At 37.3% G+C, this 288,358-nt stretch overlaps 16 protein-coding genes and 2 long non-coding RNA genes across 65 annotated transcripts in view; 9 read left to right on the top strand and 9 right to left on the bottom strand.

Annotated features, from left to right (window-relative positions):
- Positions 1–4,345, top strand: part of ClC-b (chloride channel protein 7) — an 8,954-nt gene extending 4,609 nt beyond the window's left edge. The window contains exons 8-13 of one of the 2 annotated variants that reach the window (XM_046623323.1): positions 1–125; positions 207–386; positions 659–868; positions 1,575–1,820; positions 2,431–2,511; positions 2,886–4,345. The exon at positions 1–125 is cut by the window's left edge and continues 45 nt beyond it. In XM_046623323.1, coding sequence (XP_046479279.1) covers positions 1–125; positions 207–386; positions 659–868; positions 1,575–1,820; positions 2,431–2,511; positions 2,886–2,987 — 944 coding nt within the window. In that variant the 3' untranslated portion in view covers positions 2,988–4,345. Of the gene's footprint in view, positions 126–206; positions 387–658; positions 869–1,298; positions 1,513–1,574; positions 1,821–2,430; positions 2,512–2,885 lie in introns of those variants that run through there. The other variant, XM_046623324.2, reaches the window with a different exon arrangement.
- Positions 3,780–4,107, bottom strand: LOC124217540 (phosphatidylinositol N-acetylglucosaminyltransferase subunit Y). The gene has a single exon (XM_046623327.1). The coding sequence runs from the start codon at positions 4,105–4,107 to the stop codon at positions 3,994–3,996; it is 114 nt and encodes a 37-aa protein (XP_046479283.1). The 3' UTR covers positions 3,780–3,993.
- Positions 4,346–7,675: 3,330 nt separating the features above from the next.
- LOC124217539 (CDK2-associated protein 1) lies at positions 7,676–14,241 on the top strand. Its single transcript, XM_046623326.2, has one exon. The coding sequence runs from the start codon at positions 7,810–7,812 to the stop codon at positions 8,983–8,985; it is 1,176 nt and encodes a 391-aa protein (XP_046479282.1). The 5' UTR covers positions 7,676–7,809; the 3' UTR covers positions 8,986–14,241.
- Positions 14,242–15,417: 1,176 nt separating this feature from the next.
- On the bottom strand, positions 15,418–44,889 carry p120ctn (adherens junction protein p120). Of its 13 annotated transcripts, none has more exons than XM_046623314.2 (16): positions 43,912–44,889; positions 38,110–38,186; positions 37,347–37,412; positions 33,570–33,611; positions 33,354–33,483; positions 32,929–33,211; positions 32,601–32,726; positions 32,369–32,428; positions 30,803–31,431; positions 29,951–30,338; positions 27,663–28,280; positions 26,957–27,095; positions 26,514–26,637; positions 25,232–25,330; positions 17,938–18,187; positions 15,418–17,798 (listed from the first exon to the last, which is right to left on the bottom strand). In XM_046623314.2, the coding sequence occupies exons 2-15, from the start codon at positions 38,139–38,141 to the stop codon at positions 17,942–17,944; spliced, it is 2,982 nt and encodes a 993-aa protein (XP_046479270.1). In that variant the 5' UTR covers positions 38,142–38,186; positions 43,912–44,889; the 3' UTR covers positions 15,418–17,798; positions 17,938–17,941. The 13 variants fall into 13 exon arrangements, with proteins under 13 accessions (XP_046479270.1, XP_046479268.1, XP_046479271.1 ...); XM_046623312.2 differs by having other exon boundaries at positions 15,418–18,187; positions 43,912–44,480; positions 44,574–44,888; XM_046623315.2 differs by having other exon boundaries at positions 15,418–18,184.
- Positions 44,890–45,937: 1,048 nt separating this feature from the next.
- Nrk (Neurospecific receptor kinase) lies at positions 45,938–59,751 on the top strand. Of its 4 annotated transcripts, none has more exons than XM_046623373.1 (7): positions 45,938–46,360; positions 46,453–47,233; positions 47,313–47,503; positions 49,763–50,024; positions 50,368–50,610; positions 51,030–51,217; positions 52,361–59,751. In XM_046623373.1, the coding sequence occupies exons 2-7, from the start codon at positions 47,173–47,175 to the stop codon at positions 53,360–53,362; spliced, it is 1,947 nt and encodes a 648-aa protein (XP_046479329.1). In that variant the 5' UTR covers positions 45,938–46,360; positions 46,453–47,172; the 3' UTR covers positions 53,363–59,751. The 4 variants fall into 4 exon arrangements, with proteins under 4 accessions (XP_046479329.1, XP_046479326.1, XP_046479330.1 ...); XM_046623370.1 differs by having other exon boundaries at positions 46,448–47,233; XM_046623374.1 differs by having other exon boundaries at positions 45,938–46,387; positions 46,752–47,233.
- Positions 59,752–62,030: 2,279 nt separating this feature from the next.
- On the bottom strand, positions 62,031–74,648 carry LOC124217561 (RUN domain-containing protein 1). 2 transcript variants are annotated; one of them, XM_046623377.2, is made up of 10 exons: positions 74,624–74,648; positions 73,897–74,097; positions 72,710–72,803; positions 71,728–71,898; positions 68,062–68,242; positions 67,515–67,609; positions 66,686–67,432; positions 66,510–66,607; positions 66,023–66,117; positions 62,031–63,759 (listed from the first exon to the last, which is right to left on the bottom strand). In XM_046623377.2, exons 2-10 carry the CDS (start codon positions 74,055–74,057, stop codon positions 63,653–63,655), a joined length of 1,749 nt encoding a protein of 582 aa, XP_046479333.1. In that variant the 5' UTR covers positions 74,058–74,097; positions 74,624–74,648; the 3' UTR covers positions 62,031–63,652. The 2 variants fall into 2 exon arrangements, with proteins under 2 accessions (XP_046479333.1, XP_046479335.1); XM_046623379.2 differs by lacking the exons at positions 66,510–66,607; positions 74,624–74,648 and having other exon boundaries at positions 73,897–74,411.
- A 1,442-nt stretch (positions 74,649–76,090) lies between these two features.
- LOC124217562 (uncharacterized) lies at positions 76,091–79,103 on the bottom strand. 4 transcript variants are annotated; one of them, XM_046623381.1, is made up of 3 exons: positions 79,035–79,103; positions 78,234–78,338; positions 76,091–77,742 (listed from the first exon to the last, which is right to left on the bottom strand). In XM_046623381.1, exons 1-3 carry the CDS (start codon positions 79,086–79,088, stop codon positions 77,158–77,160), a joined length of 744 nt encoding a protein of 247 aa, XP_046479337.1. In that variant the 5' UTR covers positions 79,089–79,103; the 3' UTR covers positions 76,091–77,157. The 4 variants fall into 4 exon arrangements, with proteins under 4 accessions (XP_046479337.1, XP_046479338.1, XP_046479339.1 ...); XM_046623382.1 differs by lacking the exon at positions 79,035–79,103 and adding an exon at positions 78,611–78,766; XM_046623383.2 differs by lacking the exon at positions 79,035–79,103 and adding an exon at positions 78,607–78,762.
- A 45-nt stretch (positions 79,104–79,148) lies between these two features.
- Sbf (SET domain binding factor) lies at positions 79,149–93,746 on the top strand. Of its 5 annotated transcripts, none has more exons than XM_046623359.2 (26): positions 79,153–79,754; positions 79,832–79,867; positions 80,425–80,510; positions 80,726–81,013; positions 81,160–81,379; positions 81,471–81,712; positions 81,849–82,154; positions 82,869–83,046; positions 83,171–83,375; positions 83,493–84,350; positions 84,504–84,741; positions 85,146–85,341; positions 86,591–86,900; positions 86,979–87,172; positions 87,648–88,046; positions 88,163–88,379; positions 88,754–88,955; positions 89,378–89,523; positions 89,706–90,372; positions 90,541–90,719; positions 90,929–91,076; positions 91,747–91,892; positions 92,051–92,280; positions 92,362–92,568; positions 92,647–92,729; positions 92,818–93,746. In XM_046623359.2, the coding sequence occupies exons 1-26, from the start codon at positions 79,661–79,663 to the stop codon at positions 92,908–92,910; spliced, it is 6,168 nt and encodes a 2,055-aa protein (XP_046479315.1). In that variant the 5' UTR covers positions 79,153–79,660; the 3' UTR covers positions 92,911–93,746. The 5 variants fall into 5 exon arrangements, with proteins under 5 accessions (XP_046479318.1, XP_046479315.1, XP_046479314.1 ...); XM_046623358.2 differs by having other exon boundaries at positions 79,154–79,754; positions 88,742–88,955; XM_046623361.2 differs by lacking the exon at positions 79,832–79,867 and having other exon boundaries at positions 79,154–79,754.
- A 6,699-nt stretch (positions 93,747–100,445) lies between these two features.
- Ork1 (open rectifier K[+] channel 1) lies at positions 100,446–124,328 on the top strand. 4 transcript variants are annotated; one of them, XM_046623364.2, is made up of 9 exons: positions 100,456–100,553; positions 100,668–100,788; positions 108,020–108,612; positions 116,603–116,779; positions 118,363–118,737; positions 119,039–119,301; positions 119,416–119,571; positions 119,834–121,054; positions 121,665–124,328. In XM_046623364.2, exons 3-9 carry the CDS (start codon positions 108,471–108,473, stop codon positions 123,153–123,155), a joined length of 3,825 nt encoding a protein of 1,274 aa, XP_046479320.1. In that variant the 5' UTR covers positions 100,456–100,553; positions 100,668–100,788; positions 108,020–108,470; the 3' UTR covers positions 123,156–124,328. The 4 variants fall into 4 exon arrangements, with proteins under 4 accessions (XP_046479319.1, XP_046479320.1, XP_046479321.1 ...); XM_046623363.2 differs by having other exon boundaries at positions 100,446–100,788; XM_046623365.2 differs by lacking the exons at positions 100,456–100,553; positions 100,668–100,788 and adding an exon at positions 106,632–106,972.
- Positions 124,329–125,066: 738 nt separating this feature from the next.
- LOC138190794 (uncharacterized) lies at positions 125,067–127,651 on the top strand. Its single transcript, XR_011176874.1, has 4 exons — positions 125,067–125,380; positions 125,664–125,765; positions 125,993–126,089; positions 126,545–127,651. It is a non-coding gene; the product is annotated as an uncharacterized lncRNA (long non-coding RNA).
- Positions 127,652–136,602: 8,951 nt separating this feature from the next.
- Positions 136,603–142,857, top strand: HisRS (histidine--tRNA ligase). Of its 4 annotated transcripts, none has more exons than XM_046619742.2 (6): positions 136,603–136,797; positions 137,852–138,163; positions 139,212–139,424; positions 139,580–139,801; positions 140,491–140,992; positions 141,518–142,857. In XM_046619742.2, the coding sequence occupies exons 1-6, from the start codon at positions 136,702–136,704 to the stop codon at positions 141,985–141,987; spliced, it is 1,815 nt and encodes a 604-aa protein (XP_046475698.1). In that variant the 5' UTR covers positions 136,603–136,701; the 3' UTR covers positions 141,988–142,857. The 4 variants fall into 4 exon arrangements, with proteins under 4 accessions (XP_046475698.1, XP_046475699.1, XP_046475700.1 ...); XM_046619744.2 differs by lacking the exon at positions 137,852–138,163 and adding an exon at positions 138,850–138,992 and having other exon boundaries at positions 136,637–136,797; XM_046619746.1 differs by lacking the exon at positions 136,603–136,797 and adding an exon at positions 138,850–138,992 and having other exon boundaries at positions 138,025–138,163.
- A 1,916-nt stretch (positions 142,858–144,773) lies between these two features.
- Positions 144,774–177,223, bottom strand: OtopLa (Otopetrin-like a). 10 transcript variants are annotated; one of them, XM_046619733.2, is made up of 8 exons: positions 176,918–177,223; positions 168,381–168,619; positions 166,136–166,275; positions 152,367–152,700; positions 151,431–151,539; positions 151,165–151,325; positions 150,832–150,988; positions 144,774–150,663 (listed from the first exon to the last, which is right to left on the bottom strand). In XM_046619733.2, exons 2-8 carry the CDS (start codon positions 168,588–168,590, stop codon positions 149,159–149,161), a joined length of 2,616 nt encoding a protein of 871 aa, XP_046475689.1. In that variant the 5' UTR covers positions 168,591–168,619; positions 176,918–177,223; the 3' UTR covers positions 144,774–149,158. The 10 variants fall into 10 exon arrangements, with proteins under 10 accessions (XP_046475689.1, XP_046475691.1, XP_046475692.1 ...); XM_046619735.2 differs by lacking the exon at positions 176,918–177,223 and adding an exon at positions 175,051–175,724 and having other exon boundaries at positions 144,774–150,630; XM_046619736.2 differs by lacking the exon at positions 176,918–177,223 and adding an exon at positions 175,051–175,724 and having other exon boundaries at positions 144,774–150,618.
- LOC124216137 (Mitochondrial amidoxime reducing component) lies at positions 170,254–227,672 on the top strand. 2 transcript variants are annotated; one of them, XM_069135627.1, is made up of 5 exons: positions 170,254–170,352; positions 222,256–222,554; positions 224,640–224,921; positions 225,847–226,124; positions 226,427–227,672. In XM_069135627.1, the coding sequence occupies exons 1-5, from the start codon at positions 170,349–170,351 to the stop codon at positions 226,731–226,733; spliced, it is 1,170 nt and encodes a 389-aa protein (XP_068991728.1). In that variant the 5' UTR covers positions 170,254–170,348; the 3' UTR covers positions 226,734–227,672. The 2 variants fall into 2 exon arrangements, with proteins under 2 accessions (XP_068991728.1, XP_046476262.1); XM_046620306.2 differs by lacking the exon at positions 170,254–170,352 and adding an exon at positions 219,418–219,553.
- LOC124216126 (proton channel OtopLc) lies at positions 182,759–210,835 on the bottom strand. Of its 3 annotated transcripts, XM_069135626.1 has the most exons (12): positions 210,047–210,835; positions 209,753–209,884; positions 209,456–209,645; positions 206,560–206,767; positions 204,442–204,696; positions 203,810–204,018; positions 191,043–191,270; positions 190,334–190,536; positions 189,925–190,241; positions 188,907–189,072; positions 188,466–188,784; positions 182,759–187,988 (listed from the first exon to the last, which is right to left on the bottom strand). In XM_069135626.1, exons 5-12 carry the CDS (start codon positions 204,526–204,528, stop codon positions 187,283–187,285), a joined length of 2,235 nt encoding a protein of 744 aa, XP_068991727.1. In that variant the 5' UTR covers positions 204,529–204,696; positions 206,560–206,767; positions 209,456–209,645; positions 209,753–209,884; positions 210,047–210,835; the 3' UTR covers positions 182,759–187,282. The 3 variants fall into 3 exon arrangements, with proteins under 3 accessions (XP_068991727.1, XP_046476237.1, XP_046476239.1); XM_046620281.2 differs by having other exon boundaries at positions 209,753–210,835; XM_046620283.2 differs by lacking the exons at positions 203,810–204,018; positions 204,442–204,696; positions 206,560–206,767; ... (1 more) ...; positions 209,753–209,884; positions 210,047–210,835 and adding an exon at positions 199,509–199,703.
- On the bottom strand, positions 211,658–217,461 carry LOC124216127 (Vesicle-associated membrane protein 7). Of its 3 annotated transcripts, XM_046620284.2 has the most exons (7): positions 217,187–217,458; positions 216,970–217,012; positions 216,684–216,894; positions 214,399–214,536; positions 213,921–214,079; positions 213,457–213,549; positions 211,658–212,881 (listed from the first exon to the last, which is right to left on the bottom strand). In XM_046620284.2, the coding sequence occupies exons 2-7, from the start codon at positions 216,987–216,989 to the stop codon at positions 212,813–212,815; spliced, it is 690 nt and encodes a 229-aa protein (XP_046476240.1). In that variant the 5' UTR covers positions 216,990–217,012; positions 217,187–217,458; the 3' UTR covers positions 211,658–212,812. The 3 variants fall into 3 exon arrangements, with proteins under 3 accessions (XP_046476240.1, XP_046476243.1, XP_046476242.1); XM_046620287.2 differs by lacking the exon at positions 213,457–213,549 and having other exon boundaries at positions 217,187–217,461; XM_046620286.2 differs by lacking the exon at positions 216,970–217,012 and having other exon boundaries at positions 217,187–217,457.
- LOC124216138 (uncharacterized) lies at positions 219,547–224,566 on the bottom strand. Its single transcript, XR_006882537.2, has 4 exons — positions 224,437–224,566; positions 224,116–224,351; positions 220,165–222,581; positions 219,547–220,074 (listed from the first exon to the last, which is right to left on the bottom strand). It is a non-coding gene; the product is annotated as an uncharacterized lncRNA (long non-coding RNA).
- Positions 227,673–228,642: 970 nt separating the features above from the next.
- Positions 228,643–249,666, bottom strand: LOC124217300 (uncharacterized). Of its 3 annotated transcripts, none has more exons than XM_069135628.1 (7): positions 249,517–249,666; positions 247,475–247,597; positions 242,185–242,286; positions 238,347–238,586; positions 236,097–236,339; positions 233,198–233,365; positions 228,643–229,223 (listed from the first exon to the last, which is right to left on the bottom strand). In XM_069135628.1, the coding sequence occupies exons 2-7, from the start codon at positions 247,577–247,579 to the stop codon at positions 229,158–229,160; spliced, it is 924 nt and encodes a 307-aa protein (XP_068991729.1). In that variant the 5' UTR covers positions 247,580–247,597; positions 249,517–249,666; the 3' UTR covers positions 228,643–229,157. The 3 variants fall into 3 exon arrangements, with proteins under 3 accessions (XP_068991729.1, XP_068991730.1, XP_068991731.1); XM_069135629.1 differs by lacking the exon at positions 249,517–249,666 and adding an exon at positions 248,418–248,548; XM_069135630.1 differs by lacking the exon at positions 242,185–242,286.
- Positions 249,667–269,584: 19,918 nt separating this feature from the next.
- Positions 269,585–276,270, top strand: LOC124216146 (uncharacterized). Of its 2 annotated transcripts, none has more exons than XM_046620323.2 (10): positions 269,585–271,118; positions 272,704–272,766; positions 273,056–273,130; positions 273,212–273,280; positions 273,849–273,920; positions 274,004–274,117; positions 274,204–274,269; positions 274,334–274,402; positions 274,498–274,656; positions 275,304–276,270. In XM_046620323.2, exons 1-10 carry the CDS (start codon positions 269,901–269,903, stop codon positions 275,490–275,492), a joined length of 2,094 nt encoding a protein of 697 aa, XP_046476279.1. In that variant the 5' UTR covers positions 269,585–269,900; the 3' UTR covers positions 275,493–276,270. The 2 variants fall into 2 exon arrangements, with proteins under 2 accessions (XP_046476279.1, XP_046476280.1); XM_046620324.2 differs by having other exon boundaries at positions 275,288–275,452.
- The last annotated feature ends 12,088 nt before the right edge of the window (positions 276,271–288,358 follow it).

The following is a 288,358-nucleotide window of genomic DNA, read 5'->3' as shown; positions in this document are numbered from 1 at the left end:
TTCTCTTGGCTGCTTGCACTTTCGGTCTTTCTATGTCGAGTGGTCTCTTCATCCCTTCACTTTTGATTGGCGCTGCCTGGGGTAGATTAGTTGGATCCGGCCTTTCCAAGTTGTGGCCCAACTGTGTAAGAAATTTCACATGATTATACTATACTCCGTATTTCAAACTGTCAAACTTCAACCACACCACTCTTTTTTTTTTTTAGGAAATCTTTGATCCAAGAAAATATGCATTATTAGGTGCAGCTGCTCAGCTTGGCGGTGTAGTTAGAATGACAATCAGCTTGACCGTAATTCTTATAGAGGCAACTGATGGAATATTCTTTGGTCTTCCACTTATTATTGTACTCTTAATGGCCAAATGGGTTGGTGATTTCTTCAATGAGGTATGTACTTGTTAAATTGTGAGGGTTGAATACTATGGCAATTGAGTCAATTTCTACTATCAATACTAGTAATTGTATAGTCAAACTGTTGATAACTGAGGTAATTGAAATTAGTGTGTGCAATATTGTTACTGATATGAAATAACTTTTCATGAATCATATTAAACATTGTCACCAACAATAGGAACAATTTAAATATTTATCTAACTTTCTCATTTGAAATAAGATCAACACAGTTTTGAATATTGTAATGAAACAGCTTATGAACACAGGGTATCTACGATATTCACATACAAATGACCGGAGTACCCATATTACCATGGGAACCACCACCGTTATCAAACAATATTTATGCAAGTGAAATAATGAGTCATCCTGTGGTTACACTGAAAACTGTTGAAAACGTCGGCCATATAGTCGAGCTTCTGAAATGTGTTTCATTTAACGGATTTCCTGTTGTTGACCCACCAACGAGTGATCAGGTATGAAAAAAATCTTTTAACTAAATTTTTAGATCTCAATAGTGAACTGAAAATAAGTAATTCTCTAAAATTCTGTTTACAAAATTGTACATTTGAAGAATCAATCAGTTCTCAGATTTTTTTATTCTTCCATATCGATACGTCTTAGGCAGTTTATGGTTTTAAGCTAAAAATGAAAGAAACTTTGCTTTTACATTAAACTGTAGAAAATTAATTTTTAGCTGTTTACTCATTTTTCACATCAAATAGGATAAACTATGCTTAGAGCATCAATATTAACAGAATAAGAATCTTTTGAAAAACATGGGTGCACTACATTTGTATTGCGGATAACCCAATGAAATCTTTAAAAACTGAAGAATCATTTGGTAAAAAAATGTAAATCCCCAAGGCCTAATGAGATAAAAAAGTAAAAAATAACCCATTTTAGATTAGCCCATAACACGATTTTTAATTCTCTTAACCACTCTTGACGAAATCCTTGGATACAAATAATTCGAGCGTGCCAACCACCAATAACTTCGTAGTGAAAGGTAAACATGTTCAGATACTTGAGAAATCTGTTCGGCAGTGGTTGTTACGATGATATGTCTGATTTCTATGAAACAAAATCATAGAATCTCAAGCACATAATTGACACTATTTATAAACAAGTCTGAAGCTACTTCATTTTATTATATGTATGATATTTAAATGTGTATTTCAGGAAGAAATAAATTCCTACGGGCGGTTCAGAGGCTTGATTTTGCGATCTCAGCTAATTGTTTTACTACAGAATAAAATATACAATGAATACAGTGAATATTGGGATGAATTTCTGAACATCGAAATGTTCAGAAGCGAGTATCCTCGATATTCTACTATTGACCATGTCAACGTTACTGCAGACGAAAAAACCTACAATATGGATTTACGACCCTTTATGAATCCATCGCCGTATACAGTTCAACATGTAAGAATATTTTACGATTCTCCGATCCTAATCGTTTTGCATGCATCAAGGTGTATGCTGCAAGTACATACACATGCACACAGTGATTCTGAACGGCTTTGTTTTGGACAAGTTGGTTCCGTTAACAATGGAAAATCGGCCTACAGCGTTTTTTTTTTTAACCATTTAGGTAAACTTTTCCAAACTCTAGAAAATAATAGCCGAACACTACATCTATATCCTGCATGACTTCAACCGATATCTCATCACTTCAGTTTTTAGTAGCCAACCTTCTTAAAAAAAACCTGATATCAACTTGTTTTCCAAATTAACGGACGATATACATGACAAGTTGTGTTTTCCATTATTTATTTACTTTTGCTACTAATTCTAAAATTGAGATTGATCATAAATTGATTGCATTTAATCATTTGCTGTTGTTTTTATTATAATTGTTTTTGTCACTTTGAACATTAGTTGATGCTTCTATTCTTATTTTTATAAATAATAGTTACTGCTTATGATAACTACACCACTGCGTATAATTTGGACTAAGAACTGTATCAAGTAAAATAGATAATAACAACAATGTCAGTCAACAAAACATTCCAAATAAATGTTATCATTTCAGTCTGCCACTTTACCACGGGTATTCAGGCTCTTCAGGGCCTTGGGACTGCGCCACCTACCAATAGTCAATGATACAAATGAGGTAAGCCTACATATTATGTATATTCTGTAATCGAACACTCAAAGTTCTTGAAATGCTTTGCGAAAAATTGTCCATATGTTGGTAATGCCACATGTAACTAAAAAACTATACTTGGCCAATCAAGAACCACTACATAACGGGTGTGTGCATGAAAACAATTCGATGACTGGCATTTAAAAGTAAATGCGGAAAACAGGTAACTTGGTTGAAAACATCATTGTTATTTATATAATTTATTATGTTGAATTGGACTAAATAAAATATCGAACAAATGAAAAATTATCGTGAGTGGTAATTTTGGATTAATCAAGAGTGCTCATGTAATGTGGTAATTGAATATCGAAATCATACGTTGGCGTGACTATGTATTTCAGGTGATTGGAATGGTGACCAGAAAGGACATCGCCCGATTTCGAATTTGGAGGCATCAGGGGCGAATGGGTTTAGATGAACTTTTAATATCAGATAAACTCTAATATTCTGACGAATATTATTGTGATACTGTTGTTCCACTATTCTGTTAAACTTTTAGATATGAGTTCGCACAAATTGAGTAGAAGGACCACATGTTTGTCAAAGGTTGCAGCCCACGAAACTCCATCATCTCAAACAATAGCTTGTTAATAAAGGACTATATATACCAGGCCCAAAAAACATTACATCGAAGCTAGCGGGCAGAGTTAGCTGAATGCACTACCATCGTTCACAATGCGGCAGTGAGGATTAACAATCAAAATTTCAGCAAATGTCTGGGAAAAATAAGACAATCATAAAATGATGTGTGTTAAACTCTATCACATTATCCTGTGTACCAAAAGTTCTGCATTTTTGGCTATTAACTCTACTCTGACTACTGGTTTCAGGTTTATCGAAGAAAACATGACAATTTTGTAGATTGCAGATTGGCAGGTAGATTTTCTGTAGCAAACACGATACTTTCATGTATGAGACCTTTCATCGTCAAGTTTAAGATACCTGAGAAATGTTTACCTGAATACACATGTGTTGAATTCTTCAGTTTAGTCGGATTCAGTGATCACTGATCACGAATTCAAATGGTTCCCTAGATTTTTTAGATTTTTTCACAGATGTGTACTGCGATAAATAGACATTAATGTTTTCCAATTTTCGCATACTAGTCTCGCATGTACGCGCCACGCGTGTCTTCTGCACATCGTCAAGAAAGAGCGCTTTTCTTGTTTGAAATTTAACCAATTTTGATACAGGCATACTTAATTGAAACATGAAACAGATTTTTTGACCGCAACAGGTAACATATCATCAATGCAAATCATACATACAAACTAAAACATAGACACAATTAGGAAATACTTTTTACAATAAGTCAAAAAAAATATACAACCATCATTATTGGTGATAGGGCTCTGGATACGAAGGTCAGAACTTAAGGGTAATATTAGAATAATATATAGAAAAGAGCAATCATTATAGCTTTATTATTTATTTGGATCTTCTACAACATTAATTATTGATAAATAATTCCCAGCCTAGCCAAGACCAAAGCTTAAAGAATAAGTGTACAGGTACAAGTACCAACAAGAGAAGAAAGTAGTATTCAAATGTAGTAACATACATTTTATCCACTTGTTTCACGTTGATAGTTTATTATCATATAACTTGTATATGTTATATTTTTTACAACTGCATCATACTGAAGTTTAGATACGGCATGCAATTATTATAGAAAGAATTGGTCGTAAGATGCGTAGTTGATATTATCTGTAAAAAAGAAAGGCACAACTTCCATGAAATGTTGCTTAGCCATTTAACTTTAAGTACTAAACGTAAATAAAGTTATATTTTCAATTATTAACCTCTAAGCTGGTCCTGTTTAACTTTAGATAACGAGGTTATCTGTAATTATGTTGATCTTTGAACAAACGCGCGGATCTTTTCCTTCCATCTCATTCTTCCCAATAGGTTTTAGAATATGTACCTCACAATAATACTGAGTTCCGATGTGATAAATTTCTAAAAAATGACAAAATCTAGTTATCTGAGAGTTCATAATGATGAAATTATGGCATAGTATTGCATTATTACATCTTTTTATACACCATGTGTTATTTGAAATCTCTTAGATCAACATTGATTAATCGAAAATTCACGTGAATATATATGTTTGAATTGAATATTTCTCGGTAAAATCAAGTATCAGACAAATAAGATTCTCACATCAATCTTTTGTAGTAAGTGAAATCGTTGAGAGTATTTTGATTTTTTAGGTAAGAATGAATACTGAAACAAAATTCAATACAAAATGTTGGTTTAATTTTGGAGTTTCATGATAGTTTGACGTATTGCCCACCCTGTTCAATACTTATAGAACTGGATTTAGACAGTGGTGCTTGAAAATTTTTTTATGTAAATGAAATTAATTTTGTGTAGAATCATATTTTTTGCCATTAATTTGGGTGAATAGAAATGTGAATCTTTCACGGCAAATCTGAAATCTCAATAAAAATGAACTGTTTGATAGTTAAATTCATTTTACAGACATTATTTAACAATGAGCTGTAATATCTACAGTCAACAATGCGGACAATTCGAGTCCGAGAATTTCCGCGGAAAATCAACACATTCCCTCTGTCATCAAGTATTTGAAAACGCGATTGACCATTCACATTTTATGCGCGTACGGCCGAGCACGCTGACAATGACTTCGTAGATATTTTCATGTAAATTTACCCATCAAACCGATTTCTTGAACCTTCAGTACGTAGATAGCAAGTTATCAGAAATAAATTACAATACTCGTGAACACCGTTAAATCATATTAAAAATCGTACGAAATGAACCTGAACTGGCATTACTTTATTCTGAAATTGTCAATTTCTACGCCAGAGATTCAGAAATAGATTGCCCTAAGGTAAATATCACGGGGTGCCGGTAACAAAACGGCGACTATCTCCTTCTAATCTTCAATAAACGCAGCCTATCGAGACCTTATAATTTTTTGCGAAACTGTACTAGTATAAAAAGTGTCGAGTCAAATCTTTACGGCCAGTGGAATGTCTTACGCATTCATCTGCAAATTAGGTTGGGAAATAATTACCAAATTCCGATGAAACTATTCGGGAAATGGGTGACAAGATTCCTACTTGCTGTAATTCCAATACGAGAAGATAATAGAATCACCTCTTGCGGTAATCGTACGTGACTTGATTTCGACTACATGGCCTATAGCTGTCGGCCATTGTTACGATAAACGATTAGCAGATCAGTTGCTATCGCTACCGTACGCACAGTCCCGAGAGGGCTACGCATGCGCTACGCATCACATAGAAGAACCGGTAGGGTTCAAAATTTTAAATAAAACCTAGAATTAATGAATACGAAGTTACGACTGCAATGAACAGATACTTGAAACGCAAAAAAGTACTTAAGACAATGCCAAAGAAGAAAAACCAAAGTTTGAAAGTGAAAAGTGTTAGGTCAACTATACAAAGTAGCGGCAGACCAACACCACGACCTTATGAAACTGAAGAAGAAGCAATAATTCGACGTTTTCACGATGCTCAGCGAATGGCAAGATTTCGAGCTAAACGAAAAAAAGCCCTGGAACAGAGGGAGATTCTAAAATCATCGGGACTTGCAAGGATGACTGTTGTATCGGAGACGAAGAAGAGAAACTTAATATTGCAACTAACTGAACCTTTTATCATGGTTTCTAATTCGAAAACAATTCAATCTATGTCTGCAAAAAGGCTTGAACAAAGTCCGACAATACATTTACCTTTAGTTCCTGACGAAAGCAAGTACTCCCAACTTCTGAGTGTTATCGAAGAACTTGGAAAGGACATTCGACTGACTTATGCTGGAAGCCGCACTTCTGTTGAACGACTCAAGGTGGGCATCGTACGTGCCAAATTACTAGTCAGAGATTGCCTATTAGAGACTGAAGTGAATTCTAAATTATAATAGGTCAAGACTATCAATTTAGAAAAGTATATACCATAGTCTCTGTTCCTAATTTGATACAAAACCTCTGAGCGTGGATTGAATTTATAATCATTAAACCATTAAGAAGCACTGTGATGTTACGCAAATTTCCAATTATGCAGCATTTGAAATGTATTGAAGTTTAAGTCTGACTTTTCGATATCCTATTTTTAGAAATGAAAATGGTAGAACTACTAAATATTAATTAATTTCTAAGTTTGCAGTGAATAAAATCTTATAACTCATGTATGTTTTTAGTAATGTGACATTCCTTTTTAACACTTTGGGTCAGTGACCAAAACGACAGAAGATTATTATAGCCTTTTTGGCCATCAGAGAGGGACTCAATATAGCAGCTGTTGAAAAGATTTTTATTTACAAACTTCTTGAATTTTGTTTCAGTTGTTGGCGTATATACATATATTGTAATGAAAGTTCACGTTCGTCAAAACAAAAATCTTTTCTGTTTCGCCGTGTCCGCGAATACGCCCGGGAATAGTTGATTTCGTAATGGGCAGATAGTTGTGTCAACCAAAGTGTAAGAATTTAAATCGTTACATGGGACGCCTTAGTAAAACCGAAATAACAGCCGCCGTGTAAAAGTACTGTGATTCGAAGCCTCGCGGCTTCGTTGGAAACCGTGGAAACATCATAGAGAAACATGCCAAATGAAAATAATCTGGGATATTCCTCATGAACCGGTCTGTGCAATTGGTTGATCTAACGTATGGCTAGTAGCTAATTTTGGAACGCCCCCAAGGGCTCTAGTGGGTATAATCGATGCTTAAAATGAACGCAGCCACATCGCACGTAGCCATAGCTGTAGGAAGCCATTCATGCACGCATGCTATCAGTGAACTTAGTTGTCCTCTCTAAAAGTGTGGAGGCTGTATCAGGATATTACATGTTGTTCGCGAAGTCGCGATACTGAGCGTGTGTTATTCAGTGATCAGTTCATATTACGAAGATATTTTCCGTACCTAAGATCCGATCCGGTTCACCGATAGTACCTGACTTCAGCAAGGCACCCGATGTTGCGGTGAGGCTAAATTTTCAAAGTTCAAGAAATCGGCCGAATTTTGTCAGCCATTGTTGTGATTGAGGTGAAAACTTGATACACGTAAAGACATCATACCAGTACTAAATTGTTGTCGAGTTCGTGCGCATGCGCACATTACATTACGCAAAGAAATGTTGTTATTTGAAATGAAAAAATGAAACACTCTTCGGCGAATCGTTGCGGCATGATGTACCCTGTGTTGTACTCACTGGTAAGCAAAAATTTTACCTCGCGAAGGTAAAAGGATATTGCGTGCTTATCGAAGAAAGAAATTAATGTCAGAAGCAATCGAGGATCGAGCACTAAGGTTATACTCAACAGCTGATAGGATGAAGAATGCCAGGGCCAAAGAGACAGAAGAGCAGGCCGCTCTTAGAAGGATGCAAGAAGCACAGAGAATGGCCAGGCACCGTGCGAAGAAGAAGAGATGTCTTGACGAAAACTTAGCCAGAGAAATATCGAAAATTGCAGAGCTTTCAAAAATCCCAGACGCAGCGACCATTGCTCAGATGTCAGAGATGAATATGAATAAAATTTCGGCAGAATTGAAGCAGATGATGGAAAGGGGTAAAGTGCCGGAGCATATAGTTCAAATGGCTCAGCTTGCTGAATTTAGCAAAATGACAGAATTACATAAGATCTCAGCCGACATGGGAAAGCGGTACGAGATGGAGAAGATGGCAGAGTACGCCAAGACAGCGGAATACATGAAAATGCAGGAAATAGCTAAAATGAGCGAAATGGTGAAGCTGTCAGAGATGGCAAAGTATAACGATATGTCGAAAATGAATGAGATTGCTAAGATGAATGAATTGATGAAAATATCTCAGATGGCTAAAATCAACGAGGTTCAACGGATGAATGAGATAGCAAAGCTGAACGAAATGGTCAAAATGACTGAGATGGCGAAGTACAACAATGACATCGCCAAACTAACAGAAATAGCTCAGATTAATGAAGTTGCCAAGGAAATTGCCAAAATGAATGAGAAGACAAAAATGAATGAGATGATGAAGTTAGCTAATGTTCAGAATGACATTACAAAAATGCCCGAGTACTCTAAAATGGCAGAAATGGCCAAGCTCACTGAACTTGCCAAGCTCAACGAAATAACAATTACAAAATTGAATGACCCTATTCCACCTAAGATCCACGATATTCCTCGTATTCCGGAGCCTGTAATTAATGTACCTAACCCACGCAACCTGCAGAGTGTTCAAACTGTTCAAACCGCTCAAGCCAGCCCTTCGAGCACTATAAACTTTCCGTCGGTGCCTGGGCAAGGGAAGTATGCCCAGCTCTTGGTGATAATAGAAGAACTTGGACGAGACATCCGCCTATCGTATGCTGGGAGCCGCAGTGCCGCAGAACGGCTTAAAATGGGTATTCAACATGCACGGATTCTTGTTCGTGAATGCCTCCTTGAAACTGAGCACAATGCTAGACAATGATAAATTAAAATTCATAACCGATACCCGGTTCGTATTACTGTGCGATACCCGTGCTGTAATGCTTACAACAAATCAATTAAAATTCAATTTTACATTCTTTACTGTTTAGGTAAATATTATTTTTATCAGGGCCACAGGGGCGTTCCTTGATCCAGTTGAGTTGGCTTATCTAAATCTGCTATACTTGTGTTTGATTTTAATTCTGTGGGAACGTACCTTTATGTGAGCTATGGAACCAATTGTATACAATTTCACATCTACCCTTAAAATTTTCATTTATTATTCAGGGTGCCTTAGAATTGCGTACTATAAAGTATCATTCTCGAGTCAAAGGTTAGCAAAAGAGGTTCTTACAAACTCAATCTTTAATTGTTCCAGGGTATATTAAGCAGATTTAATTATCAAAAGCAACAAATGTTTGCATTCGGTGCACATGCGTAACTCCTCATCACAATTTCCTGTCGATAAACAATGTGTAGTAACAATCCCAAAAACATGAGCATTTGTGATAAATCGTAATACCTTTAACATCCAAATTTTTACAGTTTCGCGTATAACATTCAGTACTTGTCAATCTACAAAGATTTTCATTAGTAGAAAGTCTGCAAAAAATCGTGCACATGGACTGCAACCTTATAATATATATATATACGTATTACCCTTGGTAATTTATCCTGTAAATAAAAGGGGGTATTTATTTAGATCTGAGATGTCCAAAAGAAATATGTTGATCAATACCCTTCCAATAATACAGTTTAGTGGTGTGTTGAGGTATAATATTGAATGTTGCTGCCTAAGCTAGTGACGAAACAGCTTGGATCAACCACTCTTTAAATTTAAGTAATTTTCATCTTCAGTTGATTAGATGAAACGCCATTGCGAGTTGTACACAGATCCTTCTGATAAGCCAAGTTTCACTTGAAAAAACAATACTAGGTCAATAAATAAGTGAGCTTCACAAGTTTATAAAATCAGAGACTGGTTATCTGAGTGATTATTTGGCGCATCAAAAGTTCTGTTGTCATCTGATCAAAGAGTGTTTTGTAAGCAATATTAGAAATTAATTCTTACATGATTATAGTTTAAGGGACTAACTGATTACGATAATAAAACATTGTTATTGCAGACTTGACTCAACGCACCTTAATTATTACAGATATATACCTTTTTCATAGGCAATGGATAATTTTTGTCAAATCTTGAAATAAAATATGGCTTAGTTGTTGCAGATATATTCCCCTTGAGTCATTTATGTAGTTTATAAAATATACAACTTAGGCATTGTTTAGGGAGATTTCGGGTCGTACGGCGGTGTTCAATTCCGTTGAAATAGGTTTTTGAAAGGTGAGCAAACCGTGAAATGTCATGGTTCTCATTATTCTCATGAAAATGACCTTAATTAGGTAACAATTATTTGTTTAAAGAATCGAGATCGGGTTCTTTACTGTCAGGCGCCAATCTTCTGTTGGGCCTTAATTCGACTGTAACTTTTTCTGAACGTCACCTGTAAAGTACGAAAAGTCTGAAAAGCGCGGGCTTATTTTCTTCTGCTAACTTCTGCTTCATTTATTCTTCACCATACTTCAACGTACCTTCCATACTTCACCTTCCGACAACTAAGCCATACCCAATTGCGAGGTTGGCCATGCTCATTTTCTCTACCTTCAACATGGCATTAGAGAATAAAATTATTCAATTACTAAGCCGGGAAAGTTTGTATCTGAAACAAAGCATGTAGAAGTATCTTGCCTTTTCTGAAATAGGGGGAGAGGATACAAAGAATGTTTATATAAGATATTAAAATATACCAATTGCTACTTCACTTGATAATAAATTTAATTTTACAATGTTTCTCATCCCGATTATTATCATGGTTTGTAGATGCAGTAACAGATAGTATAGTACTATTCGGTATTTTTCAAACTACCAAAGTTTATCCGCGATTGTTTAAGTTTGCGAGCAATCTTTTATTAATACAGTCTGTCTGATCTCAGGTTTTCGTATATTTTTGTAATCGGTGAAAATGTTAATTCTCATTATTTTTATCTCACGTAAGTATTGCACTAGAGAAGGGCAAGATCGCTTTATGACACAAATACATGCAATTACACGTAAATGAGCCAATCCATGAATCTTCAACCAGCTTTCTAGGGTAAAGATTTCGATTTAGCCGACATTTGGTTACGTTGTATGTGGTCATCCATAGTCATCGGTAACCGGGAAATGTGAGGGAATTTCAATCTTGGCCAGAGAAAAAGAGATGACCAAACATCTGATAAATGGCTGGAAAGAAAATTAAAAAATTCTCATGGTATTATTGAAGAAAAAAAAAAAAAAAAATTTGGGGCAACCAGACACGACAGAAGTGAAGCATACTATTTCCTAATCAACTTACATTGAAATGAAGAATTGAAGGTATTTCAATTGGTGATTCGAAGCACTAATGAAGACAATAACAACTTTGGTCAGGGAAAAGTGTGAGAATTTTTTTTTCCTAAAAAAGTGACCACCATGAGTGTACACTGAGATATGAAAATTTTCGGATCTTAGGTCTCCAAGCCTCAGCGTTTACGAAAGACACGCTGGTCAATTTTATCTATTTTTTCGAACTAGACCGTTGTCTTCGAATTTTTAGCCCTTCCTGTCGTCTGAAATATAATGAACTCATTTTTGGGTGAAAAAAGCAGATTTTTTCGTATCCAAGATTTATTTTAAGGTGGATCCTCCGAAAGGGCCAAAAATTTAGATTTATTTGAGATGTTGGTAATTGTATACCGATATACTCCAAAGTGTTTACTTTCTCACACGAAAAAATTAAAACAAAAATTGTTGATGAAAAACAATGTGAATTCCGTAAATTCAAGATCTCTTCCTATTTTCATCCTAAAAGTTCAAGTTATTCAAAAGTTTTAGGATGTTCTTAAATATGTCTACTTTCTGGAACAAACAAATTAGAATAATTTATTTTTCTGACCTTTGCATATGCATGACACAATATGTGAAAAAACGCTTATTTCGTATTTCTTGTGAATTATCTAAAAATAGATTTCAGATTCGTAAAGACCAAACTTTTCGATACACAAAATACATTACGTCATATCTTTTGCAATGAAAGGAAGTGCTAAAACTCGGGAACAAAGCTTCAATTTAAAACTGGTAAATTTGATGAACGTATTTCCCATCAATGGTAGGCCAATATACCAAAAAATTGAAGGATTTTTATACAATATACTAGAAGATATTCAAATTACAGAAAAATTCAAATTTTGAGCTCAGAAAGCTAGCCGGAGGTTCATGGATCGGTCTAAATATAATTACTCAAGATCCGGTCTCCCTATTCTGGACTTGAAAATATATATTTATACATGTATAAATGATTCAAAACAACTAAGAATATGTTTATGTAATATGCGACTGAACCTCACGTTAATCAAGTCCCTATAAAAATAATTACTTTATTAATATGTAGTTGTAAAGGAGGTTTTCGAACTTGTCACACTCAATGTTCATTATCACAATTAACGCCTGATAAATTCCACTCGAATTTTATTCTCTCTAAAATTCCCACTGGCGTTTGGAAACCTGTAGAAGCATAACTTGTCTCCTACCATTACTCTCTGTAACACTTGAGACTATTGGAACTATTTTCCACTTATCTTCCACAAGTCCGAAGAATTTGTAGGGAGTTTATTGTAACCTTAACCCGTAGTAACCACACCTCCATTGAGGATACACACCAACCACTAGTATGATTTAGGATTTTGCATTTTCAGAGTACTACAACTCGTACAGATAATCCAAAAGTATTCAATAATCAATATTTCTTGGAATAAAAATTCCCCAAAAATCCAATACGAAATCTCAAATACAAAAAAATAATATTGTTGTAGTGAAAATGCGTCGAAATCTAATCGAACTGGTTCAAAAATCATTTTTTGGCTGAAATGTACTTGACGAAAATAATATTTTATAAACATTACAGACCATCGAAGATTTTTAAGTGTGTTTGAACATAGCTACCCTATATTTTTTAAAAGGTAAAGAAATCAGTACATGGTTTATTTGTGATGACAAAACATGTTTCTTTATTTTTTTCTTTTTGTAGAAAATATTACAAAAATTGAAATGTTTCTGTTCGCTTGTAGGTATACCTTAATTTACATCATCAGCGCACTCGATGCAAAGTCCGCATCTGTGGCCGTCGGAAATGCGACCTGATTTCGACTAACAAAGTAGAAATTATAAAAATTTGCATATTTTCGTACTAGAAACTAAAAATTATGTTCAAATACTTACATTCAACATTTTTTCCGTAAAAATATACAATATTTTTGTTTTCATCGCGCGCCTACTTTTCAAACGCTGCTCCCACACTAGTGCTGATTTGTACTTCGTCGCACTTTTCACGCTGTTTGAGTCCGATTTTAAAACGAATGACACCAAGACATTGCGCAGGTGTCTGTCCAGCCCAGGGTGATAACATATTTGTCGTGATGGGGAAAGATCTTTATGGAAAGCCGTTAAAAAGAGCCACGAACAAGAAATTTTACGTAATGCGAATTTGCACTGGTGTAGTTACTACGGATTAAAACTTCTCAGTCGGTGAAAAAAGTTTAGTTTACAAAATGAAATTGGAACCATAAGTCGAACACAACACTGTCAGAATCTTCAAAAAATCGCCATCAACTGCTTACCGTAATGGAAAGTTTATACAAATAAAAATTTGTGATATTTAGAAAAGTGTTCTGCAAGTAAGCACACTTTGAAATTATCGTGCCGCAATTGAAGCAAGACCTCTTATACACATAGAATACTATATTTAAAACTACATCATTTCTAAACGAGCTTCCTAAATTCGTTGAAACGGTTGAAATGATTCTATAATACTGATATTTTGTACACATTTTCCGTTCAATTTTCTTTGCGAAATATTAAAACAATCACAGAAAACAGATATTAATTTCACACCATTTTACTTTTGAGCTCAATTACTTGAATTATACAGCCAGATTTATTCCTAAAATGATCTGCAAGGAGTGAACTGTTTTAATATGCTAACGTTACATGATAAAATAATCATGCCTACAATTTCTTATGTACTTTACCAAGTTTTTCACTCACACGCAGTTCCGGAACACCCTATTTGGGCTGATCAATAAATAGACATTGTCTTAGGTCTGTCTAATTGATCGATATTATGTATCCGTATGAAGTAGAAAGTTAAGCTATTCGTAAATAAACTTACCGATTTTCTACTATCCTCTTATCATTTCACACCTGTCAACGTGATTTTCATAAAACTAAAAGTTGGCATGTCTAATTTCTTTCAGAATTTTTTTCACGTCCGATCGATACACTTAAACGGAGAGTATCAGATCTCGGATCACAGATTCTGCGGAAACTTATGGAAATTTCTTAGGCCCGAATTATAGAGCCGTTGATGCGTAGTTACGTCCGTTTGGTCTTCCTTCGCATCGATTTACAATTCATCAGGTTGTTCAAAATTTTGTAGTAATGTATCAATAGAATTAGGCCACTCTTCTACCCCCGAACAATTCTAATACATCAGGTTCTCAAGAATTCGCAGCTTATAATTTACTATGGCTCTGAAATAATAATGTATCCGTTTACACTTGAAACTATGAGAACCTGTCGTCAAAACTTCAAGAGAGGACAATGAAAATTAATATTTCAGACATAAAATACACAACAGATTTCGATTATTTGGGCATTCCACTCGTTAAACTGCTAATACACTGAATTTTATTACAACGAATGAAACTGCACGTTAGAAGCTCTATATTTTAGGGCAAGGAAACACCTCTAGAAGTTTCGACAGGATCCGTGATCCAAAGGTCAGATAATCTCCTTACTAGGAGAGAATTCTAAACTGAGAACTTTTTTCCATGCAATTTATTCGATTTTAGTCGGTTGTTTCTTTGTTCGGCTGCCACGAAAGAACAAAGACTCATGCATAGGACATGAATACAGAAATATTCAAACGCCCTATAATATGTTCGGGATTTAATCGAGTTTCGTCCAACTTTTCGGCGCTAAATAAATTATTCAAGACGAAGGTATCATGTACTCGTTCGAGCAGTTCATCAGTTAAAAACAAAATATTTTATACCATCAAGTTTTTGTGCAGGTCCGAAAGAGTTGATTAAAATGAAACACCCTGTATATTGCGATCGTTTTTGGTAATTCATTAGGTGTAAATCTTTCCTCTCTACCTAGATGTAATGTAGGCATTTTAGTTCTTGAACAAAGAAATACGTAAGAAAAATAAATGTACGTTAATTATTAACATACGTATATAAATTTAGCAGTTCAGCAGCACACTTCAATTTTGTACTAACCAAAATAGCCTGTACATGTGATTCGATTAAAAAAGGACACGGGTCTAGGTAAAATTATTAATACTAACTCAGGTAGATTTGTAGACCGTCTTTGTAACGTCTATTCATATTTTAATTATTACAAGTTGCTTATTTTTATAATTTTTTAACATTGCTGGTGCACAGTTCTATTACTTTACAAGGTGAGTCACATGAATTTTCTACAGATTAGGGAGTCTTTTGCTACTCGTAGAATAGACCACTTCTGCTAAGAGGAAGAGCTACTGGTTGTAGATATTGCGCATATACACAATGTATGGAATACCGCCAGTAGTGACTAAAACGTAAATACATTACTTAAGCCTTAATCGGCTGTTGACTTCTTCATGTACAATAAAATAGACCATTAGCATATTTAAACCACGAATTTGTTATTGATGATAAACAGAATGAAAACAATTTATTAACTCACTTGAAATTATTCTAATTCCTTTCAGACATTCACAATCAAAAATTGATTCATTATAACATTTTTTCAACTGAAAATGTTTCCATTCAGTTCAAACTTATCAATATACACCCATATACGATAACAAAATAACCGTACAAGAACAGGTTTAGAAGGGATCAAAACGATTTACACTTCTTATTGATTTATTTCCATTTACTGGAATATAGGATATTGGATTCAAGAGAATCGGGTGTCATTAAATTTATGACTCCATTTTTCCAACAATCTTCCATGTTTCTTCATTCTATATAATCTTAATGTAAAAAGAAAATATCCAGTAACATTACAGAGAAATATGATATTGCTTTCAAGTGACTAATGATGTAGGAATAAGGCTTTTCGAAGGGAATTTTGTATATTCAGATACACAGAAATACAATCGATCAGACAATCACCACAAGCTAAACAATTTGAAGTTTGAAATTATTATGAAACATTTTAGAAATTTCCAAGACTTTTTCGAATCCTGTGACCGCCGGACACTATAGTCTCATTAGTATAAAAGTTATTCTATGTAAGCTGGTACAATGTGAAACTTTTACAGAATTTCTACAATCTTTTAAAAATTTCCCAACTCTTCTAGATTTTTCAGGTGTATGACCAACCTGTGGTGTTTTTTTTCTCTTACTTGTCAATAATTATCTGCTTAGTATAAAATACTGAAATACAGTTTTGAAGTGAACATTTTGAAAGTATCAGCATTATATTGTTCCTTCAATTGTGTAAAAAACAGTTGTCAATGGAAGCATAGTTACGGACTAGACACACTACTGCGAGTATTGGTAGATAGTTACTCCTTCATCATTTTCACTTTGCACATGAATTTAACAGCATAGACGGAAAATTGCGTTTCTTTGTTCAATAAATATCTAGATGTAACACTTGCCGTAGCTTCACCATGTAGCTGTGCAATTTTCAGCACTATTCTCAAGAAATGAGGCAAGGAAAACTTGATAATAGATAGTTTCTACACCTTTTTGTTTATATTCATTTGTGCCCAGTTATCCGTGGTAACAACACAGAACACAAAGCAAAAATATATTTTATGCCTTATTTACCTGATGACTCGGTAGTGAGCCAGTAAGTCTTCATCAACTCTGTCTAATAACTTCATTGAAGTCAGGAATAAGGGGCCTTTTCCCAATGCTGTGTGGTCGTGGCTTACCATTAGTTTCAAGCCAGACGCTCAGATCTGTAGAGTCACGTGACTGCCCCCTCAATGCGCTTGGGATAATTTTTATACAAAGTTAATTTATTTTAACACTTTTAATACATTGCAATATACTTGCAACACAGTGCAGTTCGTTACATGTTCTAAGTAAACCTCCCCCGTGGATCGTCCACGGCATTAAAAGTTTACATGTGATAACATTAACATAATTTATAAATATCAATTATTATGTATGCATCTGGGCAGATGATTTATACGAGTTCATCGCCACATATTTATATACGTTTTCTTATTTTGAAAATACAATAATCAGTACAGGTTGTCGACGTTATACTTAATAATATAATATGTATGTATATGTGTGTGCGCGCGCGTGTGTGTATGTGTGTGTGTGTGTGTGTGTGTGTGTGTGTATAAATTTAGAATTGTGCATAAAGTTAGAGCCATTAATTGCAGCTATAGCCATGGATGCAACGGGATGAATCATAGATTCTTATCGTTAATTCCTAAATGATTTATGTAAATGCTATATTATCAATAGATCGAATATTATAAGACTATCACTCACCTCTAAGGTTTTTATCGCCCGCTTGCTTAACATTAATTGGTGTAGCCGTTTGAGACTTAAGTTGAATTGATTCAATTTTACAAACGCCCACAATCATTGCATTGTTCGATTTTATTTCAGTTGAGTGATATTGAATTTTATTTTCAACGATGGAACTTGATGAAACCAGCAAATAATACGAGGTGGATCATCGTCCTCGTCCTCGTCCTCGGTTGAATAAAATTTCTATCATGTTAATAATTAGTTATTATTTTTATCATTTAAACAGACTTGGAAAGACTATTCTTACATTACTTCAGCCGTTCACCACCCGCCACTTCACTCGCTCTTTATAAGCCTATTTATTTTGAAAGTGTTTCATTACTTTATTATACCCAAGAGTCCCCGGCTGTTGCCGCCGTTGTACTAGGAGGAATGCTCGCCGTTGTAGGTACCACTTGTTCTTGAATACCGACACCATCCCTCACCCACTGCGGATTTCCGGTTCCCCCCGCAACCGTCCCACCCTGAACCCCTTGACCACCCTGAACCTGACCCGCCCCCATCTCATACTGCCGTTTCTTTTTCTTCTCCAAGTTAACTTGCGCATAGAGCGGCTCACCGGGTTTTGGCTGCTGCAACACACACACAAGCCTACATTAGTACCGTGCAATTGCCACCCGAGTTTATATTTTCTCGTCTTTTCTTTCGCTAACATGTTTTTATCAACCATACTAGACTTTTTGCTGGTTTCAACAACGTTCCTAATGCGGTCGAAAAAGTATTTTATTGTCGATCGTCTTCAAATCGGATCAAAGGGATTGTCTTTTCCAATTCCGAAATTCATAAAATCAGAATCGGTCACAGCTCTACCACTCTGCGTTATGCTTTTCTTTATACGAAATAAATACACATCAAAGTCACAAAGTAAGCTAAAAGGTTGAAACACTGCACTTCACAAAAGCAAATCATTTGGTTTAGAATGCTCATGCCTCAATTGAATCTCAATTGGTCAAATGCATTCCACTGTACACACTGTCGATTTCGGAACGCTTTTTAGATATTTTGAACGAAGCTTCGTACCGTTTATACTTTTTCAATAAATATTTTATAAAATGGCAAATTTAAAACCGTCAAGAGTTCGAGATTTTTTTGGGTAGTTCGTACTTTCAGTTCCAAAATCAATAGACAACTTTCAATTCTACGCATTTATCAGTGTATTACATTTGTACTCCTTAAACATCTAAAATAGTGAGAACTCAAAGCACATATAACTATAAAATCGGGCTGGAAGAAATATTACTATAGTATTTTCTTCACAATTTTCGCTTCAGTTATTGTTTTAAAATATATGTAACATGGTTTTGAATCCAGCAGATTGGAACAGCGTGGTGAAAACTGCGACATAGTAATATGTGTATGCAATTTCCATTTACATAATAAATTTCAGATAAATTGGTGGTATGGCAAAAGATGTCAATTCAAAAATAGAGTTTATTTCACAGGTATGTGTTGCCGTAATTAAAGCTCGAGTTCTTGAATAAGTGCACTATTGAAACAATTCTAATAATATAGCCAATTCTAAAATGTAAATCAACACAATTGTTCTTCTACGAATTTTCTCCCTTTAAAAGATGTTGGTTTCGTCATGGAAGATTAAAGATTTTAGTTTCATATTATAGACGATCATTGGCTGAGATGTATCTTACAGTATGTACGAAAAATTAGGATTGCTCATTAAGTAAGATTGGAGATATTGATTGATAATGTTGGAATATTTTGATATAGTATAATGGAAGACTTGGGTGATACAGTATGAAATTTGTTTATAGTAATGAAATGAACAATGACAAACATTCTCCCCATATTGTTTGTTAAAGCAATTTGTCAATTTATATCGTTGATAAATAAGACAAGGAACTGACAAAATATCTTGCCATAATATTTCAACGACGAAATTAAATGGATGTTTGATAATCTCCATTTGATCGCATTTTACTTTCTCAGTGGTGTTATATTTGAAAATACATGAAGTGTTGAAGTATTTTTGAAACAAGGTATTACAGAATATTCTGTATACACAATTTTTTTTACGTATTATTGAAGACTGCTTTTTAAAATTCAATTGTCTAGAGAATTGCAAACTGATCTCTAAGCATTGTATAATTGTGCGCATACTTCTTCAAATCAACTCTAATATAGCCTTCCGAAATTTTAATGACAAAATGATTCGCGTTTCACGCACTTTTAAAACAACTTTTCTTCTTCCACCGAATATTTTTCATATAATTATTTCCTATGATCCGAATTTGGAAAACATCGACTGTTATACTTTATAACCGCATATATAATTTCTTGTAGAAATGACTTCTTGACATCAATATGATGCAGGATAGGTTTCTTGAATATGAAGGTTATTAAACGTAAGCAAAACTTTTGATACGTTTAATGACCTTCATATCCAAGAAACCTGTCCTGTACATAATTTCTGTTTGGTGTATGATATTCATATGTGTAATTATTACCCAAATATTGTGGGAGAATGTGATGGTAAATAAAAAGCAAGTGTTTGTTTAAGCAAACGTAGGCAGTAAAATATTGTAAAGATTGTTGGCATGTGTCTTAAGGGCATTAGAAATTCTTATGTTCAGCTTGGAGTTCGGCAACAAATCAATTATGCATTACTGCCATTACTCTGAAAAGAAGAAAATTATTGAAACAGAAAATAACTTAAAAAGATATACCTTGGTATCACACCTCCCACAGCTCCTAAAAATACTCCAAAGTCATTATTTTAAGTTGTCACAACTCTGAACTCCAAGAGATAAAAATTTACTTTCACAAGTACTTATTTTTATTAGGTCAATATATATATAAATATTCGATATACATATATTTGTAACTATATTCAATTATATGTACGAACATCCTTCACTATAGTTAGTGTATTAAAAAACCTTTTCCAAAATATAGTGAGAAATGAGAAGTATATTTTCAAAAGTGAGAATAAAATTTGTTAAATAGTAAAATAAAATATATTAATGAGAGGAAATACCTCTAAACGAACAAAATATTTCAATTTAAATATAAAAGAACAAACGGATCTTGTTATTAGCTTAGTTCTTTTTTTCCAATGTTATATTTATAAATATTACCTTCATAAATATCTTTAAACATACGTATGTAATTTATGATTAACTACTTGCTTCTGATATTGTGAACTATGCCTGCGCTACTAACTATTTCTTTTACTAATAAGCTTTCATTCAAAAACCTTTTCAGATGATCACCTCAATCATAATTCGAATAACTGATTCATAAAAATATACAGAACAATACTTTTACAAGGGATATCGCGCGATTTTGTTAAACAGCAATATCGCCTTTGGAAAAATATAAACAATTATACATGAATATTGATTGACCGGACTGCATGTTCAAATAAGCAAAGACATCGACAAATCATAGTAGACCTGATTCTGTTACACGTGATGATTGTTATTGCTGATAGAATTTTTGTCCATCATACGTTGCTCCGTGATATTATGCACCTATCGGTATAGGTGCAGTTAGGGTGAAATGGCTAATTGTAAATTCTATTGGTTGATTCGATTACTAACTATCAGTAGGATGAATCAAATGAGAGAGAGAAATACCTTATCAGCAATTTAGGAATGTAATAGCAACATCAGACTGCTTGGAATAGCAATCAAAAATGAAAAATAGTTGAGTATGATGTTTACTAGATGTTGTGAAAATGTTAGAGTATAAATCACATCGCATCAGTAAATGAGCCGTAATCTAGCAACCATTTGCCTTAGAATAAATAGTTGGATACGATGATTAAAATTTTTTTTAATCCTGTACTTATAATAGTAGGCCTAGTTGAAGGACAGGCAGTATAAACAAAACATTATGGGTACTTTATTTATATACGATTTATAGTATCACAGGCCTGGGCAGACACTATGAGAGGGGGTACCTTTAGAAAATTTCAACGTCTTAGGGAAATTTCTGAAATACATTACATAGTCTTGTGAATAGTAGAAATTTCATATCTTATAAAATGTAGTCATGAAAATGTTACTCTGTAATTTTCTCTACTGAAAGTTGGTCCGTTAAGAAGATTCGTCGTCAACCGATGGAAAAGTTTCTGAATAATTAGAAAATAAGATAAGAAATCTGAGCAACGATTAATCTGAATTTTCATAACAATCGCTTTTTCTTTATTACTATCTTTCGTTCAGTAATAAGAGGCGATGTTTCATAGATTCAATAAATAGTGTCGGATCACATACAAGGCGTATTCTTAGGAACCATCGAGCTAAGCAGGCCCCTGTGTTTCCCTTCAGATTCAAATCTTGCTATATTGTTAAAAAAACAATTGCTGACCTCTCAGATCAGAGGGGTAAAATTGTAAGAACACCGGTATTGTTTCAAGTGTTATTATTAATCGAATTAAGGGTTTCGCGAATATTAAAATCTATTCACACTAGTATGAACGAGCAGAAAAGATCCCCATAATGTTTGTACTTTAGGCCACAGGAGTTTTGAATCTGGTATTACCAGATAGACATCACTTTTATACAAAAAAGTAATGAACAATGTAACTACAAAGTTTCGACCAAGCACTAGAGATATTATGTATCGTTGTGCACTTTTACTTCTCAGTTTGATTGCTTTCTCATCATATGTATTATGCGTGGATTTGTTTTACACTCTTAAAGCGAAATGGTGGGGATGAACGCAATGTTACGAGCATTTATTTGAGTGCTTCGCGATTTCTAAGGAAGCTTACGCTCAGCACTTCAGCGTACTGTACCTTGATCCGTTAAAAACACTCTATTTTGAGACACATGTACCTGTGAATGTATTGACTTTAGGTGATTCTGATAATTGTTATCCAAACACAAAAAAAAAGTTTGAAGTGACACATGTATGATTTATTTATCATTTACACTATGAAGTAAATTCATAGAGGAAACAAAGTATTTCAATCATACAACTTCCCTATTGTGTCTGTTGAAAATTAATGATTGTTACCGAATCGTATTTATCATCGCTACCTGTTGATATGTGAAAAATTGGAGTTTTCTAAGTGTAATTGGTGTTTTCTATTCCTTAGTTTTGAGTTTCTTTGCAAGCATTCAAAGTACATAGTGCCAAATTTATGCAATAAATTATGACGCTCCGTCAAATTAAGTTCTAACACGTTTTTGACTTTTGTGCCTCAAAAAGAATGTTGCCATGCACAAATTGAATTTACAGTTCAGAGGATTCAAGAATTTAGATCATTACTATCTTCAAACAAATTTTAATTTGTTAGCTCCTATTCGAAGTTTAGAAATCTCCAAACCGACCCAGAACTGATGAATTGAATCTAAACAGTAGCTGATGAAGTTTTACGTTTCATGACAAAATTGAAAATAAAAAACTGAAATTATCGTAACAAATAAATCAAATAATTGATCTTCTCTGCCTTTTTGTACAACTTTTGCTGGAGTGTTCTATAGTTTCATTTATCATCTTTAAACACGACCTTTAATACTGTTTAAAATTACTTGTAAGCATATTTAGTCGTTAAGTTGGCACAATATTTAGTTTGTTTTGAATGTTTAAAAAATAGATGTAGAAACGATGTGTGTGTATGTGTGCGTGTATAACTCAGTAATGTGGTCGAAAAATAATAGCCATTAATTAAATTGAACCCACCATCTGGTGATAATGATATTAACACACGTATAAAATTCTACGTTTATTTTGAGTGAGCTAACGTACGAGAGTGATGGAGAATTTTGTAAAATGCTAATTACTATTTGGTCCAGCAATAGCCGTCGTTTGTTCTTCAACAATGGCATGTATACTAATTAGACCCTGCGTTTGTTTTAGTGATTCATCTTTGAGATTATTATTGATTATTATATTACCCCTATCTATAATTTAAAAATGAGCTAAAAACACAATTGTTTCTTCGTTAGTTTATATTAGCGCTTTCAACTGCAGACAAAGAAAGAAATACAATAAAAGTATTTCAATAACATAAATTATATAGGCTGTTGGTTGAAAGTGAACTGTTATGAGTAAATATACATTTACTTGTTGAACAGCTACAATTCGATTTGATACAGGAGAAATTGTGCCACTTATGAGTTATAGCAGCGATTCTCGGCAAAACAGAAAAAAAAAGTCGAAGTTCACAGGCAGCAGCGTATTATTATAACTAAACTCTATCCTGGTGAAAGTAGTTGAAATAAAATCTTCAGAAGCTATTTAAAAATGCATCTGACTATTAAATGTGTTCTTCGTGTAATAATGCGTCTGCCTTTGAAGAGCTAAAGTGCTAATTGGTATTACGTTTAATGTATTATTAATTGACTTAGTTTTCTTTTATATAATTCAAATTCATTCCAACGTTCTATAACCTACAACGTGCTACCAGACTTGGTTATTTTCCAAGTGATTAATAAATTCACGCTAGCATAGAAATCTGATAATAATGATTTATAATGTTTTACTTGATACATTCCATCGTCAATTGATGGAAATTGTAATCACGAATTAGCCAGGGGGCCATTTAACAAATACGTTTGCTTTGGAGAGGGATGGGGGTTCCAGAAGAGTGTGATAATCAGTTTTTTTGCTCGTAAATTTTAGATCGTCCGCGGTCTGGGACAATTTTTTATTTATTTTTTTCAAATTTAGATTGGAGAATAAGAAAATGAATATTGTGTCAATGATTTTCAGAATTTTATCATAAATTCTCGATTGAAGTAAAATTTTGTATTTTCAGTACACAAATAATATCAATCACAGGATTTGTCAAAAATAGCATTATGGAAAAATAATAACTTTTGGTAGCCCCCCCCCGGATTTGTAGCGTATTATTTTAGAGTTTGAAAGAAACGAGCCAACCGTTAAAGGGACAGCGGTCTAAAATCTTCCAAAGCAAATGTACATGTTTAATGGCCCCTAGTATCATTATATATGTGTGTGTATATATATATATATTTAGTATTATAATTAATATTCATTTCTTTTTATTGCTAATCGAAAAGCTTTGATAAATTAACAAATTAATAAATTACTCTGTTTATAATTGGTCTAAGATCCAAATATATTGTGACTTGTAAATTGGGAAGAATTGATTAATTATTTGTAAAGTAGAAGAGACAGAGTAAAACAACACAAGTAATTCTTCAAGAATGCAAAAAATTCGAATAGACATTCAATTTCTATGTACTCACTTTTCCAATATAATCTTCCATAAAGTAGCCTATTTAAAGAAGTATTAAAATATAAAATGAAGTTTTACTTTTATAATACATAATATTGAAAAAGAAACAAAAAATAAAAACTAGGGCAAGAATAATTTTGATCATTTTCTTGGAAAAAAAGAGAAAAAAAGCTCCACACAGCTTTGAGATTACATTGGGCAACCAAAATTTAGAACCAATATCAAGCAGAGAAGGTAAAAGTGCAGAGTTTTTGTAAACGAAATTTTTATAATATTGTAAGAAAAAATAGGTGCATAACATAAATTTGATATCACTTACGCAGCAACTGTTTATACTGTATTCGACATATCTTAGAATGTAAATCATGTGTGCGTGTACAAAGGTGTGTTCAATTATTATTTTTTTTTGTGGAGGGTCATTTGTTTCAATCATCTAATGACTTACTGGTATCGAGGGAAATACGCAAACTCCTCCAGCTGGTGGGGCATGTCCAACACTCTGCTTAGGATACTGCATATCTGACATGGTCAGCTCTTCATTCTGCTAAATAAAACAAAAAAGATTCAGCCATGGCTATGACATTCGTCATACATACACAAACAACAAATAGAAAAATATTGTTTACAGATTAATGAGAAATACCACGGTGTAAAAAGTTTATCACGAATATGAAATGAGTAATTATTATATTGAATATCTGATAACACTGTAAAACAGTAATTTGTTCGGCAGAAATACAAATAATTAGTTATGTTAACTAGTAATAAAAGTCACGTCAATGTGGTAACATCGAAATTTATGAAATATAAGAGGTGTCATCTTTCATAAAATCACTTGATCTTAATTTAGTAGGTTTTGTACTGAATGTCTTTCTTGTACTACTCACGCAGGTGCTCAACTGAGCTCATACAATCTCAAATATCTGTGAGAAACTGAAAGTAGTCCACTTTTTTTTGTAACACGCACAATGAAAGTTCTCTTTTATGCATCGTCCACATAAAAGAATTTTTTAAACCTTAGTGCGACAAAAACTTTCTGCACCGCTAGCGATGAATAGCGTTGCAGAAAAGTTTTCAAGTTCCGGTGCACGGTGCATAATAAAACAGGACTTGACATTACAGATGTAATGAAAAATAGTGTTCAATACACGACCGAACAGTGCCAATTGCCACCTTTACGTTCTATCATCAAAAATACTATTGCATTATTCACAATATTTCCAGAGAAAACTCTACAGTCCGTTGAAATGTGTTGTAAGTAATCATGTCGAATATAGAAAAAACTCCGCTTACAAACAAATCCGTGGGCACAAGGTTCAAAAATGCGTCACACGATAGGAAAACCACCCATGCATTTACAGTCATTTATTAAATACCGGCCACCCAATCTCGAGTAAGAAAAGAGCCGCTCAAGTGGGCTTCAGGTAAAATCTACTGCGCCGGTTGCACTTGTGACCATTATTTAATAAATGACCCTGTACACATAGCCAGTAAAACCGATTCTACCTAATGTTGGCTCACTCATCGCTTCACATTTTGAGTTGTCCACTTTTTGTTTACTAAATAGTAATTGATTGGATTGCATGTATCCATAAGGGTTAGTGGTGTGGAATGAAAAATAAATTAAGTTTAAATGACAATTACAAAACAAAGTTTTCATAAATAATACATGAACCACAGGTCAGAAACATAAAGCATTGTGAAATTGTTTTTGAAACTTTGCTTACCTGTTGATACATTGTAGGCCGTCCTACGTTGTTGGAATTTTGACTAGGCCTTTGCATGGTACGATCTTCGTATCGTGTGCTTCCTTGACTCGCCATTGGTCGATTCAGAGTACTGCAATCAAAGCTAAAATTTTATATAGAATCAGAAGGCTTTAAACTGGGATGGGACTCTGCAGGTTTTTTTTTTTTTTGTAATAAATACCAATACAATATCGTAAGTTGTTATAGAATAAAATTAAGCAGAGTCCCTAAACATAAAATAAGAACAACATAAAATGTTATCAGTAGCAAATAAAATCATGACTTATTTTATAATTATAATAAAGTATGTTCAAGACATGAAATGACGAGTATACGCGAGTAGTAAAATGTTTTTAGAGCGGAATTACGAGGTACTTTGTTAACCGTCATGCTCTCAATGTAAATTGAACTGATTCTAATACCTGTTGGCATTATTAGGAGAATTCGGTCCAGAGTTTCTAGCTGCCACAGTTTTTGTGACAAAGTCTTGTTCCTTCCAGCCATGTTTCTTGTAAACATCTCTCAGTTCTTGATGCTGCCACATGGTAAACAAAACTTGTCCTGGTAAAAAACATAAAATTACCAAATTTTTTCCAGTGGCTGTTAATTTAATATTATTACAATTCAATCTTGTCGAATGCAAGAAATATAATAACAAATCATTTTTAGAGTTATAGGAATCATGAGGCTCAGTAATCACTATTATCACATCACTAGTTGACATGTAATGTGATAATTCAGTAACTGTTATGCTTCTGATAATCTCTTAGATGTAGAGGGAAGAAAAGAAATTCTATTTCAATAGAATATGATTGTAGTCTGTCGTAGTTATAATAATATAGATATGAATATTTCAGTACTAATTAAACATTCACTATACATGTCAAACTAGTATAATATCTCATGATTTCCTGTCTTTTTTTATTCAAGTTTGGATTCCAAAACGTAAAGTTCCTACATTTATTCATTTTCGTCAGAAAGAGAAAACTAGTGGAAGATGAATCAAAATATTCGAATTTGCAATGTCAATCTTTTTTAACAACACTTTTTCAGATACTATAGAATTCCATGGTATTTGATGATAAGATGTCATACACGTTGAATTTATCTTTAGACACAAGTACTAACCTGAGAACTTGAGAACACGAGGAGTGTATTTTTGTCTCTGTCTAGTGATATTCATAAGCCTTTCCACACCACCAGCATCAAGTAGTGATCTTGAAAACTCGGCATTTTTCTTTATAACTTCATTCAGTGTTGCCAAGACAGCAGCTATCGTATCGTCACTGGTACCTTGATCGTGTTGATTATTTCCTGATGGCAATTTTTGGATGAGATCTCTCATCGCATATTTTCCTATAAGCTCTTTATTTCGCTGGTCTATTGCCAGATTTCTTAGAGCCGTCGCGACCGCGCATACTACTCTGTCAACTTCCATTCGAAGGAGCTCTACCAAAATTGGAAGACCCTTTTCTTTTCTAACAGCTGCGCGCATCTCGATACTCGGTTGCCAATAGCAGGCTGCAAGATTTTGCAGAGCTCCTGCTGCTGCTTCAAGAGTTTCAGGGTTCGAACACGTTTGTAAGAGACTCAAATATGACTGAACTACTTCAGGTTGCCAAAGTAGTTCCATCCCCTTAACCGGTTCATTTCTAGGATTAGTTGTGCGGGAGGTCATTGCTTCTTTTTGAACCGGTTGACCATCTTTTTTCTTTTTACTACCACCAAAGCATCCCAGATTTTCTCCTATGGAATAAACCAAAAAAATAAGAACTCTTTTAACATTTTAATTCTGAAGGAGATTAAAAAGAGGAACTTATTTATTTAAATTGAGCAAAATGAAAATAAAATAAAAAATTATATATGCGGCGTATTATTTTTCTCTTTCTCTGTTGATCATATTCAATGCCTTAAGAGAAAAGAAAAACAAATATCAATTATTCTCCAAAATAATAAATGGCGTTTCATTTTGTTCACACCATTTGCAGTTGTAAAAATCCAGTTTTATATTAGAAAGCATATTAAAAATTCTTTAAAATTTGGCATGTATCAGCTCAGAAATGAAACAGTAATCACTAATGTTCACGCTGATTGGCTGTGGAAAGCTAGCGATGCATATATTCTGGGCAATATTCAACCCTAAGGGTTACAAATGTCTGGTCATTCATGGAAAGCAAAGAATCAACTTGAACACGTTGTACAAAATAAGCATTCGGCAATAACATTACAATGATATCTTACCTTGGCATAAACCGTATGCTAAAAAGATTGAAATTTTCTTTTTATCTGGTTCTAGTTACAAGGAAATTACCATATTATACTTCTATAACTCTACCACGTGAACATTTCTAATCATGTTTTGTTTTTCTGTGTGGCTTAAATTATTCTCAACACTTTTTAAAAATCAAATATCTCCAGTAGATTATTGTATTGATATAAAGTTAGATGAATAATAATATTGCTAACTATAAAATAGGCTTTTAGCAATCCCAGATAACAAATGTCTTAAAAATTATAGGTAACAGCAAAGATAAGATGACTCTGGACATGTATGATTTCAAAAACTGTGCATGGATTAAGTTTCCTGCAAGATAATATCTGAAGGTAAACTTTCCATGTCCTGACCTACTAACACTGTAGTACCTACTAGAACTTATACTCTATGGACGTTCAACACAGTATTTACTTTGATTGAAGTATCAGATACTTGACGAGTCTATGCATTTTTTCACTTCTGTGAAATCGTGGTATCATTCCAAATAAAAAATGATGATAACGTTTGCTAATGACTACTGATGTTTCTAACCCTATTTATGAATAGTGGAAAATGTGCTTCCCACCAAATCCAACATCATATGTTTTCTACTATTATTAAATTCATGTCAGCTTTTGTCATAGGAATATTTGATAAATTGATATTTGCCCACGAAAGTGTTAACAAATAAAAAGATCGACAACTAATGAACAGATAATACAAGACTTCTGATTGGACCTAACGTGAACATTTGTGATCTATGATTGACTTCTATGCAACAATTGATTGCTCATTCCATGACAGATTGATCAGAGACTAGAGGCCACCATCTCCAATTTCGATCACATTAGAAATGTTTGTGTCACCACCAATAGAGATGTGCAAAGGGGTCAATGGAAAAATTTATTCTCGCAGTGGAGTAAAGTTTCCGATCACACAAATTTATGTAGATGTTGATAGCGTACTTGTTTTAGTACGTGCATAGCAAATACTTCAATACTTCATTTATATATTGGTGGAACATTTTTAATAAGGGTTTAAATATTTGATTTTTGTATAATGTACTGTATTTTAATTAAGGGATGAGAGTTGCATCATGAACGTTTCTTTATTTTCAAACCCATAACTCATCTCGATACTCAAAAATGATTAGTATATTTACCTTTGGCAGGTGCTGAGACTCTGTTTTGCACAGTGGACTGTATGGGATGTTTGTCATAGTTTGGATCTTCAACCTCTTGACATCTGTAGCTCAGATTCCTAAGAATGCAGACGCAATTTTCTACAATTTTATTTCCTATGTTTGATTTCTCAATAGCAGATCTAACGACGTATAGCAAGGCATCTACCAGACCCTCGCACTCTCTCAGTTTCTTTCTGGCATATTCACCAGCGCTAGACACATTCCTTAGTACACCTGATGCGTTTCTGAAGACAGTTGACCAGCACGTTTCTCCACTTGTAGAATTTGGATCCCAACCGCTATGCGGGATAATAATATTATTAACTACCATTGTTACTCCGTCATCGATTATTGATCGTTTCAAGTCCTAGAAAAATATACAAAGAATTAAGATTATTAATAAGTGGTTTCTAACCAACGATTAAATGAAACGTGTTGATGTAATTTCGAAAGTTTAACTTCCACTAAAGTGCTTACGTTTCTCAGTTCGATTACAATAAATCATGAGGACTTTGCTGAGTGGGTAAATAATATAAAAAATCAATTGGCAAATTAGATTTGGCAGCAGTTACATTTCATTCAAGTTGAGGTGGGTCAGTCAATAAGTGGATAATTTTGCAGAAAAAAGTAATTTTACAATAATAGTAAACAAATCATACTCAAAATTTTGATGACACCGATACATTGACTCATCGGTATAAGCTCTCTTTCAGAGTTTAAATTTCGACACGACTTGATTATAAATTTAACTTCAATATAGTTTAGGGAATTATTACTAAAATATTTCTTATTAATATACAGACGGAGGTGGTAGAATGATGAACATCTTACTTCACAAGAAGATAAGTTCCATAAAACTCCAGTAACAAGTTCTTTAACATCAGCATCAGACGTTCTTCTGAGTAAATTAATAAGAGCAGGAACGCCACCAGCGTTCTTTATGGCTCGTTTATTTTCATCATTTTGTCTTCCATAAGAAAGATTTCTGAGAGCTCCGCAAGCATTTCTGTATACATCAGGACTATCGTGATTCAACAATTGAACCAATGGCGGTATTCCACCAAGGCTACGAGTCTTCTGTTTATTGGGATCGTCCATATAACATAAATGTTGCAAATAAGCTGCAGCATTTGCCTTAATCACATTGTTTGGATTACTTAGGAAGCCGATCACTTCCGATAAGTTCGGATCCCTCCATCGCGTTGATTTCTGATCATCATCCAACGGACTTGCCATTCCTGGAACAGCGGGATGACGTGCTTGCAATCGTTGGATATGAACGTCATCCTCGAATATTCCAGGGGGCACACCACTCGACAAAGGTGCAGGATGACCTTCCTCGTAACCAACAGGCACCTCTCCCGGCACACCTACGGATCCCATGCCTACAACCCCGGGCCCATATCCTACTGGACCATATGGCGAAGGAGAGACATAACCATATGCAACTTTGGCTTCATCTAATGAAACAGGTCAATGTAAAATGATTCTTGTAAATAAGTGAAGACAAAAATACTTGGCAAATTTCGGGATGGCAGATCAACATCAATTTATTTTTCAACTTATTACTGTCAGAGAATTTCCATAAGACAGACTCACTTGTAATAACAGAGATAAAACGTTGTATAAATATCTAAGGAATGTACGCAGTCATGAATTTTTTTCGTACAGAAAAAAGAGATGCGCAAGGAAAGTTTCTACTCAAATATATTCTCCTCAAATTTGAAAGGTATTTTACAATCAATCAACTTTCTCTGAAATTACTGATAAGAATAACGACTCGATTATCAAATTTAAATCCTGAATTGATGTATCCAAAAATTCATAATTCTATGTAAGAATTATGCCCGAAATTATTTCATGCAGTCTGGTTTCAATGTAAATTCACTTGCCGATAGTGACAATACCATAATTATTTATTACGGTGGCTATAGATTAGCTGATCCCAAATTCCTTAGATTTTCGAGTTCAAACGTTCAATCTTACTTGGTTTTACTTAGGTACACCATAAGGAACACAGGCTGACGTTTGCACATAGAAATTCAGAACCTACATTGTTTTTATTCTTATTGTATTTCTAAATGATATTCCAGTCATTCTGTCTGATGAACACTATCTTTTAATTTGAACGAATACATACTCATTGTTAAATCTTGATATTGCCTGACTGAGGGAATATGTGTTTTTTTATTTTGTGGATGGGCAAAATTGCTGTCATTTTTCAAACGGTAAAATTTTCCAACAAGTTCCAATTTTTGTGCTGAATAGATTGCATTGCAGTCTTATTCAATGTAGTTACTTGGATACGTTCAAGTTGAACATACCTATGTAAGCTGTCAGTCAAAGATTCAGTTTGTTTACAATAGTATAATGTAATATTTATAAACATGTAGTTACCATGTGGATGTTGAGAAGGTTCTCCAGAATCATCCATGTTCCATGAGTTACTGATTTGATCTAAAGGAAAATTATTTCTATGAATACAAGCACTGCTTATGATAATAGCAGAACAAACATGTGTAACAAGTTAAAGACAATATCTGTGCCCATGCCCATTAGTACTAATAGTTCTTAAAACGCGATTAAATAACATCGTCTGAAACGACGCGAAAATGAGCAAATTATTCACCATATTGGTCTCCAGGGCCTCCGGGACTAGGCGTGATACGATAATGATCTTGCAATCCCGAGTTCAAGCCTGGGTCCACATCATTATAGCCTGCTTCTAAGTAAGGAGCTGATTTTCGTAAATACTCTGTGACAGGAAATATATTCAACAGTGAAGTGGTTGTAAGAATTAATAAAAAGTGATTCATCGAGAATTGAAAATATATCCACTGCAGCAGAATTCGGTCTTCAAATAAAAAAGGAAAAACTCTTTTCCACTTATATTTATTATTATTATTATTATTTTATTAATCTTTATATTATTGATAAAATCAAGTAAACGGTGTTACCATGAGTCGGAGAAGCATGACTATGTTCGGACGGGCTGTGCGGACTATGAGGAGAATGAGGTCGTGGCATGTAAAGCCCATGAGGTCCAGGATATCCAGGTTGTGCGGGATAGCCCAAATATCCGTCGTAATGCTCAAATCCAACCATATAAGGGTCTGCTTGATATCGTGGATCAGCATGCTGGTAATCCTGTGGCAACAGTGGCACTGACATGTAGCTTACAGCACCCGTGTCTGGTTCCATGTGGGAGACTTCGCGCACAACCTTGGTAACTGTTGTGACCTGAAGTAGAATTATACCATTAACTATACAATACTGATAAGTGGTGTGAAACAGGCTGTGACTTTTTCACTTCCATAGGTGATTTTTGGTGAGTTTCCACCATAACTGAGTAAGTCTGAGGTTGCAGAATGTGAGAATATACCTGCTGAGATGTTTGCTGTTTGTGGGATCGCATGACCAATGGATCTTCTTGTACAGATAAATGTGAAGAGTGCAAGGAGTGTGTATCAGTCTGTCCATTGCTACCATGGTAATCAGTGTCATTTTGTCCTCTGTGGCACAAAATTGAGTCATAATTAAATTCTGCATATTAATGAAAAAGTCAATGAGGAACTAATTAATATCTCAAAGTACTTACGTATATTGAGGCATGTCTGGACCTTTTTCTTGAAGTACTCGTCTGAAAAAATGTGAAATATATTTTAGCCCTCTGCAGCTATAAAATTCATAGGTAAAAACAAGCAAGAAAACAATTTTACTGCATGAAGTTTCTTCACTATTAGTTAACCTTTATCAATGTACAGAAGAATAATCTCGCGAAAAGAAATGAATAAAATAAGACTAGAAACATTAACTCTTGCATTCTTGTAATCGATCATGCAATCAGCAATAAAAAAATATTGTTGCTGCAGGTACAACAATAAAATCGACTTAGCGATGGTAGATTTGAGACACAAATATTGCTATTGCGTTTTTTAACCACTTTCCTTATTTGCAGTACAGCAGTGGTTGTTTATAAAAAGTTCAACTTAAAGGCTGAAAGAGCTCTGTCAGGAAAACTAAGTATGATTGGCATAGAACTGCAAACTTTTCTATCTCGAAAAAACCATGTGTGACTTAGTTGAGCATCTGCAAAAGCCACTGACGAGGGAGTCAATGTGCACATGCTCATTCTTGTGTAGTTGCCTTGCCATCGGACCTTATTGGTGGTCAATCCTGACGCTAAGAGCTTCCTAAACGATTTTTGGGCACAAGCTTATAAGTGAAGTGCTCACAATATTGAAAATTGGAAGCAAAAATTCAAACAGAGTCTACTGTACATAATTAAATATGTTCAACGATGACTTGGACTGGTTATCTTACTTATTACAGTACAACCTCTCAATAGTGCCACTTCTCTTAATCCGTGCTCGGGTGCTTCCCCCACTACCGTAATACACTCTAGCGTTTTCTGCATTTTCTTTCGACAATACCGCCAGTGAAATGCATAAACACTTATTCCAGAGATTCAGTAGTATATATGTAAACGGAACACAAAGGTACGAAAGTTACACTTTTTAGCGCGGAGATTGCTCTGTAATTTTGTTTACATTTTATTATTTTTCAGTCGTTGACGAGCAAAAAATTTAATTGCAACTTAAAATTTAAGTGCAGCTTGGGTACAACATTAAGAATCAACGAATCCCACCTATTGAATTAAAAATTAAGAATAGAGGTGAAAAAAAAAAATCAATTAATTATATTTGCACCAATGATAGTAAACATCTTGGTAAATATAAATGAAATGATATTCCTATGATGTAATCTTGATCTTTTAAACGCTACTTCAATGCAAAAAGTTTGTTGTACTTACAGAAAAAAAGACTATCGTAAGTTCAAATTTAATGTACTATAGTGACGGAAAACGTGTTGAAATGATGTTTATGTGCAGTATGTCGGTGCAGTAGTTGTCCAATTCAATTACAGAATTTTACTACTGAATTTTGATGGTAGGAATAGTACTAATCTCAATGTTTCTTACAACACATTGTCTCAATACAACAATAAAAAAAGCCTCACAGCTATATTGAACGTTAAGTTTGCCACGCGATTTACAGAAAACGTACAAACTGCGTGCAGATATCCTGGTTTTCAACCAATGGTGGCGCTAAAATACGAAAACTAGAAGGATGAAGTTAGCAACGTTACTGTAACGATGCATGTTTACGAAAAATCGGTACTTTGCATCTATAAAAATGTTTAAAATTTAGTAAACCATGATAAATAAAATATACTTATGTTTCGTAAAGCCGACTCCTTGAGTCATTCGAAAATTGCGCAATAATGACTTTTGCCCAGCTGTTTCGTTACGTTAATGTTATTAATTTCAGCCTTATCAAAAATGGCACTCAGTGCACGTTGTTTCTTTAAGTCGAACTCGCTATCACTGTATCACTTGTCGTTTAGGATTCTATGAAAGAAGTACATTTTCACGATCATAATTTTGTTAACAATATCAACGCGCAGTTTGACTAAATTTTGCAAACCAATTACAGTGCTTGGATGGTGGGAAATGTGAAAAGTGAAATTACAGAATCTGAACCCTGATGGGCCGAAACTACGTTTGTTACGTGATCGGTTAGTTAAGGGACAAATGAGGAGGGACAGACAGGACATCATCCTAATGTTTCCCTCTCTGGTTTCCTGTTTTTCGGCTAGAAGTCTCCCACTAGGTATTTACTACCTAATCTTTATTTCGTTTCTTTGCTTAAGGTCTTGTAATACTCCTAAATTTACTGACCGAGCAAATTCACCCTTTTAATTCCTATATTAAATAAACAAACGAATGGAAAGGGTTCAAATTTCGGCGGCGCATCGCTCTTTTATAGTAGAATTCACAAAAGTTACTCATATCTCGAAAATCGTTAAAAAAGTGTCGTTTTTTGACACGTCCTACTATTTCGACATTTTCATCTTTTATTTACGAAATTATTGTCATTCTTATTTCTCGTCTAGCGACCTCAATATTGCATGAAAACAGTTTAACGACAGCTCATTTTACTCCTTATTCTTTGCGGAATGGTGGAAAGTGTCTCAACTATGCACTTTTTGGCCCCTGAAATGCGGGAAATGTGGAAATAGTACCACGGGTCAAAAAACAGCACATTTTTGGGATGTGAGTAACTTTCCTGAATTCCGCTACAAAAGAGCGAAAAGAGCCGTCGAAATTTGAACCCTTTCCCTTCGTTTATTTATTTAATATAGGAAGAAAAAGGGTGAGTTTTTTCGGTCGGTAAAGGTAGGAGTACTACATGGCCTGAATACTGCTTTCAATAGCTACAATACACGTGCTTGTAGCTCAGTGGTCGAATCAGAATTGTCGGTTCGCGCAGGCGCGCGCGCTATCGTCATTATCGATTCGTTTCTTGGCTACAAGTGTGCTCGCTTCAGTGGCTCGCTCTCGTACAATAACAACTCTAACGCGAATCTTCCGAACGAGTCTGAACCACTTAATCTCTTTACTCACTACCTCCTACTTACTACAATCATTCAGTAACCATATCCTACCAAAGAGAGCTTGCCGTGGGCAATTTTTCCGTGAGATGCTAGTTGGTACTTTGTCAATTTGAATGTTTGACGGTAAAATAAGATGTCAGTAGGTGTTTTGTCGGTAACGTTGGGTATTCAATCTTCGTCTAAAAAGTGGGATGGAAAATTAAATACCACAAAAATACCAATGTAAGACATTAATATTTACTGGATATTTTTTGAACTATCGGTAGATTACCATTTAAATTTGCGAACACGCCAACTCTCATAAGGCTGGCTATCTTTGGTCGAATATGGTTACACGATATTACCATGCACAAGTGTAATAGGTTTCCTCGTTCAAAGATGATAAAATAATTATTAAACCAATTTCAGTCACTAACGATTACCATGAAACGTCAAAATGAAATAAATTACTAAAATTTCAACACTATTGCAAAGTCTTGGTACAAAAAAATGTACAGAATGGTGGTGAGCTATTTATAATGCAGAGATAATTTGTGTCGTACTAAAAATATTCAAACAGAGCACAAGAAGAAGTATTGGCTCAAAATATCGTACCACTTTTATTACTTATTGAATTTATTAAATTTCATGCCTCGAAAGATCTGTACAATAACGTGTTTCAAAATAAGATTATTTATAGTATTTAGAAATGTCCAAGGCAATATTTGAAAGCCTTTTCCACTACAGGTTTTCAGTTACACAATTACACTGTACAAGTAGACTAAAACCGATACAGCTTATAATTTAAAAGAATAACAAAATACTGGATAGTGAGGGTAATTCATGCTACCTAGAGCTTTCAACATTGGTGCTAATCCGCAGTCTCATTAGCCCGAGTTACAGCGTGCTAAAACGTGCGATGCGTCAGCTAATTAGTCACCTCTGCGTAATTTCAGTGCGCGTTATGTTGTGCTCTTGTCTCTGCTCGATCCGCCGATTCACCAGCCTAGTTTACATTGTGTTCTTCATTTTAGAAAGTTCACTTTATTATGCAGAATATTGTATTAGAAATCATATATTAATTGCACCCACTTTCCAACTTGTTACAAAAATAATTCTATTCCCGATTCAACTATAATAGCAACTTTACTAACCTGATAAGCGGGGAAAAGTATATGAGGGAATTTGCGTGAAAAATAGTAGGTACATTATGTAACACGGGGATAAGACCAATTATTCTCTTGTTACATAATGTACTGTTTTCTTCCCAACTATACCGCGGATCAAGCAAGTTACTGTGAAATTCAATAGGAATTTGCAACGTCAATGTAACAAAAGTATAGGAATTAAATTCAGCGTGTGTAACTATTGATGGTTTATGAGATGAAAAAGAAATGAGCATAAAGTTTGTTACTGCGTGATTTATTTTCTTCAATCATTCCCTCAAAGTCTTCGAGAGTTAAAATAACTGAATTATTTGTGTCCAGTCCACTTTTTAGTAAGAGTGAAAAATACGACCGTTACGAAGATCCAGACATCGTCTGATCGGTTTAAGGAAAACCCTCATTTTCAAAATTTATTCTCTACTTATTTCTTATCTCCTTCTTGCTTCAATTACATTTTTTCTATCTCAAATAAGAGAAAATGTATCGGAAACCACATAAAGGTGTGTGTACAGAAAAATTTGCAAAATTTAGACTTACAGACAGGAGTCAACCAGCTGATTGTTTGACATAGCAGCTGATCACTGTTGCTTCCTCCCAGCTACGGGCTGCCTCACCTAAAACGATAATAATTTCTTAAATGAACTAGTATTCTCTGTGGAATAAACTGTAGAAACAACTATCATTGAATTTAAACTAGCTTTTTTACTCTTCCACACGAGCAGACTGATGTGAAATTACTCGGAGAATATAAATCTCAAGTTTATCGTACGTTATCTAGATAGTATTACCTAAGATAGTCATCGTAGATAAATTTTACGCATCTTCGTCTTATCTACTGTTTTTACGGTACAAAGATAAGAAAAACGCATGCTGAAACAAAAGTGACGCCATTCGGAGGCAAGACTCTGATATAGATTCCCGAAAATGATTGGGAATCAATTTGGAATTTCTTCTTGGACCAAATCAAATCCTGTAAAGCGCGCTTCAAGTACTCCATTTCCGTATACTGCGGTAAAATAACGTTAGAGCATGCGCACAATCGAAGCGCTACACGTTTATGACATAGTAGGGCTATTTTTGGCACATGCACACTTTCGAATAATTCAATCTTACGCACAGTGCCATTCAGCGTAAGATCTTAAATGCTTTCAGTAGAACCTTGAATGATTCGCAAACCAAACTTTCCTTCACAGGTGTTGCATAAAATAAAGTAATCATACGACAATATCTGACAATATCGTGTGGTTGCTGTAACACTTGCCTACGGTTTATGCCGCAAACTTCACTCTCGTCAGAAATCAACCACGTTCTGCACTAGTAACACAATGTAATATTGTCGCTCAAACTAAATTTGACTTGATCTAACCAAATCTGTCGTTGTTACAAAAACGTACATTGTCTGGTTAACTCCGCCAATATTTCGTTGCCTTTCGCAAAAAATAATTTGCAGCAACATGATTTTTTTTTTTTTTGCCTCGTGTAAAGAAATTTTGTGTGAAGTAAACAATTCTTTTTTCTCAGTATATTAGGAATTTTGTACTTTCATTGCTATGTTTTTGTTTATCTAGATGAAAATTAAGCTAATCTTACCGTTTAGAGATAATTGCACGAGAAATCTTTCATTTTTTGTAGAGAATTTTTATTTTCATCTTATTAATATTTACATCTTATCTTTATCTAGATCAGAATACTCATTATCTTGTACAATTCTGCAAGTTACGTATTGTTGCATAATTCCGCATGCTTGTGGCTTTATCAGAGGAAAAATATCTCGGCCAAGGATTTTAAAAAGTTCAAAAAAATATAGCTACATCAAGTTTCCAAAAAAGTTCAAATGTGTTTCACATTGTAAAGGAATGATTTTTTAGTATTTAATTTGTAAATAAGTGTTCTGCCAAATGTACAAAATAGTTGTAATCACAAGCCGGTGGTGGCGCTGCGGGCTGACTCTACTGCCAAGGTAATCGGCACGGCCGAAAAATTCGCAGTTCTCGAACTACTGTCCCCGTGTGTACCTGGGAGATTTCCTTTAAATTGAGAATCGTTGTGAGTAGCTTTCTAAACATGAGATTCAAGTTCGCCAAGTTTAATTTGCCAATGCATTTTCATTGAAAAAATTGTTATTTTGCGAGCTCAGAATTGTTTGAAATTACGTAAGCCGTAATAAAGCGCAAATCATGCTCAGATTTTGCAAAAACACTTCCTTCCAATGACTTCATTCGTATTTTGTACTAGTTGTTGCCTGCGGCTTCGTTCCCGGCATGCGTTGCAATGCCACTGAAAGAAAGTGTTTTGAAATCATACGAACTCTCCCTAAACCTTAGAGCATATACTGTACATGCTCTAAGCCCTAAGCTATATGAAATACATTCATTTGTTGATAGGATTCGCGCGCCACCTATAGGAAAATGGTTGTACCGATTCGGAAACGTTTGCGGGCGTGCGCCACGAACTTAGTATTACTTCGTGGCGTGCGCAGAACTCACCAAAGTTTCACCGCAATAGGATGAATGATATAGGAGAAGGTATACGGTACAAAGAAAGAAACATTCATATAAGTATACGTGATGATAATACTTGTATACGTTTGTACACATCCGTATATTTACATAGGTAGCCGCATACAAGATATTTCAGATTTAATGCAGAAATTGTGCAAATTCACTGTATAAAATGTGAAGGGTGAACCATACCTGTATCGCCAATGTATGTCTCACCTGTCTACAAATTATTGTACAGAGTCTTGATTGTCAATCTTGTTTCTGTACATAGCTGGTGAGTATTCTTATCTAATTAGTATGCTCTATTTCTATCGTCTGTATATTTACATTTTGCTGTCTATTATCCTTTGTGATTTTTGCAACAACCGTATCGTCAGTACCGCTCAATCCCAGAATGCAGAATGAGGCGAACATCTCGAAGTGTAAACATTTCCATCTCCGAACAGATTCATTTTAAAAATTAAAAAATTGTAGTTGCAGAAGATAAAGATGTCAACTACATTTGTAAAAATTATAATCAAACCGAAATTGCTTGCTAATTACATGTGTAATTTGTACTTGATTCCGTCACACAATCAAACGTGAAAGTAAAAAGCAAATGTTTTCTCTAATTAGTAAATACAAATGGAATTGATATTTTAATTCACACTCATTGTAAAATTCTTTAATCATATTTTAATTCATTCCATCTGCATGTGATTTACGATCGAAATGTAATCAAGTATAAAATGAAATTACGAGATGTCTAATACTGATGACGTAAGATTGAAGGAAATATTTACTTCGGTTGGTTATTCTCCATTTTCATTGATCTTGTCTGTAAAATTGACTGTTGACGATCTTATATGATCCTGTAAATCATATACTAATTTCAGCCGACAGTTCCGCCGGTGGTTTAAAAACAGACGTAATAAATCGGGTAGCTCACTGGAATATAGGTACATAGAAAATCGTACAAAATTGAAGTTACTTTCGTTAACCTGAGTAAACATTACGAAAAAAAATCGTTACGTTGCAATTTTAGAATGAATTTGAAGGAGTTTGTTTTTCAAAATATGAGCGCCATTAGGGTTTTACAAATATTATATAATCTTAAAGTTGCGAAAAAACAGTTTTTCCTAAACCTGCATCGTGAAGTTAACGTTACTAACTTCAACGTAATAAAATCTGCTAATGCGGTAAAAATTCTTGCTTCGGCAGCAAAATTTCTTGCTGTCTCTGCACACAGAAAAAAGTCTGGTTGAACAAAATAGAATGGTGGAGGTTACGGGCGGACAAACATGGATTTTGTTACAACTAAAGATCTTGTAATATAATAGAATGTTTCGTTATCTCTTACATCTGCCACAAAATATTTTATTACATCAACTGAGTAATTATGGCAACCGGAAGATAATCTGAGTTTACTCACCAGTAATCGCCGTTTTGATTTTGGTTCAACCAATGCTTTTTTTCGGTGTATATTGACACTTAAATTTGCTGAACGAGCGTATTATTGTTTCCATGTAGGTCTGCTAAGAAATAAGCGGCTTTCTTATACAGGCCATGTGAGTGGAAATTATTACACAATTTTAGTTATTGATAGCACGTGAATAGCAAACAAATCTTGCACAACGGAGATCTCATTTCGATTAGATACCGAGGCAGCACTTCTCTTTTGGGCCGGAAGTGCGTTTTGATCAGAAGATCGTTATATAATTTTAAAAAAAAAGAAAAACAAATGACACCTGGTTATTTTCAAAGCACATAAATACCACGTAATTCGACGAGGATGAAACTAGCAGCCATAATCAGCAGCTAAACGTTTCCAATGTTCATTCGAAGAAGGTAATGAAGTCCGAAAATCAAAATTTTCCGAAATACCTTGAACTCCCAATACTTTTATAGAATCGTGAGGATAAAACTGTACTGCATTTTTCTCTTTTCAAAAAGTTTAACACGTTTGGGTGCTAACTCCGGCTGCTAGCTTCAGCTTCATGTAATTCGTGCGCAACGAAGATCGCGATACGATTTGATTCCGAAGCGAGCGCTTCTCTTTTGGACCGCGGCGGAAGTGGATTTAACTTATCGATAGAAAACCCTTATATAATTCAAGAAACGAATGAGACCTGCATATTTTAATAGCAATTAAATAGCACCTAATGCACGCGTATTGAAACTATTCAAAATTTTACAGAAATTGCGTTTCCCGATTACCTATAGAGTACAAAATTCAACAGCTGTAGCCAAAATCAGCACGTACAAAAGACTACTAATTTGTAGATGATGCGTTTTTCAATTTTGAATTGGTGGAGGTCGTAACTTAATTAATTGGTTTCCACAACAACGAAGGAGGCACAAAATATGATCGTATCATGATCTCTCAGTGTGCATAATCTCTCCAATCATTATTTAAAATGGCGTGCTCAATTTTTCGGAACTACTAAAATTACGGAGTAGAAGACTGTCGTGTATAGCCTGCCCCCCACCCCCCTCTTCTAAAAAAAAGTAATTTTCATCTGGTTACCAAACTGATTGTGAGCGTAAAATTTTTCGATTGCGCGATTCAAAAACACAACATTTGACATTAGAAAACCAACTTTCGCACTAGTTCGAGAGGCAACTATTCGCTCATTCTGATTCTCCCTGAACAAAAAAAAGGGTACATTTTACGGGCAAACATTCGTTTTATGTTTTATGATTGGAGAAAGTAAAGAATTCAGCCAATTGCGAAAAGTGAACAAATGTCGATCGGTTAAATGTACCCTGATTAACATAAATGCAGGAGGAATTACCCTGTTAAATTGCCCATCAGACATTTAGACGAATTCTCGCAGTATACATACCCAGCGTACATACTCATTGTCAGTATGTACCCGCGTCAAAAACAAAAGGTCTGAAGTGAATACCGACGGTTGTCACAATAAGTCAAGTGACGTACTACTTTGACAATAACCTTATACAGGTGTGTATGTATATTGTATACGTATATACATAGTTCGAGGTTCACCCGCCCACGTATCTACTCTGTTCATCACACTGCATCAGTTATTTAAATTCATCCGTTTATTTATTTTTATTCGCCGTCAAAACAACTGATCAACCGAACAATTTTATTATATAAGATATGTCACGCGATGTATTCTATTGTTTGTAATTTCTTGTGTGTTAGTTACTTTAATTTTTTTGTCAATTTGCAATGCCGACACATTGCGTTGGTTAAAAATCTGTTCTGAGTAATGAATACCCAAATAGAATTGTTAGAGGAACACCCCCCACGCCCTCCTCACCTGCCATCCGTGCATTCTACTCGTTCTGCTCACGCGCGTTTCTGTCACTAAAAAGTAGTTGCATTTGACTGATGGCCACTTACGGGGGGTGAGTGGAGCTAATGAAAGAGCCGGAATAAATTTTGGGTGGACGGCAGGAATCCGGGAGGGGGGGGGGGGGGAGACTCCACCAATCGTCACCGCGACCCGAAAATGTTTACAAAAAGAAAGTATGTGTCATTGACAAGTGGCCGCCTCTGCAATTAGTGACAGATTGTCTGTAATACAGTTATATTGGAAAGCTTAATACCTGGAATATTTACGGAATTGAGTCAGCTAATACGATATAAACAGAAAAATCGGCTAACTGAACATTGTAGTACTGTGAGAGGATTTACCACAATTGTCAAGCAACCATTGAATGCAAGAAGCGTAAAATAATAATTGACTCAGAGTGCCCGCTGCAGGCAGGTAATAATCATGCAGGGCCAAACTCTGCTCAGGGTATATTAACGCGTAAACAAATTGCAACATCGAGAAGATGTTACAATTTTTTTCACAAGTATAAAGACATGATAAATTCGACTTACCTGCGTGAAATGTCATGTGTGAACATGATGCGCGGCGACGGTTAAATTGGTTGAAATCTTTTATTTTTCGTAAAGATATATTATTATTCTTCTCATATAATTAAAATGACAACCGTGCGTCTGTGTTCACGGATGCAACGGTTCACGTCTTCGCTCGTTTCAGCTACTGTCACGCCGCGTCCCCCGGCGTTGCTTCGAGCTATTTTCTTCGAGGTTTTTGCCTTCCATAAATCTTTAATTCGTTCTAGACTCGAGAACTTTGATTGAGCTTGTATTAATTCTCGCGCTTTAGCCACGAGACACCATGTAAAACCTTTCAATTTACATCATATTATTGTTATGATAACTGGAATATTACATTGTAAAACTAGTATTACTACGATTTCGTGAAAAAAGTTTTCACATCATTTGTCACTTTTGTACTGCCACCATTCGTGTGATCTTTACACAAGTATCCCCGGTCGCAGAACACAATCTTCTGATACGTGTTATCACTTCAGGAATAAGAATTTAACGTAATTAGTCGTAACTATAGTTCTTCCGCAAGAGGGATGGACTTGTAGCGAGTTCTAGTGAAAACGGAGTAAGAAAAAAAATTAAAAATTCATTCAAAACATAAACGGCCGCCGCACGAAACCAAACACCAGCCTCGCGTGCATTACTTTGGTCTGCTCAGGAGTAGTTGGTTTCCATTGCAAGATACGTGGCTGGCTTCTATATTCCCTCTGCTGTTCGCTCCCACTGTTCACTTCACTGTCGTTTCACCATCGCATTGCGGTTCCGTCCATTGAAGAAGTTATTAAGACAATTCCACCGCGTAGTCATTCAACGAAAAACCGCTAACGAGCATCTATTTCGATCATACACGTGCAGAAGATTACGCGAAACGCCGTAATTCTTCACGGCATGTCACCCAGCTCGCTTTGCCAACGCCTACACACGGCAAGTAGTAACGACGCCCCACACATACTCACGCGCACGCGCTTAGTGCAGCGCATGCAAACAGCGGTGGAACGAGTGAGTACAAAGATCGGCGGCCATCTTGCCGGAAGACTCCGCCCTGATGGTATATACCGAAAAATCCTCAACGCATATTCCACGCCAGCCTACAATATATTGTGCACTGCACATGCTATATCGTTGGATAAGTTAAAAATTTTAAGAATATGTGTCATATCTACTCTGATAAACCATAGTAAGGTTGTATTGTTTTCCTTAAATACAATCTATGTGCAATTTCGCTTGACCGAAAATCTTTTTGAAAATCTTGCGGAGCTGTATATTCTTTGTTTTAAATAAATAGATCAGACTTGGTCCGTCAGTTGGAATCAGATTCCAATCAATTTATAATTTCTGATATATCTTGCTAAAAACATTGGTCTCGTCGTTTCTATTAGGTATGTCTATAACGTTGGGTCACCATTTCGCCTGCTAGTGTTGTCCACCCGAAATTTATTTCTGATGTCAGGGGACTGTTGTTTATTAGGTTTAGTGGCACCCTTCGCAGGGGTTCTTGGGTAATTTGAAATTCTGAAAATAATACCGAAGACATTGTGCTTGGCACTTGATACACTGAAATGATCAACAATCAAATGTTTGCAGTGGAGAAATCATTTCTGATATGACGTCACTTTGTGTGACGTAGGTGAGCTTAAAGTAAAAGCATTTTTCACTGGATGCACTTTGGTGCTCTGAGTGTTATTTTCCTAGCTTGCAACCAATAGTAGAAGGGGAATTCTAGGAAGCTCGCAATCAGTGCGGACTTGGCCTTCAGTCGCGATCACGGTCTTATAGGTATACAGGTCTGGAAACTCCTATGCTGGGAGCCACGATTATTCGTGTCGCTTAGCGAGTGCAAATTTCGATTCTAGCGGCACCACCAGTTGTCGCTGCGGTCTAGTTAGCAGGATAACAATAACCTCATAAATACGATGAGTGAGCGTGAGTGAGCGAATACCCATATACATATATGCGAATGCCACGGCTTGTCTGGACCCCCCCCCCGGCCCCACCAAAGCTGTTGATAAGATCGCAACGAATCTAGTGGCGACTAATGAACACAAAAATTGCTTCAATAAGCGACATACCCCCTCTAATGGAGTTTCCAGACCTGTATATCAATATAAGACCGTGGTCGCGATGCTAAAATCTCGAAATATAATAACTACCCAGAACTTCGGATAGGTGGCGCATCGGACGAATTTTCCGAAGCAGATATAGGTATACATCATGGTCATCGCACACTCTGTGTACTCAGAGACACTCAGTGTATAGGAAATACGCAGCTATGCTCAAGTCTACGGTAACACATGATGACAGAAGGCAAGGTGTGATCTTGCGCATCGATCTCTAAAAACCAATCGTGTCCCGCACTATGCCCGCACCCAACCAAAGCCATCTTGGATGTTCAACCAATCGCATTCGGGATCATTCGGCGCTCCTTTTGAAGGTGGAAATCTCCACGCATAGAATTATGGTACATTTATTTTTCAAAGATGGCTTCCATTGGGTTCATAACCAAATATGGTTTGCGCAGAACAGATCGAAAATGCTTCGACCGGAGGAACACACCATATTTTTTTACATCATGGCTAAACCCACCCAGACCCGGTAAACTGTTACGAAAATCAACCCAGGGCAACAGTCTTTATAAATCTACAGTAAACGAAATCTGTGCTGGAAATATGCATCTAGAATCTATAAACCGATAAGCCTAGAAGTTTTTCCGTATTAAAAAAAAAAAATTTGTAAATATAGTGCGGGAGAAACTTCATCCATAATCTGTATGCTCGCCCACCTGTTCCACGAAAATAAAACAAATCGGAATTTTGACTTTTCAGAAACACATGAAGTTGCTATTTGTAACCTTATTTAAAATGAACTATGTCAGAACCACAGTGTCGACTGATCATTGTACGAACTGGCAATGGAATAACAGAAACACCTAATAAATTAAACACCTATGGAAACAATAATTAGTCATTGACGAACCAAGTGCAACATTACTTGTTTGGCTAGAACAAACCCCACTTTGAAAGATAATTACACGTACTAACAAGGAATCAAAGTAAACATAAACACTAATTAAATAGTCCCTGCATTATGATAAAAAAAAGGTGTTTTCAAAGGCCGATAACCATCCTTGATTTTCTCTTCTGACTTGTCGAAGAAATTATAACCCAATTAAAAATGTGATTAATTCGTCGAAAATACAGACGTGCTGACTACGCGAAAAATTTTGACGTTTCATAATCAATCGCGATGGTGTTTTTGCAAATTTTCTGTTTCTTCATAACCCTCCAACTGTCGTCAGCAGAAAATAGTAAGTATTGAGATATATACTCGAGCAATATTGGAACTTTTTTCAAGTTACTCCGCTAAAATATTTTTACGTTCTACAGATTCCAGTATGAAGGGTTACTGCGCACCTTACAATGGGAAAATTTGTAAAAAATATTTGACTGGTATAGGACAAGTTTGGTTCAATGATTCGGATGGAAATAATGGAGGCTGGCTGAATGAAAAGATTACGACTGGCTTATGGACAGATTTAATCAAAACACTTATTGAACCTTGTCGTTCGGCTGCAGAGGTTTAGTATATTCCTTAATATTTATAACATTTTATAAATTTTCCTTAGCATCTTTTGACGAGGCTAAATACAACTTTAAGCCAATTTATTTCATTTCTGTCATGCCTTGGACTTTTGAAACTCTGTAGTTTTCATTGTATATGAATGTCTGATCGATCTTTTTTGATACATAATGAAAAGATAAGTCACCGTAATATTCAGTCATAAGTTCATATTGTGTTCTCATAGCTAGATTAACAAGTTTTATTCATACCACAAGAGCTTGATATGGTAACACAGTATTATTAGTCATTTGAGATTTCGATCAAGCTTAATCGAGCAAAACTCCAGGCATCCAGTTTTTGATACGAAAAATTAATTTTGTTGTAAAATATTCATCAATTCCAAGCTCGTGAAATTCATTTATAAGAATAGATTATTATGCTTGTAAATAATGTGAACATTGTATTTAAATGAAATTAACATAGCAAGCAACTGCGAATTTTGTCACTGTCGATATCGAGGGCAAAAAGAATCCATTCCTTCATGAACTGGGACTGTTATATAATTCTGAAATGGAGAACAGATCATTCCAGAATAAATATTGACTGTATTACTTTCTGCAAAAACAACTTGTATGAAGATTGTGAAAGTGCAAGAATCACTCTTGCAATTCAACTTATCGCAGTTGAGTTTCTATATACAATTTAGTGTTGTTGGAAAGTCAGAGGAAACTTAAGAGATTTGGTCTTTATAGTGCAGTTGAAAGAGATGTTGACAACTGATAGTTTCCAATTTTGACTCTGAAATAAAAATGTTCAAGATCATGTTCCTTATTGGCTGAGCTTAAAATTGACTGCTACTGTGCAAAATTGAAAGTGACGTCTACTGTACGACAGGCAATACAGGAAAAATTCTATCAGGATGATGGCAGTATTTAAAACAAGCGAGAAAAACAGCTTATGATGCAAATTATACTGGTATCAGATACCCATTTAGGAGTTAGAAAAGCAAGAAGCATGGCAGAGAACGTTTTCATATTAAATCATGTAATAATTGAGTAGTATAGAATAATAAATGTAGTAAAGTCTAACATGCTGTGTTCCTGAAAAGAGGGAGAAAGGCAAAACAAGAGCTTAGATGTCGAAAAGAGAACATATAGAAGAAGTTAAGGATTTCAAATACTTAGGGTACACATAACATGCATTCTGATCGATTGTATCTACTTAACTAGTATGTATTGGTAGCAGACGATGGAGGCTACCTTGAGTCAGTCAGAATCCAGCACGTTATGTGTACCTGTTCAAGAGGAATAAGAAAGGGATTAGTCGTATCAGAGAATTGACGAGGAAAGGGAATGTATTGGTGTCCGAGGTTTGATACAGAGGTAATTTAAAGATAGCTACTGTAGAAGAAAGATGCTCTTTAAATACCCAGTCGTATTAGTAATAATGTATAGCGCAAAAGTATGGAGATTCAAGGGACAAAAGGGGATAGAGAAGGTCCAACTAAATCGTACAAAGTGGACACTAGGTCCGGGCTGTAGAAGATAAGAATACACATGAGAAAAAGGGTGATAAGATTCAAGAAGACAGCACAGAAAGCCGATAACAAGGAACTTTTAAATGAATGCATCACTTAAAGAGAAAATGCAGCAATGATGGGGGTGAGGGCAAGGGAGGAGTACTTAAATAGAAATGGCTGGACGCAAGAGGGTATAAGGCAAGGAGGGACAGTTGAAAGAGAAGTGTTAGAGAGAATCGAGAGGAAAGATGCAGACAAATAGTTGCAGCGGTAAAGTGGAAGAATAAATAAGTTAAGGTATGATAGGAAATATTGACACATAACGACGAAGGTAATGTCAGGCGGAATACCTTGGTAAATCAGTTATCAAAGATAACTTGAAGACTATGGCAAGATGGAGATGAGGGAATGAGGAAAAGGCTAACAAAGATTGGAGAAGTCACGGGAAAAAACTGTGTAATCTATGTAAAAGAAGTTCAGAAACACCGAAGCACCTAGTGTATAACTGCAAAGTAGTAAGTGAGGAAACCTTGAAGATGATAAAAGTTCTGGACCAGTCCAGGAACGGAATGAGTAAATTCAAGAATACACGAAAAATTAATTTTCTGCAACTACATTTTCTTAAAAAGTATACAATTGGATGCCAATCCTTTAGTGTACATGGAGCACCCTGCTACTACGACATTATTGGTTTTTCACAAGCAGTAATAGTCGTAATTTATACTAGTTCATCCAACGTTGAATATTTCATTTTAGAAACTACTATGCATGTATGCATTCCCACAATGTGTCGACTCCGTGGGTTTGCCGCTTTGTTACGAAGACTGCATGGCAGTACGGCAACAGTTTTGTTTGGTGAACTGGGCCATGATAGAAGAACATAAAAAAAGGGCAAGCTATATCAGGTCCAGAGGGCATTTCACCCTTCCAGACTGTGAGAGCTTACCCAGGATTAGCAAAGGTCCACAAACGTGTTCAAATGCCTCTTTAACAGACATGAATACTGAACTTATCACTCGTACGTTGAAGGATATATTTTTCATTCTGATTATATGCAGCTAGTTTCAAAATACATTCCACAACTGGTTCGTTAAAGCTTGTTATTTGAAATTTCAATTTACGTTCAAAGAAAGTCTATAGACCCTTGTTTCGTAACTGCTCAGAAAAAGCATGCAATATATTTCTTGTGTGGTAAAATTCATTCATTCATAAGTGTATCGTCTATGTGTATTACTGCGCTACTTAGTATAATTGTGGTATCAGATTTCTTTTGCGAAAGTTTTAAAGCAGCTTTGTCTGATTGAAACGTTGAAATTTGGATTAGCTAGATTTTTATGAAGATACTAGTAACCATTTTACAGGTGACTGCGTGATAGGTAATGGACGTTTTTACCTTGGATTTGTAAACAAGACAAAATCCGGACTAGATTGTCAATCATGGGCCATACAAGAGCCTCACAGTCACGATAGACCTCCGGATGTTTTTCCACAACTTCAAAATGCCGAAAACTATTGCAGAAATGCCGGCGGGGATGAACCGATGCCCTGGTGCTATACAATGGATCCAAATGTTCGATGGGAGCTCTGCGATATACCGATTTGTGGTATGATATTTAAAAAAAGTAACAGTTAGATAATGTTAATCGAAAAACTTAGTGTCTACCAATATGTTAATCAGGCACCAAACCGACAAGTTGAGGCTTGAACTCGGTACAGCTACACCTTGTTAAGGTTTCCTGCAGTTATTTTTTTGCTTCTCTGGTAAATGCAGGTGTTTCTATTAAATATTTAAGATAGCTGCAGACGCATAATGATGGTCACCAAGCCATCCCCTCTGTTGTATGAGGATAAACGCTATTGGGAATGGCGGGTGTTAGGTAGTGATTACGATTATTGTTATCATAATGTTTCTCAATAGGTTTACGAATAGAAAGATAATTAAGGGTCATTTCCATATGGATTTGGCTAGTCCGAGCAATTGAAATTTAGAATGGGACATTTCTAAAATCTATTCATGTTTTAGCCAACTCCACAGAGGTTACAATGGAAATTGATCTCGAAGACTTGACGATGGAAGCGTTTTTCACACCAAGATTAATACTGATACTGTCGTCAATAGGATTCGTTTGTATTCTTGTACTTCTTCTATCGATACTACTGTGCCAAAGACTGCAGAAACAGCATCATGGCTATAATCCTACAGAAACACAGGTAACTATCAAACATTTGATATAGATAGCATGACGCCTTTACATTGAAACATTATGAAAAATATTCAGTTTGTTTGGTAAAGAACCATTGGTACAAAAAATTCAAATTCTATTTCTTAGAATTCACTTCAAAGTATTGAAAAAACGAATATGATCGGAGTAGCGTAAAATTTTTCACCATTTATACCATTTGGTCACTATTGAAGTAAAAATCACATTACTTACATTAAGTTACTTATACCCGTGAAATGTGTTTGCTCTTATAATTGGCAGTTTAAAAAGACAATTCAATTTAATGAGTGAACATTCCCAATCATCGCTTTGAAATGAAGAAACTTTGTAGGCGTGTGAAAAAGTACCAAATATAAAACACTTCTTTTTTTATATCGGCGAAATTTTGGTTTTACAATATTTTTCCCATTCAAAAGAAGACAAGGAGAAGTAATGGACCGAGTTCCACTAACCTCAAGAAGGCGGGGAAAGAGGGGCGCAGAGGGAGGAAGTAAGGACGTGGGCCCGTCTTTCCCCGCCACTTCCCAACTCCCAAACAATACTATACAAAATTTACCAATCCTATTAAATTTCGGAGTACATAGTTTGTAATATTATTCAGTAATTCATCCTTTCTCATTTCTTTTTCAATTTCTCGAGCTGTAATTAGAGTTAACTCTCATTCGATGTAATTGACCGCACCACAGCCTTGTTCAAGTATGGGTGTATTATCATGGATAGGCAGTCTTGACAATGCGTTATAAAATTGTGTGTTCGATGGAAAAAAGGGCCTTAAAATCGATTTGAAAAGCAACGACTACTATGATTTTTTTTAAATATCTACTATTTTATAAAGTTTTAACCGATTGCACTTGGTCTGCACACAGTGCAGTTCCTATGCTTTATTGCCCTTGTTACTGGTCAAAGACTAACGATATTGCTTTTGGTGCAAACTGAGTGTTACCAATTTAAAAACGCTGTTGATGTTCCACGTCCATTCTGAAATAGCAACTTATATGAATTTGGCTAAGTGAGAAGAACGCCTGGTAAAAACTTTATTTTTTAATAATCGTTCACAACTACCTTAGTGAAACATTTCGAATAGAGTGTTTGACAGCTGACAGCTCATTCAGAAATGTATTTTTAATCTTAGGAAGTGAATATCGATCTGGACAAATTGCCGAGCAACGACGCTTATCATCACACAGGGGCACAGCTAAATCCGAAATTAGAGAAATTAGAATTTCCCAGGAACAATATTATATATGTCAGGGACTTGGGTCAGGGAGCATTTGGTCGTGTATTCCAAGCGAAAGCACCAGGACTTGTGTCCGAAGAAGAATTCACGAATGTAGCGGTGAAAATGTTGAAGGATGAAGCCTCGGATGATTTGTTGGTAGACTTCGAGCGAGAAGCTTGTTTGCTAGCGGAGTTTGACCACCCAAATATCGTCAAACTACTTGGAGTCTGTGCGATAGGGCGTCCAATGTGTTTGCTATTTGAGTACATGGGGAGAGGTGATCTGAATGAATTTTTAAGATCATGTTCCCCGGGAAATTACATAGTTAGAAGCATTGAAAACGACTCTTTTAGAGATATGAGATTGTCTCATATGAATCTTATTATGATAGCCATACAAGTTGCATCTGGCATGGTGTATTTGTCGGACAGAAAATTTGTGCATCGTGATCTAGCGACGAGAAATTGTTTGATCAATGATCAAATGGTTGTTAAAATAGCGGATTTTGGTTTATCGCAAAAGATTTATCTACAGGATTATTACAAGGGTGATGAACAAGATGCTATTCCTGTAAGATGGATGCCACTTGAGAGTATATTGTATAATAAATATACGATAGAGACTGATATTTGGGCTTTCGCTGTATGCTTGTGGGAGATTTTCAGTTTTGCTCTTCAACCTTACTACGGAATGACCCACGAAGAGGTGGTTAAATATATCAAAGACGGCCACGTACTTCAATGTCCGGATAACACACCTCAGCCAATTTATGAACTCATGAAACTTTGTTGGAATAAAAAACCTTCCGATAGACCAACATTTAGAATGATTTATCAAACACTGAGCGGTATAAAACATGATATGGAAATTCCGAACGACAAATGTGGCAGCAATTCGTTAGATAACAATGTTTGAAAATTTTACAATTTCAGTCAATCGATTAACACTCTCTTGTACATTCAATTGTAACGTCAATTATATCGGAAAAAGTCACCAATAACAAAAAAATCGAGACGTTTTAAGTTTCCAAAAAAAAATCGAAACAACTCACAGCTTATTTCCTTCTTCTACAGTCCGTTCTGTTCGTACGGGCTTGTAAGCGTTTTCACTCATTCAAAATATTTCATGCCAAGTACGTTTCAAGCAATGATGTAACTATGTATGAATTAATATTTTCGGATGCTGCCCTTAAATTTGTAAAGCAAAGAGGTTCGAGTAACAACTCATCTTTCTTTACTAACCAAACCAATTTCATTTACATCTTCTCGTTTAATACCAACCCTTTCGTAAATAATGGTTGGCTAAAGTTGGAATAAACCAACCTGTAAAAAGAAACCGAAGACTCATTTTCTAATAACGTTTGTGACTGTTCTTGAATATATCTATACTGCAACGAATTTTTATACCATTGGTTAGCGATTTGATATAATTTTTCTCCAATAATATGTTGTAAACATGTGTCAGTTGAATTAAAAGTAAACAAGCTTCTGCTCAGATGCTAAACGAATCGGTTGTCGATTTTTCCAGCTTCGACTGCATAAAATAACCTTTGACCTTCATCAGATTTTTTCTTCAAGTCATTCAGATGTTGATTTTATCTGGGTCTTTATAACACAACATTTTGAAGTCCGGTATCTCAAATTAGGATTACTAAGTAAGGAAAGAGAAATTTTGTAATGTACAGCTTTGGTCAAAGTTTCTAACTTACATTAGGTCCAAAGTTACTGTCCAAAGAACTTTCAGATTTTCAAAGATTCACGAATAAAATCCCAAAGAAATTCTGGATGGTTATTTAACCAATTCGGCGAAGGTCGGGGCAAAAGCTTGTTCAATTTCGCTCGGACTGACCTACTTTCGTTTTATCGATCTGAATAATAGTTTATTAGTGTATTGTTCTGGATGTATCGAGTAATTCTTACACTAGTCCTTGTTGAAAACTAAAATTTGTGCCTACGTATTATTCAAATTTCAAATTGGCTTTAAAAGTTTTCATTAGTTATAGTGGCCATCGGAATTATGAACCTATAATAAAAAGAAGTAACGATACCAACGAAAATTTTGCATTTTTTCTGGTGCGAGATGGAACTAAACAAGGTGCCGAAAGTCCTAGAAAACCGGGAATAGTCGGCGAATTTTAGATTTTTCTTTTTACGGGAAAAGTCACGATAAGGTCGGGAAATTTTATTTGAGTAAAATTGTTATCACCCCGTTGAATTCTATTACTATCTTCTGTTCCTCCAATCTACGAAGACTGAAAAACAGGATCTGTATTTAATACTATTTTTAATATATTTTTTCACTCGTTTTCAACCGTCTGCTCATTAAAATACTGCGTTATGAATTATGGAACATATACTAATGCTTTGTTTAATGATATGGCAACCTAATTGAATTTACCATGGTTTGTAACAATGTCGTGAAGTAATTACTTAACTTCGTGAAGTTCGTGTAAATCGAAATTTTTAGCCATGGATATGGTTAAAGAAAAGTGTTTAATATCATACAAAGGCCGTGGAGTCTCATTCCAGTCAAGTATGTTCAAAGAATTTTGAAAGAATTGAATTCAATACTGTGAGGTTTCGAATAACGAGTAGTATGGTGTACCTTAAAATATTGATTAAAATTACCAGTAAAGGTTGATCTATATTTTAACTTCATGAAACAGGACATATTGGGGATCAAATTTTGAAGTATAAAGTCACCTTCATTAAATGCAAGTTTTACTTATCCTCAGCACAATATCGTTACTGCTAATATTTACTGTGTATAACTAGTTGAATATGGTACGGCAATTTATTTATTGTACAGGTTGCATCATTAGGTACGAAATCTCATTTTTTACATAGAAAATTCCGATTTAGAATTCTATTTCAGAATCTGTACTTGAAATTAGGACATTAATTGAAAGTTACAATGTTTTGAATCTCATTCGGATTCATTTTGATTATCTTAGTCACTCGAGTAGTGCGTAACTAGAGGTTAATATTCAAAGTTTCACCGTAAACTAATGTAGATACAGAGAAGAAAAGCTTAGGCGAAGTTATATTTTCACAAGGTACGAAATATTAATGAAGAATGTTAGGGACCTTTAAATGGCAAAAATCTCGAGTTAGCCCTTGAAAATTATTCATGTACATTTCGACTGAATATTCAGAATTAATAAGCCTAGTTTGCAGCACTTGTTAACCAGAAGCTTATATGCTTTTGCATACATACTTGTACGAACTATACGTGACAATATTTTCAATCGCCACGTTCAGGCTATCTAGCGCATGTTCGCAGGAGTGCGAAATTGATTTCATTTGAGTCATCACCAATCCTTTTCAAGCATCACTATAATTTTAGAATTAAAAGAAAACGGGGTATTATTTAATTGTTGGTATGAATAGGTTAAAAGTAACATACTGTTTGTGATTTATGTATATTATTAACGTTGAGTAGCTATATTCTGTTAATTAAAGAGAGCCAATCACTAAGTAGAATTAGGGCGGATTCCCAACTCTTATTCTCAGCTCACCAAAAAAGTGGGACCAATTTCGTTCACGGAGTTGGGTAGTATTTAAATTTTCGTATTCAAATTGGCGCATGTGATTTTTAGGCAGGTAAATATTTCCAAAGTTATTGAACGGAATAATGTTCTTAAATTGCACGGATGTGTTCGAATACGACAGCATCATCCAGGCATACGAGGATCGAAGAGCGCCCGTGTAACAATTTATCTATTATTTACCTAGTTCGAATAATTAAGTTTCAGATCGTTACGAGTTCTATAAATTCCAAGGTTAAATTTTAGTACGTGAATCCTGCAGCTCCAATTAAATTAATTGTTATTGGGTCGTACGAACAATCCCAAGTATATCGGTTTGCTTCATTCATTCAATTGCTTCCTATTGAACGAGAGGACTTCGATTCGACAGAAATTAGTGTTACCGTTTAATAGTACTACAGAACCGTTTCTACGGAAAAATATCTTAAATATTCTATAGATTTGTTTCAAATAACAAACTGAAACAACTACAACATTCACTGTGTCAATTTCATTTTTTTGAATGGGTTCTCTCTCTTTTGAATGTGTTATCAAACAAGAGGTTTTCTTAATAAAGGGTCAATTGAAAGCTTTAATTCGTTCGGAATAATGGAGCAGAAGCAGTTGCTTCTTACACTCGTGAGTCCCATATTCGAACACTAGGGTGTTTCACATTCAAATAATTTTTGATCGAACCTATGAGCGCATGCAAAAAATGCTTATTTCTGATCTAAAAAGAAGCCCTAAAAAGACTGAGCACTGTAGGACCAGTTTCAGTGTGTGCGAGATTATTTTTCTGAAACAATGAAAAATGATATTACCACCCTTTTCTCATGTACTATCTCTTTTATAGTTTACAAAAAAATAATTATAGCTCAAAAAGATTACCGAAAGCGAATTACCGAGAAATGCTTATACAGAAGGGTTGCAGTAATGCATTTCTTTGTAAAACATGAAAGATAATATTATAAAAATAAAAATATAAAAAATTCTTTGCGGCCCTTTTACATCGGCACTTTTCTGTACTCCGCGTATCCGCATTCGCCGACGCACTCTACTGTCATAAAAATTGATACTTTGTGTACGGAAAACACGCATGAAAAAACGCGTGGAACATGCTCACGCTGTATAAAATCGTTCTCGCACTCCATGAAACTGGTTCTACAGTCCTCGGTCTTTTTGAAACTTTTTTGAGACCAGCGCCGGTAGAAAAATCGAAATTTCTTTGAACGTGAAACACCCTATTCGCCACGTTGAATCAATATCAAAGTATCATTCCAAAGACTGTCCTATATTACCATTTCACAGTATTCTTTCGTTAACACGCACAATATATAGGTAATATAAATTATTCTAGATGTATCCGATGTTTAATGAATAGATTTTTACGTCTAGTGACAGAATTAATTTGGGAAAAGATAACAAGTAATATAAGGTTCATGTGTTATGTGTAAAATTTCCAATGTTGTTTAACTTACGTATATTTTAATGCACACATGTAAGTTGTTGGAAGTATACAGATGTACTAATACACCTATAAATTAGATTGAATTGATTGATTGACATTATAAAGGCCCATTTATTACGTGCATATGGGGAATTCCTCATGAAGTCGGCCACCTCCTGATCTCGACACATTCGATTTTGATTCTCTTTTAGCATGAAATGTTGTTTTCTGTGTACGCATTTTTACTCTTTCGTCTGAAAACAGATCAGCGTGAAGTTGATAAACATAGTTAATAATTTGGACTTTGATGTTTTTTAAAAAATTTCGATTCTTTATCAAAAGAACCGTGAAAATGAGAATCCTGTTGTCGTTCCGGTTGACAAAATGCGAATAATTAAAAAAAAAAAAGATACGTGAAATATTTATTGCCAATTGCACCCTAATGTTTTTACATATTGTATATATGTGTCAGTTATACGAGCAACAAAATAGCATCACATGTGGGGCTGTCCACGTTAATCCATCCTATCTTCAGACCTCATCACCTATGATATTTTTCCCTTCAGGAACGTTTATGTACTGTGCTAAAAGACTGTGATTTCTTATGGATTATAATGTGTTCAAAATTTTTCACTTTCTTCTCAACCGTTATATCGCAGGAACTATATGCGCTCATCGTACAATGAAAAATCGAGTATAAAAACTTTGAAAATTGAATAAACTTTCTGATAGAAAATATTTCAATATTTTCAACAAATCCAAAACTCATATTCTTAAAAAATTGAAAATAAGATCATTTTTCTGCCAAAGTTGGTCCATTCTTACTTCTCATCTTTCACGCGGATTCCTTGATTCATCCGAAAAGTACAACAAAAAGTCGCTTTTTCTATTAAGTCGAATTAATTGCCTTGGAGAAAAAAAAAACATTTGGATGTGGCTTGTAACATTTACATTCCGTAACAACCACGTTTGCCCAAACATATATTATGCACACGTATCCATGTAAAAGTTAATATACTTATACGGGATATTTCTCCAATCAGTAGCTCACAATCAGACCTCAAAAAATCATATTTGTAATTAATCAGATTAATCTGATGCACAAATTATTGCACGATTACGTTTGACTTTGAATAAAAAAAAAAAAAAACTGATTAGGTATAGCGTTTTGTTGTGTTCGAAAGCGTTTCTTTAACCGAATTCTCTACGGTTTACGGACAATAGAGTAATTTAATAATAAACACGTTAGAAACTCACAAGTTTTTCACAAATTTGAAACAACATACATGTGTTATGTAATATTTTACAATTACGGGTAAATCATAGCAATGTCAGAATTTTGAAATAACCAAAATGTTGAAATTTCTTTAGATGTTCGTAAAAGTTGGGAACAGATAAATGTTATAAATGACAGAAACTAAAACTAAATTTCATTAAGTTATTCGGTAATGTGATACAACCTCATATTTCGTTAGTTTCAAATCTGAACACAAAATATCAAGAGATTCTCAAATACGTTAAAGTTTGAAAACCGGTGCGTTCTGTGAAGAAATATTTCATGAAACGAAATATGTCTTTAAACATTTATTCAACACTCGTAAGCCTTTGGAGTTCTTTCGAAAAGGTCACTTGGAAAACAGAACTACTTGATACTGGGGGGTGCGCGGTATTTCTGTATCTCTTTCCTAGAAATGTATCGGTATGGGAACCGGTTATCAACGGCGATACCGAAGTATCGAGATTCCGGTATATGCCATAATATCGTAAAATCGATAGATACCGACATATTGAAGGTTCGGTAAATCCCGCAATACAGCAAAACCGGTATATACGCAATATTGAGATTCGGTAGATAGTTGATGATGTATTATTGTAAATATATATATATATATATATATATATGTATGTATATACTCGCTGGATACGAATACCAAATACCGAAACTCAAAATCAAACCCTCGTACATGCTGGACGGTATAAACTCTACGAAACATAAGTTTGCAAAACGTAAAATTATAAGACGTAAGTTATGAACGTGAGAAAATATATAATACACGTTAAGGCTGCCAGCAAAATATTTGTGTTAATAGTTCAGATTCTTTGTGACAACGAAGATAATTAATAGTTTGTTTTTTTTTGCATAAATTTGATTTATTTAATACTCCAGCCGTTCCATTTTCAACTCATAACACACTCTGTTTGTTTCGTTCGTGAGTATTTAGATTGTCAGTATTTAGTACAGTTTAATACAGATTTTTCTCAGTCTTTCCCAACAATATTTGTCGATTCGAGCTAGCCTACAGAAATATAGATCTTTCAGAATTAACCGAAATTTTTACGTACGTGAACTTGGCTCGCCAATTGTCGAAAATGTGAATTCGGACTATTGCATAATTTGCCGTTAATTAGCCGTAAATTAGTCGCGCGACTAATTTTTTTGTCGCACTCAATTTTCAAAAAAAAAGCGGATGGCGTGCTAACTTTTCATGAACTTAGCACGCCATCCACCAAAATAACGCACAGCGAGCATCATGGGTAATTCTGATTAGGTTGATAATTTGCCGTAAATAAGCCGCAAATTAGTCGTTGAACTTTTGTTTTTGTCGCACTCAATTTTCAAAAAAAAAAGCGGATGACGTGCTGATTTTTCAAGAATTTAGACCGCCAACTACCAAAATAACGCACAGCGAGCATCATGGCTAATTCTGATTAGGTTGATAATTTGCCGTAAATAAGCCGCAAATTAGTCGTTGAACTTTTTTTTTTTGTCGCACTTAATATTCAAAAAAAAAGCGGATGGCGTGCTAACTTTTTTTTTATTATCACAATTCACAGCTACGTTGGATGAACTATTGACTTTTGTATTCTCCATAGAAAATCGTCAGTCTCAATACAAATCATGAGGACGTCCAACTTTAAGACACATTCGTTCTCGTACCAAGTGAATAAATAAATTAGAGATGTAAAAATAAATTGTTTAAAAAAGAAAAACTGATTTTCATCCATCCAGTCACTCTCAAGATTAAAATAACAAATAAATAAATCAAAGGCGTATAAATAAAATGGTAAATAGAAATCATTAAAAAATTATTCATTCATCCATCCATTCCATTGGAATGAAAAGAGAACCAAGATATTTTTATGTAAATATTTTGTGTGTGGGAAGTGTATTTTTAATCTTGCGATGAATGGATGGCGTGCTAAATTCTTGAAAAGTCAGCACGCCATCCGCTTTTTTTTTTTGAAAATTGAGTGCGACAAAAACAAAAGTTCAACGACTAATTTGCGGCTTATTTACGGCAAATTATCAACCTAATCAGAATTAGCCATGATGTTCGCTGTGCGTTATTTTGGTAGTTGGCGGTCTAAATTCTTGAAAAATCAGCACGTCATCCGCTTTTTTTTTTGAAAATTGAGTGCGACAAAAACAAAAGTTCAACGACTAATTTGCGGCTTAATTACGGCAAATTATCAACCAAATCAGAATTACCCATGATGCTCGCTGTGCGTTATTTTGGTAGTTGGCGGTCTAAATTCTTGAAAAATCAGCACGCCATCCGCTTTTTTTTAAAAAATTGAGTGCGACAAAAACAAAAGTTCAACGACTAATTTGCGGCTTATTTACATTCTTGGTATTTATCGAAATTTTGCTTATGGGATAATGCACCGAAATTTCGATGCTTCGGGATTTATGAAAATATCGGTACTCCGGTTAACCGAATACGAAATCCGTACCTAAATTCGATCAATAATTCTCAATACCGTGCACTCCTTGATACCGTACTCGATTATATTGCTACAACAGACTGTCCAACCAAGTACAATATTACTTATATTTTTTACGCTTCTTGTATTGAAAACTAAACAAATGCTCAACTATACCTTACATTGAATGATATATCCGAAATAATGTTACACTTTGATACTACGGTTGAAATCTGACAAGTATATTGATGTTTGAGATGTACTGTACATATGAAATTGATAGTTAAGGTATCAAAAATGGGCTGAGCTACGCTTGGAGATCGGTAATTTGAAGTACTAATCGATGATTTGCAACAATTTATACGAACAATAAATAATTGACCGTGTAATACTTGTGGTTTTCAAATTCTTACTGTACTCAATACATTGCAGTTAAGTAATGTTAGTGGCGATGCATTATTGCACTTTTTGCCAGCGACCAACGAGCCAATAATTCTGGATGTTGTATTACAATGTATTAATATTAACGGTTATGTAAGTCTATATATTATTATGAATGTAGTCTCTATACTGAATTTTATATATACCATTATCTCTTAATATGTAAAAATGTTGCGTGCTATTGCATTAATGACACAACGGATTATTGCTGTGTACAAGTTTTGTATGAAATAAAAATCAATTTCCTATTTTCGACATCTTTTTTTTCGCGGTAAACGGAGAAACGGTCAGCACTGAGTAAATTGTCGTGACATCCCAACGGGCTCGGCCCTACGGAAAACTGTTGTATTCTCTGTCATGTCGCCCACATTTTTACATACTCACATATATTTCAGTGAAGTATGTCTCAAAGCTGCTGTTCTTCTGCTGTGAACGCCAGTAATTAAGAAAACACTAAACGCCAATATTTTTATCAAACTTTATTGTTATCTCAAGGTTATTTGGAATTGGGATATAACAACGTAACAATGAAGTCATTCCATAAATATATTTCACTCCTTTTCAGCAAAGGAACCTGTAATTTTTTAAAGTATTTCATTCATAAACAGAAAATATTTTCATTATGACACAACTATAGCTAACATTTTTTACTAGCTCAGTTTTACACATTTCAATTTGTCAGTGGAGAATATAATACAAGTGATACTTTTATTACTTAAACCCAATCAACATATATCCGTAACGTCGTCATATAAGTAAATGTTTCACACCGTGACATGACTTAGCCGCAACTAGTTTACGTGCCGTCACATGTTAGTGTTACACGTTTTCTTTTATCAACCGTTCAGATATTTTGGAATTTCTCCTAACTAACAAATGAATCAAAATACTCGATACCATTAAGAATCTATGAATGAATAAAATATTAACTATGATGTATGAATTATAGAATTGCCGAGCGTCTTACTCTGCCAACAAAGTAATGCAGCAAGTTTATGTACTTTTTTAAAAAATTCTCACGTAAACTTCTCCACGGTTCAAAAACTCATTTGAAACCGTAACTACAATAGCAGAGTAAGGTGACTCAGCATACGCTGTTGCTTAGTACTTTAGGTAATACTATGTATTCATTTTAAACAAAATGTTTCAATCTTCGTATATTTTTATCAGCAGAGTAATTATTTTTGTCACGAAGCTACATTGTAGAAAAAATATTACCAAGTGATTGCATGTAATTGAAAATGAGGACAACTACAAAATTGTGCCTCCTTCTCTTTCTAAGCTATGTTTAGGAATTGATACCGTGGTAGTTGATATGAATTCAGTTTATACGATGCGTAAAAAAAATTTTGTTGAAGAAAGTCTGAACAATATTTACGAATGAAAAGAGTTACTTGCTATTAGATAAACATAAATAATAATAACGAAAAACGTTCAGATCTCATTTAATGTAACAATAATATTTCGTTATTATTAATATTATTATAACAATATTGAATGATGCGTGATTGCTGCAACGTTAGACCACGTAAAAGCTTCACATTTATCTTCTTATTTGCTCAATTCCAAGATAATGTGAATTTCTTGGTCTTAGTCCGAAATTAATGTTTGTAAAATTTGTTCTAACATCCTCGCGAAAATGGTCGAATGTAGCCCACATTTGCTTCATAAAATCTACCCTAATGAATACAAATCTATATTCGGCATTAGCGTGAAACTGTAGGGGGTGAACGAAATGAAACTAGCTATTGGCAAGTTGAATGGTAAAAATGAAGGCAGGGTCGATTCGCTAATTCTCCTCTGCCAGTTTCAGCGGCATGGGGGACATAGCGCTGTGCTGCTGGACCACGAATCTAACGGCAAGCTTTGATCCTTGCCTTTTTTACCATCCAGAAGATCCGGCGCTTTTCAACTCGACAATACCCGTAAATTCTTAAAAAATTACTTACTCGTCCTGTCAGTCTGCGATACTTGATCTATGAAAAACTGTTACGTAGATATGATTAAGTCGGTGAGGAATGAATATTTTGAATAATTACTAAATGGCGATGAAATTTGTGGAAATATTAACGCTTTACGGATCACTTTAAAATGCATCTTTGATATTCTGGAATTGTCGTACAGCCAGGTCAACGGGTAGATCGAATTTAAAATTCGTAAGACGATCCAAAGAATGAAAGCCATCCTGAAAACCTAGGACACATGAAGCAAACAAGAATTAAAATACCTGAAGTAGTGGAATTTTACAATTCTTGAACACATCTGTATGCAGGGTGTTTGTGTTGATTCTGGACATACTGTTCCATTATGAGTGAAGTAAAACTACATTTACTACTAACAGCAAGATCACACTGGGAAATTGTTGACGATATTCATACATTTAATTTTATTTTATTTGATTATTCCGGTTAGCCTTTCATTTCTTAGTGTGTCAGTTAAGTAAAATAAAGTAATCATGTTCAGTTACGCGATTCGTTTACTATTAAGGTTGTTACCGGCGAGAGTAAGATGAATGAAAGTTATATATAGTAGAAAAATTATGTGAGAGCTAAGTGTAAACACGACATCACCTATGTATTCAACGCCACGTTCGGCTAGCTGAAAGAGCTGACAGTATATAGTCAGTATTGCTCCGAACGTCGCGCTAGCAAGGTGTAAGTGCTGTAGGATAATGATGTGTCTATGCGTAAATACGCATGTAATGTGGTATTTTGATTGGGATAACTCGCGGAAAGACAGTAACTTGTGTGAAACGAGAGCCAGCCTGTGCGGAATACGGCTTTACGCCGGGATGGTTGACACGTCGGGAAACTGGTGCGAAAATTACAGTTCGTGCATCCGCAGTGGGACCAAAAACGATATCGCGAGTTGAACCGTCTCGAGTGGATTCTCGCGACGGTTGTCACGCCAGTTAGATTTCAGTGAAACAAGAGAAAAGAAAGTGTGTGAGACTACCGATTGACGCTGTTGTTATTGGAATACAAAGGCCATTTGGAATATTTGATTGTGCAAGGAACACAGGTAAAGTGACTTCACCCTTAATTGAATGCTTAGTTATTAAGGACGTTGCCTACTCCCGGCGGAACTGCTGCTTGCAGACGTTCACGCGATGCAAGTTTTCTCCGTCATTTATAAAGATATCGAACTTACATTAGAAGCATTTTGAAGGCAAAGGAGCAATCTGTGTCGTGTATTTTTCCGAATTTCAATTTTTTTTTTTCAGAGTCGTAAAAAACAGAACTGAAAGTGAGCAAAGTTCCCGTCGTAATAAAACAAGAATGAATTTTTTTTTCACAATTCTACGAAATACACGACACAGATAGACCCTTCACCTTTGATTTAGGACTAAGAGCAATAAAATCGAACTCAAGAGTTGCGAGAAAACTTGCACGAGCTGAAGCATGAAACAGCGGATTTTCGCCGCGAAAAGCGATTGCTTGCTAGCTCTTAACACGTGCAAACCCGTAATTCAAACCGCGAGCCGTGAGCGTTATTCGGTGTGTTCTTCGTGAATAAATATTCGTAAAGTATCTAAAACTCCTTGATAAGTGTTCATCAGTCATTCGCTATGACTAAGATAAGGAAAGTGTTACGGAAAAGTAAGAAAAAGGGCCAGGGTTGCAAAAATTTGGCGGCTTATCAGCGGGAAAGGTTGAGGTAAATAGAAAGGCATCAAGTTTGCTTACATAGACTTGATTGTTTTCATTTTTAGACCGACTAATTAACATGCACGTTTTATTAATTCAGAACACCGTATTTTCCTGACAATCTCTTCGAATTATTATTTAACGTCCCTTTCTCAATGTGTGTTTTGTCAACCTATTCTTCCGAAAATCATTTTCCATCTTTCGTCCACTCACGATTACAAACTTACCGATGACTCTTACCGCACACTGATCTACCTAACTGACTATTTGATTGTGATATTTGACATCTACTTGCCAAGGTCAATGCACAATACACTAATGAATTGAAAACCTGACGTGCTATCGAAGACAATGTTGCAGCGTAAAGTTCTGCCTTTTGCCAGCAATAGTAGACTCCAGACGTGCTCGACAACTTCCGATTCGCGACCCTCGTCATATAATTGAAGCTAGAAATTCTGCGGTCAAATCAAAACAATCAACGACTGATGTTTCCACCCGTAAGAAAAAGAAAACGACCAAAACTTTTGGTTTCATCACCAAAGTTTTAAGCGACATAAATCGAGTTATAATCTTCTGATTTACACGAATTTCTGCTGAGAAATTACGTGTGGCACGAGTGTGTGGTATAAAATTATTGCAACGAATATTTTTTTGGATATAAAAAATTTAAAACATCCGACTGTTGGAAAATTATAATGTTCCAAAATCCGTATTGCAGTTATATGCTTCACTTAGAAAACGTAAAAGTTTTTTATTGACTTTACTGGTTAGATCCAAGGTTAAATTCAAAGGGAATTGAAGCAACTTACCAGTTTTTACTACGTAGCTCCATGAAGTGTAATAGTTCTCCAATAGGTACTGTGACTGCAGTATCAACTTTAGCCAGACAACTAATTTGTTTAGACTGTAAAAAAAGCAAGTACAGTTTTTTGTCGATCAAATGAGATCCCACATTAAGCTAATCAGGTATATCACATTAAAATTTTTAGGATTGTCAACCATTCTAGAAACTAGAAAGATTCAGGGGGTTTTGGTTCAGAGAAAAGTTAAAAAATTTTAAGTTTCTTTGTATTGCTTTTTTGCCATTGAGCAAAGGATCAATCTCGATTTTGATTCATGAAGTAACGCACTGGAACTTCTTGGGGCAAATTGAGCATATATCGGTCGATTGAGTTTTCTAATGGTCTAGAACCTTTTTAATGTAACAAAATTAATATACAGAATCGGAGACAATAATAGAAAATGTTGTATGGTTAGCATGGAAAAGTTCACATTGATGAATTGAAAAAGACTTACTTCAATGCTGCGCAAACGAAAGCTTTAAAGTGAGAATCGTAACTTCTTTTATATGGCGTATGCGATGCAACAATATTTCCAATAGTGGTTAACAGACTCTGAAACCCAATCAGAAATACAGAAATGTGATGATTACATCGAGCACTTCGTTATGAATCACTTATTGATCTACTCACTTGTTTTGAAGAAATTGTACTTCTGCCTGATAGATCCAGGTTAAAACTCTGTGAAAGTTTTTGAGCAGGACTGGAATTATACGTGTGACCATTCTTGATGTCGTAATACCTCAAAATCAATTCCCATATATGCATAGAATTTGTTGAAGAATTGTGTCGTTGAGGAAAACAGCCGACGAATGGAACAACACTTGATGCTTGGTTATCTAATGTTAGCCCGTGTTGCAGCAGATCTCGTATGCTTACAGTGAGATGCTTTCGAACTGCGAATGTTATTTTTGCGTTGGATTGGGTTGTCGGTGAGTCCGAATCCGAAGTATAATCATTGTCCTCAGCTGTGTCATTTTTTGCTTCTGCTATCTGTGCTAGAACATGCTCTACGGCAACGTCCAATCGTGTTCTCAAGTCCCTCCAATTTCGCGCAGCATTTTTTTTCATATTTTTTCTAGCTTGATCACTGCTACAGCCCAACTGTGACAAAGCGAACATGTGAAGTAAAGCCGCAGCTCTCCTTATCGTAAATAGAGTCTTAGACTGTATTTCCTCGTCTTCCGATCTGTTCTTGAATGATTTTCGCCCATATGACGATGATGCTGTTCCGTTTGTGTGTACGGGGCATGCACACGTGCAGGCTAAGCTCTCAGGGCTTACTTCACCTTGTAAATAATTAATAAAACGTTCCAGATCTGTGATCTGAGTTTTAAGTTGTGTCACAAGCTGTTCCTTCATTTTCAATGGGCTAACGATCTGTGATCGACAAAGGATAAGTACAAGTTTAGAGAATTTCATCCAGACAACTCACTTGCAGCAGGCTTCTGTGTATACTTACTTGACTAATTGCGCAATCAACTTGCCATCGTAAATCTTCTAGTGGTAGCTTGCATAGATCGTCAATGTTAAAGTTCAACTTTTCTTTAAGGTGATCTGGAATTGCAAACAGTGAAAATTGTAACTAATTTATTATTACAAAGAGGTGAATTGTTCCGGAAGATGTAATCTTACATTTGTATATATAAAATTTGAAAAAACATCTGTATTGAAAAAAATCGATCGTCAAAATCGAATTTTGGCATCTTTGACTGCAAAATGGTGTTTGAGAAGAAACACAGCATTTTCAGATTAATTCTGCGTGAGCACTGCAAGCAAGGATATTTTAACTTTGTGATTCTATTGATGGACAGAACTTTAAAAAAACAGTTCACTAAAATTGATGATGACCGGGTTTCAAGAGTGACCGAATTTTTCTAAAATCATTCTTTGCTACGTCTGGTGAGACATACATACGCACGAACAACGCAAAAGTGATTCACAATAATCTTTCGAATTTTAAGCAGAACATATGATCATCAATTCATACAAGCGATGGTCATACTTACTGATGATTAAATTTTGACGTTCCAATATAACACTCTGAGGTGGACCCGCACCTCCAGTTTCATAAGCGTACTTTTCTAGATCTTCCAGCTGCGACTTAAGCTGAACTATCAACTCGCGTTGTTTTGTCCGTTGCAGTGCCATTTTAGTTTCAACTTCACTGTCGCTTATTGAACTGATTGCCTATTAAATTCCGACAAAAACAGATTAAGATATTTGTGATCAAAAAGTCGTACAGCAATTCATAAATTATCTCAATCTTATTCGATATTCTCTCGATACCTGAATCATTTTCATTGTATATTATTCATCTGCAATGAAAGATTAATATGTGTAAAGTGAGAAGTAAAGGATACTTCACAACAGAGTAGTAATGAAAAAAAGCCTGTTTGTCTGTTCAGATATTTCTTAATTGCACAGAGAATTCATCACGTAGATTCAAAAGACAAGTAAAAAGTAATTTCAATTTAAAAATGTTTGATCACCGATACGAATTGTTCATCAGGTCAACAATTCTACGGCAAGTGAAACCTGGTATAAAAATTACATTTTAGCCTATCAGGTCAACGGAAGTTTTAAATTGTCTCGAAATTTATTATTTCAAAGACGTTGCATTATTTGAATGAGTGTTATTTCCTATGTGCGTCAGCAATCATTTTTTTTTTTTTTTTGGATAATGTAAAAGGTTTTCTATTACAAGCGTAAAGATCAAAATATGTTTTTTTTGTGAAGTTTTACGGGAATGTATAGAAATTAAGCAAGCAATCTTTGAATCTCGACCAATCTCGACTCACAATCAGCTCTCTTTAGCGAGTTGATCAACTAATTGTAAACTCTGAAGTTGGAGGGGTAGCCACTCAAAAAATCCGAAATTGAGTTTTTGTGACCCTCTTATGATAACAAAATCATATATATTCAGCTCGAATCATGATCGAGTCAATTTAGAACAGTTTTTCGAAAAAGAGTGTTCTTGATTTAAACTGTGAACATTTTTCCTCTTTTGCCAGCATGTACATCGGGCGGTCCTGTCTAATCTCTTAATACCCCTTCCAATATCTAGATCTCCTGGTCCTCGCCTCTCAATCCTATTTCTGTTTGTCCCTATCTGTGCGTAATAATGCTTCTATAGTTTTTCCCCCCTTGTCCCTTCTTCTTTCGAGTTCACTTGTCGACCATCCTCTCTTCCTTAGGAACTCTTCCCTCTCTGTCCCCCACTTTCCCTTTATCATGTCTTCTCTTCTACAAGCCAAGCTTCCTTATTAAATTTACTTTGCATTTCTCCATCTTTTCCTCAAATTTCAGTGCGCTTTTTCTGGCACTTGTCGCCATGTTATTTATATAATTAATTTGGCAAACCTTGTATTTCAAAATTTTAACGTAAAGTAAAAGCTTAAGCATGACACATTAATTTTTTCGGATTTTTAGTAAGATGTTTTCCAGTCTATTTAAGCATGGGGTCGATTTGACGTCCTCCTAGACTTAGGTGATGCAAAAAAAAAAAGACCTTCGGTAATTGAGTGGGAAGCTTATTGACTAATAACGAAAAAGTTGTATTTGAGATAGTAAGTCGAAATATAATGATACGGTAGTCATTAAGCAGAAAATGGAACCCGAGAGAAATCTTAATTTAAATGTTAATGAGCGAGAGAAGAAAGAAATCAAACATGTTAGTCGGTTAAAGTTAAAATGTAGTTGTTGGCAATTGAGACAGAGTCAACTAAAAAAGTAGTATCTGAGTGGATAGGGAGGAGTTTAATGTATTGAAATTAGTAACATTGTATTTGCGACTTACAATTAGGCCTCTCTACTTGTTTGATTAGAATCAGTCGGTAATTAACTTGTATAGAGTTGACACGTGACTTCAATAAGCTTATCTTTAAATATCATGAACTCACCACTATAATTTCCACATTGATATACGTTACACACTACAGCATATACAAATTTCAGTAAAATCAAAATTTTGAGCTTCAAAAACAGGCCGAAGCTTCGTGAATCTGCGCATATATATGATATGTTTTTGAATGTTACGGTTTACTTTGATGCCTGAGTTTGCTATTGCTTCGATAGGAAGTATTACTTGTATAATGTGGATGGGATAGACCTCAAATGTTTGCTCTAATTATCTTACTATCGAAAAAGATTCGCACTTTCATCTCTAGGTTCTTCACTTTTATGCTACCAGAAGCTCACTTTATGTGGAATTCGATTTCATACTTTTGGTAAGCATTACTACCGAACTGACGAAAAAATCATATCTGTTTTTCTCTTACTATTATTTATGGGAGATTAGAAAACTAACAAATTCCTCACTTAGGTGGATTTGAACTGACGGCGAGTGGTACTAAACTCAAACTATAGAATTGGAATTTATGACAAAACATTATGTGTACATATAGTGGCGCAAAAAAGTACTTACAGTGTATGAGGCATTTGAGGTATCTAGACATCACATAATAAGGGTGCAAAAATTAAATAAGTACAGCCAACAATTTACAAAATTAGAACATATTTATTTAGTTACTAAAGCATAATATAAAAACCAAGTACAAAGCAAAGACTGGAAAATATAAATAAATATTTACACAAATCAAATGCACCAATAATGAAGCAAATTTGAATAAATATTATTTATGCTTAAGTTTGCCAAAATAAGAAGAAAAAATGAGTCGAATAAGGTAATTGATCAAAGCTCATTTCATCATTGCTCACAGCCAATAATTTTCAAGTTTCAGTTCAATAAAATCTTAATGCAGCATAAATAAAAAATGAACCTAGTTGTATTTGTTATCACAATAAAATTGATTCTGCACGTTCTCAGGACTCGATTTTGTGATGAAACTGGCGAAAGCAATTTTTGTTATATGTCAAGATTGTCATGTTATCAATGTTGTAAGCATCCAGAAAATGATAATAGATCTTTTCGTTGATTCGGCTATTTAATCATAGATTTAAAATTGTGTAACAGGAAACCATTTCCAAAATATTTATTTAACTCTGCTGCATTTTATAATCAGTTATACATGCCTTCCAAAGTGAACTTTACTGTGCAGTCAAACGTAAACAGAATTTTTTCCGCAGTCTGAGAACGTGCAAAATTCATTTTCTTGTAATCTGGGGGCATATCTTTGATCAATACTGGAAATAATGGCTGTTCCTCGAAGAATTAGAGTGTTCGACAGCAAAGTCTAGACTTATATATGATTCAGGTACTAGTAGCTATGTACAATGAAGTACTACACATGTAAAACTACCCGTGTTGAGTTGAGGTAACAACATACACCCAACGCTATTCACATTTAATTTTAGTTCCTCAACTCATGATGTATACAGAATTTGGGACTGATACTTAAGACAAGATACTATAAGGTCCCGAATTATCTTTGGAATATTCTGGTAAATAATATTAAAATACAAACTAGCAAGGTGCTTGCCCAAAAATTTCTTTGAAATACATCAGTTCTTAAAAACTGCACTCAATATTTTCAAAACTCATCCCCCAAGGTATAAGCGTTGAAAAATAATATCAAGAAATAAAAAGACATCGATAATCAGATATAGCAGCACAGGAAACCGAAGGCAAGGTAATACTGGTACAATGTTACCATGGTTCGGCAGGACGAGGACGTATCAGATATACCTTCATCAGAGTATTTTGTGCGGCTTACGCTTTGATCGTGAGATGACATAACCGCAGATGAAGGAGCTATGTGATTTTCTGCACACAAGTTACTTGGAACATCTGGTATTCCACGAAATGCAAACTCCTCCAGTTCTTTGAGTAGACTCTCTTTCTGTGCTGCTGGAGCATCGACGATTTGCCTCAACCTGAACTGAACCTGGAAACAAGTAACCGATTAGATTATAACAAATAATAAATAAAGATACAGTTCTTAGATTTAGGAAAAATGTAGTACTTATGAGATACCAATAGGTCGGAAGTTCAGAGTTGTCAAAAAAACATTAAGATGGTTTCTGAATAAGGGGGAAGGTGAGCTCGGTCAAAATGTTGTAAATATGCGAACACCATGACCAAAGTCACGATGGAACTTGTCGTGTATCGCTAGGTAGTAATGAGTTAGTTGTTCTAGCATTTTCATTGTATTTACACCTATTATAATGTAAAAATAAAAATTTCAATTTAGTATATAGCAATTTAGTGTAAAACTAAACTCTATACTATCTATCAGTTCACCAAAAGTTCTATTGTCACGTCGATCATGCAAATTGAAGAAGAAATTGAGAACTAAATTTGAATGATATTCGAACAGCATGATATAGTTTTACCAGCCCATAAATAACAAAGGCAATTTCATATCTAAATAATAACTGTGATGGTTTTAACAGAGATAACAATGCTGTATTTTTTGTTACAAATCCTTTTTGCTGCAGGCACGATTGCTGCACTGTCAAACATATCTAATATTTTCATTCAGGTGTAATTGTGAGGGGTCACAGGAAGTGATGTGGAATAATTCTCGTGGAAGTTCCTGATAACATTTTCAATCAATAAGCAGTTTATAGGATTGTCACAAAAGTATAAATTTTCAGTTCAAAGTAATATAACGATTGAATATCTAAAAAATGGTTTCAAAATCATGAATGCTACAGTTCGATTTCATGAATGAATATTAAGATTAAGGTTTTTACCTGGGCAAAATGTGTTGTTAATGCAATCAAAGAAGAGTTGAGCATTTCTTGTTCTTCTTCCAATATCTTGAGTCTTTCTGTATCACATGACAAGCTGTGGAAAGGTAATTAAGTACTTTACAATACAGGTTCAAACACTCATGAACATGCAATAAATCAGTTTGGGAATTATAACTAAGGTTGAAAAATCGTGGTGTCTAGAGTCAGGAAATTTCTAGAAAATTAACAATATTAGGCATAAAATTAATGTCAAAACAGTAACACATATGCTAAATACACTTTCATGAACAGAGAAAATTGAATCACTGTCTCGGACTCATAAATGAATACGTCGTATGTATTTGTGTATTTTACATCTGATTCATGTTATGAAAAGGTGTCGTAGCATGCTATAGTACAAAATGTGTTGGAATTTGGTGTGCCTAATCGAATCACCAAGAGTCATAGTTGTTTGCAGTAGTAACAGTGCACTAAATTCACAGTGGCTGCCATGTTCAAATTGGTTGTTGATTGTGACAAATAAGTATAAAGTTCATTGTATAGAACTCTCTGAGGGGCCTTTGCATGAAATAAATTTGGATACACAATAGGTTGTTTCGTGTGAAAGCAATACTTTTTTTAGCTGTTATCTGAAGAACATTGGAAAAAATAAATCCTCGCAGAAGCATACATCTCTTAAATCTAATCTTGAAAAGTCTCTTTTGGAACTCGAAGTCTTCCAGGTTTCAGAGATATCTTTCCTGCTATGTACAAGTTTCTCAGGTAGAAGCAAAGAAAATATTCACTTTCAAGCAAAACATCTGAATACATAGATCTGACATTAAAAATTAAGTTGAAATAGTAATAAAATAAGTTTATCCCATAAGCCATTTGTTGTGGATATTCACATGGCAGAGTAATTGCATGCGAAGTACGCTAAAGTTATACATGTTGCACACACTTTGCAAACGGTCCCATGTAGGTTCACTGTGTAATGTGAATAGCATTTACAAAAATATATAGATATCAAAAGCTGAGGATATCAATTGGTTGAGGATTTATTAGGTATATTGGAACATATTATCTCACTGCAGAAACCAACAATTGTTTATCAGGCAAATTAATTAATGATTATTATGATTAAAAAAAAAAATCCGAAGTTGTGATAATAGTGATTAGATTCAGGAACATTTCTGTCATTGCCGTACCTTTCCATGCTATGGGTATATTTGTATCGCAATTCATCTCCAAAATCATCGTCGCCATCGTTAGCTCCGACTGGAGCCCATCTTTCACCAGCAGGTCTCTCATTTTCATCAGAATTCAGTTCGTCAATATCATTTTCAAATTTCTGAATTTTACTAGTCATTTTGTCGCGTTGTTCTCCGCCTTTTTCCGTTTCCCTTTTTCTACGGATAAGAATACGTTGATCGAGGTTCTTCAAATTTGTATAGATTTTTCCTTCTATTTCAAACGTGACGCGAAATTTTGAGGTTACGACAACAAAGCTCGTAAATAGAAGACTTTGATTTGATACTCATGTTTATTTTATATTATTACACGTATTGCGATTGCTTTCTAAGGAATCTTTGTGTTATCCACGAAGTAATACTAATGTTACGTTGTGTAATCTAAGAGATGGTGATGTCGATCAGTCAGTTACTTCGACCAGGGAAAAAATGTAGACTAGAGTGGACTATGAGAGAAGAGACTAATCGCAAAGTTGCTACGACCAGCTTTTCCTACGGTGTAATCGGGAAGGACGAGTGTAATATGAGAGTAATTCAACCGGCCTTCGATCTCAGTTCCGTATACTACTATCCCCTGGTTAATACCCGAGTGAGTTGATTTTTTTTTTAATCGTTCTACATGGTGGTTGGTGTGTGATGGTCTATAGTTTAGTCTACGGTCTTAAATACAGGTCTGGAAACTCACTTGGAGGGGAGTATGTCGCTTATTGAAGCAATTTTTGTGTTCACTAGTCGCCATTAGGTTCGTTGCGATCTTATAGCGATACGAATAATCGTGGCTCCCAGCATAGGAGTTTCCAGACCTATATATAAGACCGTTATTATTAATGAAACAAATTCGACTAGGGAATTCAAAAGACGTCAGCCCCTCGTGATTGTATTTTGTGTCCCGCTTGTGGGGAATAGTTTGTTGGTGTTATCGGCGCTTGACCAGCTTTCAATAGTCTCCGGATTATCTGTAAAAATTGGGAAACCCCCCTCACCCCCCCAAAAAAAATGGAATGACTGTAGTTAGGCATTAGTCTTGGGAGCTTGTCTAAATTTGTTGCGAGCAAACAAATTGTCTTTTAAAAACATCAATTTGTATTTTTCTTCTCCATTTTCCTTAGTCTTCTTAATGAAGACAGGGATTACGTATACATTAAAACACTCCGCTCGGATCTGAAAAATTTCGCGGGATGTGGTACATCCACAACACGGAGTACAACTGGCGGGAAACTTACCATTCTCGAGGGACATTTACCGGTCCGTCTTTCCGTGATCCATGTTCCGTGTGCACGTGGGACCTCACCCTAAATTGCAATGTATTTAATTTCCTTTACCAGTAATCGTTTGTTGGTCATTTGCGGCAGGAAGTCTCTCTTACTTCCTGGTTTGCAGGTGTTTGATAACCCAATCAACCCGCTTTTATAAAGTTTAAAGATGGAATGCATTGTCACATAATTCGTATAAAATCGAAGTTACACTTCGTTTCGGACCAAAGACAGGTTAGCCAGAAAATTGAGGCATTTATGCACTTAAGACTTATTTTATAGGCAGCAAAAAATAGCAGCAGTCACAATTCACTGAAAGTTACTAGCACTTTCGGCGTAAGTTTTTAGACGCAGTAGTATATAGTTAGTAGTTTATAGTAGTTTATAGACGCGGTAGTAACATCTAATGAGTTACTAAACTGCTACTGCTTTTTGCTGTCCATGAAATCTCACCTTCAACTAACAGTTAAAAGTGCTTTCCGAATCAGCTAGAAGCATTGAAAACTCTTTTAGACAAAGGTAGAACTACTTGCAAACTCGGCAGCGCAAAAGAGATGAAAGATTTTTGACAGTACGGAGAAGGTTTCCATTTACGAAATCAGTCAGAAGCGAAGTAATCAGTGAGCAGACTCGTGTGCCTGTGTTGGACAGCAGGGCAGCAGCTTGCAATAATCATGCCCGATTCTGCCGTAAAGTGCTGCCGAACCACTGAAATATAGTCATACTGGAGTGCTTGCCGTAACACGTTTAAAAAAAAAATGCAAAAAGTTCAAATCTTGATGCGGGGCAAAATAATCGACCGAAAGAAATGCAAACAATGAAAATTTCTTTTGGCCAATTATTTTACCCCAAACGTGGATTTTTAGTTTAATGTTTGGTTATATTATTAAAACATCATATAAAATCGAAATTTTATTTACAGCATATAACATCATAATTGTTCGCAATTTATTTTTAGACGACTCATTTTACCCCAATTTTTTGGCTTTTATACTTCGAAACAATGTACTGTGTAGAATATATCGTAACTCTTGATTTATACCGAATAATTTAAATATAGTGAATAAATAATATAACAAATTTTAAAAATGTCAAATATTCCATACTTTCATCTTTCTTTACAAATTTATTAGCCACGTTAAATAACAAAATCGTTGAGCTTGTTCTAAACTTTTTTTTCCTACATTTTATGAAAAGTATGGACATCAAAATTATACATTGGAATATTTTTTATGTTAAATATTGAAAAAAATAAAATCAAAAAACATCGAAAAAACCGATGTAATTAGCATTTAAATTTCCAAATGCTCGGTGCCACATGTTAACGTTATCGGAAAAGGCGCAAACTCGGTAGAAATTTTTTGTTCTAGAATATGAACATATTTTTGGGGTGAGATAAAATAAATTCAGAAATGACCAAATTAAGGAACACTCTAGACCATACGTTGGGTAAACAACGGATAATAATAATAGTAAATAATAATAAGGTATACTCTATGCATTTTTTACAATTACACAAATATTAAGAACCCCCATATCGCACGATGTTTCGTGACAGCATTCTGGCAGTTTGGCAGTTTTCTTAAAATAACACCGCAATTTTTACTAGCTGTATAATTATAGTCGCCTGCTGAGATGTTGTACGAATAGAGTATAGCGTAAAAGGGTGTAAAATCTATAAAAAAGTCGTACTGGACAAATTTTGTAATATTAGTTTGTACTTGAATGCGATACAATATTTTACTCTTTAACTTCTTTGAATAAGTTGATAAATGCACCTTGCATCACTCTTCCAGTTAGCAGTTCAACTCCTTATATCTCTATAATTATTTGCACCGACAACCAATTTTTGTATTGAGTGATATTTTTCAGTCAAATGCTTTTCTCTTTTTCCTGAAAACTGTAACATTTTTTACATCACTTTTCTCATTTCTCACTCGTTCCCACAAGTTAGAGATTAATTTAATTATTTTTTCTGTTTGAATATAATGGGAGAAGTCCCTCGTGAGCACATCAATATGTTCATATCAACCTGTGTAGCCTTGCTACGCATGTGCTTCCGGATGCTTATATTACATTGAATATCTTTGTGGCTGAGGGTTTTGTTCTTTGGTATTACGTTTTCATAGCTTCTACTATGTTCTTCTACCGTCAATATTTTCGCTAAAGAAATATCATTTGGTTCAGTTTTCACAATAACTGGAGGTAATTCAAGTTTATCTCCAGTTAACGCTTCTCCAAGTACTTTTTCTTGGGAAGGCTCTCTTGGTTCATTCTTAACAATCCTTGAAAGTGGTTCATCTTTAATGTCAATATTATAATCATCCCTGTTTTCAGTACTAATAATGGTTCCACTATCTCTGTGGCCAGGTGACTCACTTGCCATCAATCTGTGGTATTCCTTATCTAATTTTTCAGCTTTGCACGGTGCATCTAGTAATGAAGTATTTTTATCACCGGTGTCTGAGATGCGTGGCAACACCCCAGCTTTCAGTTTAATACTTGTCCCCATTATCCTATACTTCAACCAGTTTTCAGCATCCTCTTCTAGCTATAAAAAATTAATATAATAAAAAATTATACATTTTTTAAGCTTTGAATTAAGTGAGTTGGTATTTGCTGTTGAGTATTGTTTACACTAGAAGCATGTTGTATGACACAAAAAAAAAAAAAAAAAATCGGATATCTAGAGAACCTGAAGTAACAAATTTTTCAGTGGTCAAGTGGTCAATCGATCACAATGATAATGAGCTTGGAATCAAGGTGACTTAGAGCAAGTGTGTGATAAGTCAAGAGTGATTTTAATTTTTTATATTTTGCAGTATAATGTGAATAGTAAAGCATGCGTATCACTCATATTCATATTTTCAAAACTATAAAAAGTAATAACCACATCATTTTGTCTCTGTCTAAGAATAACATTATTTTCGAACTCATAACCTCAATGATTATACAGCGGTGGTATGTTTATATATTCTTTCTGTCGATATGGTCAAAAACAGATTTGGTTACTTGATGTTTACGCCTAATAGTTTAACTTACGTTAAAATGATCTCCACAACAATAGACACTGGATACATGATTGAAGTAAACATCTTTGCCTGTTCTACCGACTGCTTCGGCCCATTGTTTTCGGACAGCAGTTCCCTGTGGCAATTTAATGAATGCTTTCAAAGGCTGGTCAAAGCTATTTGACGAACATCCAGGTACAAAACACTTTTTATGCCATTTGCGTGAGCTCATTTTTGGATTATAGATCCCAAGTGTCCTAGCTCAGATACGTCTGTGCACGTAATCAATCACAACAATTTCGCCCAATTTTATGACTGACTTCATGGAGCATAATTCAGGTGGAAAGCGGAACTGTATGCATGTATACCTTATGCTCAGAGTGTATACATAATAGTTTACGTACATACATGATACTTATACTTTTTCATCGGCTGCATTTGGTGCACACATTTCATGGGTAGCAAAAAGTAGCAGCAGCAGCAATTCACTGAAAGTTACCAGCACTTCTGGCGCAAGTTTTCGCTGCTTGAAGTGCATCATTTTATTTATGAGCACTGTTGCCGCTGCGTCAAATCATTAGACTGTGATAACGGCCGTGTTCGTAAATTGACTGACAGTACTGAAAATTCCCTAGGACAGAGTCAGAGCTATTCACGAACTTGGATGCGCAAAAGAGATGAAAGATTGCTGACAGTACTGTCAGTCAATTTTCGAACACTGCCAACATCTAATAAGTTACTAAACTGCTGCTGCTTGTTGCTGTCACGGGTGCATTCACGGAGCACGTTTTAAGCGCTTTAGGCATTTTTTGCCGTTTGACTTGTCGCTTACAGCTTCGCGTGCAGCTAGCGGAGAAATCGCGTACTGTTCGACTGTCAGATCCATCAACACGTAGACGTTGACGTCGAGTTGATCCTCCTTCTCTCTGCCCTCTATACTTTCGGTAGCACGTCGCACTTGTGTACTTCTTTATTAGTGGTGTAGTTGGCGTTTAACTGAAATTTAATGTAGCGCTTTAGTTTGGAAGGTTATGGATTAAAGCTTCAGGGTGTGGCATCAAATTGTGATTTACAAAACAATGAGAATTTATCAAACGTATTATGCTATGTATAATCACTAGCCGAGTACGACAATTACTGTCGACGACGTGCAACGGTGTTTTTTTTTCACGTTACAGTTTTGACACTTGATACAGTCCCACTCTTTCACCCAACTGACAATATTTCATCGAATATACATACGCATATACATAACATAATTACATTTCATAGAACTGGTCTCATCGCATTGTAAAAGTATAAGAAGCATCACTGGAGTATCATCAACTAGTTATAGAGTTGAGAAAATTTACATGATGTGCTAGGATAGCAAGTGGTCCACCAGAGTGGACGGTGGTTGTTCACGAGGTGTTGCATACAATCTTTCCTCGTAATGTCAAGTAAATAACTCTATGTGGGATGTTCTCCAGTTCTCCCACTCCGCACGAGTTCACCGAAATGTCTCGGTTGGCCGACTACTTTGTTGTCGTCGGTTACGATCACGAGAAAGAAAGTAAGTCACTATTTCAATATTATAAATAAATCTCATTTATCAATTGCTACAACCACCCTCTTATTTCAAACTCAAAGTTAAAATGCTGCACAAAAAGTTGAGACCGAATGAATGTACGTATGTATAATATATTATAGCTTACTTCCATATTTGATCTATGCATGAATGAGTTGCTCAATGTGTATCTCAACTTATATCCTAAACAAATACTTTGTTTGTACAGCTATGGAAAATACTCTAAATTTATGTCAATAATTTTATATTATTGGTACAACTGTCATGCAAGTTTTGTTTCGAAAAGTATCGTAGAAGTATTTTCAGCTGTTTAATACCATATTTTTATTCAAACAGCAATTTAATTGTTGTCATTGATGATAATGAACTTGCACTTTGGTCTGTCGCAAGGTATTCAAATGCAAATAATATATTAGCATCTTGAAAATTCTTAGAATTACGTGACACGTTTGTCATAAGTCCCTCATATTTGGTTGTAAAACATTTGTGAAAGAACTTCTAGCACAGAGCATCTGTTATAATAATACTTGTACCAAAGAGTGATTCTAGTTTTAATGCAACAAATTGGCTTGTTTATGGTATATTTTTTATACATTATTATCGTGGTAAATGTTTATACTCAATATTCTTGTATATAATGTGAATATTTCCACAGGGAGTGGGATAAGCAATGGGATAATCCTGCAAAGGTTTCCCAAAAAAGACTGGCCAGATACACCTTTTATCGAAGGAATAGAATGGGTGAGAAGTTTCGTTAAAATCGCCAACCAACCTTTTAATCATGTTGATACTTGAAATAAGTTCTTAGAAAGTGGAAGAATCCTAAAATATTCTAGTGATTTCTAACATATGTATAATAATTTATAGTTCCAGGCATACACTTTTGAATGTTCTAATTAATGTTAGATATGAAAATCACTGCCATACTTATAAGTCACTTTTCCTTATTATTTCAGTTTTGCCAACCACAAGGATGGGCACTGTCAACGGACAGACAGGAGCCTCGTTTTTTTGTATCCATTCTAACAGACATCGATGCAAATCGCCATTACTGTGCTTGTATGTGCTTCAATGAAACAGTTTCTATAACACCCAGTAAACCAGTCGATGAAGAGGAAGACCCTGTAGATGGAGACAACCGTACTTTAGCCCGGAGTATTCCTGCCATTACTCATCATAGTATTATGTACGCGCCAAAATGTCTGGTGCTGGTTTCCAGGCTTGATTACATCGAAACATTTAGAGTATGTCATTTGATGGACTTTTCACCAACTGTAATTTTTATTGCATCTGAACAGATTCCTCTAGAAATAATAATCGGATTATAGCTTATGATTTAAAAATTATGCATGTTGCATCTTTGAAACACCTTTAAAAATGTTGACCACAGAACTGCCTCGGAATCATATACACAGTGTACGTAGAAAATCTTGGTATACCATTGGAAACACTGGTTGGAAATATTCTTGGATGTATACAAGTACCTCCTGCGGGTGGACCGCAAGTTCGCTTTAGTATTGGTGCAGGGGACCGTCAGGCACTCCAACCACCCATCAGTCCTTCACTTCCAATCACTGACACGAGTGTCAATTTACTATTCCAACAACTTGGTAAATATCTAACTATAATCGTGAGAACTTATTTCACGTTGAGAAAAGGCTTAGTGCTTACCTAAGTCACTTGAACACTATTCATTTGCAGGTATTCGTAACGTGCTTGTGCTCTTTTGCGGAGTTATGACTGAACACAAAATTCTATTCCACTCGGCGAGCTATTCCCGGTTAACAGAGGGATGCCGAGCACTTACAGCATTAATGTACCCGTTTCGATATACCCATGTTTACATTCCACTGCTACCAGCTGCTTTGGTCGAGGTTTTAAGTACACCTACTCCATTTATAATGGGTGTTCACAGTTCGCTTAAGTACGAGGTTGCAGAGCTGGTAGGTAGTATTGCTAGTTAGAGATTTGAAATATGTTGTGTGAATTTCTTATAGTAATTGTTGTATAGTATCATATATTACAAGTTTGTAGGAAGTCAAGGCTAAGGGGTCCAATTACAGAAAACATTCTTTTCAGATGGACGTCATAGTGGCCGATTTGGATGGTGGCTCTATAACAGTACCTGATGGAGTATCCTTATCATTACTCCCAGAACCTCTTTTGTCGCAAACCCAAGATGCATTGTCACTTGTTCTTCAACCAGAATTGAGCTGTGCCGACTACGCTTTTCCCCCGTTAGCAACAAGAGCACCACATCCTCCGATGCTAGATAAAGAACTTCGAGCTGTATTTATGCGTACATTTGCTCAGCTTTTACAAGGCTATCGTAGTTGTCTGACTTTGATACGAATTCATCCAAAGCCTGTCATAACTTTTCACAAGGTATGGTATATTAGGACTAATATTTTTGTTATTATTTCTTTTTTTCACGAAGAAAAAAGTCAATTAATTTCCTCCTTGTTATCACTACACTTTCAAGTATAATTTCGGGCTGGTAGCAAGTCACATTTAAAAATTTTTTTCAGATACTTTCTACAATTTTAATGTATAAACTACTTTATTTTACTAAAAAATTCCATTCAACCTGTTCGTCTATGAACACGACTGAATCAATAGTTTTTTTACGTGATTTCCAGCCTGAAAAAAAATTTCTCCATAAGGGATAGGATTACTCAAATTTTGTGAGAAACAAAGTCATTGGATGCTGAAAAAAATCTTTGCTGTAATTGTCACAGATATAATCATGTTATTTTTGTCAACTGACATCCTTGGAAAAAGTCTAGTACCAGTCGCTTCTAAATTGGTTTCTAAAACTGCAAGATTTGTGAAAGTGGTTTCATTTTTTATTAGACTGAAACTTTGATTGTAAAATTCCATTGAATAGTACAATGATAGTTTTTGTTTTTTTTTGCTAAAGTTTTGTTAGATGATAACAGCATCGAGTCGAAAATATTTAATCAGTTGTAACAGCGAACTTTTAAACTTTTTTTAATCAGTAATTTTTTTCTGGTGCTTTGATTTTCTTGTAACGATAGCTTCATGGCTATATCTCTCAACTTTTCTCCATAATAAAATAAATCTAATTTTTGCTAATAGGCTGCATTCTTGGGAGAACGAGGCCTAACTGATTGTGATTTCACAACAAGGGTTCTCGATTGCATGTTCTTCACGTCATTTATAGTTGAACGAGGGCCGCCATGGCGACCTTGCGATGTTTGGGATGAATTGCATAGTAACCTTAGTGATCACCTTAAACAAGAAGCACAGGATCATCGTAAGTATTCTTGTAATGTGATGGATGCTTTACTAGCAGCAAGGGTACTACGAAATTATTAGGGCCCAGTAGTTACTTTTCGCAAGAGAATCTTTGGCTTTAAAAAATATCTTATATTTTTCAGGATTGCTATTGACTCACATTCAAGAGTTGGCTCAGCAACTATACACAAATGAAAACCCAAATCCTCAACCCTATGTACAAAAGATTCTTAAGCCACCTGAAGGAGCATTTGCTAGAATTCACCAACCACCATTGCCACATATAAATTGTGATCAAGTACAGGCAATAATAGATGAAGGATTGGCTAAGAATAATCTCAAAGTTAGGTATGCTTTCCAATCCGAGTAACTGTATTATGAAATATATTCATTGACATTTTTAAATTTATCTGCTTTTATTCTCAGAGCGCCGAAATAACGAGCAACGATTTTTTTTTGTTCTAGATTATCTTCATTGAGGCCAATTCAGCCACGTATAGTTCCTATGGGGCCTCATATCTCAATAATCCATGACACTAGACATTTAGTAAGTAACTCGGCACGAAGACTAGAAGTATTACGCAATTGTATAAACTGTATATTTGAGAACAAAATATCCGATGCAAGAAAAACGTTTCCTGCAGTATTAAGAGCTTTAAAAAGCAAGGCAGCCCGATTGGCGCTGTGTATGGAGTTGGCACAGCATGTCGTTGGCAATAAAGCAATGCTTGAGCATCAGCAATTCGATCTTGTGGTGCGGCTAATGAATTGCGCTCTACAAGACGATTCTTCAATGGATGAACACGGAGTAGCTGCGGCATTACTTCCTCTGGCAACAGCTTTCTGTAGGAAATTATGTACTGGAATAATACAATTCGCATATACTTGCATCCAAGAGCACGCGGTGTGGCAAAACCAGCAATTCTGGGAATCGGCATTTTACCTTGATGTTCAAAAAGATATCAAACGTTTGTATCTCCCTGGTGAAAACACAGGTCAAAGGTCATTCAACGATAACGTGCTCAGTCCTATCAGCCCTCGAGAAACCAAAGAGTTCCCATTTAAAGACCGATCATCGATGTACAGAGTCCAAGAACCTTCAGCTTTAGAAATAGCTGCTGAACAGATGAGGATCTGGTCAAATATAGATGCGGAAAAACAACGTGAATTAATAATTAGTGAGGAAAGCACCATGTACAGCCAAGCTATACACTATGCCAACAGAATGGTGTACCTATTAGTACCATTAGATATCGGAGCCAAAGCTCACAGACAAGATAATGTTTATGATGATGAACGTGCGAGCAATAGCATCACTAATAGGTATGCACTGTGAAAACCGATGTACATGAGCATACTTCGTCTTACAAAGATTTAATACTTGCTATTTTCTTGTCACAAAACTCAAGCTGTATAATAATAGCTATTGCTTACTTGGTCTATTCAATTAATTATCGCGTCATGTTTGATCAACAGTGTAGCTAGTGACAGCGGAGATGCTGAATCAGGTTTTGAAGAAGCCGACCCTCGTGAAACTGGTGTTGCGGTAATACGTATGGTTTCTCGGTTCGTAGACAGAGTATGTACTGAAGGTGGTGTCAGTGCTGAGCACGTCAGATGCCTTCATCAAATGGTACCAGGCGTCGTACACATGCATATCGAAACTCTTGAAGCTGTCCATCGAGAGAGTAAACGTTTACCTCCCATTCAAAAAGTAGGATATTTTCGAGCTAACAATTATTTATTCGAAACGTATGAATTTTTTCTTGATGACTTATCTGGGTTACAAAAAGAATTTACTAGTAGTTACTTTTCTTTCGATAAAATCATTTTGAGTTATATGCTTTGGGCTTTATAATTTTTTTAAACATTTTTTTATCTCTCAGCTCAAAAATTCTTATCAGAGTTTCAGAATTAACTCAATTAAACTTTGGAAATGATAGAAACTCGTCTTTTTTTTAAACATAATTTTTATGACTAGTCATTTTCATTTCAAATTTGCGATCGAAGCATGTAGTTTGACAATCTATTTCTGTATGCAAAGAATTCCCTTTTATTTTACTTTTTCGATTTACGTTATCGCTGCCAGTCCTGACTCAATCTGTACTCTACTTGCAGCCAAAGATCCTAACTCCCAATATGTTACCTGGAGAAGAAATAATAATGGATGGCTTACGAGTATATCTGTTACCTGATGGTAGAGAAGAGGGTTCCGCAGGTCTACCAAAAGCGCCGCCTCTCTTGCCAGCTGAAGGAGCTATATTTTTGACAAATTATCGCATAGTTTTTAAAGGAATCCCTTGTGATCCATTCGGTAAGTTATTTGTAATTCATAACATGATTTTATAAACATTTCTGTTGGGCAGTACACAATACCTTATAAAAAATTTTTATATCTGAATTGTGCAAAAAATTTAATACTGTATGTTTCGGACAATGGGGTGCAGCGATGTATATCCTCAACGCAATTGGAATCCTATTCTCAATATTGCTGGCTATGCATTCATTTACATTTATTTTGAAAAAATATGAATTATAAAAGTAATCGAAAATAAAACTGATGAACTCAGTTACTCATTAGAAAGTCGGTGATTTTAAATTTAATTTTACCCAGTATAACATTGTTCGTTTCCACAATCATGAATAAATATAAATTCACGGAAAATCGGGAATTCTTAAAAATATCTAGGAATTGCAGTTCGTTATGGAGATCAAAGAAATGCTAGTTAACACATTGCTTAGGAAAAGTTACCCCATATTCAATTTAATAGAAAAGGCGGACAAAAGCTAGGGAGTTTGATTCAAGCCACAGAACTCAGATTCAGATGTAGAGGCGATCATAAAGAATATTGTACTGAATATAAAAAGTAATTTTGGTTTCATTTGATCCATGAGGTTGAATTAAGTAGACGTTTTGTGTGATAGTGTACCTTACTTTCAATTCAGAAGCAATCACAGCATGTTTAAATTCTGGCAAAATATTTTCTGTTCATTTTATCATTAATCATGTTTCATCATGTGTTTGATTTGAAAAATCTCGGAAAAGCCAGGGAACTTTCAGTGTAATATTCGTTTCATGTAATCCTTTTTCGCGAGTCAAGAGAAGAGTAGGAAAGTATCTCTGTTAGAATGAGAAAATATCCAAGATAGGGTGAGTGAGGGGAATGTATGAGGTTTTTTTTGTATCTTGTGTTGAATCTAATTTAAATACTTTGTATAAGTGGGATTTGTTTCCAAACTTCAGTTTGAGAGTGACGATTCTAATCACGTCTAGCTACCTAGTTTTCAGATGATCATGTACCAGGTTTGTTGATTGTCTGTAAGTATGAGCATGTAACCATGTTATGCTTGTCACTCTGATAGTTTTTGCAATTACTTGATGTTTTAATTTCAAAATTTATTTCCTTATTCCTCGGTTTTCCTGTGTATTGATTTATGTGAACAGAATTATCACAGGCGATTCCGTGTCCAATCTAGGTGGATTATCTCTATCTCTATTGAATAGTTTCGTTGGTGTTCATGCCTTTTCTGTTGGTGCAATTGTTTGATCTCTGTTTTACTAGCCTGTGAGCAGTTGGTGGTACGAGCTTTTCCGGTAACATCGTTGACAAAGGAGAAGAAAGTTACAGCTCCGCACTTGGCTCATTTAGACCAATGCCTCCAAGAAGGTTTGCAACTGCGCTCGTGTACTTTTCAACTGATAAAACTAGCTTTTGACGAAGAAGTGACTGCAGAAAATATCGATACATTTAAGAAATTGGTTCATAAAGAGCGGTATCCTCCACATATCTTTCATCACTTTGCGTTCAATGGGCAAGTTATGGTAACACAAACTACTCACCATAAGGGAAAAGAGAAAAATGCCACTCTCAAGTAAGTAGTGTTTCAATAAGTAGATTCTTGTCAAATCCTACTAAGTTACATAAAAATGAATGTTTTCCAATACTTTAGGGGCTTCGCGAAGAAAACACTTCTGAAAACTGCACGAAAGGCAGGATTCAAACCCAAGCCATCCTCTAAAAGGCAGAAATATGTTTTACCAAATATGAATTTGACAAGTAACAATAAATACATGACTTCACCTGGCAGAATGAGTCTCCCTGTTACAGATAATACGGATTTGAGCCACGACGATGATTTAAGCAGTGAGTAATATTAGTCTGATAAAAAATGAAACAAATGGGAAAGCTTTATACGTATAGCAGCTGCTTTTTTTTTTAAATAAAGAAATATTTTCATAATATTCATAAAGATTCTCAGCTCACTATCGTTATACCTAAAACATAATGGATATATGTACAGTGATGCAACATGGTATTAGCTTTTACACTGATTTATCCGAATCATCTAGCCCAATTGATCACAAACAGATTTTCGAAATCTATTCAGGTGTGTCACAATATTTCGGAACATCGTAGGTCTAAAGATAATAAGCCAACGGTTTTGCCAAAATGTGATGAAGATTTACTCTGTTTAGATCAATGACAACTATATTTGAGAGGTTTTTCTATATCATTTCTAGAATGAATCATGAGACAACGCTAACTAGGTAGTTTTTAATGACATAAAGGTAGTTTTTAACATTACATCGATCTTAAATAGTGATTTTTAACTTCGCAGTTGATGAATTCGAGATTCCTGGAATCATGCCGCAACTCCCAACAGATGCAAAAACCCTGGAACGCCTGTCTGAACGAAGCTATGTCAGAGACTGGTATCGGCTGGGATTATGCCCGAGTAGTCCACAGAATAACCGACGAAATGAACCGTTTCGCTTGTCTTCTGTAAACTGTGCATACATGATGTGCAGGAGCTACCCGGCCCTCTTAATAGTTCCTAATAGCGTAACAGACGAAAGTATTCGGAGGTTCTGCCGCTTGTACAGACATAGTAGAGTTCCAGCTATTACGTGGCGACATCCCAGAACGAAAGCTCTGTTAATAAGAGGTGCAGGTTATCATGGCAAAGGTGTAATGGGAATGCTAAAGGCGCATCCATCATCAACTGGGAACATCAAAGGTCTGTATTCAGAATGTTAAATTTTTGACAAAATCATCAAAGAGTTTTACGCATAATCTCTTCAAGTTATTACAGTAATGAAATCAATCAATCAATCGATATGTACTTTTAAATAGCTACCTCTTCTGAAAGTACCTCGTCCTTGGAGCAAGAAAAGTATATGATGGCACTTGTCGCAGCAACTCCACTTTCTGTATTGCGACAAGGTTCTGCTTGGGGCATGTCTGATAGCTCCCTTAGCATCGATTCGTTGTTTTTGGCTGCTGAAGACCGTAATGCAACGCCTGAACAATCAAGACGGAATCCTTTCAATAAGGCCATTGGCACACTTGGGTATGTATCTCAGTACTCACTCTTTGATATCATGGATGGAAATGTTTGCACCAATCTCGTTGTGCACGATGTAGATGCACTTACACACACACACACATATTTGTTCATCCTCAGTTAATTCTCAGTTTATACACACGTTAGAATCTTCAAGGAAGCTGCAATATCTTTTAGTAACATGGGATTGTTTATTCTAATTTTTGTCCATTCACAAATTATATTTACTTTTAAAGTATATTGAATAATTTATATTAAGTATCGCACATATCTAAATGCTGTGTTGTGCGCTAAGCATGTGCTTTGTATTTATTCTCATTGTCCGATTAGATGGTATTGCTTGCCTGATTCTGCGCTCTCTAACTTAGAATGTTCCCAAGATCATCGGGTGGCAAAGGGCCTAAAAACTTTGGACGTTGGGGTTCTCTTAAGGACAAAAGGCATAATTCTCAGGCTTCTCTTACGACGGTCAATCAGCGCGGTACCGTCCGACATTCTGCAGATTCAGACAGTGGAACTGAGTGTGTGCACACATTTCAACGTGCAGCGCTTTATATTCTTGGTGAAAAAGCTCACATGAAGGTAAAGTTTAAGTGCGTTTTATAAATAAAATGTAGATTATTCATGTGACTTTCATTTTTACGAGGATAGGAAAATTTATTCTTGCGTGGAGACCCATTTTCAGATTTAAATCAATTTTGCAAGTTCTTTATTTGTAAAATCTGCTCCGTCGATTCATCCTTGCGATTATGCAATGACTATATTATTTTCCATTGTCAATACTTCGTATTTTCCTAACATTAGAAGTGGTTTCTTCTACATTCATATTTCATATTAATGTGAGCTATATGTTTTACTAAAATTGTACAGTGAAAAAATATTAGGGTAATATGGTTATTGGTGAGTAGTCAAGGCGATATTTACTTTATGTAATTCAGTTGAACATGTTGAATTCTTCCAACTGTTTTGATGATATATATTTAAATACTTTTCACCTATTACAGGGCGTTAAGGCCGAATCTGCACCAAAAACAGACTTTATACCGGTCGAATATTTTGATGTGAGACATACGAAAGCTGCTTTCAAGAAACTGATGAGAGCCTGTGTGCCGAGTTCACTCAATCCAGAACCCGAGCAAAGCTTCTACAAGTAAGTAAAGTATAAACGAGGCCAAATCATTTTAGAATTCGATGGTTTCTGAAAATTGCATTGTGTTTCAGTAATTTTACACCATATCTATATTATAGCTGCATCAATACAAAAAATTTGAAGTGAAATGTTATTAATAGTCCTGTAAAACTGAAGTACATAAAACCTGCTTCTGTTTACAGGTTGATTGAAAGCTCGGAATGGTTGCAGCAATTACAGAGCACAATGCAACTGGCTGGTGCTGTAATAGATTTAATGGATGTACAAGGTTCTTCCGTAACTCTTTGCCTTGAAGATGGCTGGGATACGACAGCGACAGTTTGTTCGATAGCCCAAGTGTGTCTGGATCCTCACTATAGAACGATCGATGGGTTTAGAGTTTTGATAGAAAAAGAATGGCTTGGATTTGGTCATAGATTTGGGCATCGAAGTAATCTGGCAGTAAATTCGCAAACGACCAATTTCACACCTACGTTTCTTCAATTCTTGGACATCGTGCATCAGATACAAAAACAGTTTCCCCTAGCATTTGAGTTCAATGATTACTACCTTCGGTTTCTCGCTTATCATTCAGTATCTTGTCGTTTTAGAACATTTCTGTTAGATTGTGAATTTGATAGAGTAGAATGCGGTATTACTGCTGTCGAGGACAAACGGGGTTCATTAACTAGTCATCATAAAGGAGTTGACACCGGAAGCGATGACGAAACTGTGTATCCTGGTGGAAGGTTAGCAGGAACAAATACCGGCTCTAATCTTGGCCAGAGTATATTCGATTACATTGAAAAACAGCATGCCAGGTCACCATTGTTCTACAACTTTATGTATACCCCAAACACGGAACATCCAGTAAGTTGGTTTTTTTTCGTGGCTGAATACTGTAGTAAATGATTTCTCTTGAGCGGTACTAATTTTACATGAAAGACAAATCCGGATAAATTTTCATTCTTACCTTGTTTAGCAATCAACACATTGGATTGAGCATAACTTGTATAATAGAGTTTGCATCATGTGTAGGTTCTTCGACCAGCATCTCACCTACCCAGCCTAGAAATTTGGCAGTATTATTTAGATGAGGAACTGGCACATGGACCGGGATATGATCTTGAAGTCTTGCAGTTAGATTCTGAACAAGAAGAGGAGGCTGAAGCTGCGGATGGAATCGTGAAAAGTAATCGGAAAGTTGTCACTCTTGGGTATGTATTGAAAAAAGTGATGACTAATTAACAGTAATTTTAAAGTAAGAAGTGAAACAGCCACATAATATTTAGCAACCTTATTTACTGTAAGGTGGACAATTGAAATAATTAGATATATTTTTTCGCGCTTATTTCGGAAATTTTAACGCTGCATGGTAATCAGCTTACGTTAACTCCAACTAATAACATTTGACATTGTTCTCTAGATACGATGGAATAAGTACTATGGTACCGGATCAGTTCTCACATTTATTAGAGGAAATCCATAAACTTGAGACCGAACTTGGGCACTTACCACAAAAGTGGAAAGTATTGTGGGACAAACTGGAGTTACCCAACACAGATTCTCTTACGGTAAGGGCTGATGATTTATTATTGATTTAGTGCATGGGTCCTCACTCTCAACTTTAGCACCATAGCGGAAGAATAGCAAGGGTCATCTATTTTCATACCGAGAATAGACAGTAGTTATTTCACGATTTAATAAGTGGAAACAACAGTGTTAATTTTCATAGGTATCAATATTTCATAGGCGGGCACTTGCGCGAGCCGAAGACAAATATTGAAAATACGCAAAGCCTAAAAGTCAGCAAGTTTTTTTATTGCAGAGCACAACAAAGAGCACTTTTTAGTAGTATTAGGACGTGAAAGTGTTCGTTTTTGTTCTGTTTGGAGCACAAACAAGTCCAAACAAAAGAAGATACGTAAACCATACTTTCCTTACATAAAATTGGTTATAGCAAAAATATTTAATTGCAGTGATGGTAGCACAAATTGTTTGTTTTTTCGATATATTAATTTTCGAATTCACATACGCTGTTTAGCGAAATGTGATGTAAATTAGCATCAAGTTCGTTCACTACTTCTTTCTATGAACACAATCGAGCAACGTTTGGTTCTCGCGAAAGCCGATAACTGTGTAGAGACACGCATGAGCCATATCCTTAAAGTTCAACTAAATTTGACCCTATCACTTGTGCTTATTCCACTTTCGAATCGGTTTTCAAACTCACCTCTATTTCAGCGCCATGCATCATTTAGCACAGCCTTAGTGAGGTATCATGGTCGGTTAATCCACAAACGGTCCACTTTAGAACTTCTCTTAAGAGGAAAAATGGCTGGGGGTAACACAGCTGGAAATGAAAGTTCTGTGTACACTCATCCACACAGGTGAGAAAATGATTGCAGTGGAAACTTACTTATTCGACCTTCGGTTATTCAATCACAATTCCAGATTGTTCATTAATATTAATGGAGGATATTCGCTAAATATTGAAAATAAATTCAGACATATTTACCGATTTACATTTTTCTCCGTTACTAAACAGATTCGAGAGAATAGATTCGGCTATGCGTACTCATTGTGACTCGTGTGCTGGCGTTCTGTGGGGTCCGCTTAAAGCCGGAATGAGATGCGTTGATTGTGGCCAAGTATGTCACGATAAGTGTGCCGAATCCATGCCGAAAAACTGTACGAAGTATAATAAGGCAGTAGCAGAAAACTTACAATCTCACACACTGACAAGGAGTGGTGGAGATAACGGAAGTGTTAATTCGAGTAAGTGTAAATAATCGTTTACTCATATAGATGGTTAATTGAAGAATTGTTTAATTTTGAAAGCGAATGTGTCGGCTATAGGTGTCACGACAATTCAAACATCTTCGCAACAATATTATGAACAGTTCTCAAGTAATGTCGCTGAGAATCGAACTCACGAAGGATATCTTTACAAACGCGGTGTTGTACTAAAGGGATGGAAACAAAGATGGTTTGTTTTGGATTCTATAAAACATCAATTAAGGTATTATGACGCTATGGAAGATTCTCACTGTAAGGGATATATTGGTACGTTTACTTTATATTATCGAAATTCCGAGAAAATATGATTCCAGGTATCGAAAACGACATTTGTTCATTTTACAGATCTGGCTGAAGTAGTGTCTGTTACACCAGCAGCACCGACTCCTGGTCCGCCAAAGAAAACGGACGATAAATCATTTTTTGATGTAAATATTGTTTTCATTTCAGTGGAGTGAGAAAGATAAAATTTTCTTTCTCTATCGTTCATAACTTAAAACCATGTTGACATTTCAGCTGCGTACTAATAGACGAACTTACAACTTTTGTGCCGGAGATGCAGCTACGGCGCAAGAATGGATCGAGAAAGTTCAAGCATGTTTGCAGTAGTGTCTCTGATAAATTATAGTTACAATTTAAATTGTGCAAGTGACTGATAGAATAATTGAAATTTTTATTTTGTTACATACCTTTGTATAGTGTAATCCTATGGCGTATGCGTTGTGTGGCTGCAGTATTTTTACTTTAGTTGTACTTTCCAAGTCAAAATTAACTGATGGTACGAGGTATTCAGCCACGCAGGAGGGAGACATCTCTCAACCAGCCCAATTAATAGAAATGACAACAAATGTAATATTGTATATTATTATGTTGAATTTGATTATATTATATTTCACATCAGATATGCAGCATAGCTGGAAGATAAATGATCATTCAAATTTATTATCTGTTAAGTTTTCCTTCAGTTGTCTTCGATTTTATACATTTTCAACAGAAAAATGTGAAAATATATATCATCTGTATAGATATAGTCGAATTAATTAGTAGATTATCTGTACATGTATATGTATCACGATATATTTCTTGATAAGATGTCTTGTCCTTGGGTAAAAACTTTTCCGATCGTTCATCTTCTTTAGGTACTTGAAGCGTATCAGGGTAGCGACATGCGGTAATTAACGCCCTAATTGCATTGGAATGCTTGTAATGTAATTAATGTGAAGTGTTTAAGCTATAACAGATTAAAAAGAATAATTATTATAATTGGTAATGCGGCGGAAATGTAGAAAAAAACAAAAAGGTCCAGACTCAGGGATGAAATATAACCAAAGTCCAGTGGACCAATTCAGTTATGGTATCTATAGATCTAAATTATCTCTGCCACTTTAACTAAACTATATCATTTCTCTGATATTATGTGAAAAGTAATAAAATTGTAAAAGTCATTCGCAAACTTTCTTCATTATAGGAGCCTTGACGTATCACTGTTTTAATTATGATGAGAGAAATTAGGCACATGTTAGAAAATTTACCTAATCATTTCAGACTATAGAACACTATCAAATTCGTAAGTGTCATTTAGTCGTATTAACTTAGATTAGTAAAAAATTTGTAACCATTGAAATTTAACTTTAGAACCCTTGTTAATATCGGCGTTAAAAAAAACACATTCAACTACTTTTCGAAAAGTTCATATAATTCGTCCGATTTTGGTGATTAGTATAAAATGTTTTATTCATTAATGAATATAATACAATTCATCTGAGACATTTTATTTTTTTTAGAACTCATCAGTTGGTTAAAAATAATTAGGTTTGTACAATCGTTATAATGTACTAGGGCTGTGCAGGTTCTCAAAATCTCGGGAAAAAAGTTTGGGTTCGGGACGGGTTTGTATCGGATCGGGTTTTTTAGCGATCCTGGAATAGTCGGGAAACCGGGAATCTTCGGAAAAGCAGAAATCTTTGAAAAACCGTAAACGTGGGCAACTTAACTTACCCCATGTTTATAATATTCGACATGTACTAAATAGCAAGTAGTATATCTAAATGATATCAATATTTTCAGTAAAAATAAAATCGGTCGATTGATGTGGATTTGTCGATGAAAAATGATATAGAATAATATTATTTCTCTGAAGTTGTTGATGCAATGAGGTCTCTTGAAATTTATCGTCTTAAAAAATTTACTTGTCTCACCGGGCAGTTTTCAATTTTAAGCATTTTTGTTTAAAACACGTTTTTGACCTGACCGTACGTTCAATACATCCTTAAAGCAACGTGTGTTTGATCACCTAACGATCTCTCTTACCTAACTCTCATATGTTCATTGTTAATTGTTTTTTCAATTAACGGAGAACAACGGATGCTCTCTTGTTATGCGATTTCTGGGAAAACTTGGGATTCGGCACCCCAAAGATCGGAATTACTTATCTATACCCCGGTCAAAGAAAAAAAGAAATTAGTAAATAGCAATTTGAATTTGAATTTGAATGAAAACAAAAGCCTTTCTTGCCGCGATCGAGTGAAGTATTGATTCGAGTGAACCTTTCGATGTGTTTCCGAAATTGAGTCAACTAAATATCATTTCATTTGAAGAGTATGTATTGTTCCTCCAAGTCGCATGTACCTTGACACAAACAATCGGGTACTTCAAACAAAACAAGTACGTGGATATAGGCAACACAAAATTTACATCGATTGAATGCCACACTTTGTTAATCTAATCGGAGCTTGTTTGGCCTAAATGGTTGAATCAGTTGCATCAATTTGAAACAAGTTGACAATATCTTCATTGTAAACATCAGTTTACTAGTACTAAAAACGGCCACTAGGCGGTGAACTTTCTCGCCACTAAAGTAACCTCAGAGATACATAAGTATGAATCCGGGTGATCGTTCTGTAAGCCGGATAGGCCTAACAGAAGATAAAGTGGTTGTCAGACCTTACAAGACCGAAATGAGCATAGTGCCAAGTTTCGAATCATCGCAACTGATATTGATTGCAAATAAACAAAAATTAGTGGTACATGTACAGTTTCTACTTCTACATGGAAATCTGTTTTCGGGTTTTATTCATTAAATATGTAGTGAATCCTAGGAAAAATTGAAGTAAAAAAATCATGAATGATATCATTCGAAGAATACGTTTCGTGCGTCTGAATAACTCTAATGTTCGGTCAATTCAACAGATTTTTGTAACAACAAATTTCATTATCTGTTTCAACCGAACTCTTGACTCAACAAAACATGAATGAAAACAAGTTCAATTTGTTTTGATACAAAAATTACAAACATTATACAATCTGGTTTAAAATCCGCATTTTTTCGCGATTTCAATGAGAATAAACTTGACGAAATTTAAACGATAAAAATGGTTTCTAGTTTTCTTTACCACTATTTTTTGCTTTATTCATGATACGATTTCCAAAATGATTCATTGTTCAAGGTAAATTCAAAAAACTGTATAACCATTAATGAATAAGTGGAAATTGTTCGGAAATAATATGTAATGGAGTAGACTTATTATAAATTCATTAAAATTATTATTAGAAAAATTAATCAGCCATACAAAAATTTGTATAAGATATAAAAAAACTTGAACATATTTTCTATTTTGAACAATGACTAAACCGCGAGACATAACTAAACAAGGAAGTTTCCTTCATTTAACGCCAGGACACTGAGTAGACGTATATGTACCTAAACGTATGTTGAATTTGACGCGAGTGCGCCCTTAATAACATTCAAATATAAATACACATTATCGTGTACGAAAGTGTAACAAATGTTAGCTTGATAAACGTTATAATGTCCTGTACAAATTCATCGATTCGATCTGTTGCGAAAACAGTGCTTTATGTAATGCACATTACAAGTGTATAAGGTCACAAGCATGTTGGGGTTACCACCACGTGAGTATATACTTTATACTAGCAATTAGAGAGTTTTTAAGACAGTGTTGCTAATTCTTTGACACGCTAAGTCAATACTCGATCGAGGACGTAATATCATGTGAGACGTGCCTGAATATCCCATAGTTATCTTACTAATAACGCACCATACTTAATTTATGATGTTCCAATAAACTTAATGTAATGAATTTATATTTTTGTATTCAAAATCGAATTAATTTTCACGGCTTAGAATTTATGACAACGTTTAAAACATACTTGTATTTTACGATCTTTATAATTTTTGTTCTGACGAATTTCATTTATAATTTTCTGAAAATGGTTACCAATAATTTAAATCTCTGCACACTAAACACGTTGACTTGCCGGGTGCCGTGTTGGGATATTTTACCTTTGTTTGCAGTGGGATGTATACCGTTTGTGAACGTGGTCAAAAATAAAATCAAAATGGGAGCAGTATTATCGACATTTAAATCAATCAAAATCCTTATTCAGCAAGTTTCACATCATTCAACCAACTGTTAGTTATCTCGTGTAATGCAGTTGAAACATACTTGTGTTTTACGGTTACCAGCGCAATGGCGAGACTAATATTTTTCACATTCTATAATTCTGGTTGTACTTACATTTTCCAACGTCAGCTCTGTCAAATTCGAGATTCGAAATATTTTGGAGGATTTGTATAAACGAAACCGATTATGTCTACGTAGGAGACGTGTGACTTTTAATAACAAAATTTTTAAATAAATCTCTCATGTTTAATTAATGTGATATATGTATTTTATTTTAGTTCATCACCGATGATTTGGATGATATTCAAAGTAATACGTATTAGAAACAAATTATCTAATTAAAGTGACGATTTATTTATATGAAGTGAGTATAAATAAAATATTGAGTATGCGGTACGTCACTACATCTTTGAGAATTTATGATATTTTATCGGAAATGAAAAGAAAGCACAAATTTAATCATAAGTTTGTAATGAGAAGACGCACATTCTTGCGTATGTTTTTGTTACCTCCGGACAATTAAACAAGAATTTTTTCACCCACATAATCACTATAATATGGCATACTTTCATTAACCGAGGTATCAAAGCTGTTTGCGGATTATTCGAATCAGAAATTCAGATCTATAAGTCTACTGTTTCACAGTTAGAAAAACTACAATTTTTTTTAAAATTTACATTCTGTCAAGGTGTAAGGTACTCCTAATTCTTATATTATACTTTATCATCGAGAATCTACAATAGCTTTCAAAAATTAACTGAACACAGTTTTCAAAAAAATATTTAAAATTACTTTATTATACTCAAAAAAGTTTTTTCGAAAATTTTAATCTATTCTGCAGTAAACAGTTTTGTCGGTGAGGGCTAAATTTTGAACGATCAGAATTCAGTTTTAATATTATGCTGAAAGTGAGTAGCCTGAGAAATTAAAAATCCGTATAGCCAATTTGTAAATAGTCGAAATTCCGTGCCACCGAATATTTAAGTAATAAAATTTCCAAATATTATGATTTACCGAACAGACAAAATTTACGATGACGAAAACTCTGAAAAAATTTACTGATTTAAACAGAGGTAGTGAGGTTTTCTGATTTATTGATTTCACACGTCAATTCATTACATGATAGGAACCGTTTTGTATCCTACTTGTGGATATATACAATATAATGTATATATCACGTAATAATAATTTTTATTATTATTTCTTTGAAATTACAGTTCGTTTGAGCGACTAATTATATATGTAGTGGAAAATATATACTTCATTTATTTTTTACATCGTGGGGTACAATTTTAATTTCCTCAAACTTCTTCTTATACCCACATAACTTTATTTTATTATGTTATTCGTTTTTAACTTACTTCCTGTACTCTAATATCTTCAACAAACTTCTTCAATGTCCCAAAACAATAACTTGACTAAAATTTCATAACTTCGTTCAACCATTCTCTTAACTGAGGTCCTAACTATTTTGATAGTTTGTAAAAAAATCATTTTAAATGGATAAATTTGAATACAAATTATAAGTTAGAAAAGTTAGCAATTCGAAGCAATGCGTGCGTACTCAACCATGCGTACGAACAATTAACCTCGTATATATACTTCCAGAATTATTCCGATGACTATTCCTTCAGTAGCATTTTCGACATTCTCGGGAAAAACTTTCATTGGAAACTTTTCTTTCCAAGACATTTGAATCACCAAAAATATTTCGAATGTCATATTTTTGTAAAAGAAATATCCGGAGAATACCAAACAAGTTTTTCACGGACCGTTGCGTTCGGAATACTTTTATCGGATAGTAATGAAAGGTATGCAGTCTATCTTCTATAGGCTCAACGAAGTTCAAAATACCCAGAAACATATACCAATGGTAAATTCTACGATCTATACTTAGTACGATCTGCGAAGAATTATACTTCTCGTAGGGACCCGAAATGTACAAATTTTATTTCCGATAAACCTGAAAAGAGTATATTTTTTTTTTAAACAGATATAATTAAAGACATAGGAAAAATGTGCATTTCTGTAATTCCTGCGTACATTTTTCTGGTCATCTTCTTTACAGAAATAAGAAACGAAACTTTTTTCAGACAGTGGATTTAAAGACTGAGAAAAAAAAAAAAACATCGATTGATTGTGAGACTTTTTTACAATTGCCGGGATACGATTTGGGAAATAATAATGATTAATTGGAATATTTAATAGGTGAACCGATAGTATTCAGACTTTGTGACATATGCATGGTCGATGTTGAAAATTTACGTTTATAATGAAAGAAATCATCATCAGGAGTCACTGCATAAGTTTCACTCTACATCGAATAAAAGTGAATCAGCAATTAATGTCGATTACTTACCCGAACAAAATGAAATTTCATTACCTCATCTGTGCAATTAATAACACCCGATGACCTTTAATTACTCAATTGTTATTCCAACATCTTTTTACAGCGTTTATCAATATGAATTGTATGCAAGAAACTATCTCAATACGAATAATTTTAAATGTTTTATCTCGTGGCAACGCACTGCGCCTCACGATCACACGACTACATAATGCAACCCAGAATTCAGTTACTAGATCAGGTCACTCCACGCTTGAATATTTTAATTGCGTCGACTCATTGTGCGATGAAGAGAGAAAGGAATAACATATGACGTCATTTATGCCAGCGCAAGTTTTAATCACGAAATATGTAACTATACGAACTACGCATATTATTATGGACGTGCACTGCATCCTTTCGTACATACTTGATGTATTCATTATTTTTCAATATTCGTCTCGCACATCGAGTGAAATCGAATTTGCAGCAAAATTTCAAGTATCGCGTTCGCAAATAAGAAACAAAAAAAAAAAATCTCCGGATCGTACGGATCATACAAACCCTACAATGATCTCAGTTATTCTTTCCTTTTCGAATTACAGGCAGGCTGCAGTATAATAAGATCAAGCACGAGTATATTATATAAACATTTTCAGTTAATAAAGAACATGTAAATAGCAAAGCAACAAGTGAATCGCGGTATCGTAACAGCCCTAAAACAGACCGAGAGTCGATATTGCTCTGGAATACTTTTACGAGGAGACTGAAAAATCGCCTCCCTCCCCCCCCCCCCAAAAAAAAAATAAAAAAAAATAACGGTGTCGATATTTTCCATTCCGTAAGACGAATGGTATGTATGCAGATAAATCCTTCAGCGAGAAGTTAAGATTGTCACCACAGCTGTCTTGCCGTCGTTTTATACGTTACATACCTATATTTCATTGGCGATAAGTGAGAGGCAAGTACGAATATCCGTGCTCTTTGACACGGTAGAGAGTATGTATTGGGATACGACCTGTCATAAGGTTCGCGGGGATATCTCTGTGCGTCCTGGTGTTTTTAAGCGTCGAAATATACCAATTGTAATCGTTACGTTTCGCGAAGTTCATTGAGCGGGACTGTTTTTTTTTTTTTTTTTTTTTTCTTCTGCCATCAGAATTTTCCGACCAAACCAATCGACGAATCGTGGAGAGAAGTCAGAGAGGGAGTGATAGGACTGTTCCGGTCCCTCATCCTCCCACCCACCATTGCAAAAGACCTTCCTCGTAGGTCTTTCGCCGGTTACAAGTTCAGTCGAGACGCTTCGCTCCGGCGCAGCTCGAATAAACGCCGTACCGGCGATTGTTTGTTGCTTGTTTTTTTTTTTTTTTTTTTTTTTTTTTTTTATTTTACATGTTTTCTTTTTCATTCCTCATTCTTTACTCAAGTGCTTCACCAAGATTTTTTAACCGATCTCTGTTCTGTTTCGATCGAAATTTTATCATTATTACAATCTGCCGGTTTGTTATTCTTTTTCGTCCCTGAAAATTTCTTATTCGAAGCATACGCATATCAAAGACATAGATTCACGAGGAGAAAACTAATCAGGATCTTTCTTTCATCGGTCATTCCAGAAAAGTTGGAGCTGTCTGACATCGAGTTATTTACGTTAACGTATAATTAATAAGTTTACCTTTGTTTATTGTACATAACGAAGAAATTGTGTGATTTGTATTCAAGAAGCGAGTGAAACAGGTAAGCGAATTTATTTTTCATTTTTTTCTTAGATTTCAATATTCAGTACTTTTGTCGGTATACTTTCTACCGGACATTTCAGTTTACTTTAGACGTGTGCTGCAGTAACAGACTAAACGTTTACTCCTTACAAATTTTACCTGGGATATTGGTGGATTTTTCTGAAATTTCAATAAAGTTTGACTAATTCGTGCAGTGATTGTTCATACTCAGAACTGAAAGCGAATAACTTTAACATGTTTAAAACGAACCGGACGAAAGTTCGACATTGAAATAATTGAGTAAAAATTCGGGGCTAAAGAGATTTACATTATGATACATACCTATAGTTCGGTGGATGGTTGAGGTATAAAATGCGGTTAAACTGTATTAACGTAACAAAACAACACTAATTACGTATAATCTACTGAGTAAAATATGTATTCATTAGACCCAGACAACTTAGCACGAGACTGATAGTAAATCAACCGTATATATTTATAACAAAAGCGGTCTCTAATAGCTTGCAATGCACCTCATGAAAATTGCAGCGTAGTTAAGAAGAAACAACGCAACGAAACATGTAGTAAAAAAAAAATACTCACAATAATTAGTCAAAGTTTTTCGTTCTTGTTCCATCATAAAAGAATATAAGGAACGTGTATTGAATACCCGATGTTTATTACAATTAAAATTGGATCATCAACGCATATCTATGCTCCAACAATCCTGCGATTCTTTACAGCACTGCACCGATGCAATCATGTATGTACGTTTTAAAGTGCAAATACGGACGCAGAATTATTTTCTTTTTTTTAACTAACAATAGGGTAATAATTTTGCCTCATTTTTTACGGTTTCCTATTCATTTCACGTAGGCGGTCGATTTACGTAAATTTCATAAAACGTACGTGATCGAATCGTTTTATCGTGTATTTTAAATGAACACTGAATAAACGTGTCAGTTAAAGCAATTTATTAAGCCATAGTCACTAATTCGATGTGATTTGGTAAACTTTGCGATGAACTTTTCTTTTCATTCATTATTTTCTTATCTGTGTACGTAACTGAAGCTGGGCGTGGGTAAAAGCTTCGAGTTGGATGTAGTAAAAATGCTTGCGCATCGTCAAACACTTGTATCGCGTACGTGTAAGACGTAACACACGTTGTATACGTGAATATTGGCAATGGCAAATAAGATTCATTTGGGTGCATAATTTACAACTGGAGGAGTTTTCAAGCCTGGCCACAACAATAAATTGTACATATCCGTTCATGCTTTGCTACTCGTGGAATAATGACAAAAAATATAACAACGACACGAATCATCCATATCAATTTACGGACATCTTGTGTATTAAAGACTTCAATTCATGCTGGCCAAGTGAATTCTTATTCAAATGAATCCATTTCGTCTATCCGTGATAATTAAAGAATGACTCATGAAGAATGAATTATTTCACGTGTTCACGTTCGAACATATATATATACATATATATATATATATGTATATACGTTGACGTAAAAGATTTCGTTGAATTTATTAAATTTCCGATCTCAATAAATCCTGTTTTATTCAACGAAACATTGATCAGAACAATAATTTGGGTTATTGAGTGAAATCAGATTTATCGGTATTACCGAAACATTTTTTAAGGCAAAATGGATCGCCGTATTTGGTAAATTCAAGGTTTTTTTTCTTGAAAGGTACAACTTTTTTCGACTACGAGAGCACAGATTGTTATTGTTCAGACCACGACAGCGTTTTTAGCGATTGAAACTGTCGACGAGAAATCTATCCTCCGAATTAAAAAATCGTCGACAAAGATGTTAAATCCAGGCTTATTTACAGCGGCGACACCGTTTTCGAGTTATTCTGAAAAAATTTGCATCCGTCGGTTGGATTGACGCATGGAGTTACTCGGCTACTGGTTCGTGGCTCGCTGGACGCTGGCTCAGTAAACAATTAGGCGTGTAAATTAATCTAATAGGACTGGCGATGTGTACCGAAGAGGTACGAGAGCGTTCCATATAAATGTTATCAATAGGTGATTGGTAATGTAATATTGCAGTATTTATTATTATTCATTTCGACTTATCTTCAGTTAATCAATTTTCATATACTATTATCATAAGTAGGTATATCGGTATAATTGCTTTACCTATACAAATTTTTGCCATTAATTTGCTGATGGCTTTTCATCGAATTGATATTAATTACGTTTCGGGCTTTACTTTCTTTTTTTCGATCACAAAGGCAGCAACGGAAATCCGAGTGAAATAATTTATCATCGCATTCACGCATAAAGAATAAATTTTAGTGTCGGTAGTGTAATTGTCATGAATCTGGAAGGTACAATAAATGGCCTTTGTATAGGTCGGTCACGCGAATTTTTTAAAAATCTTCCAAGACGCCAGGAATGACGTTCGGTATTCATATGATAAATTAGCTTGAGAATGAAAATGTTTATGAGAATGAAACAAGCAAATGAGGTCTTGTAGAATTGTCTGAAAAATTGTGATCACAGGTATAATAACCAAATCTTGCCTTGAGATTTTCGACAATTATTACTTTTGAGGACGGCCTCGTCTATTCTAAGTTGGGGTTTAATTTATCCGAAGTACGTGGAATAAATGAAGTTCTATTGTTACATCACATTTTATGCAATCACGAAAGAATCAATGATATTTCCGACAATGAAATTCCTGCGTTTTTTCTTTAAATCAATGTCAGCTGTCGTTTTGCATTTCGGAATTTTTGGGTCAGGCAAATGTGGATCAAGGAATTTCAGAATTTTGATCTGCACTTATAAAACTTACTGCTTAACGTAGACAAAGTCTTACACGTAGAATTGATGCATAATTGTTAACACAGATTTCGATCAATTCGCGGCGCAGTTAACACATACATCCGATTATAATCTACATCGAGCAAAGTCATTATTTACTTTGACGCGAAGCGCATGTCATGGAATCTCCGGGAATCGTTGCAAACAATTTCTGTGTACCTACAGTCGCAATGAGGATATGAAAAGAAAACTTCAGAGCTTCAAAGAAGCGAGACTGAAAGTTATCTATACTGATTTTTTCCGTCAATAGGTTGAACTTAGTGTTGAACCAAAGTTCCGCCCGAAGACATTACAGGCGTTTATAATTACGTCACACATAGTTTCATCACGAGATGACAAGACTTCTGCATATTATTATATATTATACGTATATTTACAGGCTTGAATCAGCGCTAACTCTAAAGCCTTAACTCTCCGTGATCGTAAAAAGCAATGTTCCATTGGTAAAAAAAACTTTTTTAGTCGATATACAAAATAAAAAATACTAGTTTGATGAAAATGTAAAACTATTTCACCAATGAAGAGATATATCAGGTGCCTCGTTGGCGTTGTTGTTATACCAGTTAAATGTAGGGAACACGTGGTTAATTGATCTTCAATTATAGAGTCTTTGTCGACTCAACATTCTACTGTGAAATGTCCAGCATTTAGTAGTTTTCCAGTCTATAGATAATCTGCACCGCTGATGATGTACGTTTCGATATTTTTTTAGCGTGGTAACAAAGAGTTGGCTACAGCAACGCGAGCAGAGCGAGTCATGTTTGTAATCTAGAATTACCAATTTGTTTTACATTTATTAGTGAATTGATTATCTCCGGTTGAAAACCTTCTGAGAACAAACACGACGGTCTCGGCTTCCAAAAAACAATATTTATATCAGTTTACTCCGATTTTTGGTGTTCTAGTTCATGATTTCGTGGAACTCAAGAGTGATCTTAACTGATTTTGTGTCATTCCATGCAGTGATTTCACTTGATTAGAAAGCACGTGATTTCCCGATGTATTTTCGAACGACTGATTATGCCGCTATCAGAAAATTTTATACAGTCTTGTGTTACAATATATCCACCGATGTCAACTAATTTTATAGTCACCGCACGTTAATTCGTTCGAATCAATGCTTTGTTCTCTGTCATTTTCTTGTCCGCGATCATATAAAGTAATTAGCCAACCTCTTAAGCGATAATTCCAAACCCTACACCTAGCTAGTTCAAAATTTCCTTCAGAATTATCCGCGAGTTATTGGGTCAAAACTTGGAAGGGTCAATATTTCGACTGGCCGACATATCGAAATTTCAAACATGCGAAAATAAAATAACGAAAGATTTCGAACAATTCATCTTTCGGCCATTCGAAATATTGACCCTTCCAAGTTTTGACCCCCACCCGAGTGATTAAAGTTTTTTTTTAGCGTCATTACTAATATAATATCGATACTGAGACATTAACTTTATGAACAATCGATCAGATCAGATACTATAGCTGAAACAAATAAATTCCTGTTGATTTTTAATGAACTTACAATTAGTTTTATTCAATGTACCTACTCTGAATCAGAGTCGGCCGATTACGTTATTTTTCCGGCCGACCAAAGTAAACATTTTTTCAAACAAATTGTCTGCAATTGACCCGATCAAATCGAATGAATAATTTTCAAAATAGAAGTGTGCCATCAGTTTGAAGGAAAACTAAATCTGATAGGTAGAATGAAATATAGCTGTCGTAGACGATTTTTAATTTACATAAAGCAATTTGAGATTATCGGCGTGATTGGTTCATAGTTGACTAATGATTTTATATGACTGATTTCGGAAACTGTCTTTTGAGTATAACTGAGTGATTTCGAGTAACATGACCATGATCTTCACCGATTGATCCAATAAGGCGTCCGAGAGTAACCTTAATTAACTTCGATCGGAATGTCATCGGACTCTGCGTTGTTTCACAAAAATTTCAACCAGCTTCTGTTAGTTATTTTTATCGAGAGTCAAGTGCAATATATTTCAAAATGGGCAACTCCATTACGCGTTTTGTTTAAGCTTGTAAGTTAAATGTCGAATTGACGTTACGCGAATTACCACCGTGAATATAGACAAGAATTATCCTGGAAAATTCTGTGCTTTATCTTCCCCCTAATTATGCTTGCGAACCATAAGTCATTACATGTTGACTTATTCGCATAGAATACGGTGTACAGGTGAACCTGTGTAAACAGGTCGCGTTGCAGCAAACATCGGTTACACCAACTGCGGAGCTATTATTAAAAATGGTGTTGAAAAGAGGAAGTTTACGAGGATAAAATAAAACATTAATCATCCTTTTTCTTCGACTATTTACTGACTCATTGTTGCCATATTCGAAGGTCGGATAAACGTGACAGGACCATACGTTACATCGTCGCTTATGTGCATCAAATGCAAACTTTGCAAACAGGTGAACACGACAGAAATTGTGGTAACGCATTCCAATGATCAACAGTGTCGTCAGTGAGACGTAAAATCCATGTAGGAAATACAAACTAGTACGCATTTATCGTCAGAGGTGGTTTTAATTCTGAGTAATAATAATCTTCCCAACTCTCACAAACGTCGAACGGTTTTCATATCGTCACAGAGTGATGGTGTTACCAGTAAAGGAAACTTGCATGTCTTAATAAATAATACCAATAATAAGAACAACAAGTATTAAGGTCTTTCAATTTCGAGAATTGAGAAAAATACTTAGTCATGTTCTTTGTTTATTTGATATTTTTTATTAAAAAATTGGACGACACGTCGCGTAGTTTTGGACTCAGATTATTCTTCCTCAAAAACATGTGTATCGTATTTTTCGGGAAAATTGCACGGGTCTTCAATTTTTTAGTTTTGTTCATCCAGAAATAAACTACCTCACTTGTTCATCCGTACGTTTCAACCAACTTTACCACGTTTTCCGGTTTTTTTGCATCGAACCGGAAGCTTCCTCTGCGGTTGGAAAAACGTATTACGTAAGCCACGCGGCCACTGAATTTTAAAGGCAACTTCTCAGAATTCTTATTACATTTATCGGTATAAATATATGTACATAAATGCGCCTACAACGCGAGAGTTGCCTTATTATAGTTGATGCGATACATTCGTAGTAGCAGCTTAAGTACACCCGTGTATTATCAGCCTGAGGATGGTTAATTGAATATAAGAGGACCGTTTACGAGTTGTCTCAGAAATACAGTCTTTGTTGTTTGTTAAATTATATGTGTCGTTGCGTGTGTATAGTGACAATTTTTGTTTGTTTGTTCATTTAAATACCTGCAGTTGGAAAAATTTCGTGAATTCAAGTATACGAATAATTATTCCGAACCAATTATTTCAATCAAAGTAAGTGCTTGTTATCGATGTATACAATTAGTTTGATACTCGTTTGAAATTAATAATAATTCACTAAAAATAGGCGCGATCGTATTACTTAACAATCACTAGATTGAGGCGTGAAAAAAATGCGTTTCACTGTAAGAGTAAAAGGAAAGGAAAGAAAAAACGACCCGAACTTTCTGTTCAAAGTTATCGCGATCCAGGTGCAATTAAAACTAGGCACCAATTATCGAGGAGACTAGGTTTATCATTTTAAATGACTAACTACAAATTGCTTCTATTACGATTCTGTCGTACCGTCGATTTGTCTTCTTTTTTTTCTTCTATATTTCTTTCAAGCCACGTTCTCGTCGAGTTAACGTCACGTTTCACGAGCATTACTGCACGTGAACTGTACCGCAATGACGTTGCGAAAACAAGGGCGAGGGCATAGTGAATTATGTTAATTTCTCAAACACGGCCGTAAAAGGTTGTCCGAAATTGTTTGAGAGCGTCGCTTCGAGGGCGGACGCAAGCAATCTAGTTTTGAGCCGCAACGCAGCAATTCGCCTTCGCTTAAATTGGCTTGCAGTGTTTCCAGTTTACCTCTGCATGGTCTATGACACCATATTCAGAGTTAACAACAGGTCACTTTACGCTCTTGTATTGTCATTATATATATATATATATATATATATTTATTTTGTTTGCACTGTCGTATTACGTCTGGAGATAAAAGATCTCAAGGATCACCCCCGCTAATGCCGCCTTCTTTATCTTCCTCTGATTTTCATACCAAAATTATTTCAGTCTCAAAATTGAAATTGGTCAGGCAAGGGCTTTCGTCAAGCGATCAATCGCAGATCCGTGTTGTCTTAGTGAATGAATGAATAAAATAACAAGCAATAACAACGACAAACAAATGAATATGAAGGGAAAATTTAAATCGATGATTTATATTTTGGTACGCAATTGAAAGAAATTTTAACGACGTAGATAAAATTTGAAATTTCATCAAACGTATAATTCTGAAAATTTTCGACGCTAATCAAGGTACTTTTGCTTTTGTTCCAGCTGCCTCTTCCAGAGAACTGATTGATCAAGTGAAGTGCTGTACAGGTTCCAGTGAATTCGAGACATCAGGTGAACTGACTGCCAACGGATTGTCAATAAATCCATACAATCTTCGCGATAAGGGTTGCAGAGCCAATTACGATCGGAAGATAATTGATATCAGTCTTGTTCAAAGCGTACAAAAAGAAAAGAAAGAAAGAAAAAAATATATCTTTTCAAACAAGTATAAAATAAAAGCTGAGATATAATACAACCAGGGAAAAATTTGTAGTGACGAGTGCCTGGAAGAGTGGTGGAAATATGGTTTCGTGACGATAGCTTTTTATTAGCCTCAAGTCGGTTCTTGCGAACGATATTTCAGCTGTCAAAGTTTTTGGTAGATTGACGAGGAACAGGTGCCTGCGAATAAAACATACGAAAATTCTGAGTGAGACTTGGAACATTGCTGAAAATGTCCAAACGACAATGGCTGGTTCTGCTCATGTTGTTCTTGATTTATTTGCTCCTGGGGGCTTTCATATTTTATCACATTGAGCACCCACTGGAGGTTGAAGAGGTTACAGAAGCCAGGAGGAGTCGCATTCAAATCAACGGTGAGTGTTTCATTTTTGATTGTACTGAAATCGCGCTCATCTCGAATATTCGCTTTTTTCGTCATCGATACGACAGTGCGAGCAATTCCATAAGTCTCGAGTCTTCGCAATTAGCAGAGAACATACTCATTATACGCATTAACTGCAATAAGGAATAGGTAACCTATAGCTACGGGCACGATAACCATGAGTGGCGAGTCCACTTGTTGCGAAAATTGGATACACGGATGTCAAGGTGTACGATTGCACGATTGTGCAGTTTGTGCTTCAGAATTTTATGTGCATGAATTGGTGCAAATTTTATCCGGTCAGATAGCGGCATCTACTCTGCTGTGAGACTGCACATCGGATAATTTTGACGAATTAAAAAACTTCGGATTTTTTTTTATTTCTATACATTAAAACTACTTGTTTGTAAAAGTTGTATTGAAACTTTTGGAAGGACGTATGGACTGCGTTTTGTTTCATGGGAAATTGTTTTTACAACTAGTGTCGCCGATTGAACCTTGAATCATCCAACAATAATTGTTCACGTGTTTGGCAGGTCGAGAATTTGACCTTCACTTTTATACTCAATGCTTAATCACGGTCAATTGTATTCCTGATAAAGTAAACCTGTATTTCTCTAATTTCCGGACAGTTGTCAAACTGCACAATGGTACTTTAAACGTAACGAACACTGCAGGAGTGGCTCGGCTCGATGCCGTCGAATCAAACGGCTATTTTTTTCCATTTTGAATATTCTTATCAATGGTAAATTACCGTCATTGTCACACGTTCAACGTACCAAGCATAACCAATATCTTGTATCTTGACACAAGCCTATCACACAGAGAAATGTAAGAAAACAATTGTTCAGGCATTTTCTCGTTACTTCATGATCGAAAATACTCATAGATACAGTTGTTAACACATAAATGACAAACATTCGATCGTGCCCGGGAAAAAAGAAATTGGCAAGTACGCTTTTACATATTATTACGACGAACATCGATTGACGTAAAGAATAATTAACAAACCAGCTGCGAATCTATTTCGCAGATAAAACGAACAGTCTTCGGTTACATACCCCGAACATGAGAATTTGTCGGTTTTATTTCCTTCTCCGTCCAGGATTCAGGATTCCTCATAGATTCTTCGTCAGATGTATTTATCGTGTTTGCAGTAAATGCAGATGAATTAAGTTTATACGTTAACAATACGATTTACCGATTAACGCAAGTATCTTTAGAGGACGTAGACATATCATTGACGCTTACGGCATGACAAACAGCATCAATTCCGACGAACGATCATGAGGTCTTTCACTCATCGTCATTGCAGCGTAATGCCACGCGCAACCGGAACACTACATCTTGATCAGGAAAGTCACGTATCATCATTGCCGGCATTTTCACTTGGCCACTGTACGACCTTGTCTCATGTCTTCGCACAAAATTACTTACTGTGGTCAATGGCCTCGTGGCCACCAGAGTTTTCGCAGAATAACGTTGATTCCCAAACAAAACATTCACACCTTGATATTTTCCGTACTCTATCATGTCACTGTAATTATACGACTTCGACGTTTCACTGGTGGTTTTGATCAGTGCGGACCTTCACATCTTTTTTCCGCTTCGGGGTCTTCAGTTGACGATATTGCGCATCGGAGTAACGGGCGTGTGTGTAATCTCTGATTTCAATATTCATTATACCGGACACACGCGTAGAATTGAATAACCGTGCAATACGTGGAGTAGTGCGTTAAGGGGATGTCGGACTTTCGTCAAATATGGCAAATCGTATTTTATAATGCTTGCTTTTCTCATGTAGTGCTTTTTTTCTTTTCAAACTTTGGGAAATGGTTACAGCACTTATGATTATACCGTAGCTAACTGTAAGTGATATACTTTTCATATTTTCTAGTCAAGTTTCCGAAAGTTTCTTAGAAAATTCAAAAACGCAATCATAAGCCCTATCATTTACCAAACTTTGTAGAGATTTCATTGCTCGGAAACTGTAAGAATTCCGAAACAGGATTTTTTGTATTTTACGGAAGCACAATATCCCTGTAACATAAGAGTGTCGATTGTAACAAAGTATTTACATTTTTGTAGCTGAAATAACAACATGTTTGACTGGAACTGACCTGCAAAAAAAGTTGTGAATTTTAATGAATAATTTCTTGGACTGTCGCCTCGATTGAAGCAAATAATTTTCTGATATTAGTAACTATGCACTAGTTGAAGTAACAATATTCATGCTTCGGTTCGAATGTCTCATATTTTTGAATTGTATATCGCACATTCCGTATCAGCTCGACCAGGTCTGGACCCTCATATTTTGTGTTTTTCTTGCAAAAACACCTAGATTAACATTTTTCTGAAATATCCCCTACGAACTCGAAAAGTCGTAAGAGAACTCAAAGATTGTAAAATTTGAAAACATTGGTACATTTTATCCCGATCACTTTGGCGCAAGGTTCGTCATAGCAAACGAACTCCTTCCACGTGTTTCGAGACTTCAAAAGTCATACGTAGACATACATAGTATTAAAGTTCGAAACCAAAGTTTGGATATCCGGATGTCAGAAAGTGACGTCACAAAAAAAAAATTTTTTTCTTTCGATGTCATCGATCTGTAGTAATGGTAACGACCAAAATCAGCTAGCCAAATTCATCAGTCTGGAAACAACCGCGCAGTAGAGCGGATGTATGAAAATCGCGCTCCGTAGATTTCGAGTACCGGGTTCTCTCTCTATCTCTTGGATCCTGTGCTCCGGGTCCGCTTCCTGGTGCAACTCGACTTCCAGGATAAACGCTCCGTAGTTCCGACTGTCCAGGTCCTTGACCTGATGACTTTTGACCTTCCGGACTAATTTTCAAGTTTACAAGTTTGATTATTGGAAACGTCATGTTTTGTACTACCAAACCAATATGCATGCTTCAGATAACATTTTGAATCGGAAAAAAAGCGAACGACCAGCATCAACAAATTGCAATTGGTGAATAGTTGGCATTGTGTACGTAGGAATACATGACAATAACGTCGTTCAATTAGAGCTAAAATTGCTGTGCGTCGTGTTTCAAATCTGTCAGCACTTAGCTGATTGTTCTGTGGTATTTTTTGAAGAAATTTATTGTCATAAAATCACAATACGTTATACTTACATTCATGTGTAATCGTGATTTGTAGTATTATATAGAAAAAATCTTACTGGCAGATTCGGTTTGCGTCACATGCAGAATGACAGTGTTCATTCTGTGTACTGTGAAGCAAATACCAGAATTTTTTGGGAAGTCCATCGTGCCCCAATCTCCCCTACAACTATGTCATCTGGTAAAACACTGACAACGAGTATGCGAGCGCACGAACACAAAAACCAGTTACACTAGCCATCCGACCCTAGCGAGTTTTAGCAAACGAGGGTTTTGAAACTAGTTTTTTATTATTTCAAAATGTTGCCATAAATGAATGTAGTCTCATAGTCGATGAGCACTTTTGGTCACATTTGGTCAGTTATAATTCAAAGGGTATTAAAATGTGTTATATTTTTTATCCTAGCTTCCTATGGCTTCATTCGAAATCGTTAATTGCTTTGTACAACTAAAACGAACATCCTATACAGACACAGCGACACAAAGCTCCAACGCAAATGATTGTGACTTGCATTAAATGGGTTTAGGACTCGCATTCTTTGGTGGCTGTGGCCACGAGCGAATGATTCGTAACACTAAGAAAAATGCAAGGGGTTGAAGGTAGGTTCGAAAGTCGGAATGGAATTCGTGCTAATCTATCGTTGTACTTGCGGTGAAGTTTATCGTCCCGATTTCATTAGAATATCCGACTGCTTGAACAGTTCTTATAAACACGCACCAATCCCAAGCGACGAAGGTATTAATTTGATGGATAGATTTTTCATACTTTCAACACTTTTATACTTTGCAGAATGTTGTGAATGTTTTTATTCTAATGAATGAAAAAAAATCAAAATTTATGAATGCCCAGAAAAGTGGTGAATTTTTTTTGATTCCTCGTGATAATTGAAATTTGGCTGCGAGTTTTCAACCTTATTTGGATTGACAAGCAGCGATCATCGTCAGACGACTCGTACACGATCTGAAAGAGTATTTTACCAAAAATAAAAAAATTTTATAACTCATGCTTTTCGGGAAGATATAGGAACAGTGATACGATAAAGCGATTTTTATACGCCAAATTAAACGGTATCCCTACTTTTTCTAGTGTAATATTATTGCATCCATAAAACGTAATATTCATCAGCCTTTCTCACGTATCTTTATTTATCATTTCTGTGAAAGATACAGTAACGCTGCGTAGCTGGAGTTGAATATTAATTTCGCCAAAATCCAGTTGTAAAAGAGCATTTTTTTTATAATGTTGATAAGTACGGGACGTGATAAACAGATTTTGCCCAAATTTCATACAGTGTTTCGTTTCGTCACAATGCGATTATCGTAGAGCAGGATTAGCTTGATACCAACCGTTGCATACGTCTCAACTTTACATCTAACCTGCAACGACGTATCTAATCATACGTGCAGCTAGACGCCGCAAACCGTGTAGGCGGTGTAAATTGTGAGAAATAATATCGTTGCTTGAATTCGTTGCTTCTGTATGAATCGTAGAGAAATTGGTAGTTTTTTTTGTATAAAATTTTCCGATACTTGTTACGGTAGATAAAAAGCTAAAAAAAATTGTTTGCTTGTAATCCTTCACTCCTAAAGAACAGACGTTTCTCCACTCGCTCGATGGATATCTTGTAAGAGGTTTCTGTATGATTTCATTTATGATGGACACTATTTATCTTAATTGATATCAGACGGTGATTTAATTTATTGCCGATTATGTGCATTTCATTCTTACATCTGATATCCATCTGGCTGTTTATCGAAACATACCTAATTATCGGCACGTCAGATGTGTAGCAAAATCTGGACCTTGATTACGTACAATTATCTTTCAACTACGTAGAATACCATTATACAGGGTAGTCAGTTCTAATCGACCTAGGCGAATATTTTTTAAAACAAAAATAGATACGTGAAAAAGTTTTATAGAAAATCTGTCGGGTTGCAAGGGAGAAAAACGATACTGACATGTCCAAAGTACGTGTTCGCTATCTAAAATCATTACCATCGTCATATTTTTTCAGTCTTCTTTCCTTCACCTGAGCTTCTGCACGTGTCTATTAACCCTCACTCTTGTTGAAAAATTTTCTTGTGGATACAAAGTGTGTACGAGTTTGAACGTATATAATATTCTACATAATTTTTGTTTGGATCATGAATTATGATTACAAACTTTTTAGCGAGAGTAAGGGTCAATGTAGAAGTACAGAAGTTAACGTAAGTGAAAAAGACCAAAAGAGGTAAAAAAAATTCGAAAAGTTCACGATACTTGCACGTTTTTGAATTCGTTTTTGATCTCGCTATCAGCTTTTTTTTGTGATCATACAACATCGCGGAAAGGAATTCGCATACCGTACGTAATTTTTTAATCATTCGTACATTTGAGTCTTGCGCATAATCAATTGTCTCTTAATCTGCGGAGGATACTTTATCTTGTTTAATAGGGCTATCCGCAGTAGGTCAATTACTTCCTATTATCTTATCAGTTGATATTTACCAGTCATATAATTGTTCATTTGCTCAATTATATCGCGGGACCGTAATGATTCGCATTGTGCGGTTGAATACAGAAGGTTTCAGCGCACGATGACCTTACCTTTACGGAACGACGCATATCCAAAGGAACCTTACACCTAGTAGGCATACCATCGTGATTCATGTCAGATTTAGTCGTAATTTTCACGCGGGCATTGTGAAGTAGATTGGTATTTTGAGCTGTGCTTCAATTCCTTGAATGTTTTTTTTTTTCGGTCTTACAACGAACCCCGATAAACAATTACAAGCAATTTATCGCCGAAAAACGACATGTGTCGTATGAATTGTTCGGTTGAACTCTGTTTCTGGATAATTCTCAGTGCGTAAGATAAACGTCATTGTCGACCATCCGTGACAAGTAACGTAATTTACTATCTTGGGGTACTACGTCGATTTGACTACCGTACGAAACTAGAGATCAGGAAAGCGGAAAAAATATTCTACACAGTAATGAGCTTCGAAATGAGCTCAATTTAATACCGCTTAAGAAGATAACCGCTATCGTAATTAGTTGTGCGGATTTTTGTTTACTTTTGTTTTTATTATATAGTGCAAAGGTAATTCATCGCGTTAGGTGAATCAGTCAACACTGGGAATGAAAACCTTATTGCGTTGGACTTTTTTTAACGTAAGTTTCTCAATTTCATTATAGAACCGTCGACATTTTTTGATCTGTATCTCCATTTTTATTTCACAGTTTTATCTCCAAGACTGTGAAGTTTTCATCGTGATACAAAGAAATTTACTCTAAACAACTCCTACGTTGAAACGAAAAAGAGATTAGCCTTATTTTTATAATCATTGGAAAACAAAAGATGACTTGAAAATGAAGCAAAATTTGTTTTTTCAACAAAGAATTGACATTGAGCGACGACCTTTGGTACTTTCATCAAAAGTTTCGACATCTCCAGAATCGAATCGCAGTAAAAGAGATTTGACTTGTTCTTTCTACGTAGTGTTATATTTTTGGTAAATAATACATGTTTTATTTTCGCTCGTGTTCGTGAGATTATAATCGTTTTTATGAGCTGCAGTTTAGAGTCTAAATCCTAAAACATTTTTCGGCGCGCTTGCATTTATTATCAAATTTGTATTGGTTTGTACGTTACAAAAGAGGTGCAATAATTTATCTGGGTCATAACTTAATCAACGTATATGATTACTAGGTCACTAATTGGTACAATTCTATTCTAAAGTTTGACGTGAGTTAGTACACAGAATACAATAGCCAAAATGTGATTCAGTTGTACACAAAGAACGTTAAACTCATATGTATGTTGATGCGATATCTATTTTCGATGTCGTTCGTTTGACGTACAAGAGAATTCTTAAAACTGATGTGACGCAACAGGTTGTAAAGAAATAAAAGCCAGCTGTTATAATTTTCAAGTATTCCTTTGAGCCAACAGTTCCGAAGCATCATTGTGCACGTATAATAAGACCTGTTAAATTAAATACGATTGTTAGCGATCATATCTCTTCTTATCAAACCGCTTTAGGCGATTGTCGTTCGGTAATTGAGACGACTGCCTGGTGATTCGTTGATGATGCAGCTTCGTATTGCGTTTCCATTGCAATCGTTTCTGGACGAGTGAATTAAGAAAGACAAGTTTTATTCTAGACGATTTGGTTGAAGGGGTTTAGGCTGATGTTTTATTTGACGAAACTTATGATCCTAGATTTCAATGTGACCATTGTAACACGATAACTTAGAATTTGACTGAAACGTTAGAAAATTCTAATTGCGAAAACATGTTTGACATATGAGTAGAATATTGCACCAAGCAAACATAAGAGTTCTGAAAATAAGTGTACTGTCATTCGAAACAGAACATTGACATTTTCAAAGCACGTAAAACTCTTTATGGTATCAAGGTTTACTTTCATGGATATTTGCACCAAACTATAACCATTTCAATCTTCAAGGCAGACATTGAATGACACATGTATCTATATATTTATATTACGCATTTACAGCTATAAATAAACACACAATGAGTTTCGCACAATTTAGCGAGACTTGAAATACCAAACCACCTATTCTGTCGACGTAACTGAAATATCTCAATAACACAAAAGGTGTTTAATAATTGTTCGTAATATGAGAATAAATGGAAAGAATTTCATTCATCAATTGCGAAGACTTGTGACACTGTTTGTGGTGATGCTAATTGCTTACACTGTTAAAAATTTTTGACAGCACGAGGTCACCTCGTGGCAAGTTGAACGATCCGACCGGTACGAATTAGAAGGAGTTCATGATCGGCGAATGCCAATTGGTTTGTCAATACTGTTTGCAATATGGTTACCGATTCTTTTCACAGCACTTCTCCACGAGCACTACGTGCCGAACGAGGAACACGATCAAAATGAAATTTTCGAGAAACTCACCGCCTACTGCGGGAAGCCAGTTTCCAACTACACGGAGGGCGAAGTCGATCAGTATAAATGGGACTTTTACAACAGTTTTTACTTTGCATACACCGTCGTCAGTACTATTGGTAAGTAAAGAGAATGAAATATCATTGTATTGAAAATTTGCAGCTTCATTGCAAGTAGTCAGGTGGAAAGAAAAGAAAAACATACTAAACAGTTTGGAATGAACATATTCTTATTAGATATATAAAAGTCATTCTTCTGAAGTAGTCATTTTCAGAGCGAAAAATGTATTGAACAAAAATTATTTATTCTGACTCGAAGTTATTTGAAAATGATTAGTCCGTGTCCAAACTATTTTTCCATTTTAATGGTCCATGATTTTCTTGGACACTGAGAAAAAAAAAACGCTCAGTGCGATTAAAGATGGAAAATCTGTTTTGATGAATGTGCGAAAATTTTAATAATTAACAATTTCCATAAAAAATCAATGGAATCATTGGAATTTGAAAAATGTAAGGCAATTTCGGTTAAAATGATTACTTCGGGAGAATCACTCATAAATCAATAATGGCGCGGTAATTGTATATACATGGCAAGTGCAATTTAGTTTTGCTCGGTTGACTTACAGAATTAGCATGTTATATGAGTAAATGAATTGCAACGTCGTTTATAATCGTTCGACTCAAGGCTCTGATCCCATTAAAAGAGCCGTTGGTTGTTTGCAGATCGTATGTAATGTGTACAGCGATCATTAGTAGATCTGGTCAGAATTTGAACGTGGTCTTCAGATTTATCGGTGCGAAATACTAAGTATAAAATTTTAGCGCTTTTAGCGGCTCGCTATTGTCAACAATTGTCGAAGTTATTACGATGTCTGGGTATCTATCGTCATTTTTATACCATCTCATTTTAGTTAATTGATCTGTTTAAACAGAAATAAACTTGAAAGTCACAAAATAGAACAGAAAGAGATAGAATACCACTTTAAAAAGTAGGATTCTTATACACCTCCAAACACGGACTGCGAGCGATTCAGGGCCACCAGTTTCGTCTGCTATGCAGGTTAAATAGATAGCAATAAATGTTACTGCAGGTGGCCAGTCAATCGGTCAGAATCCACTTCCATAGGTTTACATTGTCTCGTTATATCGTTACTGTTATACTATTATACTTTACTACCCTGGCAATATTTTCGATGACTACCGATGCTCAGATGCAATTGAAGTGAAGAAGTGTCAAAATACAAACGACGCTGCTTGTAGAAACCCATTGGCAAAGACATTTTCAAAATAACTTAACTTCGAGCAAAGTTCATAATTTAGTATCAATGATGAACCAACATTTCGTATATTGTTTATTTGAACAGTACTGCATTTGCTCCCGGAATTGCGTGGTTTTTATATCAAACGAAGGTTTCCGACGAATCACCTACCTTGAAACTATACCAATGACCAAATTTACTTTGACCTGCACAGTCAATAATAAACAATGAGATGTCCCGTCTCATAAATCTTGACTTGGATCTAATAACACTTCAAAAGTTTATCGAATTGCCGTGATAACACTACGTTGTCAGATAGTTCTATTGACACTCACTGGTCTCTCAAACATCTGGCCGTATAATTACGTTGTGAACCAGATATATCTCCTTAAGTTAACCTATAACTCATGTCATAGCAAACATACGTTACGCCTCTGTTTCTAGGGTACGGAAATCTGGCACCAACGAATATGCTAGGACGAATTTTGATGATTTTTTACGCCCTCATCGGCATTCCAATGAATGGTATTCTGCTAACTCAACTTGGCGATTACTTTGGCAACGTGTTTATTCGAGCGCACCAGAAGTACAAATCGTATAAAAATGGGCCCTCCGATTCTCAAAAAAGACGGATTCCTCTGGAAACAGGACGGGCTGGTTTGATGGCTCAGATTCTAATGTATCTGGTACCGGGATTCGTCATGTTCATATTCTTTCCATCATTTTTGTTTTCGTACTGGGAGGGTTGGAAATACGACGAATCAGTCTACTATGCTTTTGTGACCCTCAGCACCATTGGTTTTGGCGATTACGTTGCAGGTAATTAGATTTTAGAATTCAAGTTTCTTATGATATGTACTATGGTAGAGATCGTAACAGGGATAAAGTGTAATTCAACAATAAACTGGAATTTAAAATTTTCAACATGCCTGCTTTAAGAGGATTGGAGGTGAGTGGAGGGTGACAAAATATATAATTTCGTTACTCGAAGTTGTTAAAATGACAGGGATGAACCGTAAGAATTTCGAATATCAAAAATTTATAAATTTTTAACAATCATATCACAGACGTGTACAATATCACTAATAGTAAAATCAATCGTGGCCGCAATTAATTACAGGACAGGACAACACCAAGGGAAGTGGTATTTTCTGGATGTTCTATAAGGCCTTTCTTATAATTTGGATATCCTTTGGATTGGGATACTTGGTCATGATTATGAGCTTTATATCTCGAGGTATGCGAAGTAAGAGGATTACCAGGATAGAGCATAAGCTAGCTATGAACTTGAAACATACACAGAGCAAGATTTGGAACGAGGTCAACAAGGATGTCAATTACTTAAGGAGAGTCTTTAACGAGATCTACATGATGAAACTCAAGGTAAGGAACAAGAATGGGAACTTACTTATACATTTACCTATACTAACAATAAGTGAGCAATATTTTCCGTTAGAAATGCGAATGGGTTCTGAAAATGTCCCAATCTTTTTTTAGCCCGTGTATCGAGATGAGTACCAAAGTGAACTTCCGGAGTATAAATTCGCTCGAAGTCACAGTTTCCCGGATCTTCGTGAATTGGTGTATGGTGGCCGAGAAGTGGATGTTCCAGTTCATCCAAGACGACGTGCTAACAGTGAAGCTGCGCAAACTGTAAGTGTTACACGAGAGCAGTTTTTCATCAAATTTGACCTCACTTTTCCACAGCAACGTCTCTGATTTTGGTTACAAATTTCAACGGTATTGCGATGTCTTCTCGTTAAAGCTGTTCTATGTGTATACTCATTTTCCGAACAGTCGGTAAACAGTCTCGTACAAGATCTCAATTGTCCAGAAGTTAACGTGATGAAAATGCGGACCGTGAATAAACCTGGAATGAAAATGAATACCCATAGATGACTGCATCTTGTTTCAGATTCGATACGAGGCCGTAAATCGCGTACTGTCAGAAAGTGATCTCGAGAGGATAGACAAGAACGCGACATTTGCTTCTCATGCGATGGTCCAGCCAGCTGAACTGCTGGCTCGTCTTGTGACTGCCTTGGGCTCCATTCCGGCTCCTCCAGAACAATTCGATATATCCGATGAAGAGACCAACCAGCCAGAGCTGAAGGGAGTCGATGGCTTTAGTGACAAAGACATTTTGGCAAGCGAAAAATCTTGGGCAGGTTCCGGGTGGAGAATTGGCGGTGAGAAAGTGACACCTTCTCAACCTCGGATGAGAGCAGCGAGTGAGATCAGGCTACAGAAGGATGACAACGGTTATGGTGATCATGAGCAGAATACCGAATGGACCTGGTCCGGGCCGGCGGCGTCGAGTAAGATTCAGGAACTGATGAAAGCGCGGCAAAAAAGTGGAAATTCTACTCCTGTGAAGGGTTCCAAGTCCCGTCTGCCTTCCTTCTCTCTGTCATCGGTGCCAAAGACCATACGTCCTAGGTGGTTCAACCCATTCTCGAGCAAGAAGAACTCCGGCGAAGTGTCACGGCGGGAGTCCTTCCCAGGTTCCGATGTGGCCGACCAGCTGAAAGAGAATTACCTTTCCCACACTGGGAGTATGCGCCCTATGGCACAACCGGACCGTAGACAGTCCGCTGCTCCGCATTATTTCACACACACAGGTGGAAACCTACCGGACAGTCCAGAAGGGAATTTGCTCGAGGAAACGTCTTTGGCTGATTTCTTGCGTGCCCTAACTGCTTTGCACTCACGAGTGGGCGCCGTTCCCGACGAATTTGTTTCAAGACCTCAGCGAAAATTAGGCACTGCAAGTCTGACTCCACCAAAGCTTCCCAGTCTTTTAGCTCTCTTCTCACCTCCTTCACACTTGATACCGCAGAGCCAAAGTACACAGAGTACAGTTACAGCGGGTCAAATGGCTGAAAGGAGATTTTCTCTAAGACCGGTTGATGATTCTATCATGTCGACGCCCGGACTTCGTCGTAAAGCCAGCTTCCTACCCGGTGCTGGATCCCGGCGATTCTCTTTAAGACCAGAAGAAAGCACAGTTACGTCCACGAAAAGCTACGGACGCAAAGGTAGCATGATACCCGGGTCGGTGCCCAGAAGATTTTCTTTGAAATCAGAATTCACAAATGCAAGGACTTCGCCGCACAATACACCACCTTACACTCCGGTAAGTTTGAATTAGCAATAACTTCATTTCGGATTATAAGGGTACCGAGATTTCAATGGAATCTCGAATTTGGCATGCGAAACTTGGCAGCAAATAGTTTGATAAGGAAGAACAGAATATACTGAGAGAAAAAATTTGCTGAATCAAACGAAATTGGTTTCTCATCTTATTTGGGTGATACAGTTTCCATATATATACTGTACATACCGGGTTATTTGCGCGATGCAACCCACAAAGATCACTAATTATATGCAAATCAGAGTACAAGTACACGCTGAGTAGCTCCGAGTTTCCTTTGCATTGAGTTGATTTACCTACAATTAGGAGTCCGTATGGGGCGCATTACGGAAATAATCCGGATACGCGTGTAAACGTACGTCATATAAGTTGCGCATGAGCTTTATTGAGCAATTATTGCCCGGTTGCTTGGATAAAAATTCACAGATTATTTCGGGACATTGATTTATTGGAATGCATAATCACTGCAGTATACCAATAGAAGCCATTAATTCCGATCTTATGAACCATAAGAATAGATCGCATGAAAAAATGTAGAACCGAAATCAACCATTTTGTATGGCTAATATATCGTGTGCTGTTATTCTTGCAGGACCTTGTCCCACTTCATATACGAGAGCGACAAAATCCTCCACCATACTCGGCCGATCCGTTCATATTCGAATGTCCAAAGGAACCCTTGGTTCCGGCAGAAGTCGGCCCAGCCCAGGACGGCATTTCGATTCCTACTCGTGCCAAACCTCGTCGCTTTTCTCTTCGCCCAGCCCAAATTGGAGTTCCGCCAGCTCCTGCCTCGCCGAAAACATCCCAAATGGGCAGACCGATACCGAGATGGAAGGGTGGAATGCTACAACGCCAAATCAGCGAGCTGAACCTCCAACGACGTGAAAGAGCGTTTAGTTTAGGGGACGTCAACTCTATCAGAAGTGAACGGCCCGTCGGTCAGACGAGCCCGTTGGCTTTGCCTAATACCAATTTGAACTCACCAAGCCTGACTTCAAGTCGCTCATCGCTGACGGACAACATCGACAAGGCAAACTCACAAGCACTAGGCAAAGCAGTGAACACTTTGGTACCTAGCGTATTTCCAACAAGAACATCTCGTTATGCTAGACAGAGTAGTGCAGGCTTTACTGATCACTTATCAAGCGGACAGAGCTTGAAAAACGATAAAACAGAAATACTTTCACGATCTTTGCAGCCTGCGCAAGCGTTGCATGGACAAGGACTGGTAAGACAAGACCAGGGTGCTTTGAAACCTTCTGGCGTAGGTTCAACGCGTTTGAACGCAAGCGTACAAAGAGTTTCTCCAGAAGTCAACGCGGCACAGCTGGCATCGCAGAATTCTAACCCATTCAATCCCTACTGCCGTGTAGAACAATTTTCAGAAGCGCCAGAAGGATCTGGGCAAATCTCGACGGCCATTAAAATAGATGATCCAAAAAAGTCTTCTGCCACCGATCGCTATAGTTCTTTGGAATTACATTCAGTTTTGATTGACCAACCATCGAGCAAATCTCTTCAGCCGTCAGCAGAACAGTATGTATTCAAACCGGATTCGCTGACGGAAGTCAGAGTCGATTCCCCCTTGACTGCGGCGATGATGGCTGCACACAGTCACAGATTATCCGCGAGTGAATCGATACCGGATTACGATATGCATGCAGCGAGGAAGATTTCTGTTATATCGGAAAAAAGTACCGCATCAGCGGACGCTTCGAGTGATGTAGAAAAATCTGCAAGCAGAAAGACTTCAACAATGTCTCAACGAAGCCTCAATTCTGCATCTCTGTCTGAAAGCAGAAAGAATTCGACATCCAAATCGGCCGCGTCAAATAAGCCGAGGGTTTCAATAGAATCTTACAAACCTTTGGTCGAGTTGACGATTGAAAAACCGGCAACGAACCCTTTCGAACAGTACCAAGCAACGGTGAAGTGCAAGATGGAAAGACCGCGAGATAGGTCTCTTGACTCCAGCGAACCATCGACGAGCGTAAAAGATAGTCATCGTCACTCCCCCCCCGTTTCAGCGTCTGAGAAATTAGAATCCACGCAGTCTTCGGTAAAGAGTAAAAATACTTAGAAGCGGTTCGGTGGTTCACTGATTTTGAAGGAAATTGTTAACTCTTTGATCTAAAATACCTTAATTTCACGTACCTGAAAAACTCGGTAAAAGTATGGAGGGCGTGTTAAATGAAATGTATGTACTGTGCAACGGGACTGATTCGAAGACGGTTTTACGACTTTCACAATTTCTCAAAGGTAAAAAATAAGAAGTACCTAGAAGTGTTCATTGTCATATCGGGTTATTTCGTCGAGATGTTTCATGTGCTATTAACAAAGGGTGTACCGGTTATACCATTGTATATTACGTACTGTATGTACATGAGTGAATTCCTCATAAGACTATACACCATGGGTCGGGTTAATGCGAGATATAAAACTGTTTACGTTAAAGCTTACGAAAATGAGTCAGCGTTAATTTTCGAGTGATTCTATGGGAACAAAAGGGGCAAACACGTAATTAGCAAGTTAAAAGTGCATAGTACAATAACTAAGGCATGTTGTAGTTTGCGTTTAGCTTTTGACATTTAATTTCTTCAGTTGAAAAAGATATACGTATATACCTATGTGTATACTGTACCTACATGTATCTTTTGCCAAACGCCAGTTCAAGGTCCATATATTTAACTTATTTTGTCACTAGAAGCAATGAATTTCAAATTAATAATTAGCATGTCAAGGTAAAAAAAATGAGGCCTCTTGTGTTAAGAATTGAATTTAGCAAAAAGCTGTGGCATTGAAATAAAAATGAGGGTGCCTCCTTGAAAATCATAGATACAGCAATATTGATGGTACGCTGCAAAAAAATGTTCTGTCACAGAGGTCTTTTACCGTCAGTATTATAGTTTCTTACCAAGATTACGGCCAGAATATGAGATGAAAAGGTACAAGAGTGCTAATGATTAATTAGAAAAAATATATTATTTATTCGTCAGACAAGGATGCGGCAGGATCGATTCCACTAATATTTTATAAGTAGATGCCATTCTAAAATAAGTCTATAAATAAGAATGTTATTTAATAACTGTGAGTACGTTAATTATTAAACGGGCGTATGTGATCGGCGCTGTGATTATGTATTTCAATATCGCGCAGGGAGAGAGGGCAAAAATATTAGGTCCTCTTAATTCCCTCCGAACGGCCAGTACAATTCTGCAATAAAAACAAAGAAACCATCATCTTATTTCCCTGACCTATGCTGATTTTTATTCGGTAATCGAGCAGCTGCTCTTGCACAAAATATCATTGTATTGAATATACATAATGTTGAATGGTTCGAAATTTATTCAATACAGTCAAATGTCCATTTGGGGATTTGTAATAAACTAAAAACAGTTATGCTGTCGAATCATAAGTGAATAAGTCTAATAACGTGAACATTAAATTTAATCTGTCAGTAATCTGGGAATATATTACGAAAGATTTGAACGAAAATCCTTCGCCAGCGAATTGAACATAAGCCTCTGACATAGAAGGTAAGTTTTTGCAAAGCCGTATAACGAATCAATTATTTTTACACAAACCCATACAAATTCAGTTGGATTTATTCCAATTTTTTATAAAGTGATATAGTTTACTAAAAATACTTTTTACTGGCCGTATAATGAAACAATGTGGGTTGTAGATCGAATAAGTGCCATAAGTAAAAAGGGCGTTAAAGCGAATTGTCGTATAGAGAGCGAACGTATAGAGAGGTGTACTTATGGGTATACTCATTTTTTAATTAAACATTGCAACAGATAAAACCAGCGCTACGAGCGACGCCGTAGGAGTAGGAGTAGGAGTAGGGGTAGGATCAGAGGTAGAAGTAGCCTTACTATTTCTTCATTTTTCGACCAAAAATTTTTAGTCTTAGATTCGATTTAAATGACCCTTATCTGACCAATTGAACCCCCAGGAACTCACAAAACGCAGCGAACAGAGCGTCGGATCAACAGGAGAGAAATACGAAGGAAAAAGCACCTGCTGAAATATGTCGAAAACGCTGGTTCTCGTTTTTTGGCTATAACTCATGATCCGTTTATCGCAGCGTATTGGGACTGCGCCCAATCGATTTCTCTCGCAAAATTACGTCGGAATAGTGCATGAAAGAATTTATTCCAGCTACCTGGTGCAACTCGACTTTAGGGACAAGTGCTCCGTAGTTTCTACGCTCCAGGTCCGCTACCTGATGAAACTCGACTCTCGGAGGACAAGGAAGACGAGGAGAACAAGGTGGACGAAGAGAACAAGGATTTCTGCACGGTGAGTATAACATTTTTCTACTATTCAATGGCAATTGTGATTTTATTCTATCCAAAATTTTTGAACTTGTTATGTTTGCAATAAATTATTTCAATTCATATTTCGCCCAAGTCGTAATTCAGTAGCTATCATCGTGCTAGTAAAATTTCTATAATTTTTTCTAATTTTCTCATAATCTTCTTGGTAAAATCTGTCCATAAAAAAATGATATTATTCGTTACATAATATTTTTGATGTGTTCTAATACTGAAAATATTTATTACTATTCCATGTATAACCCGAGGTCGTTATCGGTGGGTGTTCGAGGTGGTCTGAGGTGGACAAGAAGGAGGACGAGGAAGACGTGGAGAACAAGGTGGTGGAGGAGGACGAGGATTTATGCTCGGTGAGTAAAACATTTTTATAATATCTGATGGCAATTGTAATTATATTTCATCTAAAATATTTCAAACTTGTCATGTACACAGTGAATTATTTCAATTCATTTTTTGTGCAAGCACATATTTAGTAGCTCATGAAATTTATTACGTATTAATAGATTACTAATTATATTAATCCTTACATAATACTTTTGATGTGTTCTTGTACTGAAAATATTTATTACCATTCCAGTTATAACCCGAAGTGGTTAGCAGTGGTCGTCGGGGGTGGTTGGCGGTGGTTGGAGGTGGTCGAGCTGGACGAGGTGGAGGACGAGGATTCGTGCTCGGTGAGTTTAACATTTTTACAATATTTGATGAAGTAGAATCAGCATCAGGAGTAGGATCAGGGGAAGATGTAGAAATAGGAGTAGAAGTAGGAGTAGTGGTAGGAATAGGACTCGGAGTAGGAATATGAGTAGAAGTAGGAATAGTAGGAGTTGGAGTGGGATTAGGAGTAGGAGTAGTCGGAGTAGGAATAGGAGTAGTCGTCGTAGTAGGAGTAGGACTAGGAGCAGAAGTAGGTAGGGCGGGGTGGGTCGTGTGAGGGGCGGGGAGGGGTGGGAAGGGGATATTATCATATCAAGTTATCAGTAATAAGCAATTGCAGGTAAAATATTAGCTTACTTTTGTAAGTATTTATGAATATAGCCTCTATGAATATTCATTGTTGATATATAGGGTCTGGCAACGTACCTACTTTCTGTAAGAGATGTTGAAGATTTTTAACATAATTATGTTTCAGTTCTGTGCCCCACCTAGTGATCCACTAGTACATATCCTCCGACGTGACATCGCTGTGCTACGTGTAAAGAAGAAAAGATTGATTAAGATGCAATTGCTCCTCTCTTCTTGCCATTGTGCTTTCAGCCATTGTTGTGCCGTGTGTTTAAAATTTAGGACAGTATATAATATAGAATAACAGGTACAGCTACGAATATAACACTACAATAAATCTTATAGAAATGAGCTCTCATTGAGATTTCTCTGTATTTATAACTCGACGCGAGAAGACAAAAATCAATGTAATGCCATCTGTAAGGTAATTTGACTCGTGTTTGCAGCACGAGAACTCGTTGGGCATTTTGTGGTGAAATTTGAAAAATTATTGTACAAGAAATTAAATAACTATAAAAATGGAGAAATAATATTATCTCTAATAGTGAATGTAGCTAATACAGCTTTAACCGTATATTGATTATGTTAATGATCTATTGTGACAAGATCGGAATTAGATAAGCTCTCTAAATACTCTTTTCTAGACTATTAATTTATATCATGTATATGTAAATGTATATTTCTTCAGTTTATACAATCACTGCACTAGGATTGCCCTTGCCACGTTTTATGGTGCGCTTGTGTAATTTGTATATTATTAACCTTACGTTTTACTCTATTTGCGACAAGTTGTGAGTGTTTCTGATTTTTTGGCAATTATTTATGTACATGCATGTGTATACTCGTATATGTATATGTATACTTATGCATGTGTATATACATATGTACACATATTTAAAACTAGATTTTTACAATAAACACAGAGGTTTTAGTACATTCACATACGGATTTCTGTGTATAGGTATACTTGAACTGAAATATCCTTATCTCTAATACGGAGTTCTTCGTAATTCGCATTTGTTCTTGTAACCCAATGTCCTACATACGATGGCAAAAATCGAGATCCAACTTAACTGAGTCTCAAAGCTCTGTTGACATAAAAGCAGCTATTTGATAGAAATTATAGTTTATAGTTTACACAGCCCATTGCATGATATTTCATTACAAATACATATGTTTCAATGTATTTAGGAATAATTTATCAAATAAACGATAAAATTGATGCACCGGATCATCGTCGACTTTAACTTTTGAAATGTCCTACCATTTCCGAACACCTCCAACCATCCTATTTACCTACATTACCAGATTAGCTATGATATGAAAAGAGAAGAATTATTCATTTCGAAATGGGATTCTATTCGACGCGCGCTCGATGTATTCCATAACATTAGTATTCATAATTATTCGAACAACTTTTCATTTGCTCTCTCGATATTGAAGTTTCATAGGCATCGAATCGAAACGTTGTTTTAGCTGGTCGCAAGTAAAGTATCTGTGTTGGGTGGAGGAGCAGAATTGTTTTTCGAAAAGTATTCGGATGGAAAAAAATTCAGAGTAACTGTAATACATCACGGATGCGCCAAGTTTGATTAAGATGAAACGGATGCTTCGTATATGAGACGGTATTTAACGCTGCGTAGTGATTTAAAGACCTAGAAAGGTGATAGGGAGAGAAAGAACGACGCTTCTTAACATTCCGAGTGTATTTTAACACACATTTGAAAGATACGAGCGAAATTTTTCATCATCCAACAAGCCGAGCCGATCACTGAAGAATATATCCTCAGTCAACGGCTGACCATCGAAGGGCCTGGCCGCTTGAGTCTGGAATCGGCAGGAGAGATGAAGTGCGTATTTCTTGTATGAAACGTGAAAACTAAAAGCATTATACATCATATCATATCATCATACATCGTACACCATACATCATACACCATACATCATACATCATACATCGTACATCATACATCATCATACATAGTATCAGAGTTCGAAACCATAGTTTGGATGTCGGGCGTTCAGAAAGTGACGTCAGCAATTCAAAATCAGCTAGCCGAATTCCTCAGTCTGGAACGAACCGCGCAGTAGAGCGGACGGATGAGAGTCGCGCTCCGCAAACTTCGAGTACCGGGTTCTCAACCTCCCGGATCCCGCGCTTCGGGTCCGCTACGTATTTCGAGTACCGGGTTCTCAACCTCCCGGATCCCGCGCTTCGGGTCCGCTACGCGGTGAAACTCGACTTCCAGGATAAGCGCTCCGTGGTTCCTGGTTCACGTTTACAATAAATTATTTCAATTCGTTTTTCGCGCAACCCCAAATTCGGTAGCTGTCAGTCCGCTAATAAAATTTCTCGACTTCCAGGATAAGCGCTCCGTGGTTCCTTGTTCACGTTTACAATAAATTATTTCAATTCGTTTTTCGCGCAACCCCAAATTCGGTAGCTGTCAGTCCGCTAATAAAATTTCTCGACTTCCAGGATAAGCGCTCCGTGGTTCCTTGTTCACGTTTACAATAAATTATTTCAATTCGTTTTTCGCGCAACCCCAAATTCGGTAGCTGTCAGTCCGCTAATAAAATTTCTCGACTTCCAGGATAAGCGCTCCGTGGTTCCTGGTTCACGTTTACAATAAATTATTTCAATTCGTTTTTCGCGCAACCCCAAATTCGGTAGCTGTCAGTCCGCTAATAAAATTTCTCGACTTCCAGGATAAGCGCTCCGTGGTTCCTTGTTCACGTTTACAATAAATTATTTCAATTCGTTTTTCGCGCAACCCCAAATTCGGTAGCTGTCAGTCCGCTAATAAAATTTCTCGACTTCCAGGATAAGCGCTCCGTGGTTCCTGGTTCACGTTTACAATAAATTATTTCAATTCGTTTTTCGCGCAACCCCAAATTCGGTAGCTGTCAGTCCGCTAATAAAATTTCTCGACTTCCAGGATAAGCGCTCCGTGGTTCCTTGTTCACGTTTACAATAAATTATTTCAATTCGTTTTTCGCGCAACCCCAAATTCGGTAGCTGTCAGTCCGCTAATAAAATTTCTCGACTTCCAGGATAAGCGCTCCGTGGTTCCTGGTTCACGTTTACAATAAATTATTTCAATTCGTTTTTCGCGCAACCCCAAATTCGGTAGCTGTCAGTCCGCTAATAAAATTTCTCGACTTCCAGGATAAGCGCTCCGTGGTTCCTTGTTCACGTTTACAATAAATTATTTCAATTCGTTTTTCGCGCAACCCCAAATTCGGTAGCTGTCAGTCCGCTAATAAAATTTCTCGACTTCCAGGATAAGCGCTCCGTGGTTCCTGGTTCACGTTTACAATAAATTATTTCAATTCGTTTTTCGCGCAACCCCAAATTCGGTAGCTGTCAGTCCGCTAATAAAATTTCTCGACTTCCAGGATAAGCGCTCCGTGGTTCCTTGTTCACGTTTACAATAAATTATTTCAATTCGTTTTTCGCGCAACCCCAAATTCGGTAGCTGTCAGTCCGCTAATAAAATTTCTCGACTTCCAGGATAAGCGCTCCGTGGTTCCTGGTTCACGTTTACAATAAATTATTTCAATTCGTTTTTCGCGCAACCCCAAATTCGGTAGCTGTCAGTCCGCTAATAAAATTTCTCGACTTCCAGGATAAGCGCTCCGTGGTTCCTTGTTCACGTTTACAATAAATTATTTCAATTCGTTTTTCGCGCAACCCCAAATTCGGTAGCTGTCAGTCCGCTAATAAAATTTCTCGACTTCCAGGATAAGCGCTCCGTGGTTCCTGGTTCACGTTTACAATAAATTATTTCAATTCGTTTTTCGCGCAACCCCAAATTCGGTAGCTGTCAGTCCGCTAATAAAATTTCTCGACTTCCAGGATAAGCGCTCCGTGGTTCCTGGTTCACGTTTCCAATAAATTATTTCAATTCGTTTTTCGCGCAACCCCAAATTCGGTAGCTGTCAGTCCGCTAATAAAATTTCTCAACTTCCAGGATAAGGTTGCTGGGTGAGTAAAACACTTTTATAATATTTGATGGCAATTGTAATTATATTTCATCTGAAATATTACAAACTTGTCACATTTACAATAAATTATTTTAATTCATTTTTCGTGCAAGCACATATTCGGTAGCTATAAATAATCTTATACAATTTATTATATTATTAATTAATTAATTAATATTCTTATAATATTTAATGGCAATTGTAATTATATTTCATCTGAAATATTACAAACTTGTCACATTTACAATAAATTATTTCAATTCATTTTTCGTGCAAGCACATATTCAGTAGCTATGAATAATCTTGTACAATTTATTATATTATTAATTATTGATTAATTACATTAATCCTTACACAATATTTTTGATGTGTTCCTATACTAAAAATATTCATTACTATTCCAGGTATTACCCGAGGTGGTCGGAGGTGGACGAGGAGGACGAGCTGGACGAGGAGGAGGACCAGGTGGACGAGGAGGAGGACGAGGTGGACGAGGAGGAGGCGGGGTGGGTCGTGGGAGAGGACCTCTCCTCTCCTCAGAGGAGGGGAGGGGGCGGGGCAGGGAAGGGGGAGAGGTGGAAGGGAAGGGAAGGGAAGGGAAGGGAAGGGAAGGGAAGGGAAGGGAAGGGAAGGGAAGGGAAGGGAAGGGGTGGGGTGGGGTGGGGAGGGGAGGGGAGGGGAGGGGCAGGGGGGGAGGGGGTTGGGAGGCGGGAGGGCGGGAGGGAGGGAGGGAGGGAGGGAGGGAGGGAGGGAGGGAGGGCGGGAGGGTGAGGGAAGGGACGGGCGGGCGGGCGGGCGTGTTCTGCTCTATTAACTCTAATGGGCTTGCACTGACATCCGTCCCCTCCTTCCTTCCCCCCGCCCTCCCTCCCTCCCTCCCTCCCTCCCTCCCACCCACCCGCCCTCCCTCCCTCCCTCCCTCCCTCTCCCCCTCCCTCCCGCCCCCTCCCCGCCGCCCTCCCCTCCCCTCCCCACCCCTTCCCACCCCTTCCCATCCCTTCCCTTCCCCCTCCCCACCCACCTCTCCCCCTTCCCTGCCCCTCCCCCTCCCGTCCTCTGAGGAGAGGAGAGGTCCTCTCCCACGACCCACCCCGCCTCCTCCTCGTCCACCTCGTCCTCCTCCTCGTCCACCTGGTCCTCCTCCTCGTCCAGCTCGTCCTCCTCCTCGTCCACCTCCGACCACCTCGGGTAATACCTGGAATAGTAATGAATATTTTCAGTATAGGAACACATCAAAAATATTGTGTAAGGATTAATGTAATTAATCAATTAATTGATAATATAATAAATTGTACAAGATTATTCATAGCTACTGAATATGTGCTTGCACGAAAAATGAATTGAAATAATTTATTGTAAACGTGACAAGTTTGTAATATTTCAGATGAAATATAATTACAATTGCCATTAAATATTATAAGAATATTAATTAATTAATTAATAATATAATAAATTGTATAAGATTATTTATAGCTACTGAATATGTGCTTGCACGAAAAATGAATTGAAGTAATTTATTGTAAACGTGACAAGTTTGTAATATTTCAGATAAAATATAATTACAATTGCCATTAAATATTATAAGAATATTAATTAATTAATTAATAATATAATAAATTGTATAAGATTATTTATAGCTACTGAATATGTGCTTGCACGAAAAATGAATTGAAATAATTTATTGTAAACGTGACAAGTTTGTAATATTTCAGATGAAATATAATTACAATTGCCATCAAATATTATAAAAGTGTTTTACTCACCCAGCACAAATCCTCGTCCTCCTCGTCCTGAATCACCGAGATTACCCCTAACTACCTCCAACGAAAACCGCCAACCACCTCGAGTTATACCTCGAATACTAATAAATATTTTCAGTGTGAAAACAAATCAAAAATAATGTGTAAGGTTTGATATAATTTTTTTATCGACATATTTTACCAAAAAGATTATAAGAAGATTGTAAAGTTATAGAAATTTTATTAGCGGACTGACAGCTACCGAATTTGGGGTTGCGCGAAAAACGAATTGAAATAATTTATTGTAAACATGAACCAGGAACCACGGAGCGCTTATCCTGGAAGTCGAGAAATTTTATTAGCGGACTGACAGCTACCGAATTTGGGGTTGCGCGAAAAACGAATTGAAATAATTTATTGTAAACGTGAACAAGGAACCACGGAGCGCTTATCCTGGAAGTCGAGAAATTTTATTAGCGGACTGACAGCTACCGAATTTGGGGTTGCGCGAAAAACGAATTGAAATAATTTATTGTAAACGTGAACCAGGAACCACGGAGCGCTTATCCTGGAAGTCGAGAAATTTTATTAGCGGACTGACAGCTACCGAATTTGGGGTTGCGCGAAAAACGAATTGAAATAATTTATTGTAAACGTGAACCAGGAACCACGGAGCGCTTATCCTGGAAGTCGAGAAATTTTATTAGCGGACTGACAGCTACCGAATTTGGGGTTGCGCGAAAAACGAATTGAAATAATTTATTGTAAACGTGAACCAGGAACCACGGAGCGCTTATCCTGGAAGTCGAGAAATTTTATTAGCGGACTGACAGCTACCGAATTTGGGGTTGCGCGAAAAACGAATTGAAATAATTTATTGTAAACGTGAACCAGGAACCACGGAGCGCTTATCCTGGAAGTCGAGAAATTTTATTAGCGGACTGACAGCTACCGAATTTGGGGTTGCGCGAAAAACGAATTGAAATAATTTATTGTAAACGTGAACAAGGAACCACGGAGCGCTTATCCTGGAAGTCGAGAAATTTTATTAGCGGACTGACAGCTACCGAATTTGGGGTTGCGCGAAAAACGAATTGAAATAATTTATTGTAAACGTGAACAAGGAACCACGGAGCGCTTATCCTGGAAGTCGAGAAATTTTATTAGCGGACTGACAGCTACCGAATTTGGGGTTGCGCGAAAAACGAATTGAAATAATTTATTGTAAACGTGAACCAGGAACCACGGAGCGCTTATCCTGGAAGTCGAGAAATTTTATTAGCGGACTGACAGCTACCGAATTTGGGGTTGCGCGAAAAACGAATTGAAATAATTTATTGTAAACGTGAACCAGGAACCACGGAGCGCTTATCCTGGAAGTCGAGTTTCACCGCGTAGCGGACCCGAAGCGCGGGATCCGGGAGGTTGAGAACCCGGTACTCGAAATACGTAGCGGACCCGAAGCGCGGGATCCGGGAGGTTGAGAACCCGGTACTCGAAGTTTGCGGAGCGCGACTCTCATCCGTCCGCTCTACTGCGCGGTTCGTTCCCGACTGAGGAATTCGGCTAGCTGATTTTGAATTGCTGACGTCACTTTCTGAACGCCCGACATCCAAACTATGGTTTCGAACTCTGATACTATGTATGATGATGTATGATGTACGATGTATGATGTATGATGTATGGTGTATGATGTATGGTGTACGATGTATGATGATATGATATGATGTATAATGCTTTTAGTTTTCACGTTTCATACAAGAAATACGCACTTCATCTCTCCTGCCGATTCCAGACTCAAGCGGCCAGGCCCTTCGATGGTCAGCCGTTGACTGAGGATATATTCTTCAGTGATCGGCTCGGCTTGTTGGATGATGAAAAATTTCGCTCGTATCTTTCAAATGTGTGTTAAAATACACTCGGAATGTTAAGAAGCGTCGTTCTTTCTCTCCCTATCACCTTTCTAGGTCTTTAAATCACTACGCAGCGTTAAATACCGTCTCATATACGAAGCATCCGTTTCATCTTAATCAAACTTGGCGCATCCGTGATGTATTACAGTTACTCTGAATTTTTTTCCATCCGAATACTTTTCGAAAAACAATTCTGCTCCTCCACCCAACACAGATACTTTACTTGCGACCAGCTAAAACAACGTTTCGATTCTATGCCTATGAAACTTCAATATCGAGAGAGCAAATGAAAAGTTGTTCGAATAATTATGAATACTAATGTTATGGAATACATCGAGCGCGCGTCGAATAGAATCCCATTTCGAAATGAATAATTCTTCTATTTTCATATCATAGCTAATCTGGTAATATAGGTAAATAGGATGTTTGGAGGTGTTCGGAAATGGTAGGACATTTCGAAAGTTAAAGTCGACGATGATCCGGTGCATCAAGTTTGTCGTTACAGATTTTCTTTTCCCATGAGGCATAGAGTATTCAACAACGATAATGCAGTCCTTAAAATTCATCATTCATCTCTGACTGGAAAGCTAATTCGCAAGGCGTGGTATTCTATTCTATCTGCATTATTAGAAAAATACCCGTACTCTACATACACTGTTTCTAATCTTTTGCTACATTTGGTTTAATCCCCATGCTTCCACAGCACGATTAGTCGGAAATGTTTTCGATTGTCCATAATAAAATAAAAGAAGTAACAAAGCTTAAATTTATTGTTAAAGCTCTAATGAATACATCAAACTGCGGTCGAATCAATTCATTTTTTATTTGCACATGACCTCTGTATATTTGATAAATTATTCCTAAATACATTGAAACATATATATTTATAATGAAATATCATGCAATTGGCTGTGTAAACTATAAACTATAATTTCTATCAAATAGCTGCTTTTATGTCAACAGGGCTTTGAGACTCAGTTCAGTTCGTCCTCGTCCTCGTCCACCTCCGACCACCTCCAACAATCGCCAACCACCTCGAACAACCACCGATAGCCACCTCGGGTTGTACCTGGAATAGCAATAAATATTTTCAGTATCAGAACACATCAAAAATATTACGTGAGGATTAATATTTGAAAAGTGCTCGAATAAATTTTTTCTGGCACTATTCGGACGCAATTTTGCGAGACAAATCGATTAAGCGCAGTCCTGATACGCTGCGAGCAGCGGATAAAAAGTTACAGCCAAAAAACCAGAACCTCAGATTTCGACATTTTTAAGCACGTGCATTTTCCTTCGTAACTTCTTTCCTGTTGGACCTACGCTCTTTTCGCTGCGATTTCTGAGTTTCTGAGGGTCCAATTGGTCAGATAAGGGTCATTTAAATCGAATCTGAGACCAAAAGTTTTTTGCCCCAAAAAAAAGTAAGGCTAATCCCTTTGCATATTTGGTAAAAATTTTCGCGATTTTCAAAAGTGCTGGAATAAATTAATTGTGGCACTGTTCCGACGTAATTTTGCGAGAGAAATCGATTGGGCGCAGTCCCAATACGCTGCGATCGACGCATCGAAAGTTACAGCCAAAAAACGATAACCTGTGTTTTCGACATTTTTCAGCAGGTGCTTTTTTCCTCGTATCTTCTCTCCCGTTGATCTCCCGTATAAGATCTCCCTATCAAAAAAAATAAATAAAAATCACCGGTAATCACCTGTTTAGGTCTTCAAATCAGGACACTGCGTTAAATACTGTCTCATATACGGAGCATCCATTTCATTTCGATCAAAATTAGCGCTTTCGTGATGTATTACAGTTACTCTGAATTTTTTTCCATACGAACACTTCTCGAAAAACAACTTTGCTTCTTTACCCAACGTAGATACTTCACTTGCGACTAGCTAAAACAGCGTTTCGATTCTATGCCTGCGAAAATTCAATATCGAGAGAGCAAATGAAAAGTTGTTGGAATAATTATGAATATTAATGTTATGGAATACATCTAGCGCGTGTCAAATAAAATTCTATTTCGAAATGAATAATTCTTCTGCTTTCGTATTATAGCCGATTATTGTAGATAATCTAGTTTGTCTCCCGGAAAATTATGTAATTTATGGTATGCATCATGTATTAATCGTAAATGGATCATATATATTAATATCGTACTAGGACAGCATATACATGTGTACTGTTTGGTCTCTGCATCATTATTACATCTGATATAAATATGTATACATTCTTCTCTCAGGTACCTATACTTTATCAAATCACTGTTTTGCTACGAATTTAGGAAGAAATTTATTCTCATTAATAATTTCTTGTATCGCTGACAAGTCGGTAAGTCCACAGAGGCTAAGTACTGGCTTGGTCTCACCGTTGCGAAGACAGTGTTAGTGGGAAGGTGAATGCAGCCAGCATCATGTCGAAATCGGTAACTCTCTGATGTTCTGCAATAAGTTCTCAACTCCACCGTTGGAACATCTCAAGGGGCGCAAGCGCACGACGATTTGCAGTCGTCACACCAAAGCCCATTAGGGCAACTGTCTTTACATTCTTTAGTCATCGCTCCTGTGGCGGACAGCGGCGCCAATCTATAGTACGCATTTGTACGCCAGGCTAGGACAACATTGGTGAATACCGCGTGGTCTATAATGGCTGACGAAACAAGAGCAAACCTTATGGAACAGATCAAGGATCAGGGCGAAGTTGTACGTAAATTGAAAACCACTAAGGCAGACAGTACGAAGGTACGTGATTTTGAGCTTTGGATTTGCAGTATGCAAGTAAGAAATTCGGGATCTGTTTCCACGACGTGTTGGACATATGGTTGTAAACTGTCCGATTTCAGGGTCTTTAACTTTCGCGACTTCGCTCCTGTACCAATTACTTTCCTTTAGATACGGAAACGTTTATCGCGTCCTTTGTTGACCTCATTAATCACCGCATGAGGTAGTTCCTTGGTGTATTTCATCAGACAGAAACATTTGCTTGGGAGCGTTCATAACCCAACAATAACATTGTTTCACCGACGTGAATCTCTAACACTCTTTACAGTCTTATCGAAATTTTGAAAACTTCGCTAATCGAAGTTTGAATGCTGTCACACAACGGTGTCATTTAATCCAAATAGAAATATGAATATGACTTGTTGAGGTGACTGTAAAATTTTGATGTCCTAGCATGCAGGAAATTATTTTTATTCAAATACTCGTCATGCTCACAATTCTTAACCTCAATTTGATTTTTACAGCATTTTGAGATTTAAAGTTCAGTAGCACATCCGTTATCTGAATCATGGATTACTGTATCCAAACGTTTTGTTGTCTGAACGAAACCCTGAAATTTTGGAGTAAATAAACACAGTCTTATGAAAAATATATCGTAGAGGTCCATTTACAGTTTTATGTTAAATTTAACTTTCGATTAACTTCACTTATAAAGGTAATTAGAATAATTTGACGTATGTTAAAGTAAAAGTAGGTGTATAAAAATAATGTAAACATATGTGCGTATTGATCTAACTATCTTTATCGTGCAGTATCGTTTCATGTAATATTACTGTTCCATTATCCAAACTTTTGCTAATTCAAACCGGTCTCAATTGAATAAGATAATCGATGTTCTACTGCAGTTAATCTTTCAAACATGTAAGGTTACTCGTCATACAGAAATAAAATTTATTTAAACATTTTTTCATTCCTCACTGTGTTATCAACTTTAAAACTAAATATTTGGCAAAGTCCAAACATAAAACATCATGTTAGTAATTCTTGTCCCTCTGAGATGTATTTCGTTTCTCAGGGACTACCAGACTCGATAAATTTAAATTCTGAGCTAGCTGAGCTAAATGAAGAATTTGCAGACGTCAGCTACGTTTGTGGTTGGTGTCCGACATCAAAGGACGTCAAGCTTTTTACCATCTGTAAAAATTATCCGCATAGCAAGTTGTCTAACTTACCGCATTTGAAGAGATGGTTTGATAATATAAAGAGCTATTCCGATACCGAACGTATGGATTTTCCTTTACTTGATTTTACTACTCCTTTGGTGGAGAAAGTTGATCGCTTGACTTACTGCGGTAATAACGACAGCCTTAAAAACATTGATAAAAAGGTGAGACAGCTGTTGCACGCTTGCAAGGCTGCCACAGACTAGTTCTTATGAATCACATCGGAACGAGTAATAAATAATTTAAGAAATTTTGTCAAAGACAAACCTGCGTTGATTTTCTTTGAAGACTTATTGGGTATTTTCAACTGATCTGTAAGCTGAATCTCATTCAATCTAATTTACTTTCTCCCCTGATTCTTTGCGATTTTAATGCACTTGAATGCTCATACAACACCATCAGAGAGGAAAGTTTGGCGTAAAATGCTGACCAGTTACAAACAAGGGAAAGTAAAATTATTTCGTCAGACGAGGCTGAAGTTGGTAATGTTACTGTAACAAAACATCAGGAAGAAATTCATTATTTTTCAATTTTAGAATGATTATCAATCAATTTGCTTTTCAAAGATGTATAGTGTGTTTTGTTTACTGTGGTTCATTAAGGTGGTTCAGACAATCCTAAAATTATCAAGTAATGATTTTTTGTAAACACGCATCGTTACAGTCAATTTCTGTTCATCCATCTATTATCACTGGATATATTGTACAGAAGTTAATATACCTCCAAACTCTGCTTCATTTAACGTTATACTTTACAAAATAGCTCATTGAAATATCATAAAAGTCTATGATCTACTCTGTGGCAGTTTTATGCTGGCTGGCTAACTTGTATCTCGTGTTTCGGGTAATAGAGTAATCAACACTGAGGCGGACTTTTCTATTTCATTCTGGTTCTGGTTCCATCTCGTCTTGTGCCATGTTTCGTCTGACGCGCATCAATGTCATCCTTCCTATACGGCAATGTCGCTCAACGACCACGGTCAGTGCCCCGCAGGTACGTGACTGCTCCATCTTTCCCATTCTGCCTCAAGATTAGTTGAGCTAAATCAAGTAAAGAACATTCAATCTTTCGAAAATTAGAACATGTGCATAGATCGGTATCAGATCTCTTGAGCTACCACAGATCTAAAAGCCACAGTGTTGAACAATCGACCTGTTCTAAATCGATTTTCTGTAAACATTCTGACCAAATAATGTGCTTCGATATTTTCAGATAGCAGATGAGGTAGCCAAACTGTTAGAATTGAAGGCGCAGTTGGGTGTAGATAATGCAGGACCCCAGAAACTTATCCTTAAAACCCCCAAAGGCACCAGAGACTACAACCCGGAACAGATGGCTCTGCGGTTGGGAGTTTTAGAGAAAGTGGCCACAGTATTCAAGCGCCATGGAGCTCAGACTATCGACACTCCTATATTTGAATTAAAGGTAAATAAGAATACATGATTTACTATTTTTAGTTGATATGACGACGGTAGCAAACTGTCGCTTCACCCCAATTTCCTTACAAAAATTATTTGGTTCTAATTCGTTGCTTTATCATTCATTGATATAATAATAATACTGAAGTGATTTTGTTGTAGGAAGTGTTGACCGGAAAATATGGGGAAGATGCCAAACTCATCTATGACTTGAAAGATCAAGGAGGTGAAATCTTAGCTCTCAGGTACGATCTGACGGTTCCATTTGCCAGATATCTAGCTATGGGCAAAGTGTCGTCGATCAAGAGATACCACATCGCTAAAGTCTATCGTAGAGATAATCCAGCTATGACTAAGGGAAGATATAGGGAATTCTATCAGTGCGTAAGTATGCGAACAAGCTTATTAAACAAACTTTCACTCGAATAAGTACAGTCTGTATAATTCATTTTAAAAATAACGTTCATAAAATACAGAAATCTAGTTGATTTGAAAACGATTTTATTTTTAACAGTTAATTTGGTATTACTATTGTTGATAGGCAACAGTTGCACAATCTTGGAAAAATGATCATTTTAAAGAAACCAAAGTGATATGAAAGAGTCTCAGTTTAGATTCTTGAGAATAGTTATACAATTATTATATTAATATTATTATAAATAAGGCTCTGGTCAAGCATCTCTAGATACCAGGTTCGATTCCTGGCTCCGTCGTTAATTTTTCGAAATCACAAATTTTTCAAATTTATATCTCCCAGTTTAAAATATTCGTTGATAATTGAAATTTTTTGGTTCCACCCTTTACAGAAATATTATGCAAGTTTACGAAGTCATAAATTTGATAGATATTCAACGTGCGACTATCTCGTAATAAAATCAACAACAAAAATTTTAATCTTGTCTAATCAACATCTTTTGATGAAAATGCAATTGCGTTCAGAATAGATAGTCGTAATAAAACGATGGAAATGCTCATACTTTTCCTAAAGTTCTGATTTCAAAGTCAAAAGTCGTTACGTGTCCTTTTAAACTTCAAATTACTCTTGAGACATGTGATAAATCTTTCTGTTTCAGGATTTTGATATAGCTGGACAATATGACCCAATGCTTCCAGATGCTGAATGTCTTCGAGTAATATCCGAGGCTTTAACATCCTTAGATTTAGGTCCTTATAAAATAAAGTTGAACCACCGTTCTCTGCTTGATGGTATATTTGCAGCATGTGGAGTGCCGCACGAAAAATTTCGTGCCATATGCTCAGCTGTAGATAAATTGGATAAGAGTCCTTGGGACGAAGTGCGGAAAGAAATGATTGAAGAAAAGCAATTAGATGGAGATATTGCCGACAAGATAGGTAGCTACGTGTCCCGGCAAGGTGGTAATGAATTAATTCATGAACTGAGAAAAGACGAAATATTAATGAAACAACCCGCCGCGGTCAGCGGCCTCGAAGCAATGGAACTGTTGCTAAAGTATTGTGACATCTATAAAATCACTGACAAAGTAGTCTTCGATTTAAGTTTAGCCAGAGGACTTGATTACTACACAGGCATTATTTATGAAGCAATCCTGACTGGTAAATAAATTAAGATATTCAGGATAGGCCTGTACAATTTATCCAGCTTAACTGGTCAAACCAAGTCATCCATTCAAAATTGCTGGAGAACCGGCAAACGAGTTATGCAATTTTTATTCAAAATTCTTTCAATCATTAATCGGTGGAACAGTTCAATCATTTCGGACGGCCAACCGATCTTGGCCGGTCAGCCTCTTCAAGGTTCATTAACCAGACTAACTGTCTTGTCTGGGTAAGCCAGTTGAATTGTACAGTTCTCTTTCAAATTCTTATATGCCTATGTATGAATATTCATTAGAGTATAAGTAATTCAGTGCCAAGATGAGATCTTCAATAGAGCAACTTTGCTTACCATTTTTTATTTTTTTTTTTTTATTCACAACTCTGGAAAAAATTCTACAGTGACGTTTCACTCACCTTACAATAAGGCTGTGATCCAACAAACCTCAATCTCATGTCCTCGAAATTTTCCTCATTTGATAGAAATTTTTTCATTTTCTACAATTTTTCTACATTTGTCTAAAGGTGATGGAGTCGGTGTCGGAAGTGTAGCTGGAGGCGGCCGTTACGACAACTTGGTCGGTATGTTTGATTCGAAGAACAAAGCAGTACCGTGTGTTGGAGTATCTCTTGGTGTTGAGAGAATTTTCAGCGTTATTGAAGCTAAGTTAGCTACTAAAGGAGAAAAGGTGCGCACTACAGAAGTCGAGGTTTACGTTGCTAGTGCACAAAAGAATCTGCATGAGGAGCGTATGCGAATCATATCAGATCTCTGGGAGGCTGGACTGAAAGCAGAGCAATCATATAAAAAGAGTCCTAAGTTATTGGCACAATTGCAACATTGCGAAGAGAACAGTATACCCTTGGTTGTGATACTTGGTGAAAGAGAACTTATGAATGGTGAAGTCACGCTGAGGGTAGTGAAAACACGTGAGGAGAGTCAAGTTCGGCGGGAAAATCTTGAAAAAGAAATTAGAAAATTATTAGGATATTAACCCGTACAGTTAAGATGTGTTATTTCACTAACTTTGTAACTAATGAATCGGGAACCAAACAATCACTACATTATTTCTTCAATTATCCTCACTGAACTTTACTTCTCACGATTCTTGACTCAACTATGTGTCTTAATTGCGCTGAAAGATTGCTGCAATCAATAAGATCGTAATGTGGACTGTTATACAGGGAAGGAAAAATCTGCTTCAATAATCGGTAATACTCAAATAATAATCGTCAGTGATCCCCCAGGTTTTTCGTAATTCTTCTACGAATTTTATCACAGAATATTACTCATTTTTCTTCAAATAATCCCGAACACAGGAAAAAATCAATAGTTTCTTCAAAATATCTGTTCCACTCTTATTTTGGTTCAAATAATTTCACTTTTGTCACACCATTCTGAACGTGAAACCTTCTCTATCACCGGTGACAGTATTTCCTAATTATGGGGTTGCTCTTGTATTCGAAAGGAAATATTATACACGTAAAAAGTGTAAATAGCAATAGTTGCATTACAGTCAAGAAGCGCTGTGAGGCAATAAATTTGTAGGCCTTGTCACTACTGTTAAACATTCTGAATTGGTCTAGGAAGCGCAATCGTTGCATACTTCACCTACTGCAGAAAGTGCAGAGAAGTGTTGAAGCTGTGAAGAGACCTGAAACGTAACTACTCAATTCCTCGAACCCATGTTATGTACATACAGTTATAGTTTTCTTCTTTTTCACATATTTCCAGTATATATCTCAAACCGGCAGAAATTTATTTGTACAAGTTGTCTCGATCCAGAAACCACCTATAATGCAAATATTTATTAATTTATTGCAACAAATGTTTTGGAATAAAATATAAAATACTATGAATGGAACTGTTGTCTGTATTTCTAACCCAATTGTCGCATCTTTGGTAATCCGTCGCATTTGTTAAGTTTGACCATCGTGGAGTTTTTGAACTAGGAATTTAATAGAAGTGACGAAACTTTGGAAGTTGAAGCAACAGTTACGAACCGAAATTTCCTTCGATAAGTGTATCAGTAGTAAGTATGTACTTAAAAAAGTCTAGGTGTATTAAGGCAATAATAAAAAACGGTCTAAATTAATCTCCAACAAATTTTTCAAAGACATTCAATTGATATACATGAAAAAATATTTTTAGTCTACTGACGCACTACGAACAACGTAGAACAATTTTCCGGACAAATAACCGGAGTGTACGATAATGCCCACGCAATGGTTACTGTATAATAAGTTTATCAAAATATTTGAAGTACAAGATAAGCATAGAAAAACGTAAATTTATATTTCAAAACCAAAGACTCATCTATCCGCTTAATTTATTTACTCAATACCGAAGTTCGTAATTCGTCATCATAATAATTCCTTACGTTGTAGTAAAGGTGTAAGTCTGTTAACTTTTGCCTCTGTACCTGCAGTGCCACTCTTCTAAATTATACATACTGTACATTCTATTTCTTAATAATGATGTTCGGAATTTATGACGTAATGGTTGAAAAAAAAGATAAATTTTTTATAAGGGGAACGTGGTCATTAGACTGCATCAACAAAAAATGTTTACTTTTACGATTAAAAACTTTGTACGACGCGCTGATTCGAAGCAAATATATAAGTTGTATAATGCTACCATACAGAGTTCCGTTCTTGTATAAAACAATTATTATCTCCCCGCAGTCGTCAGAATTCGAGTTCTTACGTGTTAATTAGATGACCGATACAAAATCCCGATGCGGCAACGGTTAAAAAAAACCGCACGGCGATTTTCTTTCACAAAGTTCAATATCATGTTAAAAACTGATTTAATGAAATTATAGATCGAAAAAAATGTAGTTTTTTTTTGAAGCAGCTAGTGGTTGCCTTTCAGTGCTCGATTTTAGTAAGGTAAGTTTGAATAGATGTTACTCATAGGGTAAAGTTCGCCGATATCTGTTTGAAAGACACTAGTTTTATCATTACCTTGAACTTTGAAATTTGAAAAGTGGTGCATAAATCACGTACACAATAACATTTATCTTGTCAAGAGAACCAGACCGTCATAACTATTATTTGTGATTGGATATGCTGAATTCGAATCCGGTGTCAGAGTTTGTCATTCACCCCGAGATTTTTTTCCCCGGTTGAAATTCCTCTATATTCTACTGAAAAGTTGGGAACGCTGAAAAAAAAAGGTAAGGCTAACCCCTTCGCATTTTTGGCGAAAATTTGAACCGTTTTGAATTTCGAATAATTTCTCCGCTGTTGTTCCCACGCTATTTTCCTAAGGGTCCAATTAGTCCAGAAAACGTAGTAGAAACTGATTTTGAGATGAAAAGTTTTTTGCTCCGAAAATCACGAAAAAATTAAGCCCAAGCCTTTTGGAATTTTCGTAAAAATTTTGACGAATTTGTACATCGCTGGAATCCTTCCTTTGATACACTATATCAGGGATGGCTAACTCGGTCTGAATGCAATAGTTCCTCAGAGTCATGTAGTTTCCTCTGCCTGGTCGTGATCAACCGGTCGGCTATACCTGCCATGTGAAATCAAGTTAACCAGGTCAAAGTTTCATCGTAAGACGAATTTTCATCCAAACCTAGCTTCTTGGTTCCTGAAATCAATAATCGAATTAGTTTATTTTTTTGCTAAATACCGTCCACTGATCAACTACATCGGTGTACCAGCGAGATTCTCACATGGTATCATTCTAACGCAATAACTTTCATAAACGTAAAGAGCCTGATTCGCGGACAAGTTTCTACGAAGAGCGAGAAATAATAATTCGCAATGTATGTACATCTAGATAACTTTTATTAACCAATATAGTCATCGTTACAAACGTTGTGGATGCGACAACGTTGTGTCAATCAACGAATACAATGAAACTTAACTTTATTAGATATTTTTAGTTTTATTACTACTGACTTATAAACTGGTTACTCGACGACACGTACTTATTTTGTTCACTTTTATCAATCGTGTTTCGTATAATGGTGGAGGATGTGTGTGTGTGTGTCTGTGTGTGTGTATGTGTATTATTTGTGCAAGTGTGTACAAACGTGAATTTTTCAAGGACATCAAAAACGCACCTACTACGATCATAGATCACTAATATCGTCATGTATTGATATCTAAAGGATACCAAAACTCACGTGTCACATCGATTATCAAGCCATTTCTCATCTAGTTACTGATCAAATGATCTGGCGAAGGTTGGACAAGAGTTCGTTTTATTTGGCTGCGCAACATTCAAGCGTTGCACAAGTCTATACTTACTCGTACATATTTACTTTATATATTTCTGTATACCTTAAAGACTTTTTTCGAATTTATCGTGGAATAAGGATTATCAACAAAATATCGATATCCAATAAATTTGAATCCATGACCAAAATGGCTATCGTAAGACTAGCGTTACATAAACCAGATTTTTTTTTATCCACGATGTATACAGGCAAAGTACAAACATTGCGTTGCCCGAGAATAATTACATACTGGGTAAAATGTACATGTATTTTTTAACTCTACAATGGTCGAAAATTTCAATACGATTTTTGGATGGGACTTGTATAGTGTGGTTTGGATTTATTTGTTTTATTGGAATGCTTAAATAGGGTTGGTTCATAAGAAAAACATTTTCCATGGTCTGATTTTTGGTTTTGCATTGGTTGGTCCGGTGTGGCAGTGTCTTGTCTTCTATTCTAATTATAATGAATTTCACTTTTATGAAGATACGAAAACGCGTACGCGTTTCTCTTTATCATCAAAATGTAGCGCAGAGTATTGGCGAGACGTTTTGGCGGGGTGAGTTAGAAATATCCAATATACATACATAAAATAAAGAATGCCTATTAGAAACCGATTTTTTTTACCGTTCACCGAAAGAGGAACCTGGATTACATTGGTCTGTGTATTTTACGTGGTACATCTAACCAAAGGTCGACCATAGAAGGACGCAGGAAATGACTTAATGATTTTCGGTAAAAACTCTGATCTGTGCGATTGGATATGAATCATTACATAAACACGATTACATCAACGTGTAGGTACACTTCGGTACTTGCTGGTTACAAAATGTCGTTTCACTACACGATCGGAAGTGATAGCATATATTTATATGATATAGTATGTATATCGAGTGATGAGTGTATATGCAAGTATGTAAAAAATGGTACGTTGTCTTGGTAGTTTCTTTTCAGTTTCGTCACTGCCATTCGTGTCGTCTATTCGACAATGAATGCAGTTATCCTATTCGTCGAAGACGATGATCGATAATAATGATTGCGATGAATAAATTAAACATTAAAAATAAATTAACAGATAAAATAAAGTATAAATCTGGTCTCTTCGCTTCACTAACACTCTGCTGAATAATTTACTGTTATTTACACCACATTCAACATGTATCAATCTTACATTAAAAATTTTTAATTTTACACATCATATATATGCATGTATAGTGTATTGATAACGTCATCACGGGATGGTTGAAACAAAAAAAAAAACAAACAAACATGAATTCCAAAGGGACTAAATTTACTTTTTATTTTGAAATCAACTTTTTGACCCGTCTCTTCCGCAAACAAAATCTTTTAATAACTCGGCCGTAAATTGAAAATACGGATTCAACGGCAGTACAACTAATTCGGCCTTCGAGACCAGTTCAAAATTACATTCATCGAAAAACAATGATCTGAAAATGACGAGTATGTTCTGTAAGATCTGACAGAACGGTATAAAGAATCAGGGAAGAGATCCAAGACGGTCAAGATTATAAGTTTGTCGAGTTGGCATGAAATACCGATACATCGCTTTGTGTATATAATTAATTGATGTAGTCGTATATAGACGTAATTGATGTGTGATGATACAATTTATTAATATTACCATTTACGTAAAATATGTAGACTCAATACCGAGTAGATGCTGATTTGACGGCTCGGAAGGGTTCGGGGGACATATGTCGGGAGACTTGATGTTTCGGGCGGAGAACGCGGGGCAAGGATCGGGTGTGAGATTTCTGACGAGAATTGATTTCCCAACGATCTTATACTCTACATATAATAATAAGGTAATGAATTTAAAATAGGATTAATTCCAAGTCTTAAATATTAATCAATAATTTATTTAATTTTTATTCTTCGTGAGTGAATCATTATGCAAGCTAACATCTAAGTCTAAGCCTGTCATCTACGTTACCAAAGTGTGGTTGTGTGTTTATTAATTTATTGTAATGACTTCATATTCTCAAAACACTTATGCGTCATGCGCTATACAAAGAAAAAAAAAAAAAAACATTCTCTATAACCTATCGGGTTATTTATTCGTTGCTGAATACGAATACGACCGACGTGGCTGTTCCAGCGACTTTCTCTCATCCGGTTCTCACATTCAACGAGGAATAAATGACCCTGTATACACATTGTGTCATTGTTACAATATCATCGAAGTATATGTATTATATTTATTTTAAGTTCGTGATTTTCATTTCATATAATATCTGATTCAATTTTTTTTTTTCTATCCTTTTTCTTCTTCCTTGCGTACACCGATAATTATATAGTGAACAGAATGTAGAGCTCTGATTTTTTACGCAAAAATATCCTAAAATAGAAACAATTTTGTACTTTACATATACGCAATTTAATGCAGATCTGGGGGTGAATAGCTGATGCATTAAATACCAACAATGAAATATCAAATCGATCGTGACGATATTTAAAATCGCGTCTATCCCAAGGCGCACATTCCTTGATATTTTTATCATTATGGTCATTTTAACCATCCCCCGTTTCAATCTCTCGTTGTGTATCAACTGATCGTTAGGGCGGTAGTGAGGAGAACCTGAGTAGAATATAAATAGAAAAACTGCCAAACCCTGCATATAAATTCTGGGTTAATAAAAATTACTCGAAAAAGGACTAATCTTTAATATTAGATACGTCAGATGTACGAGTTATCGCTTTCACCCGGTGATTTTTATACATGATTAAAAATTGTACAGTGTACGTACGTGAGTGGCGGTCAAGTGATTACCTCTCCGCTTAATCTTACGCTGTTGTTAATCCAATTCTGCCCTAACTCTAGGCTAAAACAGCGAGGTGAGACTCACAGCTACGGAAAGACAGGCCTGCAGCTAAGTATGTGTGAGTTGTTTGAAATTTTATCAACTTGAAATGCAGTGTGGGTATAAAAGTAGAAAATCCGACAACAGTTTGCCGAAGTTTTTAAAGTATAAAAGAAACAGTGCATTCCCTGCATGTATTAAACTAACAGGAAATTTTTACTGCCGCAGTTGCACGCATTTTTAGATTTGGCAATATTCTCACATTCATTGGTTGTGATTTTTTTTTTTTTTTTCGAACAAAATGAGACACCGTCGTCTCTTAGTTCTTTCGTGTCACAGTGGAAAGTTGAGGAACAAAAAAATAAAAACAAAATGAACAAACAACGTTGCCAGAAAGGGTAAAGGCTCGGACCATCTATCTTCAGACGTATTGAAAGGGAATGAAATTTATTTTTCCACTATTCTATATGACACCCGAGATTCGAGCTTTAACGTATATTCGGAAATCATTTGATTTACAATTACACCTACCTACCGTGTATGGTAGACGTGACCGAACTCATCCTATCGACTTGACTTTTTTTTGCTGCATCAAAAAAATATGTCGCAGGACAAATGAATATATTTATAGGTACAGAGAAAGAGGTTGTCCTGATAGTGTCGTAAAATACGTTGTTTTCTGTCCGCAAAGATTCTCTGACGTTCCTACACTATATACGGTCGTTGTTGATTTATCGTTTTGTTTCACTTTATTATCCTTAAAATAATCTCCCCGTTATTTCGCTCGAGTTCAATTCTAATCGTTAGATTCAGAAAAGCTCCTCCGGGTAGCTGCAACGCGATTACGCTACTCGTCGTACGACGTTTTATGGCCGGCAATTGCAAAAAATTTTGTTACGGGTGTATAACCCACACATGTATATGTATATGTACGTATACGCGTACGTCGTACGTATCATTTCTCCAAGGTATATCTCCTCTCTACTATATTCATAACTCTCTTTCTGCATATATACGGGCACGCGGTGCCGCTGAGCTCAGTTAAATAATTGTGCGCGTTCTTTTGCATATTGAGCATTATTGCATAATTTCCCAATCAACTATCGCTCACATTACTCGAGACGAGCCTTGTAGCTTGTCTTCCATATCTCGGCGAGCGTAACCGCGCTATGGAACCTATGGAAGATGCAAAGAGGAAGCGTGACGCGTTGGACGATCGCCCATGCCAAGAATCCGTAGAAGTCCAACTGGACGGGGTTCGCGACCACCTTCTGAGTCTCGAAGGTGTAGATCACCCACATGGTCACGTTGCATATCAACAAGAATGTCACAACCTGGCGGCCCGGCTTGCTGCGATCGTGTTCCGGTAGGTGAACGCGCCTACGCGAGACGTCGGCGATAAAAAGCATCTGAAGAACTACTTGAGCCACGGAGAGAAGACCAGTTACCATAACGAGGAGATTCGGCTCGTGTGTAAAAGCTGCCAGGGATCCAGCGATCACGCTGAACACCGCGTAAACGAAAAGGCCGAAAGCCGAGACGCGGAGGAGGATGTCGTTCAAGTCGCTCTGTTCCTCAGCCTTGAACTTCAGACCTTGGACGCGTATGAAGCCGACGATTATGGCGATAATGGACAGTGCCATGAGGACGCAGTGCGAGACGTCGGCAAGGTAGATTGCGAGTAGCCCCAACTCTGGATGGTGTATCAATACGAAGAAGAGAATTAAGCAGATCAGCGACCCGACCAGTAAAAGTAGCCCGAAGAAAAGACCTTTGCTAGCACCAACGCAATCAACTCGGGCGTGTCCGGCGTGGGCAAGAGCAACCGCGCGACGGCTCAACATTGCCTCTAATCTGCGCTCAAGATCAACCTCGACACGGAGTGGCCATCGGGGATAACACCCTATGTGTTTCCACATCACGTATATCACCGCTGCGCCTATAAGACTGTACTCAATGATGAAAGGGAACAAGTAAGGCGCGGCGTCCTGGACAATGGTGCCCATGATGTTGACGCGTCCGCAAGAGTTCGACATGGTGCCGTCGTCGGTTAAAGCCTCCGCGTAATAGCCAAGATTTGGGCTGCTCCAGCTTGTGCTGGCGTTCGTCAAGTTACTCACGTCGAAGATCTGGTTAACCGGAGGGTTATTTTGCGGTGAATTCATGAAGTCCGTGAGAAACGGCATGAAGGGTGCAGCTGTGGTGGTCGTTGCTCTGACGGTTGTGGTCGGTAGAGTTGTCGTCGTAGTCGTCGTCGTTGTCGTCGTCGTCGTCGTGCGACTCAACGTCGTCAGCAAAGTTGTCAGGGTAGTTGCTCTGCTGCGAGTTATCGGTGGCACGTTAGTCGTGGTTGTTGTAGGTCTCACGGTAGTAGTGGTGGTGCTCATTGTTGTCCACGGCGTGAGCGTCGTTGCTGCAGTTGTGGTAAGAGCATTGGCTACGGCTTTTATGGTAGTGCGAAGAGTTCTGCCCATCGAAGGCAGTGTTGTACTTCCCAATGTCGTTGCTGTCGTTGACAAAACGGAGTCAAGTGGAGCCTCGCGAAGTTGAGCTAGATCGCGTGGTTCAGTGCCTAGAATAACCCCTGCATTGCGTTGAGAATGTTGTTTGATGGTGTCTGATAATAAGAAAGTTTAACGGGTTGTATATGTTGAGATGAAGTTTGTCATTTGGCCTACTTACTCACATTCATTGGCATGTTATATAATTTAATACCATTCACGATGTAGTAGATATCTTTATACTATCGGAAGATGAATGAGGAAATTGACAGAAATTTCATTACCTAAAACACCAATTTCTTCTTGTCCTATACGTTGATGGTACTGTGTAATTTCCTTTAAACTTTCCAATACTAGAGTGCGAATCCAAACGCAGAGGTTTGTGGCTACTACGTGCATCAGACCAAATCGGGCAACTACCTTGAATCGATGTATGTTGAGCTGAAATAATGACATGTTTATACGATGGAAAAGTCGGTGCTCGATTCACGCAGCATGTAAACAATTTCACGTGATAAATCAACATTATTTTACCGGAAATTAATACTTCGCGTAGCGTACGGCTAGTATCAAGTATCGACAGGTAAAACTAATTTAAACCATCAGTGTATTCTCACCCTAGAGTTCATGAAGATGAAGTACATTTGCATGAAGGTAAATATCATCTGCAGTACGGGATTAACACCTCTGAGGATCTGATAACAGGGTGATGTAGGTGGCACTTCGAAAAATGCGCCAAACTCCAAACCGTTGTACACCATTGTGCCCAATCCAAACGCTGAAAAACCCATGAAAAGCCTCGTATTCTCTAACTGAAGTTATTTAAGAGAGCCGATAACAGGGAATCAGAGCTCACTAGATTCGATTAGTTCTCGAAACTTACCGATTGCTCCGATGCGAAGGAAGAAACTGCCGTGACTATGATCGTTCTGAGAAGTTTTACGTTTTCGCAAAGCTCGCGTAGCCACACCTGCTTCGACTTCTGCAGCATCCTGTAATTACGAAGAGAAAAGGGACATCTTATTAAACGGTGGTAAAAACTTGCTACGTAATCCAGAAGAATAAGAGTTTCGAACTCGAGTACATAAGCTGCGTTTTTTTAAGATTGTGAGTAAAAATGACAAAAATTTAAAATACGTTTCGTATGGATCGACACGCGGTCAGGGAGTCGCGGCAGATCATCTCTTCATTTGTTTGCTGCTTATACAAAGCTCAACGTCTCTCTGTCTTTCCGTTTGTATGTTCGCTTACAACTCCAGAACTACCGAAACCATTTAGATTACTTTATTTCTGCATACAGCTACAACGTCTGGCCAGGTTTTACGATATATTTTGTTACAACCAGATCAATAATTTTCGAGATAGAACGATATTTGTAAGCCGAGTCGGAACGAGATCACACACACACATGTGAACTAACTCTAAACTCTTACAGAGGATAGAGGAAAGTGGTCTTCAGGAATTTTCAAGGTCTCGACGAGCTCTGCAATAAGTTCGCAATAGCATACGGCTAAATCTATTAGTTTTTTCACAAGAAGCATTTGAAAATATTCGTCGACGACGGCGCAACAGGCTGCGAGTTGAGAATAAACACAGTGTACAGCTGAAAGCGGTTTCAATTGCTCGCCATAAACTTCACCGCAGGGATCAGCTGCGTCACTTATTCAACGAGCTTATTTATTAAAATCTTGTCAATGAACATGGATTGCATCATTCATAGTCAACGTTCAACCGATGGGTAAACACTCAGTGTTTAATTTGTGTGCAAACAATGCGCATAGAAATGTAAAAGGAGGTATAATATGATAATTAATAATACCTGGAATTCCTTCTTGCTTTTGCCAGACGCTTTTTGCTCTTTGTCCTTTTTCTTCTTCTTATCCTTTGTTTCCTTCGGCTCCTTCGGTGGTTTTGGCGGTCTTGGAGGTGGCGGCGGGGAATCCCCACCTCGGGAACAGCAGGCGCTCTCTTGCAGTAGGAAGCAGAATACGTATAGGAGGAAAAGAATGCTGGCTCCGTACAGATAAGTGAAGAACCCCTCGTAATAGTACAACGGTAACTTGTGCGTCACTACTTCGCTGATGACATAGGCGATGCAGACAACAACGAGCAGCTTCGCGTAGATGAAGCTCATGATAATGAACAGGGACGTTCTGAGAATAATAAAATTCAATTTAGTTGACTTTCGTCCGCTGCAATGGTGAGAAGAAAAAAAGCTCGTATTGTGTGTATTAATGCAGTGTTAAAGTTTCTTTCAAGTTCCGAACGTGTCATTTGGACGAAAATATAAATGGACTCGTACCACGCTACTTGTATTATAAAACTTCCGAACAATACGAATTAATAAACACACGATATAATTTATGTTAAAAAAGTGATCAGGTACCGATATTTCGATTTGGTGGTAATTTTGATGTGTTCTCGGGTGTGTTAAGAAGATCCGCACAGTTTTAGACCTCTCGGCCTGACCGATTACGAGAAATACTTATAATGAATTCCAGTATGAATACGTCTGTTGCGTATAATGCCTGTGCGCATGCGCCAACGAATTTTACCGCACTCTTCGGAATTGGGGCACTTTACGCACGCTTCACAGGCTTCGTCAATTACCCAATCTCTTTGTTACGCGATGTCAGTGGCATATTCAATTTTTCTGAATTATCCTTTCCTTCACAGGTATTGTAAAAATAGCATGCCATACGTGCGTATGGGCGATATCTAACTTTTGCAGTGGTTACAGCGCTCGCCTTGACTCATACTGCAAAACTTCACAATCGTTGTATGACTCGTCCACATTTCGCACCTGTCACCTGATATACTATTTATTTACTAAATTAATATACCTTTCTTGATTATTTTTTGCTGGAAATGTATGCAAAAATGAATCTGTTTTCCGAAAGATAAAACTTTTTTGCATAACAAACACAATGGGTCATATTTCTTCCGGTAGAGGTAAGTATAAAAAATGTGAAGGAAAAAATTTCATATAGAATGAAGGAGTGCGTTTTCCGTAAACATTCAGGCCCATAGTGGTTCAAGATTTGGGGGATATTTCTATAAAAACTGCTAAGATATATAAATATTGATACCTAATGGCTTATGCTTCCAATTGACGGAATTGCCTCATATCAATATTTTTTCACATGTTTTTATCAAGTCACGATTCTTGTCAACATTTCGCTGAAAGGATTCCCTTTCAGCCTAGACTGTTTATTCATATAATAAGGGCAGCTATGTTGAAGCTATTAGTGTTTTTAAGCGGCACGCCTGATGATCTGAAACCACCGAAGGAAAATATAAAAAAGAGGAAAATAAAAGAGTTGATGGTTAAAAATGTTTAAAACAAATTAAATATAAATATGTTGCAGATACGCGAGCAGGTTGTTGTTACTTTGTATGAGTTACAAATTTATTGTAAGTTAACTGATTTAAATAAATAACAATAATTGAATAAATAAATATGTTTTGCACATTAGGCACACACTCATTGAATTTCTCACCAGTTATCGAATGGCGTGGGTTTTTGGGTTAGCTAAAGATAACCGTTAAAAGGTTTAACCTATCAACACGACCAAAATAGACCTAATTTGACCAAATCTTACCCAGGCTTTTTATCAACCTTCCGCCTAGCAGCGCGTGGGTGTTCATCGCTTGTATGATTGTCGTTGTTCAAAAATGGACGTACTTCAAGCTCCATATTTACGTCAGCCATGACTAACTTTGATTGTGATTCAAACCCAATTCACTGTCACGGACACTTTTTTCTCTAAACTTTGACAACACCTCTACGTCAAATTCTAATGCATCATGCATTCAGCTTTCAAATTATCCAAATTATTCCCGTTGCGAATAGAAGACGCCACTCTTCGTTCGCCACTTCTGTCGAAGATCAATTAGCACGTACAGTAAAACGTTTAATTAGCTGACTGGAATCGCTCGGAGCCGCGTGCCGCATGACCCTCAGTCACAGATTATTTACGAAAGTTGACTGTCGCCCGCTGATAGACGCCTAGACGAGCTGATCATTCACTAGGCTATATCCTCGAGGCAATATCCCGCGTGTGTGGGTACAGAGATGGAATATCGCGCGTTGAGTCTGACGGCAAGCTCCGAAACACACCACTGGATTTTTAAGCAATCGTAGGGACATTTTTCCAAGTCACTTTACACTTGTTCCAACGTGCCCCATCGGACGTTTAACAAAATCCCGCAGTCAATGAACTCTGCTGCACAGTTTTTCTCGCGGACTCGAGGATCCGATTACGTATTATCGACTTTTGCTGCAAGCCAGTTGGAGAGGGGGGAATCTCAGTCTCTCCTGTATGCACCGTGGGCACAATATTGTCTGGTGCATTTTCTGACGAGAGCTTAACGGACTCTTTGTGCTCCTGATATTTCAAGGGTCGTGGCGGCAGACTTCATTGTCTCTGATATATGGGGTTGGCAGACTCTACGTGTAAGGAAAAATACCCCATTGTTCACGTGGTGGGGTGCCACTATTTTCTCCTAATGAATAACGAACAAGAAGCGTATACATGCGCGATGGTTGTTAATAAAATAAAACGTCAACGGCAGGTTCCGTGCTGGGCGTTTATCTTCTTTGAAAATAATTACAATCGATTTACCAAAATTCAAGCTTTCTGTCAATTTCTCTAGCTCTTTGTTACTCTTTTACCCCGTTTCTTTGAAAACGCGTCGCGGGTTCACATTCCGATACGATCGATCTCGCGAACTGGAGGTGATTTTCTACTATTTTTTTTATATCACACCACTTTTTCCAACCGATTATATAGGCAGAATCGTCGAACGAGTTAGACCAGTCGTTTACTCTTCATTGCATCGCGAAGCGCGACGCACTGCACGAAGAGTTGCTCGTTGTGCACAGACTCTGGGCAGCAGGCTGACTGGCTGCAGAGCTCGTGGTCGATAAACCAAGAGTACCTATCGCCACACAGCGTTCTCTGCCCTTGCCAAATATCTCGTTTCTCTATCTCGTCCAAAGGATCCGTCGCCTTTCGACTTGGGGCTTTATATTTTTTCCTTGCGGAAAGAACGAGAAGCGTTCCCATCAAATCTCACTTGTCCCTCAAGAATCTAGCTTAACTTGCCTGATAATAATAATAACGGCACTGAGGAGTTTCAAAGGTTGACCCTAGTTTGAGGACTTTCTTTTTTTCCTTTCAATCTTACAGGGCGAAAGCTACTCCAGTAGAGTTTTCTCTGCAAATATTTGAAGCGTAGTTTTCTTAAGAGATGTCGAGGCTTGAAATCTAAGTAGGCTCTTGGAAAGCTTGCAGAAGTTAGATGCTATCTGCAAGAGCCGAAATTAACAACTTTCTACCACGTCGGCAAAATTTACAAATCAATCGCTTACGACTAAGCATTTTTATCACGTACCTAATGCTAACGGATTGTATTCTTTGTCCAGTTTTTCAAGCTTTAAAGCCTCGGGCTTCATATATCAAATACTTTACTAACAAATTTATTATACATATAACAAAATCCGTAGCGCTGTAAGCGGTGGATTCTTACTGTCAGATACTACAACGTTACAATGATAATTAGTAATTAAGATACACCTTGAATACGGATAATTGATTCTATTCTGTGATTGAATCTTTTACCGTACAGCAAACATTCACTCTACGATGTCCCCAATGACGTTAACGTTCTGCTAGTATTTGTCTATTTTTTCAATTTGACTCTCAGCACTGTTGGATTATTCAGTAGCCGGGCCATCAGAAAGTGTAAAAATTTTGCGTTGAAATGCATTTTTTTTTAATCCAGTTCAGATTTGTCTCGTGGAATTTACACGGTATTAAAATTAGACTGTTTTCGAAATTTAATTCCACGTGCAACGAGCTTGCGCGATTTGTATCCGATCGAACAAACGTCGTTAAATATAATAAATAAGGTTCCAAATCCAAAAGATATATAAAGCGCTTTCTTCTTTCCGATAATATAATAAAATAAAAAGTAACAGATTGCTTTACTGTGTTATTTCATTACTCCAAGCGCCTGTCATGGCACGTTGATAAGGTAACTCGATACCATCCTCACTTTGCGATTGACGAGATATATTTGTCGATAAAGCAACTCAACGTGATCTCGACCAAGACTCAATTACTCAAAACTTATTGAACTGTCAAATACTTTCGTTAAGGAGGTGCCCTGGTCGATATCGACGGTTGTACATATCTCGAATCATCCAAGACCACGTACGTATCTCAAACGGAAAAAAGTGCACAACAGCCCCATTCTACATGCAATTCCGAACAAAACGGCACGTAGAAAATGAACAGAGTTCACCCACTTAAAAGCGTCGCGTTTTTTTGAGATCTGCTTAACGATTGGAGCTTTTCAAAAATCTGACGAGGATCAAACGGCAGGTGTTGGAACTATACTTAATCGAGTTGAAACATTTATAAAATATAATAAAAAATAATACCTAGCATCCGGCGTTTCGTCGCATTGTCGCGCCATCGCGCAGGCAGGACTCTTGCTGTGAGGAATTCTGTATTTTTAGAATATCAGTTCACGAGGGTAAAGTTATTTTCGACTGATCAGTCTGTAACTCTACTCTTATCGGTTGAACTGCAGGGATATAAATGGATGTGTCCAAAATTTCCAACAATATCGTGGCGATTAATTGACGGACGGAACTGCAAGCGCAGAGATCACAAAACGCGTATAATTAATCAGCGCCGAGTCGTGATAAGTATGATTTAATACAATGTGACAAGGGAAAGACACCGGCACGTTCACTCCGTGAGTTTCAATTGCGGAACTCGACTTCTGACCGTGTTCTTTCGTTCGTAGTCAGGCCTGAGATGCAATATTGCTCTGGTAATTCGAGCACCTAGTCTCAGGTGCAACCGTGTACGGTTATCGAATACTCTACCGGGTCTTCTTACGTCGCGAAGCGAGGTACGTGCATGTGCATGTCGAACAGAAATTTACTACATAGTTCGACATAACAAAGGTTCGTTTATGACGCGAAAAGCGGAGCCAGCAGTCACAATGCACAATGTTGGGGAGGCGATGAGTCACTTTTGCCTTGTGCCTTCGGCAACAAATTGTTAAGAGAATTAATTACTCGCCGTGCCTTAAAGCTCTTCACATTGTACGAGTGAAAAATATCCGCTATATCTCGAGTATGAGTTATTCTAATCATCGTAATAGCCGCGAACTACCAGCATAACGCAACATAATTAATTATTTTTACCGATAAAGCGAGCCGAATTCGAAGGCAAATCGAGGGCGTTGTGATAGTGTGATACGCTTATTATTTTTTAATGATAAACTAGCGGGATCTTATCGAGAATAACACAAATTTCAATTCGAGATACGGCGAAGCGGAACGATCTGACGATATGTTTATTATCTGAGAATTTCAACTTTCGCGAGTAATTTGTATTCGTACTAATATTTCAAGTGTAAAAATATCAATTCCAGAGAGAGAAAAATGGCGTGTTAGAAAATAATATAAGATCAGCTGGCATAGCATAATATGCAGATATCATGTTTTCCACTTTGGTTACATTGTATGCTCATACATTCCGACGCTGTATACGTTTTAGCCATACGATTCATTGCATCTCACAGGGAGATCGGGTGAATCGCGACGTGGAACATAATCGTTACGCGTCGTGAGAAATTTACGGCATAGAATTATATTCCCATCGGGAATAATAAGTAGGTATGTGGTACGTACGGTATGAATGTACGTGTCGTGTAGAACTGAAAGCCGATTTAACATAAAAATGGAAATAAGTATGAGTGTTTGTCGGTGAGTTTGATAACAATAATCTTTTAATACTCCAGGATGAAGACAACGACGAAATAATGAACTTCTTATTCCGCCGAGTGGTACAATTCGTAAAGCTATTTCGTGTTCCGAGAAAGGTACTTGAATAACGTAAAATGAAAAACTTCGTTCGTTATATAGCGATGAAAAGTTACCGCTTCATATTTTTGGCTCATACGTTATGTACAAAAAAACATTTTCTAGGTATGTCTCAATAAAAATTGCACACATTTACTCTGATTCAATTTGAATTTCGCGCTGTTCGTTGCGGTTTCGTTAATTTTTCCTTACCATGCTCGCATAGTATGGAATAATCACTTCCTTGCTCGGAATAATAATAAAATCTGAACATAATTAGTTTTGATTTGTGCCATAATATTTGCAAAATGTTTTATACGAGTACCTAATAAATGTCTCTGAAATTGTTCATCCATTTACTGTTGTCTCATGAATGGTGATCCGTCAAACGTAAAATAGTTTCAAAGAAAAAAAAAAAAAAAAAGAAATTCACCATCGTTGTTGACATTTTTTCATACTCGTTCCCACCTTCTTGTCAAAATTGTCTCGTCTGTTCTTCTTCGGGTGAACGGAAGTGCTTCCCGGATGAACGAGGTTGTCGGCAGATATTTTGTTTACGTCACAACGACTACTCTACGTGTATGTTCGTGAGCTATAAGTTAGAGGCCGAATTGCGTCTTACTTTTCGTCAGGCTTTGGCTTGACGATCTTTAGCTCCATCCTCTTGTTCGCGGCGTTGTTACGCTCCGCGTTGTCCTGGGTGCTCGCAGGTGGCTGGGGGTTGAGGGGCCGCGTGACCGGAAGTGTGGCCGTGTTGTCGCCGGCGGCTGCGGCCTCCACCTCCACAGTTGCCACCTTACAGTCACCACCGCCCACCATCGCGAATTCTTTCTGGATGCTGCCGCGCCGCGTCTCTTAACTCTGGATAAAGGAGCCACCCCAAGCTTACCGCGAGACTCGACGGGTTTGCCAACCAAAACTCGTCGCGACTCACGAACAACTCTCAAGTATCTATTTCCGACTGTTCAAAGCCCGGCAACTCCTATTTCACCATCCGAAATTCCCTCCCACCAATTTACAATGCAATATTCTGCTGAGAATCAGTTGTTCGATCGTTGCGACGAGCTTTGATTAACCGTCCGCATTTTCGTCTCGTCTTCTCTTCACTTCGTACTGGGTCCAGTCGTCACGGTTACCGGACTTTCTACTGGAAGGAGTGTATCAGGCACACGGTATACGCCGCGGTCAGAAATAACAACAATGAAAATTCAGATCGTAGTGATCGTAGGGAAGATACGCGGTGAGATGATTCTGAAGTTTGTCTCGGACTTGTCATTCATTCTCAAGAGTCTCCCTCTCGTCTGTAGCAACCGGAACTTTGATGACTGCAAAGGCGTTTATAAAATGTCGGGCAAAAAATGAGCGGGCAAAATTGAGCGGGCAAAACGCAGGGGAACGTGACGCCGCGATCAGTCGATCCTCCTATCTCGCGTCGTCTGTTTACGCTGCCTTCCAGAAGGAAGACCAGTTTTGAAAAGCAACGAGCCGCTCACCGCTTCTGATGCCGCGCACTTGGTTCAACGGACACGATTATCCGTCCGTAACGCGTCCGAGCGAGGGGGTGACAACGTAAGCGAGCCCTCCACCAAAGGGTAGGCGCAGAACACTCGAAGTCGATGCGACACGGCGGGAAAGACGGGGCGATACGGGGGTTGGCAGATCTCAGGGTAAGAGAGATGAACCGTGGGCGGATGAATATGGGGAAGGCATTCCACTCTGTGACCCCAGCATCCCGGAGACTGAGGCTTGCCGGGACGTCTCTCCCGGGCCGGGCTCGGGACGCCCGCGCAGACGCCGCCGAGACCCGCGGGACTCAGGGACCAAGATTACGCAACTTCACACCGAATGCCCTGCCCCACGCTCAGCCGGAGCCTGCGACCCTTGCGAGGAAACATTTCAGCGGCGTTAGGAGCAAGCCGTCCTATAAGGGATGGTCTCCGATGATCTTCCTTGGAGCGTTAACCAGTCGAGCATACTTGGCGATTTGACAAGGAGGGATGACGGGGGTTGCTCGGTTGCAGTCTCCTGCGTTTCCAGCCTTGACCTGTCCTGTCGAGTAGGTCCGGGACAGTGGGTTTCGTCCTCGTTAGTCGTTCACCGGTCAGCTCAAGGTCGACGAGACTCTTGTTCCTCCTCCTTCTTTTACCTGGAAACCCTTTAACTCGGGGCACCGTTCGTCGGACCGCCGTTACTGACACGGTTACTCCGCGAGGATGCTGCGGCCAGGGCGTGGAGTGGTGGTAGTTGGATGTATAGTGGTTGTTCCGCGACCCACTGACCCGCTCGATACCGCCACCACCCAGGTCACTGACCTTCCTCTTCTGAAAATGGAGTACCACCCTCTCCGCTCTCAAGCTTCCGTTCACCACGGTTAAGTCGATCGTTTGGTTACAGAGGTGGAGATTTCGGAGTTGAATTGAAAAATCTGGTGCAGCTAGCTTTTAGTTGGAAACAAATTGCTGGAGTGTGTCAAACGAGTGTGGGGTAAGCGTACTAGAGTGAGTTTCGTTCTAACTATGTAGGAAGCGACAACGTCAAAATCATTACCACTGTTTTTGACTCTTTACTTCCTTGACTCTCTCTTATTATTCCTCTTGTGATTATGAGGTCAGTCAAAACAGTGAATTTCGGATCTCTATCTATGATAGGTAAAAGTCTCTACGGAGCATCATTCATTCGGTTCTTTTTTACTATGCATTTTTCCATCTTACATTACTTTGCGATGCAACATTAGAGATAAATTTAGAGTTTTCCTTTATCTGCGTAGCCGTTCCTACAGTGTCCGCACTGAAGGTGTACGTTGTGCGAAGAATTTTAAATTGTGTATTTTTTTTTTTTTATCTTTCATCATAAAAACGTGCCGAGCTACCATCCCAACAATTAAGATCCAATTACTTTGTACATCGTCGTAAATATGATTCATATTTGTTCGTGGAGTTTAGAATCATTAGGATTTGAGATTCTAAATATTTTTCATTTCACTGAATTATGATCGGTATTCAAATAAATGTATTCACGTACTAGAAGTTTCTCTACTTGAAGCGTTTCTCAAAATTATTTTCAACAAATGAATAGAAAAAATCGAGTCATCAAAATAATACTTGCTACGTAGAATGCCGATTGTTAATATTTTTTTCTACTTAAGAATTTTCTTCGAACTGGTGAAAAATAGTCCACTTGACGGTATATAGGAAATGCTATACAGAAAAGTATCGGTTTTCTTTCCATAATTCTAATATCATTTACTCATTCTCATTACTTGTGCTAAATTAAAAATTCAATTCCATTCTAAATTCATGCGGCCCTTGTCTAACCCTAGGTAAATCAGAATTATCCACCACATCCATTTCCATACCACAGATTATTTCTGAAATTATTGAAACGGGGTCACATTTATTGGGAACATTTACAGAAGAAGTAAGATTATTCCGAGCTATTCTAGCTGGTTGCGAGGTGCCGTCAATGTCTCTACGGAATAAATCAGCATGCGAGCTGTGATTCCATTTATAGTCATATTGCGACTGGATCCTGGTACACTGACCGACTATTCATCGCATTCTCCGCTCTACTTGGACGAGATCGGAATTAAGGAAAGTATGTGGGGTAAATTCGGAGCGAAGTCTGATAGTTTTCATCACGGTTTCGGGTCTGCATGTCACATTGTCCAGAGCTGACAAAAAGCAATTGGAAAACGAAGTATTTTGCACATCACCCAGTGCCGTTCTCCAGCCGCGAAGCATTTTAGGAGCATCGATTTATCTTCAGAACCTACGCATGCCAGCGTCACAGAGATTTGGAAAAAAGAATTAGCTGACGAAAAACTATTCTTCCAAATTCAACTAATGTGCATCTTCTACCAGCTACGGTATTGATTTTGGAGGAACAATCGGACGTGCTGCCGCGGATGTGGTGTTTTGCGAACTAGCACGCTTTCGATGAAATAGTTCAGGGGATTGCTGGTCGCAGACGCGTCCTGGAATCTCCAAGCGAACTGGTAAGAACGCAAATTGACCTGGTTCTAGATCCCCGGTTGCAGCACGTCGCTTCGAGCACTGATATTACCGAGCAGCTCATTGCGGATCTCATTAAACGCACATCACAAAACACAATTTTCCCCCGGTTTTTCGCAGAATTTATCTTTACACACGTTTCATGGATTATTGAAGATTGAGAAATTATTTAACGTCACTTTTGAGCATTACTGTACGTTTTTTATGTATTGTAGGCGTAAATTTTCGAAATTTCTATGGAATTGCAGAGTCAAATTGAGTGAAACGTTTTTTAAAATGATCAATTTACCGCTGTGTAGGTATTTGGGAACGTTTTAATAATTCGTCCAACCTTTTGTCGTAAAGGTTTTTGGAGGATATTTATTTTTGCATTAGAACTATGCTAATGGTTAAAACTTCAAGATTCTGGATCTTTGATGAAATAGTCATCATTGGAGTAATTAATCGTTTTCTCAGCAAGTTGCTGCGTACGTTTTCATAAATATCCGTGAAACCGAATCGTTAAGGATGAGAAATGATCTTTGACATATCGAAGAAGCGATGTTATCGTAATATTTTCCACCTCAAGTATAATCATAACACAGAAGACCAATTTAGTCAATAAACGTCACACAATGCGTAACGCTTTCAACGTACTTATACCTTAATTACGAGCTTGGTTAAAGCGATAGAGGAAAAAAATCAGTACGTCAATTATGTCGGATTAGTTTATGAATGCATCTTATTATTCTGTTAACTAATTCATGCCTTGAACTGTGCGATACCAGCCTGTCTCAATAGGTTTCATATAATTGATTTTCCAACTAATCTTCACCCGATATAATTGGCTTGTTTTCAAAAATATCAAAGCTTACTTTCGATTCTTGAACAATATCATAAAAATTTTGCGAAAATTCTCTCGATAACCTGGTTTCAGATTATTTTTATATTTTCTGTTTCATACATATTTTTATTGCTGCTTAAAAATACTAAATCTTTCTTCCCGCGACTTCATTCCCAAAGTCGTAATTTCTTTATACCTATACGTTATCGGTTATGTATCTGATCCGCTCGAACGAAGGGCTGATTCCACGTGTCCGCTTGCTTTGAGACGAAGACTGAAACACTACCGCTACTTCAATTTAGACAAGAGATTCCGTCGTCCAAACTTTGTAAAGCAGGCGTTTTACGTGCAGGCCTCATCTGGGCTTGGCAAGGAGATAATGGACTACGGATTTCCTGTTCAACGAACGCGAACCATGTAACGGATTTGATTACGTGTCGACATCCAAATAAACGATCGCGAGGGAAAGCAGAAATTGCTTCGTCGCGTATACCTATAGGTATGTCGCGCGCTTAATGACGAGATCTACATACAAATTTTTTAATAAATGTATTTCTTCACTATGCAAACACATCTAAGGATAAGCTGACAATGAATGGTAACCTGAATTTAATTCTTTATACCCTGACGAATATCAACGCTTGGATTGATTGAGCATGACACATACAACCATCGCAAAATGTGGAATACTTCGCGAATAAAGTTGAAGAAAGTAACCTGCAATAAGCGATTGAAACTGTCTTATGCTCGAAAATGTCAGAAGGTGATATATCAGATTTGAATATTGACGCAAAAAACTGTGCACGAGAGGTTGTAAACGTTTGAATATAATTTATACTGATGTTAAGTTGAAATTTTAGGCAAATATAATCGAGAAAATGATTTTCACCTAACGACTAAGAAAATATTAGATATTATTCTAAAAAATATACGACGCTTAATTCAATTCAGGCTTTATTAACCTTACAGGGGGTCTGGAGTAGCGAATTGGTCACGTTGAGTGAACTGCCATTTCAAAGCTTTTAACTCTTAATTCAGAAGAAGGATTAGATCGTCGACGTTACAAATTTCAGACATTTAACGAAGTTGCTATTTTTTCACCGACGGCAACTGGAAAAAATCCAGACGTTTACTTTATTATTCGTAATGAAGCTACAAAAAATGTATCAAATGTTTATTCAATAGATCCTAATGCTGAACCGTGGATTTATCCATTGTTTCAACCTTATGGCACTTCTTAAAGACCCAAATTGATGCGAGTTAGTTAAAACAAAACCATTAATAAATGTATGAGTAGGTACGACGAGCACCGAGGAAATATTTCACATCATAAAAAATATGTGGATGGATAGGGCTGAAATTACTGTTCGCTTTTTTAAAGCTACAAAAATTGTTACCAGATTTTATTGCCCGGCGAAAATTCTTTAGAGAAGTTGCACTGTCCGTTTATACATCCGAACAAAGTATTAATCGGCAATTTTTGATGCACTAATTTTCTATATCACCAATTTTCTCGTTTATTTTTGTTTCGTATTAAATTTGGCGTAGTGAAAAGCCCTTGTAACTATCTAGAAAGAAAATATCTACTTTGCGGTCCCTACTTCGGTTGATTTAACCATTCCATAATATTCTGTTTTGAATTGACATATCGATAAAATCATGTTAACTTCACGAACTTTTGTATATAAATACAAAACAATGGTATATTTTTGTGAAAATATTTATGCCAATTAAGCCGTTCTCTCGAAACCAACTAAAGTCGACTTGAGTGGTTTTTTTTAAAGAATATTCATCTTGACATTCCATACATCTTCAGCTATCTAGCTAGTGTTGTTATTGATGTTATTTTCATAATCTAATAACGAATTTAATGTAAGAATAAACACTGTTTCCGAAAAATATTTCAACGATATATCATTTTTATTATGTAGGCGAAGGTACGGCTGACAAGAACGAGAAAAAAAGCAACATCACTATGGAAAGTTGAAATATTATTATAAAAATTATATTATATTAGTATGTTAGTATAGATATAGTTGTTTTTCGAGAGAAGGGCTTAAATATACATGTTTGTTGAAAGCTGGTGTATATTGCACGCAAATTCATCCTCAGTCCCGATAATTAATTATACGCAAGCTTCGATTGAATAATCGCAAAGACAAGGTAAATCAGAGGCAGCGTAGGCAGTCTACTTTATCATACATTTCAAAATATAACGGTTGGGTAAGCTTGCCGTCGAAGAAACGTGTATTGTTCTCTAATGAACGGCATGTTTTGTTATTGTAGGGGTATCAACCAGTCGGCTTCGAATTTGCCAAGATAATGGGTTATTGATTTTATGTTTCTGACGCATAACGAACCGGTTATTATTATCAGCAGTCAATTCAATTGGAATTTCGATTGTACAAAATTAATTAATTTAATTTTGATCGAAGGATTAATAAGGATTCCGACGAAATATGCAATCGACAAGTCAAATTACATCTATTCCTGACGTATGACGAACCCGAGTCTATGAGAGTAAATCACGCGTTCATAGATTTCTCTCTTCAAAATGAAAGAGCCTGCTTCAGGTGACCAAAAAACGAAGCTGCTTATTTTTTTCATTAGCACAAATTTCTGCCAAGTTTCAGAAACTTTCAGACCGCCATAGTTTTTCAAATTATTTGTCGCTGTCAAAATGACGAACTTGGTTGTGGTAAATTGCTTAGAACATTGTAAAAATCATTCGCATTTCGTTATACGTACTCACAAACTCCGTGTCTAGATATGTAGCTTTCCCTTGGCCTTAGGAAAGAGTGATCGTTTGATGATCGAAACTTCGTCTCACAGTGATATTGATCAACCTTATAATAAAAGGTGCTACTTACTTGGCATTTTTCGGCAGTACTCCGCTGGCTGGCGTGTGAGTTGGAGTTAAGCATGCAGGTGGTGTGTGCGACACTTGGGGAACCAAAGGTTGCCTCGCGTGTGCTGGTGAAGTGTGGGATCCGTATCCGTCAGCGTTTAACTGTGACAGACGAAAATACGGCCAATCAAAACAATTTTTCACGCTCGTTTTTACGAACAAATTAAGTCCACGGCTGTCGTCCACATAGGAAAATAGAAGGGGTCATTCACTTTTTGAAATCACAAACCACTTTGGACAGCAGTACCACTTTAAAGTCGCATGAAAGCAGGGAAATCATTGCAATTGCTTGTCACCCGATCTATGAACGAATACCCCCTCGGGAAAATACGTCTCTTCTTGTATTCATACGAATCCCCTGGTTACATGAATAATTTATTCACTTTAATTTTTATATACTGCTTAGGGGAAAGTAAACTATATCGTACCATCGCATAAATTGTACTAACCTATATGAAATACATTTCTTACCCTATTATTTTCTATAGAGTGGTACGATTTATCTCGTGGTACTATATAGCCTACTTTTGCATAAGACTTTAACAAAATTTTTTTTTAGACTTTCAAACTATCCTTTCAATTTTTAAAAAAATAGAACATTTTTGAAATCTGTTTTGTAAGACCACTTTTCAATGCCTGTGAAATACTCCCGTTACGCACGGGAATTACGATAAAAAAAAAGCTTACTTTCCGCACGCTGTTATAAAAATTATTATCACACATCCTTAACGTACGAATGTATATTTTTTACCACCGTATGAATGTAGTCTATTACATTCAATACTATGTTATTTTCTATGTACAGCTATGAAATATAATCTATCTATAATCAAACGTCGTCCGATTGGAAGTTTCGTCGTAGTGCGGAAATGCGTAAAGTAGTATAATCCGCGAATAATGGACATATGAGGAGAACTATTTCCCGAAAAATAGCTAGTTGTTCGGAATGGAACGCATCGCAGATGAGTAGAGCGTATAACTCTACAATTGGCGTTGAAATAGAATTAAGCACGAAGCTCGAAAGCGTAATGATCGTAAATCCAATACTTTTCCATATGATAAAATTTACGGTATTGTGTTATTACCTATATTCTAGTGGTCTTTTTCACATTTAACATTTCAGCTACTACATTTCTTTTACTTTATTCTATACATAAGGACAAGCCTGTTGGTGAAATTAGTGTGATTCCTAAAAGTAATAGTAATCAGTTACTAATTTGCTCTATCAAGAAATGTTGCTCAAATGTCAGTGTTTTGCTTGCAGAAAAAAAAAAAAAAAAAAAAAACCGGAGAAACACCTAACATGACGAATATATGAATCCTGGATCAAATGGAAATTCAATGCCATTATCCCTTGTGTGAAACCACATGAAACCTACGCGCTACGGTCTGGTTTCAAGAGAATGCTGCAGTCAGTCGCAGCCCTTATTGACCGAGGAAAATGCCACATATTTCGACTATATCAGAAGCTATGTGTACCGTGGACTCGAAAAAGTCACATCAAAAGCAATTCCACGAGCAATGCGGAACATAAAATACGTTTGTAAACAATATTTGTTTTACGCATAAACAATGCAGAAATAAGTATTTTTGTATGGAACAAATAGTTGGATATTTCTTTTCGGTAAGCATCGCATACGGAACTACCTTAACTGTAACATTTTTTACGCGATAGTTACGCGCGGGCTCTGATAATTGTCGAAATAAGTAACATTTCGCTTACAATCAGTCGTCAGACTGACTATAGCATCCTTTTAAAATTAAAGTCTCTTGACTTTCACCCTGTGTATACCTGCATTTCTATTTTTATAGTAACAAAATAAAAATCTCTACCGAATAAACTTTGTCTGTATATTACAGTCATGCCCTACTGTGAAAATCCCGTGAGTTTTTGATCAGTTGGTGGCAAGGTATTCCTACACATATGTAGCACAGCCACGATTCCCTCCTCGATAGCGAGCATGCGGACGGACAATAAGTTCCTGGCTGAAACCCAACCTTCCTATCAAATTTATGCCGGTATCGGAGATCGAGCATGTCTCGACAAATAGGTTTACGTACTTCATGGCTGTGGCGTTGTTAAATTTCATTAAAGCTGCTACATAGCTTCGGGGTTTAAAATGTCATTCGAAGTTTGAAATTAGATAAAAATCGTAATTTGGCGAAACGACGGTGCAGATTGGTTAGTCGGGGAAGAGCTGGGTCACCTTGACAACGGTACCGATGAGAGAATCTGGCGGCATTTCCGGAGGGTCAGGAATTACCCCGGGGTTTATGTGCGCTGCGTACTCGTTGTGGTGTTTCGGCTCTTTGACGGGGGTCCCGCCGTCCAGTCTCTCCATGTCCAGGCTGTCTGCAGGCGTAGGCTGAGAGAGTAGTCTCTCCTTCATCTCATGAAGATACGGGCACCGTTGCATCTCCCTGGATCCACTTTTCCGCCCTGATTCTGGAACAATGATAAATACCGATTCTCATTAGCCAGGACGTACATGCTACGCGTGTTTTCATTTCTTGTATCGCATTTCACAGTCGTACCTCTTTCGCCATAATTATTAAGTTTGTCTACTTGGCTCAGTCGCACCCTACGTCATAAAAGTGACGTCGCCCAGAAGATAAATTTGCATTTAGAAGCTTTGGGTTTGCTGCTTATTTGAATGTATCAAGTCCGTTGTTTTCTGCATGATATTGTTAACACAGGCCTGCGAAATATAACTTTTCATTTCCTCTCCCCTTCTCAAGTAATAATGATTTTTTAAGGTATTTAGATACGTTAAATTAAAATGTAGCGCTAGTTCTTTTTACAACACATTAAGATTTATTTTTATGTATTGTTGTATTATTTTTATGGAAAAAAAAAAATGATAAATATGGCGTCCGAGCGTCGCCTCCTGTTATACCTTGCTCTGTGGCGGTAGCGTGCTAAACTGTACAGAACGATGGAATCAGAGTTGAAATCCGCACGCGTGAAAATGAGGAACTGAGCCGCGACTCGCAAGAATTCAAACACCTGTTACGTTGTTCAGGCGCCGAATCGGCAAAAGCTGAGGCTTGAACTCGCTTTGGTTACACCTGAGCAAGGATTTCTGCAGCTTTACACGCCCCGCGTGTAAATGCGGGAACTTCCATTGAACATCTTAAGATGGCTTCAGACGCATAATGATGGTTGCATAATGACGGAGAGCATAAATTAGGAACAAAACTTAAAGTCGTCAAAAAGACGTCTAAATGATGTCTTATGCGCCATTTTTTGACGCTTCAAAGATATTCTTGGGGCCTTTTACAGATGTCAGAAAATGGCGTATAAGACATCTTTTATACATCTTTTTGACAACTTCAACGTTTGGGTTGTCTGAGTCGGATTAGATATAATTATCACTACTGTTATTATTATTGTAAGCACGTTAACTAGTTAGCAGTAGCTTTTACCATGACGATTTAGACCATCTTTGGTGAGATCTATCTTCTAACTTTTGTCTAAATTTCGGAAAACAGTGTTAAAAAATCTGAGAATTGTGAAATTCAGAATTCAGTGAAATTTCACAACAATTGAGAAAATGTTTGAGAACCATGTGAATCCGAAGAATATGGTCATTTTGAGCAAACTTAAACATATCGGCAGGCATAACTTAAAAATTGTTAAACGTCCCGCGATAATCTACGAATTTCACTGTCACGCCGAATGTTTATTTTTCAGAAAAACTTGCGAGATGATTTTATTTTGAATTCTTATGAAAGTATAAGAGGATCGACGCTGATCCATTTAGCGTGAAATGAAGTGATTTATCATTTGGCTTATTCACTTAAATTTTCTCTTAACTAGAATCAACTCCGGACAGCCACACAGATGTACGAGGGAATGCGAAACTGCAGAGCCATTGTCGATTTCAAAGGACTATACCGGAAATAACTTTCCTTCCTGTGTATATCGACGTCACTCACAGCAAAAGGTACCTGTGATGTATTTACACAGCAAACACTGGACACGTCCAGACGACGCGGTTTATTTCCTGGAGGGACTTCTCGATGATACTAAACTGATGATGATGAACAGCTCGTTCTAATTTCTGCGGTATACGGTAAAGCTACTCTCCATCAAATCAGCTGGGGCAACAAAGGCGTCTCTTGACATCACACTTGCGGAACAAGAGGAGAAGGCGATAAACCTTTTCGCAACCATGGGTATGCTATTCGAACAAGGTTGAAAAAATGTCATCTCAACCATGAAAGTAGTGGAAGAGTGCCATGCTTCGGCTCAAATCAACCATAAAATAGGGTTGAGCATGCAGGCGATCATGCAGAATATTTTGAGCACGTTTTTTTTCGTGTTAAGAGCGTACAAGGCCATAGCCTATTTTCGCATAACCCGAACAACTAATGGTTTTAACAATGGGTCCGGTTGAATTACATGCATTTACATGTACGTAAGTAAATTCAATTAAAGTGTGTCTCCCATTTCGATTAATAACACGGCAATATCTTGCGAGAATCAGATTTTACGTAATGATTTACAAAAGTTTTACAATATCGAGGAGGACACTTCATGGTAATATTTCAAAAATTTTGTATCAATATTCTCACGAAATCTGGAAGCAATTTTTACCTGCAGCTTTCATCTTATACAAAAATAATTAGTCTTGAGAGGAATACAACGTAAAAACGAATTGATCTGTTTACCTTCAAATACACGGAAGTCAAGGCACTTCGAAGTTCTCAATGTAGTGCAAGTACTCCATGACCTCTATGGGTGGCAAGGAATTGAAGTGCTTAAATCTCAACCCGCACTTAAACCCGAAATACCCCACTCAAAACATGTCGCCCGAAAAACGACGAAAAACAGTACTGGCAAAAGTAATTCCACCAACGAAGAAGTAACGCCTCTAGAAGTTTGGCGTACCCTTGACTTCAGGACTTTAAAAGACTTCAACCGACTTGGCTTAGCTACCCCGGCAAGGCCAGCTCACGCGGCTATGCCAATTTTGTGTGATTCGTTATTTATTTTCAAGTGTTCTTGATCCGCGGACTGTAATAACCACGTTGGTTTCCCAACGTGTCAACCACCCCAGGTCCAACCCTCAATTATGAGGCCCCGGGAAGGCCAGCGCGAGAATGCCCAACCGGCTCTACCCATTTATGTTTTCGCATATAATTACTCGATCACAAGTACATTAGGAACACGATCCAACGTCATTTAATAATAAAATCGATTGTTATGAGCCTCGATTCGTCGAGTTGATAGCCCCACGTTCACACAGTTCACTGAATCACTCTCGCACACATAACGAGCTACTGTCAACAAAGACTCACGTGTTATCTCTTCCGAGTTTCGACTAATACTGATCCGATTTTGGATTCTTCTCCAAATTTTCGTCTCGCTCCCTCTGACGGGAATTTTGAGAACTTTGGACTGTAATGTCTTGTTGACCACTCGCCGCAGTGTGCGTGAGATTAGCGTACTTGGATCCAATCACACACACGTCGCAGTATTATAATACATTCTGTCCCTTTGCTAATATCTAGCTGATCTATAGCGATCGTTCACCCCCTCGCCTTGCCATACCTCTCTGTTATTACATATGGTTTCAAGTAATGTTCGTCCAAACTGTAGTGCTATCGAGTACACTTCTTAATTTTTTACACGTTCTCAGGTTGACATCGCGTTAAACGTCGGATTATAACTTAATAATCGCATGGGGCAATAATGGTGTGTGGCAACGGCCGATTACGAAATTATAGGTCATAAAGCACTAGTTTCACCTGTTGTTTTTTGTCTATAGGCGGGGTGTGCGTCACCAACAATCACCATTGCTCGCACAATTTTTTATTTTCAAAATCCCACATTCAAAACGATGTAGAATAGTGTGTCGAAAGCATGAATTAGGCCATTGGTGTGGAAAAATCATCACGATATAACTTATGTCACCAAAAACTCTTTCGATTTGAAATTAATTTTGATTAAGAGATAAATCGATTTTCAACTAAGCTCAATTTTTTAAAGTAGCTGTATGGTATAACTTGGTAAACAATGCAAAAAATGTTTTATAAATTATAGCTTACAGAGATCGTGAGATGATTGAGCTTTCGTTTTTCAACGGTACTTTTTTAAAGTTTAACACCGGAGGTTTTACAATCCGTTGTTAATGTGCGAAATTGCAAACGATTGCACGACGTCTGTATTGCATAATGCTATCCAAATTAAAATACTTTTGAAGTATCAATTGTATAACGATGTTGAGTTTTGGAGATGTTGGAGCAATATTTCCATCGAGAAATAAACTTGCAAGAAGTAGGAACTGCTTGAATATTCAATTATTATATTATTGTAATAATATAACTTAACATAGCGTATCGACATAACGCAAAGGATAATCCAACTAAATCCACAAAAATTAATTGCAATTAATTGAGGTGCAATATTGCTGATAGAAATACTATATTTATTGAATAAAAAAGAAGTTTCAGACTCCTCGTATAATTGTACATCATGGAACTTGATTGTGATTGAAAGTCATATTCTGCCACGAAAATTGATTTATCTGTTTTCTAACGGTTTTTTATCAGTCAGTCAGATTCTTATGATCTAGCGACATTATTTTGGAATTTTTTGTACCTTTTCAAAGATTAGTCGTAACTCTCTTGATTGCAAGTAATGGTATACCTTTTTTCAATCGAGGCAGATTAAATATAACGAAAGCGAGTACATTTATGTAACTGATAAATCAAATTATAAAGAAATGCTAGTCTCTGACCTGCAGATCATTCTATAGAAATGTTATCTTGAGCACGCCCACATCCTATTTCATCAAGGGGAACTTGAACTGATTGTTTGGTTTGAATTCAAGTTATTCAAATTTATAATCTAGAATTATGAATTATTTTAATTCATTCCAGCGGTGATCGCCCACTTCCATTTCATGAAAATTTCAGTAGCTGTAAATATTATCCTATAAAAAATATTTTAACAAATTTTTATAAGTTGCAGCAATGATGTAGAATACATACTCGGTGCAAAAAAAAAAAAACAGTCATTTTACGTTTCTAAAAATTTGAACTGTGTAGAGAAAGTTTCTTCAGCAATCTTTCATGCCAAATTTAGGTAAATGAGCGATATGTACTATCTTAGATCCAGACTTTCCAGATACGCAATGTAAACTTGAAAATATGACTAATATGAAACATCCGTTGTAACACAGCTGTGCAATTGCGTATAAATAAACAACGATAACAAAAATTATTTTTAAGAAACCCCAGAAGCAACTTTGTACCGTCAGTTCGGCGAAAAAAAATTCTGGATTATATGCACGAGATACCCGAGCTATACTCCACATCGAGGGATTGAGATCTCTGTGCCTAATTAACAGCGTTCAACAGCTGGGGTGTTTTGATATCGATATATTCACACAGATTTGCGTCGTATTTTACAGTTCACACGAAGAGGAATGGAAGAAAAGCAGGGGTTACGTTCTTACGGAAGATTTATTCTTAATCCTCGGGAGAGGAACGAGGCGAAGAAGATGTTCCGAAAACGAGCCGAGGTGGGGTACTCGTCAGATGACCTGCACAAACGCGGCCACAAAATTCATGGGATAAACACAATCACGAAATCACAACACGGATGCCGGAAGTTGGTGGAATCGATGCGCAGTCGGTCAGAGACCTCGGCAATCGAGCTGCACGACAGGGGCTCGAAGACCAGACTGCGTGGCGACCACCTGTGAGCGTCCCGGCGCCGGCGTCGCCGTTCGCGTCGGCGTTCCTCCATCATCGACCCGCGCGTTTTACCATCGGTGTATGGCCCCTGAAAACTGACGGTGCGACGTGCGTCACTTCGGGTCAGAATTATCCTCGAGATCCAGGGCGTAGCGCGGGGTCGATGTGCAGAGAAAGAAAACGAGGTTCAAGCGCTGTCGTAAGCCACAATTAGGTTTGTCTCAGGATCAGAATTATTCGAAGATTTAACCAGACGAAAACGATGCGGGGTAATTCATGCCCGGGCGGATCGCTTCGTATGTGGTGAAATTGGCTGGTTCGGTCGAAATAGGTGATCCGAAACATAAGCGCATTTTTTTACGATCTGTGGCAGGTTACGGTGAAAGAGCTGGTTCTTATCCTGTTACAATTTACGGTGAATTGAAAATTTTCGAGGTGGAGCGGCTTTTATAAATTACACGAACTCGCGTGAGCGTATATGCTTTTCTGGTTGCAAAAATTGTACGTTTGAGACCAAGTCACTTATTCGCATAAAGTCGGGGGAAGTAATTTGAATTTCGATTGAAGTCTTTCGACTTCGTGAAGTTACTCGAAGCGCGCAAAATCACTAGAAGTGCGGCGATTTCACGTGGAGTCACTTTTAAGACCTGTAGGATCTCCATATGACTTCAAATAACTTCAATTCAACTTCGTGTCAATTCACGTGACTTGAAGTCATATAACCTACAAGTCTTAAAAGTAAGCTGTAATAGTCAATGTAGTGTATCACGAAGAAACGTTTTGCTCGGTAAATATAAGATATGGCAGTCGGCCATGACACTTGTAGCATCTTTAGTGTGTCATGATATATCCTTCCGGATTTTATGGTGTTTGAGTTTATAAATATTTATACCGTTTGTTGAATTCTAACATTATACTACGTAAACCTAAAAATCGTATTCAACAACTCAGGAAACAGGGTTTCGTAAAAAGCAATAGATTCTTTGGTTGTTAATCCATCTGTCTGACAAGCAGTTTGAGTAGAATAATTCCAACATTAAAATTAGAAAAATTAATACCACCATACAAACAATCCAAGTCAATTATTGTCGAATTGAAGAAACAATGTCTCCTTTGAGCTACCCTCATTGGATTTACTTTAAAGGTGTGAAATTATACCTGATTGCTTACCTCCATGTTTACGTAAGAAGTGCCCATCAAATTATTGTCATCCGAATAACCCGTAGATCACAAGCGCTGGTGTCTCTGTGATTGTCACGAAGAAATTAGATCAGATCGCTTTGTATCATGCGTATATTTTGTCAATTCCACGGAAGGTAAGACAGATAGAACGGGCTTGTCAATGATACTCAGGCTTCCGGCTGTTAGTTAAGTGTTAGTTATCGCAAATAAACGGTCCATCGCGTTTCTCGTGATTTTCGACCGTCGGTGGATATGTGCTGAAATTTTCTATAAAATTCCCGTGCAATCACGGTTATTCCTCCTTATTCCTTCATCGTTGTTTCACTGCAAACATCACGTATACCCAGGACTTGGATTAAAAATGAATTGACCAAATATCAATAGCCCATCGAGATCCCGAACGTCCTGCAGTGTCTATCAACGATCGGGGCTCAAACGTTCGAACATTTGGCTCCAAAAACGATGTCTCGCTTCCGATCTCTACGTCCACTACATAAACGACGCACAGTACTCCAAGTAACACGGTTTAACCGGTATAACGAACGGCGATGTTGAAGCGCGGGCGAAAAGACTAAAACTAGCGAGTGAATAAACGGCATCGCTTTATGAACGCGATTCTCATACAGTGTCAGCGGTCCGGTCTGGCCGTCCCTTCACTCTGCCCCCCAACGAAACGTTACAGTAGCACCATCCGCGCTTTGGTAGGTACGATGTGCACACGGATATCCAAGGTACAAGACGCAGGTGTAAACGGCGATGCGAATCGCGTGAAGTGCATGCACCGTTCACCGTAGCTGATAGGAGCCCAGGTCGAAGTGTGGGTATCGTACCGTTTGGGTTTCCAATGGATGGCGCGAAGCTGCTGCGAGCGCATGGATCCTCGTATTTCGCGTCACCCTGGCAACCCTGCAGAGCCAACGACGCCCCACGCGAGCTGTAGTTCAATGCCACGGACTAGCGAACGGGCCGAGAGAGGCACATCGTCGTTGACGATAAATAAATCGGATCTGGTTCACTTTTACTTATTCACCGCAGGACCTTGGCTTATTTTTTAACCTACACTTTAAACGCGATCGCTGCATCTTTGCGCGCCGATCGCGATAACGCCCCAAAGCAAACCGATTCATTCGTTGTCGGGTTGTTATTCTTGGGATGTTGTTGGGTAGTTTGGGTTCATTTGTTCACCAGCATTGAATGAAGTATAGACACAGTGCAAATGGGTATGTCAGTAGACCTGTGAAAAATATGCGTCACCGACGCATTCTGATTGGTTCGGCATTGAATGTACTAAAATTCTTCAGACATACCGTGCAATGTGACAAAATGTTTGTTGTACAATCATCTGACACTTCCTTCGTGCTAATGAAATCGATATAGTCCCTGCCACCCTAATACAACATACGAATGAACAAGGCATAAAATGCTCTGTACAAACTCATAGAAGAACTTTGAATCCGTTGCGCAGAATTACTCCTTATTGATAACGAATTGCATGAGATCTGCTCGCAAGGGCATAAAACCAACCCAAAAATACTACACTCGGAAGTATGCCCTGGCTGCAACGAGTATCAATCCACTATTTTGAACGAGTCAGGACACACCAGCCCGACGCATTTCCAATTCCTTCTTTTTCTGGGGCGGATCTTACCCTCCAAGATCTCATCCTTGACTCTGGACTCGCCCACGTGACTTCCGCCCCGACCCTCTTCCCTCTTTACCTCTTTTCGCGCGCAAATCTGCCTCAACTCTTCAGATGCTAATACGATCGATCCACCCGCTGATTGCCGTTATCTCCGTACACCACGGCTCTCAAAATTGTCGAGACATTATTCAGATCCATGTTATCGGTACTTACTCGGGCGCAAAGCGACGTCGAAGGCGTCGGTTGTCGGTTGGGTCCAACGCTGAACCCTGGGGCAAGGTGACGCGAGTACCTTCCTCGCTCCGTTTCTCCGGCTCTCCGTTCCTGTCCTCTTCTCCTCTCGTTTTAGCTTCTTCCTCGCGGCCGGTAGACGGGTTGACAATTTTTATTTTATATGCGAAGGGGTGCGTAACCCGCGGCTTAAAACGCGCGGCAACGCGGCGGGTTCACGTCCCGATGTAAACAACGGCTCGACGCATGTGCGCGAGTGACCGCCAAACCTTCCTTCAGCGCTCCCCTGCGCTCTGTGCGCGTCGCGTTGTGGCGCCCCGGTGTCTGTGCCTTAATTTATATACGTACGATACGTACACAAGCCGTGAGGGTGAATTACGGGGGTGGCAGCTACGCCATGACACAGCCACCACCAGTCGCCCCGTGCAACGCGGAGGGTACCTCGATCAATACGGGGCACAATCGCTCCTCCGTTCCCGCGGGGGTGGTGAGAAATTTTCACCCTTAGTCGTGACGGGTTTGAACGGCTCGCGAACGCGTTCAACGTTCTATCCCTTCGCTTTTGCAGACGCTCGTCCCGATTTTTTTTTCTACAAGTGGGAATACCCGCGGTTTTTTAACCGCGTCTAATCCGGCGTTACTTTTCCTATGATGAACGATTATGGTATCCGTATAAAAGGCGCGGCGAATGAGCTTGTTAGGTCTCGAATTCACCGTCAGCTTACATTCTAGGTACGCACTGTGATTAGATTCGTTCAATTTGCCGAAAGCCTGGACAGCGCCGTTGGGATATGGAAGATCGTACGGTAGATTTACTTTACAATTACCGGAGCACACGCGAACTAATTACTTGAAACTACAAGTTGACTAATGGTCGTAGATCGTTACCACACCGATGAATGAGTCAGACCCGCTGGCATTTCGATCAGAGCATTGGACTTTTCGACTATATGCTTGCCGTTACAGACTCCGTAGTTTTACACTTTTTTTATTTCTTCCGGCAACATCGGTCCAGCTTCGTTGGATCACCTTTCTGCGGCAGAAATTTGTGTGAAATAAAAATTATTTTTTAACGATATTATTAAAATTTTGTTGCGTTTCTTTGAAGATTTTTTTTTTTTTTTTTTTCTGTAAGACAATTTGGAAGTTAGTACATGTACATGTTTCCTTCGACATCATAATGCTTATTTGAAACTGAAGTATAATAATTATGGTTTATTGAAATTTAATATTAAGGTAGAATATCTATGGGAGAGTTGATCAAGCAGCTCTGGTACATAATCAAGGCTTGTTCTGGACACAGATTTTTTTACCGATATTTTACCGACACTCAGCCAAGATACAAACCTTCTAGGTACTAGAATTTCGACTTTGGGGGATGACTTAATTGATCATCGGATCATTTAGTTGATCGACGTTATCGATCATCCGATTGGCGTTATTATATCATGAGTATTGATTTGCTCTTCTAAAGTACGTACACTGCAACGGTGGGTAAAATTCAAAGGGTCATAGCGTCTGCAGTGTGGGTAAAACGGTTCGTTAAACACGACGCTGGAAACTCTATTCGTTCGCCCTCGACTCCGTGCAACGCGTAACCCTCGGGATGAGATTTTCGATGGAAGAGAATCCACAAAGAGTAAAGCTGCAATCAGCCACTAGACACTCAGGCGACGACTCTGAGGCCCCCTCCACACTTAACAATTACTGTGCGCGACGTTACTACAAAAAATAATCCCATACAGAATTCATATTGCTAGGGTGCAACTCTATTATATAACGCATCGTCAAGGTTCTAAACCGAGGTCGCCAAACTCTGATCATCCTGCATTGGTTTCAGAGAGCAAATTTCTTCAAACGGTAAAAGTTAATAATTCAATGGAGAATTCACTAAATGTTAGGTTGATTATTTTGATACAATAGTTTCAAGTTGCCAATTAAGAATGATAACTTATGGTGGAACGTGAAAAAAGTATTGTAACAAAGAATCGGACAATGTGACTGAAATTAGTATATAGGTGATTAGGATAGGGAGCTTCCATAAATTACGTAACGCGGTCGTGGGGGGTCAAGGAATTCGTTACGCTTTGTTACGTGGAGGGAGAGAAGGTCTTAATATCGTCGTTACGTAACGATATTTTTTCGTTGAACAATACATTTCATCTTTTATTAATATAATTAACTTTAATTTTTTTTTGAAAAAAGGGGAGCATTGATGGAAAGTGTTATGTCATTTGAACTTTCGCCTTACGTAACTTATGGAAGCTCTCTTAGCTACATGCAAGTAGGTAAAGTGCCCTTTGTTATACACTGAATTTTAACTGCAAACACATCTTTTCACGAACATCAGAGAAAATACGTTATTGTACCGCTTGTATTACAGGAAAATTGGAAGCATCTTTTAGTCAGATGTAACAATCAATTAATTTCAGTCAGAATTTTTGAACTTTCGTTTTGTCAATTTCGTGTTTCGGGTACATTTGTGTTTTGACCTGTCTGTATGACCAATATATCTTTATCAGATTCAAAAAACTGACTATTTCTGCAATGGATAGTAGTAGATAGATGTTAAAATATCTTTCTTTTGCAGAATAGATACGTAATGTGATATTTTTTATGCAGCAACTGAAGTGTCAGTGTAGTAATTATTTTGTGAGGGATTACAGATTATACGTTCGAAGCGTAGTTTGACATTCACCCACGAGTTCTTCTGTATCGTGGGAACGGCGCACAGTGGTCGCATATCGATTTTAGCCGGCCAAAATTCTCAACTTCTTCAAATATTCATATTCCATATACTCTACGTTTATGTCGAGGTTATAGATATTTTATCATGAGAATAATCTCGACAATTTAAAAGTGAATTCTGTCAAAGAACTTCCGAAAATATATTTTGAACATTTTATCGTGAATATGATCATGAAATGAAGTTGAGAATTTTGGCCGGCTAAAATCGATTTGCGGTCACTGTGCGGCGAATGAAAGATATTATATGTTACTCTGAACTATAGCTAATGATAACGGTGTGCATAGCCTTTCATGTTCGTATTCAGATGACCAACGACGTAATTCTAGCTTCAAGATCATTTTCTGGTGGTAAGTTGTCTCTGAGAGCGTTGCAAATGAGAGAAGTTTCACACTGAGGGACGGAAATGTGCCAGTTCTTGTCTATTATGGTCGAGGCCACGATATGGAAGCATTCCGAACAGTTGCTCATAATTTATAGTAACAGGATTAATAAATCGAAGGATGTCGATAACCCAGCACTGTTTCATTATCCTCGAAGAAATTATCATGACAGATTTATTCGAAAGTCATTGCTACTGCGTATTGGAGTATTAAAAATTGTCAAAACGGTCAGATAAAGACCGAAATGAGAATACATCGATGGACCAGCCTTCTGTTTATTTTAAATTCAGCTACAGTAATTGTCTTGTGAAAAAGATAGTTCAGTATATGTGTATGTAGCTGTGAAAACGATTAAATTTGTTTTTATACAGTAATTTGTATTTTTCTTACCATGATTAGTCTTGCACCCGTCACGGGTAAAGGAACACACTAACCGGTCGACATATCGCCAGCTGTAGCAGGCATTCTCCAGGATATGACTCTGCCAAAAATATACCAGGAGCAAGGAAGTCAAGTCTGTTTTCTAACGCGTTCCCACCATCAGTCGCATTCAGATTCAAGATTTGCGGGATGATTAATGGATACGTACAGAATTGTTACTACAATTCTGAAAAAAATCAAGACCTTCAAATATGACTTCAACGTGTATTCATGCTGGTAGTTTGAAAACTGAGTAGAATTTCTGGTCAATCATTGGTAAAACAGTTTCGGAGATATTAAAGGTCAGAGTTAATGCAAATTGATGAAAAAAGTCTACTTCTTGTTTGCCCAATTGACGCCTTGGGTTGCGGGTATGGATTTGGATGGCTCGGGAGTTCATCGCTTTCAGTGCTGGATTGAATTCTAATAGCAGGAGTAGATAATAATATACTGGCGAACAGCAAACTAAGAGGATGTACACTTAGTTTTCCAACAAAAACTGATTCTGGCTTCAATACGATTTTTACAGTTTCACGGCAGAGATTGTCTACAAGTTTTGCATTATAACATAACTGTGGTACTTGGCGTTTTTGTTTTGTTTTTTTTTTTTCAAATTACAAACGTTTTAGTTGCACATCATTTTAACTAAATTGAAATAAATCGTAACAGTAACGAGGCACCCCTTGGCGATAAGTTTGTGTTTATTCTGTGAAGATTTGGGGCACGTTCAATGTTTGAGTATACAAATTTGAGAGGGATTGGATTAAATTTGGGGGTCAGTCTCCGGGTGGCCCTGGCCTCTAGAACACCCGGAGGACGGCTTTGACGGCCAACGAGTTACCAAACGTAATTACATACGCGATAGCTGGGGTCTTTATGAAACCACCTTTCCGTTGGTTGATCGCAGAAGCCCCACCAGAGCGAAGTTGGGAACGATTCGAGGTATGTAGGTCACCGTCTCCGCTGGCACGGTGTCCCCGGAGGTCTAACAGCTCTTTTTCTTTACCAATTAATTCCCAACTTCGAACTTTCTGCGATTGCTTACGTTACACGTATATCGGTCACTCAATCATTGCAAGAAGATTAAAATATGCGGCGTGACGCTTGAGCTATTAAACTATATTCGCGTCTTTCAAGGATCGGCGATGCTTAAATAAGTGAATGCGGTTAGCTGAGCGGTTGCTTTTTCAACAACAATTTAATCAACTATCGACCGTACTGCACGCTCTGATCAGTTCGTGATGTATGCGTTGTATATGTCAGGACCGATTCCTTGTAGATCGAGATAATCATCGATCATCGGTATTAGATTAGATTCGATTTTCTTGTCAGTGATTTCAACCTCAAGCCAAAGTCCCTCGGATAAAGACAATTTATATTTTGATCCATCCAGTTAACTACATGCCGACTCTTACAAATGTGCCGTGATTCTAATTTCACTTGGGGTGTCATGTGATAGCGACACTACTTGTACAAAAATTTATTTACAATTATTTGAATCGTCACAAAACAGTCGAACGAGAATATGCGATTTGAACACTTTATGACGCCGTGACGAATGTTGACTGTTTTGGCCTTTTTATTGCGAGACATGTATGTCACTTTTGACTGTATTTACCATTTCAGAGAAACTGATTTGCAAATCGGGGTTTTCTCAAAAAATTGTTGTCAATTTTCGTTAAAAAAAATTCGTATAAACCGTAAGCGGCTTTTCGCTGAGTTAATGACAAGGCATAGATAATAACTGAGTTAAAAACTTACAAATCTTAAGCGATGATTAGTCACTTTGTGATCGAAGATCATGGCCTCGGCGACTACTTTCCTGACAATCAGTTGTCGAAAGCTTTAATACCATTTGAGGGATGAGAACGAAACCATTGCAGTATAGAAGATGAAACGTTTGTAGACTCGAGTTGTTCCTGTAAGATCACGTAGATACACGCAGAGTTAAATCCTTGCAATTAGCAGTAACTGCGAGCTCGAGTCACGCGAGTGTTTATAAATGTAAGTGGTCCGTATAACGTCGGTCGAATTGATAGCGTGTCTCTTCGTAAACAAAAGTTTCACTTTAACAACGCTTGAAGTTTGGACAAGAAGAACGTGAAATTGATTTCTCCCGTCTTTTGACGCTAGTTCGCAATTTTAACGTTGCGTTATTTGCGTGCTTCTTTTCAGGTGATTGTTAAGATGTTATTGCTAGTTACATCGAGTAACCGCATAACAATGGCGAGTCACAGCTATAAAGACATGGGGTATTGGAATACGATCACGATGTTATTGCGGACGACTGAGTGTATTGCGTCGCAAGGTACAAATAGTGTACAAAGAGTATAAGAGTACAAACATTGCGTACGCATAGGAACTACAGTATGTGACATAGAAAATTATAGCATAGAGATATTACTCGTCATTCGTACAATTCATGGCGATCGATATTATATTCATGCGGCGTGAATTCGACGTAGTTATCCGTGCCGAATGAGGGTCTAATCGTGCCGTATTTTAGGAATCCCTTAATTCACTTATTTCTTTACAATAAGTAAGGGCTAGAGTTATATAGCAATAGGTTAGGTAGTTATACATTTTTGTCTTTAGTCTATGCGTAAAATTTCTTGCGACGATCGTTACTGTCGGCAAGAATAATACCCATCTTCATAATTTTTCAATTTATAACTACAATTATGAAAGCGATTAAAATTTATCGGAAAACGTGATCAAAGCTGTAAGTATATATAATTCAAAGATCGTAATTGAGGCATAATTTGTACTTTAATTCAAATATATTTGTTTGATTGATTTCACGGTACTTATAGTGATCTGGCATTTCAAAATTTCCTGAAGGTTTCGGATTTTTCGAGCGAAAGCTTTGCTTTGCTGCTGCGGCATCAAACGCGGTTTGTGGTCAACTTGTCGAAGAAATACATTTTTTTTTTTTTTTGGGCCCTTCTTACCGACCAAATTTCATTTCAACGAGATGTAATTGAAAATTTGAAAGCGTTTGAACATTGTTTTTCTCCAATTATAGACGATGAAGTTTCGTCGTAGGTTGTACGGTGCATAGATCAAATCTAATGTTAAAAAAACTTGGTATTCTTTAGTTAGTGTGAAATTATATTATACCTAGATCATATTTGCTATGATTGAAATCATTGACCACTGGCATGCTCGTAAATGCGAACTACGCTACTACGGTCGGTCTACAGGTCAAAAATGTCCCAGAAGCGTTTTTGCTTTGATTAGTCATCAAAATAAAAGATTGTCCACCAGATTTGAACCCTCTAATGTTATTAGTACATTCATTAGTTGTTCAATTATTTGTACATAATTATACAAGGAGAGTTCGATGTAATCGCTTACTGTGATATGGTGAGGGAGAGATCTGAGTTGACACTCTTTTTTCTATTCAGTTTATTTTTGAGGCATTATTGACTGATAAATAGACTTTGTTAATAATGCCTTCAACACTATCAGGTACTTTTCATTTTTTTAGTCTGTGTTTAAAATAGCTGTTACGTTGTGGTGAAGATGTTATCAAAATACTTCGGAGGATAAATAATTGATTACATTTAAAAATGACTGATTTTGTATTTACTTTTTCTCTTTAAGGGGTTTGAACTTGGTAAAAAATTTTATTTCGACGGCCAGTATTTTGCTCTATCTGCGCATCAAAAAGCTTCTGAGTCATTTTCGACATTTTTATAGACCTTTTTAAAAGCGTGAAAACGGATCTTTGTTTTAGATTTGAGTTAAAAGTTAAGATTGTTCAAAATTTTTGAGTTTACCAGGTTGCCAGACACTATTAATTAATCATCGACCCTTAATCGCATTCGTTCCTAGGTACAGATTGTTCCACGAATATAGTCCTGGTGTTGCTAGTGGTTACGAAACTGAGGTTGCAAAAACCAAAAGAATATTTAAAAAATCTAATTTCCATTATAAATTAGACTGTTTGTTGACCGAATAAAAATAATATGGCTTGCGTCAAGCATTCATGATTTTTGATTAGTATTGCTGTATATTATTTAAAAAAAAAAGGAAATAAAAAAGCAATTTAATATAATTTGTTCAACACTTTAAGCTCCCCGAACATTATTTACCTCTCAAAACCGCAGTAACATGTTACCGAGAACCAGAATAATAGAAGAAATAAAATACAATGCAACATTCCACACAAACAAAAAATATTCCTTTCCTGCGACATTTTTTTTCACTTAACAATGCACTGCGTCAAGACGTTTGAAAAATCAAAGTATCCACTAATAGGTGTACTTCTTTCGAAACGGACAAACCCAGACATGTTTAATTTTTTTTTTTTTTTTTTGTTAGGGAGACCACAAGTGAGTTTACCATCGAAATAATTCTACGGATAGTGACTTTAGAAATCAGTTGCCATGTACAGTTAACGATGTTTCATCTGATCATGAGGAACTGCGAAATTGCCTCTCTGATTAAAAAAAAAAAAAAAAAAAAAAAAAAAGATTGGTATGACCTAGGACCACCTACGTCGAACACCTTGTACGTCTATCTACGATTCTTGCTCTATATATTATAGCGCTGTCTGGATTAACTTTTACACAGTACAGCAAACTGTGTTTTCAAATACTTTTAAGCCTATCCGAAGGCTGTGACAGACGCTCTAAGTATAGAATAAAGACAAGTCAAAAAAGAAACGTCTACCAACAGTGTACATGGTCAATTTGATTCCAATCATTGACACGGTATGCGAGGCTTTCCAAATACAGTGCGATATGATTGCGCAGAGGTAGAATGCAGCTATATGGTATGGATCGTGTAATAATAATACAATAAATATTATAATAGAACAACACAATATTAACGTATCGTAACATATCGTAGATATAGAAACATGGTCGACACGACTATTCTAAACATTTAGAGTTTCTTATTCCTTTCTTCTGTTCTCGCCGTATTTACAAAAATCTTAAGCTTATTATCAATGAGATATTTTACATTTTATATATGTATGAACGTTGCCACGGATCTATTGACCGGTATCAATTTTATCGTACGTTCGTTATTAGGGTAATCCATTCGAAATCAGCCGCGTTTTGGAGTCAATTGGTTGAAAAATCATTAAACGATATTCTACTGCGGTTTCAATAAACAGAAGCCTCTACCCGGAGTTCTGTAATTTCCAAATTTTTAAAGTTACGGTTTCTCAAAAATTCCCGACTTAAAATATGTCACGAACAAAGACTTATTTGAAAAACGAAAATATCCGAATAAACGAAAATAGGAAAAATGATGATGATAATATTTTTAATAATAATGATGATGATAAATAGTCGTTTCTTTTTTTAATTTGACACCTATACTTTTTCCCAATGAAATTACCATCAATTCCGAGTAGTTCCGTTTTATTCTTCAAATTCGTATCCAAAATGTAGGTACTTGGAACTATGAATTTTTGTTTAAATAAATAGCTAAATTGAAACAAGTGTTTCTAGATTACGATGGTTTGGCGGTACCGTGACTCTTTAAAGTGTGACTGAAATCAAACGGATAACTCCTATTACACATAATTCATTGCAACCGTCGCTAAGCTAGTATAGATATATTATTTCTATTGTCCTTACTTAAATTCTTAAACTATTGTTTATCGGTATATAATACTATTATTTTTTACGCAAGTACGCGTAAGGAGACACTTACATGTGTAGCTAACGGCAAATCTCTCTCTCTATATATATAATAGCGTTGTGTCTCTAACATATGTTTTATTTGAGCATAAAATTTGAGTATTATTCATTCATAAAATTTAAATTCATTTCATTTTATTTATATCTCAAGTTGATCCCCTTCGCGGACAGTGATACGAATTTTGATTACAAGGTAGGTACTACATCGTATATTGTATATGATATGAATGATTACGGACTATTGTACTATGGTTACTTTACTTGTAATTTTTATTCCCTTCGCCTATTTCAATTTTTACATGTGGATTCAAAAAGTGGACGTGAACAAATTTTACGTTCCGTTCGGTCCGTGCTTCGAAAACTAGTCTATCTACCTCTGCAGACTACGAAAACATTGTACACGTCTCCGGGACAAGGTATACTCAAGAGTTGCATGAGTATGATTGAAACTGAATTCGAATAATTGTTGATGATTTTAAGGTGAATACCTTTTATTGTCCAATGACACCAAGTGCCGTTTTCACATGATAATGATAAACATAACGCGAACGGGAAAATTGGATCAGTTATGCCTATGTATATATAGCACGATATTTGTATTAAACGATTATAATTTCTGGCTTTCAATAGGCTGGCATATTTGTGCAATATTTTTGAATTATTATTTTAAAGATTGTGAAGGTTTTTTAGTTTGTACCACAATGGAAGACGGAAGTTCACGAGAGAATTTTTGGATGGTATAATCGAACGGGTACATTCTGTGTGTTTGGATTAAAAAGTTTTGTCGTAACATTATTCAGGACTCATGTGTGGTGCTTTCGCTTACGAACGCGGTGAAAAACAGGAATCATTTAACGGTGTAGATTGGTGCCGCATTTCGGTTGTCAACTGGTGAGTCACGTGGGTACGTCGAAACGAACGACATAACACACAACAGTAAAAACCAAAGAAACAAGTAGTGCAATTTTTCGAGAGAAGTCTAGACTCGTTAAAGGGTTCCTTCTCAACTACAGGGAACTCCGGCATTCGGCTCTTAGATAAAATACGCCGCATCGTTTTCAGCAATGGCGTCGAGATTGATGGGGAGATTTTTAGGGCGCTTGGCGAACGTGCTTGCAGCACCCTGAGTGTCCCTAGGTCACATGTAAGTCGGCTTCACTTTGTAAGCCCTTTTCCACACCTCGCAGAGGCAGACGGTACTGTGGAATCGATAAAAGATAGCCAGCGGCATAGAGACGTGAGTGATGATGGTCCAGGCCCACAAACCGTAGAAATTGAGCTGAACAGGATGGGACTCGGCACGGGATTTTTCCAGGGTGTTTATCGCCCACATCGCGAGGTTTGTTACCAGGAGAAAAGTAACGATTTCTCGGCCCGGTTTCCGCCGTATCTGGCCCGGAGTTGCGACCGATCGCCTCGAGGCGTCAAGGATGAAGATGGTCTGGCACGTAGTCTGGACGACGCTCGCCAGCGCTGTGATAAGGACCAACACCGTGTGCTTTTCGATGGTGAAGTGACCCCCGATTATGGTGAACGTCGAGTAAATAAACATCCCCGTTTGAGCCGCAACGAGCAGGATGTTGTCCAATTCGAGGTTTCGCCCGCCGTCGTAGCGCAGCTTCCGCATTTGAAACATCCCGACCAAAGTGGCCATCGTCGACATCCCGTAGAGGGTCAACTCGCAGACGTTCACTTCCGTCACGGCAAGACTCACAAGTTCGGGCCGTGATATTAGAACGAAGAATAGGATCAGCGAGATGATCGTCAGTACGAGTATCAGGATACCAACGAAGAGACCCTTGTGTGCTCCGGCACAATCCACGCTGTAGTGATGGGGTGACCTTCTGCAAGAAGATAGTTCGACGGTTAAACACTCTGCTGAACCATAAAGGAACTTTACTTAGATCGCTTAAAACAGACTTCTGATAATAATGATATATTTTGAAATAAAGCGTTGACTTAGTACGTAAAATCTGTACCTAATTATTTTACATGTTAAGTTTAGGGTTAAGTGATTTCTTGACGATCCCGCTAAACCAAATGATAGAAAAAATTGTTGATAACTTAGTCCATTCTTTTTCGCATCTGCATATTGCGAAGACGATTTTTTTTCAATGTAATTCAACTTGATGCCGCAGTTGCACCTGTTCAGTTTTCATTTTATAATTTTTCCCCTGCTTATCGTTTTGACTGGACTGTACACCGAATGCATCCTCGATCGGAAAAGTCTGCAGATTAAGTAGCGAGCTGTTTTCTTTCATGGCAGTAGAATTCCTATATAACAGCTATGAATGTTACGATTAATTTGATGAAAGATGTACCTATAAGCGTGCTGTGCCTGGTGTCGAGATCCAGGAGGAGTTGTAGGCTGCGTAATACCAGCTTTTGATATGTTTTTCCACATGACGTATAAAATAGCCGCGCAAATAAGGCTGTACTCTATGGTGCAGGGGAATAAAAAGGGACTAGCGTCCTGCACCAGGGATCCCATAATATTGGTACGCCTGCACTCGAACATGTGGTGAGGACCTTTCAGTCCTCGCGGAATTCTCGTGTGTTCGTTTGCGTGGAGGTCTTGGTGATGTCTACCGTGGCCGTGTCCATGATTATAGCCGGAATGATGAAGACCGCCTTTGCTACCTACAGATAAGCCCGAATTAAAGTTATGCAATGCGGATACGGAAAGGCTACAAAACTCACTTTTTTCATATCTCATGAAGGACCATTGTCTACAATGAGTAGGCAACTCTGAGAGTGCTTACCAAGTCGGTGCGATATTCGAAGCGAATTGTTTTCCGGGTCGTAAAATGTAAGGATCTCATGTTTTGTCTCTTGAACCAGTACGTTAAGCCAGACCGAAAGATTCGTGCCAATCATATGCATGAGACCGAATCGGGCGACGATGCGGTGTCGGTAGACCTTCATTTGCTAGAAGCCCCAGACATTCGGGTCGTCGTATTATTATGCATTGGTAACAACAAGCATGCGGGGAAAGGTTTCTCAATCTCTCGCGAGTGCAACGAATTCGTTTCAGCCCTGCGGTGATGGTGAATATTCTAAATATTTGCGATTGAAAAATGAGGAGGATTATCCGATTACAATCGAAGAACCACAAAATTCTGTACGAGTTGTGCACGCAGATGCACGAATCTGTGTAAAATTCGTCAACCGATTCATTCTGTCTCATTAATTCCTGCCGTTTTCCTCATCCCTGCAACGCGTGGACCCCACCACAAATTATCTCTTCCAGCAGAACACCGAGCAACATCCGCTTCCGGAGTTCCCTCTACTTTTACCCTTCGCGATAGAGTGTCCGCCACTTTCATCCCTTCGTAGTCGTTAATAATCCTCTCTGCAGACCCCAATTTTCATCGCCAGGAACCGTTACGCGCAGGGGTCGAAAAAGTTACTCGAAACTACGTTATTTCAAGCACGACTCTACGGTTCGGGAAATCGATACAGGCACGTCGGTATGGTCTTTAAATTACTATCCGAAACAGGAACGATGTTAGTTTATGTTTTGCGAGCTTGATTATGCCATTTTTTATGACCAGGCAGACCTAATAATTGTGGGGTTCATACTCAGTGTTCTCAATTAAGAGTATTCCATTTATTGGAACATCTCGCGTTGAAGGAAAGTATGGATTTCTAAAATATATCGATTGATGATATGATTTAGCGGATAGGTTGAGGTTATTCGCATGACCAAAGATGATGAATGTACATCGTAAATCCAATTTTCTCCACTTTGGATGTTGAATGGGTTGGATGGTCGCTTACCTCGTTGTTGAGAAAGATGAAGTACATTTGGATGAAGATGAACGCCATCCTAGTGGCAGGAGTCAAGGCCAGCATAATGTTGTGGCACTTGGTGTCTCTCTCAAGTTCAAAGTACTGGCCAAACTCTAACCCGGAATAAATCATGGACCCTATACCAAAAGCCACGGCACCCATCCTCAAGTAAAAGCTACCGTAGTGTTGGCTTGGCTTAACAACCGCCACGTGAGGACATCCCGTGTCCTGTATATCACAGCCTCCTCCAGCGCCACTTGAAGATTGTGAGCTATCCAAATCACAGTCGTCCTTCTGCTGTTTTTCTGTATTGATAAAGAATTATGGAACTTGGAAAAATTTCTCTTCTGGACACGTTTGGAAAATTATGATTATTTGCAGGGGATTCCGTACGCACTTGGTTTTGGTTTATTGTCCCTCAACAACATGGCGTACATGTACAGCAAGAAGACCATACTGCCGAAGTATAGGTAAAGGTAGAAAGCTTCGTAAAAAGATGGCGGAATGTAGGTGGAGATCACCTCCGCCATAGGAAAGGCAATACCCATAACCACAAGCAGCTTCCCGTAGAGCGCACTCAAGGTGGTCGCCAAAGCATCGCTGTGACATCATAAACAAGATCATCAAACGCACACATCCACTGGAATTCAGGCTCTGACCATGGAATCTTATCATTACGGATTACGCGGTGAGTCGAACTTGACACGTATTGGGATCAACGAGTCATGGAAACAAATTTATAATTTACAATATGGATTTCGAAAATCCCATGCTTACTCATGGCAAGTGAAACATTAATAATAGTTCTCGCAAACTGTAAGTGGTCACGGTCAACTGAAGTAGGATTAAGCTTCATTTTAACGTTCGTTAGGCTAGATTATCATGGTGCATATTAGAAGTATCATTCCGTCGCATTTGCTGTTATTCATCGCAGTATTAACTGTGAAATGCATAAGTCGAAATAAAATTCTTTTACAGTTTTGACCAAACTTGAGACAGTCTTTTGTACTCTACGTATACCTAGAGGAGTAACACCTAGAAACAAACGGAATTCGGAGCACCTAAATCCGCTCGACAATCACACACGTAAAATATGTTTTACTCACGCGCCGAGGTGCTTCCAATTTTTGTCATCACTGACTTCTAGGTAAGCCGGGCCCGGGTAACAAACAGCAGCAATGGGTTCTCTGGGACAGGGGATGGCCAGGGCGAATTGTTGTGGCCGATGAACTCGGGAAGGTGAGCTACTGCTGTGACGTGACAGGGTCTCCGGGGAGACGATCACTGCTGACGGAGACGCGGGCGACGGCAAAGCCGCAGGAAGTCCGGGCCAGCTGGATGGACAGAGAATTTCACATTATCAAACTTTGAACAAATTGAATTGAATTCATTGTTTCGTTTTTTTATATCCTAAAAAGAAAGGTCTCCTGGTGGCCCCCGACGATTTTGTTCATTATTTAATACGCTTGTCTTCATAAAAATCTAAGAGATGCCTACGTATTTTTTATGGGTGAAAAAAAGTTTGTAGTGGGTCAAACTGGGGACATTAAATGTTTAAAGGAGGTAAAGGAGTTCTTGTTACTCAAATTTCATACATTTGCAGTAGAAGAAATCAAATGTATTCAAATATAGCGCGATCTTTGTCACGAATAATGAAAAAATACATTTGGTTTTATTATCACATGTATGTTTCAATGATTTTCATAAGTTTTCATCGGATCAATTGTAATTTGAAGAGCGAAAAACATGCTGAACACGTGCTTATCAGTTTTTTTTTGAAAAAATCAAATCTGAGGGATGAGATATCTCTACACATCTATACACTAATAATCGGTGTTAATTCGCTATTTTTTTTTTTTGTGTTCTTCCTAGTTTATTTGTATATTTACGATTTTGAATAGTTCAAAACCAAAATCAATTTAATAACGTTTCATTGATTTTTGCCAAAAAATTCCTCCGCTAATCTTTGTAGACAATTCTTCCCACACTTTACAATACCACTGAGATTGAGATTTTGAGAGTGTTTAGAACGCTGACTATCTTTTTTATTACCCTATTCTGTTAATGTGCCGCACTTCGAATTACATTTTTGTGGGATTCACCTGCAAATATAAGCTCCAACATCATACAGTGAAAATCAATTAAAATAATGCTATACACTCTAAAAACATGAATATCAATGATTTTTAGAAGTGTCGGAAAAACTGTTACAAATAAATTAAATCTTATTTGAATAATTTTGGTATTAAATCATAAAAAATATACGTCTGAGAATAAATAAGACAAACAACAAAAGTAGATCACAATAGCATATAAATGGTGTAAAGATGTGTGGGGGCATGTCGCTCCATAATTACAATTTTTAAAAAAACTGAAAGTCACGTTTTCAGTATTTCTTAAGCTCTGTAAATCGCAGTTGGTCTGATGAAAATTTGTGAGATAGTTTTTTTTTTGTAATAGCAGTTTTGTACCTTCTATGAATTGGCTGAAACAAATTTTCTTGTCTCATCAGTTGTCAATTCAATTCTGAATCAGCGGTAGTTACAAATTTTTTAGCAATCACGATGAATCAGAGCTGTTTCCAAATAAAATTGGTAAGACATGCGGTTCTTCAAAATAAACCTAATGTTCCAAAAAGCATTTCTTTTACAATTATTCATACCGAACTGATTCTTTTCATATTAACAATAAACCTGGAAACATTTAGAACAACCTCTCGTTCAGGATTCTCGCGATAAAAGTTTTTGGTATATTGAAGAAAAAATTTTTTTTTGTTCTAATGGAGTTAGTTTCCTCTTGAGTTAGAAATTAAAAAAACATGAAAAGATGTGAATCGGTGTTAAAAAAAAAAAAAATAAATAAAGAGCGAAACAAGGATAACAGAAATTACTTTTGTTGCTTACTCGATTTTTCTACGCCGTTTCATTACCACAATTTCACCGTAGTGCACTTAAACCGAAGTGTCGTTACAAGGGATCGTCTCTGTTCTCGAGAACCGTTTTCCAAGGTAGTTCTTACTCGGTGGACACTTGGCCGTAAACTAAGCTCTTCGGATATCTCCGTAGGGGATTTGTCACGCTTTGCTATAATGTTCTCCCTAATTTCGGGGGATTGTTCTACACAACTATATTGTACTACAACCACGTTATAAATACAGGCGAACGAGTGAAACTCCTTTTAAGCAAACCGCGGAGCGTTTGAAGTTTAATTTGAAGTAATCGATAGCCACTGCCATGCCGTGAGGGTCGGATCGTTGCCGTTTACGACACAACACCCGGAAAATGCTGTTCAACTAATTCGCAATATTGCGAAAACTGATCGTCAGAATTAAGGAAACAGCTCGCGTGTTCCTGAGGCGACGATACACGCGTCTGACAAGGCTCACCTTTGTTTGGATAAACAGTATCGCGACTCAGCTCTTCGTTTCTTCCCTTTCGCATTATCCTCATTAGGGGGAGACATTTTATGAAGCTACTACATGGAAGCAGTCAGACCAGAGTGACTTCAATTTCGTGAAACATCCATTTGCTTAATTATTTTTTTCAACCTTCGTTCCATATTGTTTCGCACATCGCGCGTCGACTCGTGTGAGCGATAATTTTCAGACGAAGAAAACGCCGAAGGCAGTTTAGTAGCAGACTTTTAATTGATTTTACTCGTTAAATTAATTTTCTGATTAAAACTTGCTTTCATCTCACTTGGATATTTCACATTCAATTTTTATGTATCGTAACACGCTATGCTATACTAAATTGCAACAGGGCATTGACAATTATGTAGTGATCTTGTCAGCTTTTATTTTGGTGACGGCATAATAAAAAAATATTCAATGTTAGCTTGCAATCCAGGTCGTTAAAGTCAACGAGGTGTTCCGAAATGGATACTTTCCAAATTAACACTTGTCCATTGTACTTCCTATTTTACCCAAACGAGCACGGTGTCCATGTTTAGTGTACAATGCCCAATTGGCACTATTAATCAAACACAACGGTACTCGTTTCATTAGCATTTAACACGATCCACGGAAAGGCGAGAATGCTGTGCAGTAGGTACGGCTTGTTTTTTTTTCCTCCAATAAAAAAGGATTGAATCCTGGAAAAAGACATAACCACGAAACAAAAACGTACTATTTGGTTCAGTTTGAAAGTCGTACAATTTGTTATTAATTGCTATTTTTCTGGGTATAATTTTCTTCGACAACATAAATATACACGGATAATAATTCTCGCTCAAATTAAAAGGGTTTTAAATTTGAATCTCAGTTTCGATTCAAAAATCTTTCTTGACTTACTTTGATCAAAGCAAAACTATATCCCAAAGCGTTTTTTTTCAAATATATTTATATAAATGCTGGAATGGATCGAACGATAATATTTTTATTATATATCGATAATACCCTAGCATTTTTTCCACAAAATTACTAGAATAAATCATTTACGGGAATTTAATAACGTGTTTGATTCAAATCCATATTTCATTCACAATTACTAATTTCGAAGGAACGAGATAATTGTTTCGCCACCCGCGATTAGGATATTTTTTATCACAAAAAAAAAAAATTGGCGGACTCAAATAATCATCTGTCTCAGTGATATGCTGTCGTCAAAAACAAATGATATTTAAAGAATCAAATTAACATGTATTTTTTACTTTTTCAACTAATTTTATGAAATGTTATTACGGTAATCTTATTGAAATCATGTGTCCCTGTCACAGCACCGCAGTGCTTTACCACTGTTTAATTACATTGCTGTACGAAACTTTTTACTGTTGCTAAGAATCAAAGTACATTTTCACAACTCCGGCTTGAGTCATTCGATTCTAACAGTGGATGAAAGGATAATGGGTGGATGATGGAAACAAGTACTTGCTTAGTCATTAACTTCCAACTATCCGATCTGGCTTTAATAGGCTAGTACCAGGTTCAATTTAAAATCATCTGCAGACCAACTTACACACTGAAACCTCACTGACAAACGGCTACAGGAAGAGACCTACTAGAGTTCTGATTGATTTGTGGACGTCAAGTGTCAAGCCTGGATATCTATGATTTACTCAATATTTATAGGTGATCGTTATCTCCGACATTTTCGACGATGCATATTAATCAAGTTCGAGAAACATGAGCGCTAGTAGACGAATCAATAGACTCACGATCAGCAAAGTTTCGCCCCAACTGAAGTAATAAATTGAAAAAAGGAGCACTCTAGATAAAAAAAACCTTAAAAATTTTAATACTCACATGTATTCAATTTTCATGTTGTGAATAATAGTTCAGAGATGACGATATTTTTTAGAACAAGCAATTCAAGAGCTTCGATGAGTTTAAATTTATTCCACAAATATGGATAGATAATTCGTAATCATAGGATCGTCAAATGAGTTGCACCTATTCTTTACTAATAGACCTACATTTAAATTTTCTAAACAAACTATTATTACAATAGTTCTCTGTATAATCATTATGTTACTTGTTTGTCTACGGTTTTTAAATTCTTATACGTGTTTGATATTCTTTGGAGAAAACAGTAAACCAGATTAGAACTCATTTGAGGTACTAATGATGCTTAGAATTCGAGTACTGAAAAATTTCTGATTTTGAAAACTACGTTGAACATTATTCTATCACAGAAACACTACACGGAAAAATGTGCAAGTGCTACTTTACTTCCAAATACGTTTAATTTCGAGAGTTTTGTGTCCTTAGTTGTTTGGTAGAATCTTTTGATGTCGTTGTTATCGATTGTCTAGAAGGCGATTAAATTATTTATCGTCGTACATAATACAGTGTACTCCACGAAATTACCAACTAATCTCCAGTCATACTTTCAATCAACATTGGAAGAGTGAATCTCTTTTATCGTGGTTTGACCTATTGTTATCAAAATAATTGGCAGTTATACAATTATACTCGACATATTTTAATATAATTATCGGTAATGTGATTTATAGAAGAAAGCGACTCTAAATCATGAAAGAAATTCGCGTAATAACTCAAAAACAGTAGCTGGAAAAAAAATCTAACTTGAATAAAATCGAAAATCAATCGAATCGAGGCAATATTTTAGAACTAGTAACAAGAATATAACAAAGCGCGGAAATATAAAGATATTCATCGAAAATTTGATGTCAAGAAACTATTTTTCTAATGAAAATTATCATAGCTAAATCAAGACCGGCAATTGAGGTTTAGGGAAAACATTGTTTTTACGATATTTGTCTGGTGGATTTAACCTTTGGAAACCATTCAGAGGATCTCCAGCAATGTTATTAGAACGGATGATTGTTAACAGGAGTAAAATAATACTCCTAATATATACAAAAATGAATTTCTCCAAATTCGAATCACTATAATAATTTAGGACAAGGTTTTAGAATTAGACCAAATTGTTTTGGAATCATTTTGTTCACGGACTAGTATTCGCAAATTATTTTTAAAAAATCCAAGAAACTTTACGTTATCTTATAATTATATTGCGCAAATTTAATCGATGTTGTACCGTGCTTACAGAAATTTATTTGCATCCACTCTGAAAATAACTAATCGGAAAATCTAATTCAACGAAAACAAGTTGTAATTTTTTTAGTAGAAAATAACTCGAAAAACACTAGAATTACATAAAAAGAAAACCGTTTCATACAGTTTATTCATTTTGAGTGATCCAATTATAAAACCTTTTCTTCGTTTTTCTTTCAAATTTTCACAGTTTCATTTTTGTCACGTATTACGGACGATGTTTCAAACAGGTTAGCCACCATTATCGCAAATAACGTCATCGAAGCTTATTCACAAGGTTGTCCATCCTTTTCCCAACTTTATATCAAAAGTGTCAGACCGAATTTCTCGAAGATTCGTCGGAATCTCAGCGCCTGCAGCGACTCCCCCGTGCACAATGTCCCAATGCCACATGTACAATTTATGAAGAGTTATCTACATGTGGGTGTTATTTGTGTAATGTAGGCTCAGATGCGAGGGGATCCGGTCCGCACAATCAGCTGCCTAGAGGGGAACGCCGAGTTACGAAGTGGGCTTGATCCCTGGCTACCTAGTCGAGAACCTCGACGCAAGTCGAGCTTTCCAAAATAATCACGTGTAGCGTTTGCCTTCGCTTCATCTTCATCCCGCCTAGAGGTAGATCCTCTGCACGTACGCACGCACCTAAGTCGCGTGCAATATTGTTCCAGGTCCAGAGACACGAGACAGGCGTTGAGGGCCGAGTGGCACTTGGAGAGAACCATTGTTCACCCTTGCGCGCAGGAACGTCTCGTCCCTGCAGGTCCTTGTGTCCTTTAGAGGGCGCGGCACCTTCTCCTCTTTCCCTTCAATCTCGCCCCTTGCCTTGCTCTGCGCCCTTTACCACCGACTCGAAGGCAAACAATTTTTTTCTCCACCAGGGTTTCACATTGTTTGACCAAAGCTTCCGGGGAATGATGTGATTTATAATATTCATAGAAGTGGTTCAGTCATGTTGGCTCTTTTTCTACTTACTTTAACTTTTTTTCCATCTCGTTCGGAAGGGAGTCGTTAATATTTAACCAGGTTTTTCACGGAAGTACGCAACCTTTTGTGGGGAAATGCAAATAAAATCTGACAATTTTCTGTACGGTTTAATGGGACTTTGGATAATTTGTCTTTGAGCTTTAAAGTCGGAATGGTCAATTCGAAAACAAGCAAAAAGTTTGTTCGGGTTATTGATAACTTTGCGAAGCATCCGAGTTTTGTTACTCGAAACATGATTTGTAAATTTTTTTCACGTTCCAAAGCTCGAATAAAAGCAAGTAGCCGAATGCCAATAACGTTCTTCTTATACAGCATTTATTCAACTGTTTCATAATGTTTGATAATGGGTTACTCTCGTTTCGTTTATCCATAAATGCCAAATTTTGTTCGGAATACGTAAAAAAAAAAACCGAAACGAAAAGTTACGCCAAGTACAAAAACTTGTGCAAAATTCTTTTAGTTAATTGTTTTTTCAACTTAAAAAAATTATGTCAACCTTTTCCAAGAATCGTGCTCGGGATTAAAATGTCGTTTATTCAAATCCCGAGAAACAATTAAATGGCTGGTTGTCTATTGACTATCTGGCTTCAACTATTACAATGTTAACAAATGGGCCTCACGTAGAATTGAACCGTACAATTGAGTATCGGTAAAATATTTCTCACTCAAATTGATAAAGTTGAAGGCTTTGAGAAAAGCACAACCATCCCGATTGCCCGGGTTAATTCGAAAAGTAGCGGGCACTGTTCCAAGCTCGATTTTTGCAAATTATTCTCGATAATGGATAATGGGCGAGTTGATGAGAATAAGCCAAAAACGGCTAGAGGCAATCAGCTCGCCAATTGTCGTGTTAAGTTTCGAGGCTTGTATCGGGGGGCATGGAAGGGCGAAAAGGCCGTCTCACTCATCGTCATCGTACATCCACGAGTCCTAGTCGGCGAAGCTGTATGAATGAAGCGCAAATTGCGAGGAGACGCGCTATTTTATTTACATCCGAGTCCAGACGTCATGAGATGCTTTCCGAGCACTTCTCAAACCCATTTTAATGACGTTTCAATCCCCGATCATCACCTAGGCACGTTCAGAGTGATGATTTCAGCACACGATGTTGAAATACATTTTTTTTTTTTTTATAGAAAAATGTATTGATTCTAACAAGAGAAATTTATGTCACTGCAATAACCGATACGTTCGTCAAATCAGCGAAGTTGAATTTAGCACGCACTTTATATCCATTGATCAGTAAAAATATTTTGCAAATAACGTACATCATTTTTCGAAAAATTGCTAAGATCTCGATGATATGTATTATTAAGCATCGACTGTGTACGATGATTGTGAATATAGCTATATTAGACTATTTTGAATGAGGGCAATATTTTTATTTTTTTTTTTACTTCTGGATCAAGGTCTAAACGTTTACAGTTTCTGCCGAATTAAAAATCTCAATTCTAAGAGATGCCTTTTGCCAATTGATTATTTCCCAATTAAATGACCTGTAAACAGTATATTGTATTCCAGTTCCTTTATCAAGTTTTCAAAAATAATCGTGTAGTTCGATTTGACAGTTGGACTGGCTTCATTTTAATATAAATAATTAATTGTTTGTTTCCCCCGGAAGGAGAACCTGGAAGATTGATTTCAGTCCGAAATTTTGAAAAAAGGTACAAAAAGTTCTGATTTGTCTAATACCTGTTTTTTTGTCACCGTGGCGTTAAAGAAGGCTAATTTGAATACTCGAGGGATTTATTGCGCAAAAAAAACCTAAAGCTTAAACCCAGCACCAGCAAAGGAAGGAAAACAAAATTTCTATCAATGGAAACAGTCTTGTAGATACATTATTATATTTGCAAGATATTGCTGCGATTTTTTTGCTGTTTTTTAATTTGTACTTGCAATTGTACGTTGGAGGGCGATGGATGGAGAAGCGTGGAAGAACAACGCAGATTTTTTCACGATCTTTTTACCTCGCGAGACGATTGTTAAGATGTAATTAGTCCTTTGAGTGATTTACGGATTTTACAATAACTTGAATACTGCGACAGCAAAGTGTCGGTCGGTTTTGGCCTACCTCAACGAGGTTTCCTTGATGAGCATTGCCGTCAGTCGGATCGTCGTCCACCAATGGATAACACAACCACGGCCCTTCTGGCCAACTTCCACTCTCCGTTGTCACATAGTAGACTGGCAAGAGCGATTCGTGACGTACGCGGGTATAAATTCTCTCCGTCCTATATCGTTCCCCGGTGTAGTTTAAATCGTTCCGTGATCAATTTGCTTCCAGCTAGGTAGTGCGTTTAAGTTTTGCCAATCTTTTTAACCTGGAATACTTCCTCCATGCAGGCATTGAGAATATTATGAGTGCTTGTATCTATTCGCAGAGGCGTGCGTACTTACGTCCTGCAGCAGGTACGACACGATATTTGTTGACCATTTAACCTAGTGCATGGTATTCTACAAAGGTGAAGTATTAGTGATTTTACTTCAATTTCCATCGCTTATGTAAGAGAAGATAATTTTTTTTTTTTTTATCCGTAATAGTGTCAGATATCGGAAAAAGTAATCATTTTTATGGGGGATTTCTTACCGAGCTATATTATAACTCCATTGATTTTTCTATACAGTGTATCCGGTAAGGAGATGAAATTTTTGATTTTTGTAAAAAGTTTATTATTGTGAATGTTTCTATGATTTGATAATATTCGTATATGGAACTCATATCTAACTTTTTTTACAAAATATAATTTGTGCTGAAAAACTTCAAGAAAATTATTTGTTCTGCAGCTCGACGTTATAAAAAAATTTTCTTGTCATGATTATAAAGATCAATATTCTTTGGTACTTCTAGTTCGCTTGTAGAGAAAAACGAAGTTCGCAAAATAGAAAGAGTCGCATAAAATGTGTTCTCTTTACACGTACTATCAGTGTACGACTGATCGGCTTATAATGTGTGTTTCAATTTTTGATTAATGACCTAAAAATGTTACCCAGCGCAACTGTTTCCTTATTCAAACGAACCTGCCTTCGGTTAAAATCAATAATAAAGTAAGAAACAAGGGTTTCAATTGGTGAATAAAACTGCCCAGTCAGTTAATCCCTGTCCACCAGATGTCACTTTTGTTCAAAATAAAATACACTTCTCAATTAGTAGAACGCCATATCCGATATAACGTTTGAATTCTTTACCTGCAACGATCAATTTTGAAACACATATTTTCCCATCGGTAAATAATAACGGTTGATGAAAAAATGAGAATGACTCTCCCTGTTTGTTTCGTTAACTCTTAAAGTCGCCAAAATTTGTTTGAAACAACCTTGTATTAGGCACACGGAAGTTAGGAAGGTTTGACCGTCGCTTTGGTCGCATGATATTTCCCTTGAGAGTTACATGAAAAAATTTGATCCGTACAAAAGATTGCCGTGCGTAGTATAGGCGTATGCTTGCTTCGTAGAACGTGAACGAAGAATTTGGACTTGAATATGACGAAGTGAGCTGTATTTTGTAATTTGTTTGTTACTTTCAACAATTCACATAGTAGAGGAGATTAACGAATTTCAAAATTCGAATTCCAAACTGTTTCACAGAAAAGTAATATTGAAGTCGGAAATGGTGCTGATTTTTCAATTCTTCAAAAATGTATCAAAGTTCATCATAAAACTAAAAAATATATGACGTTCTGAACTATACACCATAGTCGTAGTCGCTATACAGTTTTTAATTATTTTCATTTATTACTATATCCTGAAAATGTTGAATATATAGTTTGACAAGTATAATCACAGTAAATTGTTAATTGTACCACATTTACTTACGATTCCATCCATTTTTGAACCCATATTTTGACAATCTTCATTTTACCAGAATGGATAAACAATGAAAAAAAAAAGTAACGATAAATAGTTTTCTGGGATCATTCTATACTAATTATATCAAAATTTTAAATATTTTATCTGAACATATAGTGGAGAATTTTTCATTTTGCAGTTTGGCCTGATTTCGCGCAACAACTCGAGTGTATACTCTCTAAATTTTGTGGATTAAAAACCGAGCCACTTCGGCAAGAGTGAAATTTTACGACAGAAAATCTAGACAAAAATATTTATAAAATCAAAGAGCTCTCTAATAAAGTTTCTCGAACAAAATTTCACCGCTGTCCAGAAAATTTTGGAATCTTTTTCAGAGAATAAAGAGTACTCCAAATTTTCTTAGGTAAAATCTTACTCCGGTCAAAGTATCTCGGTTTTTACTCTACGAGAGTGACATTTTACTTCTCCACGATGTTCGGCATTTTTCACGCGCTTTGCCCTCCGACATCATCGACTTCGGGAGGCATGCATCTCACTAGGGGTGGTGGAAAAAGGGCAACAAAATGAAACGGTAATATCGGGAGGGTAGACTACCGTTTCGCATTCAATATCCGGCGGAAATAATCAGGTGCGGTGGAAGGTGCAGAGTGGGGGTTGCTGCTCATCGTGACTGTCTCGATACGAAGCTAGAAAGACGGAATAATTGAGGATTCCAAAACCGATGCTGAATCTGCGAGAGTATCGTTTACTCGCCATTTACAGCGTTCGATAAACAAACTCAAGAAGTTGATGCAGGCAAGTATATAAAGCATCTTATCGAAGGAAGCAGAGGTGTTCCATTCCGTCGGAGGCTTTTTTCAGGGAAATTCATCGCACGAACTTAACTCCTACTCATTATAAAAGTTCACACGATAGAGTTTTACGTGCAAACATTTTTGTATTGTTATGCAGAAAATGTTTCGGTAAAATCCTTAATTATCTACAGAAATCTAAATTTTTTCAGGTACATTTACCTTTTTATGCTACAATATTGTTCTTCGCAAATTTCTTATACATACCTTCCCCTTATGCTCTGGTTCTCGCTCTCTAAAATACTCGGAATTATTTTTCATTTTTCATTTTTCTGTTGCTTTTTATTAAAGATTCACCGTTTTTCCCAAATTTGTATTCCTGTACTCATCTAAAGTATTATTTTACCGAAATCTCTTCCGAATTTCATGCACAGTTTTTGTGCAACCTTCCGACGTTGTATGTATTCAAATTTCATCCAACTCAAGCATTCCTACACCTGCGCTCTAAGCTGCGTATTTATCGATTGCTTGTGAACTTTAGTTAATGTACCAAAGAATCGTTTGGTTTTATCCAAAGTATCTGTTGCCTGTACAAATTTGTATTCATACAAATCAAATGAGTATACTTAGCAGTCAACGGTCAAACGAAAGTAATACTTTGATTCATAGGTTGAAAGGTAAAACAAAGCGATATTCAGAAACGAATAGGAATTGTAAATATTTTCAGAGAAATGTGAAGTTCATCAGAATTTCTCTGCCATTTTTCTCCACAGTGAAAGTTTATCGATTTGCGATCGTTGGAAGAACTTTAGTATTTTGTAGACTAATTGATCGAATCTCGCGGAAAAGATTTCTAACAGAGAAATATGTGTTGCTCATAGAGACCAGGTGCTGAATTCTAGCAATACCGTGTTACCATGTTTTCCAAAAATTCATCGACGAGGCAGGAAGGAGAGACAGGATTTTCGCAAGAAATAGATGCATCGGCAGATGTCCGCATGCGAAACGGTGCGGAAGAAATGGAAAGCCGAGATTTGATCAAGACGAGTTTTCACGTCTCGTTAGATGATCCGCGATTCAAATATGGATACGAAAATCAGTTCAAGCCTCAGGCTGTTCGCAATTACAGACTGAGTTGTAATCAAAATCGGGAAATCACTGCGAGACTCTTGGGTTTCTCTAGTAAGCCGAGAACCCCGCGCAGATGTAATCAAGAATCGGGCTGCTCGTCAAGAACGCATTTCGTTTACAGCTACAAGACGAAGTTTTACTCAATTCGCATAATTCTTATTCTTGATCACAGCCATAATCGATTTGTGGCTTACGAAGATAATAATTTGCTGAATACTCAATGCGCGACTAACTCGTAATAAAAACAATAAATAGTATCGTCTTTTGATTAACTATGCCGACCATCGTTCGTATCGTTTTGGTGTAAATCTCCAAGATTCGCGACACGCCAACCTTATCGTATTTTTGTTTTTATAATACGCGCATCGGGACTTTGCATTTTACCGTTTGTGAGATATGTAAAATATTTCCAAACTCGTTTCGCTAGTTCGGCAGGTTGTAAATACATTATTTATTCGCTCCTGCACACATCGAGGAGAAATATTCCGTCATTCGAGTTTGGCAAAGTTTGTTTCAGGCTTCGTTGCACAATTTTCTAAGTTCAATTCTAAGGAAAGCGCTGCGCGAATCAACCCTAAGCACTTGATTTAAATGGAAAGTGAAATGAAAATTCGAATAATGAATAAAGTGACGAAAAACTCACTCCCTTGGCTTTTCAGGATCTCCTTCGTGCGGCGTTTCATCATCTCCGTCGTTCTGCTCGGCTAATATCTCTTCCGAAACTTCTTCAGGAATGGTTGTAATGTCCTCGATTGGTGGCAGATCGTTACCATTCTCTTCGATTTGGCTGTCGGGAAGCCGATCTGAGGAATCTGCGGGGCGGGCGACTTCCTCGATGTCCGAGTCAATCCCCTGAGGAAGACAATAAGATTGTTAAGGAGAGGGTATGAATGCCTTTTCAAACTGGAATTATCTCTACCTATTCAGCTTTGATAACCTATTGTCTGAAATTCTCAACTTTGCGTGCATAAGGGATCCGTGTAGCAATCAAAGCCGATCGAGACACAAGACTTCAAGATTTCTTTCGTCTCTGTCTATGACGTAAAGAGTCAGAATTATAGTTACAACGAAAAAAGTCAAAACAAAGTTATACACCCGGTCCTTGAATCCTCGGAAATATATTATACATCTACTTAAAAAAATCTTGCCGAGCATGTTCAAATTTCTTCCCGAGCAATGTCACATTTTCGGAAACGATTTTCCCATACCTCGAACCCTGATGAATATGGAGAGTACAAAAGGATGAAATTGCCGCACTGCCTTTATTGCACATACCTGAGCAAAATCCATGTAGAAACAGTCGCGGGAATCCGAGCTACCCCGGCGAAGGCGGAGGCTTAGATCAGGAGAGCTTTCACCCATTATTCTGCAGGTACTTTTGCCCGTCGTTCACCCTCTTCGTTCTTCTACGCCACGGCGGCTTTATCTTCGTCTTCTCCTCTCTTGCACTCGGATTCCCTTATCTTCTTCCCTTTGTCTTTCGTCTCTTTGTCTCCGACTGCTACTCGAGCCTCTTATCAGAGGGATTTTCTGAAGAGGGACACGAGTTTTTAAGATACGCGCGCACGGAAGCAGCAGCCCGATTCACATATGCGTATGCAGTTTTTAGAATTTACTCATCCATACTTCAATACTGGTTTCCTAACTTAATTCGAAACAGTTGATCGGAGGAAAAAATTTTAACGCCATCATCGTTCTGTCAACTAAATTAGTTTTACGCAATCACCGTGCAGCGACTTAATTACGATAATCACTATTCAGAGTGATAAGATCAATCGACCTGAGGAAATTCAACTACGGAATTTAAATGTAAGAAAATATTACCATGCAATTTCTTTCTTTTAAGGATCAAGTATTTAGGGGATCCGAGAAAGAAAAAAAGTACATTCTTACTCAAACTGTTGACTTTTAGTCCAGTCAAATTGAAGAAAATAGGAAAAAATCTGGTAAAGAGTTGTAACTTCAAACATGGTATTTAAGGGCCTGCATGTAAACATACTAAAAGTCCTGATCCTAATCTTTGACGGTTGTGCCGGCATCTTGAGAAAAAGTTGCTCGATTTCAGTTTTCCACAGATATCTCGGTAACCGTTCATATTATCAAAATGATTGTCAGCATAAAAAAGATAGGTAATCAAATTTCCTATAAAAAATGTCGAAGAGAATAAATAACTGCTCTTCGTGCGATCGGAGTTATAGAAATTTTAAATTTGCGGTTTAACTTCGGAATCAAATATAACGATTTCTGTCCTGGATATCACAATGAATTATTTCTCTGAGCGATGGTTTTTGCTCCACCTCAATATCTTTGATGGTTCTCGAGATATATCAGACTTTGTCGCGCAACCGCGATTTACATAGCGATTTACATAGCGTTTGAATGCTTATGTCTCGAAAGTGTTTTATGATGTCAAGATCGGACAAAAATGATCATTCAGTGCAGAAAATTTTTTATGGTATCCGTCGCGAATTTTTTTATACTTAACTTCGAAGGTCTTTTCAATCCGTGCTAAAGAAAACAAAAACTTGGTTAAAAATTTCAAATTTCCGCATGCTTCTACCGAGAAAGATTTAAATTCGCAAAACTTGAAGCACACTGACAAAGCTTATACGACGTCGATTCAAAGTATCATACAAATTATTATAAAACGAATGTAACGGCAGAAATTTTTTTTATGAAAAATAAAGAAACCATGTTACAAAAAAAAAGAGAGTATTGTCGGCGAAAGATTTTGATCATACATAATGGTACTTTCAGTGATTGAAATGGTATTAAAGCGATAAAACGTACCACGAAAAATACTGTTTTTAAGAAGGTATCCTGATCGATTTCTACTTTGACGTACATATTTCCAAATATCGTAGTCCACGTACCACTTTTTGATCTTAATGATAAGTTCGTAGAATTCATACAATTTCTTTATTTCTGCCTCAAATGAAAATATGTGGAAATGTACTTATTCAGAATTGTGTACAGTTTGGGGCTGTTAAGATTTTTTTCGCGTTTGAGATGCGTGGACTTCGATATTTGAAGATGTGTACGTGAACCTCGAAATCGACCAGGGCACCTCCTTAAGGCTTGTTTCTCACTCACCCACAATCCTTAGCACGGAAGTCTGATAAAGCTACGATAGAATCTAGTATCTAATAACACGAATATCTTCATTGAATATTTCTAGTCAGAAGCTAGGCAATAAATTCTCACTCATTGATCCTGACTATATATTTTCATAGTAACCGCTTAAGCTTATCATGTGCACGTTATGTACACTTAACGACGTTAATTCTGCTGCGAAAAGGGTGTACTTTTATTTTCTAAGCAGAAGGGAGAATTCAAACCATCAACAGCAGAACGAACCCCGGGAGTGTACGTTTAATAAGCAGTTCTACACACCTCGGTCGACGTTCATGTCTAGGCGTAGTTCTGTGTCGGTTCATTGTCGTATCGATGTCGCGCTGCGTTATGCTTTCGGTGGCAGGGACACACGATGCAGGTTGTAACGCGAATGCATCAAACTGTTCAGAGCCATGTCCACAAGCTGGTTTTAGATGACAGAAGGTTCCTTCCTTCGCAAAAGCTCAATCGCGGAATTAGGCTAATGCTAAACACGACCAAGTCCAATAAATTGGAGAATCCAAGGGCGTGATCATTACGGTCGTACAATTTTAAAAACGCCGCGAGAGCTTTTTCAAGCTTTCTTTGAAAAATTGGACCAAATTTTAAGTCACGCGATTTTTCCATTTGTTTATTTATCAAATCTACTTCTACGATCTTCTCCACGGTTGACACAAGTTCAGTTCGTCGGGTAGAAGTTTATCACTTTATATGTAAACACACTGACTCTACGTTAGTTCTGGATATTTGAAGAAAGCTCGAAACAACCCGCAACGTTATTAAACTGATTTCCGATTCGAAACCATTATTTTATCTACAACAATATACGTCCTGATTTTCATCTTAATAACTCGTGCTTTCAATTACGATTAACTTGTTTATGCTTTATACAACCTTGACACAGTAGTTGCAAGTAATTCTTGCGTTAAATATCGCAGTTTACATATTTTTATTCTTCCTCGAGCGACCGTGTCCCGGTATCGAAGGGATGAGCTCCGTCCGCGATACGTGCTTTGCAAACGACTGTAAACACACTGACGTTTACACGAGCGTAAAAACGCGCGGCTACAACGTAGTTTATAGATTTACACGTGTGCGTTCTCAGTCAATGAAGCTGCGTGTCGGCGTCCCACCGTAAATCCCGTAAATCGTACCAGGTGTACCAATTATACCGTGTAAAATGCGGCAGGTTGAAAATATCTGGTATCGTACTTTTACCGCCCTCGTAATTCCTCGCTCGGACGAATCTCCGGCAACGCAACGAAATCTACGACTATTCGGGTTAAACTTGTTGATGATCGGAGCGAGGCGAGATAATCTAACGGGTAGCGCGCAGCCAGCCTCGAATCCCGATTATTTTTGCACCCCGAAGGGCGCGCGTCGCCGGCATCGACATGCGAGAAGCGAGGGTGGAATGGCCCGGGTGTTGCGACACTAGCGCCTCGACGTTCCGCCCGACCCGCCCTTCATCCCCGATGCATCAACCCCCTCAGTAACGTAGTAACGTAGTAACGTAGTAACGTAGAAACGAATGTCCCCCGTGTCCTATCAGCCTCGTATTTTCTTACTTCGGGCCCTAATACCTCGTTATTTGTCAAGTTTGTTCAGACGTCAGATGTACCGGAAATTTCTTGCCCAATATTTACGATCGTTTCACTGAGAGAAGTTTTTAGTTTTTCTTACCGCTCGGTCCTTGACTATTTTCATTTTTTACCACGAGGGAAAAATATAGTTCTAGGTAGAAAATGAAAATTAGTTTTATAGCCGTTACCGGAAAGTCTAGTATCTCTTACTATTCTTTTTCATTACGATTACGCTGTTGCTACATTTTCTAGCAACTGTTGCGAATATTTAATGCTCGTGCAAGAATAAATTGACGTTAAGGCCTAAAGTTAATAACGCACGACGTTTTTACCCAATTGTTGTGTTCGTAAGCTGCGAAGGTCTGATAAGAATATGAACATAGGAAAAATTGGAATTTTGAATTAAAGCTTCGATATCGATGCTTCGTTTTAAATGTAGTAGATTCAATTTATTTAGGAGACTAGGTTCTAAAATTTTACTTGAACACTTTTTTTCATTATCTCTACATCGTTAAATATTAAATTTCTCCGATAATGGCGATATCGAAGCGACTACTAAAAAGAAAAAGAAAATCTGCTGCGGTGACTGTAGAAAACAGTCTTCTCAACGAAACGACCCATTATAGAGTGAAATCAAACGAAACTTTTAAATTTTTTATCATATTGATGCAATTTGAAATGAAACACCGATATCCATGCTTTTATTCATAATTCCAGGTTCTTCTATTTCTACTTATATATTTTTCAACAGACGCTTATGGCTTACGAATGCAGCGATCAGGTAAATACTTCATTTACGATTATCCCGTGACGGAACTATAAATAGTACAGATTCATGACCAATGGAACCTTCTCGAATCGCAGCTACGTACTTGATTTGTCTTGAAAAATTCTCCACTACTATTTTATCTTCAATCCATCACAATTAATTCTTTTGTATACGAGCAAGGAATAGAGTATTGAAGAAAAAATTCTTGTTCTTCAAGGGGTATAAATTGCGCCTAGTAACTTTGTAAACGTAGTCATGATCGGGTTGCGTTTAGGTGCAGGTTTCGCGAACCAGTTTCATCCGGGTAGCTGAAGAGACGCCCGAACGAGGTGGGAAAAAATCAGTAAAGAATCCGCAAATGTGATCTGCAGGCATTCGGCTATCCACAGTTCCGTAACCATGGCAACTGCGGGCTTCTCGATTCCGCGCCCGTGTAAGACGACATCGTCTCACGGGATGTCCAATTGCTCCAACTTGGAAGGAAGTTCGGGCTTTCCCGACTTCTACCGAGATCCGCGAGATGAGGGTGAAAATACAATATATTCCGTCGCCATAATCCGTACAGGTATCGTCTGGCTTTCGAGACCGACAGACTCGGAATCTTACAAACGACCGATAAAGGGTTGTGACCAATCACCGTTAACAATGCCTCGTCATTCACGGAAGTCAGTTTCAACCCGTTAATCACGGGCCGTTATTAACAAGACATTCCGTTCTTAATATCTCCTTGCAAAATTTATCGAACATTTATTACCACCACGAGCTCGTGCACGCTTTACACGTTACTTAAAATTTTTCATTCGTATTGTTGTTTACTCTTTACATTTCGTTTGAGAAAATCCTGCAGTCAAGATTCATTTTGAGGTGATAGAGTGACTGGTCAGCCCGTCCGCTAGCTTCGTTTTCGGATCGAATCTTGTGGCTCGGGGTTTTCTAGAGCCGATCCTGACTCGAGCTGGCTGCATTCAGGCATGCGCCTCGGAGATGTTGAAGTCTGCAAGCAGCAAGGGTGGCTGCTCCGTTGCCGCGTTCGGCGGAAAAAGAAAAGGGCAAAAGAAAATGCGTTTAATGGTGCGGAACAGCTCGCGCAAACGGTAAATTGTGAGGATAGATTAGGTACCTGACAGCCCGGCATGGCAGGGCAAAAGCAGCGCGGATTTGCGATTCTAGTTTCAGGTCGATAAATTGACGCCGCTGCACCAGAGATAAGGCCAATGATCACATTCTCGTACCGCGACAAGCATCTACGTATCTGTATGAAATTTACTATAAATTTTATATATTTAATATATTTGTACATCACCCGCAGAGTAAACGAATAAAATATACGATACGCTACACTTGACAAGTGTAACGTGTGGCGTCTTTTAGGAAATTTTTGACGTTCGTTATTGGATGAATTGTATTGTTTCACCTCGACAGTCCTAAGTTGATTATTCCAATGCACAAACGTCAATGAAGATTCGAAGCTCGGAAATCATTTCGAAACTTTTCCTTTTAAATCGTGATACACCATGAGAAGGATCAAATTGATCTCGTGTGCTGTCCTGTGGGTATATTTACGTTCATGGTACACAGTTGTTAACAGAAACATAACATTGAGGAATTAACATACCGTGGTATCGCTTCCAGAGCTTGGAGCTTCCTTAAAGCTCAACAAGTCGTAAATGCGTGCATCGATTTTCAAACCTGCGCGATACCGATACTACCGGAAGGCTTATTGTAAGCTCATTTTTACCTACGAATAATTTTACAACACAGTGCTTGAGTATTCAGGACAAAAGATCTTGACAACAATATTGTCCTGCAACAATACATTCAGGTTTATAGTGAAACTGAGAATGCTATTTTCGCTCGGAACATTTTTCAAGAAATGGTGTAAATGATAGGGTGATAAACAATGTATCGATAGTTGGATTTATAGTAGGTTTAGCTATTTCATAGAACAGAGCAATTCGATGCAACAAAAGCAAAATACGAGCCAAATTCAAGTAATCACGGTATATAAAATTCTGCAATCCCGATTGCTTGTTATGTTATTGTTGCATACCGAAAGTTGATGGTGAATGTCACCGTGAGGTGGTACTCCAGCCATTTCTGATACAATACAATACAATATCAATTTATGCGATTAAAGTATCAATTATCATCATTGTCTTATTTACTGAGTTCCTACTTGATATAATAAATGAGAGATTAATGAGTATTTTTACCTGAAATTGATAAATTTTTTGAATGAAATTATAAATTATCAAGAAACTTTTTCGCTATTAAGACGACATACTGAAATTTACGAAATTTTGATTTCACATGCTCACTTTAAAATAAAAAAAAAAAAAAAAAACGAAAAACAATCGATTGATTTTTACGGATTCAATCGGGCCGTGTTCCGTAACCGTGTAAGAATAATCACCGTCGTATCAATAATAACAGAGAATTAAAATTTATTTATTGAAACATGTATTGGACAAAATTTAATCTCCAACATAACTCGATCTAAGTTTATAACTTTACCAATATGGAACAATGTCAGGCAGAAAAATCCAATATCTCGAAGCCAACAGACTGAAGCAAAATTAAAATATGACCTAAGACCGGACTATTACTCACGATTTCTTTTCGTTCTTTAACTGAATCTTCGCAAGTAATTGAGAAATTTTCATCGCCTATTACGGCTGCTACCTTTTTCACCGTTTATGTCAGTTTTCTGGAACATGGCAATAGGCTTAGTTTCAACAGAAGTGATAGATAATGTCATTGTGTGTGAGTTTATAACAAAAAATTGCGATAATTTTTTATAGCGTACTTATAGTAAGTTCCTCCGCGATGATGTTTTAGGTATGCACGTATTTATTTATTTATATGAGAAATACTGATTCATTTCAAATTATTGTTTTTCATTTCTATTTTTTGTCCCCAACAATTCCACAGAAAATTTCAATAACTTTTGATCATTACGACGGTATGTGGGATCAATTTTGGGATTCGTTAACCAAAGTTATACGTTCGAAAGAGCGACGACAAGTTCTGTGTAATGACGAATAATCTTTTTATTACGATTCATTTGAGGGTATAATGCAGCGGAGTAGTAAAATATAATTTAGGTGGGTACACATGGTGGTCAGTTTTTGCAGTGAGGGTTGAGGGTCAATGAATACGCACGGAAGATGAGGTGAAAGAAGGGAGAAAATACGGCAAAAAAAATTTCGCGTCCTTAAATTCGTGTTTGATCTTGGTATCAGCTGCTTATATCCAAAATACCTATTGCTTAACCAAAATCAGACGTTATTTTCAAAACCTAAAAAATGATACAATCCTCAAATCCCGGCCTATATCAGCATCGTCTTTATCTCTTGAAACGCTACAAGTTTTGTATGAAACTTTTTTTTGTATCTCTTTTCCTTTCCGAGATATTCGCACGGGGTATTTGAAACCGACCACACTGTACTACGTGAAATATAGCTTAAAATAATGTTTATACAGGCTGTAGTTACTTATGTTTGAGCATATATGCTTATGATATGATAATCACAGTAGTAAAATAATTCGAAGTTAACAAAATCAGTTATTACCTACAGGTATGTACATTACATGATAATATGCCTTTATCGCCCCACTTTGTAAAAGGGAACAAGTATCCAGTTCATTTCTTCCGTTCAACTTTTTATTCCACTTTACTATCTATTAACAATTGTTGAAAGAGATAAATTCACGGTTACTCAAATTTCTTACTATTTAGAAACAAAATAAATGGTTGTTATATCACAATAAGTCTAGAATCTTGTGGCCAATGATCGAAACGTAATGCTTTTGAACTTTTACGACGATATTATTCAGCATCCGTCTTAACAGTATGCAATAACGATATAGAAGAAAAAACAAATAAAAATAAAAAAAATAAAGATGATAAACAATATATAAAGGTATTTTTATTGATTGAATTTATAAATTAGTTCAATACCAAATATCGCTCTCCTCCCATCCTTCCTCCTTCCTTCTACCTTACCGTGTGCCATGATTTGAAAACATTTCCATCAAAAAACAGTGCAACAGATTCATTGTTTGAGTACCTTAAATAATTTGGCCAATGTCTGCGAAAACGCTTAACATGTTCATTCATTGGTCAAGGATACCGGCACTGATTCCATACAATCCAAATTTAGAATTGTCTAAAATATCTTCAATTACCGACACATTTCTGCCATGCAAGACCTCCACAAGCCATTGCCACAACAAAGTATATTACAACCTGGAATAAAAAAAAATAATAAATACATACTGCCATAATCATTCAAGTCAAATAAAATGCAGGGAATTTCATCAATCATAAAAATAACGACCCGGCATCAAAAAATTGATTTTACTGTATCTATTAAAATTTATCATAATTATGTAAGCAGAGTAATATACCTCCGATTTGGGAAAAATTACGGCGTTAAATTTTAGTTTGTATCCGATGATAAAATTTTGTTCTACTTTTCGATAAACATTTTACGTTTGATTTTACGAAGGAAGCAAACGATGGATAGGCAAAATTTTGGTTCTTTCCAGTGTAAATCTGAATTTCTTAATTCTCTTACTTTATTTATCAACATTTGTAACTTTGCAAGATATACAATTTGAACAAAGCAAAACTTCACGATCCTTGGATATGACCTAAGTCAAAGGCTCCAACGATCCATAGCTCAAGGGTTTCTCATAGGTAAAGTTTTGGGTAAAGCATGATGAACTGTTTGAATAAGAGCAGAATATACTTTTTATGTGTATGATTGGTAGAATTCCTTGTGACACATTAGATGCCTAATTATTGAGATTTATACGTACGATCAAAACAAGAGCCACTATCACATAAAGCTTTATGTTCTTCCAAAAAAGGGAACGAGCCAGATTTCTGCTTGTTTTCCTGAACGTCACAGACTGCAAGATTAGTTAATTAGTCATTAGTGCAAATTTTACTATTTCAATAAAAACTATTTATGCAGAGGAACAATTTGTAGAATACTGAAAAAATAAAAATTTTCTGTAATGGTTTACTTGGTGGCGCTGCCAATTCTTGTATGATTTTTTAAAGATTTTCGTGGGAATGATGAAGATGATATGCATATATAAATCTATCAAACTAAACAAAGTCGATAGTTCAGTTTTCAATGGCAATTACTTCTCAAGAATGACATTTCTGCAACAAGATATTGCATGTTATGAAATTCGGTTGAAACTCGGCTTTTTAATCATACCTTCCAGAAGAATTGCCCTATAGATAACTTATAAGAGTAGGGATTGAAACTTACACTAGCAGTCAAATTCTCAGTTTTGTTTATGAGCAATTCTAGTCTTTCCCCTCGTGCCGCAACGTTATCGATATTCTTCACCATAATGTCTTTAAGTTCATCAAGTTCCCCATGCACTTTGGATAGTGTATCGATATCTGTGGACTCGCTGTAGTGTTTCTGTTTAATGTTAAGAAAATGAACTGTTTTAATGAGCGTTGTCGCAGGTAATGAAAGTAGATTTTAAAAAACTAGCATATTCACTAAAAAATTTATAATAAGTTGAGAACTAAGATTTATTGATGTCAAACTTAGTGTTTTCTGTTTTTTTCTACACCTTTTTCAATTGACAGTAAGAAACAAAGTTCTGTCAATTTTTGCACCGAAATTTTGTCATAGTTATTGGTATGTGCATAAAAACCACAATCTTTCAGAGAAGCTGAATCGCTGCTGTGATCTCAAAAATTTTCTCTACGGGACTCGAAAACTTATAACTTACCATTTCATTGGCCAGCACCCTCGAAAACTCAGAGTTCATTGCATAGGCTAGAGCAGTTTGAGCTCCATGTCCATAAGCTGCTTCAAATCGTCTCTTAATTTCATTCAAGTATAAGAAGGCACGCGACCGTTGAAATTCCTGAAATTCAAAGTCACCAATCAGTTAATCAAGAGAAACATTTGCATTTGTACTAAGATTGGTAAATGTCGTATTATCCAGACAATACCATCTGTTGATCGTAGATAACTGATGCTTATAAAATAATTACCCATGAAATTACGAGCAATATCAAGTTTCACTGCTTTTATTATGACGACAATTATGAAATTTGTAATAGTTTGTCCAAGGAAAATGATTAAAAAACAGTTTTCTTCAAGAGTATTAAAAACCATTTTGAGAAATGTATCGAATATTATCAATCCAAGCGAAACAGATTTTTGGCTCTGAAGATTTGATATTGAAGCCTTTTGATTTGCTGATTGCTCTACATTTTTGCCCCCACCCACCTTGTAATTTACTCTTCTTTTTCTGTGTCATTTTTTAAGATTCCAGAAGAGATGAAGCAACTAATTTTAGGTGCATCCTCGCATATTTAACTTTGTCCATATCAAAGTACTAAACGTTCTCATTTGACCAAATATTCATGCAACTTACACTATAAAAGTTTTTTGGCAAACTTTTCTTCTAAGTTCAGTTACGTATCTATGTAGTTGAACTAATTTTAGAGAAAACCGGTGTGCACAGAGCAAAACTTCAAGTAAATTATTTTGTGATTACATATAGCCTGAGAACATATAACGTGGCCATGAGCTGATACATATGGGTCATTCTCAGTTAAGAGGTAAATTCGACGTCCACGGTGAAAAATCACTTTTTTTAAAAAAATTTATTAAAAAGAATGTAATTATCTCTTAAAACTCGTGCTCATGTAAGTGGTAACTCAAATTCATTTCTTAATTTTATTTTATTTAGTCACAATTTCATCTCAAAGTCGGAAAACATCTCTCCCTGGCCTGTCCCCGGGCTGATTCTGTTCATGTATTAGTAATTTAAAGTACTTAGAAATCAAATAGATTACTTAAATTGTATATTTCAACAAATTAAATTAAATAAATTATCGTAATCAAGCAAGTAAAATTGCATATTTTTTTTTTCTTAAAACAAATTTACATTTACGTTTGTCCCCCACATTTTGTGTCTCGTCCCCTGGCACGTTTATTTTTCTGTAAAATCGGCATTTGTTTACCGACTTGCGGCAATTGAAGACCTTGAACAAACGTCGTTGAGTTTATAGTTTGTAATCAGCGCCACTCGAACTAGGTGCGCAGTCATTTTGTCATTTATTTCATTACTGACACTCTGTGGATACAGTTGAGAACGAGTGAATGGAGTCTCTGCACTGGTAAGTTTTATTTTAAAAATATTCATCTAAAAATTTTAATTCATTTGTATATTCACTTCTTGTAGTGTATAGATTCTAAGTTTTCTTGGTTAATCGCGTACAATAAATACATTTGTCATTATTTCTGTTTTTGTTACTAAAAAGTATCTCCCCTGTTTATATCTCCCCTGTCTTGTTAAGGGCCAGGGGAAAGACACGATATCCAGGGGGGATATGAAAACTTCAAACTATAATTTTTTATACTGAATTTTTTATACAGAATAAAGTTAATACTCAAAAGAAAAGTTGTTTTCTTTCATAAAATAACATTAAAATCCTTTCGCTGTTCACAAAGTATCCTACTCTGTATATCAAGTCTCTCCCCTGGTTTCTTATAAAACAAGATAAAATTAATAAATTGACTGACTGCCTTGCAGACACGTTTAGAATGATTGTTTTGATCGAAACATTATAAAATTTAATTAAATTTTGAAAAATTTTACCGTGCCGCGTTTTATCAATAAGCAATTTACCTCTTAACTGAGAATGACCTATATGCAAACGTCATCTGTTGATGTAAACAAAAGTGGAAACAAAATATATGATATTCTAGGTACGTTTTATATATTCTGGTTCATTTATACTTGTAACAATCGGTTATTAAAAACAGAATTGAAAGAAACGCAGAGAAAGCTAGAATTGACATTCCCAGATCTCAAGGAATTACATTACAGAGGTGATACCAGCTTTGTTTCTTTGTTTCTAAATTTTTAAACAATTGCGCAGCTTTGGATAAAACCCCTTTCCCGATTGACTCGTATTTCGTGTTAGTAAAAGTTATTTTTGTCACAAGTAGTGGGTACAGGGCGCTATGTAAAAGTTCTTGGAAATACTCATTACGCACGTCATCCGTGATGCACATGTATACAATCCTGTTATCGCACATGTAGTGGAAGAGGTACGGCCCTTGGGTATAAGTTAGCTTGTCATTGTGCGGTGGTATTTTAGCCAAAATCCGTTCGGTCACTTCGGCAAAGTTTCCAGTGCGCGCCGCATGCTTGGCGAGCACTGTTGGCCCACGTGCCACGACGCTGTATAGAATAGGCATTCTTTCTCTGTAAATTGATAAGAATACTTGTCGTCAATTGGATAAGACATCGGTATTCTTAACCTGCATTAATCCGATGTACTTTTCATTTCCTTGAATCATGGCTCGCCGATCTATCGGTCAGCCTGCGAAAACAATATAGTCAACTCCATTGTCGCCACGAAAATAGCACAGCAATTCTGACTCACTCACATCGTTAGTGAGGAATTCTCAGAGAGGTTCAATATCAACTCTACCTGCTGTGAAAGTTAGTGACAAGTCGCTGGCACGTCTAACCAGAGACAGTGGCAATGACCTACCTTAATTTGTGAATGCGGAAATTCTCGAGGATATTTCCTCGCCTGGTAGCTCTCTACTCCGTAAATGACCACACCAAAGACAATGTGCGCACTTGTTGCTGACCGCGAGTTATAGATTGCATCGGTTTACGGTGATGGTTAATCACTCGATAACGACGAAAATTTACGTCAAAGTTCAAATGAGTCAAAACACACTCGTCCACCTACAAAACGAACAAAGCACCAAGCATGCCAAGCACTGCCAGCAGGCATTCAAGGAGGAAAACTCACGTCACCCGCTTTGTTTTCTGGCCACAAGAGTGCGCGCTATCGACGCGTCATTCACCAGTTACGGTGATTTCGCCCGCATATAGGCAATTAAGGGTACATGCATTACGCGACGTATCCGCCTGCATACAGGCAATTCGATGTACTCTTTATTCTTAAACTTCAGTCTCGAGCTGTTGCTCTGTCATACAGGCGGAATCACCCTGTGTTAAATGTCCCACGGTACGCACATTTGGAAATACGTTATATATTGGAAGGTTCGGTGTTATCACCGACGATGACTAATCGTGTAGTTTGCTATATGTATATATCTATGTTTTTTATAGGCAAACATAAATATTCTTTCAGACCTAGCGAAAGGCTGCTCAGGGCGAAAAATAAATGGATTAAAATTTTGTACAATATTTAATCAGTTCTATAAGGAATCAGAACGCTTTTTCTGACACTGTAGCACAATCATTTTACAGAAACTCCTGAAATCAGACCCTCGTAAATACACTTCAAATCCTCTGTGCAATATTTATAAGTTGTGAAGTTCGATACTTTTACAGTAATATATATCAGAGAGTGAAATGTCGATCTAATAGTTCCAAGTTTCCCAACTGAATTTTGCCCCAAACTACATCAAATGTTTCAGGAATATTAGAGAAGTTTTTGACTAATGATTCAATTTTAAATGTGACTGAAATATTTCTAGATATTGTGTAAAATATTTCTAATACAGCTCTGACAGAATTTTTTTTGCGTAATACTGCATTCATATTGTAGAAATACTGGAATGTTTTTAAGGAATGTATGAACTGCAGTAACGTGCATACATTTGTCGTTTTGAGGACGTTAAGTCGAGGGCTGAACTCGATTTCCAGTACAATGTTTGCAGCGACGTAGGTGTAGAAAGTTATAAACTTGGATTGACTGTATCCTTAGAATATAGCATCATTTTCAGCCATTAGATAGGTAAGTTACTTCGGTTCAAAGCATCATGGGAGGATGGAAAATTAGAAATTTGAAACATTACCTTATTTCAACTAGTGATTTTAGTTCTTGTAATCCTTGCAGACCTTGGATCGATAATTTATTCACGTCAGCAATAATTTTTAAATATTTCGACAAGTTTGTGAGCTGCTAAGAAATTGATAGAAATATCTTTTGAGTCATATGTCGCGGGTTTTGTCGTTTTGGCTTTCTATTAGAGTAAGGATTAATATTTGTACTTCTGCCTAAACGCAAATATTTGCATCGCTGCGTCTTGACAAAATGTCACGAATCATGTGTTTTTATTGGTGGATCGCTTCGATAAGAAACACGATATATACCATCCTGAATACTGCGCGTTCTAGACGTTTTTTAATTTGACCTGTACCGACGACCAGGCAGAGTTCTACATGCAAAACTAGAGCAAAAGTCATCACAACGAAGTTTAAAATCATTCATGCGATACATTATATCCAGCGTCCATAAAATAATTTAATGCGCGCAGATAATATATAACTTGCATTAATCCATTTCATCAGGTTTTTGCCTCGATCAAAAAAATTACGGTACTCGGTTGTATATATTTGTTTTTTTTTCAAATTAACACCGATCTATTTCTTTTAAAATGGTATCTCCCTCACGTGTCTGGATTTCACGAAATTTTCACCTCTGGAAGATACTTCGCAACGCGTGTCTATGTCTGCGGTTAAGTTATGTAGCACGCAGCGATGTTTTGCTCTTGGTAAGAACAGGGAGCGCCGTAAATAAGCGCAGTGCGTCAGATAGCGCAGATATCGAGATAACGGTGCCGCGAGTCTTTCAGGCCGGCCCGCGGCGTAAACTCGTGTAGATCTACATTTTTCCCACCGCCAGTAACTGTAGGCGCGTGCTATTAAGCCGACCGAAACTTGAGGAGTCCCTCGGCGCCGCGTGAAATTACGCTAGCCAGTTCGCAAAGTCACATGCGCCGCTTGTAACTCGTTAGTCACATTCATGCAAGCCCGTTGTATCGTCCACCGCCGATAGTGCAGTGCCGTGCTCCTCCTTAACCCGGCTTCACACCTCGGGGTGTGGATGTTTGGATTTTGACGTCTCCGGTGAAGACTGACATCCTCGCTTGAATGGGTAAGTCAGAATACGTCCATTTGAATTTTCGTTCCTTGCAGACGTGACAGATCAATGAAAAAAAAGTCGAATCCCAAATCACAACACTTGTACCAGGCTCACATGTCGTCGAGAGGTTTTATTTCTACGCTGCAAACTGCAGATAAAAATGGTTTACATCATTTTTTACATGAAACACATTGACGTTATCAATACGATAGTTTGTGATCGTATTATGGATGATTGTTTGAAGAAAATACCCGACCTTATCTTCAGTAAAATAAACACGAGTGACTCCTGCACAGATAATGAAGTATCATTCGTGAATTATATTATGCACGGTGTTTCTACATCTTTAATAAGATAAAATTATAGCCTCGACACTTAACATTTATTATGTCTGCTAACTTGAATTATTATCAAGCTCCAATAATTCAAGTCAAAAGACACAAACGCTCGTTGAGTCGGAAATTTGTAGAATTTTAAGACACGTGTTTCGTAATACACGTGTTCACGATCGTCTCTTGGACTCATCATCATACCTGCAACAATTAAATCACGTACTTGAAAAGTACAGAAATTGTGATTGTGATGTGTATGCTGTCTCGTTATTATTTTATTAGGCTGCATACGATTTTTTCCCAGCAAGTAGGCTCACGAACTGCTCGATTCGCGAAGTATTGATTCTGCTCAGGTCCTAGGTATCCTTGCCCATGGCGACGGAAATGGAAATGCAGCCGAGTGTAACATCGTACATATTTACTCGAATCATGCAACGTAGCGTTCCATCCTTTCTTCACGTGTTCATCGGTTATCATGACGTTCATTCTATGCAAAGTACAACAGATGTTCGAAACCCGGAAGAACCAGCGAAGCGTCGATAAAATCAAGAGAAAAAGAAAACGAACTAAAGAATGCCAAGAACTTTATGATCACGGATAGAAGATTACTGAAGCATATCGTGGTTCTTGAACATAATATTGAATTCTACGTACAGTTGAACACTCGCACTATTTTAAATCGAACCGCATGCGAATAAACAGTTAAGATTGGTTATTTGTTTCCTCTGAGTAAACGAAGTTATCATACCCAGACGGTTTTAAATTAAGAGGGTAATTTCCTATGTATATAGTTCATGTACTGTAAAAACTATTATTCAACGTACTGCTATTTCCACTGCAGAAGAGTTATGCAGATCAAGTAATTCAGTTAAAACGGGTGCTATCTGATCATTGTTCGTATTAAAAAGAAACTTGAAAAAAAAACTTTCTTTTCAGCGTTTAAATGATATTTATACCACGTGTTACGATAACCTACACATCATTATTTCTCGCACCACTACTGCAACTGGCATATTATACTACTAACGTTACTGGTACAGTGTTACAATATTGTCGAAAAATTATAATGCCATGTTTTAATTTTGCGTGAATTTCATTCGAATTTAGTCCAAGTAAATACAATTATAGCCGTCGAAAATGAAATTGTCTGGTATATTTAGGATTTCAATATGCAATAGCCAGTTTCATTTCAGGAAGTTGTAATTAAGAAACCTACGACAAATCAATAAAAAATCACTCCATATTAAATTAATGCCAATTTTTTTTTCAGTTTCGTTTATCTTTAGACCAAGGTAAAAACTAAAAATCTTCGGAGAGTTTTTTATTAGAACGAGTCATGTTTGAGAAAAAATTATTCAATTTGTAATTCTTCGAAAGATTTGATAATTGATTAGTCAAAACTAAAAGTATAAAAAAGCAAAACTCTTTCGGATATAGTTTCAGGAGAAACGTAAATCAAAAAAAACTCTCGAGTCGGATTTAAGGTTAAACATACCGAACCCTTTCGACTTGAGTGAGAATTGCTCGTATGCATATTTTCACCAGCAAAAGAATGTCTACAATTTACCGTCCTTTTCTCTTAACCGAAATAATTAACGTTTGCTGATAGTTCACGAGTAATGAATATTTCACTTAATAAGTAGTTGCAGAATGATATTATACAGTTATCCCGTTTAACCGTGCGTGGAAGATGAAAGTGTAGACGTACGCTCTACTTGTTGAGAATTTAGGGTACAAATAATACGGGAACATGGATAACGTTGCAGTAGGACGTCCGATAATGAGAATGACATACATCTCATTTCTCATCACATTCCTGGCAAGAGTTATTCATTTCTAATGCTATCCCAGACCCGCTTCACATACACCTGAGAAACATTTTTTTCAACATCTAAGCGTGAAGTTATACGTACTGTTATTCAAAGTCGCCGATCAAGAACCGTGGTTTAAATTAATTGTTAATCGAATAAACTCGTCCAGCGTAACGTATGCAATAAATAAACCGGGGAAACATGAATTGATGCTATCAAAAAAGGAAAAGTTTCAGATTGTTGTTGTTGATCAGATCTTTCAAAATTGAACCATTTGTACCCATCATTGGTAAAATAGAAATTCAGAAACAGGTATCCATTTTCGGAAACTAAAAAATGCATTTTTAACGCAATAGTATGATGCTCCAAAATGTTTTCTTTTAATTTCAATTTCTAAATATGCATCTTTTTCTCGATCAAATAAGGCCCGTATAATAATCTTTTTTAATTGTCAGTGTACAAGCGAAACGACGAGCTCTTGAAATGGATAAATGGGGCATATCTCAGATTTGCAAGAGCGTTAAACAGCATCTCATTTAATACTTTAGCGTTAATTATTTTCTCATTAAAGAGAGATCGAGGTTGGCCTACGCAACGGCGGTCATAGTCGGCGCTGGGACAGCCGTCGCTTTGGCATGGTGGTTTTGGACTCGTCGCCAAAAGGAACAGCCTCCGAAGAAGTGGCGGAAGGTCGGCGAACTGAGCGACCTCATGGTCTTCCCTGTAAAGTCTTTAGGTGCCGTACGCTTGAATACCATGGAATGTACGCCTCTGGGTCTCAGAGACGGCTGGCTCAGGGATCGGACTCTCATGGTCATCGACATGGACGGTCATTTTGTCACGGGAAGACAACTGCCGCGAATGGTCCAGGTACATCACAATAATGGAAAAATGTCCCTGGGATATTAAACACAATCTTATCAACAAGGTTTTTCAAAAATGTTTCTAAATAGTAGGTAGTTTCAGATTAGGCTAGCATTTTTTCTTTGCTAGAGAAAGGTCAACACGTTAGTTTTTATCGAATTCAATATCTTCCTGAGGGACAGGACTTTTAGCTTAAGTGTAAAAGGGATCACACGCCATGTCACTTGAGGGGATGTCGGACTTTCGTCAAATACAGCAAACGTATTTTCCAATTCTTTCTTTTGACGAGTAATGAAATCTCTTTAAACTTTGGGAAATGACACGGATTATTACTATGCTTGTGGGTTGACTAAAAAGAATTTGGAAAATTGCCGGAAACACTAAAGTATTTGTCATGGTACGCTACTGTACTTGTATTACATACTTTTTGTATTCTATCATCAATTTGCCGATTCATGGTACGGTTGAAGAAAAGTAGGTGGAAAAAGTGTTAATTGAGAGGTCCGATTAATCACCTAATAGAAAAAACGATTAATTAGAAAAGGCGATTGATCGATTGATCAATTAATCGGAAAAACGATTATCTGAGAATAAGGACTAGTTGATTTATCGGGAAAACGATTACAGAATTCCTGATTGATCGATTAATCATACAATCGTTTATGGTGGAACACGGAAGTATATCATTCTAGGTTTGATTCTAAGTGAAAGTTTGTGGAATTATACATATGAATTATGTATGCAACAATGCGAAAAGTAATTACTCACACACCTTCAACGAACTTTCGTTGAGCATAATCAAAAAGCCGAACACAAGGTGCCCCAGATTGAAAAGTTTTGAAAAACACGGGATATTTCTCTTGACATGAGCAGATTTCATCGTGGCGGAAACAGCTATTCCATCAACGATAGAAACTCGACTGTTCCGCTGCTTCTTATCAGTACCTAGCTACATTAAACGCTTCTCTGTCGTCACTTAGAAAGTACACGTACAAGCCCACTTTTGTTTCTATTGTTCTATACCGGCCGAGATAAGATTGACCGATGCGCAACTTAATTACCAACGTCTTTTATGCTATACTGTGCATAATTATCTAATCCTACGGTAGTTGGAATCCTGTTGCTCAATGATTATAATTTGTGAAAATCTTTATGATCCGTTGACATTGTAAAAATATCTACGCATGCATTGCACAACGTGTTTAAGAAACAAACAAATTATCACATTATTTAAAAATACTCTCCCACGAAAAACTAATCTATGACAGGGAAAATGATCGATTCGGAAAAATCAGTTTTTCGCAATAGCGCGCAGTAATAACGCAAGCGTGTTTTACGCGTTTTTTCTTTCTTGTGCTCGGCACGTAAAGTAAATGTTTCAGCGATGATGAGATTAAGTGACGACTGGGCAGGCGCGGCGTACAATAAAAATCAAGTTTGAATCCTAGGAGTGAAAAGTGGTGTTTTCTGCACTCTGCTCATGCGCAATCGCAAAAAAATCTGACATTACGCGATACTAGCCTCGATTTCATGTTTCGTGAAAAAGACCGAGTTTGTATGTACCTACTATTGCTCAGTGATGTTTGCGAGTTGGGTCTTGATATTAGCCGGACTAGGTCCATTGCTTCTTCTAGTCTTCATCGCAACTTTTCGGGCACTCCGATTTTCAGGAGATGGCGATTGGGCGACCGCCACGTACCGAATGAGATGTTCCGGCAAGTTGACTTGTATTGATATCCGTACGAGGCGCCATCTGGTGGTTAGTTTTGTTATTAACCGTGTTCACCAGATTCGTCACCTCTTCTACAATTAAGAAAAGCCATAGTTACACGAGTTCTACATGCGACTGCCTCTCTGCGGTGTTTGTTTAGGCAATACAGGCTCTTACCTTAATCTTACAATTAGCCAGGCCTGCGTTTGGTTCTTTGAACAGAACACTCCTGTTGTTCCAATGAAAGCGACGTTCATGCTCCCATGCTTGTTCTGCCAGACTGGGCTTGGATCTTTCATTAATTACACAGAACACTATCTAACATTATATTTTTAGCAACGATAGCGGTCAGAGTAATAATTATTGAAACCCTCGCGCAGGTTTCGCCGAGCATTTCAGGATCCACGCTGACTCTCAGGGCGCCTGGGATGATGGCGGTTTCGGTTGACCTGGCTGGCCTTAGAGGTAAAGGATTCCGAGCGGCTGTATGGGGCCAGCCAGTTCCAGCCCGAGATTGTGGCGAGGAAGCGGCTCGCTGGCTGTCCAGATTCCTTCTCCAGGAAGATACCGGTCTCAGACTTGTCTATTATCCGTTAGACCGACCGACTAGAGATGTGCGAACGAAAAACAAGCCGTTCCCACTGGTCGTCAGCGAAGATACGGTAAGTTGATATTACAGACACACAAGCGGTGATAATCGGCTTCTATCCGGGATGCTGCAGAGGCATTCATAACGGCGCACTTAAATGTCCAGCACGTTTGATAATATTTATTCCTCGTCAAACGGTCGATAATCTGTGCACTTCTTTTACACGTTATCCAAATTACGCGCATCCTGGAAAATGATGGAACTGTTTTTTTTCATATGGTAAATAAATTTTTCAATGGTTTGACCATTTAGATACATTGAGGTATTGATTGTGAAAATAGAATCAATCAAACCGTTTCGTTGACTCGATTCAACCAGTAAATTTTTAATTCAAGCAACTGATTACAGACAGTTTCGAGTATGGGATGATCCAATAAAACTAATGCATTTAATTTAACTCTTTCAGTCACAAAAGCCATTATAGTGGCATATTTTTTTCTTACGTTTTGTCGTTTTTCTTATATTCCATAAAATAGTCTGACTTTTTTTTTGCATTTTCAGGTAACCAAATTGCGTGACTGAAAGGATTAAAGCATCAAGCTAGATCCGATTAAGTAAAAAAAGCAAACTAGAATTAATTCTCATTCCTTTTCTCTGTCTATTATTACTCTGAAATCCATATAATATATCCAAGATATATAATTTCCTCTTTTCTCTCTATTTGATTTTCTTTCTTCCGTTCATCATTTTATCTTTCCATTTTGATTTCTCTATTCGAAAATATGTCTATCCATCAAGATACAATGCCTGATATTTATATCTCATCGAATATACAATTATTTGTGATTTGTATTCTGTTTAACACTTGTGCGATTTCGAAGGGATTGCACGTTAAAGTTAAATGAATTAATTGTTAGATCTATCTATATTTCCTTTTTTTGATGCCAACACTTACGTTAGCTTATATCATCGGTCAGTACCCACCTTTTATGTTACAGGGGGCTTATCCAGATGCGACGAGTTACACCTTGATGAACGAGGCCTCGATTGCGGACCTGAACACTCGTCTTGAGGACCCAGTGACACCGCAGCATTTTAGGCCAAACTTTGTGGTGAAAGGGGCACAAGTTTTAGAGGAAGATTCTTGGGACTGGGTGAAAATCGGGAACGTCGTCTTTAGAAACGTGAAACCATGCACGCGATGCATATTCACCACCGTCGACCCGGAAACAGGAATGAAAAGTCCCAAAGTAGAACCACTGAAGACTCTTAAAGGGTTCGTATCGATGTAGAATATTAATCAGCTTAGGGCATTAGCATATGATAACAGTTTTGGAGAAGTTTCGTCGGTCAAAAATCAATGTGTTTTCTATAGAAAGAAATTGATATATCAATGTTATTAGGACTTGACAGCAAATCACGTGCAACTCTTTGTATGAAATGAAGATATTCGAGTCATTGGGTACCTACTTAGCCGACAATATACCGTGAAAAGGAACTTCCAGTTTTGGTCTCCTTATTTTGTAACTCGTTAGCTGCGAACTATTCGATGAACTATAACAGTGGTTCTTTTTACAGTTACCGACAAATCAAGGACCCTGAGCTGAGACCGTTTACCGGCGATAGTCCTGTGATGGGAATACACCTGGGTTTGCGGTCTAACAACGGAAATGTCCGGCTCGGAGATGGTGTTTTTGTCGGTGTTCCAGAAGAAGAAGAGCCGTTCTACTCCCCTCCGCTATTGCATCGGTGGAGCTCTTGCGAACACGATGTTTTTCCGATTGAGGAAAAAATGTCAAAGGCTGACATAGATTATCCGGATTCATCATCGAGCTTCTTTGGGAGTGCCGCGAACATAATTGCCAGCTTATCTAACCTCGAGTGAGAAGAAAATATACAATGTTCAGTAAACAAAAGGTCTCGTACAGATATTTGACAAGGTTGGAGTTAGTAACGTTAAGGTGATGAAACATTGAAGAAAAAATCATTATTTGGCAACTTTAGATTGGCTTTTAAATAGTCAAGATGGTTAACTATGAGTATGTTTTGCTTTATTACGATTTATTGGATTTCAGAGAATGCCAATGTCGTTGAATAATGATTTCTTTCTTTTTTTTTTTGTTTATCTTTTATATTTCATTATTGCGTCAAGGGGATGTCGGATTTCCGTCAAATACGGCGAATCGTATTTGACAATTGTCAGTTTTTTCTTATAATTAAAATCTGTTTATACTTTGGCAAATGACAGGGATTATAGCTGATCGGGAGCTTGTCAACCGACTAGACAAGACTAGGAAAATTGAGATTACAAAAAATATGTGATTCAACTGCAGTGGCGTACGCTATAAATTGAAAAATCACGATACATACAGCGTCGTCATTTTTGATGATCTGTGCTTGCAACGAAAACTAAGTGAAGTTCATTTTTCGTACAAAATGATGTGCGTGCAGAGTGTTATTTATTATAAGGAGTTTTTATTGTAAGAGAATTTTGTAGATCTTTTGAATGAGAAAATTTCAATATTGTATGGCTATCGGAAACTTGGTTACAGTTGGATGGTATTTTTTCATGTATTTTCAAAAATATAAATGAATTTAAGTACCTGGTTGACAGAATTTGTCTATTGTATAGTGATTCAGGAGACTAGTTGTTTTTTGCTTCAAATACCAACGGAAAGTCTCCCTGAAGAGTAGCGTTCTACGCAAAAATAATACAATAAATAAATGAATGAGTAAATCAGTTGAAGAGTTTCAATGAATAGATTAACCATGTTGACAGGTGTGTTATATATTTTTTCAGATATGGGTCAGTGTGAAAATTTTCGTTCATTCGACTAATATTATTCATATGTATGTTAAGTAGTAATTGAACCTTTCGATGTCTTCCTGCGTTGTAAATACAACCGTGCTAACTTTGCTTGTTTTTTTTTTTTTTTTTTTTTTTAATTCTATTCTGTGCTATCCAAGTACAAAGATTATTTCTTTTAAAATATTTTTAATTTTAATTGATATACAACGTGCGATTTTCAAGACATTTTTTTATTTTGTCATCTGCCTCAAAAATAGAAACGTAATAACGAGGTGATAGAGTTTGATTATTCGATGGTCTAAAACAGGGTATGACCAGGCATAATTTTCAAAGTATTTAGGAATCATGCAAGTGATATACGGAAAATGAAAGTCTCATTTTGAAATTATGTCTATCGAAGATGAAATTAATTGGAAGTGTCAACGGTTTGATATTAAGAAAAAATAAAAATCTGCTCGTTTCCTAAGAAAACAATACCATATTTTATTATTACAATAATATTTATTTACACTACACAATAACAGGGGAGGATTTATATAAGTTGGTAATTAGCCTAGTTATGAATAATATTACGGTAGATTATTAAATTTCAAACGTGTCTTTAGGCTCGACACATCAAGGCAAATTTTCTTTCTTTCACTTTCGTTTCTAAAGTGGAAAGTTAAAAAAGACATTGCGTCGTGTCGTAAAGTGGATATTTACCAAACGAAAAGGGGGCAGAAAAAACAAATTAACAAAATTAGAGTAATAACGGCGATGGAAAACAGTGCCGATGAATGTCTTGCCGATCTTCCGTATACATCGTCACATCAAAACTGACTCATCTCATACACTTATCCCACGTTTCCGCAGTCTAATTAATACAGTAGGAATAAATCAGCACTGTTCCAGCATTACCTGTCTAGGTTTCGGGTAGCTCGATAAAAATTCGAATACCCGATAGTAAATAGATTCGGTAGTAACATAGTTACATAAATGAGCACTCTGTGTGGCAATGCGTCGATGGGACTATGTACAAGTCGTTTCTGTCTTTCTTCGTCTTCTTCTTTTTTTTTTTTTTTTCTTTTTCTTACGGACGTAACAACAGTTTCTCCTATCTTTCACGTACATTTCGTGATTGTCCGGTCGTTTTGCGCAAAACACAAAATAAAATAAAATATAAAAAAATTGATCAAGGTATAATAGATGAAAAGAAAAACATAAAAAAAAAAAACATATATATATATAATAATAGTAATATTCCTTTCATATAATTTAGAAGTCTTGGAAGGGCCAATTGAGGGTCGAAGGGTATTTGTTTATAGTCGAAGTGATCCGCGGGGACAAGAGGCAACTATTCGCTGTGCAGTGTTTCAGTATAAATCTCTCTTAAAATTCTTAATTATTAAAACAGCTTCGTTGCCAGATCGGTCCCACGGCTCAAAGTAGTGAACTCGGCAGCCGAAATCAGGTGGTCACCATTTTTGGTCCAGCTAACGTCGCGCTGCTCCGCGATGCGTTCTAGATGATGGAAGTGATGAGTCGCGCCTTGAAGTTAACAATTCGTTCGCTGGTCGCTGCCAAACGCTGAAAGTAAGAAAAAAAGATTTGTGAAAGTTACAATTGCCGAGTATTCTCCTGCAAATTTCGCTCGCATGCGCCGAGCATTACGATACAATTGGCCACAAATAGGCGCGTGCCACGAGAAAAATAAGTCCGGCATAGACCGAAGGGAAGAAGAAAATAAAACTGAAAATATCGCAAGCAGTTGTAAACATGTAATCGATGTGAAGAAACCGATCACTTGTTGTGCCATTCACGTAACCAACGTAATCGCCAGAAATCAATTACGCGTTATTTATCTGGTGGTCGGTGATGTTCGAGGGATTTTGTTTCACCGAAAGCGTTGCGAAATTTAGAATCATAAACTTAGTATGGATCAAGTTTGGATATTGAAATTTTTAATTTGCTCCAGAAGTTTTTTTATGACATTGATGGTCAGAAAATAGAACCTAGTTGGTTTATTTTTTTTTTCTTTTTACTGCTTTTTAACCAACCCTATACGAGCTCATTTTCTACAATTAGGCAAGATTTAGAAAAACTTACTGAGATACAAAAAAATTTCCGAGCCATTGTCAAAAACGAAGCGTTTACAACGGTACCGGGAAGGGAATGTTAAAAATAATTTGGAAAATAACGGGGCTGTATGTTTCGACTAGTGCTTTAGCGTGAAAAATTTTGGGGAAAATCTAAAATGTCAATTTCTAATCTTGATCGATGCCGCATTTTTGGCGTAACGTATCTTTGAGAATATAGTTACAAAATCATACTCATGCGTGTTCTATTGCCTGCGCTAATTGCGTTCAGAGTTACATTGCCTAATTAATTAAGATCTTGCGAAGTTAAAAAAAAAGCAGACTCAAAACCATAAAAATATAATGTGAAACTCGCGAGTGCCCCTCGAATACCAGACGTTAGTAACTTTCGAATAAAATATGCATACGATATAGAAATACAGCAAGTTCGTTACACTCGTCAAATTAACGCCTGTGATTATTTGAAATAACGCGGTTAACACCGTCTTTCACATTTTTGCCTGAATTCTTATTCACGGACGTCTAAGATTAATTATTAAACACAACTTAATCCGTGCCCTGGAGCTTTGAACGGATGCAGTTAGAAAAAAAAAAAAAGGAGGAAAAGAAACTGGCGTATCGATTCAAGTGGTTAGAGTTCTGTTTTCGATTTCTATCCTGCACCTTGCACAGTTTCGACACGATGTTTTTTAGTTCGTTTTTAGTGCTTCTTTTTCTCTCTTCAATCACTCCGACGAATTCTTTAGCTGGTTACCGTTCCTGACTTTCGTCTCCTCGCCCATTCAAGGCTAGCTTAACGCAATAATTTGGCACTTAAATAACAAGAACCCGTCACCCGATCTTACACACCGATACCCGTGGCATACCGATTCCCCAGCTGTACCAGGCAACGGTCATCGTCGACGTCGGTTGTTGGGAGATCGACGACGACGACGACGACGACGACGACGCTACGCTTGCAAGCAAGGAAGGCTTGCGTAACTTTGCAGTCGGCGAACGTGTTACCTGCATCTATCTAGAGCTATTTCGTAGAGAAAGTTCGCGCGCACATTTTTGCTTTCCATTGATTTGTGAGTTGTTGCATAACCGATTCGTCATATCTGGAACGTTGGTCGGTCTTTATGTGATCGTTGGGTCAGCAATAATGACTCAATTTTTCAACGTTTTTTTTTTTTTTTTACTTTTTAACAGCGTATAAATTTCTACACACAGGCGTATGTGCCCCGTTAGAAACGTGTTGTACCAAACCTCTTATTGAAATCTGTATCCTTTTTTTTCTTTTTTTTTTTTTCACTACAAATATCGATTTACCACATCAGTTCTCGTTCGTGTTTCTAATCCGGTCTGAAATTGGTCGCGTATGCGTATTTCTGAGGGTAATTAAAAATTACGAAACTCGATGTATGGAGATTTTAAAAAAAACTTGTCATCGGTAATGCCGCGGTCGCTGGCTGGTAATGTCCGATAAAAAGCAAGATGTTACGCAACAGTTACAACGACGCGGAGTAAAAAATGAATTAGCTGTTAAGTCATACGAGAGTTTCGTGCAATACGTGGTGACAAGATTAAGCAGGCTTACGGTTGACAGATTAATATGTAGTTGAATAAGGAAAAATGTATTCTCTTATTGTGTACCGTAACATCCGATGCCTGCAATAGGCTATCATTCGTTGTAATTACTCGAAACGCGATACGGTGAAGTAATTCAACCGGCATTCGTGCGACGAAAGTGACGTTGATTCGTGATAACAATAAGTTCAATCATTACTGAGTTCGAAACCTTTTATGTAAATTGCCACATTTTGACCAAGCGGAGCATTGATGGTTATACTTGTTGAAAAATTTATACGCTATGCAATGAAGCAATATGTTCTGAGAATTTACGTATCTTGAGTGATTTTTGCCTTATTGTGCAATACGTTCAATAATTCACATGAAATATATATGATTATGTCAGAGCAAATTAATCAATTATTCACTGAATAAACACTTGCCTGTTGTTCAAATGTGTGTGCAGATTCGTCTGACGAGTTGAAAAATTTTCTCTTCTAAATTACTTACTAATGAGTTGAGTTTTTTTTTTTTAATTTTTTTTTTTTAAATAATGTCAACACCTTTAATGTCATGGATCTAACAGTCTACATTGTATGTTAGAAGGTCGGAGAAAGTGGTACGCTTTCTGTAGGAAAGTTTGAAAAGTGCATTGCATGGCAAGTGCAAAGGGAAAAAAGAAAAAAAAATTTCATACCACACATTAAAAAGCCAATTATAATGTGGTAAATGCAGAAAAACAATAAAAAAAAATTTATCACATCTTTTGCGGTTTTATACGTGCTGAAAGGTCATATGTCAGGTGCACGCGAGTTTATACCGTTACTGAACATGATTCCTATTACATACACAACAATGAATAAAAGCACTGAGGGAAACTTCATTTGATTTAGTTATGTTGTAGAAAATTCGGATAAAATGAGTATCGTTACAATAATTATTCAAAGATTCGAAAATGCGTTACCACTAGTAACTGTATTTAATGTGATTATTGTTGTTGATGCTATATTTTCTGGTTATACCAACATTAAATATGCTAGTATAGTTTGATATATTTTTTCAGTTGAACAGAGCTTTTACGACAACTTATTATTGCACGAAAATGAAATTATTGCAATAGTATCAAGAAAATGGAGTTAACACCTACTAGGTCTTCCGATGACAGTTACAAAACTCATTTTCATTTCCCGCTCCGAACTGTATTTCTGATCGTTCAGTCATAGTAATAATGTAAAATAGCTCAGGACCGAGCATAAGTAACCACAGCAATAATTTTCCCTCGTTGAGGGTATAATAGCTAGTACTTACGCTCTTTATTCAGCTAATGGGTCAATTTCTCAACCACAAACCTTTCGAACGTTACACGTTCCATGCATTTCGTTTAAATACAGTGAGAAAAATTTCATTTGTCACAGTAACTAGAAAAATTCAGTAAAACAGATATCGTTAAAAAAACTGTTTGAATATTGTTCGAATTACGAAAAACGGGGTACACGTAATCATTTTGCGCTATTGTCGATCCTTTTTTGGTAATTGCAACGAAAAATCAGTTTGTTCTGTTTACTCTACTTTTTTAGTTAAACAAGGCTTTAACATCAATTTATTCTTGCACGAGCATCAAAATTTCGCAACAGTTGCAAGAAAATCTAGTAACAGTGATCGTAACGAGAAAGAATAGTAACGGATAATCGACTTTCCGGCAACAGCTATAAAACTAATTTTCATTTCGTACCTAGAACTATATTTTTCGATTGTGGTAAAAAATGAAAATAGTTAAGGACCGAGCGGTAGCCGGAACTAAAAATTTCTCTCAGTGTAGAAAAAGAAAATGTAACACATCACGCACCCTTTCATTCTTTAAACGCACCAACGGCCATGCGAAAGACGAAAGGAAAATTGTAAAGGGCGACTTACAAGAATGAGGTCTTGGACGAGGTTGGAGATGCCTCGGTTGGCGATGACGAAGAGTCTGGTAATGGGCCCCGGCACTGCTTCTTGGGCCCCGGCAGCGGCTCTGGACGGATCGACCGGGGCATTGGCTGCGGCATCGCCCTGTTCCGTGCTTCCGCTACCAGCCACCAGCTGTAAATGCAACGACGTAAAGTTAGTCAGGGTCAAGGTCAAGGGTTCTCAGAGGCCGGGAATCGGGATACGAGGAGACGCAGGCTCCGTGTAGGTACTGGTCCAGCGCTCCCGACACTACGTGCTTTTCCCCCTGCTATAAACGTGACCCTGGACAAGGTGTAAACTCCTAGGGTGAGCTAATCATCTATTCATTACGGGATGTAGTGGCGGATGTAGGGAAGTATGCGGACATTTTTACAAACCACGCTCAAATTCAGGCCCTTCGCCTAGTGAAAGGCGAGGGAAAAATTCTCACTGCGGGACTACTCTGGCATACTTTTTGTACGACCGCCACAAGTTGCACAATACACCAGATCACACTAAACTATGGACACGATGAAAAGGGCAGACTTTCGGGCCATTTTTTTTTTTTTTTTTTTCCAATCCGAACTGGTTCCGCAAATCTTTGCGATTTGAAAAACAATATCTTGTGTTTCGTTTGTTGCTCATCACTTCCCGAGGTTCGAATTTAAGCGTTTCTCCAAGTTATTTCAGAGCGTTCCTGACGCGAACGGTAAAAGAAAGAATGTTGACAAAAACAAATACAAAAAAAAAATGGCTTTTCCAGTCTTCCCGCGAAATCGTGCGATACATTACATATAATTATACAAACAATACAGTGCAGATGATATTACAGTAGACAAAAAATTGACAAAATTTCATAACAACAATATTATACATTGGAGATTTAAAAACATCGTAAACAATTCGATGATCGTCAGTTGCCCGTGCTGACTCGCCGAAAGTCTTTAGTCAGGATGTCTGCGTCGCGTCGGGACCGTTGGAGGTAGCCAGAGGCTCTGGGTTCGGGGTAAATTTGACAGAGGGGATGGGAAAGGGTGGAAGAGGACGTGGAGGGTTGTTAATCGTTTGGTCGAACGAGAAGTAGGTGAGGTTAGCATGTAGCATGCGGAAACATTCGATATCACACATCAAGATGACCGGCTAAGTGTTTTGATTTTTGGCTTGTTAAACGAGCTGTTTCTTATCTTTATTCGATATTTACGACGGGTATGGTATATACATATAAGCTGACTGATAAAAATAATATTAAAATAAAGAAAGAGGAGAAAAAAATAGAGACCAACTATTTCCGATGTGACCGAAACGAAAGAAGGGACAGAACAATGCTTACGCAGCCGAAATTAAATCTTGATATGTAATTATTCAACATGCGTGTCAGGAAGAACAGACAAAGAGACTTGTACACGTATACAGACACACAGAACAGGCAGACACAGGCAGAAGAGAAAGAGGAAGATTATTGTAAGAGACGATCTTTTTCACAGTGGAAAGAGACTGATACTCGAACCAGATTACAAGTTAATCGTAGGTTGAGAGGATTAGGAACGGTCTTGAGTACAGTCGATAGTAAGTTATAAGAAAATTAATCAAGTTTCGAAGGTGCCAAAGAAGCAGCTGGTGCGTGTTGTGCCTTATAGAAAATTACAGTGCAATGCGTGCGATGAATACAACGGCGCGTTACATGCGTGTGACGTTCAAGTATGATTACAAAGAGTTGAGTTGAGTTGAGTTGAGTCGAGTTGGCAGCCTCGGTTAATCATTGCGTGCGTGAGCAGGCGAACACGGATTCTGCCTTACGAAAAGACGTCGTATCCGTGCACGCGTGACAATTGCAACACGTTGAATTGGAAAAGACGTGCGAGTTTTCAGTTCATTTTTCTCGACAACGTTACAACGTTCAATAACAATTATGGCTGGACGTGAAATTGAGATCGTTATCACAAAGACGTTTCGTACTAACCGAGTGCATTTCGTGTTTTATTCTACAGATTCAGCAGTGCATGAAAATCGGTTAGAGAAACTCGACGCTGTCATGTCTTAGCGTGAAATTCACCGAATACTGGGTATGCTCCATAGGTTTATTATTACCGAGAATCGGGTTACAGGTTGTTTGGCGTTAATTGTTATTGGAAATAATTGACTCGCGTTGCAGTTACATGGTGATCAACACGCTTTACGATTCTTTGCGAAGATGTAATGATCTGTGAGCGGTTGATTGGCGTATGGACGTTGTTCGCAAATTACGTCTTGAATTTTTTTCATTCTCATTACGTAACGGTTTGCGTGGTCCTTTAACTTTGTTTCTTTGCTCGGACACTGAACTATGCAGGTCCTCACACGTACTTTCCATCATCACTTGATAAGAAGTAGCACTAGTTTGATGAATGTTAATTTTGAACTACGACCGAGCACTTCAATTATTGCTGACATACAAAGTCTCATTCCGAGACGTAATGCGTAGACAGTAATTTATTCTCTAACAAGATAAATTTCAGTTCCTTGCTTGCGCACCAGGCGAAACATTGTACAAAGTATTATTATAACCCAAGTATGCAAGTTGACTAGAAAGTTTCGTGCTGTATTAAAATATAAAAATTTACCAACAATCCACACACGTATAGTTCGCTGGATTTCAACTTGGAAACACAATTTGATCAGGCAAGGCGTGAAACAAGTTCGGTAAAGCGGAGAGTGCCACAGTTTAGCAACCGAAGAAAAAGTGGAAGAATAAGAATAAGAATAAGAAGAAGATGATGAAGAAATAAAATAAGAAAGAAAAAAAGACGAATAAAAAAGCGGAGAGGGAAAATACAGAGAAAGTAAGAGAGAAAGATAAAGTACGTGTCAGTGAGTGTCAGTAATGTGGTCGACAGGATTGGCGTACCCCGGGACCGGCGGTTGGATTGCCGGCTGGCGCTGCCGAAGAAGCGGGTCCTGGGGCTGAAGGACTTGGCGGGGCAGGCATCCCCATACCCATACCCATGCCCATGCCCATACCCATGGGTGCCGGGGCAGCGGGTATCGGGGCGATGTCTCGTGACGCGCTAAGACCAAGCCCAAGGCTTTGGGTACCTGCAACGACACGGTACACGGTACCAGCCGCGCGAGCCGCCGAATCCGCAGTTTGCTAAAGGCAGATAGAATAGTCTTATCGTTAAATTGATCAAAACGAGGCTCAGCTTGCGGTCCGCGGCGCGTTTTCCACGGCACAAGTATCGCTCAGCACTTCTCCTCGGCCGTTTGAGCATTCTCTGCGAGATGCGAGTTACGACGCTCCGGTATGACGGCCATCCTGAAAAAGATTCACAGCATCCGTTCGGACGTTTTATACGCTGGTTCTTACCACATGGTTAGACAATGAATAGCCCATAGTCGTCGATCTCTGAAAATGTGGATTATATACGGAGCGAAGTTCACGGCAACGCGGTTTTTCACAGCGTGTGTTCTTTGAAACTTTCGTTTGAAAGTCAGTGCAAAGGTTGCGGTGTGGCGGGGATTCAATTGCATCCATGATTCTTTGATAAATCTTTGACTGTTTTATTATCATCGGACAGGTAGAGGATGATTTTTTTGGTCTCGAATATTTATTTGAAAGAAATGTCGAACCTGGTTTATTTCGAGGTGAAAATCTGTCGCTTGGCTATCACTCAAATACATTTCACTTTTTGCAACAACGAACCGGTGCGAATTTTCTTGTCTGTTCTGGACTGTGTTGGTTGATTTCTCCGCAAAACGGCGCAGCACTCGCGTAAACAAGGCAGTTGCGACAAACTTTATAAAATGAAAGCATGACTCGGAAGTTTTCCAACCTTGTCGTTGTATTTTTTTGTTCTTTCTTTTTTTTTCGTTATTCCGCTGACTCGTCTGTCAGAGGTTACGCGAAGTCTTACGCCAGAGTTTTTACATCTTTATTACAATTAGTCAACACAGGTTTCGAACGAATGCTGTTTCAAGTCTCAAGCATTACAAGACAACTTTTTGAGTTCAAACTACTACGTTCTTGGAAACTACTTCTCCTCTTAGTATGCTGTATCGTTTTCTGCACGTCACACATGCCCTGGACTTTGAGTTGGCTTCCAGCTGTTACATGTGTTTCTTACTTTCAAACGATATATCTAGCTCCTTACGTTAGGCTGTTATTTTGATTATGTAGTTTCACGATTGGCGGTAACATTCATAAAATCCTGAAGTTCACACTACTGGTGCCAAAGAGACCGGTCAACTATGGAAATAATGATTGGCATTTGATTTCTTCGTGCTATTAAAAATATAGACTTTCAAGATGACTCTTCTCGACACGGATATGTCTCAGTATTGATCCGAAGTGGGCCTTTCAGCTGTTCGAAATTACTTTGCAGCATGTATTATCCAAGTGAAAGGCCCGCTTCGAGACACCCTTTCTAGAATGTATTCAACGAGCAGCATTTCTTACGAATACCAGTGATATTCATTACCGGTTTTTCGCAGGAGTAAGTATCGGTCAGTGCAAAAACTAGTATTTCCATGTGTGACAGTTAGATTGAATCATTTTAAAACGACGTGTAATTAGGACGAAGTATTTATATAAACCCTCTGGCGCGGCGTAATTTCGTAATAACAATTGCGATAATGCATATGATACTGGATCGGCGTGGTTTTCAACAAGTACTTTCAAAAGTATAACCCTTACTGCCAAGTTCTCGATTCGATACGCTACCACAGTTGCGACCGTTATAAATATTATAATTGTTCAAAGAATTTAAAGTAGCGTATAACTCTGAATCACATTAAATCGCTGCTGATTCAGATACCATGCAACTGACTTTCACTGTCTACACCAGGTGCCCTTGCGGCTGACTTGCCGTAGTTGTTGCCTCTTAACGCAGTGCGATTGTCCCAGCGGAAAAATCCACCTCGGAATCATATCCCTGTGGAAATTACACACATCCAATGACCGAAGGTTGTACGGTTCAACCTTCAGCCTCCGGCAAATAATCCTTTTTTGCACGATGCATCGCAAGTGTTCTAATTACCAGTGATCAGAACGACCTTGATTATGATATATTAATTTCATTTTTTGCCACGCATCGTATGTTATATGTATAGTTCGTCGGCAAAACAGGCAGCGATAATTTGTATGAAACTTGAAACCTACCCGGATGATGTCAAAGAGGAAGTTGCCAGAGCCGCCTCCGCTACCGCCGTTTCCGGTATCAAAGTTGAGGAACCTTTTGTTTCGGTTTTCGTCTGCCACCTCCACGTCATCCAATGGCGCAAGTTCTGGCGCCACAGCCTCGTTAGCGGCAGCTCCAGCTTGATCGTCGGCAAACTGTACTCGCACTTCGTTGTTCTGTGATTCAGCGACTATTTGATTTTCGGCTTCCGGGTTCACGTCCTGCGCAACAAACGACTGGTTTCAGCTTTTATATTACGTTTTTTTTTTACGAGCGGAGTGAATGTAAATAAATAAAAGGTTAAGAAAATTGCAGTGGAAATGATGTGTCGCAGATTTATTAAACCTGCGAGAAGAATTATAAACGTGTATGTGCAAGCGGAAAAAAATCTCCCTTGTTGAAATTGCGCCGACACTTGAGAGGCGCTGTGTTTTTTGTATAACATGTTTTTTCACACCAATCATTGCCACGTCGGACAAATATTGTGGTAAATAAATTGCAGTAGATCATTCCACACATCGAACGGTAAAGCTCAACTTCATTCGCGAGGTAAGCTCGATTTTCGCAGCTGTCGAGGATAACAGGGGCTTGAAGAATGTCAGGCATAAACGGGGTGCTTGGTTCTTTCCGATCAGAAAAAACGTGAAATCATATCGAGTATTACTCTGTGATTTAGTACGTATTCGATTTTCTTTTTGTAGTATCCTTAACACAATAAACTCGTAAACGATAATCTATAGTCGGTCTTAAAAAATTGCCGTATGTTCCAGTCTGATAGCAATGCGATTTTGAAATGAGATATTTTCAGGTTGAATGCCAACCGTACATTTGATGCAAATTGTTTTTTTGCTATCTGTCGCAACGGTAATTGTGTCCGTCAGGGTAATTTCTACGGTGCAAGGTTACTATTTTTTACAAGGAATCTATAATACAAGAAAAACCAGTGAATTCTAAGGTCGTACTAATACAGTTCTCACATATACCACATCGGTGATTCTTACTCCAATAAATTTACCACAACACAACCGTACGACTAATTGTACGGATTAACAAACTACTAAACAAATTACCAATGAGTGTACTTAAATCAATTAAAAGAAGAATTTTCAAATCAAAAAAAGAAGAAAACAAGAAGAAGGTTATTTGACTGGGCAATTTTTTTCCGTGTACGGTTAGGGTTAGAAAAGATCTACAGATTGGCTCTCATACCGTCTTAGATTTATGGAGCCGAATCATATACATGTAATAAAGGACTTTTACAATCTTTCAACTATAATACAATCAGCCAATGCCATGTAAAAGTCCCTGTTTTATGGTAATGTTGCAACGCTTCTCCATTGCTTGATACAATTTTTCTGGATAGACGATACGGGTGTTACAAGGTTGAAGGTAGACCTAGGCGTCGTATCTAGGCATATTAATACGAATGTTGGTGTGTCACGTCGTATCAACGCTGGTAACTACACTACGCAACAACTAGTGGTCCCATTCAGTCTGGATGGGATGTACCGTGCCGGTGGTCAATAACGTTTGCACGGTATTTGGATGGTGATGAGTTAATGTGAACCAAATATGACGAGAGAAACTACGATGTCGAGGAGATCTACGAGTATGGAAGAATTGAGGTAACCCTCGTAAAGTGGGTACCTGATTACGCTGCACGTAGCGTCAATTCTACGGAGCGATGAAAGAATAATGAATATCGAGGATAAGCGAACGCTGCACAAATGCTTCACGTGAGTGCATAACGAACGATGAAAACATGAGGACAAACATGTAGAGAAGAAAGATGTTAAGAGGAGATGCGAAAAGTATCAGAGACTTCGAGATACTCAGGTGAAACCCGCGCAGCAGTCCCATAATGAAGAGGTTGTCGGAGGATATTTGCAGTCGGTCATGGCAACTGCGTTTGCGCCGTTTGGGTATCGGTTAACGGTGAGTCGGAGGACTCCGTATTATCGTCGGCTTCCTGATCAGGAGGAAATGTGGGCAGAGTTAAGGAGACTCGTGAGCCGTCACGACTATCCGAAACTACTTCATTGGCACTGTCGGATACGTCGCTTTCCTCGTCATCGTCGCCAAAAGGAGATGGCACTTCTACGGTGGTTCCAGCATTTGACTTCTCTTCTCCCATTCCGTTGCCATTCGTGTTTCGCAATGCATTGCGGAGCAAAATGGGACCAACGACACGAATCAGTTCGCCGGTAATCATGTTCACCTTTTGTTCGACTATCTAGAAAACAAGCGGGCTTAGATCCTCTCTTTCTTTGTGCATTATGAGAGTCGAAACATGCTTGCATTTGATGAAGTCAAGCCGGGTAACAAACGGTGATTATTAGGTGTGACTTTATCACGCCGACAGTGGCTATCAGTCAATTTTCGTCGAGACCATAAGAACTTCTACGATGTGTTATGTCTACTTCGAATTATTGTCTGATTACGATGAAAGAGAAAATAAATAAAACGTGTAAGTGGAATGGACCCGATTTTCTAATTTTTCTGACGATAATCACACGAATAAAATATCGCCCATCCGCTCCTGTGACTCGCGCTATTTTTTTCAACACCTGTGAAGGAAATTTTGATTCTTAAAATTGATTTATACGACAGTGCGCATTCGCCAAAGAAAGCTCTAGGGTGTTAAATGGAGCATTTCAATTGCGCGCATGCGCCAACATTGTTTTACCGCACCAGAAAATGAAACTATCGAACCAAACGTTGGAAAAAACAAATTCCGGACTTTCACTAATTGGGACCGTAAAGACGAATTTACAGCCGTCTACAAATGGTTGACGCAGCTCAGTAAATACGAAATGAAAACTTTGGCCACAACAATAAAACTATACACATTACACGTACAATTTGTTACGTCATTTTATTACAAAACCAGACATCTGTTTGACAGCTTGTGCTAATTGTACAGGTCTCAGGATTTATTTCCTGATTTTCGCGATGTTCCACCGCGACAGTTGTTAAACGTACACTGTGATAATGACGCGTGGTGTACAATAACGCAGCGTTCTTTGGTCTCGAACAAAATGAGTGAATGACTTTCTCGGGAGGAATGTCGATTAAGGCTGGGTTCGGCCCACACATGTTAAATATGTGAACGTAGCGATATATCGGTACAGCACAAGGGCACCCTAAGCTTTGGACGGAAGCTTTTGATGCACTACTCGGGGGTTGTGGGGGGCAGATTCGACCAGCCTTTAGTCGAGTCGGGTGTACACAACAAGCAAGACCAGAGTGCTGAATACCAAGCGAAGGCGAAGGTCCCGAGAATCGGGTAGTTACGAACTGTGTCAAGGAGATCTTCCCCGTCAAGTTTCATCCGTGAATTGATCAACGTTTAAGCTTTATCTGCATCGATCAACGCGACTACTTCGAAGTTAACGATACACGATTACGTCGGCACGTAAGCGTAACTCTCAATGAATTTTTGTTCACAGGTGTTACATTCGTTGTGATACTTGAGCGTCGGTTTTTTTTAACGCAATCGAATAATCTTACGGATGTTCAAATCCCGATTGTTTTTAATCAAAACTATTACACACGTTCCGATTCAACGGAAAGTTTATGCGGTGTCGTATAGGTTCAGCTGATGAATCGGTAACTGGTATCTGGATCAAAGTAGCTGAATGACAAACAGGTGGTAAAATTCATCATTTAAGCATACGGTATTTTTTTCTATTCCTAATGGTAGTCATTGATTATTATTCTTATTTGTTAGAATTGCCATTCGGAATGTTACGGGATTTAGTTGGATGTTCAGCACTTAGGTGGTTGCCCTTTAACCTCGGCGACCGACGGCGTGCTCACCTGTGACAAACCGGGAAACAGCTGTCTCAGCAATCCGATTGTCCTTTTACTCCTCAGCGCAGCTTCGTTGTCAGCTTCGACAACCATCAATCTTTCGAGATCCTGAAAAATACTCAACGATTGTTTTCTCGTCTTCGAAATGTCGCAACGTCGTTTAAGAAGGTTGCACGGTTAAATATCGATACTTGTTTGATAATCTCATTACTGTCGCACGTCGAGCATTTCTTTAATAATTACATTCGTAAGGTACGGTGCTTCGTTCAATAATGCGAAAAAGAACAGACTAAAACTAACGGACTAATTATTTCAGACTGTTTGGTAGACTTGTTTGATTTCAATTTGCCACGAGACATTTCACTCGGAAAGTTATTCCGTACATTATCACGACAATTTTTATTTAATCGTTAGTACCGTTGAATATTTAAGTTTTCAAGACTGCACAGATATCGATTTCGATCAAAAAATGGCAATTATAACTGAAAAGATCGCTGAGAGAAAAAAGATGTGTTTAGGTGAATTCGTGAAAAACGGTTATTCCAAACAAAATCACCCATTGCGACGTGAAATTGAACGATTCAACCAAATTGTTCACCGTTTTAAAACAGTTCGAAGTCAATATCGAAGCTTTTGTTCGTAAGTTTTACAGTCTCTTTTTCTAGATTTCCACGACAAATACCACAGTTTGCGAATTTGACAATTTGACAAGCACTTGACGAGCGACCATCTTGTAATAAATTTGAAAAAAGTATTAATTTTCAACCGCACAACCTCTTAAAGTACTCGGTCAACTCTCTTCGCGGGTCAGCTGGCGTCCAGTATTCAGTTCGAGCAAGCAACTATCCGAGAATCTACTCGTTCATTACGTCGCAGTCGCATAGAAATTGATTCATCTAAGTACCGACGGAGTTGATCACTTTTCAATTATTCGAAGGACCCAACCGAGCCACTTCGCATCGCCGTTCACTCGCTCTTCCACCTTCGGGCTCGGTAATGATTACTCATTCCAGGCTTATAGGCCGCGCGATTATATTAAAAATAAAAAACAGCGTATCGCGTGACCTTCAAATGCATCTAATTAAATTTTGCGTTGTGTATAATTATTGGGCAATCAGAAAATTTATTCGGCTGTTATATGTGTGTGTTTGAGGTCAGGGATCCTCGTCTAGATGTCTAGAAAAGCGTTTATGGGATACTACTGATTGAATGCTAAAGCCTCAACCTGTTCTTCACCGCCGTATTGAGTAGGCTTTGAATTACGTGACTACTTAACCTGCAGCGTTGCATTGCCTGCATTTTAACTTTGCCCTGTAACGTATCGATTTAGCAATTTCATTCAATTTCAGCCGTCGTCGATCGAATTTCACGGGGGTGATGATAAGTTACGATTGGTCAACTAGTGGCTGTTGTGCAGTCAATGCTTTGGTCCTTATCACGGAAATTCAATAGGGTTAAAATAAATAAAATTAGGTCATTAGGTCGGCTAAAAAAAAAAAGTGTATTTCGGTGTCACGATTTTTTTCACTTCGAAAATACTATCTTGAGTTTCGTAAAATATTTTAACGGCCAAGTATTTACAATCGAAAAACTATACATCAGATTCTAGTGAAAAATGTTTATGTGCCTACGATATGTATTCAGGCACGTGTCTGAACTATCTGGAAAAATTACTAATTCTTGGTCCTTGAGTTAAATCGATGAGCTCTTCACAATCTTGTGCAATTATTGATACAGGAGTAAAAAATTTGGGTTGACAGTTATTCACGAATTTAATGGAAAGAACACAGTCAAATTGGGCAATGCAGAATATTGTGTGGATAAAAAATGATTCCACTCACAAGACGAGCACTGGTAAGTGGGTAAAATTCAATTAGTGTAACGTGTAATTAACAAATTGAGCCAAGTGTGATTTCTCGTCGATTTCTCGTCCACAAAAATAATAAACGAGAAACGAAGAAATAAATGGTTAGCATTAATTAAATTCGGATTGTACTAAATTCCACTTCGATTTGATTGGCTGACCAGTGATGACGATACTGTTATTCATCACTGACGCCTGTCTGGTTGATAGACTGAAAATATTCGCTTTATGGCTTACAAGCTTACGGTGGAAGCCGAGAGGCGATTTTTCAAGAAGAAATAGCGACTTTGTTAATTCGCTGCAGCAGCTGCGTTGACTATAGGAGCCAATGTTACTCAACCGCCAAGATATTGTTCTACTTTCCCTCAAAACTTGTTCCTCGAGTAGTTCGAGCGGTCACGTAGTCGTATATTATAAGTGTTTAGCATATTTTAACGAAGCTTGGAAGTTATCAAATTCACGCAATGCCGAAAGTCGAAATCAACACGTTTTCCCCGTTACGTAAAGCGTGAAAAATCATTTATTTTGATAACCTGACGAATGACTTGAGACGCGAATAAATATTTAGAAAATATCTCGTCTATCCAGGAATCTCAGTTTTCTACTCTTACGTAGGTACACGTGGTACAACCACTCGCGACACGATTAGGTGATGATAAAACGTTGGCAATATTAGCATAAGAGAATTGGTGAGTAAAATTATTCAAAGTGAGAGTGTGTTGTTTTTTCTTTCTTACTTTTTCTTCGCCTATACATTTAACCACTCCAACCAAGAATTAAGTATGGCCAAGTGTAAAATTGATTTACGAGACTCAGAGAGCCGGTCAATCCCATGACTCAGACCGCAAAAGTTTCTCCGGATGATCGATTTGGATTGCTTGGTCCGATCTTCGACTCAAAACTATGCAAACATTTAATTCGTGCTTTGGTCGACCTCTTCGCCATTAGTCTTGTCAGATTCGCGTCTGCCCGTCCATCGTAACGGTTCAAGAATGTTTACCGGTAACCCGTGTCTTCCGATGCTTCTGTCCGGACCTCTACTTTCCATTGAACGCCGATCAACCGAAGAAAGTGTCCGACGACGGTTGCCCCGTTGGCGTCGGGTGAAAGTCTCGAGTCTTCTGGCATCGAGGAGCGTTGAGATTACAAGCAATAGTTACACCGTCTCTCCGCTTTATTCATGAAATTCAACCCAAGCGATTGTTTTTTACTTTTTCTTTCGCCTCTTTGGCGTTGATTTTGAAATGAAAACCAATTTCTGGACCCGAACGCTTCCACCTTAGAACTTGTCTTTGAGCCTCGTGTAAATTGTGTAAATAATTCCTAATTACCCTCGATTGTAGCGTATCAGCCCATTTTCGTTGTACTATAGCGAAATTTTCTAATTAGCCAGATAATTATGTACAGTTTTCGATAAAGGCGAACCACGAACAATTTAGTTACAGGGTCGTCCGGCAATGATAATCCGAGGTTAATTCTAGACAGGGAATTTACCTAATGCAGATATTTAGAAAGCGTCTTGGGTGGAGAGGATCGATGAAATTTCGGGTCTTGAAAGTGGCAGCAATTGTGCGTGGTGGAAGTTGCGTAGCGGCGCATCCGCAGCTCCACCGGACGTGCGGATCAAACGGGTTTTGCGTGCCGGAGTTCGATCGTCTTGGAAATTGTAATTAGGTATGATTGTCGCACGAATAGTGGTCATTTCCGAAAACTGTTGATTCTCACGATGACACCGGAAGTTTCACCTACGCGAGCTGAGAGGCGGACAGTTGCAAAGACAACGGCATGTTTCGCAATCGGACCGGAATCGTTTGAATCGTTGTAAAAATTTACGTTCAGACAGAAAGTTTCTAACGCGAATTATGCGTGGATCATCCCACTACCGAAGTGAAGAATGTAGTTAAACATATCGATGCAACAACATCTCAAAAATTGGTTAAACCGTTCGCTTTTTTCTACACTATGGTGTAAAAACTTGCCTTTCATCTTTTGAAACGTAAAATATATGAAATAAAGATAAAATTTCCTGACAAATCGATCGCCGCTATATATTTTGTACAGTTATTCTCACATTGCGAGAAAAATGCAAATTTTGAAAATAACCTTAATTTCTGAAACACGTCTAAAACATCGCAAAATCGTCCAAAAGGTTTTCGACTCGAAATTTTTATTTTAACGTGAACGTAATTATTCAGTTGCAATATGTTTTCTGGGTTTGAGGTAAACCGCATCTACTACAGTTATTAATTATTTCCAAGGCAAATTTTTATCTTTTCTTACACTGAGACTATGCAGGAATATTTTGATCGATTCGATTTCAAAACAAAAGAAACTGACTGTGACCGTACGATGAGAAACGAGAGCTCGAAGCTCACTCTGGTGAATTTTATTCAATAAGAAAATGCCTTGATCACAGAATGTTTACTCTTCAAATTTACCGTACACTGATATTGTGTCATTCGAATTTCGTGATGCAATTTCCGAACCTACATTTCCACCATTGGCCCGCACTGTTCATGGTAATAAACATACATCAATATACGCATGTAACGTTGTTGCTACACTATATTATAACAAATACGCATTACTGCAGACAAATTACTAGTCAAGACATGCTTGAAATGAGCTAAATGGCGCGTACTGCGCGTTTCGCATGGGAAGAACTTCAAATAACTGAATTGAGGAAAACTTCTGAAATTTAAAATATACGTATTGACGTGTTGACGAATGGTATCGCAATAATACGGTATGACTTTGAAGGCGATTTAACCCAGGTCAAGTAGTTCGTGCCCCCAGGTCTTATACTGAAAATTACGCATGCCGGGTACGTTTCATTTTACGCTTCTGAATAATTCAGAAATACGTCGATGCAGCGCATGCGTTTATAATAATAATAATATATATATGTATACTTGGCAGCTGATGCAGATTCAATATTTTGACGGATTGTTTCGTTCTCTGAGAATACTCATTCAATTAAACTCACGTACGTTGAGAGAAAGTGGCGTGTTTCGCTAATTAATCGACTGACGTATGAAAGTTAAAAATTTTACAAATAAAGACACCCGGCACTTTGGCGTATTTATATGAAACCTTTTCATAACAATGCGGTCTCTTAATTCTACGAAGGATAGAGGACAACGAAATCCATGAATTTATTTTTGAAAGTCATCAGACCGGTCACGACGCACTTGAAAAATGCAAATTTCACAATTCGTAGCCATTTTAGAGTTTCCGCGAACTGCTTCGTGAGCGTGAAATACTTTGCGCGAGGTAATCAAGCAAATCCGGAATCGTTCTGACCGATTTTCCAATTCTTCTCAGCGGGAATGAGCCGAGTCCTCAATCGCTTGGACTACACATTTCCATTTTTACTCAACTAATTTCAACCGTCTTTTCGTAATATCGTAATAATTTTATTCACAAACACACCTGTCCTGCTGGCACCAGGCTTTCCGGCTGCTGAACCGGAAGCGAATGGACCACCGCGACGCAGAGTGTCGCCATCGCCGTTATCATCACTCTCGAACACCTCATCTTGTTTGCGGACTAATTCTGAAAATAAATAAAGTCAATTTAAAAATTGAATTTCGGCCTCTTCGCGCAAGTCCGAATCCGTTGATTTTCACTGTCGATTGGTTCGATCGGTTGACTCTTGGTCAAAACGGTAAATACTACTAACATGACACGTCACGAGGATATGCTGATAACGTTTTTAATATTTATTGACAATCTAGGTCTGACGGTTAGTTGAATTCACTAGCTTACAGTGGTGGGTAACTGTTAACCGGCGGTTAAATAATTTTCGGTGAGAAAGACGAGCTGAAGAGAATAAATGGATGACTTTTGTTTCGCACCTTGGACGGCGGTTACTTTCTTAATACTATATTTCTCAAGGATAATCTCACGGAACAAAGATGTCGCGAAACATTTGAAATCTTTCGGACAATGTAAACGGGCTCATCTGATCTCACGGGGTAATTTTATGGGTGAAGGGTGAACAATGTTTGTGCCCTAGGTGTTCCACCAGAAGAAGTATAATTCCTCTTCAATGATTCGAGATAAAAAATATTATTTTCACGCGAATGAAGTCAGTTCAAAGGCACAAATCTAACACCGATTCTACGCGGTTAAAACAATCGAGACTCGACGTTGATAAAATTTCGCTGAAACTCTTTCCAAGCAACTATTCTCGTTGAATAATGAAGTTAATCGTAACCGAAATCGCAACTTACGCTGGAATAAAAATTTTCATTTACAATTTGTAAGACAGTTTAACTTTTGACACCAAAAAAAAAACGCTTATCAAAATTTTCAGAAATTATTCGAAGGTAAAGAATGGCGAAATCACCGATTGTTCCGATAATAATCGCACCTAATTGAGAAACGAGCGCCTTAATAGCCGATTCGATAGGCTAGTCAGATCTCGGTTAGGTGGGCAACCAGACAAGTATAACTCCTTTCTACTACCACACAGATCAGCTCTCGTGACTATCACTTTCAATATACGAATCGAAAGTGGCCGCACATGTTCGTTCGCCTCAAGATCCCTGCTCCACGACGAACAGCTTATATACTCTTTCGAACCGCACTGGAAATATTCGGGAGAAAATGCCTCGGGGTGAAGATGAAATCGAATTATCGTTAATGCGACAACTTGAACGATGGGTTTTTTCTCGGCCCGAGGCCAAAGGTATGGCTGGGATACGTTTTAAAGACATAATAGACGATTAATTATTGATTTAGGAAAATATGGCCGTTCGAATGTCTACCTTTCCGTTCTCGAGCGCCGAATGACAGTCTTAATAATAATGCAACGACGACTGCGACGTCGGAACAATAACGATTCAAAGCACATGTTCCTCGGATGGAGGCCACCCGTTGCAACACTACCAGGTCGTTTAGATTCTTGTTACAAGCGCGATTATCAAGCGTGTAAGATATCGTGTACGGTATCACAGACCAATTGTGCAATTGTCTAATTCAAATTCATTCGAGACGTAACTTTGCGCGGGTTTCTTTGACGCAGCTGGCCTATAATAAATATTGTGAAAAATTTCTACTTTCATTTCTCGCCAATTTCACCCGTGTAACGTTATCCGACCGAACTCTATACCGAAATCCGATGTACCTAATAAGAATAGCAAATTATTAGCAGCTACAAACAGTTTCCGTTGTCCGTACGTTCGATGAAAGAAAGAAAGAAAGTGGGAAAGAATAAAAAAGCTTCCGTCCGATCCTTCGTTAACCAAAGCTCAGTGCCAACAACACTTTGATTTCTCACCGACGACGCGAAAGGGCGCGCTTTTTCCCATGCTCTAAAACCAACCACCTTAGAAACGTCCGTCCAACTCGTCCCTCACTAGGCGTACAACGCATTCACGAACGGCGTAATCCTATCCGTGTCGATAAATTTTGCGATAAGAAATCGAATCGGAAACGATACGCGGACAATGCAGTTTACGGAAACTCACCACACACAGTTCCGTCACTTTCGTAAAACTCAACTCAAACTCCGACTTGGTTTGAGCTGCCGGTTGCTTGCTCGTCTGGCAGACTTTCTGTGACTGTCTGTGTGACTACGGTCAGTGAGCGGTTTATATTAGCGGGTGGGGCTGCTGCCGCCACCTCTACCTTCTACTCGTTATACCAATCGACCACCATGCACTCCACGGGGAAAAAAGGGGGAGTCGCCAGCGAGATCAGACGAACAGCGCCGGCAGCGAGATGCGATCGCCTAATATGTGTAACATTTCCACCTAGTTGTACGGACTTTTCGCAAATCCGCAGGGCGGCGTTGCTCAATTAAGCATCGTCGTCGGTCCTCGGTCACGAACGAGTTGCAGGAAAGTCCGGCCGACGGAGAAGGTGTCCGTGTCACAATTATTAGCCTGTAATTCTGGGAGAGCGGAGGAGGATTGCTTCTACACTTCCGGGTGCAGAGCATAACGCTTGGTGATTAGGAGACTCCGCAAGGTTTTTATTGGCCGGTTGCTCGGTCAGATATTTCGGCAAAACATCCGTCGTGAGTCTTTATGACTCAATCGACGTCGCGCCTTGGATATACCGAATTTTTGTCGACTTAATTCAATTCTTTCCTTTCCTTAGGCATTTTTTCCGGTTTTCTTTTTCCCGGTCTCACACGTCGAAAGCCTGATACCGGATTTCGTTGCAAAAACTGGTATTTTATGATTTTACACAGTCTTCCTGGAATCCATAATTATCCTGAAGAGGGGCACGTAAACCATCGGGTTTTACGAAACGGAAAGAGAAGTGAAAAGGTATACATAAGTTGAAAATATTTTCTGACGAGTCTACGAGAATAGAATTATATATTTGACGCTGCAAATTTTGTATACCGAAAAGCCTCGAGGGCCGGATGATCGTTGCGTAGTTATCTGAAGTTACATGAGTTGTTTTCGTTCCGTTTACAGCATTACCGATCAATGCGAGTGGGATTTTTGTAGAAATTCATTTTTCATGCCTGCAGTCAGTCTTTCAATTGTGCATGCTGATGCGGCCCGAAGGCTAAAACATCGTTACGCAGTTCTCCAAAGCTACATGAGTTGTTTTCGTTCCGTTTATAGTATTACCGATCGATGCGAGTGGGATTTTTGTCGAAATTCATTGTTCTTGCCTGCAGTCAGTCACATTCGCTCTACACCTCACCAGGTTCAAAATGGCTTTCAGTATACCGATCAAATTTGAAAGATCATGGACGAGAACATGGTCAATGCAGAGTAAAAAAGCTTTGTGGGATCGCAAAGTAATTATTCATAAGTCAAGTGAGCTGACTTGTAACTGTACAAATATTAATTACAATCGATATATCACTTGATACTTAGTTTCGCTGACTGAGTTAGGATATAGTGCTTTTACCGGAGCTCTGAACAGACTTACAGATATGCGTTATGACGAAATTTAGGATAAAATTCAAGGCTGCTGTTGTAAGGAATAAAAAAATTATTTTCTGAAAATTGAATTGTATTAGTTATAATTCGTACCCGAACATTTTACTTTTAATAATTCTTATTGACTATGGCATAATGAACTTTGACGAAACTTTGAATTTTTTTCACGATTGTTTGCTTCTGCAGATATTGGAGATGATAGAATAAGTATAATCACATATTAGAATGGTCAGACTGAACTTGAACAAAATTTGTATTATCATTGTTACACGTGTTACGTGTTCGGACGCGCTGAGAGACTTTAACGCTGGCATAGGAAGTGTCACTTTCATTTTCAGAGAAGAAAGATTACAGAAATGATTAACAGTCTGCTAACTTATATTCTACTGACTGTAATCGCTTACCGTTTTTGGCTGTTTATTGATTTAAGTTGTAAAGATGACGATACAAAACCTGTGATGCTGAAAGTCTGACGAATGCCTGAATTTTTGTCATCCGGTTTGCTGTGATCATCGAAATCAGCACAGTTAAAAATTTCTGGATAGAACTTTCTACACTGTATTCAATTTACAAATATAATAAATTTACTGCGGACTTTAGTAAATTGAATTTACTTTTTTGTGTTTTTTTAAAAATAATTTTAGTAAAGTCAAACAGTTTTATAGTAAATTTAAGGCAAATACATAGTGATTCACGTCGCTATATCAGGTATATAAATTTGTAACCTGATTTCGTAATTGGACAAATCTCTTTTATAGTACATATATACTAAATTCCAAATAATTTTTAACACTGAAGACTCTGCATATAATTGTTGAATATTTAAAGCGGAGGCGAGTGGCTGTTAAAATAGCAGATCAAAACTGTGCTAATGAAATTCGTTGATCTAATGGATGTAGAAACATTCCAATGCGTTTAACAATCTTTCGTACGTTGTTGCGTAATTCTCCAAAGTTCTACCTGCGTTTGCATTACCTGTTAATCTATACTTTCTTTATGTACTGGTAGCGCAGTGCTAAGTGTAGATTTAATATCACCAAATAAAATTTTTCATTCCGTTAATAAGGCTGGAAGCAGTATTACAAAATAAACTTTAAAAGCCACCTGCTGATCCACAAGATGAATTTTTAGTACGTAGTAGCCGCGACTCGGCAAACACGTTGTCATTAAATGCAGGTAATTCGCAAGTGGTCGTTAATTACGTTCTCAGACATTCCGGGGTTTGATAAAAAGTAAAAAAGGTAAATAATAAAAAATGAAAAAGAAACATGCATTTATCGTTCTGATTTCTTTCCAAACAACGGTTAGTACAATATTCATTGAAGGTGAAATTACCAATTTTCTCTTTTACTGTTCGGGCGTTATTCACAGGGGCTTGGCTGGTGGAAGAATAGATTGATTGACTGTGAAAAAACGGTTTGTGAAATACCGTGCAGGTTTCTAATATATATCCACGCCAACGAAACGAGAAATATTTAGTGGGTGGTGGTCCATGTGTTTATTCGAGAACTATCTTACACGCTTTCGTCGACCTCCAAATTTAACAAACGTCGCCGAACCAGGGCTGCATATACAGCTGATTTAACGGGTCTGCATGTGCAGCAAATGTTGCTTCATAGAAAACGGATAGATTGGTTACACAAACATGACTTTAATGTCTAGTGGAAAATATACTCGCTAGAAAGGAATAACAATTGTAGATACACGTCATTTAATCAAAACAAAGTGCGTAACCCAAACTGGAAAATACAAGTTGGGTAAGCTATTTGTGTAACCATGTGAATCCTATATACAATAATAATTACATGCAGTATATGTATATTCTGTAAATAGCAATTCAATTAAAAGTAAACACTCGGTTTATCTCATCACTATCGTTGCACTGGATAATTGCACATTTTACAGTTTACAGTGATAAGTTTTTCTATAACTTCATCTTACGAATGTCCGCTAATCATTTTTCTCTAATTGTAAGTACTGTCTCTTTACCAGTCGATCTAGCAATTTTTCACACAGTTACGAGTTATTGTAACAATAAAGAATCTTTGAATTCAGACTTGTCTACTGCCTGAAAGTCATTGACAGCTCATTAATGTTGGTTTTTTTTTTCCACCCATGCGTTCTCCAACGGTTTGGTAAAAAGCGTTGCGCAAAATTGGCACGAAGGTTGTTTCTGAAAAGCGTGAAAATATCCATTGGAGACTATTATCGGCTGTCAAACATAATCTGGGCTGCGAGAATGCGACTCTTTGTAATATATAAGTACAATGACTTTTCGAAAGGTTCATGTCGAGATTGGGAGGAAAAAACACGAAAGCACCCGTTTACCGTAGATCAATTAATTATCGAGTGATTTTTACATCTTTTCCTGCTTGGATCACGTGAGATACTTAGAATTAGATGTTATTGAGTTGAGGAATACGAGGTAAGTTTGGACTTATCCTTAAAAATTCGATACAACGATCGTCTACGTAACTATAAATATTTTTTTCATCAATTTCTCGTATTACGCTGATTTCCGATAATTACGTTGATTCCTTGAGAAGTCTCAAACGATAAATTGGACGGAAATCCTAAGATATCAACATACCGTTACGTTTTTGAGAATTTTATGTCTTGTTATTTTGTTCATTGTGCCTTCTTCTGACAGCACGAGTAATTCGAGAATCGCTTACGAGTCTTTTTGACTCGGGCTAAAAAATCAGTCTGCATTTCACCGTCACTGGGAGATTGGCACTGAGTATTTGATTATTTTTTTTGTGCTCTCAGTATGAAAGTAAATAAATTATTGTCAATAAATATGTATTGAAATCCAAGCATAATTTGTCTCTTAAGGTGGAATTATATTTCAAACTAGCATAATTTAACATTGTTATTATACGTATCCTTCGACGCATAATTTTTGTTATAGAAAACCAACGAACTCCGGCAATTTCAGCAGGAAGATTAATTCTACTCAAAGCAGTATCAAATTGGCATGGCAAAATTTAAGCTACGTATGATTTTTTTCTAACGAAAGAATAATGAACTTGTAACGATATTTCAACATATTTCATTAGTCAAAATTTTATAGAAACATGTGCGTGTGTTGAATTAACATAGAAATCCGAGCGAACCTTTGGCGGCACTAAAAAGTGTTGAAATTATCATATTTTTCCAACAGTATACGCCGCAGGCTGCGCATATATTTATATTATTACACACTTGGCTATAAAGGTTGCAAAATGATTCAGAAGGCGAAATAAATGATTAACACTGAGCTGTGTGCATCGATTATGTTGTACAAAACGAGAAACGAATAATGTAAAACAGTATGCATATAAATATATATACATGTATAATATATATTAAAGAATATTTATGTCAGGTTCACAGAAACTAAATTTTGCTGGTTGGTGCGTCATCTATGAAACTTCAAGTAAAGGCGCTGTAAGAAATAGCCACAAGTAATTACAGTGTTTCTAAAATATCACGTACAGGCTAATAAAATTAAATATTAGAATTTCATTAATATTAACGAGGCGGTTGTAGATTCATTTATTATCGAATTACAATAATTTATAATTGGGTTTTTCGAAATCCACCTCCGGTTTTTTTTTTTTTTTTACATAACAACATCAATAAGGATTATCCTTGAAGATGAACACAGTGTACTGACTATTAGTAAGTCAATTCAGGTTCTATGGAAACTTATTTCGTAGACTAGTTGACTGACTGGAATATTATACGCCAATATCCTCCACCTTATAACGTTTATATGGTGATCTGAATTCTGAATTCTGAAATTGTTCAATAATAAAAAATTGCAAAGAAATTTTGAAACCATTTACAGAAGCTTAGATAACGATGCTTCATTTCCAATTGTTTCGAAATGGTGGAAGCACTAGTAGATTCGTTTGATTTCACTCAACGATTGCTTATTTCATTCAGAAGAACTTTTTTCTCTAAAGTCATTGAAACCGATTGTCCATTTTTCCAGTAGATAGTCCGATTTTGTTATTTGTTGATTACAATCAATATCAGTCTACCGTTAAAAAATTTAATATTTTGAATTTGTTGAAAATAGTCTTCTGAATAAAAAGAGGCATCGTAGGGTCAAATCGAACGAATCGACAACCATTTTTAAACATTCGAAATAAAGCATCAATGTCCAAGCTTTTATTCATTATAGTATGCTTTATTTTTGTATTTCCGAAGAAATCAGAATCATCTCAGTATACGAATATAATTATTTCATAAATACTCGACGTACGATTATTTCGTAATAAAATCAAAACAGATGCTTTTCCCATGGGGTGATTTACTTCAATTTTGGGTGTGCAAGTGACTTTCGACTTCCAAATACTTGCAAAAACTACCAAAGATTTCCGAGACCAGCGTATATAGGACTTCCCAAGCGAATAATACCTCGGATTTTTCACCGATTGTGAAACAAAATTGTCGCAAGTTTTGGAAAAGCTTCTTCAAATTGTTTCAAGTTTGCATTTGGGTAGTTATGGGCATGACAGGCCCTTTTGTCATGCAAATCTTGGGATTACCGATTTTCAATTACCTTCAAACACGTAGGTATTTTCAAGCATTTGTGCTAGAAAACCATGTTTGATACAAGATATGGCTGAAAAAAATGATATGATAATAATAAAAGAAAAAAAGAGAAAAAAACGGAATACCAGACAAACATAACTTTATCAAAACAGACGCAAAAATGAGTGATTGAGAATTGTTCTTTGATAGTATTTTTTTGAAAATACAAGGAATTTTTCAAAAATGTCATCGCACATTTTGATTTTCTAAATTTTGAATTCAGATTGGTCAACAGTGCACTTAAGAATTACATTCATGCCTTGGAGACTGCAGACGTTATTTCGTAGTTCGGGAACTCTTACGGCCGCCAATTAAAAATTAGTACTGTGGTTGGTTCCTTTGCATCACATCCAATATATCCCATGGGGTGAAAGTAAGTACGTCATACGGTTAATTATTCTTGAAAACAATTGTCGATGACAAAATGTTCATGAAAATATAATGACCGGATTTCTGTCCATATTACGTTCGTCGCCGAATGATGCAAGAGACGGCCTTGAGTGTTAAAATGATTGTTACGTAAATGCAGGGTCAATGAAGTCATTCAAGTCAGAATTTTCCGCCCTCGTTGCACGCAGATGTAAGTGCAAGGACTGTGGTTCTAGTCTCGGAAGAACTTGATTGACGGGACAAAAGAAATGGAGATTCGGTTCATATCCATGCGGAGGTGACTGGCAGGTGAAGGGCTTCTTCATACACGATAATGCGACGACGAAGCGAGTCAAATGTAAGTAATTGGGAAGCCAAGAATTCCTCACTGTCATATTTATAGAGAATCATTTCTCATCGCAAGTTATAATTATTTCATGATAATCGCGGTCGATGTACGTCTCCTTACAGCTGTCCTCTTCACGAGTGCAGTTAACTTTGTAATACGAAGGACGGTGCACGGCCGTGTAAAACACGAATGGAGTATTTCACATGAACTCGCAGGTCATCGTAATTACCACGTTATGTAGTCACGGAATTTTACAATATTTATTCTCTCCCCGGGCTTGGGTTACCTCACGTACAAAGTTTCAATGCCGGACGATTGCTTTTCCCCAAAAATTGTTTCCCATGTTATTTCACTATTGTGACACCTTGGTCAAAACGATGTGTTCAGCAGTTACGCGCCTGATGATAGCTCAGAGATTTTATTCCTCCTATGCGATTCGGTAAGAGTATTCTCTTCGTTAGTATTTGGTATTAGTCCCAGATGTATAAGAATTAGACACCAAAAGATCGTCAGTGAAAACGAGAGTATTCAACATATTTGCTATTGTTCTCGTAAAAACATCAATTACCTCAGTGAGATCGGAAGATTTGGACAGGGTGTGGTGTAACCTTTCAGTCTTACACTTTGGTCTACCATCTTCATAATAAAAAAGTACCTGATAGCTTTGAGATGAGAATGCAGATAAGTATGAGCATCAATAAACAACATCAGACTCCGTATACCATACTTTTGTAATAACTATTATTACTCTTTATGCAGCAAACATCGCAGCTGCAGCCAACATATGACGCCATACCTTGATTGACCCATTTGTTGAAGGAATAATCAACCACGACGTGAAAATACATATGATACACGTGTGACGAGTGAAAAATACATTTCTTTTCAACGTCTCGTTGAAAAGTTCGATTTTTCAATGCCAGAAACCTCCGTACGAATAGTTGGGTATTTTAACTTTTGAGACGGAAAGGGCACGTTTCGTCAGAGGCGAGATTAGAGAGCTAATTTCTGAGTTTCAGCGGAATCGAATGCCAATTTTTGAGATGAAACCTGTCATACATTGACAAGGACTGCTCTTTTTATGCTGAGACACAATTTCGTCATTGTAAAAATGTTTGACATTTTTTGAATATTATCTTGTCCGAAAATTAGATTTTAATTTTTGCAACTTGGCTTCTTGATTTCCAAAAAATCTCATTCGGCGTTCCAAAGTTATTGCCAATAGAAAATAGGTTATATGTTTATCAGTGAAAATGGTCAAGCTTGGCAAAGTAGGTTCTGTAAAATGATGAATTTCTTCAATTTGGTTAGCGTATAAGTCAGTAACATTAAATTGACATTCGACTGATTGAAATGAATAAGATGATTGAATGAATAGAACAATATTGAACAATGACTTGTCAGATCGTCAAGTAAACACAATCAGTGGATTCGTGTTACGAGCGCAATATTTGAGTACTTGAATTACTGTGTATTGGTTAGTTAACAATAAATTATTCCAAAAATCTTGAGCTTTTTCAATCGTAACATTTTCATTCTTTCGAAAAAGCTCAAGATCTGTTTTTTTTTTCAACTCAGCTGCAGGGCTCTCCTTCCACAGGAATTCGTTTTAGCACACAAATCGATGTTTTAATGTTTCAAATTCACCTTAGTATTTATTAGTATACAGCTCGAGTATAATTTAGTACTTGGACAACAACAAGATCTCCTTGTTGGGTCTCATTCAAGAGACGAATATCGCCTCAGCGATGATGGTAATTTTGTGTGACTGACTTATGCAGTTTTTTCGCAGGTGACACTTGGTGTCCAATTATTTTTCAGTATTTTTGGCCTAACGTCCAAATCGAAAATTATCTTGAAATCATGAGTCGTTAGGTTACGTCCAATTTCAATGCTGGCTGGGTGTTGTTTAATTTAATTTAAAAACAATTTTTTTGTTGAACTCAACACCTACTCGAATCATCTGACCATAAATGAGAATTGACTTTCTACCCTACCTATGACTCAGAAGAACTGCATTATTTTGCCGTGCCGCGCAGTTTCTACAGTCGCATCGTCTCGTCTTTTAAATGCGTGGCTCTTACGATCAATCATTTGAAATTCCGTATATAGTATAATAACCACGATACACGTGTGAAATTCCTTGACGGTGAAGAGTTACAAAACGGATTGTCGAAACGGATTATTAATATGAACGAATATTAATAAATCGCTGATGAAAATCGTTGCACACAAGTGACACCCAAAATATTTGGTAAATAATTATCATTCACTTTGGGAATTCTCCGCGTGTTGTATTTCTACATAAAATGTTCCTCAAAAAACTCGTTCCTAAATTACTTGCGAATTTGCATTTATATCACCTGAATGAAAATTTTATCCGGACTCACCAGATTCACTGGATACCTCTCTGCTAACTTCACAACGTTATTCGGTAGCATATTTAATTTGCTTTATATCACCATTTATATCACTTCATCCTTGATTCGGTTCATAGATCAGCTAGGACACATTTGGCACATTAGTTTCAGCAGCAGAGTTCTGTGACATTCCGTTAATGTTAGGTGGAAATACAAATGTGGTGAGGAGTACGTACAGTTCTTCCCAGAGCGCTGGGAATAAATCGTGGGTGTTCCAAACATCCTGGGCTAGGTAAATCAGCTGGAACAAGGCAATCAAGATTATCTACGATGAGAAGAAAATATTAATTTATTCAGTTAACGAACAGGATTATGAAACGGATTATATGTACATTTATTGGAGTGATTATGCTGGTTGTTTAGTAACGAGCATAATTTTAAGTGCGGTAAGGTGTACAGAGTGTAAAAACATTATTAGTCGTCATTTTACACGATGATTCTCCGAAGTCAAGATCGGTGAAGATTCTGAAATATCTCCAGCAATATCGATCTTCATCTCGAAATTGAAAATCGACTTTGCATCGAATTGTTAGAATAATCAGTGAATTCTCGTCATCTGTCAGTTTGATAAGCGGATTTTGGAGTATTCGGTTCACGAGTTACGACTTTACTGGTACAAAAAGTGTCTTTGAGACTAACAGAAAAGAAAAACATACCAACGCGACAAATATTAGCACCAACATCGCTGACGGGCATGAGTATCCAAACGATCTTGACATTTTAGTACCAGTGAAATATAATTTGATAATGAAGAAGAACCCTAAATGTACAGAGAATAGATTGAACATGTGATAATTGATAGAGAGTGGTCACGATATCTGAGTGCGAGAGTCGATTAAGGGTGTGGACGTGACTTCGATGTAATATTTGTAATGACACGTTGATTTGCTTACTAGACGACAGTGTGCCTGTCAGTCACACTCGGTGCAACGAAGATTGCAGAGTACTGCTTTACCATGCGATCGCGATCGCTTCGTCAATCTTTGAATAAAAAAGTAAATAATTTAACAAGCCGATTTCTGGCCAGCTTGTCAATAATTGTCAACAAAGACGCATGGCTTCATCATACATTCGATTGACGTGTCAAGCCGCATGATACAAATAAATTCTATGTCGCAGAAACCTTGCAGAAATACATATAATTAGCGCTCAAAGCGTTAGTCGGTAATTACATAAGTTTATAATGAGTGATTGATTTTTGCAGCTGGGTTTGCCACAAAATGTTTATGGTTAGTTGACACGGAGAAAGTCGTGATGAAGATCTGAGACAGAAAATTTCTATTTGCGTAAAGTGATATCCCATCTATACATAATCCTTCTGCCAAAATGGAGGATCCACGTATCGGGGTGAGATCAGAATGTCACCAAATTGACATCACAGCTTTGAACAACTTCCCGTACTGTTCTTTGAAAATTACTTATCCTGCATTTTTTATTCTTCGCATGTTTACTAGAAATCATGAGATCATACATAAATATACTTCTGACATGATTTTGGTGAACATTCATCAATTGTTTACGACGAACGGGATGGCAAAAAAAAAATTATGCACTCGCAATACATGGCGATAAAATTTGGCGGATGAAATATTTTGTCAATGGTAATAAATACGATTTCATTTGATGACTCAAATTGTTGCTTTAGTCACTTTTTTGTTCGATCTAATGACATTACAGATAATTTAAAAAAATAAAAAGATTTTCATCTCTACATTTTTTGTGTCATATTTAGTAAAGTTAATAAATCTCTTTCTGCACGAGCATTGCATATTAAGAATTAGGAATTAGAAAAATCTCTATTCCCCGATTATACAATTATTCACCGGATTACACGAGTAATTAAATTTATTGAGAATAAGAGAAATTCGGTAATTTCTCCAAGTATTCTTGATGCAAATTTAATTTAAAAGTTTCACTTTAAAATATGGAATTTCTTGTTCCCGCTGGAAAAATGATGGGCAAAAATTAATTCCAGTCTAAATAATGTTCAAAGATTCATTTTCGAAGATTATTTTAAAGAATTACGTCCGGCGGCACGAAGTTGGCTCGTTAGACACGCTAGGCCTTCTCTGATCTCTCTGAATCTTTGATTAAATTAAAACTGAAATGCAATAGGCAAATTGCTTCGGTATCCACCAATGCGTCGGTACATTTCCATGAGAAATGCTTCACGCAATATCAATCTCGCGGCACGTGCGGTTAGTTAGGAGCCGAAAAAGATCGCGACGAATGGTTTGACGCCGGTTCAACGTTGTGACAGCGTAGAATGTTTCATATTTTCTTCAATACTCATATCATGAACGTACATCTTGCGTAACTGGTCACGATTAGTTTGAGCCTTCACCCGGTCTCTCCTTCTTTGCTTTACCGCCGGCCCGAGACTTCACCCACGTAATTTGCTAATTACAATTATTATCAAGTGTGAATAGCTTCTTGTGAGGTCATATAACAATGGTCTTGGTATTCAGAAACTTTCATGTCTGTCAAACTTTCTTCCCTTAATTTTTGACAAACGAATCAACGCTACTGTTCAAACGCGACTCAATTTCGGTGTAAAAACTTCACCAAACCGCTAATATTCGTCAACTTGCACATTGTGTTAATAAGTTGTCCGTAAAAATAAAATCAAATCTTGTCTGAAAAATAATTTACAGTCGAACAGTCACGTTTGACTGTATGGTTGAATTATGACTTACCGTCCCCGTTTGCACGTCACTTTGTAGTTAATATTCTCTTTGCTATGCCAGAAATTCCGCAGGCATAGTATAAGAATGTACCAAAGCCACCTGGCAAACAGTTTTACCTAAATTTCGGGACCTCGAAATTCACTAAAATTTACATTTATAAACGTTAGCTCAGTTTCTTGACCATCGAAGGCAACGTCCTCGCAGAGATTGTATCCCCCTATCAGCATGAACTAAAAATCGAAAGCTATTGGAATGGCCTTGAGATTGTACTTTCGTTATTTTATGTGTAAGATTTCGCACACGATGAATACTGCTAATAAAATAATAAAAATATCGTTGAATCGTACACGCAGACCGAGAATTTCGTAGAAAAGGTAGTACGTGCACAGCGCTTATTAAACTTGTATTGAAAGGATATAATGTTGTTACAAAACTGCATTGTAAGAAGGCTTCATTTTTTCACGTTAATGCTTCGGATCGTTGACCAGACGTATTTAGTTCACTATGAGCATGTTTGAGGTTGGGAATTCACCACCGTGAATTATTCACGTCAGCTAGTTGCAAATATTCACTATTGTTGTATAACATATACTGCTCTACAACTTTATGCGGTTTCACTTGACACTCTAATGCAGTATGAGAAAAAGATTCGGGTTTTCATGATCTTCAGGATTTAAATGCACCGAGAACAGTTGCTAGTAGTGAAAGCTAGTAAAAAGTTCCTTGACAGTTTTAAAAATGCTGGATTATTTAATTAGACTTCATTTAATCCAATTTTTATCCTCAATCTGTATAAAAATATTCGCTAGTTTTGTGGTGAAACCGCATCCGAAAGTTTTGCATACATTCTAGTGGTTGACTGCCTTCCATATTTACATGGCGTCATATCCCGTTCTTGTAATGGTCGATGGCAGAAATTTTGTGCAACCAATTCGGAGATAAACGATGTTCAACGATTTCGTGAAAAATATCAAAACCAAGCAAGTTTCAAAGCTGATTTTTGATTACACTTGATGGTACTCCCTGTGATTGAATTGATTCGTAAAGTGATGAAAAGTACCGCAAAGAATACAATATTTTTACGGCTTGCTCATCATTCCCTTAATACAGAATTGTGATGAAATATGACTTACTTAGCCCTCGCACTCTGAGGCAAGGGATTCGCATTACGAACAAACAACTGCGTTAAAGTAATTGAGATATTTGGTTCCCAGTCGCGGGTAATTATTGATTACTTCGTTTCTATTTTTAATTTCTACTAACACTTATATCAGGTGGTATTCAGATGAATGAAAAATTTGTAAATTCAGATACGTGCATGTATGAGTAAATATACATATATATTCTATTGATGCAGTTACATACCTTGTGAGTTTAAGGGAATTCCAACGCCGTGGATGAAGATAGGTGACGAAAGAAAGCGCATTGGTCTCGGAGAAAGCGCAGGTGATGCTTAAAAAGACGTATACATACCTATGCGATACATTGGTATATATCATGAAATTCTGATTGGGACAGAAATTCAGATGGAGAAGAAATCGCAGATGCTTTCTCTGTACTATAAATAAATTGAATACTATCTTTTAGAATTATGATATTAACCTTGAAGGCTGATTTGTAAATGCTTTTTGTCAGAAAAATATTTGATTACCAATGAATATGATCACTCCTTATATAACTGGATATACTGTGGTGGGTTTATCAATTGAGTATCTGTGATCTTATTAAAACAAATTCTCAGGTCGATATTAGCCAATAATTTGATACTCGTGACTGTGTTTAAATTCATAATATCGACATTTAACTTACGTGAATGTTGTTCACCTTCTAAACGGTCCGTTGGTGTTATACCTGCCTACGTTACGGAGCTCGGACAACCGAAAGATTTTTATATATTCGCTCCCTGATGATTTTCAATTCCCACCTGGTTGGGAATCACCAAGGCTTGAATCGTTGATAAAGACCTTGATATTCAGGTGCAAGATACGTAACTCGTATAATATTTCAGACCGAGGTAATTTGCTTGCGGGTTAAACCGTTGAGATATTAAGAATGCATATAATTCAAGACATACATTTTTTGAAAGGCAAAAGATTCGAGATCAGAAATCATCGTCCCGTAGATCATTGCGCAAGTTTGGCGTCAGAACAGCAAATGCTGATCGACGCATGTGCGATTTTGTCCGATTTTGCCAGTTTTATTTCAGACTCCTCATTGCCCGTACTTTTAATCAAACGATCGGGAAAAAGAAAGAAAAAGAAAAAAAAAGAAAACGGGTTAAATCGTCGGCGGTGATATTCCGTAACTATTATCGTATCATCTGATCTAAGATTTTTCTGACCCGTTATAGATTAGCTCAAATTGAAATGCATTTAGCATTCGTTGAGCCTGGAGGGCAGATTTCTCGCCATGGAGGAGCTCGGGCCGAAAGCCAGCTCTGAGACAAGTCGAGGTTTCACAGAGTGGCGTTTGCTCCTGAGCCGCGTGTAACGATCCTGGCTGTGCGATCGATTTCGAGCGATGTTGCAAAGGAAGAACATCGCTTCGATAATTTTATTTAAGACACACGAGTCGTAAGACCACGTTGTCGTACGTGTTCTAGCCTTTTTACCGACAGCCCCGCCAGGCTTTACTCCAAAGCAATCTTCGGCAGCTGATAACTTTGATAAACAATCACTAGACGGCGACACTTGCAGGAGGAAGACAATTTAACATAATCCCTCTCTCCTTGTTCTCCATTACACCCGAGCGCTTTTGCCGTTGCCGTCAAATCCAGCGGCTTACTTATCGACGTTATTTAGCATCAAAGATACTCGTTGAAAATGCATTCGTGGATTTTGTTTACGGATTTTACTTTTTTCCCCTCACATATGTATATATATATATATATATACATTGTTGTACTTTCTCGGGCAGGGTCCGCTGAATTCGAGGATTTAGAAAACTGATCTCAAGAATAGTTGTTGAGGTAAAATAGTTGAATTGTATAAACGAAACGAAACGATACGTGATTAAAAATTATATTCTTACCTAACGCTTTGCTTTTCAATCGGTGAATATCGTCGCTTTTGCCCATTGATTCGTGATACGTAACGCTTGCCTACTCTCAGTGCACACGGTCATAATATTGCAGCAATAAACACGTATGACATTACGTAAAGGAAACGATTAGGCGTTTGTGTTTCCAGATAATCGTAAAAAGATAATAAAAATGTATAAGAAAAGCCCCGAATTGGCTAAATATCGCGCATCAAATACAATTACAGCCATATTATTGATATCAATAAAACCGGAAAGTCGGAAGTAATCATGATCCAAGCCTTAGCTCTGTATCTCTACTTTCTCAAATAGTCATTAATTCCCACACATGACTGAATCAAACTTTCCAGTTATTCCTCTTTGATTTCAATTAAACTTTACGTGTTTTGCGGGTACCAACACATGAACAATGCAAGAACTTACAGCCGCCCGGAATAACCTTTATGGGGAAAAAATCTCCGTCACACGTATAGTTGCGTACTAACATACTTTGGAAAACGACGCCCCCTCTTCCAAATAAATTCAATGGTAATTGTGTTTACTGATTAGCAAAATGAGCCACAGTCATCTGAGACTTTGGTAAAATTGGGTAAGAACTGATATTCGCACGTGAATACTTCGTATGAAAAGATGGCGAATTTTATTATTTACATGAAGATAAGATTATACGTACACAAATTCATCGAGATGAGGCAAAATATAGTTTCTCATGCAATTATTTCGATGACAAACAAACTTGTCCTAATTTTCATCTAGATAATCAAAAAGATAACGATAAGATAAAAACAGAACATTTTTATCATACTGAGAAAAAAGAACGGCTGATTTCATAATATATTATTTTTCATCGCCCGTTACTAATTTAATATTATCGACAATTTAGACGGTATTTTTCATCATTTTAATAACTGTTTTGACTAGGATATGTTCAATTTCTAAAAGCCAAAGGACCTGTAAAACTCTTTTTTAATTATGTTAGAAATTAAAGAACTAAACAAATTGTTTGTTTTTTTTTCAACAGCTGTTTTCTTTCTTTTATCGCATCTAATCCACTTGATTGCTTCCAATAAAATTCAACACCAAATGGAGAAATACAGCGAATAGAACGTTTTCGTCTCTTGAGCACCCGATGTAAGAATGTATGCAGCTGAATGTTTACATGTTGAAATCTTACGCTTCCGATAGGAAGCCACGCAAGACGGGTGAAATACAGCATTGAGTAATTATTGACAAAAAAAAAATTGGCCAACTTAAAAGGTTACGTATCTACTCGATGGGTAGCGTATTAAAAAGGTTGTTCAGTGTTCGAACATTAAAAAAAAATGACACTGGAAACACAACGTTCCACGCGTACGCCGCACATGTTATACGCACCTGTAAAATAGACTTCTAGATCAGCAGGAACGAGAGAGGGATAGCCCAGTTTACTGATAATCGCCTCCGGCATCTTACGCAATGGAAAGTCTGCAGATTAGTATAGTATGCCTGCGTGTAGACGCGCAGCTCTGTCAACCTTTGATGCATATAATAATTTGAAGTCTCCGCCTATGTTGGAGCACAATTTATCAACCCACCGTAAGTCATGCCTTGGTCATAATTTATACTGTGGAACTTTTTTCTTCGTTAATTACTTTTTTTGCTGCGGTTTTCACGCGTTCATAGATTTCATGCTCTTTACTTTATCCTAGAGTTCAGCCGTACCGATGATTTCATCTCATGTCAGAGTGAACGGCTATCCGTGTTACTGGCGACCACCTTTTGCGGAATGATCTCGAACAAGTCAATGTATCACGTGTGCTGTACGTGCTGGGCCAATCTTAAGCATCGGTGGTCAGGTCTAATGTTAGCTAGTGGACAAATTCTGCATTATAATTATCGGAGAAATAGGTCGGTAGTAACTTCACTCCAAAACCGTTGGTGCTGTAAACAGTAAAAATGATAAAAGCAAATTTGTAGTGAATAAAAAATCCAACCAATTGCAACATTCACTGCGCTATAGCTGTTAAAGTATTAATTTTAGAAAAAACAGCGCAAAATCCGACAAGATTTGTAGGAAATTTATTCTCTACAAATTTGGTTCTGCCATTTTCACTGCTTGATTAATTGGTGAAGAGATACTTAGCAAAAAACCTGATTGTAAAACTTTGACGGACTGTAACTGAAAAACTATGATGCAACATTCCCTCTGCTGTAGCAACTTGAATTTACACTCAGAAAGCACTCCCAAACATTTTCGAAAAATGAAATATCTTTCGCAGAATCGGATAGAAATAACGAACTCTTAACTCCTAGTTTCCTGGCACACAGTCGATAATCCAAAGACAGCATCACGAATACCGTAAAGTGAAAAAACTCGAGTAGAAAAACGTGGTTGAATTGATTCCGAACTCATTCTTGTAATTTGTAAAGTAATTCAGACGTCCTAGCGCCCAAGCGATGAAATGATCGAAAGGCCGTTCAAGCGGCTTGGAATCTGTCTGGCCTTCGTTTTTGAGGTTGTTGCCCGTTGGGCGACTCGCCACAGAGAATCATTTATCTTACCAATCGTCCGAGGTCAGTATTCCTAACGGTGTGATTTGTGCTCGCGTAAGGTGAATCAGGTAGTTAAAGCTGCACCAAGTAAATCCGCGACGATTCCACGCGAGGACGCTCGGAAGTGACGAGTGATTCACTGATGTGTCGGTAACTGCTGTTCACTGCCATCGTCAGTACGTCAATTATGCAAAGTATAGCTCTCTGACAGACTTGAACAAGCATTGTTTAATTGATCGTTTGATGTTCGCGGCTGATCAAAATTCATTAATTCGGACCGGTGACGAGATCCTCGGTTATAAACAGGCTCTTCTATTCGCGGCTTTGTGAAGTTCAAGGCGAAATTGAAGTGAAGGCTGCTAGAATAGTCCTGAGAATAGTTTTTTTTTAAGCAACTCGTTGTTACGCGGTGAACGAGGAATCATTATCTTAACTGCAGCTTAGAGATGTAGCGAGTAAACAAGAAAATGCATTATTATTTCTAAACACTAGAAAGATTCGAATGCAGTTGGCGTCAGCTTTGCTTTGTCTCTGGGAAAAGAGATTAATTTCCATTCTTCGTGTTTCTTAACCTCTCCGAGAGTTCATTGTTGCTTGAGAAATGTCAGGATCACGATCGTGACCACGACCACGACCGTGCTGTCAGCGCTCTGATTCCGTTGCTTGATTAGAAAATTCAATTGTAACTATTGTTTCCTGTTGTCGCAAGAACTTTGCAATTGACACCGAAATTATTGTACCAACGTATTTCATTGAAACTTACTTCTTGTGATGCTTTAGATTGTTTGGTTAATTTCACCCGATTGACAATAGAATTCTACTTCCAAAGATATTACATTAAACATAATCACGGAACAGAGGTTCCACCTAGGTACTTATGCAAAGTGCCTTCAATTCGTATTAAGACTTTTATCTGGAGGTTTCATCCAGCAGAAGTACGAGAACACAAAGGTCATGTTTTGATCATCAACATACCAGACCGGATGATTATTAGAAACTCTTGGTGTAATAGGTCCGCGACTGTGGTCTTGCCGGAGTCATACAAAGTCGAACAAAGTAATCAGGAATCTCTCCAATTGTAAGATCAGCACGAATGGAGCACTGTTATTATTGTTAGAGTGGCTAAAAAGTGAAGTTTTTTTTCTTCAGCTTTCATAAGAGCTGAACCATTGAATCTTGACTTGAGCAATGAATTAAGAAATAGCTTTAAAAAAACGAGAGAAGTGTGATGTTTGAATTGATTTGGGAAAACCGTGGCACTTCAGTGACGTCGCGGATGCTGTGCTGAATGCTGATGGAATATCACAACCGTCTCACAGAAGCACTTTCATTTCGAGTATTATACATATCAAACGTATTTACTACCTGGATATAAAGCATCTCGTTTCTTTAGAAATGCAACCATTTTTAATCAAGTAAATTTGAAATCCTGTTGATTTCAGATTAAAACTGTGGCACCCAGAATGTACATAGTCTGATGGTGACCTCCGATGGGTGGTAGCTGATATCTTCCGTATTTGTGGAGGAAATACTAAAAAAAAAATGAGGATACTTACTTGAATATATGTATAAAATGATCTCAAAGATTCAATAAATTATACATATACATTCGTTTCTTGCCAAAAAAAATTCATGAAAATCGTTAAAAAAACATAGTCCTGAACCTATTTCCCGCCTTAATTGTGGGACTGCACAACGAGGGCTCATTTTTCAAATAAGTCAAGCATTGTATAATCTCCACGTACGAACCACTGTGCTCTCTTTAGTTTACTAACGTGCGAAGTTTGAAGTTCAGCGCGACTCATAATGTGATAAGTTCGATCAATCCAAGAATCTCACCAACATAAAGTATGAGATTTTCCAATATGCATAGACATAACTTCAGATTTTTTATAACTTACCGCAAAACAGCGAAGTTATTTCACTACACCGTACACGAACGGTGCATCTTCAGCGATAATTTTATGCGAAAAATAATGAGAAAGATACTTGAACGTGAGCTACAAATGATACGGATGACCGTGCAATTTCCGGGTGCAAAATAAATTGAGCATGGATAGATGGATGGCAGTCTATCTAGAAAGTAGATTCAATTCTAGCTATCTCTTGCAATAGAAAATTCATGTTTCGTAGTTAGTATCTGTGTGACTACTCTACTCATATCGGCTTACAATTGGGATCAGATGTCGAGGCACGAATCAAAATGTCTGTTTAGAAAAGTTTCAACGTCAGAATAGTTCGCAGATGGTTATTTAGACGCGTATGCTGGAATTGCGTCCTGCGTGCAAGCGTTACAGCTGGTCAAGTGCTTGCGAAAGGGAGAGTTAAGTTTCTGTCGTTACCCCTGGATGTATTGGAATCGCCAGCTGAGTGTTCTAGTATCAGAGCATGAGGATGATGAAATTACGATTGTTAATGATATTGTAGAGCTCACGCTACCGATGAGGTGCATGCATTCGTGACAACCTGCACCTCTGGTCTGGACTGTCGATGCCAAATGCATAAACCTAGCGATGAAAAGAACACGCAAGTTTCTGCATTCGCGGGAAGGGGTTATAGAAAACCAATAATTAGCCTGGGTATATACCAGAGATCTGAAAATGTCGTTGACCAGTACTTTTAAATCCGTGCAAAGCGTAGCTCGTGCGGTTGATGGTTGTTCGATGTGATTTTCGCGAGATTAGGCACCGTACGAATATTCATATGGAAATATGAATCCGCAGGTTTTCGCTTGTTACCGGAAAACAAATTGAGAAGATTGTACAGATTGCCGCACAGTCGTTAAACCCGTGCTCAAGAGCTGTTTTATAGCCCCTGAAGTCATCACGCCACGTAGTTCCGTAAATTGTAAGACGACTTCCACCAGGAAGTAGCATCACTACAGAGCACATCATCATTAAAGCATTTGTATACCTTGGTCGGATACTGTTGCAAAGACATTTTTCGCGGCTCAAATATACCGAAGAAATGGTTAAACTAACTTTTTACCTTTACCTCTATGTCGTTGGGTTGTGTCTTGTCGATTTATCCAACGGAAAACCACTGGCTAGAGTTCAACGGTCGAAACATCCCAAAGTGACCTCGATAAAAACACCCAGGGCGATCATCACCAGGGATGAGTTGGTAGCATTGGCCCAATATGCCATGCGAATGATGGCTTCGAGGATAAACATCACTCTTCAACCGACGACAATTTCTAGTGATTCTCCGGAACGTCCAGACCATCCCCGTGTCACTTCTGGCATCGATAGGCCTACGATCACAACGGCACCGCCACCAAGTGTTCCGGGGATTCGTGAGAATGTGAAGCAAACATATCAAGAATTTAATGAATATGTGAATCGGAAATCACAAGATCCTCGTCAAAGAGCTGAAGGAGCGAAGAACTTTGCTGTGTTGTCGCAAAATCCTCTGAAATTCTCGATTGGCCATCGTGTCCAATTGCCAACTGAAAATCGGCCCCTGAAAAGTGAACTATTTACCGCATCTTCGGAAAGTGATGTAGATACTTTTTTAAAAGAATACAATCTCGAATTTTTACCACAACTGGCGTATATTCCGCGAACAGAGACGAGTACTGGAGTCATATCGTCCGTGGAACACCAAATTATTCCAAACAATCAACTGCTGCCATTATCGAAATATGTTGTACTAGCAGATGGGAATAAAAATTTGGGTTCGTCGAGCATTCGAGTAAAAAATCTTACTATAGAAAACATTGCCCCATCGGAACGGGGAAGTGCCGTCATGTCAGTTCCCTTTGAGGCAATAATAACTTTCACTAGACAAAAGCCAGCACCGTCACCCAAGCTGGACGTTGATGTTATTCCAACACGAGACCCTCCCGATGATTTCCCTCCATATTTTGGAAAGATTTTGCCGGTGGAAAGAAAGACCAGTAATTCTAGAAGTGGCTCGCTGATTTCCAGACAAGAAAATAATCTCAATCCGGCAGAAGACACTACGAACGAAGTGAACGCTGACAAGATGGACGGAGACTTCAAGCCCATGCTGAAACGACAGGCACAAAGGAAGGGTGTTTTATTGGAAATGCTTGGTGTCCCTATGAAAAATTCAGAAGAAAATCGAAACGGCGATGAAAAGATGACGACACCGTCGCCTCCTGATATCAATACCTCTGGGATCATGAATGTTGTTGAGTCTTCAAGTGCCCAACTAAAAAAGGTAGGACTTCGAAGATGGCTAATTAGAGTTCTTCTTTACATTCGGAACAATATAGCAGTGACGGATTTTGAGTTGAATACCTGGCGATGGTGGATTTTTGCTAGCCACAAGCAGAGATAAATCATAGATAAAAACGTCTTGGAATAAACATCAGCACTGTAGCAATAATCATTGTAGATGCTAAGGTATTGTTACATGAATCAGCCAGACACATTTCATTGTTTTTATAGGCAATTAGGAGATAAGGCAAGCGGGAGGATGAGTTTGTATACATTGCTAAATTAAGTGTTGCTCAACCAAGCTCAGTCTAAATACCGCCAATCTTTCTCATGTTAACCTATTTTTTCATTACAATGACATGTTGCATAAATTTACTGTCGGTTTCAGTAACTGTTGAATTGTATTTCTAGATTGAATAGTTGATCGGATAGTCAGTGAGTACAGTATTTGCATATACATATCAATATAATCTTCTTCTTTCTAATTATGGCTATATGTCATGAGGGTAAGTGCGAGAACCAATATATCTTGGATTTTTTGAAGTAAGGTAGACAAACATCGCTAATCTCGTGGAAGTCATAAATTATTGAGCATTCGTCTCACAAAATACGGCTTGGCTAATATACCTACGTGTTATTTGTTTATTTGAATATTTCGACAAGGCCAGTGCAATCAGTTATATTAATAGCATGGTCATATTCAATATTTGTGGATGACAAGTTTTCGAGAAATTCCAAGTTTTGGTCAAGAGCTATTTACGCGGTGATAATTGCATTTTCTTACAATCGACGCGTCTTTTGATATTTTGTTAGTAGAATTGGATACAGACATAAAACTTGTTGCTTGACGAAATCTTATCAACGTATCCACGGTTTAAGTGATGCTTAAAACATTGGATCCGTATACCGTTTGTAGAGTCGTTGAACGTTAAATAAGACATTTCGTGATTTGGCAATCGCGTGCTTACTTATAATTATAAGGTAACTTGTGTCAGCTCGTCCGTAAAGATCTGAAAGAAGCCACAATTGGCTTGACTTTGAACTGCGAAATAATAACTCTTCCTTTAACTGAGGTACTGTATTAAGTGAAATGTAAATGTTAGTTGCAGTAATTTGACAGTGAAATAACGAGGCTGCGTGGTAGTGTGGTACACACGGTAATGGTAAACACATCGTGGAAATACCATTGTCCGAATCAGACGTAAGCGTATTTATTAGCAAGGTCATTTACTTACGCAGTAGTTGAGCAAGCATGGCATGTTACTTGATACAGCTGCGTGCTTTGACGATAGACCAAAGTTTACCACAAGGCAAAATCAGCTCGCGAGTTATTCCACATCACTTTGATTACAAACGAGACATTAACGCTCTTCTACATTAACGAATTTCTAAGTAAAAATGTTCCGAGGATGCAGACTTTTTCATCATTTGCATGTCAAAATGAGATTATCTAAAATTTGCTTGCAAATCCGAAATTTGGACGTCTGATCTTCGACTAACATTTGTCACATACTATGACGACACGGAAAAAAGTTCCCGTTATCCATTTTCTCACTTCATGTAAAAAAAAAAAAAACTTCCCACAGGGCAACACAGTGTCGCCTGAAACCGGTCCGATGTCGCAGAGACAAGAAATCGAGGAAGAAGAGGTAATGAAACAGTTTAATTACAGAAATATCCAAGCTTTCCTCAATCTGTAATTCATAACATTACGTCATGTAGATCAAACACATTTCCTATAAATACGGCAGTTTGTTACAACTTACACTCGTAACGGTCACAACTTTCATTTACTTCACGTGACTGGATTGACGCGTTTCAGATGAATTATTAGAAATATCGGTACAGGATGCCTTTTCTCTTTCATACAACGACCACTGTTTGCTTCAATTTATCGTAACAGTAATTTCCGCCCATGAAGAGTTTAATGCTTTGCAGGAAGACGAAGGATCACTTGGGTCTCTTGCTGACCTGCTACCACTCGTTACGCCCATCCTGGAGGACCTTAGTGACGTAAGTCCGAACCACTTAAAATGCTGCTTAACATTCTTTGAATGTGACCAAATTTATAAAATAATTATTCACAATTTTCAGCCCAATACGGAAACTGATCTCGTCGAACTTCTTGAAGCCGGTATACCTTTGATAGAGGGCTTGTCGCAAGTAAGCATATGACGTGACCCACCAATTTTTATAGGAAACAATGTTGTTACATCGTGCAATAACGTCGATCGTGTCGCTCGTTGATATGTTTAGCCATATTTACGATATCTCAAAAACGGCTCAACCGATTTCCTTCTAATTTGGAAGATAGATTTCTTAGACATTCTATCCTTTTTCCACGGTCAGAAATTTTTTAATATGTTCTTTTTTTTTCTCTAAATAAACCGGTGACTATTTGTAGTTGAAAGTCGATTTTTCATGCATTTCCGACTGTTTTATTGAATGAGTAAAAGTGACATCACGTTATACATCACGTTTATAAAAATTTGAGAGCGTGGGATCGGATCGACTAGTTGGTTATGGAGAGACAAATATCAAAATTTACTAACTTTTTGAGCCATTCACTCGAACTCATTTGTTCATTACTAGGATTTCTCTTCATCGATATCGATTAATCAATACCTCAGACACATGCATTTCACTACCCCGTTGTTTTCACTGTATTTATAGTAACCAATAAAAGCTCCTACCTTCCAATAACAATAATTATTTGCATTATTCTTTCAAGGGTGACGAAGATGGCGAAGGCGCGATTGACCTGGTCGGGATTGTGTCACCTGTCATAGCAAGCTTAAGCGGGGTGCGCAGAAATCAATTATAATTACTCGCAGTTAGTTTCACATTAATAAACCCGTGCGTTGACGTTTTTCCCCACACTTTTAGCCATATCAAAATGGTAATGGAACCATTTTCCAAGCAATCCTGCCACTGATCCTTCCGCTGATCAGTCCGTTCATCGGTCCCATTGTGGGGCCCATAATTCAGGGAAGCAGCAACGTAAGTTTGCGACTCGAGTGATGCAATGTGCCAGCTTCAGAATAAATTTCACAGAATTAAACTCTTCCGATAACGATATTTTTCAGCCTGATCAACAGAGTGGCTCATCAATCACACCATTGATTCAAGCCATCGCGGGACCACTCAGCCTGGTAAGTTGCAAATCGAGTATAAGAATAAAAGATCACCGATCGCTTCCTTGATCTTGGATTTCAGCCGACACAACCCGGAGGCATTTCCATAGCGTCGAGCCTGATTGCTGGAATCATTGCTAGCCTGAGCAAGGTGGGTACGGATGAAAGTTTACGCGGATCCGTTAAGTCGACGGTCTTCTCTTAAAATAATGCGAAAAACCACAACGTGGGCTGTTCGTTATTCAGGATTTGAAAGCTGGCGCGCAAGGCGGATCTGACATCAGTGCGGCAATAAGTACACTGGTTTCAGGAGTAATCGCTGGTGGAAGTGCTGGGCTCAGTGCAGGACACATGAAGCAACCGAGACCAACGCGGACGCATCACGGATACGGAACCTACGGCCAGGTACAACTTGCCTTGTCCTATAGTTTCGACCTGCGAAACCCGTTTATTATCCTTATTTTGAAAAGGAGGTCACAGATTCTCGTAGTTAAATTTAACGGAACGACGTTACGCGGTGGAGAGATATTTTTCACGGTCGATAACCGGACATTGGATTCGGATGTATTGCACATGCCAATTTTTTATGGAATTACGAAACGATGAATCATATAACTCGCTCTATCTATGGGGATGCCTGGAAATGTATCCACGTGTGTGTTCGTTGAATCCATGTTCATCAGGATCATTATTCGTGCCGTTCAAAAAAAGAGAGTATTATTTCCGGTTTCAATATCCGGTTTATCGGATGGGCGAAAGTCTGTATCCTTTCTAGAACGTCCCGGGGGCATAAAACTCATTTATTTTAATACGATTACGTGGGAAAGATGAGGCCTCGCTTCTCGCAGATCGGTGCACAGAACATTTCCACTGCGATGACGTTCGTGAACGTTGTGCAAGCGATTATTTAGGTGTGTGCATTTGAAAGAATCGAAAAAGGACTTCGACACGTTCGCCCTGAGGGCCCTAATTTCTTTACACGCACTTCGCGCACTCCATTCCTTTTCTTCTTCTTCTTCTCTCATTCATCTCACAGACTGGTGTCCCGGCAGGGTCCAGTTCCCGCTAGCAGCGTCGACACCCTGGATCTGGTAGGCTCCTCGATCAAAGACACTCTGGGCTTGTCACTGCAGCTGGTCAAGTCCGTCATCTCTTCGGTGACAGAGATCTTGGGTGCCTCATCAGCGGAACATCATCGACCCGTTTACGGGCCTCCGAAAGCTGATCATCGTGTAACGTAACTTTGAACTTGGCCATTCGAAATTATCATGTTAGGTACGTGTTGTGTTGTAGTTATCACTTTACGAGAGATTCATCGCTGCTTTGAATCCGAATCACTCATTTTAGCAGGTAACGCTAGGTTTACTAACACGATTGGAAAGATTTATTACTCACAGCTGATGCTGGATAAAACGTTCGTTCTTCACTCGCTCATTCGTTGTCGCGTATAATTTACCGGAAACATCCGATTGCTTGTATTATTCACCAAATTCTCAAGCTGCAATCGGAAGTGAGCAAATTTTCAAGTTGCACAAATACCGTGTAACCCTCTTATCGGAACGATATATAACTAATTGCAGTTATAGAATGTGATCAAATGTCGAAGTCGAGGTTCAAGTAACAGATCGTTTGAAAATCAAACTAACTAAACTCGATTTAAAATTTATTAGTGATTGAAATTTTTATTGAATATTGTTGAATAAAAAGGCTTCTGTATCGCATCAATCATAAACGAGTCTGTTTCTTATTTTTGTAAGCTACTACTACAAGACTCACCGTTATAATGATCTTTCGATCATATTGGCAAAATGAACCCCCTGATGTTCAGTTTTCTTCACCGTACTTTATCACAACGTGAAAATAACTTGACGTCATCGTGCACATGTCACGTGACAGATAAATTAACCCTTGCGCTGTACATCTTCTTTGCATAACACTGGTGTCACCCTGGGTTCGCTGAAGACCCCAGATAAAAAATCATTTCGTAGAAATCGAGATATCCGGTTTATTCTTCAGTTTTTACATATCAACGCAAATTAGTTACATTTAGGAAAATGAAATTTTTTATGTCAAAAAAACAAAAATAAAAATATATATATATATCTAGAAACAAAATACCGGGAAATGGATTATTCTACTTCAAAAATCATAACTTACTGAACTTTCAATATTTTGATCTGAAAATTGACTGAGTATTTCTGAAGATACAGATTTTGAAGAAAAAATATACGGAGATACCGCGCGATGAAAAAAAGGCACCCATCTTAGTGAGTGAGTTGTAATTTTTCAAAAATGAACGTTCAACGATTTTCACGATATTGCATTGTTTACATTGCTTCGAATCAAATTATTATGCATGTTTTTCGTACGAAATTAACGGCGAGCATGCCGTGCGGTAATTTTACCCCGGTAAAGTACGTCTCATTCGCAGTATCAAAAAGAGGTATCGCGAAGTCAAAGATCAAAGAGACGACGGTTTGCGTCACGGTATCAAATTTTTCATTCGGTTATGAATGCTTCTAAGTTTCGATATTACGAACCAATCGAGCCTGCCGCATAATCTCACTTGCACTCGTTGGCTTCTCTCTTTCTCCCGGTACTTCCGCATGGCTCTCGGTGACTCAAGGAAGTATCGATTCTCCGGTTACGCACTCAACTCGGTACACGCATATGACGTGCTTCGTTACGCATGGCGCGAATGCGTTTCTATGTTTGAGTAATTCTGGTTAACAGGCACAATGCTTACGTATGAATTGGTATGTGAGCCAACCGGTGTATTACTCGGAAGAAATCATTCACCGAAGAAAACTGGTCGCGATTATGCTTATACGCGTTCGCTGATAATAATTTACGTACCTACGTGGCGCACTTTCTAGGGTTATTGAAATTTTCCTCACCGCAGAACAGTGAAATTACGAACGATTCAACGTTTGACATCTTGATTGCAATTAGTTGATTGTTACGATCGAGTAACATGGTTCGAATCATCGAGATAAGGTATCGTGCTCAGAAATCCTCTGATGCGAGCCGGATAAACATTTTCCATGTTCATTGGTGAATATATTTACTTGCGTACTCCGACTTGATTTATTCGATAAACTATTTGTTTGGTTTGAAAAAAAGATACCGGAATTTAAGAAAATTTACAAGAACAAAGATATGTATTTTTTTAATGCAATTCTTAAAGTACCTACTTCGAGAAACTAAATACCGCACTCTTTTTCAAAATATTCAACCATTACGAATAAAATCTACATTCGAGTGAAATTTAATGGAATTAAAAGAAATATTTTCGCCAATCAAACATCCTTAATTATTCGAAACAGTTTTTATACGATATATTAATTTGTTGGTCTGCGGTAAAGGAATATCGAAACGTGGTGAAAAATTTCTCACAAAATTTACTGAAGTATATTAAAACTGGATGACATAGAAAACCAAAAAATTATAAATTAATCGGAAAGCAGTGTGGTAAAAGCTTCTTAAAGCTAACAATGAGAGAAATATAAAATTGTTGTTAATTAAATGCTCACAGTGAAAGTCTTTTGTCTTACGTTAAAAAACGTTGCTGGTAAGTTTTACTTCTCACATTGAACGTCAACAAGTCTTTAATAAAATGATTGGTTAAAATTTATCCACAACGGTTTCAATATGATATCAACGTCGGATGCTTTTAATGACTGCAGAAAATTATACGTTGCGGAGAAGTATAATATAATTGAAATATTTAGGCGCAAATGCAAAGCAATCTTGCCGTAATAAATAATAAAATAAACGGCGGTTTGTCTGTGGGGAAATGTCAGAAGTACTGCTTTAAGTACTGCTCTTGACTTGTAAGACCTCGTGGCACACGATAGTCACCTTGGAACTACTTTCTTTAACCTGCTGATTCACTCTGCCATTTACGCCATATTAGTAGCCGCACATTTCGTTACATTGCAGTCCTTTCAATAAAAATTGAGAGTAAAAAGAAAACGTTCGATACTTAAGAGCCGATAAGAAATTTTCAAAATCGATTAGTCAAATACAGTGATCGAAGAAACGGTATTAGAATTGAAGCTTATCTTTTTTTTCACAAAAGAAAAGATCGCACGGTATTAGTTTGCTGAAATTTTTGCCGATAGAGAAATGAACTAACTTCATCAGCCGTTATTATTATTGACGTAACAGACCGTTAACATCACTTGGTGTGTTTCAGAAAGTGGTACAATTATTTTTAGAATGATCACAATTTTGTACAATGTTAACGCGGTATACACGAGAGAGAATTTTTTCGAATTAACAAACCGTCGAAATTTATTACAATTTACCAGTTACATACAAATCCTGCTGCATTCTCGATTCCTTCGTCAATAAAGATCTAGATATTTCGAATCCCCATGTACGTATGAACGGAAAATAATTTTACAGAAAGAGTGATGCTGTTTTTGGAAAAACAATCACCTGTAATTTTAATGAAAAATATACGGTTCGCCAAGGAGAAATATTCTTTAAAAAGCGTTTGCGCGTTTCACTGAATTATTTTCACCCAAGAGTGAACCGAGATACTTTCACCAAGTGCAGTTGCTTTAATTGCGAACCGGAGTTTTAATTAATCTGATATGCCCCTTTGTTAGAAGTTTCTCGTCCAATGTCACGTTAAGGCCAAACGGATAGAGGCAATGCGTCTCTGCTGAATCCATACGCAGTCTTGCACGAAGAACGAAACGCCCGCGTCGCTCTCTCCTCGAGCGATATCTTTTTCTCGTGCAAACGCGACAATGCGAAGCGGCTGGATGATTTGTCAAAGATAAAAAAGGACCTTTAAAAAATGCTACATGCTGTACAGCGTTCGAATGCGATATAATAAAAGCGTTGAACTCGTGTGTCGCGAGTGAGAAGTGCGTACTTTCACCGTCGTCCTGAAAAAAACATCTACCTAAGAATTGCAGACTCCGAAGTGTCAATGTACCTGTAGAAGTGGTTGAAATTCTCATGTTACAGAATCGCAGGTAAGCATAGCTTCAAAGAGTTGATAATCTACCATCTGGCTTATTTGAGTTACGTAAGCTCGGGCCGTTCGTATAATTGTAAGCGAATATTCAGCGGCGAAAATACGAGGGTGACAAAAACGTGGAGGAGTATCAAGTTGCGGGACGATCAGAAACAGAAAGGAACAAAGGTAGGTAACGCTGCTTAGATTATTGTGACGTTAAAAACAAACGGTATCGCATTATGTATCATCAAATAGACATTTGGTAAACGGTAAAAAATGCCTTTCTCCCAGTGATGTGGATCCCTTTTCTTCACAAGAACCCCGAGATTACGTAATTTACACGCCACGCAGCGGTTTGCAAAACGTTAAAATTATTTTGTCATTGAGTTGAATCTCGCGTAGACAGTTCTTGAACATAATTAAATTATCGCTTTGGTCATTAATATAATCACATTTCATCCGATATGAAGTCTCACTTACAACATTGCGTAATTTTTTTTCACGGCAATAAAAATAATTATTCAGTGAGAACAATGCATCGTAGGCGTGGGCACGTCGCCCAATTACAATCGCTAAATTATACGGTCGCCAACTTTCCGAGTTTATTTAATACACGTAATGTTAATTAGCCCTTGAACTGTTGTGTAAACGGCAGAATTTCTGCGGAGCTGTTGGACGAATATTTGAGTTCGCTGAATTTGTACATCAATCGTAAATAGTCGCGAGTAGAATGCCAAAAAAGTTGTAGTATAACTTTCTTTCGAATTGACGCGTGTCTAAAAAAAATCATACAGCGTTGAGCAATGAAATTAATTTACCTTAGCACTGTACCATGAAAACCGTCGTGTCACACAACGTATGATACATTTGTTCTGTCTACGATTTACATTTACGATTACGTAGTAACTTTATACAACTTTATTTCGCAACTTTTCTGCGTAAATCGATGAAACTTGATAAAGTAATTGCCATTCTCCCGAAAAAACAGTAATGCGATCGCATTGATTTTCGCCCTCTTATATTATTTTGGTATTTCATATTTATAGAAAGTGATTGTATTAGCTGTAGTGTATTTTAATTAAACGCCTCAGACAGTTCTACCCGACTGGTATTCCGAGCTTTTAGATTTGTCATCAAAATATTTACAATGCTAAATAAAATTTCACTTCTTAACGGTATTGACAACAGAAGTTCTGTTGTATCTACCAGTAGAGAATCAACACTGAGTTCTTTTTCAAGAATACTTTGTTCACCAAATATTATTGAAGTAAAATCAATAGCGTGATTGCTGTTTGTCATAAACACTAAATTTGACAGCTTCCATTTGTTGATTCACAAGATATTCTAGACAAAATCAATAAGCAACGCGTACAAACACGCTTAAAAGTCAATTTTTCTCAGGGGCTGATGAGCAATTTAGCAAAAAGAGCTCGTTGACCCTTTTACAGTAGCTCTTCGTGATCGTCAGCAATTAATTAAGTCATACCATGGACAGTGTCGGTTTGAAAAAGTGGACCCATTGTTGAGTCAATGTTGCGGTGTTTGTCGGAACCTGATGTCATCAAACTGAGAGTAGCAGTGAAAGCACATTAAATTTTTTTTTTTCTTTTCAAGACGAGGGGTTCAACAGGTTCTCTGCATGCATTACTGCTCGAATCTTGTCTACTTGTTTTGACTAGTAAGCTGCTACGTGCCAAAAACTTGATGGTTGTTAAGATTATACATATAATAATATACGATCGGAATACGAAATCGAACCTCGTGAAAGTTTCAGCATGCAATAAGTATTCATCATACGAATCCTTCGTCAACTCAAGATTCGCTAATTTATTTGCATTTGTTTTCGCAAAAATTAGACGGTCAGTTACCTCTCAACTAATTATATTACGAAGATCTGCACGCACCTTGAATGTCGCCGAGTTTTCGGAACTGTAGTAATTACTCGTCGTACGTAGCTATTATAACCACAGTCAGAGTAAAAATAATTTCCACTCTCTGAATGTGAATCAGTTACCTATAAGTATAATTAGTGTATATGCGCTGATTTTTAAGTAGTATCAAAATAATTAGCTGCATGCAGAGTACAAAGGAAACTGCATGTAGTAACAATAAATTTGGTGAGATGTTTTGGCTCAAATAATCTTCCACAATCCAGGAAGTGGAAGGTTTGCTAAAACGCTGCGAATGTATGCCGATTAATGTCTTACCTTATACGTTTATATTGGCTGAAGCGTTGTGAAATAAAAATCATAGATTCCTGTCAGATAATTGTCCTGCTATAATATGCAACTGCTACGACTGACAGACTTCTTTAAATCCACGTTGAGTGGATCAATGCAGAAATTGGAAAACAGGAGAGCGAAGATGTGATAGGGTGAAAATGTGGAAGAGAATATGAACGGTGGGAATATGATTAGATGAAAAGGTGGTTCAAGGATGCGTTATGTTAATAAAACTTGCGAAGCTTACTTAAACCTGCGTTCATTGATTGATCACTCACTCAGTACCCTCCGACCTAAAAGTCCTTTAATAATCTCAAGTCAATGCAATCGAGCTGATCTTTAGAAGTGACGATGTGATCGACTGGCTGGATAATTAAGTTACAAGATTCTCCCGTACTGCGAATACTCCTGGAAATAATTTTTATACTGAAAAACCGAAGTTAGTTGAGTGTGAAATGAATGGGTAACCATTGAGATATCGCCGATCTTGTCGTATTGCGATGTAGTTCTGTTAGAGCAGGTTGCAAGATAAGAAAAGTGAGCATATCGTGTTATCATGATTTTCTAAGACCGATCGACCAGGTGGAGATTATTTATTGGCGCAATGCGACCGCGGAGATTTAGAGAGATGAACAAAAAACACTTGGCTCTGCGTCAGGAAATGTTGCAGACATGTTACATGAGGTGGAATTCTCAAGTGAGTGGCAAATCGACGAAAATGAAGGATCGCGAATCGTGGATAAGATGCCCGGGGCCCTCGCTAAGGCCATTCACTTTCCAATCCTAAAGAAAGCGCGATTCTCAACAAACTTGAGGTCGGTGTATGACCTCGGATATTCTCGGTCGATCTTCTCTTTCACCGGCGACTCCGAGGTTGCTGAGCGCCTCGACGCTTCCTGGACGTTTGTCATCGAAGATGCTCACCGAGGTAGCGTTGATTGATCTGTAACGAAGTTGAGAAAAGGAGAAAAATTGAGAAATTAATATACAGTCGAGGGAAATGTCGCCGTTGTCAGCATGAGCGCACGAGCTTTCTAAATACTTTTGTAATGTAGGTATATCGGTTAAAACAAATCTGTTGAATTACAGATTTACTCTCCCTTACGCACGATCGTACGCGTTACGTGTTCCCCGTTACGTTCGCAAATGTTATTCATAACTCGTTATTACCAAGGAAAAAGTCTAAGGTATAAGCCGTCATAATACTTGCACGCAAGTTTCACGTCTCAGGAAAGTCACGAAGCTACACGCTAACCGATCATGATTGTGGGTGAATCATTTGGTCGCCGAATAATTTTAGACGTGTGCATGCGAATTAGATTCTATATCTAATTTGACGCCAACGCCGTGCGGACAAACTCGCTTGAAAAAATATATTTCGTAATGGTACAAAGAACGCCGTGTGATTTTGATCCCACCGCGCACCGGTTATAAGAGCCGACCGCAAAGGAATCCTACACTCACCTCTTTTTTTTCAGAAATCGTACCGATTCCGGCTCCTCGTAGAGCACTTTCGATTTGGTCAAATATCAATTTTCGAACGAGCGAGGGAGAGAGATAGAGAGAGAAAAAGTGAAAGTTATGCGCGGTGGTTCAGCACTGTTCGTTCTTTCGGCATTTAAAACAAGTTTTCAAATATTGAGGTGATTCGCTATCAGATTTCTTGCAATTTCATTTTCTCACAACTCTCACTACGTAAAATTTATGCGACATCCTCGAAGATTATTTTCATGGCATATCTATTTGATACTTCCCGTATATTTCTCGAGATTCGATCTTGAGAGATTTGAACGATAGTCGTCCTGTACTTTTAATTATTGGCTGCGATATGTCGTCCGAAAAAAATTATCTTCCATCATTTGAGCTCCAGATTGACTCCGTTTACGGTATAATTTTTCATTAAACTTATTACGCCCTAAGGCATCGTGTGATATAAATGGCGATGCAGATTCACACTTACGAAACAATTCTCTGCTCTGATCTATCCTTGCGCATCGTTGCGCAAGTTTTTCATCTAGTCTAGAGCCGGACTGTTAAAGTTTTGAAACAACGTATCGCAAGCGTTTTGCTTTATTGCACCGAAGAGACAGACTCCAACCGCATTCTCAGCGACGAGCTAGCTAGCATCGTTTTACATTTCAGTGGTCAGAGGCCATATTCTCCATAATTTATAAGAGGCCAACAATTTCTCTGACGCATGCGCAGACGCGCGGAAACTTAATGATAAATGCAATAATTGCGATTCAATAATTAATTAACTACTTTGACAACCCTTCATCTTCGATATTTCACAACGTTTCACCAAACGGTAGAGTCAAAATAAGAGAACTTTTGTTTATAACGTTCCTCAAGCGAATCAAGCTCATCCCTGTGGCCTGAAAAAATTATAATTGCAGCGAAAAGGCGGAAGTTAGCGTTGAAAAGAGTTGGGCCAGGGTTCGCGCGTGTAAGCGTTGGGTCCAGTCGATACTTAGATATTCAGTCGGCTTGCAAAACTTGCCCTCGAAGGAGCGCTGGCTCGGGCAAGATGTGCACATCCATGAATTATTTACGTAATCATGCGGCAATCACTGTGGCTTCGCTCTATGACCCCTAAAGCAGACTTTCTAACTGCATTCTGGGTGTACGCTCGTACAACGAGGAGTACAGCCTTGTGTCGTTGCGGTGATTGCGAAACGATTTTAGGGGTTAAAGATAAGCCGATTGTCTTAAATAGACTATAAGATAAACAGTGTCATCTTTGTCACAAAGCAGAGTAGTAATCCCAATTAATAGGCGCAACATTTTTAACTACTGATCTGAAAAGTTTGATATCTTCTGTAGAAATTCCTCAAGTAACATATTGATGAATGATTGTATTTAGTTAGAATCACGATTTTGCAAGCTCTTGAGATTCATAAAATCATTATCTTTGATAAATTCAAGTAAAGTTTTCTGGTTCAACCGCTATAGGAAGTTTTTACAGAGCTTCCCATAAAGCATTAAATGTACCGTCGGTTGCCTAAATAAAGTTTCAAAAGATAAATGCGATTTGATAAGAATGAAATAGACTCAAATGACGACGTTCTCATGTTTCACATACGTACTTGCTCATAAATTAATAGGATTAGCTCCTAATAAGGGACGCCGCTTACCACTGATAACATCTCAAGTGTTACATTTTTCGAACAATCATTTTTCACTGATATGATGGCATATGGAAACGAGACTTACTTTTTAGTCCCCAAGCGATTCCACATAATTTCGCATCAGCCGAACGATTTAATATGGTTACATTTTTTTTTTTTTTTTGTAGAACAGACCAACGTAAAACTTCCACCTTCGTTCTTTCTCGATCTACGCGGAAGTGTGAAGTTGCAGATGGAGTATACTAAGTCATGAGAAGGAAAGTGGAAGGTGGCATTTTAAATGATAGGTTACAATGTAATGAGGCTAACGCCGATTTCTCAAGTGTCAATTTTCTCTGAGACGAGAGCTGCAGAATAATACCTTGGACTTTTCTGGTGATCAGTAATCAGAGGTTACGTCTGCTGATCCGTGCGTGTTGTAACTGCTATAAACGTGTTTCGCTAATAGCTTTTGCTCCTATTTCAAACTACTTGTCGATTCCTCGCAGACACACGTCTGGGTTATAAATGACAAATGGTTACCGATATCGAGAGAGCGTAATCGGTGATCGAGTGAGAAGAAGGTATATGTATATAATTAATGAAACGTATGCTAATGATGGTGCATGAGCATTCTGCAATTCTGTCATGGAAAAATTACTTCAAGGAAAAGGAAAGAAAAAATTTCAATTGGTTCTTAGGTTTTGCTACATCGACTGATGAGTTTGTTACTTGTTGTTATTTCGAAACGATAATTAGTTCAGTCATGGCCGGTGTAAGGTAATTGCAACCCTTTGCAAATGGCGTGAAATAATGCAATGTACAGCTGAATCGATTCGTCAAGCTACCCGAGAATCATTTACCGTTCCGTCTATAATTCGTTTTAATTTTCCCTACGTATCCAACTGAAGGAGGAGATGAATAAATGGCTGTGTAATGAAACTGCACCTGTGACTGTATGAAATTTTGATTCGTACCTTCACAAATCATTCTTCGTAAATGTAAAAATAATTTTGCATGAATTCTAATTAATTATGATACATCGATTAGTGTACTGAATATTTCACAGCAACGCTAAGGGAAGAAAGTTTCACACGAAATGTCGATGAATTATCATCTTGCTCGCTAACTACGCAAGGTGTATCATATTTATGTAGATAAAGGAATATTTTTTCTCGCTTTCTTCGAATACAAAATGAGTTCCAACTATGCGAGAGTAGTCAGTTTTTTGAAAATTAAAACATGGGATTTTGTATGCTCGTTTCAATTATAGCGCTGGAACGTTCGTCAAAACTTTATTCTTTGATAAATTGTAAGAACTACGTAATCCAGAAACTAATTCACCAACTTTCATTGCGCGGGTTAAAAAGAAGGGACGTTTCAGCACTCGCATGTTACGATTATGGAATTCAAACGCAATCTCATAATCATCAGCTTGAAATAGCATGGCAGGTTCACACACAAGTCGAGGCCTTATAACTCACAATTATAGATGAGCAGAGGAGTAAAAGTAGTTTTGGTTGAGTATAGGCCGCGATCAAAGTCTGTACTAATTCGATATTGATATAAGTGTATTTTATCCACGTACTTTCTATATAAATTTAAATCATCATATGTATTTTAACTTGCGATTAGTGTTAGTAAACATGCAGACGAATGGTTTTTTTAAAATTTTTTTTCTGTTACATAATTCGCGAGAAGCTTCCCGAATCACGTATAGTAATGCAGATATGCAATGCTGAATTAGTCAAATATTGTACATTTTATACCCAGTAACAATAGGGCACCAATTCCGACTTTTACTTCATGGTACTGTACGGGTTGGTCGATTTTAATCGCCCTAGACGAATAACTCAGAGACGAGAAGGGATATAATAAAAGATTTCATACAAAGTTGAAGGGCTTCGAGGGGGAAAGTTAATCTTAAGATTTGTAGTTTATGCCATTTTTCAGTTTTTGCATGTAATACCTGATTTTAGATGGTGAACACGTATTGCAGATATGAAGTAATTAATAGCAAGATCAATGAAGAATTGAGAAACTTAAGAACGAGAAAAAATATTGATTCTAAAAAAATAAGCGGCTGGCTTTTGATTGGACGTGAGCCATGCAGCTTCCGAGTCCATAGAAAAAAATAATAACATCCAATTCGAATTTCGAACTACAAATTTCGATTCGTGGTTAACGATTTAAAAGCTCTAGGTACCATATTATGTAGAAATATGAGGTTTTTTTTGATTTTGAAACACTTTAATGGGTCCACCATTATAAATTTTTGAAGTTTTATTTTAGATTTGTTATCGGTGAACCAAAAACCGTTCGCTTACTAATTTGTACGGAAATTGGAATGTTTTCAGGATTTTTTCCACTGCATTGGATTTGCCATTTTGGATTTCGCAAAACTGATCTCATTTCGTGGTCAGCCACCTGACAAACCTTTGACTACCAATTTTCATAAAAATCTAAGTGCTTGTAGGTTTTTTCAACATATTGAATACGCCAAACTTAAATTTCGCGAATCTGACTTTAAATTCGTGATAAGCAATTCAAAAACTTTACGGTACCAATTTTCAATCAAATCCATTTATGCATTCTCATGAGGTCATTATTTTCATTTTATTACTCAAATTTTGTCATTCAAATAATTCAAAAAGTACTGATCCGATCAAAGTGAAAATCTTATCAGTTCTAAGTTTGGAAAAGTCCCGTGGATCAGGAAAAAATCCTTGAAATCCGGTAATTCGTTCTCGAGATTTCGGCGGACAAAAACATTGGTCACACGTATCATACGCAAATGCATACATACGCAGACACAGCGTCGATTCGAAAATGGTCGGAGGTGCTTCTCTAGATCTCGAAGCGTCGAGATCTAGCGAATACTCAGCCTTTAATTTTCGGGGTCATTACAACAATTGCTTCTTGTCTCAGAAATCAGAGAAACGGGAAGTTGAAAGTTAATAAGAAACAAAAATGTTCGTATACACTTTTGAATTTGTCTTTGATCTCGCTATTTTGTGTAAAACTTATTTCCGTATCTCTCTCAGTTTTCGAGGTACAGGTACGGGGCGATTAAGACCGCCAACCCATTACAAGAAAAATTGTAGCCAGTCCCAACGAATTAGAGTCATAAAAAAATCATCCCCGGCTGGAGGTCAAGGCCTTTTGGATGCTCCAGAAATGGCAAGTGAGATTGCATCGTCTGTAATCAGCTAATCTCATCAAAAAATCATCCGAAGCGAGGTAACAGTTATATTCAAACGCGCGGTACGTATATTTGTCCATTTCGTATGAAAAGAAAGTTCCGCTAACCTCGCGTTCTTCGACCACATAATTCGGTGCTCTTTTTTATCTGTCAATGTATTTTGCACGCATACTTCCTTTATTAGCGCTTTGAAACCGAGCGTCAATAATCGAGAAGCCTGCAGTCGTGTCGATTCAAATCGTTATCACGATTACTCTCTCATTAGATACATCCTCACGAACTTCAACGTTTTCGACATTAAATTCCGACGATATTGACCGTTTTGTTTAGCTATTACCCAATCGATTTCTACCAATAAAGGCAAGGGCGCCGTCTACGCTCACATTACGCCACTGGTACCGGGCGTTTCTTTTCAACATCCGGTACACCATTCATTTCTCTGCTTTCTTTGTTTCAATTGCGCGTGGCAAAAGGCACGCGAGCAAGCCAGCTTACTTACAGAGTCAAGTCGCGAGGCACCAAGAGAAATTAGTCCTCACAGTGGGCGTGTTGGTTCCCAGCAGGCTTTTACGCCTAGCAGTCTAACAGTGAGTGTCATCTG

This window comes from Neodiprion pinetum, chromosome 4 (genome assembly GCF_021155775.2).
Source record: "Neodiprion pinetum isolate iyNeoPine1 chromosome 4, iyNeoPine1.2, whole genome shotgun sequence".
Classification (NCBI taxonomy): Eukaryota; Metazoa; Arthropoda; class Insecta; order Hymenoptera; family Diprionidae; genus Neodiprion; species Neodiprion pinetum.
The sequence above is the reverse complement of the archived record's forward strand: the minus strand, read 5'-3'. Positions and strand labels throughout refer to the sequence as shown.

Bases quoted from the DNA above. Each gene is read 5' to 3' on its own strand.
- LOC124217540 (XM_046623327.1), bottom strand. From the start codon at position 4,107: ATGTATGTTACTACATTTGAATACTACTTTCTTCTCTTGTTGGTACTT.
- LOC124217539 (XM_046623326.2), top strand. From the start codon at position 7,810: ATGTCAGAAGCAATCGAGGATCGAGCACTAAGGTTATACTCAACAGCT.
- p120ctn (XM_046623314.2), bottom strand. From the start codon at position 38,141: ATGTCAAACAATCAGCTGGTTGACTCCTGTCT. The intron at 33,612-37,346 runs GTGACTAATTAG...ACATTTTTTCAG, and splicing joins CGCACTGAAATTACGCAGAG to ACGAGTACTTCAAGAAAAAG. The intron at 28,281-29,950 runs GTAAATATACTA...TTTATTCCATAG, and splicing joins AGTCTCAGCACCTGCCAAAG to GAGAAAATCTGGGATGCTTT.
- Nrk (XM_046623373.1), top strand. From the start codon at position 47,173: ATGGTGTTTTTGCAAATTTTCTGTTTCTTCATAACCCTCCAACTGTCG. The intron at 47,234-47,312 runs GTAAGTATTGAG...TACGTTCTACAG, and splicing joins ACTGTCGTCAGCAGAAAATA to ATTCCAGTATGAAGGGTTAC. The intron at 51,218-52,360 runs GTAACTATCAAA...TTTTAATCTTAG, and splicing joins ATAATCCTACAGAAACACAG to GAAGTGAATATCGATCTGGA.
- LOC124217561 (XM_046623377.2), bottom strand. From the start codon at position 74,057: ATGACTAGTAAAATTCAGAAATTTGAAAATGATATTGACGAACTGAAT. The intron at 67,433-67,514 runs GTAAGTATACAC...TGTCGATCACAG, and splicing joins TTGATTGCGCAATTAGTCAA to ATCGTTAGCCCATTGAAAAT. The intron at 66,608-66,685 runs GTGAGTAGATCA...ATTGGGTTTCAG, and splicing joins GTACAATTTCTTCAAAACAA to AGTCTGTTAACCACTATTGG.
- LOC124217562 (XM_046623380.1), bottom strand. From the start codon at position 78,434: ATGAGCTCACGCAAATGGCATAAAAAGTGTTTTGTACCTGGATGTTCG. The intron at 77,743-78,233 runs GTAAGTTAAACT...AATTTTTTATAG, and splicing joins GTTGTGGAGATCATTTTAAC to CTAGAAGAGGATGCTGAAAA.
- Sbf (XM_046623358.2), top strand. From the start codon at position 79,661: ATGTTCTCCAGTTCTCCCACTCCGCACGAGTTCACCGAAATGTCTCGG. The intron at 86,901-86,978 runs GTAAGTAGTGTT...CCAATACTTTAG, and splicing joins GAGAAAAATGCCACTCTCAA to GGGCTTCGCGAAGAAAACAC. The intron at 90,720-90,928 runs GTATGTATTGAA...ATTGTTCTCTAG, and splicing joins CGGAAAGTTGTCACTCTTGG to ATACGATGGAATAAGTACTA.
- Ork1 (XM_046623363.2), top strand. From the start codon at position 108,471: ATGTCCAAACGACAATGGCTGGTTCTGCTCATGTTGTTCTTGATTTAT. The intron at 108,613-116,602 runs GTGAGTGTTTCA...TTCTTTTCACAG, and splicing joins GAGTCGCATTCAAATCAACG to CACTTCTCCACGAGCACTAC. The intron at 116,780-118,362 runs GTAAGTAAAGAG...CTCTGTTTCTAG, and splicing joins CACCGTCGTCAGTACTATTG to GGTACGGAAATCTGGCACCA.
- HisRS (XM_046619742.2), top strand. From the start codon at position 136,702: ATGGCTGACGAAACAAGAGCAAACCTTATGGAACAGATCAAGGATCAG. The intron at 139,802-140,490 runs GTAAGTATGCGA...TTTCTGTTTCAG, and splicing joins ATAGGGAATTCTATCAGTGC to GATTTTGATATAGCTGGACA. The intron at 140,993-141,517 runs GTAAATAAATTA...ATTTGTCTAAAG, and splicing joins TTATGAAGCAATCCTGACTG to GTGATGGAGTCGGTGTCGGA.
- OtopLa (XM_046619733.2), bottom strand. From the start codon at position 168,590: ATGCAACGGTGCCCGTATCTTCATGAGATGAAGGAGAGACTACTCTCT. The intron at 166,276-168,380 runs GTGACCCAGCTC...CGTCTGTCACAG, and splicing joins TCATCGGTACCGTTGTCAAG to TTAAACGCTGACGGATACGG. The intron at 150,664-150,831 runs GTAATGAAATTT...TCTTATTATCAG, and splicing joins AGAAGAAATTGGTGTTTTAG to ACACCATCAAACAACATTCT.
- LOC124216137 (XM_069135627.1), top strand. The intron at 222,555-224,639 runs GTACATCACAAT...ACCCTCGCGCAG, and splicing joins AACTGCCGCGAATGGTCCAG to GTTTCGCCGAGCATTTCAGG. The intron at 224,922-225,846 runs GTAAGTTGATAT...TTTATGTTACAG, and splicing joins TGGTCGTCAGCGAAGATACG to GGGGCTTATCCAGATGCGAC.
- LOC124216126 (XM_046620281.2), bottom strand. From the start codon at position 204,528: ATGGGTGAAAGCTCTCCTGATCTAAGCCTCCGCCTTCGCCGGGGTAGC. The intron at 190,537-191,042 runs GTGAGTAAAACA...ATGATGTCACAG, and splicing joins AATTGGAAGCACCTCGGCGC to CGATGCTTTGGCGACCACCT. The intron at 190,242-190,333 runs GTGCGTACGGAA...TTATCAATACAG, and splicing joins GGACAATAAACCAAAACCAA to AAAAACAGCAGAAGGACGAC.
- LOC124216127 (XM_046620284.2), bottom strand. From the start codon at position 216,989: ATGATTCAAGGAAATGAAAA. The intron at 216,895-216,969 runs GTACATCGGATT...ATCAATTTACAG, and splicing joins ATGATTCAAGGAAATGAAAA to AGAAAGAATGCCTATTCTAT. The intron at 214,537-216,683 runs GTGCGTAATGAG...TTTGAATTTCAG, and splicing joins ACATGTGCATCACGGATGAC to GAATTTCAACGGTCGCGTGC.
- LOC124217300 (XM_069135628.1), bottom strand. From the start codon at position 247,579: ATGAGGTGTTCGAGAGTGATGATAACGGCGATGGCGACACTCTGCGTC. The intron at 242,287-247,474 runs GTGTGTTTGTGA...AGTATTTTTCAG, and splicing joins GCCTGGTGCCAGCAGGACAG to GATCTCGAAAGATTGATGGT. The intron at 236,340-238,346 runs GTAGGTTTCAAG...ATCTGCCTTTAG, and splicing joins TCCTCTTTGACATCATCCGG to CAAACTGCGGATTCGGCGGC.
- LOC124216146 (XM_046620323.2), top strand. From the start codon at position 269,901: ATGGTTAAACTAACTTTTTACCTTTACCTCTATGTCGTTGGGTTGTGT. The intron at 271,119-272,703 runs GTAGGACTTCGA...AACTTCCCACAG, and splicing joins CAAGTGCCCAACTAAAAAAG to GGCAACACAGTGTCGCCTGA. The intron at 274,270-274,333 runs GTAAGTTGCAAA...CTTGGATTTCAG, and splicing joins TCGCGGGACCACTCAGCCTG to CCGACACAACCCGGAGGCAT.